This window comes from Staurois parvus, unplaced genomic scaffold (genome assembly GCF_062004578.1).
Source record: "Staurois parvus isolate SC_StPar_1 unplaced genomic scaffold, SC_StPar_1.0 ptg000570l, whole genome shotgun sequence".
NCBI classification, from domain to species: domain Eukaryota; kingdom Metazoa; phylum Chordata; class Amphibia; order Anura; family Ranidae; genus Staurois; species Staurois parvus.
Window position 1 is genome coordinate 1,319,578 of NW_028318366.1, and position 236,682 is coordinate 1,556,259.

At 48.0% G+C, this 236,682-nt stretch overlaps 5 protein-coding genes, 1 long non-coding RNA gene and 1 pseudogene across 7 annotated transcripts; 3 read left to right on the forward strand and 4 right to left on the reverse strand.

The window, feature by feature from the left end:
• Window positions 1-16,822: 16,822 nt before the first annotated feature.
• On the reverse strand, window positions 16,823-136,210 carry LOC149450595 (uncharacterized). The gene is made up of 3 exons (XM_089691737.1): window positions 134,317-136,210; window positions 80,553-81,731; window positions 16,823-18,257 (listed from the first exon to the last, which is right to left on the reverse strand). Exons 1-3 carry the CDS (start codon window positions 135,528-135,530, stop codon window positions 17,819-17,821), a joined length of 2,832 nt encoding a protein of 943 aa, XP_089547863.1. The 5' UTR covers window positions 135,531-136,210; the 3' UTR covers window positions 16,823-17,818.
• LOC149450596 (uncharacterized) lies at window positions 20,211-21,863 on the reverse strand. Its single transcript, XR_016315236.1, has 3 exons — window positions 21,771-21,863; window positions 20,409-20,545; window positions 20,211-20,322 (listed from the first exon to the last, which is right to left on the reverse strand). It is a non-coding gene; the product is annotated as an uncharacterized LOC149450596 (long non-coding RNA).
• Window positions 55,354-57,024, forward strand: LOC149450597 (uncharacterized). The gene has a single exon (XM_089691697.1). The coding sequence runs from the start codon at window positions 55,354-55,356 to the stop codon at window positions 55,996-55,998; it is 645 nt and encodes a 214-aa protein (XP_089547823.1). The 3' UTR covers window positions 55,999-57,024.
• LOC149450598 (uncharacterized) lies at window positions 100,761-116,796 on the reverse strand. 2 transcript variants are annotated; one of them, XM_089691726.1, is made up of 8 exons: window positions 116,712-116,796; window positions 106,047-106,099; window positions 105,161-105,958; window positions 104,991-105,077; window positions 104,836-104,901; window positions 102,107-102,171; window positions 101,943-102,008; window positions 100,761-101,566 (listed from the first exon to the last, which is right to left on the reverse strand). In XM_089691726.1, exons 3-8 carry the CDS (start codon window positions 105,861-105,863, stop codon window positions 101,279-101,281), a joined length of 1,275 nt encoding a protein of 424 aa, XP_089547852.1. In that variant the 5' UTR covers window positions 105,864-105,958; window positions 106,047-106,099; window positions 116,712-116,796; the 3' UTR covers window positions 100,761-101,278. The 2 variants fall into 2 exon arrangements, with proteins under 2 accessions (XP_089547852.1, XP_089547853.1); XM_089691727.1 differs by lacking the exon at window positions 101,943-102,008.
• LOC149450599 (uncharacterized) lies at window positions 123,331-124,746 on the forward strand. Its single transcript, XM_089691734.1, has one exon. It carries the CDS (start codon window positions 123,463-123,465, stop codon window positions 124,315-124,317), a length of 855 nt encoding a protein of 284 aa, XP_089547860.1. The 5' UTR covers window positions 123,331-123,462; the 3' UTR covers window positions 124,318-124,746.
• Window positions 136,211-203,347: 67,137 nt separating the features above from the next.
• On the forward strand, window positions 203,348-208,774 carry LOC149450600 (uncharacterized). The gene has a single exon (XM_089691728.1). It carries the CDS (start codon window positions 203,677-203,679, stop codon window positions 204,910-204,912), a length of 1,236 nt encoding a protein of 411 aa, XP_089547854.1. The 5' UTR covers window positions 203,348-203,676; the 3' UTR covers window positions 204,913-208,774.
• A 5,621-nt stretch (window positions 208,775-214,395) lies between these two features.
• LOC149450601 (uncharacterized) lies at window positions 214,396-216,108 on the reverse strand (annotated as a pseudogene).
• Between the last annotated feature and the right edge of the window lie 20,574 nt (window positions 216,109-236,682).

Consider the following 236,682-nt stretch of genomic DNA (forward strand, 5'->3'; position numbering starts at 1 on the left):
AACTTTGATATCTACAAATGGAGTATATCTGCAATATTCTCACAAATAAATCCCTCTTCACAATATCATCGTCTTGTATTTATCTTCACATAGATATACATTTCTGTATCACTACAGTGTGAACTAAGCTTTGTAGATGAGGATCTCTCATGTCACCTCCAGGTCCAGCCATGGCCCCAGGCAGACAATAATGTCAATAGTTTGTTATACTGTGTGAGAAAGATGGAAGCCTCGGGACATTGCTGCTGAGTAATGGAGGATTTTATATGCTGATTGCCATCATATGGATTAGATTGGATAACCCAGGTCTGTAACTTCCCCACAAAGGATATATAAAGGGCAAATATGACAAGAGAACAGTCAGAATGCTGACCAAGGCCGGGGTCACACTACCAGACGATTCTCAGGGCTGCAGTTCCTCTGAGTTCCACAAGGTGGGGATCTCACTTCTACCAAGACAGGAAGTATCTATGGAAGACAGACAGGAAGTGATGTCAGGTACAGACAGGAAGTAGAGAGGAGATGTTGGTGGAAGTGGCAGCAGAGGAGGTAATAAGATTTTATTTCCTATTTACACCCAGTAACCCCCGTCATGCCTGTCCTCTTCCTCCATAGTCATGTCCGTCCTCTTCCTCCATAATCATGTCCATCCTCTTCCTCCATAGTCACCGTGACGTCTTTTATCTGCAGCAGATGATGATACACACATATAGTGTGGGAACCCAGATTAACCCCTTCAGGGGCAGAACATTCCCCCACTTCCGGGAGCCGGAACATTTTTTTTACTATGGGGGGGACTCCTCCGCTCTCAGAATACACAGATCAGCACTGAAGCTATTGGCTGCAGCCGCTGGGGGAGTGGCTTTTATCCGGCAGTGGCCACACATGGATGGAAATGTGAGCGATCCCTGCTGAACCAGCTGAATTTCCATGGATCTATGGTCACCTTCAGTGACTTCCTCCCCTCCCCCTCATCTCCTTCATGATGGAAGTCATGCTGAGATCATCTCCCATTGGCTGAGCAATATTCTCATTTGTCTCTCAGCTCCTTCTTGCTATTCCTCGTCCTGCCTGTTGTTTCCTTGGATTGATTTTCTGTGTAGTGACCCCGGCTTGGTCTCTTGGATGCGCTCGTCTGTTGCTTGCCCTGACCTTTCTCCTGATTCCTGGATCTCCTCCTCATCTCTCCTCCATATCCTCTTACACAGCTTTTCTCCACACCTGCAGTGACCCTGGGGGGAGGAAACTTGGCACCAGCACGCCGCCAAATCCATCCCCACCATTAGGGGCTCTGGAGACAATTGTCTGCTATTTACACTCCGTTCCTCCGCACGTCACCTGATCACATGACAGCTTATTTCCACAGATTCCGGACAGATTTCTGGATGGTAAAGGTCAAAGGTCACTCTTCAGTTTAGGAGAGGTAGGACGCACCCAGGAACTAGGATTTGGTTTGTATGGAAGCCGCATATAGAGGACCCCTCAAATCTCCCCATCCAAATGTCCCTCCATCCAGAGTCTATATGTCCTATGACATCACACTGACCTCACAGCTCCTCCCCCCAATGTTCCTCCATCCAGAGTCAGAGAATCCTATGACATCACACTGACCTCACAGCTCCTCCTCCCAATGTCCCTCCATCCAGAGTCTATATGTCCTATGACATCACACTGACCTCACAGCTCCTCCTCCCAATGTCCCTCCAACCGGAGTCAGAGAATCCTATGACATCACACTGACCTCACAGCTCCTCCTCCCAATGTCCCTCCATCTTTTTCCCTGATGCTCTTAGGATGTGGGGTCCCTTGGTATCCTCACATGTAAAGTGGGACTGTTGGTCCTGCGTTGTATGTAATGACATCAGAATGCTGCAACAAGCCTATACCCTGCGTAGTGTGGGGGTCCTGTGGGGGGGAATTATACCTCAGCCTGAAGTGGGGCTTTAATAAAATGGAGACCTGAATGGAGAGGTGAGGAGGATTCTGGGAATATCATTTGATGTGACTATTTGTGTTCAGATGTAGAGTTTTCCTCCTGTGAAGTCTGGAGATCATATGACATCACATTGCCTCCACCTCCCTCCCTGATAGAAGAGAGAAAGAAGAAGAAGATTCTAGAAGTCACCAGAGAGATCACTGAGCTGCTGACAGGAGAGGTGAGCGGTGCCGGGAATTCTGGGACATTCTCCAGTAACAGACAAGGGATGTGTCTGGATGGTGACTGTATCATTGTGTGTGTCAGGTTCCTATAAGGTGTCAGGGTGTCACTGTCTATTTCTCCATGGAGGAGTGGGAGTATTTAGAAGGACACAAGGATCTCTACAAGGACGTCATGATGGACAATCAGCCGCCCCTCACATCACCGGGTAAGAGGAGACTTTATTGTAAAGGAGAGAGCAGTACGGAGGATCCACCTAGATCCCCCATCATCTGATAAACACATAGAAACAATGGATTCAGTCAGTGTGTGTGTTTCCTACAGATGGATCCAGTCATGGGAACCCACCAGAGAGATGTCCCCGTCCTCTGTATTCCCGGGATTCCACACAGGAAGGTCACACCATCCCTCACCATCATCAGGTAGATGATTGACAATTATTGGTAGTTGTGATTTATACACAGCATGTTTGTTACAATGAATGTTTTATTATATCTTTCAGAGTGGAATCCTCGGGGATGATAATATTGATGTTAAAGAAGAGTATAAAGAGGAGGATGAGGAGTATGGAGTGATGGAGGAGTTTTCAGAAGGACACAAGGATATGATGGAGCCACCTAATACCAGGAACCCCCCAGAGAGATGTCCCCGTCCTCTGTATTCCCGGGATTCCACACAGGAAGGTCACACCATCCCTCACCATTGCAAGGTTGGTGGGATGGAGCATCTAGAACATGGACTTGTAGAGACAATGTGTGGATTGTTCTATGTGAGCTTTTTTTTACAGATGATATTTTCTGTCATTTCCTTGATTTAGAGTGGAGATCCAATCGATATAGAATTTGAGGTGAAAGCAGAAGAAGAAGAGGCGTATGTGAGGGATGATCAGCAGTCTATGGAGGAGGATGGAATAACGGGGACATTTATAGAGGAGGACACTCCTACAGAGATCAGCACAGGTGGGTCATGAACACTAAATCCATTCCTCCACCCATACTGCTCACTGATTGGTCCAGAGTAGGGCGGGGACTGGGTGATATCAGCCTGTAATCCCCTGGTCACTTTCCTGAGCTGTGTTCCCCGTCCTGTATTCCTGGATTTCTCTCGGATAATCTTCCTTCTCTGTGCTGCAGACACAATTTATGTATCTAGACTGGATTTATGGAGGTTCTGGGGTTCAGCTGGCAGAAAAATGTTCATTTTCACCATAGACGTTACTAGACCTAGGCACCTGGGGTGTGTGCTTTTGATCTTCTTCCCCATACCCGGGTCTAGTAAGATCTCTGACAGAACAATTCTCCCAGGGTTCCTTGCTCTGTGGTCTGCTGGCTGTGCCGGGTGGAGGGATATGTCTGTAGTGTCTCAGACCCAAGTCACTGAGTGCAGTCTCAGGAGATGGGAGGCAGCGGTGTGCGATCTCTGCAACTTGTCTACAGTAAATGTTTAAACTTCCACTGATTACTGAATACCAATATTATGAGCCCTGACCCTTACACTGTATAATTTATATTGTACATTACATACTCCTGGCCCCTGCACTATATACTCTATGTTGTACATTACATACTCCTGACCTCTGCACTATATACTCTATGTTGTACATTACATACTGCTGACTTCTGCTATCTTCTTCCAACTACTATATATAAACATAGGAAAACATTGGGAAAATAGTGATGAGTGATAGAGGGGGTGGGGACCCTCGTCCTATAATCCCCTCATCACTGTCCCTCCTATAAAAGACAGTTCTGGTTGTTTCCTCACTCTCTGACTAAGGTCCATGAATAAAGAAATGACCTGGTAGGAGATCAGAGGAGCCATTTCCTAGTTCCCTTGAGGGTGGAATTGTAAGCTCCTCAGAGACCAAGCTGCCTGATGTGGGCGGAGTCCTGGTTTGGGGGAACCAATCCGCTCCTGTCTAGTAATCCTCTTTGTCTTTGCATTTTAGTCCATGGCCGGGAGATGAGGAAAACCTCCGAGGATTGTCTCACTTTGTCTCCAGACTGGAAAGTAGAAGATGAGGACATCACACAGTATAGTCCAGGAGAAAACCCGGCTCCCTCCAATGTCCATCCGGCACCACCCAGTGTAGATGGACCATCGGATTCCTCGTATCCTGAGGAACCTCAGACTGTGCGGGACCGGGCCGGCCTTCCAACAGGGAAGAGCTTCTCCTGTACTGAGTGCGGGAAGAGTTTCTGTTTTAAATTCAAACTTACTTTGCATAAAAGATCTCACACGGGGGAGAAGCCGTATTCCTGTCCTGAGTGCGGGAAATGTTTTGTAGAAATGTCTGATCTTGTCATACATCAGAGATCTCACACGGGGGAGAAGCCATATTCCTGTCCTGAGTGTTGGAAATCTTTTTCAGTGAAGTCTAATCTTTATAAACATCAGAGATTGCACACGGGGGAGAAGCCGTTTTCCTGTCCTGAGTGTGGGAAATGTTTTTCACAGAAGTCCTATCTTTACACACATCAGAGATCTCACACGGGGGAGAAGCCATATTCCTGTCCTGAGTGCAGGAAATGTTTTTCAGACAATTCCCATCTTTACAGACATCAGAGGCTGCACACGGGGGAGAAGCCGCATTTCTGTCCTGAGTGTGGGAAATCTTTTTCAGTGAAGTCACATCTTTATACACATCAAATTTCTCACACGGGGGAGAAGGCATATTCTTGTCCTGAGTGCGGGAAATGTTTTTCAGGGAAGTCCCATCTTGACACACATCAGAGACTGCACACGGGGGAGAAGCCTTATTCCTGTTCTGAATGCGGGAAATGTTTTTCTGATAAGTCCAATCTTTACAAACATCAGAGATTGCACATGGGGGAGAAGCCGTATATCTGCCCTGAGTGCTGGAAATGTTTTTCAGTGAAGTCCAATCTTAAGAGACATCAGAGATCTCATGCAAGGGAGAAGCCACTTTCCTTTCCTGAGTGAGGGAAATGTTCCTCACTGAAGTCCTGTCTTCCTGTACATCAGGGGTCCCACACAACCCTGGAGGTGTATTAGTACCTTGAGTGCGGGAAATGTCTTCTAGATAAATGTTGCTGGACATCCCAGCTCTCATGTGGGGAAGAAGCACACCCTGATATACACCTCAGATATACTCCATGGCTGATCTTCATCATGGAAGAAACAGTTCATAAGGAGATCAGAGGTCCCCAAAGACATGGATGAAGTGTGGGACCGGGTTGGCCATTGATGGCAGGAGAAGAATAAAAATGGAGTCCTGACCTGTGATTGGCTGAGTACATTTTGTGGTGGGAGATTTCACAAACAATTAAAGGTCTATTTTTAAACAAATTATTGGACAAATATGAGTAGCATGTGTCCAGCTGTGACGAATATCGGTTGTATTGTATTCATCCAGTGATGACATTACGTATCATAGGAATTCGCTCATCTAGAAACTGAAAGCAGTTATTTTTTTTAAATCATTATAAACAATTTGACCAACTCAGTAAACAGTCTAATAGCATTTGTGATTTACCCCCATTCCCAGAGATGGAAGATACACGGCCATCACCGGGGGAATTGCTGGGAAAATCTGTTATGAAGAGACCCCTAAATGTCAGGAGACTTTGATTTAAGGAGTGGAAGTACACTATATTGCCCCAAGTATTGGACCCGCCCTCCCAATCATGTGATTCAGGTGTTCCAATCCCCTCCATGGACACAGGTGTATACAATCAAGCCCCTAGGCATCCAGACTGCTTCTACAAACATTGGTGAAAGAATGGGTCGCTCTCAGGAGCTCAGTGACTCCAAGCGTGGTCCCGTGATAGGTGGTCACCTGTGCAATAAGTCCATCCGTGACATTTCCTGGCTACTAAATATTCCACGCTCAACTGTTAGTGGGATTATAACAAAGTGGAAGCCACTGGGAACAACAGCCACTCAGCCGCCAAGTGGTAGGCCACGTCACATGACAGGGCGGGGTCAGCGCATGCTGAAGCGCACAGTGCGCAGAAGTCGCCAACTGTCTGCAGAGTCAATAGCTAAAGACCTCCAAACTTGGTGTGTCCTTCAGATGAGCACAACAACAGTTGGGTTACCATGGCTGAGCAGCTGCATCCAAGCCTTCCATCACCAAGTGCAATGCAAAGCATCAGATGCTGAACTCTAGAGCAGAGGAGACGTGTTCTCTGGAGTGACCAATCACGCTTCTCTGTCTGGCAATCCGATGGACATGTCTGAGTTTGGCGGTTGCCAGGAGAACGGTACTTTCCTGACTGCATTGTGCCAAGTGTAAAGTTTGGTGGAGGGGGGATTATGGTGTAGGGTTGTTTTTCAGGGGTTGGCTTGGCCCCCTAGTTCCAGTGAAGGGAACTCTTAAGGCGTCAGCATACCAAGACATTTTGGATAATTTTATGCTCCCAACTTTGTGGGAAGAGTTTGGGAATGGCCCCTTCCTGTTCCAACATGACTGCGCACCAGTGCACAAAGCAAGGTCCATAAAGACATGGAGGAGCAAGTTTGGGGTGGAGGAACTTGACTGGCCTGCACAGAGTCCTGACCTCAACCCCATAGAACACCTTTGGGATGAATTAGAGCGGAGACTGCGAGCCAGGCCTCCTCCCCCGACATCAGTGCCTGACCTGACAAATATGCTTCTGGAAGAATGGTCCAACCTTCCCATAGACACCCTCCTAAACCTTGTGGACGGCCTTCCCAGAAGAGTTGAAGCTGTTATAGCTGCAAAGGGCGGGGCCAACTCAATATTGAACCCTACGGACTAAGACTGGGAGGCCATTAAAGTTCATGTGTGTGGAAAGGGCGGGGCCAACTCAATATTGAACCCTACAGACTAAGACTGGGGGGCCATTAAAGGTCATGTGTGTGGAAAGGGTGGGGCCAACTCAATATTGAACCCTACGGAATAAGACTGGGAGGCCATTAAAGTTCATGTGTGTGGAAAGGGTGGGGCCAACTCAATATTGAACCCTACGGACTAAGACTGGGAGGCCATTAAAGTTCATGTGTGTGGAAAGGGTGGGGCCAACTCAATATTGAACCCTACGGACTAAGACTGGGAGGCCATTAAAGTTCATGTGTGTGGAAAGGCTGGCAGACCAATACTTTTGGCAATATAGTGTATGTAGCAGCTGAATGATTAGACCTCCTAGCAATGTCATTCCTAGGCTGCAGCTAGGGGGAGCTCTCCTGTTTAGAGCACGGTTGGGTCATTCATTCTCTCAAGAGGCCACAAGAGAATCTGGGACGGTTGTGGAGGACAAACTGAATTCTGCTGAATAGTCATTTTGGACCCGGGAAGGACTGCAAGTATGTAAACATATATAAAACAAACACCTGGCACTGGGAATAATAGGCACCATTGCTCATGAGATTGGTCTCATTCAGTTGGGCTTTTTTGGGGGTGGTAAAAATGGGCAGCTGAGCCAGTTTTTCTGCCCTCGAACAGTAAAATAACAGCCGGATGAAGCTATTAACAGGCTGTGGCTGTAGCATTATTAACTTGGGGTGCAGAGTCTGACAAGCAGCACCACTTGTCAAGCTCCACTGAGCCACCACTACGTACAATACACATAATTACAATGTGGTAGTGTGTCGTAGGGTGAAATCAGGTGGTGGGGGGCAGTATAACACGTCCTCATTCCCTGTCAGATGTCCTCTGAAAAGCCCTGTGATAGGAAGGAGAGAGCCTGAGATACAGGGGGGACTTCTTGGGATCCTGGCCTGGAGTGAAGGACAGGTGAACATCTCCCGGGGTTTGAAGAGTGGAGGCGCTAACACAAGAAGGACTTGGCTGGGTAGTGGTGGGAGAGCGTTGGGATGTCTCCTAGGCAATGTTCTCCCACCAGAACTGAGCCTCTCCTCTGTAACCATCAGCTCCTCCGGCTCTCTCCTTCCAGTTCTTGCAGCTCTCCATACGGACATGTAGATATGAAGTCACAAATCCTAAAGTGCGAGTGTGCAACTCCATGTCCAATATTGACCTCTCCATCTTCTCCAAAGCATGTGCTGAAAGTCCCCGGGTGTAAAGAAAACACGGCACTCCGGCCCCAGCTGTGTGAAAACTCCACCTTTTATGTCCTCACCAGACAGCCAAGATACAAAACCATCTAGAATCACTGATGCCGCGTCTCTGTTTAAACTCCTCAGTGTTCCTCAATATTCCAGCCCCAGGACGCAATGGTCTCCTAAACATCTAGAATCGCTGATGCCGCGTCTCCGTTTACACTCCTCAATGTTCCTCAATATTCCAGCCCCAGGACACAATGGTCTCCCAAACATCTAGAATCGCTGATGCTGCATCTCCGTTTACACTCCTCTGTGTTCCTCAATATCACAGCCCCAGGACATAATGGTCTCCTAAACATCTAGAATGGCTGATGCTGCATCTCCATTTACACTCCTCAGTGTTCCTCAATATTCCAGCCCCAGTACGCAATGGTCTCCTAAACATCTAGAATGGATGATGCGTCTACGTTTACACTCCTCAGTGTTCCTCGATATTCCAGCCCCAGGACGCGATGGTCTCCTAAACATCTAGAATGGCTGATGCCGCGTCTCCGTTTACACTCCTCAGTGTTCCTCAATATTCCAGCCCCAGGACACAATGGTCTCCTAAACAACAAACCAACAAAACAGCTCAGAGATGATATATATTGTGCAGTATGTTATTAATAAAACCTCCAATATACAATATAGCCACATGGTAAAACAAACAGTCTGGACTTACTAAGATGGCCACAGATCTGAGTCCTGGAAATGGTGGTGTGTCTTTACCACATAAGGCCATACCAATGCATTTCATGTGCACACGTCTTCAGGGGATACATCAATGGCCGATGTCAATAATAGAGAGAAAACATCAGCGCCATTTAGTGGAAGGTCAAATAGCTGACTAAATAAATACCTATGGATGCCATTTTACTTTGGATAGCCAACATAAAGGCAAACCAGCCTTTATGTTGTGAAACAGGTGCCGAACAATTGGGCCTTGGGTATTGGTGGTGCCCTAAATCAAAAGAAATTGTTGGAAGCTAGCAAAATCAGGATTCAGAAATTGGATAGGCAGCGTAGGCAGTCTTCAAGGGATCCCAGATCCCTAACAAATGTAATCAATTACATCAGCATCAGAGGCAAGATAGATTCATGTTGATAAATGTCAGCTGGTCAATGGAGTCTGTGGACAGACGCACTCTTTTATCCCTCACAACCTCCATCAGCACTGAATGTCCATTCGGAAAGCACGCTGGATGCAGGACAGGCCAGTAGCTTGATGGCATATTGAGAAAGTTCTGGCCAATGATCCATCAAGACCCAGTAACCCAGTGAATGCTCAGTTGGAAAGGTCTCCAAGTCTGTTCTTGCCCCTAGATAATCCTGCACCATATGATGCAGACGCTGGCAGTGTGCTGCGGCTGGGGGAACAGGACTGACCATTTCTTTTCCCTCACTGGCACCCCCTCTCTCTAGGCTCACGTCACTCCTTTCCTCATCCTGGGAACCAACATCACAGCATTCAGATTGCTGCACAGCCTCCAGCAGCATGGGACTGACACTATGATCAAGTCATTCTGGTGACTCCTCCATGCATGATGGTGGGGCTACGGAAGGAGCAGCTGTGGTGGACAAGGAGCCGGAGGAATAGGCTGCTCTGGCTGCTGCAAGGAAGGAAAAATAGTATGAGTATGGGTGATAGAAGATGAGGAGGATGAGGATGGCTGAGTTATCCCCTCTACCACCTCTTCTGCATGTTGTGGCTCAATAACACGGCCAGCACCAGAAAAAAGGACAAGTGTGGCCTGCCTGCACCATGTCCACCACCACCACTTTTCACTGTGGCTGCTTACCCTCTTAGCTGTCTGTGAGCATCTGCCTCACCTTTTGTCTCATGATGGGGATTTTTATCACTCTATTATTATTATTATTAATTTATTTTATTTTTTTATAGAAAATAGGGGCAACATTGTTTTGGCCATAGCAGTAAAAAAAGTAAATAAAAAAGTGAACCACTGCTGATGCAGAAGGAGAAACATCTGTGATGTAGAAGGGGAGAACAGCAATTCTGCCCTAAATGGTTTTAGTGCCAAAAAAAATTTAATAAAAAAAAAACATTAAAAAAAAATGGAAACTACTGTTGACACAGAAAGAGGAACACCTGCAACACAAAAGGGAACAGGGATACAGCAACAGAACCTGATGCTGACAAAAAAAAATACACATAGAATAAAAAAATATGGGAACAGCATTAATGCAGAAATGTAAAAACACCACAAACTGCTCACCTACCTAACTCCACCAACACACTACACAAGACTTCTGTGTAAGCGGCCTTATATAGTGAGGGGTGTGGACTTAGCCCCTGAGTCACCAAGACTTTGGCCAATCATGGATCTTCCTGTGAACTCAGCTGTGATCGACCAAAGCATTGCACCGGACCTGTGGTCCGGTGCACTGCTTTTGCCAATCACAAAGCACTAATTGCATTGTGGGGTGCGTGGGTGAACTTCCCGCTGAACACCCTTACCGTTCTAGTGTTCAGCGAACGCTCGGACAGCCAATGTTCAAGTCAAACTTACGTTCAACTTGAACACGTAGTCCATCCCTACTCTCTCCTGCTAGAGCGGGACTCCAGAGGAGGCCACTGACCACACTGGACTCCAGAGGAGGCCACTGACCGCACTGATGGAACTCCTATGGCCTATCAACACAGCAGCAGTAGATAAGGTGGTACAAGCTGGCATAGAGCAACTTAGGAAGGAGATGGGAGAACAGGCAAACCGGATCTCAGAAACAGAGACCCGCATAGAGACGCTGGAGGAGGATCTCCAGCATGTCACAGCAGCTGATCAGATGTCCCAGGTGGAGGACCTAGAAAACCGGTCCCAGAGGAACAATTTACAGATCATTGGCCTCCCAGAATATAAAAGCAAGCTCACTATTGGACCTCTGTGCTGTCCGCACACCCGAGGCTTTAGGCTTACGTAACAATTGTGTGGTGGAATGAGCTCATAGACCGGGCTCTTCATCTGAATCCCGCAAAATTCCTCGTCACATCAAATACCTGAATTATGTGGACAAATCACTCATCCAGCATTTCAGGAAACAACTAAACTGTGGGGACTTGTGAGCTACTATGGAAACAAAAATAAAATGGTGTTGCGCTAATATCAATAGTGCTAAGGACACAATAACTGGAAGAGTGGGGAGACAGAAAAAAATAACCCCAAAACAAAGGTGAGAAGTATAAAGGCCTGAATCCAGACCAAATTAGGTGCAATATGAACTGTGACAAAGACAACATGAGGAATAATCAGCAAGTGAACATAAATAATACATACAAATGTAAAGGCCTGAACCCGGACCAAACTAAGTGCACTATAGATTGTGATGAAATACAACATGAACAATAGTCACCAAGTGAACATAAATAATGTATTAAGCATAATAGGACTAACACGTCCTAAATAAATGCACAAAAACCACTCCGTTCATCCATCCCAGGGAAAGAGGGATTGTCCCATCCATTTACCACTTAGCCCCAATAAATGGACACAAGTCTTTTATGACCTCATTTAATGGTTTGGTCATACACACCAGGTGAGAGCACAACCGGTCAAGGTGTACAAACATTTTTATATGATTGGTGAACTACACAGCTAATAATTTTGTATCTTAGCTCTGGAAGAAGTGTCAAAGTCAAGGATTTAATAAGGACATGTTTGTAGCAATAATATAATTGCAGAGATATTGTTATGCACATTTGTGAAGCTGGACTGCTATTTATATAGTTATACTTTTTACAATTGGTAGTGGAGCGCAAAACTATTTCTGATTTCATTTCAGGAAACAACGCTCCGTACAACTCAATGGTTACGAGCTCCTCATTTTAGCGGACTATTCCATGGAAGTTTCCAGTAAATGTTGCGAGTTTCAGAACGTATGCTTCACTCTAATCCAAAAGGGGATAAGATTCACCCTGGCTTCCTCAGCGTCTGCAGACCCCTGACAGTGACCAACCAGTCTTTAAAACACCAATGAAAGTAGAAGATTTTCTTCAGTTATTGCCTAAATCCTAAATCCATGTGAGGAGTCTCAACCACGTTCTCTGGTCTCCATCTCCTAGGTCCAGGGAGCAGAGCAGCAAAGACCCTCCTAAGAGGCCCCGTTGTTCTAACAACTTTGCTCCATCAAGAGCTCACTGATTTGATTCATGGGTCTCCCCAAAGGATCATCATCTCCATTTGTGGATAAGTATTTGGACTTTACTTACCACGCCACTTCTTTTGACTCCTTCACTCTTTTCTGGTTTGCCTGGTGCAATATGGGGTGACAAGTACCCATAAGATCTCAATGGGGAAAACTCTCCTGCTGGATCTCTATACTGATATGGACGGTGTAACGTGTTAGGAATGTAAGGATGTCCCATCATTTGATGGAAATGAAAATGATCAACCTACAGAGGACTGAATTCAAAGACACCCCAAAAATCAAAGTGAAAAAATGATGCAGCAGGCTACACCTTTTTACTGAAATGTCATTGCAGCAACTCAAAATGGTCATCAGTAGTTTGTATGGTCCCCACATGCTTGTATACATGCCTGACAATGTTGGGGCAAGCTCTTAATGAGACTATAGATGGTGTCCTGGGGGATTTCCTTCCAGATCTGGAGGCATCACTGAGCTCCTGGACAGTCTGAGGTGCAACCTGGCGGCATCAGATGGACCAAAACATTATGTCCCAGAGGGGTTCTATTGGATTTAGGTCAAGCTATCACGGGGGCCATTCAATGGTATCAATTCCTTCATCCTCCAGGAACTGCCTGCATACTCTCCCCACATGAGGCTGGGATTGTTGTACACCAGAAGGAATCCAGGACCCACTGCACCAGTGTAGGGTTTGACAATGGGTCCAAGGATTTCATCCCGATGTCTAATAGCAGTCAGGGTGCCATTGTCTAACCTATAGAGGTCTGTACATCTCTCCATGGATATGCCTCCCCAGACCATCACTGACCCACCACCAAAACGGTCATGCTGAACGATGTTACAGGCAGCATAACATTCTCCATGGCTTCTCCAGACCCTTTCATGTCTGTCATGTGTGCTCATGGTGAGCCTGCTCACCATTAGAATTCATCTCTGAGTGTAACGATGATATGGGACGTATGGCTACCGTGGTCTTGCAGATCTCGAATAAGGATCTCCAACTCACCAATGTCTATGCCCCCAACTCCCCTGGCAGACCCTTCTGTAATGCTGCAGCTTATTGGATATTGCATAATCCCAGTATACATCAGATAGATGGAGGAGACTAACACAGTAGTAAATGATAGAGAGGACAGGTCAACACAAGGCCCACACATTGCAAAGGTGTCTACTGACTCTTCTCATTAGCACAGGTGATTTCTGCCATGGGATTATTAGACCCCTGGTGATTGGCGCACCCCACAGACAGGGAGTTTACTTTCTATTCATATTCTCACAATACATTTGCCAGGCTAGACTATCTTGAAGCGCTTCCCTTTTCCCTCATGTCCATCATATGGCCATACACGACTTGATTATATCAGACCATAGCCCCACCTCTATTTCTTTGGCAGACCCTCGAACCACAGGCCCCTCCAAATATCTGGAGATTTCCTTCCTATCTGACATGTAAGGTGGACTTCATACACGCTGGTAGCGATGCTTGGCTAGAGTACACCACCACTAATGAATCCCATCAATGTGACCCACACTGGTTCTGGGAAGCTGCCAAGCCTTTTATTAGGGGAAGGATGTTTCCTCATATAAAACATTGACAAAGCAGAATACCTCTGAGCACAGAAAGCATTGGCATGAAGCCAAACACCTCTTTGATCTTTGGGTAGAGAATTACAAACATATAAATTGTTCCTCTGCTGATTCACAATTGTGTAAATATGGTGATAAGGTGGGTAAGCAAAGGGTCTTTCCAACCAACTCCTGTATCCTCCCTAAAGGATACTTCTGCTACCCTTGTCTCCTCCTCAGAAGAAACCAATAAAATACTGGAAGATATTTGTGCCGCTCTATATCTAGATCCAAGACCTTGAGGTGACCACAAAATTCCTAGACTCACTTCATTTACTCACTATTGGCCCCTCCCACCTGCAATCTGTAAATGTCCCTATTGATTAAAGGAAGAGTCTGAGGTGATTAAAGGCTTACCTAGTGGGAAATCACCTGGTCCTGATGGCTACACACCAGCATTTTATATGATGGACTCTCTTCATCCCTCAGCTACTGACAGTATATAACGAGGTTTGGGAGGGGGGCCCACACATTCTTATGGGTCACCAAGACTATGAAATTGATTTACAATAAGGGCAAGTACCCAACTGAATCGGGGTCGTACCGAACTATATCCCTCCTAAATGTGGACACTAAAATACTCTCTGAAATAGTCACATCCCTCTTGGCTGCAATATTACCCTCCCTTATCCATACTGCCCAGGTTGGCTTTATTAACCCCTTCACGCTGGCGCCTCCTGGCCCTTTAGGAGTTTCAGAAGCCGGGAGACAGGGCGGGGTTTAGGGGTTATGTGACCACCATGATGATCGCGCCATGGCGGTCACATGATCGGGAAAGGTCCCGATTGAAAGAGGAGACTGGGACCTTTCCGTGAGTACCGGACATGTGTGCTGGGACTGGGCAAAGCGTGCGCTCTCGGCACATATGTCCTTTTTTAATAGAATGCAAATGTACAGCCGCTCAGCATTTAGGCCCAGATGCCGGAAGGCCACACATTTGCGTTTGGACGGCGTGAAGAGGTTAATGGTAGATCAGTGGCTTCCAACATTCAGAAAGTTATTGCAGTGCTGGAACAAGGCAAGGTACACCCGTCTGAGGATCGAGCTATTATTACATTGGATGCTGGAAAAGTCTTGGATAATGTCAGCTATCATTGGCTTGCTCTGGTTCTTCTGATGGCTTTTCAGCAGTATGGATTCTGCACCTTCACCCAGGGTGGTAGCTGCAGGTCTCATATCAGGTGAAATATTGCTGCACGAAGGGTAATCACCAGGATTTCCCCATTTCACCTCTTCTTTTCAACCTTGCCCTGGAACCTTTCTCCCGTTACCTTTCCTCCAGAGCCCCAATACATGGGATTCAGACAGGTCAAGAAGAACTCTGTGTAGTCCTATTTGCTGATGATATTCTTATTTTTTATGGCGGATCCTGTGGCAGATATTCACATTCTCCATCAGGTCTTCACAAGCTGCCTACAGTGCTCTGGCCTTCCAATCAATTCTGCTAAGAGTGGAATACTTTCCTTATCTCAAACCAACACCCTTCCCTGGGCCCAGCAGTCTCTCTTCCAGGTAGCAAATGTTCAGATCACATTTTTAGGCATTACGATAGGGAAGGAGCCATCCTCGGTCTATCATTACTACCCTCCACTGATATCTAAAATAGGAAATGAGATGGAAACATGGATGTACCTTCTCCTATCGCTTTTTGGGGGATGCCACCTGTTCAAAACAATTCTGTTACTGCTTAAACAGGGGGAGCAAAAAAAAAAAAAAAAAGGATGGAGCAAACTTTCCCAATATTCGATTGTATCACCTTGCCTGTTTATTGTGTATAGGGACAGATTGGATACTTCAGGCTTCCTCATACACCAATTATGATTTGGAGTTGGCAGTGGTGCAACCATATGACTTAGCTGCTCTCCTGCATTGCAAAATACAATTGTTCCCCACAAGTATTCAACACAACCTTCTGATACGGGATCTGATTCTTACATGGAGGGACATACAGAGCAAACTGGGCCTGTCACCCCATGTCTCCCAATATTTGCCCATAAGAGGCAATAAAAAGTTTTCGGAAGCTGTTCAATATGAGGCTTTCAACATTTGGAGTTCTAAGGGGCTCTCCTGCATTGCCTCCATGTATGACGCATATTTGAACCATCAAGAACTTTGAAATCTTTCCCAACCCTTGCATCAACTTATGCCCTGCCAAGCCATCCCTCTCTCTACTACCTACACCTCTCAGGTTGTATAAACTGGTGCTGCCCAGCCAAGCAACAATGTTTTCAAACTTCCATATTGGATCGCTTCTACAGGAATGGAAATACTCCATATCTGACATCTATCGACCTTTACACTCTCTCTTTACTAAACTGCTACATCCCACATCTGTGAAATCTTGGAGGAAGGTCATACCGGGGGAGAACCTGGTGGGCAACATACTGGAAGGATAGAACAAAGTGCAAAGGCTTGTGGTGAATGAATCCTGGAGAGTCTCAATGTAAGCTCTTCCTTAGGGCCTTCTTCCTATTTCTATCCACCAAGAACTCTCCACAAATTCACTATATAGTGAGCACCCGCCCTCTCTCTTCCACCGATTTCAGGAATGGCCCCGCATCTCAACCTTTTGGGAACAAGTGTTAGCCTACATCTCAGGAGTTTGTGGCTGCTCACTCCCCATGGACCCAGTTCTTCTACAACTCTCCATTCAGCTGAGAAAACCCACATCCACAAATCCTGCAGGAGCTTGCAGTGGATATTATTATGTTTCCTGGTGGCCCACAGGGCTATTCCTAAGAAATGGACTATCGCCTTGTCCCCCACCATCACAGACACTAAAAAAGATCTACGTCTTCTGATTTACAGAGAGAAGGTAGACATGGAGCTCAACAACCAAGCCTCAGTCAAACATTTCCATAATAGATGGGACACTTTTATTGCAGCAACACTTACATCCTTGGAGCAATCCTCTATGTTGTCTTCTTTTACTTCTATGGATGGGTTTGTCAAGGTGGTTACATTGTAGAGATCAGACAGCCGTGTATGGAACACGCATTGAGGACACGCATACATAACAGGTGTTACTTGCTCCCCATCTGGCCGTGTATATCTTGGTTTTCTGGTTCATGACGTTGTCATTCTTTTGCTCTCCTGATGTGTCTGTGCGCACTCATGGCCGAACCTTACTTCCTTGGCTTTATCATGACATCTAGGAACATTATGACATTCTGCTCCTCTCACTTATTGGAGTTGGGAACAAAGTCTCAGGAGAGAGTCCATCCATGTTTTCTGATCAGGTATCACACCCGGTCACACCCCCAGGTCAGTTCCTGCCAGAAGATTCCTTCCTCTTTCTTTATTGGAGAGATTATAATTATTTCATTGGTTACTGTGATTTATCTTTTATTCTGAAGTCATGGCAAGAAGTATGAGCTACTCGTCTCCTCTTTCACCCCAGACATATTGCTTCTTTGTATATCTCTTTAGAAAACTCAATATAGAATGTTTGAAAAAAAATGTACTCAGCCAATGAAAGGTCAGGACTCCATTTTTATTCTTCTCCTATCAACCCAATCCCACACTTCATCCATGTCTTTGGGGACCTCTCATCTCCTTATCAACTGTTTCTTCCATGATGAAGATCAGCCATGGAGTATATCTGAGGTGTATATCAGGGTGTGCTTCTTCCCCACATGAGAGCTGGGATGTCCAGCAACATTCATCTAGAAGACATTTCCCGCACTCAAGGCACTAATACACCTCCAGGGTTGTGTAGGACCCCTGATGTACAGGAAGACAGGACTTCAGTGAGGAACATTTCCCTCAATCAGGAAAGGAAAGTGACTTCAGCCCTGTTTGACATCTCTGATGTTTATATAGATGGGGCTTCTGTGAAAAACATTACCTTCACTCAGGACAGGAAAGTAGCTTCTCCCCCGTGTGAGTTCTCTGATGTCTGTAAAGATCGGACTTCTGCAAAAAACATTTCCCGCACTCAGAACAAGAATATGGCTTTTCTCCTGTATGAAATCTCTGATGTGTGTTAAGGCCGGATCTCCCTGAAAAACATTTCCCGCACTCAGGACAGGAATACGGCTTCTGTCCAGTGTGCAATCTCTGATGTGTGTAAAGATGGGACATCTGAGAAAAACATTTCCCGCACTCAGAACAGGAATAAGGCTTCTCCCCCGTGTGAGATCTCTGATGTATGTAAAGATGGGGCTTCTGTGAAAAACATTTCCCACACTGAGGGCAGGAATGTGGCTTGTCCCCAGTGTGCAATTTCTTATGTCTGTAAAGATTAGACTTATCTGAAAAACATTTCCCACACTCAGTACAGGAGAAGCTCTTCCCTGTTGGAAGGCCGGCCCGGTCCCGCACAGTCTGAGGTTCCTCAGGATACGAGGAATCCGATGGTCCATCTACACTGGGTGGTGCCGGATGGACATTGGAGGGAGCCGGGTTTTCTCCTGGACTATACTGTGTGATGTCCTCATCTTCTACTTTCCAGTCTGGAGACAAAGTGAGACAATCCTCGGAGGTTTTCCTCATCTCCCGGCCATGGACTAAAATACAAAGATAAAGAGGATTACTAGACAGGAGCTGATTGGTTTCCCCAAACCAGGACTCCGCCCACATCAGGCAGCTTGGTCTCTGAGGAGCTTACAATTCCACCCTCAAGGGAACTAGGAAATGGCTCCTCTGATCTCCTACCAGGTCATTTCTTTATTCATGGACCTTAGTCAGAGAGTGAGGAAACAACCAGAACTGTCTTTTATAGGAGGGACAGTGATGAGGGGATTATAGGACGAGGGTCCCCACCCCCTCTATCACTCATCGCCATCTTCCCAACACAAGAAGTACTGCACTTCCTTATTTAGTCCATGATTTAGTCATGAAGAACAGCGGGGCTGAGCCCCACCAGAGGTCAGAGAGTGAGGATGGGGGGAGAACAACCAAGATGAAGACTGGACTGATTCTGAAGACCACCATCATTGGGGTATTGACTCCTCCCTCATTATCACTTTCTGTTTAAGGGTCCAAAGGGTCCACATGAAGACACGTTTCTCAAACACTAATACACAAATGTAAAGGCTTAATAACACCTAGGTTCAGGGGGGATAGGTAGGAACAGACAGGAGGCAAAACCCGATGCTGGATCAATGTGAAGGAAAGCATGACAAGTATGGGTGGAGGAATGGATTTAGTGTTCATGACCCACCTGTGCTGATCTCTGTAGGAGTGTCCTCCTCTATAAATGTCCCCGTTATTCCATCCTCCTCCATAGACTGCTGATCATCCCTCACATACGCCTCTTCTTCTTCTTTAACCTCAACTTTGATGTCTATCAGATCTTCACTCTGAACCAAGAAAATGAGAGAAAATATCATCTGTAAATATAAGGTCACATAAAAGAACTCCACACATTGTCTCCATGAATCCATGTTCTAGATGCTCCATCCCACCAACCTTGTAATAGTGAGGGATGGTGTGACCTTCCTGTGTGGAATCCCGGGAATACAGAGGACGGGGACATCTCTCTGGTGGGTTCCTGGTATTAGGTGGCTCCATCATATCCTTGTGTCCTTCTGAAAACTCCTCCATCACTCCATACTCCTCATCCTCCTCTTTATACTCTTCTTTAACATCAATATTATCATCCCCGAGGATTCCACTCTGAAAGATATAATAAAACATTCATTGTAACAAACATGCTGTGTATAAATCACAACTACCAATAATTGTCATCATCTACCTGATGATGGTGAGGGATGGTGTGACCTTCCTGTGTGGAATCCCAGGAATACAGAGGACGGGGACATCTCTCTGGTGGGTTCCTGTAGCTGGATGACTCCACCATGGTGTCCTGGTACAGATCTTTGTGTTCCTTTAGAAGCTCTGACTCCTCAATCCCCCCATCCTCATCCTCCTCCTCTTTTATCTCTTCTTTATCCTCAACTTTAGGATCTCTCAGGTTTCCACTCTGAATATATAATAAAAATGACATCAATGGTAACAATGCAGATAATGTACAGATCCTAATGATACTATCAGTGATTGTTCCTCATCTACCTGATGATGGTGAGGGATGGTGTGACCTTCCTGTGTGGAATCCCGGGAATACAGAGGACGGGGACATCTCTCTGGTGGGTTCCCATGACTGGATCCATCTGTAGGAAACACACACACTGACTGAATCCATTGTTTCTATGTGTTTATCAGATGATGGGGGATCTAGGTGGATCCTCCGTACTGCTCTCTCCTTTACAATAAAGTCTCCTCTTACCCGGTGTTGTGAGGGGCGGCTGATTGTCCATCATGACGTCCTTGTAGAGATCCTTGTGTCCTTCTAAATACTCCCACTCCTCCATGGAGAAATAGACAGTGACACCCTGACACCTTATAGGAACCTGACACACACAATGATACAGTCACCATCCAGACACATCCCTTGTCTGTTACTGGAGAATGTCCCAGAATTCCCGGCACCGCTCACCTCTCCTGTCAGCAGCTCAGTGATCTCTCTGGTGACTTCTAGAATCTTCTTCTTCTTTCTCTCTTCTATCAGGGAGGGAGGTGGAGGCAATGTGATGTCATATGATCTCCAGACTTCACAGGAGGAAAACTCTACATCTGAACACAAATAGTCACATCAAATGATATTCCCAGAATCCTCCTCACCTCTCCATTCAGGTCTCCATTTTATTAAAGCCCCACTTCAGGCTGAGGTATAATTCCCCCCCACAGGACCCCCACACTACGCAGGGTATAGGCTTGTTGCAGCATTCTGATGTCATTACATACAACGCAGGACCAACAGTCCCACTTTACATGTGAGGATACCAAGGGACCCCACATCCTAAGAGCATCAGAAAATATCAGATGGAGGAACATTGGGAGGAGGAGCTGTGACGTCAGTGTGATGTCATAGGACATATAGACTCTGGATGGAGGGACATTTGGATGGGGAGATTTGAGGGGTCCTCTATATGAGGCTCTCATGCAAACCAAATCCTTGTTCCTGGGTGCGTCCTACCTCTCCTAAACTGAAGAGTGAACTTTGACCTTTACCATCCAGAACTCTGTCCGGAATCTGTGGAAGTAAGCTGTCATGTGATCAGGTGACGTGCGGAGGAACGGAGTGTAAATAGCAGACAATTGTCTCCAGAGCCCCTAATGGTGGGGATGGATTTGGCGGCGTGCTGGTGCCAAGTTTCCTCCCCCCAGGGTCACTGCAGGTGTGGAGAAAAGCTGTGTAAGAGGATATGGAGGAGAGATGAGGAGGAGATCCAGGAATCAGGAGAAAGGTCAGGGCAAGCAACAGACGAGCGCATCCAAGAGACCAAGCCGGGGTCACTACACAGAAAATCAATCCAAGGAAACAACAGGCAGGACGAGGAATAGCAAGAAGGAGCTGAGAGACAAATGAGAATATTGCTCAGCCAATGGGAGATGATCTCAGCATGACTTCCATCATGAAGGAGATGAGGGGGAGGGGAGGAAGTCACTGAAGGTGACCATAGATCCATGGAAATTCAGCTGGTTCAGCAGGGATCGCTCACATTTCCATCCATGTGTGGCCACTGCCGGATAAAAGCCACTCCCCCAGTGGCTGCAGCCAATAGCTTCAGTGCTGATCTGTGTATTCTGAGAGCGGAGGAGTCCTCCCATTGTCAGAATACAAGAGTGCAGCGGGGAGGATTCCCCCATCCACCTCCAATGTGTGGATGGGGGAATCACTTCAGTTTTTATGGTCATCCCGCTGGCTGAACGATGAAACTGAACCATGTAGGCCAGCTTTGGGGGCAAATATATTATCATCAACTCCTCCCCCTGAAGGGGTTCATCTACGTATTACCTCCTCTGACACCAGATTCAGATTCACCTCTCCGCTTCCTCCCGATTCATCTCTCACCCAGAGCATCCTGTCTGTACCTGACATCACTTCCTGTCTGTCCCTGACATCACTTCCTGTCTGTACCTGACATCACTTCCTGTCTTCCATAGAGACTTCCTGTGTGGGTAGAAGTGAGATCCCCACCTTGTGGAGCTCAGAGGAACTGCAGTCCCAAGAAGCGTCTGGTAGTGTGACCCCGGCCTTGTGCTGGGTGTGTATGGACTGTAGATCCTTATAGAGGGGTCACCTCCACTCCCACCAAGGGGGACAGAAATATATGACTGCTCGGGGGAGGGATTTTGGCCCCTTTGATTTTGCAGTAAATGTGATTGCATTAGTCCCGTTGATTTTCGTATTTCCATGTAATAAAAGGTGTCACATGATGTCGGGTTGCCCTTTCTCTCCTCCCTGAGTGTGTATTTAGAGGTGGAGCTCCTGCTGGAATGGCGGTTGGAGGCGGAGTCTAGGAGGGAGACTGACAGAACCCGCAGCAGACTTGCAGGAGTGAGCGAGGAGGATCCGGTTCCTTTACCATCGGAGATGAGGAGAGTGTGAAGGATGTTTGTGACTCTGGGAGCTGAAAAGCTGGGAGTCCTATTGGTGTGGTGAGGGGGAAGCACTACTAGGGGGCGCCCTCACCATCCCGTGTACAAGAGGTGGAAGAAGGCGGGGCTACACTACAGCTGACACAGTTTGGAGGGCGGAGCACTTTCATACCTTATCAACTTTTCACTGATTGGTGGATTTTTGGAGTAAAATAAGTGGATTGAAGTAGATGCAAAGTGGAAGCGGTGGACTTGCAGAGAACACTATACTGAGCACACAATATTGTCGGTCTCCATGGATTTGCACAGGATTTGAGATGATTTCCTATAGCAGCAAATCTGATGAGATGAATGAATGTAGCGCCCCCTCCTGGTCAGGTCTAGGATGTGTAGTCAGGTAAAGCATAGCTGTGTTTCTCTGCTGACCAGAGAGGCTGTCAGGTAAATTCAGTCGGGTATTCTGATTTACAGAGAGCTGTGATTGATTAGTCAGGTCTGCTCATGCTGCTCTGGTTCTGTTGGAGTTGGTCTGAGTTCTTCCTGCCTTCAGGAAGCTATGAGAGTCTTCCAGAACATGGGAATTGGCTAGACAAATGACCGGCATGAATATGGATACAGTCCTGGCCAATTGCAGGGGAGGGTGGCCCCATTGCATGCTGGGAGTGGTATTTATACTCTGAGATCACATGGGTTCAGTGTCTTTCCTCGGAGAGGATTGCACCAGCCAGGCTGGAGGCAGGCTGCCTCGCCTGGCACTTGCTGTTATGTGGCCCCTTGTGGGTGACCTGAGGGCCTGAAGTTAGAGAGAGTGACCCTGATTCTACAGTAAGCTGACTGAGGGGAGCTGTCTGCCAAAGCTCTGTCTGGTGTCACTGGAGAGAGTGGCTTGGAAGATTGGAAGGAGGCAACCATTCTGTCCTTGGACCTGTGAGTTCAAACTCTGAGAGATCTGGGGGACTCTGTGTGCTTGTTACCCCTCTGGTGCTTGATAATCAGCCTGGGTCTGAGAAAGGGAGCCCTGCCTAGTGTTCTGCAGAGCTTGTCCAAGTATTGCTACTGCTAATGGGACTTGGCTCTCCTACAACTACTTGCTGCTATTTGTTACTGAGAAGTCTGCTATCTCCTGTCAGCCGAGACTTCACAAGTGTTCTACTAAGAGATCAGCTAGATGTCCTCAGTGTGAAGAGTTCTGATTCTGGAGGATCCGACTACATTCCCCATCCCTATCCCCAGTTCTACAATAAACTCCAAACACAAAACATCCCCTAGACTGGTCATTGGAGACAACGAGCAGAAGTGTGTGTGTTTGCCTTGCTGTGGGGCAAAGCAAAGGGAAACAAGGGGCAACATTCAGCTCCTTCTGAGGTAGTGCTACATGAAGTCAGTGTAAAGTGGAAGCAGTAGATCTGCAGGGAGCAGCATCCCGAGCACAAACACTTTGTTGTATATGGATTTGCACATGGTTCAGTATTCTTAATTTACTGTCAAACACCACAAGATCAATGAAGTAGGTGTAAAGTGGAAGCAGTAGATCCACAGAGAATAATATTTTGAGTAGGGATGGGATGACGGTTTGAGTCAAACATAAGACCAACTTGAACATTAGCCGTTTGAGTGTTCACCATTATGCTGGAAGTTTGCCCGCGTGCCCAAACAATGTAAAACATGCTTTGTGATTGGCCAAAGCATTGCACCTGGCCACAGGTCAGGTGCAATGCTTCGGCCAATAACAGCTGAGTTCTCAGGAAGAGCCATGATTGGCCCAAGTGCTGGCCGTATTATTGAACCACTACATGCAGAAAAGGTGGTGGAGTGGATAAGTCAGTCATCCTCATCCTCTGTCACCCAGGCTCATACTATTTTGCCTTCCACCACAGCTGCCAAAGTGTCCTGTTCCTCCGGCTCCTTGTCCACCACAGCTGCTCCTTCCGTAGCCCCACCATCATGCATGGAGGAGTCACCAGAATGATTGGATCATAGTGTCAGTCCCATGCTGCTGGAGGATGTGCAGCAATCTGAATGCTGTGATGTTGGTTCCCAGGATGAGGAAAGGAGTGACGTGAGCCTAGAGAGAGGGGGCGCCAGTGAGGGAAAAGAAATCATCAGTCCTGTTCCCCCAGCCGCAGCACACTGCCAAGTTGGCTCCATTGATGAGGAGGATGGGGATGATGAGGTCACTGACCATACTTGGGTGCCTGAGAGAACAGAGGAGGACAGTGAGGAGGAGGCAGAACTCCAACAAGGCAGGTTGTCCTCCAGGGACAGGCATAAGGGCAGCCAACCAATGGCATCACACGACAGAGCTCCACAGGTGGGGGGCGCTGCTGACTCCATGCAGACTTCCACAAGTTCTCTGGTGGGGGCTTTCTTCAACACATGTGCAGCATTGCTGTTTGCAGTCTTTGACTGAAGCAGACCAAGCGTGGCCAAAACACCAGCCACTTGGGCACCACATGCTTGACAAGACGTATGATGAGCTGCCATGCAGCCCGCTGGTAACAGCACCTGAAAGACCCAGAAAAAGTGCAGACTTCTCCTTGCTCCTCATCTGGGATCTCTACTGTAAAACGTCAGGTCTTCTCAACAGCCTCCACTGAGAGGAGTGATGGTACAGCAGTGGGTGGCCCATCTGACAGCAGGACACCACCTGTTCATTTCAGCAGGAACATTTCACTACGCCATTTGCTGAACCGTGAAAAAAAGACTGTCCCACCCATCCACATTCTATCCTGGCCAAATTGCTGCGTTACAACTGCTGCCTTTCCATCTGGTGGACTCTTCCCCCTTCCGGGAATTTGCAGAATGTTCTGTATCACAGTGACAGGTTCCGAAAAGACAATTTGTTTCATGCAAGGCCATTCCAGCTCTGTACCATCATGTGGAAGGTCATGTTTTGGCCTTGTTGGACAAGGCGGTCAGCAGCAAGGTCCACATTACTGACACGTGGTCCAGCAGGCACAGTCAGGGATGGTACATATCCGTCACGGCACACTGGGTGACTCTGCTAGCAGCTGGGAAGGATGCAGGACAGGGTTCAGTTCTGGAGCTTGTTCCACCACCATGCCTCCAAAAACCTGGTGGTGATTCTGCCACATCTGTCTGCTCCACTCCCTCCCCTTCCTCTTCCTCTATGGCCTCTTCTGCTGAATTGTCATCTGAAGCAGCAGTGCTCCATAAGCGTTCATGGGGCTATGCAAGCAGTCAGGCTAAAAGATGCCACGTGGTGCTTCAGCTGGTCTGTCTAAGGGACAGGAGCCACACTGGGTCAGAGATTCTGTCAGCTCTGCAGGGGCATGCTCAGAGGTGGTTGATGCCACGGCAGCTTGAGCCAGGAATGGTTGTATGTGACAATGGCACCAAACTTCTCTCCGCCTTCTTACAGGGACACTTGGCACATGTTCCATGCTTGGCACACGTCCTGAATTTGGTGGTGCAGCGCTTCTTGAACAGGTACCCAGGCTTTCAAGATCTTCTGAGGCAGGCTGGAAAAGTCTGTGGCCATGTCCAGCAGTCATAAATGGCCTGTTTCCAGCTGGCTGAAATTCAACGGGAATTCAATCTGTCCACCAACCAACTCATTTGTGACATGTCTACTCGGTGGAACTCCACTTTGGTGATGCTGCAGTGGCTGCACACACAGCAGAGGGCCATCAATGAGTACCTGTGTGAGAATGGCACAAGGACAGGCTCAGGGGAACTTGGCTTCTTTCCACCTCACCAGTGGCTGCTGACAATGGATGCATGCGCTGTCCTGTCACCATCTGAGGAGGCCACAAGGATGATGAGCTGTGACACTGCATGCATCAGTGACACTATCCCTGTAGTCGTCCTGCTGGAGCACACGCTGCATGGAATCATGGACAGGGCACTGGAGGCAGAACATCGGGAGGAAGAGGAGGATTTCCTGTCCTCTCAAGGCCCCCTTTATGCAGAAACCATTCCTGTGGGGCTGCAGAACACACAGAAGGAGGAGGAAGTGGAGGAGGAGGAGGAAGTGGAGGAGGAGGAGGATTGCAGCAGCATGGAAGTAGAGGATCACATAGAGCAGTATTCAAGGGACACTTTTCAGTCCCCAGAAACCCATCCAGGAGTAGTACATGGCTAGGAGGAGGTAGTTCCTGACAATGTCATCCTCAGTGACCCAGAATCTCCTGCCTCCTCAAACTTACACTGCATGGGCTCCCTGATTCTGCAAAGTCTGTGTAAGGACCTGAGGATTTGTGTTATCAAGAAGAGGGATCAATACTGGTTGGCAACCCTTCTTGATCCACGTTACAAGGGTAAAGGTGCAGAGCTCATCCAGTCTTCCCAGAGGGAGCAGAGGATGAAACATCCTGAGGATGCCTTGAAATTGTGTAACACCTTTCCAGACACTGGGAGGTCACCATTTCCTGGACAACGTGTTTCTGAGGCTTCATTCTGTCAAAGGAAGAGCGGTGGAGAAGGCGGCCAGCTGACCGATTAAACAGTTCTTTAGTCCTCAGCGCCCGGGGCTGTTAGGTTTAAGCAGTCTACACTGTGGAGTCTACACTGCAGTCTGCATTGTCAGCCGAGCAGCTGAAGGAGTCCAACATCTAACCGTCTACTAATCAGGCGTACTCTTGGAGCACCACCTACACAAGACTCACCTCCTCCATCTAGACTGCTCACTAGAGCTTCTTCTACAGCCTCTGACCCATCACTTCCCTCCTCTGCTGGAGGCACTTTATTAGGATCTATAGAGGGACAACTCCGGCCTCGTATTGTCCATCAGAATCAAGGAAACAGCAGAGATCCGGCCACAGGGGAGGTAGGAAACATCAACGCTGCAACAAGGGATCTCCCACTCATCCAACCATCCCAACAGAAGCCAGCTGATATGGGGGATGGGTGGTCATTATGGACACAGCCTGTGATGACAATGAGACACTGGAGAGTGCAAAGTCTGATGCAGCTCTGCATAGGAACCAATCAGCTTCCAGGTTTTTTGGCAAAGCTTAATTGAACAAGCTGAAGTCAGAACCTGATTGGCTCCCATGCACAGCTGCCCCAGATTTTGCACACTCTAGTTTTAGTAAATCATCCCCATTGTGTCCATCTGAGATGGTTTGTGCCAGATGCTGAGACATAGAGAGGGAAATGGGCACTAATAGGCTGCAGGAGATCTGAGACATAGAGAGGGAAATGGGAGCTAATAGGCTGCAGGAGATCTGAGACATAGAGAGGGAAATGGGCGCTAATAGGCTGCAGGAGATCCGCTGAGACATAGAGAGGGAAATGGGCGCTAATAGGCTACAGGAGATCCGCTGAGACATGGAGAGGGAATGGGTGCTAATAGGCTGCAGGAGATCCGCTGAGACATAGAGAGGGAAATGCGTGCTAATAGGCTGCGGGAGATCTGCTGAGACATAGAGAGGAAATGGGCGCTAATAGGCTGCGGGAGATCTGCTGAGACATAGAGAGGGAAATGGGAGCTAATAGGCTGCAGGAGATCTGCTGAGACATAGAGAGGGAAATGGGCGCTAATAGGCTGCAGGAGATCCGCTGAGACATAGAGAGGGAAATAGGAGCTAATAGGCTGCAGGAGATCTGAGACATAGAGAGGGAAATGGGCGCTAATAGGCTGCAGGAGATCCGCTGAGACAGAGAGGGAAATGGGCGTTAATAGGCTGCGGGAGATCCGCTGAGACAGAGAGGGAAATGGGCGTTAATAGGCTGCGGGAGATCCGCTGAGACATAGAAAGGGAAATAGGAGCTGCGGGAGATCCGCTGAGACATAGAGAGGGAAATGGGTGCTAATAGGCTGCGGGAGATCCGCTGAGACATAGAGAGGGAAATGGGTGCTAATAGGATGCAGGAGATCCGCTGAGACATAGAGAGGGAAATGGGCGCTAATAGGCTGCGGGAGATCCGCTGAGACATAGAGAGGGAAATGGGCGCTAATAGGCTGCAGGAGATCCGCTGAGACATAGAGAGGGAAATGGGCGCTAATAGGCTACAGGAGATCCGCTGAGACATGGAAAGGGAAATGGGCGCTAATAGGCTGCGGGAGATCCGCTGAGACATAGAGAGGGAAATGGGCGCTAATAGGCTGCGGGAGATCCGCTGAGACATAGAGAGGGAAATGGGCGCTAATAGGCTGCAGGAGATCCGCTGAGACATAGAGAGGGAAATGGGCGCTAATAGGCTGCGGGAAATCCGCTGAGACATAGAGAGGGAAATGGGTGCTAATAGGCTGCAGGAGATCCGCTGAGACATAGAGAGGGAAATGGGCGCTAATAGGCTGCAGGAGATCCGCTGAGACATAGAGAGGGAAATGGGTGCTAATAGGCTGCGGGAGATCCGCTGAGACATAGAGAGGGAAATGGGCGCTAATAGGCTGCAGGAGATCCGCTGAGACATAGAGAGGGAAATGGGCGCTAATAGGCTACAGGAGATCCGCTGAGACATGGAAAGGGAAATGGGCGCTAATAGGCTGCGGGAGATCCGCTGAGACATAGAGAGGGAAATGGGCGCTAATAGGCTGCGGGAAATCCGCTGAGACATAGAGAGGGAAATGGGCGCTAATAGGCTGCGGGAGATCCGCTGAGACATAGAGAGGGAAATGGGCGCTAATAGGCTGCGGGAGATCCGCTGAGACATAGAGAGGGAAATGGGCGCTAATAGGCTGCAGGAGATCCGCTGAGACATAGAGAGGGAAATGGGCGCTAATAGGCTGCGGGAAATCCGCTGAGACATAGAGAGGGAAATGGGTGCTAATAGGCTGCAGGAGATCCGCTGAGACATAGAGAGGGAAATGGGCGCTAATAGGCTGCAGGAGATCCGCTGAGACATAGAGAGGGAAATGGGTGCTAATAGGCTGCGGGAGATCCGCTGAGACATAGAGAGGGAAATGGGCGCTAATAGGCTGCGGGAGATCCGCTGAGACATAGAGAGGGAAATGGGCGCTAATAGGCTACAGGAGATCCGCTGAGACATGGAAAGGGAAATGGGCGCTAATAGGCTGCAGGAGATCCGCTGAGACATAGTGTTAGAAATCAAAATTATGATTTGGCACTTATACTGATGGCAAGCTTGCAAAATATTTGTTTTTTATGATTAATCATAATTAATATTAATATGTGTGAATTGTCGCCTTAAACCGATGATATTTAATTCTTCAGTAAAATAGCTGAGACCAAAAGATATAGAAGTTAAGCCGAGACAGTAAATAGGAATGAGTTGGATGAGACAGTAAACAAGAATGAGTTGGCTGAGACAGTGAATAGGAATGAGTTGGCTGAGACAGTGAATAGGAATGAGTTGGCTGAGACAGTGAATAGGAATGAGTTGGATGAGACAGTGAATAGGAATGAGTTGGCTGAGACAGTAAACAAGAATGAGTTGGCCGAGACAGTAAATAGGAATGAGTTGGATGAGACAGTAAACAAGAATGAGTTGGCTGAGACAGTGAATAGGAATGAGTTGGCTGAGACAGTGAATAGGAATGAGTTGGCCGAGACAGTGAATAGGAATGAGTTGGCTGAGACAGTGAATAGGAATGAGTTGGCTGAGACAGTGAATAGGAATGAGTTGGCTGAGACAGTGAATAGGAATGAGTTGGATGAGACAGTAAACAAGAATGAGTTGGCTGAGACAGTGAATAGGAATGAGTTGGCTGAGACAATGAATAGGAATGAGTTGGCTGAGACAGTGAATAGGAATGAGTTGGCTGAGACAGTAAACAAGAATGAGTTGGCCGAGACAGTAAATAGGAATGAGTTGGCCGAGACAGTGAATAGGAATGAGTTGGCTGAGACAGTGAATAGGAATGAGTTGGCTGAGACAGTGAATAGGAATGAGTTGGCTGAGACAGTAAACAAGAATGAGTTGGCCGAGACAGTAAATAGGAATGAGTTGGCCGAGACAGTGAATAGGAATGAGTTGGCCGAGACAGTGAATAGGAATGAGTTCGCCGAGACAGTAAATAGGAATGAGTTGGCCGAGACAGTGAATAGGAATGAGTTGGCCGAGACAGTAAACAGGAATGAGTTGGCCGAGACAGTGAATAGGAATGAGTTGGCTGAGACAGTGAATAGGAATGAGTCGGCTGAGACAGTGAATAGGAATGAGTCGGCGGAGACAGTGAATAGGAATGAGTCGGCGGAGACAGTGAATAGGAATGAGTCGGCGGAGACAGTGAATAGGAATGAGTCGGCTGAGACAGTGAATAGGAATGAGTTGGCTGAGACAGTGAATAGGAATGAGTTGGCTGAGACAGTGAATAGGAATGAGTTGGCCGAGACAGTGAATAGGAATGAGTTGGCCGAGACAGTGAATAGGAATGAGTTCGCCGAGACAGTAAATAGGAATGAGTTGGCCGAGACAGTGAATAGGAATGAGTTGGCCGAGACAGTAAACAGGAATGAGTCGGCTGAGACAGTGAATAGGAATGAGTCGGCTGAGACAGTGAATAGGAATGAGTCGGCTGAGACAGTGAATAGGAATGAGTCGGCTGAGACAGTGAATAGGAATGAGTCGGCTGAGACAGTGAATAGGAATGAGTCGGCTGAGACAGTGAATAGGAATGAGTCGGCTGAGACAGTGAATAGGAATGAGTCGGCTGAGACAGTGAATAGGAATGAGTCGGCTGAGACAGTAAATAGGAATGAGTCGGCTGAGACAGTAAACAGGAATGAGTTGGCCGAGACAGTGAATAGGAATGAGTCGGCTGAGACAGTGAATAGGAATGAGTCGGCTGAGACAGTGAATAGGAATGAGTCGGCTGAGACAGTAAATAGGAATGAGTTGGCCGAGACAGTAAACAGGAATGAGTTGGCCGAGACAGTGAATAGGAATGAGTTGGCTGAGACAGTAAACAGGAATGAGTTGGCCGAGACAGTGAATAGGAATGAGTTGGCTGAGACAGTAAATATTAATGAGTTGGCTGAGACAGTGAATAGGAATGAGTTGGCTGAGACAGTAAATATTAATGAGTTGGCCGAGACAGTGAATAGGAATGAGTTGGCTGAGACAGTAAATATTAATGAGTTGGCCGAGACAGTAAATAGGAATGAGTCGGCCGAGACAGTGAATAGGAATGAGTCGGCTGAGACAGTAAATATTAATGAGTTGGCTGAGACAGTGAATAGGAATGAGTCGGCCGAGACAGTAATTAGGAATGAGTCGGCCGAGACAGTGAATAGGAATGAGTCGGCTGAGACAGTGAATAGGAATGAGTTGGCTGAGACAGTAAATAGGAATGAGTTGGCTGAGACAGTAAATAGGAATGAGTTGGCTGAGACAGTAAATAGGAATGAGTTGGCTGAGACAGTAAATAGGAATGAGTTGGCTGAGACAGTGAATAGGAATGAGTTGGCTGAGACAGTGAATAGGAATGAGTTGGCTGAGACAGTAAATAGGAATGAGTTGGCTGAGACAGTGAATAGGAATGAGTTGGCTGAGACAGTGAATAGGAATGAGTTGGCTGAGACAGTGAATAGGAATGAGTTGGCTGAGACAGTGAATAGGAATGAGTTGGCTGAGACAGTAAATAGGAATGAGTTGGCTGAGACAGTAAATATGAATGAGTTGGCTGAGACAGTGAATAGGAATGAGTTGGCTGAGACAGTGAATAGGAATGAGTTGGCTGAGACAGTGAATAGGAATGAGTTGGCTGAGACAGTAAACAGGAATGAGTTGGCCGAGACAGTAAATATGAATGAGTTGGCTGAGACAGTGAATATGAATGAGTTGGCTGAGACCACCTAGACCAGCTGAAGACCATATTTAGACATCGCTGGTTAGACGTCTCTGGTAGTAACATGTGAAAGGTATTAGGAGGACTCATTATAGACTTACTATTACATTATGTATCTGTATAATATCTGTGTATTTAGTTACGTTTCTAATATTGATACATATATAGATTAGTGATTATACATTGAAGTTATATTATCATTTATATATAACAAGCTGAGGTTACATCATCAGGTTACAGTATTATGTACATCAGCATACATATGTTCCTGTCCATCAAAGACATCATGTGAGTGCCCCCCCCCCTTCTATGCCATACAAGGTATGAAGAATCTCTCGTTATGACACTCATGCTGCATAAAGGGGTCTGGAGGGACAGAGGTGGTACTCTCACACGCTACACGACACTCTGACACACATACATGTCTAGGACATTCTGAGAAGCTGCAACAGGTGCGTGCTGCAAGATCATCACTTCCGTCTATTTCTGGCTTCTTCACGAAGTCTCGAGAAGGACAAGGAGAGCATGAGAAGGACAGATGTCCATGAAGGACAGGACAGCACACGGCCGGACATCTATAACAAAAATGGTGACTTATCTTTACACTTCTGCTTGATATTTCTACAGTAGTTGTATCTCCATGGAACTGTTCATGATACGCTTTACATTGTTATTTCTACAGTAGTTGTATCTCCATGGAACTGTTCATGATACGCTTTACATTGTTATTTCTACAGTAGTTTTATCTCCATGGAACTGTTCATGATACGCTTTACATTGTTATTTCTACAGTAGTTGTATCTCCATGGAACTGTTCATGATACGCTTTACATTGTTATTTCTACAGTAGTTGTATCTACATGGAACTGTTCATGATACGCTTTACATTGTTATTTCTACAGTAGTTGTATCTCCATGGAACTGTTCATGATACACTTACATTGTTATCTCTACAGTAGTTGTATCTCCATGGAACTGTTCATGATACGCTTTACATTGTTATCTCTACAGTAGTTGTATCTCCATGGAACTGTTCATGATACGCTTTACATTGTTATCTCTACAGTAGTTGTATCTCCATGGAACTGTTCATGATACGCTTTACATTGTTATCTCTACAGTAGTTGTATCTCCATGGAACTGTTCATGATACGCTTTACATTGTTATCTCTACAGTAGTTGTATCTCCATGGAACTGTTCATGATACGCTTTACATTGTTATTTCTACAGTAGTTGTATCTCCATGGAACTGTTCATGATACGCTTTACATTGTTATCTCTACAGTAGTTGTATCTCCATGGAACTGTTCATGATACGCTTTACATTGTTATCTCTACAGTAGTTGTATCTCCATAGAACTGTTCATGATACGCTTTACATTGTTATCTCTACAGTAGTTGTATCTCCATGGAACTGTTCATGATACACTTTACATTGTTATCTCTACAGTAGTTGTATCTCCATGGAACTGTTCATGATACACTTACATTGTTATCTCTACAGTAGTTGTATCTCCATGGAACTGTTCATGATACGCTTTACATTGTTATTTCTACAGTAGTTGTATCTCCATGGAACTGTTCATGATACGCTTTACATTGTTATCTCTACAGTAGTTGTATCTCCATGGAACTGTTCATGATACGCTTTACATTGTTATCTCTACAGTAGTTGTATCTCCATGGAACTGTTCATGATACACTTTACATTGTTATCTCTACAGTAGTTGTATCTCCATGGAACTGTTCATGATACGCTTTACATTGTTATTTCTACAGTAGTTGTATCTCCATGGAACTGTTCATGATACGCTTTACATTGTTATCTCTACAGTAGTTGTATCTCCATGGATCTGTTCATGATACACTTTACATTGTTATCTCTACAGTAGTTGTATCTCCATGGAACTGTTCATGATACGCTTTACATTGTTATCTCTACAGTAGTTGTATCTCCATGGAACTGTTCATGATACGCTTTACATTGTTATTTCTACAGTAGTTGTATCTCCATGGAACTGTTCATGATACGCTTTACATTGTTATCTCTACAGTAGTTGTATCTCCATGGAACTGTTCATGATACGCTTTACATTGTTATTTCTACAGTAGTTGTATCTACATGGATCTGTTCATGATACACTTTACATTGTTATCTCTACAGTAGTTGTATCTCCATGGAACTGTTCATGATACGCTTTACATTGTTATTTCTACAGTAGTTGTATCTCCATGGAACTGTTCATGATACGCTTTACATTGTTATCTCTACAGTAGTTGTATCTCCATGGAACTGTTCATGATACGCTTTACATTGTTATTTCTACAGTAGTTGTATCTCCATGGAACTGTTCATGATACGCTTTACATTGTTATTTCTACAGTAGTTGTATCTCCATGGAACTGTTCATGATACACTTACATTGTTATTTCTACAGTAGTTGTATCTACATGGAACTGTTCATGATACGCTTTACATTGTTATCTCTACAGTAGTTGTATCTCCATGGAACTGTTCATGATACGCTTTACATTGTTATCTCTACAGTAGTTGTATCTCCATGGAACTGTTCATGATACGCTTTACATTGTTATTTCTACAGTAGTTGTATCTCCATGGAACTGTTCATGATACGCTTACATTGTTATCTCTACAGTAGTTGTATCTCCATGGAACTGTTCATGATACGCTTTACATTGTTATTTCTACAGTAGTTGTATCTCCATGGAACTGTTCATGATACGCTTACATTGATATTTCTACAGTAGTTGTATCTCCATGGAACTGTTCATGATACACTTACATTGTTATTTCTACAGTAGTTGTATCTCCATGGAACTGTTCATGATACGCTTTACATTGTTATCTCTACAGTAGTTGTATCTACATGGAACTGTTCATGATACGCTTTACATTGTTATTTCTACAGTAGTTGTATCTCCATGGAACTGTTCATGATACGCTTTACATTGTTATCTCTACAGTAGTTGTATCTCCATGGAACTGTTCATGATACGCTTTACATTGTTATCTCTACAGTAGTTGTATCTCCATAGAACTGTTCATGATACGCTTTACATTGTTATCTCTACAGTAGTTGTATCTCCATGGAACTGTTCATGATACACTTTACATTGTTATCTCTACAGTAGTTGTATCTCCATGGAACTGTTCATGATACACTTACATTGTTATCTCTACAGTAGTTGTATCTCCATGGAACTGTTCATGATACGCTTTACATTGTTATTTCTACAGTAGTTGTATCTCCATGGAACTGTTCATGATACGCTTTACATTGTTATCTCTACAGTAGTTGTATCTCCATGGAACTGTTCATGATACGCTTTACATTGTTATCTCTACAGTAGTTGTATCTCCATGGAACTGTTCATGATACACTTTACATTGTTATCTCTACAGTAGTTGTATCTCCATGGAACTGTTCATGATACGCTTTACATTGTTATTTCTACAGTAGTTGTATCTCCATGGAACTGTTCATGATACGCTTTACATTGTTATCTCTACAGTAGTTGTATCTCCATGGATCTGTTCATGATACACTTTACATTGTTATCTCTACAGTAGTTGTATCTCCATGGAACTGTTCATGATACGCTTTACATTGTTATTTCTACAGTAGTTGTATCTCCATGGAACTGTTCATGATACGCTTTACATTGTTATTTCTACAGTAGTTGTATCTCCATGGAACTGTTCATGATACGCTTTACATTGTTATCTCTACAGTAGTTGTATCTCCATGGAACTGTTCATGATACGCTTTACATTGTTATTTCTACAGTAGTTGTATCTACATGGATCTGTTCATGATACACTTTACATTGTTATCTCTACAGTAGTTGTATCTCCATGGAACTGTTCATGATACGCTTTACATTGTTATTTCTACAGTAGTTGTATCTCCATGGAACTGTTCATGATACGCTTTACATTGTTATCTCTACAGTAGTTGTATCTCCATGGAACTGTTCATGATACGCTTTACATTGTTATTTCTACAGTAGTTGTATCTCCATGGAACTGTTCATGATACGCTTTACATTGTTATTTCTACAGTAGTTGTATCTCCATGGAACTGTTCATGATACACTTACATTGTTATTTCTACAGTAGTTGTATCTACATGGAACTGTTCATGATACGCTTTACATTGTTATCTCTACAGTAGTTGTATCTCCATGGAACTGTTCATGATACGCTTTACATTGTTATCTCTACAGTAGTTGTATCTCCATGGAACTGTTCATGATACGCTTTACATTGTTATTTCTACAGTAGTTGTATCTCCATGGAACTGTTCATGATACGCTTTACATTGTTATTTCTACAGTAGTTGTATCTCCATGGAACTGTTCATGATACGCTTTACATTGTTATCTCTACAGTAGTTGTATCTCCATGGAACTGTTCATGATACGCTTTACATTGTTATCTCTACAGTAGTTGTATCTCCATGGAACTGTTCATGATACGCTTTACATTGTTATCTCTACAGTAGTTGTATCTCCATGGATCTGTTCATGATACACTTTACATTGTTATCTCTACAGTAGTTGTATCTCCATGGAACTGTTCATGATACGCTTTACATTGTTATTTCTACAGTAGTTGTATCTCCATGGAACTGTTCATGATACGCTTTACATTGTTATTTCTACAGTAGTTGTATCTCCATGGAACTGTTCATGATACGCTTTACATTGTTATCTCTACAGTAGTTGTATCTCCATGGAACTGTTCATGATACGCTTTACATTGTTATTTCTACAGTAGTTGTATCTACATGGATCTGTTCATGATACACTTTACATTGTTATCTCTACAGTAGTTGTATCTCCATGGAACTGTTCATGATACGCTTTACATTGTTATTTCTACAGTAGTTGTATCTCCATGGAACTGTTCATGATACGCTTTACATTGTTATCTCTACAGTAGTTGTATCTCCATGGAACTGTTCATGATACGCTTTACATTGTTATTTCTACAGTAGTTGTATCTCCATGGAACTGTTCATGATACGCTTTACATTGTTATTTCTACAGTAGTTGTATCTCCATGGAACTGTTCATGATACACTTACATTGTTATTTCTACAGTAGTTGTATCTCCATGGAACTGTTCATGATACGCTTTACATTGTTATCTCTACAGTAGTTGTATCTCCATGGAACTGTTCATGATACGCTTTACATTGTTATCTCTACAGTAGTTGTATCTCCATGGAACTGTTCATGATACGCTTTACATTGTTATTTCTACAGTAGTTGTATCTCCATGGAACTGTTCATGATACACTTACATTGTTATTTCTACAGTAGTTGTATCTACATGGAACTGTTCATGATACGCTTTACATTGTTATCTCTACAGTAGTTGTATCTCCATGGAACTGTTCATGATACGCTTTACATTGTTATCTCTACAGTAGTTGTATCTCCATGGAACTGTTCATGATACGCTTTACATTGTTATTTCTACAGTAGTTGTATCTCCATGGAACTGTTCATGATACGCTTACATTGATATTTCTACAGTAGTTGTATCTCCATGGAACTGTTCATGATACACTTACATTGTTATTTCTACAGTAGTTGTATCTCCATGGAACTGTTCATGATACACTTACATTGTTATTTCTACAGTAGTTGTATCTCCATGGAACTGTTCATGATACGCTTTACATTGTTATCTCTACAGTAGTTGTATCTACATGGAACTGTTCATGATACGCTTTACATTGTTATTTCTACAGTAGTTGTATCTCCATGGAACTGTTCATGATACGCTTTACATTGTTATCTTACACCATTGTGTGATAGAATAAAATCACACTTCATTTTTTATTTCAACAGCTCTTCATTCATAATCGTCTCAAGACACTAAAGAAGTATTGTATGTGTCTAAAATCCAACACATAGAAAGGGAAATGGGTGCTAATAGGCTGCAGGAGATCTGCCGAGACATAGAAAGGGAAATGGGAGCTAATAGGCTGCAGGAGATCTGCTGAGACATAGAGAGGGAAATGGGCGCTAATAGGCTGCAGGAGATCTGCTTAGACATAGAGAGGGAAATGGGTGCTAATAGGCTGCATGAGATCCGCTAAGACATAGAAAGGGAAATGGGTGCTAATAGGCTGCAGGAGATCCGCTGAGACATAGAGAGGAAAATGGGAGCTAATAGGCTGCAGGAGACCCGCTGAGACACAGAGAGGGAAATGGGAGCTAATAGGCTGCAGGAGATCTGCTGAGACATAGAGAGGGAAATGGGTGCTAATAGGCTGCAGGAGATCTGCTGAGACAATGAAATGTGTATGAAATGGATGGATGTGCAGACACTCCCAGAAGATGATGTCATTATGATTGGATTGATATATATTTTTGCATTGTCCCCCCCAGAAGGATCAGGTTTGGCGGGATCGCTCTCATTAGCTATACATTTGTATTTTGTGTTCTGTGTTTGTAAGACTTTTCTATATGTAATAAGAGATGTTTGTTGAACAGTTGGTTACATAAGAGTTACATTTATTTCTTCTTCCTTTATTCAGTAATGTTTCATCTCCCGTAGTATCCCTGTAAGGTACATATTATACAGGAAGGGGGATTATGGGATGGATCTCGGGGCTGCAGTTCCTCTGATCTCCACAAGGTGGGTATCTCACCTATACTCACACAGGAAGTCTATATGGAAGACAGACAGGAAGTGATGTCAGGGACAGACAGGAAGTGATGTCAGGCACAGACAGGAAGTGATGTCAGACACAGACAGTAAGTGATGTCAGACACAGACAGTAAGTGATGTCAGGCACAGACAGGAAGTGATGTCAGGCACAGACAGGAGGTGATGTCAGGCACAGACAGGAAGTGATGTCAGGCACAGACAGGAAGTGATGTCAGGCACAGACAGGAAGTGATGTCAGGGACGGAGGGGAATCATATCAGAGACGTTGCTGGACGTGACAGCAGAGGAGGTAATAAGATGTTTTTTCCTATTTAACCCCCGTCATGTCGGTCCTCTTCCTCCACAGTCACGTCCGTCCTCTCCCTCTACAGTCATGTCGGTCCTCTTCCTCCACAGTCACATCTGTCCTCTTCCTCCACAGTCATGTCCGTCCTCTTCCTCCATAGTCATGTCCGTCCTCTTCCATCTCCAGCAGATGATGATACACACATATATAGTGTGGGAACCCAGATGAACCCCTTCAGGGGCAGAACATTCCCCCACTTCCGGGGCCGGAACATTCTCCTCATTGTGGAGATAAATTCTAGTAATATGGTCCTCTAAACAAACAGCACTGACAATAAATAGACAAGACAAGGACCATCCTGACCATACATGGCCTACAAAGGGCAATGATGACACTACACAGGCAGCCAATGGGCAATCATTACACTATGCAGCCAACACAATGATGGAGTGCCGGGGTCAGGAGTATGGAGCATAGAGCCCCTTACATTGCTGCTCAGGAGGAAGGAAACATTCCTTTGTAACAGAAAATGTATATAAATCTGAGGCTCTTCTAGGAATGTCCGGGGGGGTTAAAGAATGAAAGGGGCTTTGGTGTCTCCAGACCAATCAGGTTTTATCCCGGACAGATTTATCAGTGACAACATTCTCCTTACATTACACATTAGTCAGGATGCCAATTTGCACTCCAGAGAAGTTTTGTTACTGAGTTTGGACACTAATGAGGCCTTCGATGGTGTCCTTTGGCCTTGTTTTCCTGGGTGCAGAGAATGGGTGTCAGTGATGAGTGTTTATCTGGTATACTCGCCCTCTATGACTCTCCCATAACAAGGATCAGACTTCCCGGCTGTAACTCTGACTTTGTTACATTGGGTAGAGGTACCCGTCATGGTTGTCCTCTGTCATCCCTATTGTTTGCACTGGTGTTGGGACCTTTGGTGATTGCAATCAGATCACATTCAGACATCTCTGGTTACCCTTTATTGGTTTCACCTTTCAGAATCTGTATGTATGCTGATGATGTAATGCTTTTCCTCACCATCCCGTTAGTATCATTGCCTAATCTATGGGCGGTATTGAACGACTTTGCTCTAGTGTCAGGTCTGTTCATGTCACTAAATCAGTGGTTATGTCATCAATGTTCCTGATTCCCTGAGTGCCTCTCTCTGTAGCTCTTTTCCATTTCGTTGGGCCACGGATCGGATTTTCTATTTAGGTATCAACCTCACTCCCAGATACTCAGATATGTTTGCTGCTAATTACCCCCCATGTGTGTCGCCCCTCTACTCTACTGAAGATTTGCCGTGGGTACCCCATCTCCTTCCTGGGTAGAGTCACGGCAGTCACAATGAATATTCTGCCTAAACTACCGTATTTTTCGCCATATAAGACGCTCTGGCATATAAGACGCACCCAATTTTAAAGGAGGAAAATCTAGAAAAAAAAGATTCTGAACCCAATACTGTAGTAAAATATTTTATATCAACTGTGTAAAGTTAACAGCAGTTTATGAACAATTTTATGCCAACCATGTAACAAATCCAGAAATGAAAGAACTCACGGTTCGGATCGTTCCACGGATCAGGAGTCACGGATCGGATCTTTTTCGGATCAGTAAAAAAAAAACAACAAGACAAACATACCGGTACGTTTTGTCTTTTTGTTTAATACATCATCCACCACTGAAACATATATTCATTGACTTAAACCCAAAAACCCACAATTATAGTGAAAAAATCAAGACCCAAAGAGATTACCCAAAAATAAAAAATAATCTGGGTAATCTCTTTGGGTCTTGATTTTTTCAATATAATTGTGGGTTTTTGGGTTTAAGTCAATGAATATATGTTTTATTAGTACTTCAGGGGAAGGATATTGATATGACTTTAAGGGATTTCTGAGGATTTTATATATATATGTGTGCTGATTTATACTTATTCTTATCATCCACCATTGCCCCCACTCATCACGTAATGTCCACCATTGCCCCCACTCATCACGTAATGTCCACCATTGCCCCCACTCATCACTGTAAAGTCCACCATTGCCCCCCACTCGTCATCACCATCACTGTTCCAGTGCAACATTGCCCCCACATTAGTAATAATAGCCAGTAACATTGCCCCCACATTAGTAATAATAGCCAGTAACATTGCCCCCACATTAGTAATAATAGCCAGTAACATTGCCCCCACATTAGTAATAATAGCCAGTAACATTGCCCCCAACATAGTAATAATAGCCAGTAACATTGCCCCCACATTAGTAATAATAGCCAGTAACATTGCCCCCACATTAGTAATAATAGCCAGTAACATTGCCCCCACATTAGTAATAATAGCCAGTAACATTGCCCCCAACATAGTAATAATAGCCAGTAACATTGCCCCCAACATAGTAATAATAGCCAGTAACATTGCCCCCACATTAGTAATAATAGCCAGTAACATTGCCCCCACATTAGTAATAATAGCCAGTAACATTGCCCCCACATTAGTAATAATAGCCAGTAACATTGCCCCCACATTAGTAATAATAGCCAGTAACATTGCCCCCACATTAGTAATAATAGCCAGTAACATTGCCCCCACATTAGTAATAATAGCCAGTAACATTGCCCCCAACATAGTAATAATAGCCAGTAACATTGCCCCCACATTAGTAATAATAGCCAGTAACATTGCCCCCACATTAGTAATAATAGCCAGTAACATTGCCCCCACATTAGTAATAATAGCCAGTAACATTGCCCCCACATTAGTAATAATAGCCAGTAACATTGCCCCCAACATAGTAATAATAGCCAGTAACATTGCCCCCACATTAGTAATAATAGCCAGTAACATTGCCCCCACATTAGTAATAATAGCCAGTAACATTGCCCCCACATTAGTAATAATAGCCAGTAACATTGCATTGCCCCGCTCCTCACCTGTTGTTGTAGATCCGCGCTATGGTAGGATCCACGAGCAGAGGGGGTGATGACGTCAGCGCGCACCGCTGGGTGTACTAAGATGGCTGACCGCTCCAGAGATAGGCCAAAGCCACGGCCTTTCCTACAGCCGTGGCCGCGCCTCACGGATTCTCTCTCTATTCGTCGTATAAGACGCACCAACTTTTCCCCCCCAGTTTTGGGGAAGAAAAAGTGCGTCTTATACGGCGAAAAATACGGTACTTTATCTATTTACATCACTTCCAGTCTCGGTCTCCAAAATGTTTCTGGATCGCTTTCAGCGGCTGATTAACAATTTATTTGGTGTAATAAACGTCCACGTTTTACCTCATCGGTTTTGTACTGGTCACAACGGACGGGGGGCCTCGGTCTTCCCAATTTTTGGCTCTATTACCTTTCAGCGTGTTTTGCACAATTATCACAATGGCCGACTGTTAACTCCCAGATCCCGGGGGTTAGATTTGAATCTCAATCTATACGCCCATTTTATTTACCGGGTATTTTATGGTCCAAAATCCTCCCTCGATCGTTAACTTTTTCTGACTCTGTTGTGACCATTCATTGACACTTTGGTCTCGATGGAAACTTCAATGAAATCTGGTCTCTTCTGTTTCCCCGGGTGTATCGTTTTTTGGTGACTCTAACTTTAGTACAGCATTTTCTTCTCCTCGGGCGTTTCATTGGTGGTACAATAGATCCTTTATTAGGTTGTCTGACTGTCAAAGTGGAGGATCTTATATTCCCTTTGATATGATGTGCGGACTTTGTGATGTTCCGCTTCGTGAATATCATCGTTATCGGCAGATTAGACATTTTTTAACTCGCATTTTGGCCTTACACCTTCATCTCCGATTTCTGAACGTATGAGCCGTGACTATCCCAGGGGCAAAGGTCTTATCTCTGATCTGTATCACCAATTCCTGGTCAGTCTCTCTCCCTCACCTCCTTTATAGAGACAAAAATGGGAGGAGGATAGTGGTATCACCTTTTCGGATGAGGATTGGGATTCCATGGTGGATAACATATGTAAGAGCTCTCCATCTCTTCCTGTCCGTGAGACGGCCCTCAAGGTATTAACCAGATGGTATTATACCCCGTCAAGGCTACACGTTTTGTACCCACAAACGTCCCCGTTACGTTTCCGGGGCTGCGGCCTCACCGGTACTTTGGGACATACGTTGTGGGCTTGCCCAACTTTATCCTTGGTGTGGGGCAGGATATCTGAGTTGGTGACTTCACTGGTGGGTGTTCCGGTACGTCTGACTATACAGTCTTCCTATTGGGAGCTCGTATCCCGGGGGTTCCTGATAATGTAATGACATTGATACATACTATTTGTATTTCTACTTTGTGGGCTATCGCCCTACATTGGGAATCTATCACGGTACCATTGGCCTCTGTATTACATAGAGTAGATGCTGTGATGCTCATGGAGAGAATTCATTATAACTCACTGGACAAGATGCACTTGTCTGATAGAAAATGGGAATCATGGAAGGTTCAGAGACATTTACTACATGAATAGTGGCATTCCATGTGAAGGTTGATTGACGTGTCCTCTTCACACATATATCATTCAGTCTACTTTTCCTTTATATTTCTCATGTACTTAGGATCTATTCTCCTTTCCTTTCTCTTCTTTTTTACCCTTTCTATATGATGGTGCCTTTCTGAATTGTACGATTCAAGTGTGCCTTGTTAATACTGTACACATTGTTTTTCTGAAAGTAGAGACTTTAGAGAAAATAGTGGCAGGTCTAATTTTTTATGTCACAAAATATCACAAAGTCTAGGAAATGCCAAAGGGATCAAAAAAGCAATAAATGACCTATTTATTTGCAAAAATATAAAAGCCGAGGTTGCAGCGAGTAAATAGATATCCAACATGTCAGACCTTAAGTTGTGTGTGCTGAAATGGTGACAACCTTTAGTCCCCGGTATTATCTATAGGTGACACATTTATAGCCCCTTCTAGGTCATCAGTATAGAGTACGGAGGAGGTCTGCTCCTAGAATTATCCTCTCATTCTGGTGTGACCGGCGATATGTAACGTGTATCACAATCAATGTTATCACGTGTAGGCCCTCCAGCGTGTGCTCTTACGTTTGGGTGCGCATATATGTGGGGGTGGGGAGCCTCAACATTTTTTAAGGGGAGGAGTTATATACTTGGGTGTAACTTTAATTGTTTACAATTAAAAAAACATTTTTACTTGAGGGGACAAAGTCCTCTATGAGATGACTTTTGATGACAGGTTCTCTTTATTGACACATCCAGGGTCTAAAAGACCCCCAATGTCTCCTCTGTACTCCATTGGATGTAATGTAGAGCACATCGCACCGCATTACATTCTTTGCCGGCCTCGATGGTTGGGAAATCTGTCATAACATCACTTCTGGGTCAGGACAAGAAGGGAGTGAACGTGTCCGCTCTCCTCTGCCCCTCTACCCTCCGACACCCGCTGACCCGGGCCCACAGATGGGCAAGCAGAGCCGGGGAAGCATAGTAGGTACAGGAGAGGTTCACACACACGGGGTGGCAGAGGCTGGCACCTGAAAGGAGAGCCCTGTGGCTTGCCCTCAGCAGGGATAAAGATTAAAAACAATACTTGCCCGGCCCCCAGAACTACATGTCCCGGGCGTCAGGCAATGTAAAGTGACCATCCCTGCATGATGAGCCGACATTGACCTCACAGCACTGCCTCAGAGCAAACTAGTCATAGGAAGGATCAGATTTATCATTCTGGGTAATGTCTCCTACCTCCACTCCTAACTCAAAATCACATTCACTCCTGTTATATTCAGAACAAATGGTGTATTTATATTTGTGTATGTTGACCAGTCCTCACCTCCAGTTGCACCCAGTATATGACTGTAGCCTGGTTCCTAAGAAACATCCCCCACTATTCATGTGATCCTTATCAGCTTCTAATTGGGGTGGAGTTGAATGCTCATTTGAGCATCTCCCTATAAATTTAGATCAGCTCATGGGGGGAGATCTCTGATGGGGGGCACAGTCTCTGATGGGGGTGCTGCTTCAGATTGAGTGCGGCTTCGAAAGAGTGCGAAGCAGTTAAACACAGCAGTTGAACTAAAGCAGGAGAACTTAAGCAGCAGGAAGACACAACAACAGCAAGAAACTCTACTGCACGCTGGACAGACTGCAAGCAAACACCCCGAGAAACCTCTCTTACATACCTGAGTCCCACTCGGTTTACGTGTACCTTTATATAATACACCCTTCTTCTCCTCTTCATATTACTATCCTCTGTTCCCAAATCTCATTTCTTTACCCCTCTGCTCCACCCCAAAACTTGTACATCTCCCCCCTTATTGCTATCATCTCCCTACTACTGCTCTCATCACCCCCCCAAAATGCCTCTTCCACTCCTCTTTCTCATTTTCCTCTCCTCCATTCCCAAAATCCATTCACTATATCCCTCTGCTCCTCCTAAACATTTGTATATTGTGTCCTCACTGCTTCCTTCGCCCCTCTTTGGCACCCACCACCTCCTCCTATTACTCCGCTCTCCCACTGACCCGAACACCTCCACTAGGAGTTTCTCACGCTCCTGCACATCCCACTCCCATGCCACCTTTCTCACCCTTCTCCTCCTCCTAGCCGCGGGGGACATCTCCCCAAATCCTGGCCCTCCACCACCTCCCTCACCCACACAACACCCTCCCGCCTCCACGTCCTACCGCAACCCCCGCAACCTAGTATCTGTCCCCCTGCTCCCTAAAATCTCCCCCCCATTTTCATGCGCACTCCTGAACGCCCGATCGGTGTGCAACAAGCTTACCGCCATCCACGACCTCTTTGTTTCCCGCTCCCTCAACCTCCCAGCGATCACGGAAACCTGGATCCAGTCCACTGACTCTACCTCCCCTGCTGCACTCTCCTATGGAGGTCTCACCTGGACCCACTCACCCAGGCCCAACGGTCGTAAAGGTGGTGGGGTTGGTCTGCTCCTGTCACCGCAGAGCACCTTCTGAGTCCTCCCAAACCCCCCCTCCCTATCCTTCTCCTCCTTCAAGGCCCACTGCGTCCGACTATTCTCCCCAACCCCCCTGAAGATTGCTGTGATATACCGGCCTCCTGGATCCATACCCCGCTTCCTGGATGACTTTTCCTCCTGGCTACCCTTCTTCCTCTCCTCTGAGCTACCCACCATCATTCTTGGGGATTTCAACATCCCTGTCAACCTTGACAACCCGGACACAGCCCGTCTCCTCCACTTAACCTCCTCCTTTGCACTTGCACAGTGCATACAATCCACCACCCACTCCGACGGAAATATCCTGGACCTTGTCTTCTCCAACCGCTGCGCTCCCCACAACCTCACTAACACCCCCTTCCCTCTCTCTGACCACAACCTGATTACCTTCTCTGTCTCCTCGTCCTCCAACACCTACCCCTCCAAATGTCACACTACTACCAGCCGTAACCTCCGCAACCTTAACCCTGCCCCCCTCCACTCCGCAGCTGATCAACTCCATGACAGCATCCTCCCCCTGTCCTGCCCCGACTTGGCTATGACCGCCTATAACAACGCGCTCTCAACAGCCCTTGACTCACTAGCGCCTTTAACCACACGCAACATCAGACCCCGACCGCTCCAGCCCTGGCAGACTGATCACACCAAAACCCTCAAACGACACAGTCGTGCCCTGGAGCGACTATGGCGCAAAACAAAATCCCAACAAGCCTTTACCCGCTACAAATCTGCCTTCCACACCTACACCTCCTCCCTCCATGCTGCCAAACAAGCCTACTTCCTGACCCTCATCAAGGCCCTCTCCTCCAATCCTCGCCGACTCTTCTCCACCTTCAACTCTCTACTCTCTCCACCCCCACCTCCACCCAGCACCTCACTCACCACCCTTGAGATTGCCAATCACTTCAAAAACAAGATTGACACAATTCGCAAGGACATCGCCGCAACTCACACGCCCTCTCAACCCGTCCCCTCTCACACAGCTACCCCCTCATCCCCCCTCCCCCTCGACATTACCCGCAGGGACTTCGTCACTCCTCAAACTCCCTCTAACCCCGTTCCCCCTCACTCAGCTACCCCCTCATCACCCCTCTCCCACAGCCCCACCACTGCTCTGACCTCCACTTCCACCCCACCCTACATTCCTCATACTGAAGCCCCCCAACACTCCACACCTTTGACCTTACTACCATCGAGGAAGTCTCCAAGATCCTCTCTGATGCCCGCCTCACCACCTGCCCCCTCGACCCTATCCCCTCACAATTCCTACGACCTCCCTCCTCCTCCATCCTACTCTCCCTCACCCACATCTTTAATCTCTCCCTCTCCTCCGGCACTTTCCTCTCCCCACTGAAGCATGCACACATCACCCCTATACTTAAAAAGCCCTCCCTGGACCCCAATGACCCGAACAACCTCAGACCCATCTCCCTGCTCCCATTTACATCTAAACTCCTCGAGCGCCTCGTCTACACCCGCCTATGCTCTCACCTCAACGACAACAACCTCCTCGATCCCCTACAGTCCGGCTTCCATCCCCTACACTCCACCGAAACCGCCTTACTCACACTCTCCAACGACCTGCTAACCACCAAAGCTAATGGCCACTATTCAGTGCTCCTACTCCTTGACCTCTCTGCGGCCTTCGACACAGTTGACCACCCCCTCCTCCTCAAAATACTACACTCCCTCGGCCTCAGAGATTCTGCTCTCTCCTGGCTCTCATCCTACCTGTCACAACGCTCTTTCAGCGTTACCTATAATGCTACCACCTCCCCCTCACTCCCCCTCTCTGTTGGGGTCCCTCAAGGCTCTGTCCTTGGGCCCCTTCTCTTCTCCATCTACACCTCCTCCCTTGGCCAACTCATACACTCTCACGGCTTCAACTACCACCTCTATGCCGACGACACACAAATCTATCTCTCAACCCCCCACCTCACCCCCTTGGTCTCAGCCCGAATCACACACCTACTGAGCGACATATCAGACTGGATGTCGCTCCACTTCCTTAAACTGAATCTCTCCAAAACCGAGCTTCTGGTCTTCCCCCCAGCCCGAACCCCACCCCCCATTGACTTCTCCATCACATCCAACAACGCCAATATCAAACCCGCCACGTAGGCCAGAGTACTTGGTGTCATTCTGGACTCCAACCTATCCTTCCAGCCCCAAGTCCAATCTTTAACAAACTCGTGCAGACTCCACCTCCGCAACATCGCCAAAATCTGCACGTTCCTAACCCCAGAAACCACTAAACAGTTCATCCACTCCCTCATCATATCACGACTCGACTACTGCAACTCCCTCCTCACTGGCCTGCCTCACCACAGGCTATCCCCGCTTCAGTCCATCCTGAATACGGCTGCCAGACTCATTTACCTTTCCAACTGCTCCGTTTCCGCCACCCCCCTCTGCCAATCCCTCCACTGGCCTCCATTCAGTGTCCTCCACCCCCCTCTGCCAATCCCTCCACTGGCTTCCGATTGCGCAATGGATCAAATTCAAAATCCTAACACTGACGTACAAAGCTGTCCACCATACTGCCCCGAACTACATCACTGACCTAATATCCAAGTACTGCCCAACACGCACACTCCGCTCCTCACAAGACCTCCTTCTCTCTAGTTCCCTGGTCTCCTCCTCCCATGCCCGCCTCCAGGACTTTTCCAGGGTGTCACCCATCCTCTGGAACTCCCTTCCCCAACCCATCAGATTATCACCTACTCTCCTCTCCTTTAGGCGCACCCTGAAAACACATCTCTTCAGGGAAGCCTTCCCCACCCCCTCCTAACCTGCTGACCTCCTCCACTCTTCCTACCACTCCATCCCCCACAGCTATCTCCTCCTGTGCCACCATCCCCTCCCTCCTAGATTGTAAGCTCGAAAGAGCAGGGCCCTCAATCCCCTCATGTTTTGCATTGTATTGGTATTGTTCTGTCACATGTTCTGTCCCCCTCTGTAATGTACAGTGCTGAGCGAACCATTGGCGCTTTATAAATACTGTATAATAATAATAATAATCATTCCTTGTCTGCAGATCTAAAACTCATCAAAACCAGTTCAGGGACCAAACAAACCCAACAGAGTAAAGGGGACCCCGGACCTCAAAATTGTAGTAAACACTAAACAGTCCAAACAAAATGTCTTCCCATGGGGAGAGTAGTTCTTCAATGTCCAGCAACCCTCCTATTCCCCCCTCACATCCACATCCTATTATTGTGTGACCAATACCATCCAAATCATTCTTACTTTCATTTCCCAAAGTTATCCGTCTACAAGGAGACCTGTATAGATCACATGATGGCACCAATGAGGATGGAGGAGGACCGGAGTCACATGACTGAGAAGATACTAAACCTCACCCTGGAGATCATCTACCTGCTGACCGGAGAGGTGAGGAGGATTCTGGGAGGTCACATGACATCGCTCTTATCTCTATTAATAAAACAGACCTGACTGGAGAGGTGAGGAGGATTCTGGGAGGTCACATGACATCACTCTTATCTCTATTAATAATACACAGACCTGACCGGAGAGGTGAGGAGGATTCTGGGAGGTCACATGACATCACTCATCTCTATTAATAAAACACAGACCTGACCGGAGAGGTGAGGAGGATTCTGGGAGGTCACATGACATCACTCTCATCTCTATTAATAAAACAGACCTGACTGGAGAGGTGAGGAGGATTCTGGGAGGTCACATGACATCACTCTCATCTCTATTAATAAAACGCAGACCTGACCGGAGAGGTGAGGAGGATTCTGGGAGGTCACATGACATCGCTCTTATCTCTATTAATAAAACAGACCTGACTGGAGAGGTGAGGAGGATTCTGGGAGGTCACATGACATCACTCTCATCTCTATTAATAAAACACAGACCTGACCGGAGAGGTGAGGAGGATTCTGGGAGGTCACATGACATCACTCTTATCTCTATTAATAAAACACAGACCTGACCGGAGAGGTGAGGAGGATTCTGGGATTCCAACATGATATTCCTATTGGTTCCTCAATACAGAGATTTCCTCTTCTGAAGTCAGGTGATCATATGACCATCACAGTGCCTCCATGTGACTCCCTAAACCCTGAGAGACACAACATGGAGATGATTCTAGAAGTCACCAAGAAGATGATGGAGCTGCTGACAGGAGAGGTGAGCGGTGCCGGGAATTCTGGGACATTCTCCAGTAACAGACAAGGGATGTGTCTGGATGGTGACTGTATCATTGTGTGTGTCAGGTTCCTATAAGGTGTCAGGGTGTCACTGTCTATTTCTCCATGGAGGAGTGGGAGTATTTAGAAGGACACAAGGATCTCTACAAGGACGTCATGATGGACAATCAGCCGCCCCTCACATCACCGGGTAAGAGGAGACTTTATTGTAAAGGAGAGAGCAGTACGGAGGATCCACCTAGATCCCCCATCATCTGATAAACACATAGAAACAATGGATTCAGTCAGTGTGTGTGTTTCCTACAGATGGATCCAGTCATGGGAACCCACCAGAGAGATGTCCCCGTCCTCTGTATTCCCGGGATTCCACACAGGAAGGTCACACCATCCCTCACCATCATCAGGTAGATGATGACAATTATTGGTAGTTGTGATTTATACACAGCATGTTTGTTACAATGAATGTTTTATTATATCTTTCAGAGTGGAATCCTCGGGGATGATAATATTGATGTTAAAGAAGAGTATAAAGAGGAGGATGAGGAGTATGGAGTGATGGAGGAGTTTTCAGAAGGACACAAGGATATGATGGAGCCACCTAATACCAGGAACCCACCAGAGATGTCCCCGTCCTCTGTATTCCTGGGATTCCACACAGGAAGGTCACACCATCCCTCACTATTACAAGGTCGGTGGGAGGGAGAATCTAGAACATGGACATGTGATGATGATGTGTGGATTTTTTATGTGGCCTTACATTTTACAGATGATATTCTCTCTCATTTCCTTGATTTAGAGTGGAGATCCAATCGATATAGAATTTGAGGTGAAAGCAGAAGAAGAAGAGGCGTATGTGAGGGATGATCAGCAGTCTATGGAGGAGGATGGAATAACGGGGACATTTATAGAGGAGGACACTCCTACAGAGATCAGCACAGGTGGGTCATGAACACTAAATCCATTCCTCCACCCATACTGCTCACTGATTGGTCCAGAGTAGGGCGGGGACTGGGTGATATCAGCCTGTAATCCCCTGGTCACTTTCCTGAGCTGTGTTCCCCGTCCTGTATTCCTGGATTTCTCTCGGATAATCTTCCTTCTCTGTGCTGCAGACACAATTTATGTCTCTAGACTGGATTTATGGAGGTTCTGGGGTTCAGCTGGCAGCAAAATGTTCATTTTCACTAGAGATGAGCGAAGTATTCAAAAATTTGATTCGGCTGATTCGGCGAATTTCAGGAAGAAATTTGATTTGATGCGAATTTATTCGCTACGAAGATAACTTATAAAAAGGGTTTCTAGGCTTCAGAGAGCCTTTAAATTAGTGCAGAACACTGTACCTTTAATTTAAATGCCCTTGGAGATGAGGAAGGAGAAGGAGAAGGATGAGAAGATGGAGAAGGAGAAGGATGAGAAGAAGGAGAAGGATGAGAAGAAGGAGAAGGATGAGAAGATGGAGAAGGAGAAGGATGAGAAGAAGGAGAAGGATGAGAAGAAGGAGAAGGATGAGAAGAAGGAGAAGGATGAGAAGAAGGAGAAGGATGAGAAGAAGGAGAAGGATGAGAAGAAGGAGAAGGAGAAGGATGAGAAGAAGGAGAAGGATGAGAAGAAGGAGAAGGATGAGAAGAAGGAGAAGGATGAGAAGAAGGAGAAGGATGAGAAGAAGGATGAGAAGAAGGATGAGAAGAAGGAGAAGGATGAGAAGAAGGAGAAGGATGAGAAGAAGGAGAAGGATGAGAAGAAGGAGAAGGATGAGAAGAAGGAGAAGGATGAGAAGAAGGAGAAGGATGAGAAGAAGGAGAAGGAGAAGCAGAAGAAGGATGAGAAGAAGGAGAAGGATGAGAAGATGGAGAAGGAGAAGGATGAGAAGGAGAAGGATGAGAAGAGGAGAAGGATGAGGAGAAGGAGAAGGATGAGAAGAAGGATGAGAAGAAGGATGAGAAGAAGGAGAAGGATGAGAAGAAGGAGAAGGATGAGAAGAAGGATGAGAAGAAGGAGAAGGATGAGAAGAAGGACAGTTCTGTGACAGTTTCTGTCTATTTCTGACAGTTCTGTGACATTCACTCCATACAGCTGTTGAAACATTGTATCTATTTGTTTCCATAAATGACATTCTGCAGATACACTTAGAGGAGCTCTGCAGATACACTTTTTGCCGGCTTGGAATTATTTTTATTTTCATCCTACTTCTTCTTCTTCTTCTTCTGAGGATGAGGATGAGGAGGATGAGGATGAAGAGGAAGAAGAAGAAGTAGGATGAAAATAAGATTAATTCCAAGTCGGCAAAAAGTGTATCTGCAGCGCTCCTCTATTCTGCAGATACACTTTTTGCCGGCTTGGAATTATTCTTATTTTCATCCTACTTCTTCTTCTTCTCTTCTTCATCCTCATCCTCTTCTTCTTCTTCTGAGGATGAGGATGAAGAAGAAGAAGAAGTAGGATGAAAATAAGAATTCCAAACCGGCAAAAAGTGTATGTGCAGAGTTCCTCTATTTCTAACAGTTCTCTGACAGCTCCTTCACATGTACAGCGGTTGAAACATCTGTATCCTAAATGGAAACTAATAGATACAATGTTTCAACCGCTGTACATGTGAAGGAACTGTCAGAGAAATGTCAGAAATAGCGGAGCTCTCTGCAGGGACACTTTTGCCGGCTGATCGGGAAAAATTCGATTCGCGAATTTTTCCTGAAATTCGTATCGAATTCCGGTTCGCCTGGTTCGATTCGCTCATCACCATAAGTGTTACTAGACCTAGACACCTAGGGTGTGTGCTTTGAGTCTCCTTCCCCATGCCCGGGTCTAGTAAGATCTCTGACAGAATATTTCTCCCAGGGTTCCTTGCTCTGTGGTCTGCTGGCTGTGCCGGGTGGAGGGATATGTCTGTAGTGTCTCAGACCCAAGTCACTGAGTGCAGTCTCAGGAGATGGGAGGCAGCGGTGTGGGATCTCTGCAACTTGTCTACAGTAAACATTTAATGTTCTACTGATTACTGAATACCAATATTATGAGTCCTGACTCTTACACTGTATAATTTATATTGTACATTACATACTCCTGACCCCTGCACTATATACTCCATGTTGTACATTACATACTCCTGACCCCTGCACTATATACTGTATGTTGTACATTACATACTCCTGACCCCTGCACTATATACTCTATGTTGTACATTACATACTCCTGACCCCTGCACTATATACTCTATGTTGTACATTACATCCTCCTGACTCCTGCACTATATACTCTGTGTTGTACATTACATACTCCTGACCCCTGCACTATATACTCTGTGTTGTACATTACATACTCCTGACCCCTGCACTATATACTCTGTTGTACATTACATACTCCTGACCCCTGCACTATATACTCTGTTGTACATTACATACTCCTGACCCCTGCACTATACACTCTATGTTGTACATTACATACTCCTGGCCCCTGCACTATATACTCTGTGTTGTACATTACATCCTCCTGACCCCTGCACTATATACTCTGTGTTGTACATTACATCCTCCTGACCCCTGCACTATATACTCTGTGTTGTACATTACATACTCCTGACCCCTGCACTATATACTCTGTTGTACATTACATACTCCTGACCCCTGCACTATATACTCTGTTGTACATTACATACTCCTGACCCCTGCACTATACACTCTATGTTGTACATTACATACTCCTGGCCCCTGCACTATATACTCTATGTTGTACATTACATACTCCTGACCCCTGCACTATATACTCTGTGTTGTACATTACATACTCCTGACCCCTGCACTATATACTCTATGTTGTACATTACATACTCCTGACCCCTGCACTATATACTCTATGTTGTATATTACATCCTCCTGACCCCTGCACTATATACTCTATGTTGTACATTACATCCTCCTGACCCCTGCACTATATACTCTGTGTTGTACATTACATACTCCTGACCCCTGCACTATATACTCTGTGTTGTACATTACATACTCCTGACCCCTGCACTATATACTCTGTGTTGTACATTACATACTCCTGACCCCTGCACTATATACTCTATTGTACATTACATACTCCTGACCCCTGCACTATATACTCTTGTACATTACATACTCCTGACCCCTGCACTATACACTCTATGTTGTACGTTACATACTCCTGGCCCCTGCACTATATACTCTATGTTGTACATTACATACTCCTGGCCCCTGCACTATATACTCTGTGTTGTACATTACATACTCCTGACCCCTGCACTATATACTCTGTGTTGTACATTACATACTCCTGACCCCTGCACTATATACTCTATGTTGTATATTACATCCTCCTGACCCCTGCACTATATACTCCATGTTGTACATTACATACTCCTGACCCCTGCACTATATACTCCATGTTGTACATTACATCCTCCTGACCCCTGCACTATATACTCTATGTTGTACATTACATACTCCTGACCCCTGCACTATATACTCTATGTTGTACATTACATAGTCCTGACTTCTGCTCTCCCCCTCCCCCCACTGCTATATATACACATAATATGGATTCTCTTTTGTTCCCCCCATTTCCTCCCAGCTGGACATTTTATATCGGATGATGTGATTGGAGCACAGACTTTTACATGGTGATAATAATGTGATAACATCCTCCAACTTTGGACCCTTAAACAGAAAGTGATAATGAGGGAGGAGTCAATACCCCAATGATGGTGGTCTTCAGGATCAGTCCAGTCTTCATCTTGGTTGTTCTCCCCCCATCCTCACTCTCTGACCTCTGGTGGGGCTCAGCCCCGCTGTTCTTCATGACTAAATCATGGACTAAATAAGGAAGTGCAGTACTTCTTGTGTTGGGAAGATGGCGATGAGTGATAGAGGGGGTGGGGACCCTCGTCCTATAATCCCCTCATCACTGTCCCTCCTATAAAAGACAGTTCTGGTTGTTTCCTCACTCTCTGACTAAGGTCCATGAATAAAGAAATGACCTGGTAGGAGATCAGAGGAGCCATTTCCTAGTTCCCTTGAGGGTGGAATTGTAAGCTCCTCAGAGACCAAGCTGCCTGATGTGGGCGGAGTCCTGGTTTGGGGGAACCAATCAGCTCCTGTCTAGTAATCCTCTTTGTCTTTGTATTTTAGTCCATGGCCGGGAGATGAGGAAAACCTCCGAGGATTGTCTCACTTTGTCTCCAGACTGGAAAGTAGAAGATGAGGACATCACACAGTATAGTCCAGGAGAAAACCCGGCTCCCTCCAATGTCCATCCGGCACCACCCAGTGTAGATGGACCATCAGATTCCTCGTATCCTGAGGAACCTCAGACTGTGCGGGACCGGGCCGGCCTTCCAACAGGGAAGAGATTCTCCTGTACTGAGTGCGGGAAGGGTTTCCATTCTACATACCAACTTAATGTTCATAAAAGATCTCACACGGGGGAGAAGCCATATTCCTGTCCTGAGTGCGGGAAATGTTTTGGTTCTAAATCCTATTTTAATGTGCATAAAAGATCTCACATGGAGGAGAAGCCGTATTCCTGTCCTGAGTGCGGGAAATGTTTTTCAGAGAAGTCCAATCTTTACACACATCAGAGATCTCACACGGGGGAGAAGCCATATTCCTGTCCTGAGTGCGGGAAATGTTTCAGTTCTAAATCCCATTTTAATGTGCATAAAAGATCTCACATGGAGGAGAAGCCGTATTCCTGTCCTGAGTGTGGGAAATGTTTTACAAGGAAGTTTAATCTTCACAAACATCAGAGATCTCACACGGGGCAGAAGTCACTTTCCTGTCCTGAGTGAGGGAATTGTTCCTCTCTGAAGTCCTGTCTTCCTGTACATCAGGGGTCCCACACAACCCTGGAGGTGTATTAGTGCCTTGAGTGCGGGAAATGTCTTCTAGATGAATGTTGCTGGACATCCCAGATCTCATGTGGGGAAGAAGCACACCCTGATATACACCTCAGATATACTCCATGGCTGATCTTCATCATGGCAGAAACAATTGATAAGGAGATGAGAGGCCCCCAAAGACATGGATGAAGTGCAGTAAATGTCGGGGTGCAGAGTGGTCAGTAGATCCTGGAAATGAAGGACACAACTTCAGCCCTTCTTGGGTGTCGGAGTTGCGTTTCCTGATAATGATATAGCGGGTTACAGAGCTAGAAGCCGGGAGAGCCCAGATCTCGTTATCGGGGAACTTTACACAGACAACAAGAACTTCTGAAGTTGATGTCCTTCATTTCAAGGCTCTACAGAACAGTGGTGACCCCGAAGCGTCTCTCTGTCTTCAGTCCATCCTTCTCCCATCCCCCAACAGGAGGGAAGGAGAACTCCGCCCCAAACTAGGCGGGAACTTTCCTCTCATTATTTCCCTTGGCTTCTGTGTGGGTTTGGGTGGTTGGAGGAGTGCGGCACGAGAGGGAACACAGCTTGTTGTTCTATGTCTACATATGGGGTCTGGGTAGAGGGGATCCACCGGAAAATATTTCTACTCTTTGATTTTGTGCAAATCGTTTCTGTTTTCACTTTGAAGGGCGATATTATGTGTGGTTTGTAAAAGGGATTGGCCCAATAGATACCGCCCCACTTAGAGAATAGATGAACTAATATGACCAGCATTCATTCAGCCATGTCACATGTTGGGATCTTTTCTACAATACTTTGTTATAATAATGGAACACGTTGTGTATTGTATTGTACACTAATAATAATGACTCCGCCCCCACATTCCAGACAAGGGATCTTCCTGACCAATCAGATTCCTTCCTTTGTTATTTCCTGATTCTATGATTACTATCTTGTTAGAAGTAAAACTATAATAAAGAATTGATTGAGTGAAAAGAATTGTGTGTGTCGGGGCCATGATGGGGATCTTTGGGGCCCAAACATTTCTCACAGGAGACACTTTACAAGCCTTTACAGGTCATCCAGTTTCTGGTTCACCATGAATAATGGCCCAGAGTGCAGGGGTCAGGAGACTACTTCATACAGCCCTGCAAACAACGTGCAGTGGTCAGGAGTATGTGATTTACCTCCCAGAGTACAGAGTGCAGTGGTCAGGAGTATGTGATTTCCATCCCAGAGTACAGAGTGCAGTGGTCAGGAGTATGTGATTTACCTCCCATAGTACAGAGTGTAGTGGTCAGGAGTATGTGATTTACATCCCAGAGTACAGAGTGTAGTGGTCAGGAGTATGTGATTACCATCCCAGAGTACAGAGTGTAGTGGTCAGGAGTATGTGATTCCCATCCCAGAGTACAGAGTGTAGTGGTCAGGAGTATGTGATTTCCATCCCAGAGTACAGAGTGTAGTGGTCAGGAGTATGTGATTTCCATCCCAGAGTACAGAATGTAGTGGTCAGGAGTATGTCATATACAGCCCTGTGTATAGAGTGCAGTGGTCAGGAGTATGTCATATACAGCCCTGTGTATAGAGTGCAGTGGTCAGGAGTATGTCATATACAGCCCTGTGTATAGAGTGCAGTGGTCAGGAGTATGTCATATACAGCCCTGTGTACAGAGTGCAGTGGTCAGGAGTATATCATATACAGCCCTGTGTATAGAGTGCAGTGGTCAGGAGTATGTCATATACAGCCCTGTGTATAGAGTGTAGTGGTCAGGAGTATGTCATATACAGCCCTGTGTATAGAGTGCAGTGGTCAGGAACATGTCATATACAGCCCTGTGTATAGAGAGGTACTGCAGGCTGTGAATACTATATCACAGCAGGGTTATCCTACCAAAATCAAGTTCTGCCTTCATTTCCTACTACACCAAACAAGGTCCGTGCCTGGGGTAGCTAGGCTTGTGTCCTTGACACCTGGTGGTAGCCATGGGCTATTAGAGTGTGCATGCTATTGTACTGCTGTTACCTGTGTTTTGACCGGGGAACATGGGGGGGTTCTAGCAACAATCTACTGATTGCCAAGGACACATAATGGAGGACAACACCTTGGGTGTCAGCTGGCCTCCCTCTTACCCAAATCTTTGGCACCCCCATTCATGACACACTCATAATAAGGATTCTTCCATTTCTCTTGGATAATCTCACCAAATCTCAGGGAACTATACCAGGTCACAAAGGGAAGCCCTACATTCCTTCTAACACTCTGTCCTTTATTTCTGATTTGTGTCTGTAGCCCTGTTTTGGGGGGGTTATGCGAAATGGCCCACACCAAACAAGCTATGGCGCTAACCTGTATATGAGTAGGCAATCCTGAGCCTTCGCTATATGGAAGAGGGGGTTGTGATAATACAAATGGCAGTGCCTCCACCTAGAATAGGGATCCTGCAATTGAGGAGACTCACCCCTTTCTAGGAATGTAACAGGTAGACAACTTACAGTAACTATACATAGCAGTATTAATGCACCCAGCTTATATTTCTAACATGAAAACATGTCACCACACCTGTATGAGATTAATGCAAAGTTTATATAAAGCAGCCACATAAAACAGGATGCATAAGAATAACATTCAGGAATTACAATTTACCATAAATTGGGAGGTTGCAATTATACCCGGGTATATGTGCATGTAGTATACAGAATACCTCCAACCATGGGTTATAGGCAGTCCGGTTGCAGGGGCCCCTGGAGAGGTGAGAGTCAATAAGATGCACGCTTCCACTTCAGATGCTGTGATGGCGTCCAAGTAACATGCGGATGATTGCACTGCTTGTCTGAAGATCAGCGATGCATCACCTAAAAGGATAAAATGCCCTATCTATCCTTACTCTTAGTCCCTATCCCTAAACTGGGCTGTCACTGCAACCGGGCCTCTATCTGTCTAAGTGGCCGTCGGATGCCTAACCTACCTCTAGCCTAATCTATCCAACGCTCCCTATGCTAATCCTAGCTAAAGGGAGATCCAGACCAATAAGGGTGCTATGGCTTTAAGCAAAGAGGCTGCAAAGATACACTGCAATTAACAGAAAGTTCACCTGACAGTCTTATGCAGGTGACAACACGGATCTATATATATATATAGACAACTATAAGGATTCTGCAGTGTAAATAGAATAATGATAATGAGCCACAACTCTCTCTCTTACAGAGATATTAGGGTTCCTATACAGAAGTTGAAATATAACAGAGGCAGACCTAATCTGCTTCAGTAACAACTACATAGATAGCAGCCTTGTTAATCTGGATCAGTACTCACAGAATCCCCATACAGTTCTCCCCAGATACATAGCACATGGCAGGCTGGAACCCTCTGCCTGATACTTCCTGGAAAAACAAACTATATAACATCCCGGGGTTTCTTGACCTCCTTGTAGGGGCAGGAAGCACACCCAGGGACTTGTCTGTAATGGGACCTCTATGGTAGTGGCTGTATATGAATGTAAACAAACCACAACTAGTGTATAAAATAACAGTTCCCTACACTCTCCCCCTGGTGAAACCTTTACGTCCCGTCAAAGGAAGCTCAAATTATATACAATAATGAAATTCAATTTCAAATACACAACGTTGTCCTCTCTCCATTACAATGGTTTGCTAAAGAAAACAACAGATTAGTATAAATACATGCCAGGTGATGCAAATACAGGTAGCATATTGACCAGATTAGATACTGCCCCTACCCAGGCATGGTATAGATGGGGCTGAGGAATGATGCTGGGATCTCCCAAAGTATCATAAGTCAAAACAGGTGGTGGATGTCTAACCCTTCCTCCTCTACGCACTTCCCTATGAGGTAATCCCTGATTTTCAGGTACTGAATGAGGACTTTGTGTCATGGGAAGAGATGGCACCGATTGTGGAGTAGAACTAGATCCTTGGTTAGGCGTACTCACTGACTCAGGCACAAACTCTGGAGATCTAGGGTTCAGTGACTCTCTTGGAAGAGGAGAAGCTGTTGGGCTCTGAATCTCAGGAACTACAGTCCAGTCACTCATTAGAGTCAGGAGGGTCAGTTGTAATGTTAGCCTGAGGTTGTGGGGAGTCCCTTCCCACAGTATCTTCTGAGTCATCATCATCAGTGACTTGAGGAATAGGGAGCACATGGTTTCGATGCCAAGCTTTTACTCTACCTTCTGGTCCCTTTATTTTGTACACAGGAATTCCAGGTAATTTGCTCACCACTGTAAAAATCTCATTCCTCCATCGGTCAGCTAATTTATGCTTCCCAGAAGGGCCCAAGTTACTAAGCAATACCTGGTCACCAGGTTTCAATTCTCTGTATCTCACACGACGATCAAACCTCCTTTTGTTCCCTTCATTTATCTTGGCAGCATTTTCTTCAGCCAAACGATAAGCTGACTTAAGGGTATCTTTCAGACGAGCTACATACTGATAGTGACTTTGATGATCGACACCATCAGTGGAGACCCCTAGCAAGAGGTCTATTGGCAGTCTAGGCTCCCTTCCAAACATTAAGAAATAAGGGGAGAATCCCGTAGTCTCATGTCTTGTGCTATTGTAAGAATGAACCATGGCTTCAACTTTACGACTCCAAGTACGTTTATCATCAACCTGTAGAGTACCTAACATATCAAGCAAAGTTCTGTTAAATCTCTCAGGGAGAGCATCACCTTCAGGGTGATAAGGGGTAGTCCGGCTTTTATGGATGTTGAGCAGTTGAAGTAATTCCTTAACTAGTCTGCTCTCAAAGTCTCTTCCCTGATCCGAATGCAATCTGTGGGGTAAGCCATAGTGGATGAAATACTTCTCCCAAAGCACTCTGGCGACTGTCACTGCCTTTTGATCCTTGGTAGGAAAAGCTTGTGCATACCGGGTGTAGTGATCAGTCACTACCAACACGTTCCCAATTCCTCTTGAATCATTGTCAATGCATAGAAAATCGATACAAACCAAATCCATGGGTCCTGAACTCTGTAAATGTCCCATTGGGGCAGCTCGAACTGGGAGGGTTTTTCGTCTCAGACAACGGAGGCACCTTCTACAAAGGCTAGTCACAGTTTCTCTCATTCTGAGCCAATAAAAGCGGTCCTGAATCAAGCCATAGGTCTTCTCAGGCCCCAAATGACCATGAAGATCATGTAGACTTCTGAAAACCATCTTTCGAAAACAATAAGGGAGAACCAGTTGACGTCTCCCTGGGTGGTCATGATACAGAGTCACACAATAGAGTAGGCCCTTTTCAATCCTGAATTTATCCCAGTCTCTCAGAAATGAGCTACATTCAGCAGGCAAGGTTTTCTTCAATATCTCTGGATCATTAACACTAACTGCTCTATATAAAGGTCCAATCAAAGGGTCAGCCTTTTGACTCTTAATCATCCGCTGAGGAGATATAGAACAGTTCTCAAATGAGCCAAGGGCTGCTGGGTAAGCAAACATGTCTGGTACAGCATCAGGTCCACTTCCTATGGAGTCTATGAGCCGCATCTCTGAGAAAGCCATGTTATCGTCCACTACTGCAGCCATAGAACATAGTGCTCCAACACCGGGACCAGGGACTTCCTCCCATTCATTGTCTTCAGAGACAGGCGTTAACCCAGGGCGTCTGGATAACGCATCTGCACCAATGTTTTTTGGACCAGGTTTGTATTTCAAGGTGAATTGATAATTTGATAGAGCAGCCAACCAGCGATGTCCAGTGGCATCTAGTTTTGCTGTGGTTAAGACATATGTCAAAGGATTGTTATCCGTTCTTACTTCGAAAGCTGCTCCATAAAGATAATCATGTAACTTATCGACAATAGCCCATTTGAGAGCTAAGAATTCCAACTTGTGAACTGGGTAATTGCGCTCGCTAACTGTGAGGCTTCGGCTGATGAAGGCGACGGGTCGCAACCCAGCTGGATACTCCTGGTGTAGCACTCCACCCAGTCCTTCAAAGCTAGCATCTACATGGAGAACATACGGCTTTCGAGCATTAGCATAGGCCAGAACGGGTGCCTCTGTTAACTTCTTCTTTAACTGAATGAAGGCATCCTCACAGGCTGAAGTCCACTTATCGCCAAAAGGATTTTTGGTGGATTTCTTCTGTTTTTCTTGACCGCTCGAATCAGTCTTCAACAAGTCATGTAGGGACTTGGCCACTTTGGAATATCCTTCTACAAATCTGCGGTAATAACCACAGAATCCAAGGAATGAACGTAACTCTGTGATATTCTGAGGTCGTGGCCAATTCACAACTGCTTCAACTTTGGCAGGATCTGTGGCCACTCCTTCAGCAGAAACAATGTGGCCTACATAGGTAACAGATGAACGGCAGAACTTACACTTGTCTGAAGACAACTTCAGCCCTTCCTCCTTTAGACGATGCAACACTCGCATGAGACGTTCTTCATGTTCCTCCAATGAAGCTCCAAATACAATAATGTCATCGAGGTACACAAGACACTCTCGTGGCACTAAATCACCCAAAACGCGTTCCATTAATCTTTGAAATGTTGCTGGTGCACCCCTTATGCCTTATGGCATGCGGGTAAACTGATAGAAGCCCAAAGGACATATGAAGGCTGTTTTCTCTTGGTCTTCAGGAGCCATTGGAACCTGATAGTACCCTGACCGCAAATCAAGAACTGTGAACCACTGATTTCCATTCAGAGCTTCCAAAGCCTCTTCTATCCTGGGTAGTGTATACTGATCAGGTATTGTCCTTCGATTCAGGGTTCGATAGTCCACACATAGGCGAATAGATCCACACTTCTTTCTTACCACAACAATAGGTGAAGCATAGGGACTTTTACTATCCGCAATGATCCCCTGATCTTTCATCTGACGTAAGGTCTGTCTGAGCTCATCAACATCCTTTGGAGCTATCCTTCTGGGCCTTTCCCGGAAGGGAGTGGCATCTGTTAGCCTGAAAGTGTGTTGAGCACTTTTGGCACAGCCTACATCCATTTCATCCATAGAAAATACTTCTGGTAATTCTGATAACTGCTGTGTCAATCTGTGAACCCAAAGCTCTGATAAGTTTGGATCAGTCAGATCAAATTCAACAGTAGGAGCGGTACCTTCAACTTGCACTTTGCACACTTCAGCATAGGGGTTAACACCAAACACAGGATAGCAATGGGCTACCTTTTGGTAAGGATCAATTACAATGGGGTAAGGTGAACAGTTTCTCACAGTCACAACTGTAGATAGGTCCACTCTGGCTCTCCAGTCTTTCCTTTCAGGAATCACCTTCCACCCCTCTTTGTTGATCATCTCTTCAGGTGTTTCCATAAGGACGTAACTGCCATCTCCAAGTAGCTCAGGAGCAATGCTGGAAGCAACCCTTAGTATTCTCTCTCCCCCTGGAGGAATTTCCACTGCATGCCTACCGATGTGATACACCACTCCGTGTTGATAGCCAACAGAGAGGACATTACAAAGCTCTTTAAGATCAGAAGACAGTTCAATTTGATCAAAAGAAGCAGTTCGACCTCCTTCAAGAAACGTCTGAAAAGCACAGTGTACTGCTTTACAATTAGTACCTAATATCACAGGAGCGGCATTGGAGTCCCCAGTGTCGGGACACACAAGTGCAGTGATCTCCATGGGAGGAACACCTTTGTCCTCTAAACCAGGTACAGTAACAATTATGCGCAGGCTTCCATCAACAGGGTATGACTTAGAGTTCAACCCCCACAACTTCATCTGTCCAGTAGATTGAAGTGGTGTGTTGCTCAAATGCTTCTGATAGAAGGAACGATAGATAAGGGTAACTTGAGACCCAGTGTCAAACAAAGCTGAAGTTTTAAGTCCGTTGACAGTAACATTAACAATGGACTTGGAGCCTATGATAGGCTGTTTTGATCCTGACTTTGAATATTTCAGTCGTCCTTTGTGCTTTTGTACAGGGAATGACACACTTTGCACCATTCCCTCATAATCGTCATGACATTGTCTAGCTGAATGGCCCGTCTGACCACACCTGAAGCACTTTCTAGAGTCTCTCCCTCTGTGTAATGCAACGGGCTTGTTAATGGAAGACTTGGACCGAGTGAATTCAGGTTGATCATTTTGAACAGGACGAGAAGGGAGGTCCTCTTTAAATGTTTCACTTTCTTAGGGGTGCTAAACTGAATGTCAGCTTCCAATTTCTTCACTAACTTCATTAGTCCATGAAGAGGAAGATCATCATCAGATAACTTCACTTTGAGGAGCTGTGCGAGAGGATGATGAGGTAACAACCCCTGTACTAATTGACTAGTTCTCATTGAATTCACTGCATCAGGATGTATAGCAGTGTGATACACCAGACGTGACAACAGTAACTGCAATCGATTAATAAAAGTGGAAACACTCTCTCCTTCTTTCTGACGGGTCATAGGATAGTCAGCAACCATCTGTTCAAGGTCATAGTATGGTTCAAAATGGTCAGACAGTACTTGTATATAGTCTGTTGCACTTACCCCCTCATGGGTATCTCGATACAAGCGGATTAGTTCTGCCGCTGGAGATTGCAGACTTTCCATAACACGCTGACGCTTGCCTTCCTCTGAGCAGGACCATTCTTTCAAGCATTGAAGGGTGTGCTCTTTCCAAACTTCGAAAGCTTCTTCTCCTTGTGGTACAGGAACATTACCAGAGAACACTTTTAGCTTTCTATAATGTGCCGCCTGTAACCCTTGTGCTAGCATCTCAGTCAGTTGATTTAAAGTGCCAACAGCATTCTCACTAGATTGTGAAATATTGACATCTTCCTGATAAGAATAGTTAACTGGCATTTGTTCTTCTTTTACACTGCCGATTTGTGGGACAGAGGGAAGGTACCTCCTTCTAGGAGTAGGTTGAGGGCGCCACTTTTCTTCGTGTTGCTCCTCCATGACTGACTATTAAACCCACTTCGATCTCAGCAGTGCCTCCAAATGTAGCCCTGTTTTGGGGGGGTTATGTGAAATGGCCCACACCAAACAAGCTATGGCGCTAACCTGTATATGAGTAGGCAATCCTGAGCCTTTGCTATATGGAAGAGGGGGTTGTGATAATACAAATGGCAGTGCCTCCACCTAGAATAGGGATCCTGCAATTGAGGAGACTCACCCCTTTCTAGGAATGTAACAGGTAGACAACTTACAGTAACTATACATAGCAGTATTAATGCACCCAGCTTATATTTCTAACATGAAAACATGTCACCCACCTGTATGAGATTAATGCAAAGTTTATATAAAGCAGCCACATAAAACAGGATGCATAAGAATAACATTCAGGAATTACAATTTACCATAAATTGGGAGGTTGCAATTATACCCGGGTATATGTGCATGTAGTATACAGAATACCTCCAACCATGGGTTATAGCTCAGTCCGGTTGCAGGGGCCCCTGGAGAGGTGAGAGTCAATAAGATGCACGCTTCCACTTTAGATGCTGCGATGGCGTCCAAGTAACACGTTCTATGCGGATGATTGCACTGCTTGTCTGAAGATCAGCGATGCATCACCTAAAAGGATAAAATGTCCTATCTATCCTCACTCTTAGTCCCTATCCCTAAACTGGGCTGTCACTGCAACCGGGCCTCTATCTGTCTAAGTGGCCGTCGGATGCCTAACCTACCTCTAGCCTAATCTATCCAACGCTCCCTATGCTAATCCCAGCTAAAGAGAGATCCAGACCAATAAGGGTGCTATGGCTTTAAGCAAAAGGCTGCAAAGATACACTGCAATTAACAGAAAGTTCCCTTGACAGTCTTATGCAGGTGAAAACACGGATCTATATATATATATACACAACTATAAGGATTCTGCAGTGTAAATAGAATAATGATAATGAACCACAAATCTCTCTCTTACAGAGATATTAGGGTTCCTATACAGAAGTTGAAATATAACAGAGGAAGACCTAATCTGCTTCAGTAACAACTACATAGATAACAGCCTTGTTAATCTGGATCAATACTCACAGAATCCCCATACAATTCCCCCCAGATACACAGCACATGGCAGGCTGGTACCCTCTGCCTGATACTTCCTGGAAAACCAACTATATCACATCCTGGGGTTTCTTGACCTCTTAGCAGGGGCAGGAAGCACACCTAGGGACTTGTCTGTAATGGGACCTCTATGTTAGTGGCTGTATATAGATGTAAACAAACCACAACTAGTGTATAAAATAACAGTTCCCTACACTTACATCAGGAGTCCTCAGAGTTCCCCCTTTACGTCACGGTTCTTTTGAGAGTCCTCCCTTACATCAGGTGTCCTTACCAGTGTGTCCCTTATATAAAATGTCCTCATCAGAGTGCCCCTTTACATCAATTGTCCCCATCAAGTGTCATGGATCAGTTGTATCCTCTCTCAGAGATCTGGGGGTACAAGTAAAATCTGGGGGTACAAAGCCCACCCCAGCACCTCCCTAGATCCGGGCCTGGGCTATGGAAAAATGTACATCAAGTCCTGCGGGTGATAATAACATACTAATCACCCAAATCGGGAGAAATACAATCACTGTAAGACAACCTATTAAAAGGAAGATATTCCAAGAGGTTTATGGATGCAAAAGTATGGACATCTTGATTGTTATCGGTCTGTCTGTCTTCTAGTGGAACTATATCACCTTCTTCTCTCTCTAACGCGTCTGCTTCAGGGTGTTCGACACCTTCTTCACCCTCTTTGTAGTCAACACCTCTGGTGGAGGAGAGTCCAGGACTTTCTTTACCCTTGACACATGGATCCAGGCCTGAGAATCTGCTGTCAGAACTGCTGTACGGGTCACGGCTGTTATCACTGTGGGCTCCCCATAAGGTGGGTCCAGGACCTTGTGCTTATGTAGGGCTTTAACAACCACATGGTCTCCAGGCATGAAAGGATGTGTTGGTTCCTGTGAGGGAAGCGGAAAAGAAAGAGATACATCACCGTAGATGCCATTCAAAAGCCTTATACGATTCATCACATATGTTTCTTGGATCAGCTCTAATTCTCCAGGCATAATCACCAGCAGATTTCAAAAGGTGACAATTTAGTTGTTTTGTTTGGTGTCATCCTGATTTCAGCCAACACTGCGGGCAGATAAGTCTCCCACTTAACAAATGTACCTCCAGTAGCTTTCCTCAACTTCTCCTTAATCATCCTGTTCATCCTCTCTACCATTCCTGAACTCTGTGGGTGATAAGGGATGTAAAATTTCCATTGAATAACCATTCATTTGGCTACCTGTTGAGTCACTTTGGATGTGAATGCTGGGCCCTTGTCTGAATCACCAGAGGGCATCCCCATCTTGAGATAATTTCCTTGCACAACATTTTGGCCACAGTGGAGGCATCCTCTTTGTTAGTGATAAAAACCTCCGGCCATTTTGAAAATGTATCCACTATAACCAGCAGATACTTACCTCTCTGGTTAGGCATGTGTGTAAAATCAATCTGTAATTCCTCAAAAGGACCCTGTGGTGGAGGAAGATGGTCATGTTGGCCATACTGTTGTCCTGTATTATTGTTCCTCAAATAACACACCTTCCTAACTGATCTTGCACCCGTTGTGACAAATTATGTATACAAAATGTTTTTTCATTTCCTGCAAAGTCCTCTGCCATCCTCTGTGCCCTATGCCATGAAACTGCTATAAGCACCGGTGCACTGTGCTGAGGTATCCCTATGATCCCCTCTTTGAACATCAGACCATTCTAGTCCAATGTCAAACCTTTGTCTTTCCAATATTGAATATCCTCTTTAGTGGCTGTGTACTGTAATTCTTTGAGTAACTGTTGTTCCGGGAGCATGGGCGGCTCTAACATAGTCAAAACAAGGCTGGCAGACTCCTGTGAAGACTGCAAAGCAGCTTCCTTGGCCATACAGTCAGCCAATGCATTACCCAGAGCTATGGGGTCATGTGAAGACGTGTGGGCTTTACATGTGATACCAGCAATAGTACGGGGCTTGTGTATGGCTTCCAAAAGATCATTCACTAAAGATGCATGAGATCCCCTGCCAAATCTTGCCAAAATCCTGCACTACATCAAATGTGTACTTGGAATCTGTGTAAATGTTAACATCTTTCCTTCAAATAATTCACAGACACAGGTCAGGGCTATGAGTTCTGCAGTCTGTGCTGAGATAAGGCAGGGCTTTGCTTCCCATACCTTATCTGGGAGTTGAACGACCGCATAACCTGCCAAGTAGACATTGTCATTAGGTCTTGTGCATGAACCATCTACAAAGATATCAACATTCCCTTCTACTGGCTCTTCCAACATGTCGGCTCTGGGAGTAGTGTCTTCATGTATAACTGGAACACAATCATGTTCCTCGGGAGGAATGTCAGATTCTGACTTCAAACCAAGCATGCCATTTAAAACAGCAATTGGCCCTGAACTTGGAGAGGAGTATTTAATAGATACATGAACAGTGGAAGTGAGAATGACCTCATACACACTGGCTCTTTGGGATGTCATGTGTTGTGTGGGAAGATTCTTCAGAATTTGTAATACGTGATGTGTGGTATGTAACACGGTGTTATGTCCCAATGTCATAGCCATAGATGCCTCCACTCCCATTTTCTATGCCTGCATAACTGTCAGGGCTCCCAGGTATGACCAGAGGTGTGTGACTGAAGCAGGGAAACGCAGACCTCAGATATGTTATAAACAATATAATTTATTAACACTAACAGTACAAACATAAACGCAGTGCAATACTAAAACATAATACAGTGCAAACAAACCAAACCAAACCACCCACAGATAACAGTACATACAAGCAAGCGTCGTCAGGCAGGCCGGGTCAATATCAATTGGGCAGGTAGGTACAGGGGGAGCAAGCGGAGAATGGTCGGGGTCACAGGCCAGGTTCAGCAGGTAGCAAGCAGCATAGTACAGAGGGTCAGGCAGAGGGATGGTCCGGGTCACAAGCCAGGGATCAGAACAGGTAGCAAGCAGCGTAGTACAGAGGGTCAGACAGAGGGATGGTCAGGGTCACAAGCCAGGATCAGAGCAGGAGAAGTCAGCAAAGGAACAGAAACAGGATGCAGGACAGATACAGGGCCCAGGACAAACACAACACCAAGGCAGAGTCTGCAAGTCTGGCCATCCCTTAAATACACCAGTATCATCAGTTCCAGGTGTTAGCTGGCTGAAAGGTTGAGTCTCTGATTGCTGGGAGCACCCGCTGGCCAGCCCTGGTACTGCAGATCAAAAGGCAGGTGAGTCCCACCATTGCTGGCCAGTCCATTCCTAACAGTACCCCCCCCTCAAGGAGCGGCCTCAGGACGCTCCAAACAGTCCTAGCTGGGCAAAATGTTCCACCGCCCGGGTCTGGCAACTGGCGGGATATCAAAGACTGGCACACCGGGCAGGACTCCGGGCAGCGGCACACCGGGCTGGACTCCGGGCAGAGGCACATCGAGCAGAGGCACACCGGGCAGAGGCACATCGGGCAGGACTCCGGGCAGAGGCCCATCGGGCAGAGGCACATCGGGCAGGACTCCGGGCAGAGGCACATCGGGCAGGACTCCGGGCAGAGGCACACCGGGCAGAGGCACATCGGGCAGGACTCCGGGCAGAGGCACATCGGGCAGGATTCCGGGCAGAGGCACATCGGGCAGGACTCCGGGCAGAGGCACATCGGATTACCAGGCGAAGCAGCAGGCACCGGGCCCCCGGGCGGAGCGGCAGGCACCGGGCCCCCGGGCGGAGCGGCAGGCACCGGGCCCCCGGGCGGGGCGACAGGCACCGGGCCCCCGGGCGGGGCGACAGGCACCGGGCCCCCGGGCGGAGCAGCAGGCACCGGGCCCCCGGGCGGAGCAGCAGGCACCGGGCCCCCGGGCGGAGCAGCAGGCACCGGGCCCCCGGGCGGGGCGACAGGCACCAGGCCCCCAGGCGGGGCGACAGGCACCGGACAGGCACCGGGCCCCCAGGCGGGGCGACAGGCACCGGGCCCCCAGGCGGGGCGACAGGCACCGGGCCCCCAGGCGGGGCGACAGGCACCGTGCCCCCAGGCGGGGCGACAGGCATCGTGCCCCCAGGCGGAGCGGCGGGCGCCGGACCCCCAGGCGGAGCGACAGGTCTCGGGCCCTCAGGCGGAGCGGCGGGCGCCGGACCTCCAGATGGAGCGACAGGTCTCGGGCCCTCAGGCGGAGCGGCGGGCGCCGGACCCCCAGGTGGAGCGACAGGTCTCGGGCCCTCAGGCGGAGCGGCAGGCGCCGGACCCCCAGGCGGAGCGACAGGTCTCGGGCCCTCAGGCGGAGCGGCGGGCGCCGGACCCCCAGGCGGAGCGACAGGTCTCGGGCCCTCAGGCGGAGCGGCGGGCGCCGGACCCCCAGGAGGAGCGACAGGTCTCGGGCCCTCAGGCGGAGCGGCGGGCGCCGGACCCCCAGGTGGAGCGACAGGTCTCGGGCCCTCAGGCGGAGCGGCGGGCGCCGGATCAGGTACCGGATCATCTGGATCAACAGTGGGCATCGAGTCAACTGGCCTAATAGGATCGTCAGGCTGGATCAGTTCATCATGCTGGGTAGAGGCATTAGGCTGAGTAGAGGCTTCAGGCCGAGTAGAGGCTTTAGGCTGAAGAGAGGCATCAGGCCGAGTACAGGCATCAGGCCGAGTACAGGCATCAGGCCGCGTAGAGGCTTCAGGCCGAGGAGAGGCTTCAGGCCGAGTAGAGGCTTCAGGCCGAGTACAGGCATCAGGCCGAGTACAGGCATCAGGCCGAGTAGAGGCTTCAGGCCGCGTAGAGGCATCAGGCCGAGTAGAGGCTTCAGGCCGAGTAGAGGCTTCAGGCCGAGTACAGGCATCAGGCCGAGTACAGGCATCAGGCCGAGTAGAGGCTTCAGGCCGAGGAGAGGCTTCAGGCCGAGTAGAGGCTTCAGGCCGAGTAGAGGCTTCAGGCCGAGTACGGGCATCAGGCCGCGTAGGGGCATCAGGCCGAGTAGAGGCTTCAGGCCGAGTAGAGGCTTCAGGCCGAGTACAGGCATCAGGCCGAGTAGAGGCTTCAGGCCGAGGAGAGGCTTCAGGCCGAGTAGAGGCATCAGGCCGAGTAGAGGCATCAGGCTGAACCACGGAAGGCAGGCTCACCGGTTTGGATACTGGCAGGATGGTATTGGTTGGAAAGAATTTTCGCTTTTTTCTGGTTTTAACTACTGGAGCACTGCAAGTAAACGCAGGTCTGCAAACGAATGGAGCAGCTGGAGACAGAGAAGAACTGGAGGATGGAACAGGAGAGGGAGCAGTTGCTACAGAGGGCTTTTTTACAGGGTTAAAGGCAGGATAGGTGCAGCGAGTGGGAACAGGGGACTGACATGCGGTAGATAGCCAAGTATACTGGGCTGTAACTGGAGGAGCTGGTGGGAATACAGGAGTAGAGTTAGAAGCAGGACTGGGTCTTTGTAAGCTGACTGAGGCTGGGTGCAACAAGTCTGTCCATGTCTGCAGTATGGGTTGAACAAAGCTGAGCTTACACAAAGTCTGTCTGACCAATGACTGCACTGCGTTTATACAATCTCTTAGTGTCTGTGGTGAACATGTGGAGTAACGCTCCAGAAAGTAACCCACATCATCCTCTAATAACCATACCAGGGACTCTACCTGGTCTGCACTAAATGGTGGCAAAAATTCATCCCTGCATTCGGGGGAACCAGATGAAACCAACTCTGCACAAACCTCAATCAATGGCTGCACCTCAGAGAACACTGTGCCCTGATCTACTAGAACATGAGCGAGCCGTATACATTCTAGCAGTTCATCCCGGGGATACTCCTTCAGAGTTTGATAAGCATACTCCCTGTCATCAAACACTAGCAGATATAAATACACAACCTCATCCAGATCCATCCTTCCCATCAACAAGCCAAGATGGCTTCCCTGTGCAGCCACTTCTGGTCAGGATTCTCCTTGGTGTAATGTCAGGGCTCCCAGGTATGACCAGAGGTGTGTGACTGAAGCAGGGAAACGCAGACCTCAGATATGTTATAAACAATATAATTTATTAACACTAACAGTACAAACATAAACGCAGTGCAATACTAAACATAATACAGTGCAAACAAACCAAACCAAACCACCCACAGATAACAGTACATACAAGCAAGCGTCGTCAGGCAGGCCGGGTCAATATCAATTGGGCAGGTAGGTACAGGGGGAGCAAGCGGAGAATGGTCGGGGTCACAGGCCAGGTTCAGCAGGTAGCAAGCAGCATAGTACAGAGGGTCAGGCAGAGGGATGGTCCAGGTCACAAGCCAGGGATCAGAACAGGTAGCAAGCAGCGTAGTACAGAGGTTCAGACAGAGGGATGGTCAGGGTCACAAGCCAGGATCAGAGCAGGAGAAGTCAGCAAAGGAACAGAAACAGGATGCAGGACAGATACAGGGCCCAGGACAAACACAACACCAAGGCAGAGTCTGCAAGTCTGGCCATCCCTTAAATACACCAGTATCATCAGTTCCAGGTGTTAGCTGGCTGAAAGGTTGAGTCTCTGATTGCTGGGAGCACCCGCTGGCCAGCCCTGGTACTGCAGATCAAAAGGCAGGTGAGTCCCACCATTGCTGGCCAGTCCATTCCTAACAATAACTGCCTGTATATACAGGTGAAACTCGAAAAATTAGAATATGGTGCAAAAGTTCATTTATTTCAGTGCAGCAACTTAAAAGGTGAAACTAATATATGAGTCTCATTACATGCAAAGCAAGATAGTTCAAGCCGTGATTTGTCATCATTGTGATGATTATGGCTTACAGCTCATGAAAACCCCAAATCCACAATCTCAGAAAATGAGAATCTTGTGAAAAGGTGGAATAATCTCGGCTCAAAGTGTCCCACTCTAATCAGCTCATTCAGCCATAACACCTGCAAAGGGTTCCTGAGCCTTTAAATGGTCTCTCAGTCTGGTTCAGTAGGAATCACAATCATGGGAAAGACTGCTGACCTGACACCATCACTGACACCCTCCATAAGGAGGGAAAGCCTCAAAAGGTCATTGCAAAAGAAGTTGGATGTTCCCAAAGTGCTGTATCAAAGCACATTAATAGAAAGTTATGTGGAAGGGAAAAGTGTGGAAGAAAAAGGTGCACAAGCAGCAGGGATGACCGCAGCCTGGAGAGGATTGTCAGGAAAAGGCCATTCAAAAGTGTTGGGGACTTTCACAAGGAGTGGACTGAGGCTGGAGTCAGTGCATCAAGAGCCACCACACACAGACGGATCCTGGACATGGGCTTCAAATGTCGTATTCCTCTTGTCAAGCTGCTCCTGAACAGCAAACAATGTCAGAAGCTTCTTACCTGGGCTAAGGAAAAACAGACTTGGTCTGTTGCTCAGTGGCCCAAAGTCCTATTTTCTGATGAGAGGAACTTTTGCATCTCATTTGGAAACCAAGGACCCCGAGTATGGAGGAAGAATGGAAAGGCACAAGGACCCCAATTGTATGGAGGAAGAATGGAAAGGCACAAGGACCCCGAGTATGGAGGAAGAATGGAGAGGCACAAGGACCCCGAGTATGGAGGAAGAATGGAGAGGCCCAAGGACCCCGAGTATGGAGGAAGAATGGAGAGGCCCAAGGACCCCGAGTATGGAGGAAGAATGGAGAGGCACAAGGACCCCGAGTATGGAGGAAGAATGGAGAGGCCCAAGGACCCCGAGTATGGAGGAAGAATGGAGAGGCACAAGGACCCAGAGTATGGAGGAAGAATGGAGAGGCACAAGGACCCCGAGTATGGAGGAAGAGTGGAGAGGCCCAAGGACCCCGAGTATGGAGGAAGAATGGAGAGGCCCAAGGACCCCAAGTATGGAGGAAGAATGGAGAGGCACAAGGACCCCGAGTATGGAGGAAGAATGGAGAGGCACAAGGACCCAGAGTATGGAGGAAGAATGGAGAGGCACAAGGACCCCGAGTATGGAGGAAGAGTGGAGAGGCCCAAGGACCCCGAGTATGGAGGAAGAATGGAGAGGCCCAAGGACCCCGAGTATGGAGGAAGAATGGAGAGGCACACACTGCAAGATGCTTGAAGTCCAGAGTGAAGTTTCCACAGTCTGTGTTGATTTGGGGAGCCATGTCATCTGCTGGTGTTGGTCCACTGTGCTTCATTAAGTCCAGGGTCAACACAGCCATCTACCAGGAGATTTTGGAGCACTTCATGCTTCCTTCCGCAGACGAGCTTTATGGGGATGCTGACTTCATTTTCCAGCAGGACTTGGCACCGCCCACACTGCCAAAAGCACCAAAACCTGGTTCAATGACCGTGGGATTACTGTGCTTGATTGGCCAGCAAACTCACCTGACCTGAACCCCATAGAGAATCTATGGGGCATTGCCAAGAGAAAGATGAGAGGCATGAGACTGAACAATGCAGAAGAGCTGAAGGCCGCTATTGAAGCATCCTGGTCTTCCATAACACCTCAGCAGTGCCACAGGCTGATAGCTTCCATGCCACGCCGCATTGAGGCAGTAATTGCTGCAAAAGGGGCCCAAACCAAGTACTGAGTACATATGCAGCTTCTACTTTTCAGAGGTCGGATATTGTTCTATGTACAATCCGTGTTTTATTGATTGCATGGAATATTCTCATTTTCTGAGATTGTGGATTTGGGGTTTTCATGAGCTGTAAGCCATAATCATCACAATGATGACAAATCACGGCTTGAACTATCTTGCTTTGCATGTAATGAGTCTCATATATTAGTGTCACCTTTTAAGTTGTATTATTGAAATAAATGAACTTTTGCACAATATTCTAATTTTTCGAGTTTCACCTGTATATATAATTCCTAACTCTGGTGTTGTCAGATTTCATCCTGCCTCTTCTTTTCAGACCTTCTTAAATCTTTTTAGGAACTCCATAATTGATTCCCTACTGCTCTGCTTACAAGCAACTACTGTAGCTAGTGACTGTTAATTTCTGCAATTAACTCCTTCCACATCTGTTTCTGTCCTACGGCAATTCTCCACTCATAGTCCACAGTCAGTCCAAATGGCTCATGAAACATGGTGGTCCAATCCCAACCTGATTCCATATCATATCCCAAAATTCCATCGATGATTATCCTCATGTCCTGTTGTGAACATTGTCGTCCCTGAGTTGCTCTTTTCAAGTAGTTAATGGCAGCAGTGGGGTTTTCCTGTGGATCAGGACAATGCTTTATAATGCCATTAACGTCATTCATTACCATTGGCTTTATCACCACATCATTTCCCACAATGATGGAAGGGTAAGCTTGGGTGGCTCCCTCGTCTTCAGCGTCTTTTCTGGACCTCAAATAATACTTACTGAGTTCTTCTGAATTATCCTGTTCCGGCCAACTCACCTCTCCTGTTGAATCTTCTGACTCCTCACTTGCTGCGTCCCTCTCCTGTACTGTCTGCTCTTTTACCATTGATGTCTGTCCTCCTGATTTCATTGCCTTGCTTACTACCTTGCCTTTTTTATTTTCCTCCTTCTTGGTCCTGGGTGTCAGAGCAGCCAGTTTGCTGCATCTGGTCTAATGTCCTTCCCAATGTAACTTTTGTTTCTTTCCACTCTTTATTCATTTCACGCATTGATACACTTGAACCTGACTCTTCTTCTGAAGAATCTTCCCCATCACCACCGATCACTGCCAAACAGCCTCCTTCATCAGTGGGAGACTCTTGGGGCAGAATGTAATGCATGTCTCCTCCTATTATGTGACAACAAATAATCCTCATCCTTAGGGAGCTGAGGATACAGCTGAGTATAATCAGGAAGCGCAGTGTCAGGCGACAAGTGCCATAAATAGCGTTGGCACTATATAAATCCTGTATAATAATTAGTCTGTTTAGTTACTGGGGCAGAAGGGATTGGTTTCAGGCATTTATATCCCGGGGCATACTTCAACCAATTCAATGCTCCCCCTCACATATATAGGGGAAAGGCAGTTTTGTCCCCTAAATATATCCCCTTTATCATATCCATGTGAAAATCATCATCATTGTCCCCATCTCTGGGAAAAGGACTGGCACTCCCCATGGTTGAACTCCACCCCACCAGGCTGTCCACCCATTGGACAACATTAAAATCCAAAGTGACACTCAGGCAACATACTCTTTACATGTTTCATTAGCTGGTAGTTGGGATTTTTCTAGAGCTGATCCATCTTCCTTAGTAAATTTCTTTAACAGGTTTTCTTCCTCTGAATACTTTACACGGTGGCTCCGGAGGGTCTGGGTACTTCCCCTTACCTTGGGAGTTTCCCATCATCACTGCAAAGCAAAGATGCGATATTACAGTGAAGGAAATAAGTATTTGATCCCCTGCTGATTTTTAATGTTTGCCCGCTCACACAGAAATGATCAGTCTAAAAATCGAATGTTCGGTGTAACACTGAGGGACAGAATTTCAACAACAAATTCAGCAGAAATGCGTCTAACAAATTCTGCACTGATTTGAATGTTCATGAGGGAAATAAGTATTTGATCCCCTTCACAAAATATGACTTAGTACTTGGTGGCAAATCTCTTGTTGGCAATCACAGAGGTCAGACGTTTCCTGTAGTTGGCCACCAGGTTCGCACACATCTCAGGAGGGATTTTGGCCCACTCCTCTTGGCAGATCCTCTCCAAGTCATTAAGGTTTGGTGGCTGACATTTGGCAACTCAAAATTCCAGCTCCCTCCACAGATTTTCAATCGGATGAAAGGTGTGGAGACTGGCTAGGCCACTCCAGGACCTTAATGTGCTTCTTCTTGAGCCGCTCCTTTGTTGCCTTGGCCGTGTGTTTTGGGTCATTGTCATGCTGGAACACCCATCCATGACCCATTTTCAATGCCTTGGCTGAGGGAAGAAGGTTCTCACCCAAGATTTGACGGTACATTGCCCCGTCCATCGTCCCTTTGATGCGCTGCAGTTGTCCTGTCCCCTTAGCAGAAAAACACCCCCAAAGCAGAATGTTTCCGCCACCATGTTTCACAGTTGGGATGGTGTTCTTGGGGTCATAGGCAGCATTCCTTCTCCTCCAAACACGGCGAGTTGAGTTGATGCCAAAGAGCTGGATTTTGGCCTCATCTGACCACAACACTTTCCACCAGTCCTCCTCTGCATCATTCAGATGTTCAGTGGCAGACTTCAGACGGGCTGGACATGGGCTTTCTTCAGCAGAGGGACCTTGCGGGCACTGCAGGATTTCAGTCCTTGTCGGTGTAGTGTGTTACCAATTGTTTTCTTGGTGACTGTGGTCCCAGCTGCCTGGAGATCATTGACAAGATCCTCACGTGTAGTTCTGGGATGATTCCTCACTGTTCTCATGATCATTGACACTCCACGAGGCGAGATCTTGCATGGTGCACCAGACCTAGGGAGACTGACACTTGTTTTGTGTTTCTCCCATTTGTGAATGATTGCACCAACTGTTGTCACCTTCTCACCAAGCTGCTTGGCCATAGTTTGGTAGCCCAGTCCAGCCTTGTGTAGGTCTACAATCTTGTCCCTGACATCCTTGGACAGCTCTTTGGTCTTTGCCATGGTGGAGAGTTTGGAATCTGATGGTTTGATGGCTCCTGTGGACAGGTGTCTTTTATACAGGTAACACACTGAGATTAGCAGCACTCCCTTTAAGAGACTGCTTCTAATCTCAGCTTGTTACCTGTATGAGAGACACCTGGGAGCCAGAAATCCTGCTGAATGATAGGGGATCAAATCCTTCTTTCCCTCATGAACATGCAGATCCGTCATCATTTGTTAGACATGCATTTCTTTTGAATTTTGTGTTGCTATTCTGTCTCTCAGTGTTACAATACACCGAACATTCGATTTTTAGACCGATCATTTCTGTGTGAGGGGTGAACATTCAACATCAGCAGGGGAGCAAATACGCATTTCCTTCACTGTATGTGAGCTGGCCTATGTGTTTCTCTCCCAGTGATGACTCTTTGTGCCGGGTGAAGCTGGACTGAACTCACATACAGCTCCGACAAATTTTTTCTCAACTGCACAAGTGCTTCAAGGCTGAAAATCCCCTGGACAGATACACCCCTATTGTGACTCCTTCAGACTGTCACCATGCTTTCACCTATCCCAGGCCAATGGAGAAATCTCCTCGCTGAGTAGATGGGACGTCTCACAGTCCTACAGAGACTTAGAATACATCTACTGAACAGTTTCTCTAGTTACAAGCGTACATAATCACTGAACACACTACTCTGTATGATTGTATGGAGGACATACACACATTTCTTATACATCAACCTAGGTTCTGTTTAACCCCGCGAGCTCCCAAAGCTCCAGAGAACAATTGCTCGTGCTACCGCAGCACAGAGGCTTGGTGGAGATAGGGGGCGATCAGGGCAAAGGAAGACAAAAAATGCTCACTTACCTCCGATGGCCGATCCTATCCCACTTCTGACACCACTTCTGTCAGGAACATCAATTTATGCCGGCCTCCTCCTCCATACAAACATCCAGTTCAAAGTAAATTTCAAAATAAGTGAGCGCTTAAAAACAGCTAATATAAAATCACAAAGTATAAAAGAAGAGAACAGCAGCTGAACACCAAAGAGGTACCATATGAACCTTCTCAATAGAAATGTATACAAGGGAGAGGTGCAGCGCTATCTATATGAATATACCTATATACTTAAATATAAATATAAGTCAATAAAGGTGCTATTATAGTGCAAATGGTGACTAAATGATAAATTCAGTCCATAACGTGCTCAGAATCCAAAAGAGTCCTTTAAGAGCTCCAGTCCCTGGATTCGTGGATAAGGTGATAAAAGTAAGAATTGCGCACTCACCAAATGTGCAATTCAAATGCGCATTAACAGCTGATATTCCAGGGTATATTTAAGTATATAGGTATATTCATATAGATAGCGCTGCACCTCTCCCTTGTATACATCCAGTTCAAAGTACTTTGGGAATAATGCAAGTCAGACATCTGGATGTGTGATGCAAAATGTGACTTCTTTATTATTCATCAAGCTTTAATAATAAATGATAACGCGGCATATTTCAGGTGGTTTCCATAAAGCACCAATCAGAATACAGAATAGAGATTTCAGTAAACTACTCCATGTTGCGTCATAACAAAAATACAACAGGATAGTGACTTCTGTGATTTCTATAAACAAGAAATGTGTGCATAGATACCAGCATTCACATCCCACGGGAACATCTTGTATGTACAACAAACCAGTTAGTAGGCACAATGCAAAAGTGAGTGAACTATTAACCCTTTCATATAGTAGGTGGAGCGAATTACTATGATACTTAGCGCCACCTAAAGGATGAATACGGATTTTTTTTTGTTTTAAATAAATAGTTGGTTTAGTCCTGAGGTTTTATGTCTTTAATGTCTACTATACTCATAAATGTATGAATGTGATCTCCGATACTTGTATGACACCACCCCTAACATAGTACACTAAAAATATGTTGGGGGAGAGAGACAAGCATGTGTCCAGCCATGACAAATTCTGCTGTATTTTAATAAACACTGATTTCCTATAATCATCAGCTCCCTCTAGTGGCCATAATGAAGTATTATTCAAAAACACATCAATCAGGAAAAACAGTTCAATACATTATGGCCACTAGATTGAGCCAATGATCATAGGAAATCACTGTGTGAAATAAAATTACACCATGTGACATGGCTGAATGAATGCTGGTCATATTAGTTCATCTATTCTCTAAGTGGGGTGGTATCTATTGGGCCAATCCCTTTTACAAACCACACATAATATCGCCCTTCAAAGTGAAAACAGAAACGATTTGCACAAAATCAAAGAGTAGAAATATTTTCCGGTGGATCCCCTCTACCCAGACCCCATATGTAGACATAGAACAACAAGCTGTGTTCCCTCTCGTGCCGCACTCCTCCAACCACCCAAACCCACACAGAAGCAAAGGGAAATAATGAGAGGAAAGTTCCCCCCTAGTTTGGGGCGGAGTTCTCCTTCCCTCCTGTTGGGGGATGGGAGAAGGATGGACTGAAGACAGAGAGACGCTTCGGGGTCACCACTGTTCTGTAGAGCCTTGAAATGAAGGACATCAACTTCAGAAGTTCTTGTTGTCTGTGTAAAGTTCCCCGATAACGAGATCTGGGCTCTCCCGGCTTCTAGCTCTGTAACCCGCTATATCATTATCAGGAAACGCAACTCCGACACCCAAGAAGGGCTGAAGTTGTGTCCTTCATTTCCAGGATCTACTGACCACTCTGCACCCCGACATTTACTGCACTTCATCCATGTCTTTGGGGGCCTCTCATCTCCTTATCAACTGTTTCTTCCATGATGAAGATCAGCCATGGAGTATATCTGAGGTATATATCAGGGTGTGCTTCTTCCCCACATGAGAGCTGGGATGTCCAGCAACATTCATCTAGAAGACATTTCCCACACTCAAGGCACTAATACACCTCCAGGGTTGTGTGGTACCCCTGATGTATAGGAAGACAGGACTTCAGTGAGGAACATTTCCCTCACTCAGGACAGGAATGTGGCTTCTCCCATGTGAGATCTCTGATGTTTGGAAAGACTTGACTTCTCTGAAAAACATTTCCCGCACTCAGGACAGGAATACGGCTTCTCCCCCATGTGGCATCCCTGATGTGCGATAAGATGGGATTTCTGTGAAAAACATTTCCCGCACTCAGGACAGGAATACGACTTCTCCCTCGTGTGAGATCTCTGATGTGTGTAAAGATTGGACTTAGCTGAAAAACATTTCCCACACTCAGGACAAGAATACGGCTTCTCCCCAATGTGAGATCTCTGATGTGTGTAAAGATTGGACTTATCTGAAAAACATTTCCCGCACTCAAAACAGGAATATGGCTTCTCCCCTGTGTGAGATCTCTGATGTGTGTAAAGATGGGACTTATCTGAAAAACATTTCCCGCACTCAAAACAGGAATATGGCTTCTCCCCTGTGTGAGATCTCTGATGTCTGGAAAGATTGGACTTCTGTGAAAAACATTTCCCACACTCAGGACAGAAATATGGCTTCTCTCCTGTGTGAACTCTTTGATGTTTGTAAAGACTGGACTTCACTGAAAAACATTTCCGGCACTCAGGACAGGAATATGCCTTCTCCCCGGTGTGAGATTTCTGATGTATGTAAAGATTGGACTTCTGTGAATAACATTTCCCACACTCAGGACAAGAATACGGCTTCTCCCCTGTGTGAGATCTCTGATGTGTGTAAAGATTGAACTTATCTGAAAAACATTTCCCACACTCAAGACAGGAATACAGCGGCTTCTTCCCCGTGTGAGATCTCTGATGTTTGGAAAGATTGGACTTCACTGAAAAACATTTCCCACACTCAGGACAGGAATATGCCTTCTCCCCAGTGTGAGATCTCTGATGTGTGTAAAGATTGGACTTAGCTGAAAAACATTTCCCGCACTCAGGACAGGAATACGGCTTCTCCCCTGTGTGAGATCTCTGATGTGTGTAAAGACTGGACTTATGTGAAAAACATTTCCCACACTCAGGACAGGAATATGGCTTTTCCCCTGTGTGAGATCTCTGATGTGTGTAAAGACTGAACTTCAATGAAAAACATTTCCCACACTCAGGACAGGCATATGGCTTCTCCCCCGTGTGAGTTCTCTGATGTTTGTAAAGAATCGACTTCTTTGAAAAACATTTTCCACACTCAGGACAGGAATACTGCTTCTTCCCTGCGTGAGATCTTTCATGTGAATTAAGGTTGGATTTATAATGGAAACATTTCCCGCACTCAGTACAGGAAAACCTCTTCCCTGTTGGAAGGCCGGCCCGGTCCCGCACAGTCTGAGGTTCCTCAGGATACGAGGAATCCGATGGTCCATCTACACTGGGTGGTGCCGGATGGACATTGGAGGGAGCCGGGTTTTCTCCTGGACTATACTGTGTGATGTCCTCATCTTCTACTTTCCAGTCTGGAGACAAAGTGAGACAATCCTCGGAGGTTTTCCTCATCTCCCGGCCATGGACTAAAATACAAAGACAAAAAGGATTACTAGACAGGAGCTGATTGGTTCCCCCATACCAGAAAGACAGTGAGAGATCCAATGAGAACTTTATCATCTGGACCAATCAGTGAGCAGTATGGGTGGAGGAATGGATTTAGTGTTCATGACCCACCTGTGCTGATCTCTGTAGGAGTGTCCTCCTCTATAAATGTCCCCGTTATTCCATCCTCCTCCATAGACTGCTGATCATCCCTCACATACGCCTCTTCTTCTTCTGCTTTCACCTCAAATTCTATATCGATTGGATCTCCACTCTAAATCAAGGAAATGAGAGAAAATATCATCTGTAAAATATAAGGTCACATAAAATATCCACAAATTGTCTGTACAAGTCCATGTTCTAGATGCTCCATCCCACCAACCTTGTAATAGTGAGGGATGGTGTGACCTTCCTGTGTGGAATCCCGGGAATACAGAGGACGGGGACATCTCTCTGGTGGGTTCCTGGTATTAGGTGGCTCCATCATATCCTTGTGTCCTTCTGAAAACTCCTCCATCACTCCATACTCCTCATCCTCCTCTTTATACTCTTCTTTACCATCAATATTATCATCCCCGAGGATTCCACTCTGAAAGATATAATAAAACATTCATTGTAACAAACATGCTGTGTATAAATCACAACTACCAATAATTGTCATCATCTACCTGATGATGGTGAGGGATGGTGTGACCTTCCTGTGTGGAATCCCGGGAATACAGAGGACGGGGACATCTCTCTGGTGGGTTCCCATGACTGGATCCATCTGTAGGAAACACACACACTGACTGAATCCATTGTTTCTATGTGTTTATCAGATGATGGGGGATCTAGGTGGATCCTCCGTACTGCTCTCTCCTTTACAATAAAGTCTCCTCTTACCCGGTGATGTGAGGGGCGGCTGATTGTCCATCATGACGTCCTTGTAGAGATCCTTGTGTCCTTCTAAATACTCCCACTCCTCCATGGAGAAATAGACAGTGACACCCTGACACCTTATAGGAACCTGACACACACAATGATACAGTCACCATCCAGACACATCCCTTGTCTGTTACTGGAGAATGTCCCAGAATTCCCGGCACCGCTCACCTCTCCTGTCAGCAGCTCCATCATCTTCTTGGTGACTTCTAGAATCTTCTGCACGTTGTGTCTCTCAGGGTTTAGGGAGTCACATGGAGGCACTGTGATGGTCATATGATCACCTGACTTCAGAAGAGGAAATCTCTGTATTGAGGAACCAATAGGAATATCATGTTAGAATCCCAGAATCCTCTTCACCTCTCCGGTCAGGTATGTTTTATTAATAAATATAAGAGTAATGTCATGTGACCTCCCAGAATCCTCCTCACCTCTCCGGTCAGGTCTGTGTTTTATTAATAGAGATGAGAGTGATGTTATGTGACCTCCCAGAATCCTCCTCACCTCTCCGGTCAGGTCTGTGTTTTATTAATAGAGATGAGAGTGATGTCATGTGACCTCCCAGAATCCTCCTCACCTCTCCGGTCAGGTCTGTGTTTTATTAATAGAGAAAAGAGCGATGTCATGTGACCTCCCAGAATCCTCCTCACCTCTCCGGTCAGCAGGTAGATGATCTCCAGGGTGAGGTTTAGTATCTTCTCAGTCATGTGACTCCGGTCCTCCTCCATCCTCATTGGTGCCATCATGTGATCTATACAGGTCTCCTTGTAGACGGATAACTTTGGGAAATGAAAGTAAGAATGATTTGGATGGTATTGGTCACACAATAATAGGATGTGGATGTGAGGGGGGAATAGGAGGGTTGCTGGACATTGAAGAACTACTCCCCCCATGGGAAGACATTTAATCTGAACTGTTTAGTGTTTGCTACATCTTGGAGGTCCTGGGACAATCTTGACCTGCCAGATCAGAAATCCCCTTTTCTCTGTTGGGTTTGTTTGGTCTCTGAACTGGTTTTGATGAGTATTAGATCTGCAGACAAGGAATGATAAATATGATCCTTCCTATGACCTGTTTGCTCTGAGGCAGTGCTGTGAGGTCAATGTCGGCTCATCATGATGTCCAGGAAGGGGAACTTGCTGACTTTTGGCCGGATTTGCTGACTTTAATAGCCAGAACTCTGACTGCAAGGCTCCAATCTCTAGCAGCCTGCTGACTGACAGGAGTGATGTCACTGTCACTCTCTGCAGTAAGAGAAGGGATTGGATGGGATAGCAGGAGGATCCTACTGGTGTAATAGAGAGCTCTGGGGGAGGAGTCTGTTCTCTTCCCTCCAATGACAGCCCATCGTGGGTAGGAAGAGAACAACATAAGGGAAGGGTTAGTTCATTCATTGCCAAGTATACTGTGATATCCAGGACATTGTACAGAGTGGTGGTGGGTTCCTGGGGCTTTGAATTCCAGCACCGGGCACTGCCAGAGCCTGTGTCATGGGAAGGTATTGAAGTGTCTCCTGAAGATGTTCAGCACTGACCCCTGACTACCTTTTAGTCGATAATACACCAACAGACCTCCTCTAAGAACAAGTGCCCACCAAGGGGGGAAAGACTGCCCTCCTTCATTCCACTTGGTATACTGGAAAACAATGAGATGGTAAGAAGGTGAAGGTTGTCTTCCTTTCCTGATAGGAGTTCTGTAAGGAGGTCTGGAAAGTAAATACAGCAATGTAAGGGGCCCTATGCTCCATACTCCTGACCCCGGCACTCCATCATTGTGTTGGCTGCATAGTGTAATGATTGCCCATTGGCTGCCTGTGTAGTGTCATCATTGCCCTTTGTAGGCCATGTATGGTCAGGATGGTCCTTGTCTTGTCTATTTATTGTCAGTGCTGTTTGTTTAGAGGACCATATTACTAGAATTTATCTCCACAATGAGGAGAATGTTCCGGCCCCGGAAGTGGGGGAATGTTCTGCCCCTGAAGGGGTTCATCTGGGTTCCCACACTATATATGTGTGTATCATCATCTGCTGGAGATGGAAGAGGACGGACATGACTATGGAGGAAGAGGACGGACATGACTGTGGAGGAAGAGGACAGATGTGACTGTGGAGGAAGAGGACCGACATGACTGTAGAGGGAGAGGACGGACGTGACTGTGGAGGAAGAGGACCGACATGACGGGGGTTAAATAGGAAAAAACATCTTATTACCTCCTCTGCTGTCACGTCCAGCAACGTCTCTGATATGATTCCCCTCCGTCCCTGACATCACTTCCTGTCTGTGCCTGACATCACTTCCTGTCTGTGCCTGACATCACTTCCTGTCTGTGCCTGACATCACCTCCTGTCTGTGCCTGACATCACTTCCTGTCTGTGCCTGACATCACTTACTGTCTGTGTCTGACATCACTTACTGTCTGTGTCTGACATCACTTCCTGTCTGTGCCTGACATCACTTCCTGTCTGTCCCTGACATCACTTCCTGTCTGTCTTCCATATAGACTTCCTGTGTGAGTATAGGTGAGATACCCACCTTGTGGAGATCAGAGGAACTGCAGCCCCGAGATCCATCCCATAATCCCCCTTCCTGTATAATATGTACCTTACAGGGATACTACGGGAGATGAAACATTACTGAATAAAGGAAGAAGAAATAAATGTAACTCTTATGTAACCAACTGTTCAACAAACATCTCTTATTACATATAGAAAAGTCTTACAAACACAGAACACAAAATACAAATGTATAGCTAATGAGAGCGATCCCGCCAAACCTGATCCTTCTGGGGGGGACAATGCAAAAATATATATCAATCCAATCATAATGACATCATCTTCTGGGAGTGTCTGCACATCCATCCATTTCATACACATTTCATTGTCTCAGCAGATCTCCTGCAGCCTATTAGCACCCATTTCCCTCTCTATGTCTCAGCAGATCTCCTGCAGCCTATTAGCTCCCATTTCCCTCTCTGTGTCTCAGCGGGTCTCCTGCAGCCTATTAGCTCCCATTTTCCTCTCTATGTCTCAGCGGATCTCCTGCAGCCTATTAGCACCCATTTCCCTTTCTATGTCTTAGCGGATCTCATGCAGCCTATTAGCACCCATTTCCCTCTCTATGTCTAAGCAGATCTCCTGCAGCCTATTAGCGCCCATTTCCCTCTCTATGTCTCAGCAGATCTCCTGCAGCCTATTAGCTCCCATTTCCCTTTCTATGTCTCGGCAGATCTCCTGCAGCCTATTAGCACCCATTTCCCTTTCTATGTGTTGGATTTTAGACACATACAATACTTCTTTAGTGTCTTGAGACGATTATGAATGAAGAGCTGTTGAAATAAAAAATGAAGTGTGATTTTATTCTATCACACAATGGTGTAAGATAACAATGTAAAGCGTATCATGAACAGTTCCATGGAGATACAACTACTGTAGAAATAACAATGTAAAGCGTATCATGAACAGTTCCATGTAGATACAACTACTGTAGAGATAACAATGTAAAGCGTATCATGAACAGTTCCATGGAGATACAACTACTGTAGAAATAACAATGTAAGTGTATCATGAACAGTTCCATGGAGATACAACTACTGTAGAAATAACAATGTAAAGCGTATCATGAACAGTTCCATGGAGATACAACTACTGTAGAGATAACAATGTAAGCGTATCATGAACAGTTCCATGGAGATACAACTACTGTAGAAATAACAATGTAAAGCGTATCATGAACAGTTCCATGGAGATACAACTACTGTAGAGATAACAATGTAAAGCGTATCATGAACAGTTCTGTAGCTGCCGCCTGGCCACAGTACATTGCGGGTGGGAAGCGGGTAATCTAGGACTAAGGATTCCAAGCTCACTCCTTGGGCCATGATATCATCCAGGCAAGAAATGTAAGTTCTGTGTTCCAATTATGAGGTGACAACAGCATAGAGTGCTTTCAGGATAATGGACAAAGGTAGACAAGCATTGCATGCTGTTGTTGTGTGAAGCAAGTCTGTCTCCTTTTTTATTACAGATAATACATTTTGTTTGGCTTTTTCTACATTGTTCCCCAATCCTGACATTCGTGGCCTCCTGGGCTGGATGTGCCGCTGGATCCAGGCCCTGGAGCAAGCCCTGGAGGTGGAACCAGACGAGGACCAGCCCAGCCTTGGAGACTATTTCAGGCAGCAATTTTAGTTTAGTTACAATTTTTTATGATGTTTTATAGTTTTCTATTGATTGTTGGTAATAAATGTTCTATTTCTCTTGGACAGTGCCCTGTGTTGTGGCCTCTTCAGCCTTTGCAGGTCGGCAATCTTCTTCATTGCAGTTGGAGCTGATCTGCATGTCCCTAAAGCATTGCAGGACTCTGCTAGCTCCAGCTGCACTGGACAATCTTGCTTACCTGGAATGTCTGGTAATGTCCAAACGAAGTGTTTTCTGGCAAGTCCAGCTTTAGGACTGTAGCAGATAGGATTGCATGTTTCCGAGAGGTAAACCAGCTCCTTCCATCCTAAGCTGGGATACATAAAGATTGAAGTTGTCTGCTTGCTGTCTGCAGCTACTCCCAATCTTGGTTTGCTTTCTTTTGTGAAATGCTGCAACAGTTTACACAGAACACTCCATTCACGTTACATTGTTCACGTTTGGAGTAGCTCTTCATTCCATCCAGGGACTTCTACATAGTTTGGTGGAGTGTAGTTGTGCAGACTGCCAAAAGGGGGGTGCAACCAAGTAGACAATGTGTGGGGGGATCCTGTGGCCCAACTCTGTCAAGATGTTTCCCATCACATCATCTCTAGTTGGGATTGGCATTACACAGAAGTCACATGACTTGAAAGCTGCTCTTGGAAGGACTATCAGTTATGGATGAGACCAGTTACATGCAATGTCCCCCAGAAAAGAAGGGGCCCTAATGGGCAAATTGTCTATCTGCTCCACACATACCACTTGGATCCAACTTGTTGCTCATTCACATGTTAGTGTTTTGACAACAAGAGGTGAGGAGGGAATGAAGTGAGGAACAAGTGTCCACTGGGCACATAAATTCCATAGGCACACACGTCTAGAATCAGGCAGCTAAAGATCCTATTGTTATGATCCGCCAGGTGGTGCCTCAGGCTGCCCACTTGACAGACCTACCCAGAGCGTGGAGTCTAAGCCCCGGTCTGTGCTTTCACCAGGGCCCCTGATGGTGGGGATGGACTTGTAACAGACCAGGGCCAGGTCACGACCTCCGAGCAGGCCCACCAGTGGCAGAGGGAGCCTCCGGGGATGTATGCAAGTACCGGGAGAGCCAGATGTGAGAAGGACGGCGGACCTAGCAGGATGGTCACGAGCCGTGGTTCCGTGGGGTAGCGAGGTATCGAATCGGCAGGTGAAGAGTAGTCAGGTCACACGCAGGGTCAGCAGGATAAGTCAGTCCACAGAATGGTCAAACAAGCCGGGGGTCAGGAAAGGAGAAGGCAGAGTAGTCAGGGCAATCCGGGTCAAATCACAGGAGAAGGCAGCGTAGTCAGGGCAATCCGGGTCAAATCACAGGAGAAGGCAGCGTAGTCAGGGCAATCAGGGTCACTATACAGGTGCAGAAACTTCAGGATCACAGATAGACCTTGCGGCAATTTAGGACAGTGCAGGGCATCTTTAAATAGTGCGCCCTGCACTGTCATTGGCCGCCCGAGGCACGCCCGCGGCTCCTACTGTGCATGCGCGGCGTCCTGTCAGCCGCGGCCCGCCGAGACCTAGTGCCTGTGTCCCGGCGTGAGCTGTTGCAAGTGCACGTGCGCCGGGAGAGGTGCCGCGATTCCTGACATTGCCCCCCCCCCTATGGGCACCCTCCGGGAGCCCCACTGATCTCTCCACCGCGGGTGGCAACGAAAGAATTCCCAGATGAGCCTGGGTGCGTGAATATTCTGGGTGGGTTCCCACGAGTTCTCCTCAGGGCCATAACCCTTCCATTTTATCAGAAACTGCGTCTGGCAGATAAAACCCCCCTCTTTCGGCAACTGAGGATAGTTTCTACTTTATATTCTTCCTGTTCACCTATGGTGACCGCCTCGGGAGGTCTGGATTCACGGTCCGGGAAGGGATCCGGTCTGGATGGTTTCAGGAGAGACACATGGAACACCGGGTGTATTTTGAAGGTTCGTGGAAGCTCGAGTTCGTAGGCCACCTCGTTGATTACCCGTTTAACGGGCCAATGTACTTTGGTCCTAGCTTCCTTGAAGGACACAGCATCTTCAAGTTGGTCGTAGCCAGCCAAACCTGATCACCTGGTTGGAGCAGTAACTCTCCTCTTCTTTTCCTGTCAAACGCCTTTTTACTGTCTTCTTGGGCTTTTGCGATGGCCCCCTGAATTGTTTTGTTATTGACAGAGAAGAAATTCAAGACATCCTGAGACGCAGGTACCGGATTTTCGGGCAGCAGATCAGGGAGGAATGTGGGGTGATATCCGTAATTGGTGAAGAACGGGGATTGTCCTGTGGCTGAGTGATTCGAGTTGTTGTAGGCAAATTCTGCGGAAGGCAACAGCATCAGCCAGTCATCCTGAAGGTAGGATGTGTAGCATCTTAGGTACTGTTCTAGCGTCTGGTTGGTCCTTTCCGTTTGCCCGTTGGTCTGAGGATGGTAAGCGGATGAAAGTGACAGCTTGATTCCCAGCGCTTTACATAAGGCGTTCCAGAACCTTGATGTGAACTGGACTCCCCGATCCGACACTATATCTTCGGGAACCCCATGAAGCCTCACTACTTCTTTAATGAAGATCCGTGCTGTCTCCGGCGCCGATGGTGTCTTTTCCAGAGGCATGAAATGAGCCATCTTCGAGAAGCGATCGACGATCACCATTATTGCAGTGTAGCCTTGAGATGGTGGGAGTTCGACCACAAAATCCATGGCTATCATTTGCCAGGCTCGTTTGGGTATTGGCAATGGACGCAACAATCCCCATGCCCTGCTCCTGGAGGGCTTGTTCCTTTGGCAGGTGGGGCAGGTTTGGACGTAGCGTTCGCAGTCCTTAATCATGTTTGGCCACCAGAACGAGCGCTGCAGTAGTTCCTGAGTTTTCGTAACCCTGAAGTGACCCGCCATTGGATGGTCGTGGCAGTGCCCCAGGACCAAGGTTCAAACTCCTTCTGGGACCACGATCCAATCTTCCTTCCAAAACAGACCCTCGCGGTTCTGGAGAGGCGACCCAGACGGGACTGGCAGTCCTACGGAAGCATCGATAAGTCTGGAGCGAAGTTCCATTTGCAGAGCGAGGAAGCTTCCGGAAGGTAAGATTGTGTCAGGTAACACTGCATCATCGGGGTCCTCAAACATGCAGGACAGAGCGTCTGGTTTAGTATTCTTAGAACAGGGTCGGTACGTGATATGAAATACAAACCGAGAAAAGAAAAGAGCCCATCTCGCCTGGCGAGGTCTCAGTCATTTTGCCGTTCTTAAATACTCGAGGTTCTTATGATCCGTGAATATAAGGATTGGGTGTGTGGCTCCTTCCAGTAAATACCTCCATTCTTCTAGAGCGGATTTAATAGCCAGGAGCTCCCTCCGAGGAGTCCTTGGAATCCTCGGGGGGGGGGGCGGAGCCTGACTATGGCGGCTGAGGAGAGCTCGAGGTAGGAACTCTCGGATTAGCTCCGCTGTCCGATCCCCCTCAGGCCCCCATGGAAATGTAAAAACCAGCAGGGTGAGACCTACCTATGCTTAGTGGGTACCCTGGGAAGAGTGGTGGACCGTGAGAGAGGAGACCTTGGAGCCGGAGATTAGCTGGTGTGCAGCCCTGCAGTGACGGCGTGTCTGGTGCCGGGAGGTGAGGGGGCGCGGCTCGAGTGCATGGCCGGCCGCTATGCATCTCTGGGAGTCGAGGAAGCCGGCCGGCATCTGACAGGAGGAGGGAGAGACGCTGAACTCTGTGTCGGCCAGCTGCCCCAGAGCCCTGAAGTGCGGTGGTGAGGTGAGAGACAGTGTGGCTGACAGAGAGAGCAGAGGAAATAACAGCCCTCTGCTCTACAAATCCCTCCACCACAATTCCCAGAGTCCAGCGTTCCACAACGTTCCACAGCCCCCTCCACCATAACTCCCAGTGGGTTCACAGCCCCCTGCTCTACAACTCCTGGCGTTTTATAGCCCTCTACACCACAACTCTCAGCGTACATAGCCCCCTGCATCACAACTCCTAGCGTGCCACAGCCCCCTACATCACAACTCCCAGCGCTCAACAGCACCCTTGTACTACAGCTCCCAGAGCTATACAGCCTCCTCCATTATTTCAACCCCCAGAGCGTTACTCAGAAGAGCATGGAGAAAAGTCCTGGAGGGTCCCCCTAAGAGGAAGAGAGCGGACCTGCTGAAGGAATTGGAGGAAGGAGCCTGGAGCCGTCTCACGAGAAGCGTTGGTGGGGTGAGTGAGTCTGGCGGTGGCCCTAAACACAAAAACTGTATAGAGTTGGAGGAAAGCCGGGAGAGAAAGAAAAGAAAAGGGGGGGACCCCCAGAGAATGAGAATAAGAATAAAAAAACAAGGAGATAAACGCAAGGCGCAGGCAAAGGCATACAGAAGGGCGGGAAGATAAAGCTGGGAATTCTATCTCTACACCTCATTAATTTTTTCGTTTTGCAAAGTATAAGTCTATAAGAGAAATAAAGGTTACACAAGAAATGAAAAATAAAAGTGCAAAGGGAACTGGGCCTAAAGGGACACAAACGGGGACAATTAAAAAGTACACATCCCAGGGAAATGTGACCCCAGAAAGGCCCCAGAGCAGAGAAGACAAAGGAGAGTCTGATTTAAGTATGCAAAATAGTCCTAAACAGTCAATGGGACTGGATATCAGTAATCAACAAATATCAGAGACAGAAACAGAATTACAAATCCCAAATAAAAGAGAGATGACAGAAATGTTCAAAGATCTGGAGAGAACAATAAAGCAAGAAATGGTAAAAATTCGGAATGATCTGGGGCAGTTGTTGTTAAGAGTGGAAGAAACGGAGCAGAAAGTTAAAAACCAGACCCAGATTATTTCCGAATTAGAGAAGAAGATAATTAATATGGAAAAAACTCAGGAAAAATTGCAGTATAAGGCGGAAATTCAAGAAAATAGAGAAAGAAGGAGAAATATAAGGATAAGAGGGGTATCGGAAAGTTTAAAAGGGGAAATACTAGAAGAGATGGTCTGTAAAATACTGAACTTTATAATGGGAAATTCTGAAATCGAAAGGACTAATATAGAAGGAATCTCTAGAAACGGGAAACTCCAGGGGAATCATGAGAAAGACAGGCCGAGAGACATACTTGTAAAATTTTATGAATTATAACAAAGGGAAAAAATCTGGAGGAACACTAAGGGAAAACCAGTAATAAAGAATGGAGAAATGGATATTCAAATATATGCGGACTTGTCATCAGAGACTCTCCGGAGGAGGAGAGTTCTGAGGCCTTTGCTGGAGCAGTTGAAAAAACAGAAGGTGCAATACAGATGGGGAGTTCCGGAGTGTTTAATAGGATGGAAAAATGGAATAACAGCCCATTTGAGGTTCCCAGAGGACTTGAGAAACTTTTGCAATAGACTTGAAATGCAGAAAATTGAAATAAGGGGTTGGGAAGAAGAATTTGGGGAAGAAAGAGTAGAGGGAGGGGAGGGAGGGTGGAGACGGATGGGGGAGAGGGGGAGGGGCGGGGAGGGAGAGTGAAGGGGAGAGGTTTTTTTTTTTTGTTTTTTTTTTTTTGTTTCTCTCTTTCTTCTTGCTCCCTTTTCGTCGCCTCTCTTTATTTATTTTTTTTTTCTCTTCCCCTTATCCCTCCATCTTGACTCCTTTTTCCTTCTATAGAGAGATGAGTAGAGAGGGGGTCAAGGGGGGGACCTGGATGGAGGGGAGCCTGTCCATGGGAAGAGTAAAGCCCTAAGGTTTAAGTCAAAGGTGGATGCTACTTCCACAAATGACGGTTAGGCAAAGTAAAGGCCTAAAAAGAGGGGGGAGGGAGGCGGGGAGAGGTGGTGTGGGAGGGGGAGGGTGGGGAGGGAGAGGAAAGGGAATGGGGGGAGTATTGGGAGAAGGGGGGAGGGAGAGGGATAGAGAAAAGGGTAGAGGGATAAAAACGCTCTATAGGAATAAGAAAGAGGAAGGGAAGGAGGAAGAGGGAGACGGAAGGAAAAGAGTAAGATGGAAGAAATCCAATATATAACCTATAATGTAAAAGGGTTAAGCTGCCCAGGAAAGAGATTCAGGTTATTTAAAGAACTTCAACATAGAAAATCCTCAGTGGTATTCTTGCAGCAAACACATCTAGAGATAGAGTCGAAGGTTAGACTGAAGACTAGACATTTTCCAACATGGTTCTATGCGGATTCACCAACTAAAAGAGCAAAAGGAGTTGCTATAGGCTTCGCAAAGAATATGAGGTTCGAGGTGGAGGAGAGATTAACGGATCCGGAGGGAAGGTTTTTATTTTTGAGAGGAAAACGTCAGGGAATTGAGTGTACAATAGCAAATATATATAGCCCAAATAAGAGACCAGAGAGGTTTATGAGAGAAGTACTGAAGAGATTGATGGATTTTAAAAGTGGGTGCATGATATTAGCGGGAGATTTTAACATCTGCATGGACCCACGGATAGATACCACTTCCTCTGTGAGGAGGGAAGAAAGCAAATCTTTGAGAATGTTAAAGAAACTGATGCATGAGTGTCAGTTGGTGGACATCTGGAGAATTAGGAATATGAAGGAGAGAGACTATACTTTCTTTTCGCACGTACACGAGACTTATTCTAGATTAGATTACATATTAGTAGAACACCGAGTGATAGAGTCGGTGGTAGAAGTAAAAATTGAAGGAAGCACCCTGTCGGATCATGCCCCAGTTGCTATGAAGTTAAGTTGGGGTAGAGAAGGGAGAGAAGGCTATGTATGGCGGTTGAATGAGGCACTTATCATGGAGGAAGAGATTGGTCAAAGAATTGAGAGAGAAATTGAATGGTTTTTCGAGGAGAATGAAACAGAGGATGTGTCGGTTGCAACGGTGTGGGAAGCACATAAAGCTTACATCAGAGGCCTACTTATTGCAATGGGGGCAAAAAAGAAAAAAGAAAGGAGAGAAAAGATAAATAGATTATTAAATGAAATATATGATCTTGAACAGGTGCATAAAAGGGAAAGAACTAAGGAGATAATGCAGAGGTTAATAAAGAAGAAAGAAGAATTAGAGAATGTAATGGAGGAGGAAAAAAGAAGAGTCTTTAATAAAATAACAAGTGAAAGGTACAGATGGGGAGATAGGCCGGGAAAGTATTTAATGAGAACTTTAAGACAAAAGAAAAATAGAAATTATATTGAGAAAATAAGAAACCCTAAGGGGGAATTTGTACACTCAACCAAGGATATTGCTAGAATATTTAAAGAGTACTATAATGAGTTGTATAATATCATACCTCAGGATACGTTCAGGAAAACGGAAACAGTAAATAGAGAGAAAAGAAAGATATACTTAGAGGAGGCAGGCCTACCGAAATTAAGAGAAACACAACTGAACTCTCTAGAGGCAGAAATAACCACAGAGGAAATAAAATTAGCATTAGAAAGCATGGCGGGAGGGAAAAGCCCAGGCCCGGATGGATATACGGCCAAATACTATAAAAAATATAAAGAGCTTTTAATTCCCAAAATGAAGACTTATATGAACGCCTTGGGGAACGGGATGAAGATAAGGGGAGAGTCTTTACAGGCGAATATAGTATTGATACAGAAGGAAGATAAAGATCCCTCACAATGTGCGAGTTATCGTCCCATAGCGCTGCTGAATGTAGACACGAAAATATATGCAAAGGTTCTGGCAAATAGACTGAAAGAACTGATGCCGGAGTGGGTACATGGAGACCAGGTGGGGTTTGTCTCGGGAAGAGAGGGTAGAGATAATGCTCTGAGATCACTGTTGCTTATACAGGAGGGCAAAAAAGGGAAAACCCCAATGATACTGATGTCGATAGATGCTGAGAAGGCATTCGACAGAGTGAGTTGGGGTTTTATGATGGACACTCTGGAAGCGTTGGGAGTGGGAGATAGAATGAGAGGGTGGATTGGAGAGTTGTTTAGAGGGCCTACCGCTACCATAATGGTAAATGGAGGAAGATCAGAGTACTTTAAGATGTCAAATGGTACAAGACAGGGATGCCCATTGTCCCCACTGCTATACGTATTGTCACTGGAGCCCTTATTGTCCATGATTAGGAAGAACATAGACATAAAAGGAATAAAGATAGGTGATAGAGAACACAAGGTAGTGGCCTATGCGGACGACCTGATGTTTTGTGTTGGAAACCCTAGAACATCACTTCCAAATTTAATGAAAGCATTGAGGGAGTATGGAGACCTGTCGAACCTGAAAATTAATCCGACAAAGACCGAAATCTTAAACATAAATCTCAAAAACAGTGAAAAAGAAAGACTACAAGAGGAATTCCCTTTCCTTTGGAGAGACAAAGAATTAAAATATCTAGGAATAAAATTATCAACCTCAAATAAAAACCTTTATAAAGCCAATTATATAATATTATTAAATGAAATTAAGGAGGAGCTGAGGAGGGTGGGAAATGGAAATCCATCGTGGATAGGCCGTATAAATTTGATAAAGATGGTAATTGTCCCCAAAGTATTATATAAATTTCAAATGATCCCAATCAAACTCCCAGAGGCATATTTTAAAGAACTGAAGAAAATGATAATAAAATGTATATGGAGGAATAAAAAGCCTAGAATAGGGTATGAAACGTTGACTAGAAGTAAAGAAAGAGGAGGACTGGGGGTACCAGATTTTAGGAGATATTACAAAGCGGGGATTATTGCAAGAATCTTCGATTGGATTCATAATCCGGAGAAAAGTTGGGTCAAAATTGAGAAAACACTGAGTGGAATAAGTTTGAGTAATAGTATCTGGGTGCCTACACAATACAGAGAATTAGAGGAGAGCACAAGCACGTACACTCTTATTGTTTTAAAAGAATGGGATTTATTACACAGACAAAAGGGGTGGGTTTTTAATTCACAACTAATACCACTTAGGAACACAAAATATTTCATCCCGGGTAAAGATAGTATAGCAGGGAAATGGATTATAAAACAGGAGGCGCAATTGAGAGATATAATGGTAGGAGAGGAAATTGGGTCATATGAGGATATGGAGGAAAGAAAGGGTGAAGTCTTTAATAAGATGGATAGATTAAGATATTACCAACTGAAGAACTTTTTTGAAAGCCTTCCAAAACCTATAAGAACTAGAAAAGACTGGAATCCATTTGAGAGAATTTTTGAGTCACGGGGAAATGGTAGACACGGAACGGCAAAAATACATAAGATATTAATGGAACTTGACACAGACACAAAATTAATGTACATAGAGAAATGGGAAAGAGATATGGGAAGAATAATAGAGGAGGAGGAGAAGAAGAAGATGTTCACATTAATTCACGAAAATATTAGCATGAGAAAAGTGGAAATAAATTATAAATGTTTGAATAGATGGCACATTACCCCTTACCTGGAGCACAAGATGAATACGGAAATTTCACAGATGTGTTGGAGAGATTGTGGAGAGGTGGGCACGTGGTATCATATGTGGTGGGAGTGTCCAGAAATACAGGTGTTCTGGCGAAGGATAGTTTACTTGATAAGTAAGATTACTAAAATTAACATAGGATTAGACCCAGAATTATGCCTCCTCCATATCTCAGAACTCCCAGTCAAAGTATATAAGAGGTCAGGGATATGGTACTACTTAACCGCAGCAAAGAGTTTGATACCCAGGTACTGGAAGAAAAGAGAGGTGCCAACTGAAGAAGACTGGATGGGTAGAGTAAACCAGATTTCTGGGACAGAAAGATTGTATTATACGCACGAGGATAAGTTGGAGAGGTACAATAAAAAATGGAAAGGATGGGGAGAATATAAAGAAATGGCGAAAAAGGTGAAGAGATAAGGTCCTGGGTAGTCGGTTTAGAATTGGATTTAGGAATAACAGAATCATATGGAGTAAATGAGAGAAGAGAGAATATGGAGCGTGGGAAGGTGAGGGAGGGAAGGGAGGGGACGGGGAGAAGGAGGGGCGGGTATACGGGAGGGGGGGATGGTATGAAAAGAAAGTTATATATAGGAATAAATTTTATAAGGAGAAAATATGTTTCTGATAAATATTTTAATAGATATATTGAAATGACTTGTATATGATTTAAAAATTAATAAATATTTATAAAAAAAAAAAAAAAAATAGCCAGGAGCTCCCGATCTCCAATATCGTAATTTCTTTCCGCCAGCGTCAACTTCCTGGAGAAGAACGCCACAGGATGCAGTAGCTCCTTGGTACCATTCCTTTGGAACAGAACCGCTCCTACCGCGTTTTCGGAGGCGTCCACTTCCAAAACATATGGGAGCAAAGAATCCGGATGGCAGAGAATGGGAGCAGAGGTAAACAATTTCTTGAGCGTTTCTAACGCCGTCTGAGCTTCGGGAGTCCACTTAAAGCGGATCCCTTGTTTAGTCAGTTGCGCGATTGGGGAGACCAGACCGGAGAAGTTCCTAACAAACTTTCTATAAAAGTTTGAAAACCCAATGAACCGCTGTACCCCCTTCTTATCGGCGGGTATTGGCCAATCTAGGATAGCCGTGACTTTCTGGGGATCCATCGTGACCCCTGCGGGAGAGAAGACCAGTCCCAAGAAAGTAATTTTGCGCTGTTCGAAACAGCATTTTTCTGCCTTGGCGTATAGTACGTGTTGACGTAACCGTTCCAACACCCGTAACACGTGACTTCGATGAACCTCCAGTGAGGGAGAGAAAATTAGGATGTCATCCAAATAGACAACCACGAAAACATCGAGGAAGTCCCGAAAAACGTTGTTGATAAAATGTTGGAAGGTTGTCGGGGCGTTACAGAGCCCGAACAGCATCACCAAATACTCAAAGTGACCGTATCTCGTACGAAAAGCCGTCTTCCACTCATCCCCCTCCTTGATACATACAAGGTTATATGCCCCCCGCAGATCTAATTTAGTAAAAATCATTGCTGACCTCAATCTCTGGAGGAGCTCGGGGACTAGGGGTAATGGATAGCGATTTTTTACCGTGATCTTATTCAGATCACGGTAGTCTATGCAGGGCCGCAATGATTTGTCCTTTTTTTCTACAAAGAACAACCCGGCCCCGGCTGGGGATGTGGACGGGCGAATAAATCCTTTCTGAAGGTTTTCATCAATATACTCCCTCAGTACTCCCGACTCCAATTCCGATAGAGGAAAGATACGGCCAAACGAGATTTCAGATCTGGGTAGGAGGTCTATGGGGCAATCGTATGAACGGTGCGGGGGAAGAATGTCTGCTCCTCGCTTACTGAATACGTCTAAGAAGTCATGGTAGGCCGGTGGAATAACCTGAGACAGATCGGTATCACCATCCAAGCACAGAAGAAACCGGGGAGCCACGGACCCTGTGACGTGGCAGTGACTCAGACAGTATGGTGACCGAAATTGAACTGTTCACTTCTCCCAATCAATCTGGGGGTTATGGGCCCGCAGCCAAGGGAACCCCAGAATGATTGGAAAAAGGGGGGATGCAATGGCATCCAGACGGAGGAACTCTTGGTGATGGTCTGCCATCATGGTAAAAATAGGAGGTGTCTCCTGGTCCACCACCCCTGATTTTATGCTAGACCCATCTGCCAAGAAGATGTTAAACCCCCTTTCTTTGGTCTGGAGAGGGATCTTTTGCCGGTGAGCAAAAGTAAGATCGATGAAACAACTACATGCTCCCGAGTCAACGATTGCGGTCACCGACAAGGTTCCTCCAGGGAGCTGTAAAGACACAGGTATCGCCAGGTAACTAGACAGATCACCCTCTTCTGCAGGTAAGGGAAAAGAAAAGGAAGCGGACTTACTCATTTTTGCAGGACAGGAGCGCACCTGGTGACCAGCTTCCCCGCAGTACAGACATAGGTTCTGCGATCGTCTCCTCTGACGTTCCTCGACTGATAAAGTGGAACGGGCCAGTCCCAGTTGCATGGGTTCCAAAGTGTCCCCTGGTTCCGTGCTTCGGGTATGGTTCCCTGGGGCTGGAGCTGTTTCCCTCAGTGGAATCCATGCCACCCTTTGACCCTGGCTGCTCCTTTCCAGCCGATGTTCCCTCAGTCTGCGGTCAATTTGAATGGCCAACTCTATCAGTTTCTCAAGGGAGTCAGGTAGGCCTACTCATGCCAACTCATCTTTGAGGGACTCAGACAGCCCGATGCGGAACTGGTGACATGGTGCCGCATCGTTCCATCTGGTATCTCCCATCCAACGCCTAAAATCGGACGCGTATTCTTCGGCTGCCCGGCGGCCTTGCCGTAGGGAGTATAGGGTAGCCTCTGCAGAAGCAGCCCGCTGAGAGTCATCGTATAATACGGCCATGGCCTGAAAAAACTCAGTCACGGAATCAAGATGGGGGTCGTGCTTCTCCATCAGACGGTGAGCCCAATCCTGGGGCTCATCCTGAAGGAGAGAGACTATAAACCCCACCTTGACGGTCTCGGTGGTGAACGTGCGGGGCTGCAAGTCAAAAAACAGGGTGCAGGCGTTCCGGAAGGCTCGGAAGCGGCTTCGGTCTCCACAGAATCGTTCTGGCAGGGGAACGCGGGGTTCAGGAGCTAGGGACGCAGCAGCTGCTCCGGATGCCGGGGTAATGGGTGATTCCGCAGTTGGGGGACTCTGAGCAGGGAGAGTCAGGGTGGCTAAAGACTCCATGCGGTCCTCCAGTCGGGTGCAGCGGCTGTGGAAATTCTGGACAGCCTGGGTCAGAGTTGCCAGGTGCTGACATATATCCTCTAGGGACACCGGTCCTCTTCCTGGCTCTGTCATGGCCGCAAGGTACTGTTATGATCCGCCAGGTGGTGCCTCAGGCTGCCCACTTGACAGACCTACCCAGAGCGTGGAGTCTAAGCCCCGGTCTGTGCTTTCACCAGGGCCCCTGATGGTGGGGATGGACTTGTAACAGACCAGGGCCAGGTCATGACCTCCGAGCAGGCGCACCAGTGGCAGAGGGAGCCTCCGGGGATGTATGCAAGTACCGGGAGAGCCAGATGTGAGAAGGACGGCGGACCTAGCAGAAACTTCAGGATCACAGATAGACCTTGCGGCAATTTAGGACAGTGCAGGGCATCTTTAAATAGTGCGCCCTGCACGGTCATTGGCCGGCCAGGATGCGCCCCGGGGCTGTCATTGGCCGCCCGAGGCACGCCCGCGGCTCCTACTGTGCATGCGCGGCGTCCTGTCAGCTGCGGACCTAGTGCCTGTGTCCCGGCGTGAGCTGTTGCAAGTGCGCGTGCGCCGGGAGATGCGCCGCAATTCCTGACACCTATGCTCCCCAACCAATCTCAGGACAAGATGTTACATGGGGTGTAAAGCAAACTTAGTCTGGGTCCAGTTAGTGAAGCATAATGATAGTCCAAACAACAGAAGGCCTTCTTCTTATTCTCCCAACTTTTCTGTGTCTCTAGCATTCCTTGGCAGGCTTACTGTGTGTAAGTTGTGTCCTGGTGTCACGCCTGGTGTCCTGGATATTTACACACTTCTTGTATAGTGTGTGTCAATGAAGTAGCACAGGGAACATATTTGTGGAACAGCTAAAACTATTTGCAGGACAGACCACCAGGTGAAAACAGCAGAAAGACCAAAGAGTCTCACCACCAATGCCTCTGGAAGGGTCACCTTTTAGTTTTCTTTCTGAAGTGCTGCTTTTTTAGTGTTCGCTATTTGGAATTATTGGTAGCCATACTCAGAAAAGCCCCTGTGTTGGATTCCCAACATGACCAAGCCACCATTATTACCCCAAACACCTTGTTGACAATTTGAAAGACACGTTCTGCTACTTTCCAAATAATGTTTATTACAAAAAAACATACAAAATTAATGGGGAGGAGAAGGCAGCTGCTGCAGAGGGGGTGGGTGTGAGGGTTGGGTAGGTACAGTGTGTGGAGGGGCTGGGAAAGAGTGGTGGGGAGGGAGTGCAGGGGGAGAGGTTGAATGGGGGGAATTGAAGACAGGGAGAATTTGGGGCGGGGCATTTGAGGGCTGAGGAGAGTGGGCAGGACGTGGAAGGTAAGGGTGGAAACGGGATTGAGAGGAGGGGCGTGTAGAAACAAGGGGAGTGGGTGTGAAAGTGGGGGTGTGGTCAAGGGGAGTGTGAGGAAGGTGCAGAAGAGGGATCCATGGGGAAGGAGGCATACTGGTCTTCCGGTGGGGTTTCTTGAGGGGGCTGCTCCAGAGTGGGTAGTTCCAGAATTGGCACCTCCAAAGCTTGTTCCCCTGCTGCTTCCCGGGAACTTTCTACAGGGCAACTCTGTGGCAACCTTGGCATTGGCCCCAAACTACTACTGCACAGGGGTTAGAAGCCTCTGGCCGAAGGTGCATTTTGGTCAGCCCCTGCTTGACATAAGGCCCGGATATCATGACTAAGGTCCTGCAACACTGTAGTCTGATCCCTGACCGCAGTGACAAGTCCAAGCAGGGTTTCATGTTGGAGCACCAGTAACCTTTCTATATTACTGGATGCATTAGAAAGCCTCCTTTGCTCCCATAATCTCTCCATGTTGAACACCAGCCTTTCCCCAAGTTTGAGAAGGGGGCTGGGTCCAGGTGGACGGGGTGCCGATCCAGCCGCATCCAATGTTGGCTGCAAGGAGAAAAACAAAAAAATGAAAGAGTGTTTAACACACAGCACAAGTGTACAGTAGGACAGGGGGCTCGTCTGACACCAAACACTAGCTCATGTTCTTGTCCCACCCCTAGGACCAGGTATTGGTGAATGCCTTTCCCTGACACATTACACTGGATGAACATTTGACTGAAATGAATGGTTTGGCATCTTTACCCAGACTGATACCTTCCTGCTGATTTGTCACATGCACATCACTCCCTCCAGCTCCTGACTAAGCAAGGATCCGAAAAAAGTAAGTTACACATCACGTTGCCAAATCCTGCCCAGCCAGGAACGGAGTTATCCTCTAAATGGGTGACTCATTAGGGAGAACATCTTTAGCATCTCTTACTGGATGTTCAGGCAACTCAGGTGGAGGTGACGGCATTTCATGCAAGTTTGGAGTGCCTGAACTTCCCTGCACCACAAAACAAAAAAAACAATGCATGACATTTCCCAAATACACATGCAACATGCATTTGTACATCCCCCACCCCATTACAGCAGTTCCCGTACCCCAACATCAGATGCAGATTCTTCTCCCACTCCAACAGCTGGGGCCTCCAGGGGCAAAAGATGATCTGCAAATAGAGTTCAAGATGCTGATTAGTAACAGATACTAGTTAGGCTGTATGTATGATGTGACATTTGTGACCAAGGTTTGAGGGATTGCTCATTGGTATGTTCTTCACCCAAGTTTATCCAGACAAATAGGACACTGGCAGCCACAGCCCAGGAGACTGGTAGGGAGTAGAAAGAGGCATGGTAAGGCTCAGGAGCAGGGGCCACAAGAATGAGGGGCCACCTTTCCTGCCAAACAAGGAGGCAGATGTGTTAGGATGGCTCCATTATGCCCATAAGCTACTGCAGCCATTTTGACCATGGACTTCAAACATTAAAGCAAAAGATATAACATTTGTCATTAAGGCAACATTTCGAAAAGGATTCAATAGGTTATAGAAGGGTCACCCAGGGAAAAAAAGGGGTCGGATCAAATCTAAATGTTCCCCAAAATATTTCCAAAACCAAATGCATGTAAATGCACCCAAAGGAATTGTTGATAGAACTGTTGATCTGAGGAGACCAAGAGCAATGCATCCAAAACTCCTTTAATCACTTTTAAACCGCAGACCTCCTGCAAACTCAATGTGAAAAAGAAAATAATGAACTCATGTGGCAGTCTCAGAGTATCCAAAAACATTAAACAGCCTTTCCAGATGATTGGAAGCTGAGCTACAAAGGGGGGGGCCAACTCAATATTGAACCCTACGGACTAGGACTGGGATGCCATTCAAGTTCATGTGTGCGGAAAGGAAGTCATCCCAGCAGAGTTGGCAATATAGTGTATTTGTCAATGAACAATAGATTAGTCTTTATGATGCCTTTTGGGCTTTAGATGACTTAAATTCCAAGATTCTCGGTGGATAAGTATTTGATTTGGCCTCTACATTTTGAGCAAAGGCAAAATGGTCGCTGTCACTTGGAACTTCACGATTGGGTGAGTAGCTACATTTCTTGATGTTGACCTCAAGTTTTCCTATGCTGAAGTCCCAGATCACATGATGAAACAAGTCAGGAGAGGGGCCCACTAGACATCACTGCCAGCACGGCTTTTATAACCACTTGCCTACCGGGCACTTAGACCCCCTTCCTGCCCCGGACAATTTTCACCTTTCAGCGCTGTCACACTTTGAATGACAATTGTGGTCATGCAACACTGTACCCATATGACATTTTTATCATTTTCTTCACACAAATAGTGGTTGCATCTGGTGGTATTTAATCTCTGATGGTGGTTTGTTTTTTGTGCTAGAAACAAAAAAAAGAGCTAAAAATTTTAAATCAAAAAATTTTTGTCTTTGTTTCTCTTTTTCAAACAGGTAATTTTTCTCCTTCACTGATGTGTGTCGATGAGGCTGCACTGATAGACAGCACTGATGAGGTGGCAGAGATAGGCAGCACTGATGAGGTGGCAGAGATAGGCAGCACTGATGGGCACTGATGAGGTGGCAGAGACAGGCAGCACTGATGGACACTGATGAGGTGGCACTGATAGGCAGCACTGACTGGCAGCACTGCTGGGCTCTGATCATCAGGTCAATGATCATCAGTGAGCTGGTGATCGGTGCCGATCCACCCTCTGCCAATTGTCGGTTATCTGCAGTACTTTCCTCACACTGTGACAGCATGAGGAAAGTGCAGCCGATAACCGGCAACTGCATTTACTGGTGATCTGCCGTGATCACGTGGTAAAAGGCCGCTGTGATTGGCCTTTTACCACATCACGTGATCAGCTGTGTCCATAGAACACAGCGACCCCTGAGATGGCTGGGTGTGTGCCCCCAGGGACATGTGGGAGGACGTGTTCTGGGAGGACGTCATAGGATGCCCTCCCTGGACTGTAGCCAAATGACAGCTACAGTGCGGGTGACAAGTGGTTAAACACTTCTCTGGAAATCTGCATCCTTAAGGGGCAAATAAACTCATTGAATGGAAATGTAAACAATCATGAGCTCTTTTGGGCTTTACTTTTAACAAGGATTTTGCTGGAGACCTGCGGGCTGTAAAATGAGACTTACTGATTCCAAGTGAAGTGGAGGAATGTTGCCAGTTCTGCCACCCATAGTGGTGACCAAAGTGTGTTTGACCTTCCCTTTGTGTGGCTCAAACCTGAAGGTGAGCGGCACGATTGGGAGGTGATGGGTCCCTGTAGTGGATCATTTCCTGTATATTGAGCAGGCATGATATATGATGTCACTAAACACCAAACACATTGGATATTCTGGGACTGTCAGAGTTGAGCATGTTGACGTCGGTCAGATTACATGTATGTGTTTACATGCGTGGAATGTTTTTGTGTCTGGGAGAAGTTGTGAAGACGAGTCTGATTTGGAACGCTCAGGAGATGTCAGCTAGTTAGTGATGTTTGGAACTTTATTGCTCTCATCAGTTAGTTCCCCCATTTGGTTTGGTGGGGTTACCTGCTTTTCATGGTTCAGGGAAACTGGTCCCAGGACATTTGGCAGGGATTAGACACATTTCTGTGTGGTAACAGTTTTCACACTGATTTCTCTAGGGGTTTGAGCGCAATACAGTGAGGAACCCCAAAGAAATCCAGCGTGTTGTGGAGATATATTTGTGTTCACACAGAGTTTAGCAATGGTTTGTTCTGCATTTCTAAGAGGATGCTCATTGGCTGATCCTGAGTGATTATGATTGTTGTAGACAAGCACATTAATACATACCCAGATCTTCCTCCATTCCTGGCTGCAGTGGGGGGAGCCGCTCCTCCTCCTCCTGCTGATGTTGTGCTGTGAATAGGACATTGACATGTGAGATGATGTTTGATGTTCTAGCAGTCTGTTCAACATTACGGGGTGCATTCCCAATGAGTGCTTACCAGGAGGGAACACCTCTGGATCAGCGTATGCGTGATCTGGCTTGTCCTCTGATGGGCTGGCTGGGGCTGCCCCTGCCTCGGGACTCGCTACAACACAACACAAAATGAACAAATGTTAAATAGATAACACAACTTTGAAGACACAATATGGACATGTGTGGTGTACTTACCACTGTGGCAATCATCATTATCTCCATGAGCCTTCACCCCAACAATCGTGTTGAGGCTAATGATTGGCAGAAGTGCCCGTTCTGTCTGAGACAGTTCCTGCAGATGGTCAGGGTCCACCCCATGCCTTGTAACATGTCCCTGCCCAGCCCACAGAGTCAGCTTCTCCTTTAATCTCCGCCTCAGATCACGCATACGCTTCTTCACGTTCTTGAGGTTCCGGCGTAACATCCTGCCCACTGCATTTACGGCCACCATGATTTCTTTCCACAGACGGTCCTTTGCTGCCTGACCACTGCGGGACGGCCTGTGCCCCGAGATGCGTTCAGCCCGTTCTACATAAGCAACCACCAGGGCCCAGGTCTCATCACGGGAGAAGGGTGGAAACTTGGGCTTGGACCGGGACCTTCTGCCTGCCCTTGATGTCCCTTCTCCTGGGCTCAAAGGGGAGGCATCAGACCCAGGAGAGGTACTCAGCTCAGCTTCCGCCTCTTCTCTGAAGGAAGCCTGGCCCCTTCTGCCACTAGCTTGTGACCTTCTCATATCATAGCCAGACCTCTGGCCCTCCATGCCCCCCCTGGCCCTAGTGGACCCCTGGGCCCTAGTAGCCCCCCTGGCATCATGGCCAGTGGGGGGCCTAGTATCCCCCCTGGCACCATGACCCCCCCTGGAACCCTGGACTCTTTGCCTCCTTGGGGGTGCCATGGGAGGACAAGTGGGCAGTGAGTCTGACTAGGTGCTGTTTGCAGCAGAAGCAGCAGGTCCTAAGTGGCAGGATGTCCGTGTGTTAGGGTGAAAATCTGCAACAGAAAAAAGGGACATAAGGGCAAGGGTCAATTGTCTGGGTTCCAAAGACAGCACATGCCCTGGAGGAAGGGCCACACTTACCAAAAGAAACAACTGGCCCTCTTGGCCCAAGGGGGGGCAGATACGTCAAAATTCTGCAATGAGAAAAAAGACAGAAGGGCAATAGGTGTCTGGCTCCAACTACAGCACATGCCCTGGCGGGGGCCACACTTACCGAGACAACCAAATGGCTCTCTTGGCCTGGGATGGAGGGGGGGGGGCAAAGTATTACAAAATCTGCAATGGGGAAAAGGACATAAGACCAAAGGTCAGGTCTATGGCCTCCAGAGAATGCCCAGGGCCTGCTTGAGGGGGGACCCCAAAGCCAAGTAAAAAATGCCAACACAACCAACGTGGGAGGTGATACATTAACAGGTCTAGAGGAAGAAATACTAGGTTTGGCCAGACAAACGCCACATTAAGATAATTAGAATATGGACAGAGCCACAAAAAAATCAATCAACCAATCAATGTGCAAATTAATATGCAAATGTGAAAAGCAGCTCACCTAACCCTTAACCAGGTGTGCATATAAATAAAAAAAAAGGCAGCGCTCCTTCTTACTAGATGACCACAGTGTTTAACCAATCATATGTTAAAATCAATAAGAATAAAATAATCAAAAAATATTCAAAAAATAAATATTCCCCAACAAAAAGTGTCCTTATATGACTTTTTTAATAAACTCAGAGTTGTGAAAAAATTTTTTTTATAAAATGTCGGCCAGTGGCGTACCTTTCCAAACTGGACACTAGCTCAAGGTTGGCCACCTTGGCTGTGGGCTATCTCAGCAACAGCCCTCTTGGTGGCCGAAGCTGACAAGTTGTCACTGGGTCAAGAGATCTATGTCAGGAGTTCCACACCACATTCAGGCATTGATGGATTATAAGGGAAATCACTGGTTTACTAACAGCTGGATGGTCAAATACCAGGCCATGCTGTGTGACAATCCTCAAATCCATTTAGAGACTAACACTCTGAACCCCGCCACCCTGCTCCCCACCTCAAAAGAACCCCTAATACACGACTGCCTCCAGGTAATGGATGAAGTCTATGCTAGACTTGAGACAGTCCCTTGGGAAAGCCAGATGTTGAATATTACATTGATAGCAGCAGTTTCGTAAAGGATGGAATCCACTATGCCGGTTATTCAGTGGTCACACAGGAAACGGTGATTGAGGCAACAGCCCTACCACAGGGGACCTCTGCACAAAAAGTGGAATTAATTGCCCTGACCTGAGTGTTACAACTAGCTGCAGGCCTAAGACTGAATGATTATGTGGGCTCTAAGTATGTCTTCCTGACTCTTCATGCTCATGGAGCCCTGTACAAGGAAAGAGGACTCATCACATCCAGGGAAAAGAGCATCAAGTATGGGACAGAAATACTAGAACCTTTGGAAGCAGTATGGGCCCCCTCGGAAGTTGCAGTAATACACTGTAGGGGTCATCAAAAAGGAGACTCCCAGGTGGCCAAAGGCAACAGAAAAGCAGATCAAGCAGCCAAAGAGGCAGCACTTCAGCGGTCCCCACAACAGATTATGGCCCCTCTGTTCTCAGTACCACTCTCTGAATGGGACCCAATCTATACAAAGGCAGAACAAGAATGGATAGAGACTGAACCTGGAAAGTACAGGAAGACTGGTGGTATCAACTGCAGGATGGAAGAATTGTCATTCCAGCTACTGTAGCAACTGAATTAGTGACAGAATTCTACAAGGGAACACACACAGGCAAAACAGCCATTGAAAAGGCCCTAGAGAGATATTTTTACATTCCCTGTCTATACACGCAATCACAAGCAGCAGCCAGTAGATGTGTGGAATGAACCAGAAACAATCCAAGACAAGGGCCTGTACCAACTCCCAGAGTACAAGCAGTAGGACCTCACCAATGGAAGAATTAATGGTCAACTTCACTGTTATGCCCCCTTCAGGAGGATATAAATATCTGCTGGTGGCCGTCTGCACCTATTCAGGCTGGGTGGAAGCCTGGCCTATACGAACTGAAACTACCAGAGAAGTGGTCAAATGCCTAATACAGGAAATTATCCCTAGATATGAAGATCCCTCCTCCATAGGCTCAGACAATGGTTCTGACTTTGTTCACAAGTGCCTTCAGATATTTGCAGCCATACTCAAGACCACTTGGAGACTACACACCGTATACAGGCCTCAAAGATCTGGAAAAGTGGAAAGAATGAACCGCACCCTAAAGTTACAACTGGCAAAACTCTGTCAGGAAACCCAAATGAAGTGGACCTTGATGCTGCCCATTGCCTTGTTGAGAATCTGGAGTACTACAACAAGAGGACAAATTTGTCCCCTTTTGAAGTACTATATGGTAGGCCCCCACCCATCATTGGAGGTATCAAGGGAGACTTACACCAGATAGGAAGGTTGGTGAACCATGAACTGTTACAGAAGTTGGGGGAGAACATGCAGGATATAGAGAAGTGGGTTCAAGAGAAACTCCCCATACGCCTGTCCAACCCCGTCCATCCCTTTGCACCAGGAGATGCAGTGTGGGTAAAGGAGTGGAGCGTAATCCCTTTAGGGCCCAGATGGAGGTCCTTACACTGTTCTGCTATCCACTCCCACAGCCATCAAGGTGGCCAAGGTGACCCCCTGGATACATCACTCCAGAGCAAAGCGAGCTGCTCAGCCAGGAATCTGTGGGATCACTACAGATTCCTGGCTGAGTAAAGCAGACCCTCAAGACCCCTTAAAGCTGAAGCTGACCAAAGAGATCAGAAGGAAGGACTCCAGCCCTGCTCTCAGCACATACCTGGAAGCTGTTGAGTCTACGCATGGTGGAAGAAAAGGTTACATCTGACCAGAAGGAAGAATTCCAGCTCTGCTCCAGTCACACCTGGAAGCTGACTGGCCAATGCACAGCACAAGATGGGAATATACACCGATAGGATGCCTGATAAAAATGTTTTAATAAAATGCTGGTAGCCATAGTAATAACCCTGACTAGAACGAGAGGGGGGAGGGCAGATCATGTGACCCATGTATCGAGACTACAAGAGTAGGATCAGTAACCACTAGAATGTTACTATGGCATTCTCATTATCAAGGTGAGGGAACAATGACTGACACTTGTGTACATAATGAAACAACGTATTCAATGTGCACTGTAGGGAACCAGGTAACCTGTTATGACCCCACCTATAGACCCACTAAAACCTGGGTGACCATATGGAGCTACAGCTCCACAGGCAAGCTGATAAACCGTACCCTGATAACCAATCCCAATGCTGCAGCGAGCCGGATCTTTGATGTATGCTCTGCTATTAACCTAAACTATTCCCACAATAGCATCAAAGAGGGGAATGTGGTAGCACCCAGATATGGCAGAGTTCCCCTTTAAACTGTAACATTTCTAACAGTATCTGCTTGCAAGTCAGAAGTGGTGTCGCGCTTCACTACCAATTGCAAAAATGTGAATATTAAATAAATATTACATAAATAACAGTCCAGCTTTCAAAGTGTGTATAATATGCACTCTTTTGAAGCTGGACTATTATTTATTTACATTTTTGCAATTGGTAGTGGAGCGCGACACCACTTCTGACTTTATTTTCTATGACACAATGGTATGAGGATGTGTATAGTGTAAGCGAACCACTCATTTTCACATATTTCTTTACACAATTTTTATGATAATCTCATTATTGTATCGATTTTACCACACAGTATTGGTAATATTTCAATATTTTAGCATACACCATAGTAGCTCACAAGACCCCACACTTCAGTATCTGCTTGCAAGGTTTTTGGCTCATAGTCCCTCCTCACTTATTTCCTGTGAATACTGTGTACCGGCTCGTAGCTGGTATTCTTATCTGCAGCTGCTGTCCAAGGTTATTCTGCAGAGTTTAGGAACCCTGTTGAAAATATAGGAAGTGAAAGAGGAATGTACCGTAGTTTTCGCACCATAAGACGCACTTTTTTCCCCCCCAAAAAGGGGGGAAAATGTCAGTGCGTCTTATGGAGCGAATATAAAGCGGCCGGTCCGGTATTTTTGCGGCCACCATGTCAGAATACCGGGCCGGCCGCTCAGCTGTTGTCTCCTGCAGGGCCTTACCTGTTCCTCGCTCCAGCGCTGCACAGTCTTCCCGCGCTGGCTTCTGTGACAGCCGGGTGCCCACTGCGCATGTGCTGGGCTTTGTGAATGATCGGGTGTCTTCTGGGACACATCAAAGGTCCCAGAAGGCTCCGGGCCATTCACAAAGCGAAGCGCTTCTCGCACCTGCGCAGTGGGCACCCGGCTGTCACAGAAGCCGGCCCGGGAAGAAGAGGGAAGGCAGCTCCACGGAAGTGGGAGCGGGTACCTGTCAAATTCAGGTACCCGCTCCCCCTCCCTCCCCAAAGGTCAGCAGTCTCTGGTCATCCCCTTCACTGTCTGCAGTCTCTGGTCATTCCCTGCACTGTCCACAGTCTCTGGTCATTCCCTGTACTGTGTCCGCAGTCTCTGGTCATCTCCTGTACTGTGTCCGCAGTCTCTGGTCATCCCCTGTACTGTCCGCAGTCTCTGGTCATCCCCTGCACTGTCCGCAGTCTCTGGTCATCCCCTGCACTGTCCGCAGTCTCTGGTCATCCCCTGCACTGTCCGCAGTCTCTGGTCATCCCCTGCACTGTCCGCAGTCTCTGGTCATCCCCTGCACTGTCCGCAGTCTCTGGTCATCCCCTGTACTGTCCGCAGTCTCTGGTCATCCCCTGCACTGTGTCCGCAGTCTCTGGTCATCTCCTGCACTGTGTCCGCAGTCTCTGGTCATCTCCTGTACTGTGTCCGCAGTCTCTGGTCATCTCCTGTACTGTTCGCAGTCTCTGGTCATCTCCTGCACTGTGTCCGCAGTCTCTGGTCATCTCCTGCACTATGTCCGCAGTCTCCGGTCATCCCCTGTACTTTGTCTGCAGTCTCTGGTCATCTCCTGTACTATGTCCGCAGTCTCTGGTCATCTCCTGTACTATGTCCGCAGTCTCTGGTCATCTCCTGTACTATGTCCGCAGTCTCTGGTCATCTCCTGTACTATGTCCGCAGTCTCTGGTCATCTCCTGCACTGTGTCCGCAGTCTCTGGTCATCCCCTGTACTGTGTCTGCAGTCCATTGGTTCAGAATATTTTTTTTTCTTGTTTTTCACCTCTAAAACCTAGGTGCGTCTTATGGTCAGGTGCGTCTTATGGAGCGAAAAATACGGTATGTATTGTGACGTAATCGTTGGTATATACGCTTGTAAGAAGTTTTCTATAACTCACTCAGCTTTGCAGGCTTGTGCCCGGCTGGGTCAAAACAGCGCTGTTTTTAATAAATCATTTGTATTCCTCAAGTCCATGTCCGGAGTTTTCTGGTTTGCCATAATTGCTACTACAATGCTTTGTCCATTAGTTTCAAAACACAAGAGTCGTGATATAAGTTTTTATCTAGGTGGTACAGGACACCTTCTCGGCTAGCTAAGATTTTCCCTGGGTCTGATAATAGATGATGGCAGGGGTGTCCTCAGGAAGGCACCTTTTTACATCTTTGGTGGCATTGCCCCAAGATTCAAAAGTTTTTGAGGGATATTTCCCCCTGCATCCAGAAAACGACCCTTCAACCTATTGATTTCACCCCTCTACACTATCTGTTTCATGGCACCCCTTCCTCAATCAAAACGTATAAACATAGTGTTACTCTGCATCTTTTGAATGCTGCTAATGCCTATGGAAGCAGAGTAGATGCCCTACAGTAGCAGAGTGGAAGCAAGAGGTTGAAAGGGTCTATCAGGCCGAACGCTGGAACCATACTGTCAAAAACAACCTTGAGAAATTTCATGGCATTTGGGATGGGTGGTTGTACTACTCTATGGAATTAGAGGACCCAGTTGACTCTCCTCCAGATACGGGCTCTCTACAATTCTCAATCCTTTCCTTGGGTCCCCCATCTGGGCTTCCAGACCCCCCCTCCCCCAGCTGGTGTCCCTCTGCATGCCTAGACCCAGAAACTCTATGGCCAGCTTGCCATGTGGTGGGTCTCTCCAAGGTTCTGCTCCCTGAATTGTCCCCCTCCTGTTTTAGCATGAGCATCGTGCCCTCAATCCTGTGTTACTATTCCTATTCTACTGGCCCTATACGGCCTCTAGTACTCTTTCTTTTGTTCCCCTCTTTTATTTTTCTTTTCTCTGGATTATTTTTATATGCTCCACCTTCTCACACGAGTGCTGAGTTTCTGCAAATGCCCTTTGTGCTATATAATGGTATTTTTACTGTCTAAGTTTGAAGCTTGAAGTATACGGGGGGGGGGGCATGTTTGATCCTTCGCCCTGAGATTGGCTGGCCTCGAGCAGAGACGTAGCTCCTGCGTGGCGGTCAGATCTATGGGTGATAAGTTTTGTGCAGCTTCTCGCTGCCATGACAGCGGGTGGGGGGTATGTGGCATGTCATCTGTACTGTACCATGTGCTGGACCTATACTTGTATTACATCATTGTACGCTGGGTCTGCTATTGGAACCTTTTCTAATATTGATATCTGCCCTATATGTTTCTGTGTGTCTTTATCCTGTTTCTTTACCTTCTATTTTTAAAATCTTTAATAAAAACAGATTATACAAAAAAAAGAAAAGAAAAACATAATAGTGGATGCGTATCATAGGTAAATATTCAAATCAATCAGGGCAGAGTTTCAACATCATAAAGAGATATTGGACCATTTTGTGTGAGGACAAATATCAATCACAGATCCTATCTACAGACCCCAAGATAACCTACAGGCGGGGGAGGAATTTGAGAGACATGTTAGTACATAGTCATCTAGAAAAAACCTCTAAATCATCAATGAAACACACTTGGCTGCCTGAGAAACCAAAAGGTAGTTTCAGGTGTGGTCACTGTAAGGCACGGACTTTCTTCAGCAATACCAAGGAGTTTGTTACACCTAAAAATGGGGAGATTATTAAAATAAGAGATTGCTATAATTGCAGCGCAGAGGGGGGGATTTATGCTTTAAAATGCCCATGCCCCCTAATATATGTAGGAAAAGCAATTTGCCCCTTTAGGAGGAGAGTTCTTGAACATGTGAGTGATATTGCTCCAAACAAGGGTAGACCAGTAGCAAGACATATGATACAAAAACATGATGGATAGCCTGATCTCTTAGACTTTTGGATTATTGACAAATATAATCTGGGTCCTAGAAAAGGGGGCCGAGATAAATGTCTTTTGCAGAATGGATCTTCCGTTTAGGATCAAGGGCACCTCATGGTGTAAATGAAGGATTTACCTTCCTTCCTTTTGTGTGTGATGGGGGGGCATTTTGATGATCATCTCTATATATAGAGGTGAAACAAATGATAGGTGCCATTGTGCCACCGTGTGCAGCTGAGCACAACTTCCACCCACTATGTGACCTACTTTGGTTCTTTGTATCCCTGACAAAGCTCTGTTTTCTGGAGTGAAACGTAGAGATTCTTTTTTCTTTGGGAGCACTTTTTCAATGCACATGATATTCACTCCGCTCCCTTTTTTTTGAGAGGTTTGTACTGCATTTTACAAAGCATCATTTGCATTCCTCAAGACAGTGAGGTATTTTGTCTGGATATGGTGATGTATGGGGCTTATCTACGAGAGGATGACATTCAGGCCTGTGGATGAGTGTACCCATATTACATATATGTAACAAGATAGATTATACAATCCAATTAGTTTTGTCCAGGGGGGGGAACTCCATTTCCTTAACAGAGATTATAGAGTCAAGCTGATAGGCTTCTGATCAAACTACAGGACCTCCTTGTATGCCGTCACTTCATCTAAAATGGGATTATATAAAGCCATCAATTACAGCTGAGCATACGTTGTTTATATGTTTGAGTAAAGGTAATATATTTTAGATTCATCAATTGGCCAGATGGTGCGAAGGGGAACATACCTTCATCCAGTATAGATTATTTAAACTCTAGATCTGAACACAAATAGTAAAATCAAATGATATTCCCAGAATCCTCCTCACCTTACCTTTCAAGTCCCCATTTTATTAAAGCCCCACTTCAGTCTGAGGTATAATTTCCCCCCACAGGACCCCCACATTCCATAGGTTAAAAATTTGTCAATTATGGCATCATTACATACAACACATGACAAGCAGTTCAACTTTGCTACTGAGGATGCCAAGGGCCCCCCACATCCTAAGAGCTATGAGGTCAGTGTGATGTCATTGGATTCTCTGGCTCTGAATGGAGGGACATTGGGAGGAGGAGCTGTAAGGTCAGTGTGATGTCATAGGATTCTCTGACTCTGGATGGAGGGACATTGGGAGGAGGAGCAGTAAGGTCAGTGTGATGTCATAGGATTCTCTGACTCTGGGTGGAGGGACATTGGGAGGAGGAGCAGTAAGGTCAGTGTGATGTCATAGGATTCTCTGACTCTGGGTGGAGGGACATTGGGAGGAGGAACTGTGAGGTCAGTGTGATGTCAAAGGACATATAGACTCTGGATAGAGGGACATTGGGAGGAGGAGCTGTGAGGTCAGTGTGATGTCATAGGATTCTCTGACTCTGGATAGAGGGACATTGGGGGGAGGGGCGGTGAGGTCAGTGTGATGTCATAGAACATATAGATTCTGGATGGAGGGACATTTGGATGGGGGGATTTGAGGGGTCCTCTATATGAGGCTCCCATGCAAACCAAATCATTGTTCTTGGGTGCGTCCTACCTCTCCTAAACTGAAGAGTGACCTTTGACCTTTACCATCCAGAAATCTGTCCGGAATCTGTGGAAGTAAGCTGTCATGTGATCAGGTGACGTGCGGAGGAACGGAGTGTAAATAGCAGACAATTGTCTCCAGAGCCCCTAATGGTGGGGATGGATTTGGCGGCGTGCTGGTGCCAAGTTTCCTCCCCCCAGGGTCACTGCAGGTGTGGAGAAAAGCTGTGTAAGAGGATATGGAGGAGAGATGAGGAGGAGATCCAGGAATCAGGAGAAAGGTCAGGGCAAGCAACAGACGAGCGCATCCAAGAGACCAAGCCGGGGTCACTACACAGAGAATCAATCCAAGGAAACAACAGGCAGGACGAGGAATAGCAAGAAGGAGCTGAGAGACAAATGAGAATATTGCTCAGCCAATGGGAGATGATCTCAGCATGACTTCCATCATGAAGGAGATGAGGGGGAGGGGAGGAAGTCACTGAAGGTGACCATAGATCCATGGAAATTCAGCTGGTTCAGCAGGGATCGCTCACATTTCCATCCATGTGTGGCCCCTGCCGGATAAAAGCCACTCCCCCAGCGGCTGCAGCCAATAGCTTCAGTGCTGATCTGTGTATTCTGAGAGCGGAGGAGTCCCCCCATTGTCAGAATACAAGAGTGCAGCGGGGAGGATTCCCCCATCCACCTCCAATGTGTGGATGGGGGAATCGCTTCAGTTTTTATGGTCATCCCGCTGGCTGAACGATAAAACTGAACCATGTAGGCCAGCTTTGGGGGCAAATATATTATCATCAACTCCTCCCCCTGAAGGGGTTAATCTGGGTTCCCACACTATATATGTGTGTATCATCATCTGCTGGAGATAAAAGACGTCACAGTGACTATGGAGGAAGAGGACGGACATGACTATGGAGGAAGAGAACGGACATGACTATGGAGGAAGAGGACGGACGTGACTATGGAGGAAGAGGACGGACGTGACTATGGAGGAAGAGGACGGACGTGACTATGGAGGAAGAGAACGGACGTGACTATGGAGGAAGAGAACGGCATGACTATGGAGGAAGAGAACGGACGTGACTATGGAGGAAGAGAACGGACGTGACTATGGAGGAAGAGAACGGACGTGACTATGGAGGAAGAGGACGGACGTGACTATGGAGGAAGAGAACGGACGTGACTATGGAGGAAGAGAACGGACGTGACTATGGAGGAAGAGAACGGACGTGACTATGGAGGAAGAGAACGGACGTGACTATGGAGGAAGAGGACGGACGTGACTATGGAGGAAGAGGACGGACGTGACTATGGAGGAAGAGGACGGACGTGACTATGGAGGAAGAGGACAGACGTGACTATGGAGGAAGAGGACAGACGTGACTATGGAGGAAGAGAAGGGACGTGACTATGGAGGAAGAGAAGGGACGTGACTATGGAGGAAGAGAACGGACGTGACTATGGAGGAAGAGGACGGACGTGACTATGGAGGAAGAGGACGCACGTGACTATGGAGGAAGAGGACGCACGTGACTATAGAAGAAGAGGACGGACGTGACTATGGAGGGAGAGGACGGACGTGACTATGGAGGGAGAGGACGGACGTGACTATGGAGGGAGAGGACGGACGTGACTACGGAGGGAGAGGACGGACGTGACTACGGAGGGAGAGGACGGACGTGACTACGGAGGGAGAGGACGGACGTGACTATGGAGGAAGAGAACGGACGTGACTATGGAGGGAGAGGACGGACGTGACTATGGAGGGAGAGGACGGACGTGACTATGGAGGAAGAGAACGGACGTGACTATGGAGGAAGAGAACGGACGTGACTATGGAGGAAGAGAACGGACGTGACTATGGAGGAAGAGAACGGACGTGACTATGGAGGAAGAGAACGGACGTGACTATGGAGGAAGAGGACGGACGTGACTATGGAAGAAGAGGACGGACGTGACTATGGAAGAAGAGGACGGACATGACGGGGGGGTTACTGGGTGTAAATAGAACATAACATCTTATTACCTCCTCTGCTGCCACTTCCAGGAACGTCTCCTCTCTGCTTCGCTTCCACACTGAAAGTCTTGTGTGTACCTGACATCACTTCCTGTCTGTACCTGACATCACTTCCTGTCTGTACCTGACATCACTTCCTGTCTTCCATAGAGACTTCCTGTCTGGGTAGAAGTGAGATCCCCACCTTGTGGAGCTCAGAGGAACTGCAGCCCCGAGAAGCGTCTGGTAGTGTGACCCCGGCCTTGTGCTGGGTGTGTATGGACTGTAGATCCTTATAGAGGGGTCACCTCCACTCCCACCAAGGGGGACAGAAATATATGACTGCTCGGGGGAGGGGTTTTGGCCCCTTTGATTTTGCAGTAACATTGATTGCAGATTTAGTCCTGTAGAACATCTGGTATATGGATACAAAGCCCCCCAGCCCAGAGTAAAGGGTGGAAATGGCTCATGACCCCCAGATTTGGGCAATGATGTCATCACTATCCCCTCCCCTTCCTGTATATTGCAGATGATAGGTCAGGGATCTGTCATTCAGCGAGTTGGGTTTTCACATTTGGTCATCAGATTTTTTTTTTCGGTGGTTGTTGGACGTCATGATAGACATTGATCTACATCATGGGACTTTTTTTTAAACTGTTTTCTTTTTTACAATCTATATTTTTGTGATTAAGTAGGATTACCAAGAGGCACTTGTCCTTGTCAGCATGGGAACAAGGTGTTTCCTAGGGTGCCCCCCCTGGCAAGTCCCCCCCATGTTGAGGACATGGTGTAAGATGTGGAATCTGCACGCTCCCCTCTCCTGTTTCCTGGCCGGCATGCTCAGATAGGGGTCTGGTATGGAATGTTGGCAGAACCTTCTGGAACATATCTCAGATAGTCTCTGTAAGGTGACCATAGACATGGAGGACACCAGCAATGGTTGGGATGTAACATCCCCTGTAAAGGTGGCATGATATGACAGATATTCCTGGAATTCAATGTTCAGTATTACAGATACAGTGTTCTCTTCATTTAGTGGTCAGTAGAAGACAAATGGTCACAATTTATAAATCTGAATAGTCAGCTCTGGGGTGTGAAGATTGGAGGAATGAACACCTAGATGGCAATAATGATCTGACATCCCTGTAGACATAGATATGGATGAATGATCTGTCACCTCGCTGAGCCTCACAGATAACATGTTGATGTGCTGACTACGACCCCAGTATTCCCACACTGCTTACACCTGTTATCACATTGTGGGTTGGGGGCTCTGTAGGGAGTTTACTTTTATTATATATAGAAGAAGAATCATAAATGAAGTTGGTGGTTGTCAGATCTGATGTCTACCAGTGTATATGGCTTTATGTCATTAGAATGATGTTCTAGTAAGTGGCTCTGTAGGGAGATGATATTTAGTATCACAAATGAAGGAGGTGGATTGGAGTTACAGCTGTTTATAGCACAATGTTACACAATTATAATGACGCACTAGTAAGGGGGAGGAGTCTTTGTGATTGAGCGCAGCGCAGCACCATTAATTATTAATTACCATTTGCTGGATGTGGGAACACATTCGGGTGGTTGCAGCAGCTCGGGGGTTCTGAATGTTATTAGATATTACATTGTATATCTTATCCTGAGTTTGGTGAATAGATTAGTGGCAGCACCGGAGTTTGGGGGTTAATCATGCTGTCGTACATCGTGAGTCTGGTGTGTGTGGGTATGCATGGGCAGTAGGAAAAGTGATAACAAGGATTCTAGCTTGGGAGGTAGTCTGAGGAATATCAGAAGTCTGTGGTGATTGCTAGACTTCCCCCAACCCATCGAATACACCAGATTGTATGTGAGATTTGTATCCGTCTGTGTATGGCCAGCCAGATAGATCTGGGTGACATCTCCCTATAGTGGTGGCCAGAGGTACTGCAGGCTGTGAATACTATATCACAGCAGGGTTGTCCTACCGAAATCAAGTTCTGCCTTCATTTCCTACTACACCAAACAAGGTCCGTGCCTGGGGTAGCTAGGCTTGTGTCCTTGACACCTGGTGGTAGCCATGGGCTATTAGAGTGTGCATGCTATTGTACTGCTGTTACCTGTGTTCTGACCGGGGAACATGGGGGGGGTTCTAGCAACAATCTACTGATTGCCAAGGACACATAATGGAGGACAACACCTTGGGTAGCTGGGCTTGTGTCCTTGACACCTGGTGGTAGCCATGGGATATTAGAGTGTGAATGCTGTTGTACTGCTGTTACCTGTGTTCTGACCGGGGAACATGGGGGGGTTCTAGCAACAATCTACTGATTGCCAAGGAAACATAATGGAGGACAACACCTTGGGTGTCAGCTGGCCTCCCTCTTACCCGAATCTTTGGCACCCCCATTCATGACACTCTCATAATAAGGATTCTTCCATTTCTCTTGGATAATCTCATCAAATCTCAGGGAACTATACCAGGTCACAAAGGGAACCCCTACATTCCTTCTAACACTCTGTCCTTTATTCCTGATTTGTGTCTATAGTTTGCGGAGTGAGGTTCAATCATTCTGATGGAAATCCTCTCCATTGGAAGGTGTTCTTCATCACATCCAATCTCTCCTGTTTTCTCCTGAGATCTGTGACCAGACCATCTACAAGAAGATGAAGAGTCCCACACCGGAATCAGCCCATTCTTCATATTTGATTCTGCATTTCACCCCATTAGGATTGCTCACAAGGATAGAGTAGCCCAAACACAACTCAATGTGCTATACAGACGAGGAAAACGAGGGCGACCAGCCTAGTACAATACCAAAAATCACAGCTTTATTGTATCCAAGGAAATATATACTCACAGACCACTGCCATAGCCGGATCATCTCCACATCACCAGAGGACCCTCAAATGGCTGACCTGTTTGGAGGAGCGGTCTCCTCTTCCTCAGACTACTCTATGTGTAGAAGCCCATTATGGTGGAACGTGTTCAGGGAGTGAGGTTCGGGAGGAGACTATATGTATGCAGTTACTTCATCATCAACAATAAAATATGAAGAATGAGCTGATTGCAGAGTGTGAGAGGAGAGGAGATGGGCTACAGGTGCTGTCATCTGATTGGTCCGTGGTCACTAGGAGGTGCAGGTTGGAGCAGTGCCATGGATTTGGGTTCTTACTATACAGTCTACACTCTTCATCTGTGATCTAGGAATCCCTCATACAATGTCTTCAGATGGAAACTTTGATATCTACAAATGGAGTATATCTGCAATATTCTCACAACTAAATCCCTCTTCACGATATCATCGTCTTGTATTTATCTTCACATAGATATATATTTCTGTATCACTACAGTGTGAACTAAGCTTTGTAGATGAGGATCTGTCATGTCACCTCCAGCTCCAGCCATGGCCCCAGGCAGACAATAATGTCAATAGTTTGTTATACTGTGTGAGATGGAAGCCTCGGGACATTGCTGCTGAGTAATGGAGGATTTTATAGGCTGATTGCCATCATGTGGATTAGATTGGATAACCCAGGTCTGTAACTTCCCTACAAAGGATATATAAAGGGCAAATATGACAAGAGAACAGTCAGAATGCTGAACACATAGACCAAGGCCGGGGTCACACTACCAGACGATTCTCGGGGCTGCAGTTCCTCTGAGCTCCACAAGGTGGGGATATCACTTCTACCCAGACAGGAAGTCTCTATGGAAGACAGGAAGTGATGTCAGGTACAGACAGGAAGTGATGTCAGGTACAGACAGGAAATAGAGCGGAGACATTGGTGGAAGTGGCAGCAGAGGAGGTAATAAGATTTTATTTCCTATTTACACCCAGTAACCCCCCATCATGTCCGTCCTCTTCCTCCATAGTCACTGTGACGCTAGCAGATGATGATACACACATATATAGTGTGGGAACCCAGATTAACCCCTTTAGGGGCAGAACATTTTTTTGACTATGGGGGGGGACTCCTCCGCTCTCAGAATACACAGATCAGCACTGAAGCTATTGGCTGCAGCCGCTGGGGGAGTGGCTTTTATCCGGCAGTGGCCACACATGGATGGAAATGTGAGCGATCCCTGCTGAACCAGCTGAATTTCCATGGATCTATGGTCACCTTCAGTGACTTCCTCCCCTCCCCCTCATCTCCTTCATGATGGAAGTCATGCTGAGATCATCTCCCATTGGCTGAGCAATATTCTCATTTGTCTCTCAGCTCCTTCTTGCTATTCCTCGTCCTGCCTGTTGTTTCCTTGGATTGATTTTCTGTGTAGTGACCCCGGCTTGGTCTCTTGGATGCGCTCGTCTGTTGCTTGCCCTGACCTTTCTCCTGATTCCTGGATCTCCTCCTCATCTCTCCTCCATATCCTCTTACACAGCTTTTCTCCACACCTGCAGTGACCCTGGGGGGAGGAAACTTGGCACCAGAACGTCTGGAGAAGTCTGGAGATCATATGACATCACATTGCCTCCACCTCCCTCCCTGATAGAAGAGAGAAAGAAGAAGAAGATTCTAGAAGTCACCAGAGAGATCACTGAGCTGCTGACAGGAGAGGTGAGCGGTGCCGGGAATTCTGGGACATTCTCCAGTAACAGACAAGGGATGTGTCTGGATGGTGACTGTATCATTGTGTGTGTCAGGTTCCTATAAGGTGTCAGGGTGTCACTGTCTATTTCTCCATGGAGGAGTGGGAGTATTTAGAAGGACACAAGGATCTCTACAAGGACGTCATGATGGACAATCAGCCGCCCCTCACATCACCGGGTAAGAGGAGACTTTATTGTAAAGGAGAGAGCAGTACGGAGGATCCACCTAGATCCCCCATCATCTGATAAACACATAGAAACAATGGATTCAGTCAGTGTGTGTGTTTCCTACAGATGGATCCAGTCATGGGAACCCACCAGAGAGATGTCCCCGTCCTCTGTATTCCCGGGATTCCACACAGGAAGGTCACACCATCCCTCACCATCATCAGGTAGATGAGGAACAATCACTGATAGTATCATTAGGATCTGTACATTATCTGCATTGTTACCATTGATGGCATTTTTATTATATATTCAGAGTGGAAACCTGAGAGATTCTGCAGTTGAGGTTAAAGAAGAGATAAAAGAGGAGGAGGATGAGGATGGGGGGGTGGAGGAGTCAGAGCTTCTAAAGGAACACAAAGATCTGTACCAGGACACCATGGTGGAGTCATCCAGCTACAGGAACCCACCAGAGAGATGTCCCCGTCCTCTGTATTCCCGGGATTCCACACAGGAAGGTCACACCATCCCTCACCATCATCAGGTAGATGATGACAATTATTGGTAGTTGTGATTTATACACAGCATGTTTGTTACAATGAATGTTTTATTATATCTTTCAGAGTGGAATCCTCGGGGATGATAATATTGATGTTAAAGAAGAGTATAAAGAGGAGGATGAGGAGTATGGAGTGATGGAGGAGTTTTCAGAAGGACACAAGGATATGATGGAGCCATCTAATACCAGGAACCCACCAGAGAGATGTCCCCATCCTCTGTATTCCCGGGATTCCACACAGGAAGGTCACACCATCCCTCACCATTACAAGGTTGGTGGGGCGGGGAGCATGGACGTGGGGCAATATATGGATTTTTTATGTGACCTTATATTTTACAGATGACCTCTTCTATCATTTTCTTGGTTTAGGGTGAAGATCTGATAGACATCAAAGTTGAGGTGAAATCAGAAGAAGAAGAGGCGTATATGAGGGATGATCAGCAGTCTATGGAGGAGGATGGAATAACGGGGACATTTATAGAGGAGGACACTCCTACAGAGATCAGCACAGGTGGGTCATGAACACTAAATCCATTCCTCCACCCATACTTGTCATGCTTCCCTTCACATTGATCCAGCACCGGGTTTTGCCTCCTGTCCGTGTTGCTCGGGTTCCTGCCTATCCCCCCTGAACCTAGGTATTATCAAGTCTTTGTACCTGTGTGTTAGTGTTCCAGCAACGTGTCTTCATGTGGAAGCCGGACCCCTCTGGTTCCTGTGGTGTTCACTGCCGCTTGAGTATTCCCATATTCTGTGTGCTGTTTGATCCTGTCTTTGTTCTCAGTGTTTTCCCTCTGGCTGTGCAGTTATATTCCCTTTGGTTTCTGTCCGTGGATCCCCTCATTTCCTGTTGCTGTGTGTGTCCTTCTCAGCATTGTTTCCTGTTGTTTGCCTGCAGCCCTTTCCATCTTGTTGAGTCTCTCTGTCTGCACCATTGCTCAGTATCCCTCCCTCTCCTGCACTTTACACGTGTTCCCTGCATCCTCTCCCCCGGAGCCCCTTCCTAGGTTGCTGCAGTAGGTGACCTTGGTTCCTAGTATCCTGTGTGTACCGCGTGTCCTTCCAGCATGCTATTCGGTTGCACTGTGCCTGCACGGGTGTGTTAGAGAGCCGCAACCTGGGGACTGCCATGCAGCACAACATCCACCCCTCCAGTGGCTCTGGTGAAGACCGGATGGCCCCTTAGATCCTGCGACTCTTGTGTGCGGTCACACTGCTCCTGTATCTGCAAGGGTGGAATTGTAAGCTCTTCAGAGACCAAGCTGCCTGATGTGGGCGGAGCCCTGGTTTGGGGGAACCAATCAGCTCCTGTCTAGTAATCCTCTTTGTGTTTGTATTTTAGTCCATGGCCGGGAGATGAGGAAAACCTCCGAGGATTGTCTCACTTTGTCTCCAGACTGGAAAGTAGAAGATGAGGACATCACACAGTATAGTCCAGGAGAAAACCCGGCTCCCTCCAATGTCCATCCGGCACCACCCAGTGTAGATGGACCATCAGATTCCTCGTATCCTGAGGTTCTCCTGTCCTGAGTGCGGGAAATGTTTTTCAGATAAGTCTAATCTTTACAGACATAAGAAATTACACACGGGGGACAAGCCACATTCCTGTTCTGAGTGCGGGAAATGTTTTTCACAGAAGTTCCATCTTTACAGACATCAGAGATCTCACACAGGAGAAAAACCATATTCCTGTCCTGAGTGTGGGAAATGTTTTTCAGTGAAATCCAGTCTTTCCAAACATCAGAGATCTCACATGGTGGAGAAACCATATACCTGCCCTGAGTGTGGAAAATGTTTTATAAAGAACTCCCATCTTTCCAAACATCAGAGGTCTCACATGGGCAAGAATTCCTGTCCTGAGTGTGGGAAATGTTTTGTACAAAAATCAGAACTTGTCACACATCAGAAGTTTCACATGGAAGAGAAGCCGTATTCCTGTTCTGAGTGCGGGAAGTGTTTCAGGGTTCATTCCAAACTTAAGGTGCATAAAAGATCTCACACAGGTGAGAAGCCGTATTCTTGTCCTGAGTGTGGGAAATGTTTTTCACAGAAATCTAGTCTTAAAATACATCAGAGATCCCACACAGGGGAGAAGCCATTTTCTTGTTCTGAGTGTGGGAAATGTTTTTCAGATAAATCCAGTCTTAAAAATCATCAGAGATTGCACACAGGTGAAATGCTGTACTCTTGTCCTAGGTGTGGAAAAGGTTTTGTACGAAAATCAGAACTTGTCACACATCAGATGTATCACACGGGGCAAAAGCCATACTCCTGTTCCAAGTGCGGGAAATGTTTTGTACGAAAAACAGTACTCGTCAAACATCAAAGGTCTCACATGTAAAAACTGTATTCCTGTTCTGAGTGTGAGAAATGTGTCTTAGAAAAATCCGAACTTGAAACACATCAGAGATCTTACACGGGGGAGAAGTCATATTCCTGTCCTAAGTGCGCGAAATGTTCCTCAATGAAGTCCTGTCTTCCTGTACATCAGGGATCCCACACAACCCTGGAGGTGTATTTGTGCCTTGAGTGCGGGAAATGTCTTCTAGATGAATGTTGCTGGACATCCCAGCTCTCATGTGGGGAAGAAGCACACCCTGATATACACCTCAGATATACTCCATGGCTGATCTTCATCATGGAAGAAACAGTTCATAAGGAGATCAGAGGTCCCCAAAGACATGGATGAAGTGTGGGACCGGGTTGGCCATTGATGGCAGGAGAAGAATAAAAATGGAGTGCTGCCCTGTGATTGGCTGAGTACATTTTGTGGTGGGAGATTTCACATACATTTGGAGGTCTGTATAAAAACAAATAGTTCTACCTCCTGTATACCGGACACTTCCACCCCCTTCCTGCCCAGGCTGACTGGTAACTATCAGCACTCTCACACTTTGAATGACAATTACACAGTCATGCTACATTGTACCCAAATTATATTTTTGTCATTGTTTTCACACAAATAGATATTTATTTTGGTGGTATTAAACACCACTTTTTACCATTTTACTTGTTTCTTGTTTTTACAAATAAATCGTCTTTCCTTATGTAGCAGGCTCCTTGTACAAGAGGATTCAGAAGGAATCACATGTTCAGCAGTCAGTCCTTCCTCTCTCTCCCCTATTTGTAAAACCTGGGCATTCTGCCAAGTTGATGACTCATCCATTACACAGCAAAAAACGCTGGGAGGGGGAGGAAGAAGGAAGTGAAGGGAAGAGGGGAGAGACACAAGGCTGGAGAAAAGACAGGGACACGTGGAGCCCGTCCAAGCAGAGGAGGAGGCACTACAGCACCCAGCGCGGATAGAGGGACCCTGCTGTGTGTTCAGAGTCTGGTGAGCTGTCCCCTGGAGAGAGTAAGACACACCATTTACACTTTGCATATAGACTGGGACATCCGCACCCCACTGCTGGGATCTCACCCATCCGGGGCCCTGTGCAAGCCACAGATCCCCCTGCCTGCTTTGCCCCTCACCACCAGTGTAATTGAGACTGTCTGCCCCCGGGGACTGACACATACTGGGAGATTGCATCCTGCGCCTGCCCCTGGTCTTGGGGTGCTTTGTGTTGCATTTAGACACTGAGGTTGGACCCTCTCAGCCCAGAAACCTAGTAAAATTGGATGTAACCCACACCAGCTGAAACTCCAAAGAAGCCTTCAGCTGCTATTTACTTCATTGTAAGGACTAAACGTGCACCAACTAGAGCTCCACCGTTACAAGGACTGAAGTGGGGGAATCTGGCTTAGTAGCCTTATTAGAGGTACCTCTTTATTGCATTCTGTTCTGACTCTGAGGTGATTTTTGGCTAACGCCCCTCAGAAGCAGAATCATACACCGGTGTGGGTAATACATTTCATTGATAGAGTATAAGTAAGTTTATTTGTTTGATATCAGTTGTATTCGGCTTAAAGTGCGGCTCTGCCATCCGGAGACTCTTGGCTGTGAAGCCCTCTAGTGGCAGACCAAATTTACTGCATTGCATAAAAGAAGAAAAGTAAGTTTGGAAGTTGAAAGGGGAACCCCACCCCTCTACACTGCATTTCATTCTCCATAAAATTGTTCTTGTTTCATTTAACCCTGTGTCAGCAAATTTCTTGGCGGGGTATTTGCTATTCATTACCAGTTGTGCCAGAGGGATTGGGTTTGCTTAGGGTTGGATCTATTGAGCGCAGGACCCATAATATATTCCAGCTTGTCCCAAGGGGCAGTGCTACACTTATAAATGTAGACAAAGGTGTATTCTGCGCCATTTCTTGGGTACAATAACCCCAATCAGTGTCTATGATTCAGTGTGTAGGAGAGTTATAGAGTCTACAAACTATGGGATAGATGTCTGAAAATCCATCATGTCTGATGACGGCAGATCTCATTTCTGAGGATCAAAAACACCAGAACGGTACAAATTGTCAGAACTTTATCTGTGAGGAAATAATCCGTATACAATTCATGGAAACAGGCGGGATCTGGAATGAAGGAGATTCCCTACTAATTCTCACAAAGTAACCGACATCCCAGTTCTGTATTTGTGATAATTGGAAGATGAAATAAAACGCAATAATGTGCAAAAATATATATTTATTAATAATATAAATCAGTACAAAATGGGGATGAAATCTAATAGGTGATGATAAATAATAAACAATACAAGATAACAGTACAATGATCTAATCCACAATAATGGGGAGAAATACAAGCCAGCAATTACTGCCAAATATTAACCTCTTGCCGACCGCGCATAGCCGAATGACGGCTTCACCGCGGCCGGCTAGTTCTGAGTGGACGTCATATGACGTCCTCCCAGAACGCGCTCTCCTGCGCGCCCCAGGGGGCGCGCACCCGGCGATCTCCGTGATCGCTGTGTCCTACGGACACAGCTGATCACGAGATGTGGTGAAAGGCCGATCCCACCGGCCTTTTACCACGTGATCAGCGGTGTCCAATGACACGCTGATCACAGGGAAATGCAAGTGCCGGTTCTCGGCTGCACTTTCCTCACGCTGTCAGATCGTGAGGAAAGTACTGCCGAGAACCGGCAGTTGTCAGAGCGGGGATCGGCACCGATCATCAGGGCACTGATGATCAGTGCCCTGATGATCGGTGCCCAGCAGTGACACCCGCAAGTTCCGCCCAGCAGTGCGCCCACTAGCCCCGCCCACCCATGCCCAGCAGTGCCCCCACCTGTGCCCAGCAGTGCCCCCACCTGTGCCCAGCAGTGCCCCCACCTGTGCCACTCTGCAGTGCCACCTACCTGTGCCCAGAAGTGCCACCTACATGTGCCAGCGGTGCCACCCACCTGTGCCCGCCCACCAGTGCCACCCACCTGTGCCCACCCACCAGTGCTGCCCACCAGTGCCGCCCACCAGTGCAGCCCAGCAGTGCTGCCAGTCAGTGCCACCAGTCAGTGCCCAGGGGTTGTGCCAGTCAGTGCCGCCAGTCAGTGCCCAGAAGTGATGCCAGTCAGTGCCGTCTATCAGTACCCATAATCAGTGTCACCTATCAGTGCCGCCTATCAGTGCTGCATATCCGTGCCGCCTATCCGTGACCCCTAATTAGTGCTGTCTATCAGTGCCGCCTATCCGTGCCACCTCATTAGTACTGCCTATCAGTGCCCTTTAGTGCTGCCTATCAGTGCCCATCAGTGCCGCCTATCAGTGCCCATCAGTGCTGCCTCATCAACGCAAATCAGTGAAGAAGAAAAAATACCTGTTTGAAAAATTTTATAAAAGAAACAAACTTTTTTTTTTTTCAAATTTTTTGCACTTTTTTTAATTTATAGCGCAAAAAGTAAAGCGCCCAGTGGCGATTAAATACCACCAAAAGAAAGCTCTATTTGTGAGAAAAAAATGATCAAAATTTCATATGGGTACAATGTTGCATGACCGCGCAATTGTCAATCAAAGTGCGGCAGCGCTGAAAGCTGAAAATTGGCCTGGTAAGGAAGGGGGTATAAGTGCCTGGTAGGCAAGTGGTTAATGAATTACATCCAACTGTCTGGAAATGTCGTGTAAGAAATCAGTAACTCAGCAACATGTGACAACAGATATACAAATCCCCCCCGTGATCTCTCTACAACCAGATATTCAACGCTCAACGTGTACCTTGCCATGACTTGATCTGGAATCCCATACACAGGCCAATCCAATCCGCTTACAATCTGAGATGAAGATGTAATGTTACATGAAGTAGTCTACCTTGTCATATATATACTGTATACATCCGGATAAACCATTGACTAGAAGCCAGAATCAGCTTCAGGGATATGTAAAATCAATCTTCCCCAGAGGAGGGAAATGATAATAATTTATACTGCAGGTAAAATGACGTCACATCCCCTCCTGTGCTCACCAGAACCGTTATCGGACTAAACAATGTATCTGGAGATATAAGGGGAGTACAAGTTATCTGAGGAAAATGAAAGTTCTAGTTCCCAATATGGACTGTATGGTGTCAGTGATGTCAGCTTTCAGTGCGCTCACTTCAGGGGGTGTCTGTGTCCGTCTGTTGTCCCTTGTCTCCTGTCTTGTGAGGTCTTATTTTGTGATGTGTGTCCTCTTCTCTGTCCGTCTCTTACTTTTATCCCTCCAAATAAAACCTAGGCGGGCAAAGCTTATCTTTACCTAAAAGTGACCTCAGACTAGGTGTCATTTCTCTATATAAAGATTTCAATGACCTGAAGGGGGCAGTATAGGATTGGGAAGGATTTGGGTCTTCTGGAACATGACAAGGGTTGACCTTTAACCTTGGCTAGTAAGGACATGACTACATTACCAGATAACGGCTTTTCTGATGGTTTGGTTTCAGACAAACTTGTACCAAAGTCACTGCAAATAATGTATTAAGTGATTCTGGAGAAGAAACATCTACCTATACATCCTACAAAAAGATGAGGTCATTATACTGAGACTTCTTATCTCACGTCTTCTGTAACATAACAACGTTGTCATACAATGAACTCAATATAATACTTTATAATGTTAAAATAAAACAGTATATTATTAATATTATTATACAGGATTTATATAGAGCCAACAGTTTGCTCAGCACTTTACAATATAACAGGAGACAATACAGCAACAATACAGTTCAATACAAGAGGGATAGGAGGGCCCTGATCCTGGGAGCTTACAATCTAGGAGGGAGGGGCTAGTGGTACAAAAGGTAATAACTGTGGGGGATGGACTGGTAGGAGGAGTAGAAGATTCCAGTGTTAGCTGAGGGCAGGAGAGGCTTCCCTGAAGAGAGAGGTTTTCAGAGATTGCCTAAAAGTGAGCAGAGTAGGCGATAGTCTGATAAATTGGGGTAGAGAGTTCCAGAGGATGGTGGAAGCTCTGGAGAAGTCCTGGGGATGAGCATGGGAGGAGACAAAGGAGCTAGAGAGCAGGAGGTCATTCGAGGAGTGGAGAGGACGGTTTGGGTGATATTTGGAGACAAGATCGGTGATGTAATTTAGGGCAGAGTTATAAATGGCTTTACATGTTATTGTTAATGTTTTTAATTTTATCCATTGGGCAATGGGAAGCCAGTGGAGGGATTGGCAGAGAGGGGTGGAGGACACTGAGTGGAGGCCAGTGGAGGGATTGGCAGAGAGGGGTGGAGGACGCTGAGTGAGGGCCAGTGGAGGGATTGGCAGAGAGGGGTGGAGGACACTTAGTGGGGGCCACTGGAGGGATTGGCAGAGAGGGGTGGAGGACACTTAGTGGGGGCCACTGGAGGGATTGGCAGAGAGGGGTGGAGGACACTGAATGGAGGCCAGTGGAGGGATTGGCAGAGAGGGGTGGAGGACACTGAATGGAGCCCAGTGGAGGGATTGGCAGAGAGGGGTGGCAGACTCTAAACAGTTGGTAAGGTGGATGAGCCTGGCAGCAGCATTCATGATGGACTGGAGGGGCGATAGCCTATGTAAAGGTAAGCCAATGAGGAGGGAGTTGCAGTAATCGAGTCGAGAGATTACCAGGGAGTGAATAAGGAGCTTTGTGGTATCAATGGTTAAGAAAGGGCATATTCTGGAGATGTGGCGGAGGTTGAGGCGGCATGATTTGGATAGGGATTAGATGTGGGCCTGAAAGGATAGTTCAAAATCCAGGGTTACCCCTAGCACCTTGGCATGCAAGGATGGGTTGATAGTGGTGCTATTGATCCTGACTGAGAAATCAGGGAAGAGGCACATGGGGGAGGAAATATTATGAGCTCAGTTTTGGATAGATTGAGTTTTAGGAAGTGGAGTGACATCCGGTCTGATATGTCTGTTAGTAAATTGATGATACGTGTGGAAACTGATGGGGTGAGCTGAGGAGTAGAGAGATAGATTTGTGTGTCATCAGCATAGAAATGGTATTGGAAACCATCAGAAGCTATCAGCTGACCCAAGGAAGAAGTGTAGATTGAGAGTAGAAGAGGTCTAAGGACAGAACCTTGGGGGACCCCGACAGTAAGAGGAGTAGGAGAGGAGGAAGTAGAGTTGTGACACCGCAAGTGCTGTGAGATAGGTAAGATTCAAACCAATGGAGAGTATAGTCACAGAGACCAAGTAAATAGAGTTTTTTGAGGAAGAGGGGGTGGTCAACTGTGTTAAAGGCAGCAGAGAGGTCCAAGAGTATGAGTACGGAATAGTGACCACTGGTTTTAGTGGTTAGTAAGTCGTTTGTAAGTTTTAGGAGAGCAGTTTCTGTGGAGTGTTGTGGGTAAAATCCAGACTGAAGGGGATCCAGAAGGTTATTTTCAATAAGGTGGCAGCTCAGCCGGTTGTAGACTAGACGTTCAAGGAGTTTGGAGGCAAAAGGGAGTAAGGAGATGGGTCTTAGGTTGCCAAGATTGGTGGGGTTCAGTGAGGCTTTTTTAAGTGTAAGGGTGACTAGCGCATGTTTTAGAGAGTTGAGGAAGATGCCAGTAGAAAGGGAGATATTGAAGATATGAGTTAAAGAATGAAGGATAGAGCCAGAGGGTGACCGTAGTATTCACGAGGGAACAGGGTCCAGGGGGCAGGTGGTTAGGTGGGCTTTAGAAAACAGTTTACCAGCCTTCTCTATAGTAGCTGGGTTAAACAAGGGAAGTATAGATTGTGCAGGTGGACAAGGAGTGTAGGGTGAGGGAGATGTCTGGTGGACCAGGAGTGTAGGGTGAGATATCTGCACAGTGGAGATCTCGTCGTGAATTGTATCAATCTTATTTTTGAAGTGATTAGCGATCTCCTGGGCAGTGAGTGAGTTAGTGGGTGGAGGTAGAGAAGGATGAAGTAGAGAGTTAAAGGTAGAAAAGAGTTGATGGGATTGTGTGAGAGGGTGTTAATGAGAGTGATAAACTAGGTCTGTTTGGTAGAGTAGAGACAAGAATTGTATTTTTGAAGGGCAGATTTATATTGGTCGAAGTCTTGCTGGGTCCTAGTCTTACGCCATAAAAGCTCAGGAGCACGGCCATGTTTTTTGAGGCATCTGGTATTGTTTGTTTGCCAGGGCTGTAGCAGTCGGGGCCTAATTCTGTGTGTAGTGAGGGGGGCCAATGTGTTCACGGTGGATGACAGTGAACTGTTGTAAACAGAAGTGGCCAGGTTGGGGAAGGACATGACTGAGATTTTGTCATAGAGACAATCTGTTGCCAAAAAAAGAAGTGAAGGGTTAAGATAACGAAGGTTTCTACGGGTAACTGGTAGTTAGAAGACAAGCAGGAGGAAGCCAAGGAGAGAGTGAAGCTAATAAGGGATCAGAGAGAGGAAGAGGAAAGTTGGTGAGGTTGCAAGGAGTGCATAGCTAGGAGAATACAAGGTGGAGGCAGTCACCATTGGAGTGAGTAGAAGCATGCGTCCATTGTTTTAGGTCAAAAGAAGTGGTTGGGCTCAGAAGTTTAGAGGTAGCAGGAGTGTTACGATTAACAGGGACGTTGATGTCACCAAGAATGATTGTGGGAAATTCAGAAGAGAGAAAGTAAGGCAGCCTGGCAGGGAAGTCATCAAGGAAGCTGGATATCGGTCCAGGAGGACGATAAATCACAGAAATTCTTAAAGAAACCTGAGAGAACAGACAAATACAGTGAACTTGAAATGAGGAGAGGGACAGAGAGGGAGGTGAATGGAGGACCTGAAAAGTGCTTTGAGGGGATAGAAGGATTCCAACTCCACCTCCTTTCTGTCCACTTGACCTGGGAGAGCCCAGAGGAGACCACCATGGGAGGGGGCAGCAGGAGAGGGAGAGTCAGATTCATGAAGTCATGTTTCTGTAACTGCAAGCAAGTTAAAGGAGTTTGTGATAAAAAGGTCATGGACAGAGCTGAGTTTGTTACAGATAGAGCGGGCATTCCAGAGGACACAGGAAATTATCATCATCAGTTCACCTGATCTCCCTTGGAATGACTGGTGACTGCATTGGTTTGTGGTGTGGATGGATCTGAACCTCCTTTTGTCACCTCTTCCTTTATATCTTGGTTGAATATACAGATGTTGTTACATTCAGCACTTTGTTGGCTGTCTTGGTTGTACATTACTATAATATGTCTGCTGTCCAAGTAAGATGAGTGCACATTGCAGGCCGGAGTCTTCTCTTCATCACCCTGCTGGTTGTGCTGTTCCCCTCATATTTGTTATTTAACTGTGCAGTGTATCACCAATTCTTATTTCACCATGTTTATTTCTATGTCTTGATCTGTTGCTGCCATCTGCTGGCCAGAATTTGCATGCTGCATGCCTTTGTTATAGCTAGTAAGTGTTTTCTCTGCTGGGTGTGGTTTTAGGCAAGCCTTGGTTCTGGTCACTTCCTGCAGCCATTTTATCTGCTATATAGCTGTGTGACAGGACATTCAATACCCTGGGCTTGTGAAGGCATCAGTTTTTGACCAGCAGTTAGCCTCAGGAAAGATATCACAGGACAGCATCAATACCTCTACTGCCTTACAGTATTGTATCACTGTTTGTCGCTGTATTTTGGACCAAATAAACCCACGCTGATTTCATTCCCGTGTATACGTTTGGATCCATCTAACCTGAACATCTGCCGGTCCGGTCTGCTCCACTGCTTGGATACGAAGGTAGGAAGTTACACAGCCATTATCAGATATACCTTCATTCGCCTTCATGTGGGGACAGAACACTGGTCATTGATCATCAACACAATGGAGGAGTTTATTTTTTTAATTACTTTTATTTTTCCTTCATGGTCTTTTTTTTAAGTTTGATGAACAATAACATTTTGTAAAATGCAATAAAAAAAATAAAAAGAATCTCCTTACATTTAGGGGTCCATTCATAAAAGATGTCATAACAATTTATCCAGCAAGAGTGCGTGTCCATTCCTTCTGTGTGACTGGGGGAATGATGGCTGTTATTAGGATATTTGCTGGTCGAATGATTTCCATTGATTTAAAATGGAAAATACCACATGTGCCACTAGATAGAGAGTATTGCTAAAAAACGTAGCGCCATCTAAAGGCCAAATGTGGTATTTTCCATATTAAATCAATGACTGGTTGAATATTGTTGGTTTATTGGACTTTTGTCCTTCTATGTCTGATGTACTCATACCTGCAGGAGTATGATCTCAGGGATTAGTATGACACCGTGCCTGAAGAAAGAATCTAACTACCTAAAGAAAATGTGTTGGACAAACGTGATGATCATTCATCCGCCATGACAAATTCTGGCCGTACTTTAACACAGTGATTTCTTATGATCATCAGCTCCATCTAGTGACCAAAATGGGGGATTTTTCCTGAAATTAACTCAGAGTAAAAATAAAATACTACATTCTGGCCACTAGATGGAATAAATCAGAGTATGAAATTATTATTATTATACAGGATTTATGGCGCCAACAGTCTGCTTAGCGTGGTACAATATAACAGGAGACAATACAACAACAATACAGATCAATACAAGAGGGATAGGAGGGCCCTGATCCTCAGAGCTTACAATCAAAAAGATAAAATACATCCAATATTCATCACAGCTGGGTGAATGCCGGTCACATCTGTACAATTAAATATTTTTTAAAAATAGAATGCAAAATCTCCCACCACAAAATATACTCAGCCAATGACAGGGCAGGACTCCATTTTTATTCTTCTCCTGCTATCAATGGCCAACCCGGTCCCACACTTCATCCATGTCTTTGGGGACCTCTGATCTCCTTATGAACTGTTTCTTCCATGATGAAGATCAGCCATGGAGTATATCTGAGGTGTATATCAGGGTGTGCTTCTTCCCCACATGAGAGCTGGGATGTCCAGCAACATTCATCTAGAAGACATTTCCCGCACTCAAGGCACTAATACACCTCCAGGGTTGTGTGGGACCCCTGATGTACAGGAAGACAGGACTTCAGTGAGGAACATTTCCCTCACTCATGTCCGGAACGCGGCTTCTTCCCCGTGTGAGATCTCTGATGTCCAGAAAGATAGGACTTCTGTGAAAAACATTTCCCGCACTCAGGACAGGAATACGGTTTCTCCCCTGTGTGCAATTTCCGATGTTTGTAAAGATCAGACTTCTGTAAAAAACTTTTCCCGCACTCAGGACAGGAATATGGCTTTTCCCCTGTGTGAGACCTCTGATGTCTGTAAAGATTGGACTTGTCTGAAAAACATTTCCCACACTCAGGACAGGAATACGGCTTCTCTCCCGAGTGAGATCTCTGATGTGTGTCAAGATGGGACTTAAATGAAAAACATTTCCCACACTCAGAACAGGAAAGTGGCTTCTCCCCTTTGTGAGATCGCTGATGTGTGTAAAAATCTGAAGTGTCTAAAAAACATTTCTTGCACTTAGGACAGGAATACGGCTTCTCAACCGTGTGATATCTCTGATGTCTGTTCAGACTGGACTTCCATGAAAAACATTTCCCGCACTCAGGACAGGAATATGGCTTTTCTCCTGTGTGAGATCTCTGATGTTTGTGATAAAAGGACTTGTCTGAAAAACATTTCCCGCACTCGGGACAGGAGTATGGTTTTTCCCCCTTGTGAATCCTTTCATGTGTGACAAGATCTGATTTTACTACAAAACATTTCCCGCACACAGAACAGGAATACGGCTTCTCCCCCTTGTGAAACCTCTGATGTCTGTAAAGTTGGAACTTCCTTAAAAAACATTTCCCACAGTCAGGACAGGAGTGCGGTTTTTCCCCCGTGTGACGCCTTTGATGGGTGACAACATCTGATTTTAGTACAAAACATTTCCCACACTCAGAACAGGAATATGGCTTCTCACCTGTGTGAAACCTCTGATGTCTGTAAAGTTGGGACTTCCTTAAAAAACATTTCCCGCACTCAGGACAGGAATACGGCTTCTCCCCTGTGTGAGATCTTATATGGACATTAAGACCATATTTAGAACGGAAACCTTTCCCACACTCAGTACAGGAGAAGCTCTTCCCTGTTGGAAGGCCGGCCCGGTCCCGCATAGTCTGAGGTTCCTCAGGATACGAGGAATCCGATGGTCCATCTACACTGGGTGGGGCCGGATGGACATTGGAGGGAGGCGGGTTTTCTCCTAGAATATACTGTATGATGTCCTCATCTTCTACTTTCCAGTCTGGAGACAAAGTGAGACAATCCTCTGAGGTTTTCCTCATCTCCCGGCCATGGACTAAAATACAAAGACAAAGAGGATTACTAGACAGAAGCTGATTGGTTTCCCCAAACAGGACTCCGCCCACATCAGGCAGCTTGGTCTAGATGGGTGACTTCCATCACGACTTTGTACACAACTTCCCGGAAACATGATGCTACTTCAAAGCAAACATCGAAGGGATTATAAAGTCCCAAGCACATTCCATTCACACCCGAGCATAGCCGAAATGTAAGTTCCCACTGTGACAGACCCAACCGGGACATGGGCTTTTGGAGGGGACTACAGGCTAGCCTCTTGCCTACTGACCATGGCCCTGGTGTCTGAGGGGGCTTTATTCTTTGGTGTGTGCCTGGGGGGACCTTTGGAGTAGCTTACTTGGGACTCAAGTCCATATCTCCCCAAAACACACAGACTCTGAGAACTGGAGGACCAAGATACAGATTTGGGGTCCCTGTCCCCAAACTAGAATTGATTGTTTTCAATCCCCCTCCTTCCTAGACTCAGAGACTCTAAGAAGATGTTGATATAATCAGTAAAACAACCTGATGCTGAGGACTCTTGCTGGAATCTGTTTATTAAGGTGTGATGTGTCTTTCTCCCATTGTGTGCCTCCTAGGTGTGCATTGTTAATGGAGTCACCTATTGTTTCTCTGTTGGGAAGTCCTTCTGGAGGTGCCTACATGAAAGGATTAGACCGATGTCAGCTTCACCTCGTTATCTAACCAGTGTGAGATGTTTATCCTGATGGAGGTCCTTCTGGAGGTGCCTACGTGATAGGATTAGACCGATGTCAGCTTCACCTCGTTATCTAACCAGTGTGGGATGTTTATCCTGATGGAGGTCCTTCTGGAGGTGCCTACATGATAGGATTAGACCGATGTCAGCTTCACCTCGTTATCTAACCAGTGTGGGATGTTTATCCTGATGGAGGTCCTTCTGGAGGTGCCTACGTGATAGGATTAGACCAATGTCAGCTTCACCTCGTTATCTAACCAGTGTGGGATGTTTATCCTGATGGAGGTCCTTCTGGAGGTGCCTACATGATAGGATTAGACCGATGTCAGCTTCACCTGGTTATCTAACCAGTGTGGGATGTTTATCCTGATGGAGGTCCTTCTGGAGGTGCCTACGTGATAGGATTAGACCGATGTCAGCTTCACCTCGTTATCTAACCAGTGTGGGATGTTTATCCTGATGGAGGTCCTTCTGGAGGTGCCTACATGATAGGATTAGACCGATGTCAGCTTCACCTCGTTATCTAACCAGTGTGGGATGTTTATCCTGATGGGTAATATTTGTTGGCACTGCCCCTATTTCTGGAGTGCATAAAAACTGTATTTCTGTTCAGTAAAGTCGTTCTTGTTTGACATCTAAGCTAGTCTCGTCTAGTCTTGGGTGCAATGCCCGGCTACAATACCTTGGGCCTGTGTCCTGGAGGTGAGGAAGCAGTTCTATAATGGAATCACCTATTCGGGGTGATAGGCATTCCGTCACATTTAGTGACAAGCAGTGGGATGTTTCCTGCAGTCTGGGACATCCAAACCACCACTGGGATCTGAGGTCCGGTTAGCAGAAGAGGAGAGGTATGGACACCAGCCGCCATGGAAGAGGAATACGTAAGGAGGGTGCAAGAGATGCGGATGCAGCACAAAGGACCAGTGCCAGTGAAGGTCCTGCAGGGATGGGATGACTCTGTCCACTGGCAGCTGTGGAAGGAAGAGCTAGACTGAGAGCAGCACTGCCAAGGTAAGTCTCCTCTCCATCCAGGACAGGTACTGGTCGCAGTATGAAGTGCGGGTGCTGTTATTGGGTGAACAGCTGCACAAGGAGTGGACAGTTGGGTTAAGAAGGCTGGTCCAAGCAGAAATGCTGCTGAACGAGAGCTTCAGAGCCTTCCGCTGGCATGTAGCCCAGGGGTGCCCTCGGACAGAAGACAACAGCCTGATGGAAGGCTTTGGCTATGATGGCTTGGGGCTGTTGTACTGGAGGCTGTCACAGGATCCTGACTTCAGGAATGATCTGGAATGGCATTTGGAGGAAATCATGGATTGCAGGGACTAGATGCTGAACATCTCAGAAGTGCGCTGGGCACAGGAAGATATGGAGTTTCTAGGCCTTCAGGAATGGGAGCTGGAACAAGAATATAAAAGACTACTCAACAAAGCTCATCAGTATGGCCAGCACCCATGGATGGGATGGATTATGAGTTACCCACCGAAGTGCTGCAAGCCGGTGCCCTGGATTTTCAGCAATCCCAGAGACTGAGGATTTATTAGACTTTTCTGCTAAGGAGGAACAACCCAGATTACACATAAAAAACACACAAAAAAATAAATGGGAATATGTGTTTATGCTACATTCAGGTGAGAATGGGATATACTAGGGAGAAAGTTTTTAGAAAGCAAGGATGACCAGGGAGAAGAGGTCAGGGTTAAAAAAAAAAAAAAACACATCATGCTTCAGAAGTAGCAGAAAATGTGCTGCAATTAAGAAAAACATACAACGTACTGGTGACTTTACATAGAAGTCTATGGGAGTTGTGCTGCATAAGAATCAGGGCAGCACAGTGGCTCAGTGGTTAGCACTTCTGCCTGGCAGTACTAGGGTCGCCGGTTCAAATCCCAACCATGGCACCACCTGCCTGGAGTTTACATGTTCTCCCTGTGCCTGCGTGGGTTTCTTCCGGGTACTCCGGTTTCCTCCCACACTCCAAAGACATGCTGGTAGGTTAATTGGCTCCTGTCTAAATTGTTCCTTAGTATGTGTATGTAAGAATGTAAGTTAGGGACCATAGATTGTACACCCCTTGAGGGTTTTGGACCGATGTGAATGTAAAGCGCTGCGTAAATTGATGGCGCTATATAAAGTACCTGAAATAAATAAAATAATATAAAATTGCAGTGACTCATGGCACAACCAAGAAAACTAGGAAATGGCTCCTCTGACCTCCTACCAGGTCATTTCTTTATTCATGGACCTTAGTCAGAGAGTGAGGAAACAACCAGAACTGTCTTTTATAGGAGGGACAGTGATGAGGGGATTATAGGACGAGGGTCCCCACCCCCTCTATCACTCATCGCCATCTTCCCAACACAAGAAGTACTGCACTTCCTTATTTAGTCCATGATTTAGTCATGATGAACAGCGGGGCTGAGCCCCACCAGAGGTCAGAGAGTGAGGATGAGGGGAGAACAACCAAGATGAAGACTGGACTGATCCTGAAGACCACCATCATTGGGGTATTGACTCCTCCCTCATTATCACTTTCTGTTTAAGGGTCCAAAGTTGGAGGATGTTATCACATTATTATCACCATGTAAAAGTCTGTGCTCCAATCACATCATCCGATATAAAATGTCCGGCTGGGAGGAAATGGGTGTAAAATAATGTATTGTACAGCTTTTTGTATAGGATACAAATATTAGGGTAGTACAGTATATAGTGCAGGGGTCAGGAGTATGTAATGTGCAATATAAATTATACAGTGTAAGGGTCAGACTGCACTCTGGGGTCTTGACTTGGGTCTGAGACTATACAGTCATATCCCTCCACCCAGAACAGCCAGCAGACCACAGAGCAAGGAACCCTGGGACATTGCTCTCTCAGTAAACTTGCTAGACCCACTAATGGGGAAGCAGATACAAGACACACACCCCAGGTGCCTAGGTCTAGTAACATTTATGGTGAAAATCAACATTTTGCTGCCAGCTGAACCCCAGAACCTCCATAAATCCAGTCTAGATACATAAATTGTGTCTGCAGCACAGAGAAGGAAGATTATCCGAGAGAAATCCAGGAATACAGGACGGGGAACACAGCTCAGGAAAGTGACCAGGGGATTACAAGCTGATATCACCCAGTCCCCGCCCTACTCTGGACCAATCAGTGAGCAGTATGGGTGGAGGAATGGATTTAGTGTTCATGACCCACCTGTGCTGATCTCTGTAGGAGTGTCCTCCTCTATAAATGTCCCCGTTATTCCATCCTCCTCCATAGACTGCTGATCATCCCTCACATACGCCTCTTCTTCTGCTTTCACCTCAAATTCTATATTTATCAGATCTTCACTCTAAATCAAGAGAAAGATCAGCAATAACATCTGTAAAATATAAGCTTTAATATTGTAACATCACTTAAAACTTTCATATCATCTATAAAATATAATAATTCACAGAAAATATCAACACATCACCTTTACAAGTCCATGTTCTAGATTCTCCATCCCACCAACCTTGCAATGGGGAGGGATGGTGTGACCTTCCTGTGTGGAATCCCGGGAATACAGAGGACGGGGACATCTCTCTGGGGGGTTCCTGGTATTAGGTGGCTCCATCATATCCTTGTGTCCTTCTGAAAACTCCTCCATCACTCCATACTCCTCATCCTCCTCTTTATACTCTTCTTTAACATCAATATTATCATCCCCGAGGATTCCACTCTGAAAGATATAATAAAACATTCATTGTAACAAACATGCTGTGTATAAATCACAACTACCAATAATTGTCATCATCTACCTGATGATGGTGAGGGATGGTGTGACCTTCCTGTGTGGAATCCCGGGAATACAGAGGACGGGGACATCTCTCTGGTGGGTTCCCATGACTGGATCCATCTGTAGGAAACACACACACTGACTGAATCCATTGTTTCTATGTGTTTATCAGATGATGGGGGATCTAGGTGGATCCTCCGTACTGCTCTCTCCTTTACAATAAAGTCTCCTCTTACCCGGTGATGTGAGGGGCGGCTGATTGTCCATCATGACGTCCTTGTAGAGATCCTTGTGTCCTTCTAAATACTCCCACTCCTCCATGGAGAAATAGACAGTGACACCCTGACACCTTATAGGAACCTGACACACACAATGATACAGTCACCATCCAGACACATCCCTTGTCTGTTACTGGAGAATGTCCCAGAATTCCCGGCACCGCTCACCTCTCCTGTCAGCAGCTCAGTGATCTCTCTGGTGACTTCTAGAATCTTCTTCTTCTTTCTCTCTTCTATCAGGGAGGGAGGTGGAGGCAATGTGATGTCATATGATCTCCAGACTTCACAGGAGGAAAACTCTACATCTGAACACAAATAGTCACATCAAATGATATTCCCAGAATCCTCCTCACCTCTCCATTCAGGTCTCCATTTTATTAAAGCCCCACTTCAGGCTGAGGTATAATTCCCCCCCCCACAGGACCCCCACACTACGCAGGGTATAGGCTTGTTGCAGCATTCTGATGTCATTACATACAACGCAGGACCAACAGTCCCACTTTACATGTGAGGATACCAAGGGGCCCCACATCCTAAGAGCATCAGAAAAAAGCCAGATGGAGGGACATTGGGGGGAGGAGTTGTGAGGTCAGTGTGATGTCATAGGATTCTCTGACTCTGGATGGAGGGACATTGGGAGGAGGAGCTGTGGGGTCAGTGTGATGTCATAGGATACCCTGACTCTGGATGGGGGGACATTGGGAGGAGGAGCTGTGGGGTCAGTGTGATGTCACAGGATTCTGACTCTGGATGGGGGGACATTGGGAGGAGGAGCTGTGGGGTCAGTGTGATGTCACAGGATTCTCTGACTCTGGATGGAGGGACATTGGGGGGAGGAGCTGTGGGGTCAGTGTGATGTCACAGGATTCTCTGACTCCGGATGGAGGGACATTGGGGGGAGGAGCTGTGAGGTCAGTGTGATGTCACAGGATTCCCTGACTCCGGATGGAGGGACATTGGGAGGAGGAGCTGTGAGGTCAGTGTGATGTCACAGGATTCCCTGACTCCGGATGGAGGGACATTGGGAGGAGGAGCTGTGAGGTCAGTGTGATGTCATAGGATTCTCTGACTCCAGATGGAGGGACATTGGGAGGAGCTGTGAGGTCAGTGTGATGTCATAGGGTTTTCCATCCCCCACCATTAATAAAAGTGGTATAATCCTTTGATATAGACTGATGAGGTAAGAAAGTGATTGGTGGGAAAGGTGACACAGCTCCACAATGATGAGAATGTTCCGGCCCCGGAAGTGGGGGAATGTTCTGCCCCTGAAGGGGTTAATCTGGGTTCCCACACTATATATGTGTGTATCATCATCTGCTGGAGATAAAAGACGTCACAGTGACTATGGAGGAAGAGGACAGACGTGACTATGGAGGAAGAGGATGGACATGACTATGGAGGAAGAGGACGGACGTGACTATGGAGGAAGAGGACGGACGTGACTATGGAGGAAGAGGATGGACATGACGGGGGGGTTACTGGGTGTAAATACAACATAACATCTAGATTGTAAGCTCCAAGGAGCAGGGCCCTCAATCCCCTCATGTTTTGCATTGTATTGTTGTTGTTCTGTCACATGTTCTTTCCCCCTTTGTAATGTACAGCGCTGAGCGAACTACTGGCGCTTTATAAATACTGTATAATAATAATAATAATTACCTCCTCTGCTGCCACTTCCAGTCACGTCTCCTCTCTACTTCCTGTCTGTACCTGACATTACTTCCTGTCTATGTCTGACATCACTTCCTGTCTGGGTAGAAGTGAGATCCCCACCTTGTGGCGCTCAGAGGAACTGAACCATCTGGTAGTGTGGCCCCGGCCTTGTGCTGGGTGTGTATGGACTGTAGATCCTTGTGTAGGGGAGGAAATGACTCCTATCTGTGACTGCTGTAACCTGCTGACTGGCATCTCCTTTGAATTCTGACACTTGCACTGGATACACACAAGGCAGTCAGGGATTTCAGCCCCTCCCTTCTCCTCTCAGACTGTAATACAGAGAGAGCCAATCAGAAGAGGTATTAAAGGAGCCAATGACAGGGACTTTCTCAAGCAGGAGGTGCAGCTGCAAAGCATTGTGGAATATGCAGTCCTGAACAGAAATGGCCTGATAGGCTGATATGAGGGATGGAACTACAGAGACCAGCATGCTTAGTGAGAGCAGAGTGAAGGACTCCATCTTGTTTTTCCTGAGGGGAGGCAGTCTGCATGTGGCAGGAGACAGTCTGGACCTGGCAGAGAAGTGCTCAGGGTCAGTTCACTCCATGTTTAGGTATCTGCATCAGTCAGGGAACATCCAACCTGAGAGATGTGGCCTACAGTACAGTGCCTACACCGACAGTGTGAAGGGCTCATCGTGAGGTGACCACAGGAGCCGGTCATTTCCAGGACCATGGTTTGGGCCTTAGTCCCAGGATCTGGTGAGAGGGATTTTGCCCCCTGGCAGATGACAGGAACACGGCACACAGAGACATGACACTTCTCCCATACTCACCAGGCACTGGGTTGTGTAGATGGTCCTGCTATACAGACACAGTGTTTGCTTTGCTATACAAATCCTGCCACGGGATTACAATGATACTTTACCATAGGAGTGTACGTGCACCAATGAAAGTGTCTCGCTGAAGACCCCAACATTCATCCTGTTACCAAGAGACTGAAGTTACTGGTGCCATACGGGCACGCGCATGCGTATTCAGGCCTCTATATTGCATGGTGTGGGAGGGAATAGCTCTACCCTGGAAAGTAGCTATGAAGCATCAGTTGGGCGCAGTGTTTGCCTATTGGGCTTGTGGTGTCGGGGGTTAGAAGGGAGAAGTCTGACACCACAGAGTCATCCTTCTGCTCTCCTCCTGCTTGGACATCATAGAGCTGAGTTTATGTAAAGGGGTTTAGACCCACATTGAGGGCGCCATGTAAGTGTTTCCTCTGCTCTTGGGGTTATTCACGGTTGGAATCCCCTGAAAGCAGCCTGAGTGTAAAAGTGAGTTATATTGCTTCCGGTCTCAGGATTTGCTGTTCTCTGGATTCACCGAACGTATACCTGTTGTTCATGTTTATTACTTCCCATAGAGGTCTTACAGTAAAGCTGATCTCTGTGTTTATTATACCGTGTGTGCTTTTCATTGGTCCTTGTACTTCACTATTGTCAGGGGTGTCAGTTGGGGCTGAGACAGTTCTTGGGGTTGGGAGGCAGAGTGGTGGAGTGAACAAACTTACCCCCTTTGGGGGATCGGTACACTGATAGAGGGGTCACCTCCACTCCCACCAAGGGGGACAGAAATATATGACTGCCTAGTCCAGCCTTCCTCAGCCAGGGGTCCTCCAAAGTTTTCTCGGGGTTCCTTCAGCAATGAACAATTCCTGTGTGAATTTGTCAGATTACAAGTCCCCATTATCTGGGTAAGGGGGTGTCAATCATCGCACGTCGCTGACATTTACAGATCTAGAGAAGAGTTTTAAATTGCCAACAAATTACGTTTCCCTCCCAGATTCCTTTTTACACTCAGCCGATGCGGGGCCGCTGCATTTTTCAAAGTCCTACTTGTCACATTTTTAGTGCAGGTTTGGTGTGGTAAAAAAAAGCCACACAAAAAACGCACCTCCCCATTGAAATCAATGGAAAACATGGCAAACCACATCAAAAATGCACCTGCCTTGTGTTTTTGGTGCAGTTTGTGAGTCACATGCATTGCCTGTACTTGTTGAGGGGTCAAAGAACAGCCTCATTCACTTCAATGGGTCACATTCAGCAGGAGATACACCCATCAAAAGTGACATCTTGGGGATAATTCCTGCTGTGACTGCGAAGACAACCATCACTACTGGGATATGTGTAGATGCTGCCCACTGCCTCTGCAGATATAGGGGGCAGTAAAAGTTCAGCTCAACTGTGAGGTCTAACAATATAAAGGAAAACTCTGCTTCAAAACTAAATAGGTGTGGGGTTCCCCTTTAATATCCATACCAGACCCTCATCCAGCATTAGGAGAAGTATGAAGATGAAGGGGAACTCCACTTAAAAATGAACTAATGATAACACGGTGTTATCTTATTGACAAATGGTGGGTCCCCCATATACCCCAGTAATGGTTGGCTCCCCCGAACTCCATTGTAATGGTGTTTTCCCCCACACACCCCAGCAATGGTGCCCCCCCCGCGCACACACCCTGGTAATGGTGAGCCCTCCCGCACACACCCAGGTTATGGTGGATTCCTCCATACACATAAGTAATGGTAGGTCCCCCTGCATATCCCAGCAATGGGGGTTTTCCCCACAAACCCTGGTAAAGGTAGGTCCCCCCACACACCTATGCCATGGGCCCATTAGCACACCTAGGATTGACACGGGGTGATGCCAGTTAGAGGGGTGGGAGATTAGTGAACATTCTGTCCTGGATCCCCCCTTCCTTTCATTGAACATTTACTCCTGGATTTCCACTTCCCATGGTGAACATTCACTCCTGGATTTCTCCCTCCTGGAGTGAGCATTCGTTCATGGATATCACCTTCCTTCAGTGAATGTTCACTCCTGGATCCCCCTTCCTTCAGTTAACATTGACTGGTGGATATCAGAGGATGGGGAGATGTCAGAGGTCCATCAGCTTCATCAGATGACAGGGGAGTCATCAGAGGTCCATCAGATTCATCAGATGACAGGAGAGACATCAGAAGTCCATCAGCTTCATCTGAGAATGGGGAGACATCAAAATGTCCATCAGCTTCATTGTAGAACAAGGGAGACATCAGAGGTCCATCAGCTTCATCAGATGACAGGAGAGACATTATAGGTCAATCAGCTTCATCTGAGAACAGGGGAGATATCAAAATGTCCATCAGCTTCATTGTAGAACAAGGGAGACATCAGAGGTCCATCAGCTTTATCAGAGGACAGGGGAGTCATCAGAGGTCCATCAGCTTTATCAGAGGACAGGGGAGTCATCAGAGGTCTATCAGCTTCATCAGAGGACAGGGGAGTCATCAGAGGTCCATCAGCTTTATCAGAGGACAGGGGAGTCATCAGAGGTCCATCAGCTTTATCAGAGGACAGGGGAGTCATCAGAGGTCCATCAGCTTCATCAGAGGACAGGGGAGACATCAGAGGTCCATCAGCTTTATCAGAGGACAGGGGAGTCATCAGAGGTCCATCAGCTTCATCAGAGGACAGGGGAGTCATCAGAGGTCCATCAGCTTTATCAGAGGACAGGGGAGACATCAGAGGTCCATCAGCTTTATCAGAGGACAGGGGAGTCATCAGAGGTCCATCAGCTTCATCAGAGGATAGACACACATCAGAGGTCCATCAGCCTCATTGGAGATGGGAGACATCAGAGGTCCATTAGCTTCATCAGAGGACAGAGGAGAAATCAAAGGTCTATCAGCTTCATCAGAGGACAGGGGAGACATCAGAGGTCCATCAGCCTCATTGGAGACAGGGGAGACATCAGAGGTCCATTAGCTTTATCAGAGGACAGAGGAGAAATCAGAGGTCTATCAGCTTCATCAGAGGACAGGGGAGACATCAGAGGTCCATCAGCTTCATCATAGGACAAGGGAGACATCAGAGTTCCATCAGCTTTATTGGAGGACAGGGGAGACATCAGAGTTACATCAGCTTTATTGGAGGACAGGGGAGTCATCAGAGGTCCATCAGCTTCATCAGAGGATAGGCACACATCAGAGGTCCATCAGCCTCATTGGAGATGGGAGACATCAGAGGTCCATTAGCTTCATCAGAGGACAGAGGAGAAATCAAAGGTCTATCAGCTTCATCAGAGGACAGGGGAGACATCAGAGGTCCATCAGCCTCATTGGAGACAGGGGAGACATCGGAGGTCCATTAGCTTTATCAGAGGACAGAGGAGAAATCAGAGGTCTATCAGCTTCATCAGAGGACAGGGGAGACATCAGAGGTCCATCAGCTTCATCGTAGGACAAGGGAGACATCAGAGTTCCATCAGCTTTATTGGAGGACAGGGGAGTCATCAGAGGTCCATCAACTTCATCAGAGGACTGGGGAGACATCAGAGGTCCATCAGCTTCATCGTAGGACAAGGAAGACATCTGAGGTCCATCAGCTTTATTGGATGACAGAGGAGTCATCAGAGGCTGTCACAGATCCCACCCACATGCACTCGGCCACAGTGACTAGCTAACAGAGGCGTGCACATCTGGCCGTGACTTGGTGTAAAGAGGGAATGAGGGGGACTTATTTTGTCACAGCCCGCACTACCTCTCCTCTCATATTAGGACCCATGCAGTTTATGTTGTCTGTATGGAGGAGGTGTAGGGTTAGATTCATCCTAGGCTCTAAGTGTTCCCCCTTGACCAACATCATTTTTAATCCAAGTCTCCCAGATGGTCTGGCCATTGGTCGAGTCCCTCCTTGGGCTAAGGTTAATCTATTCCAATTGCAACATTTGGTCAATCCTGTGGCAAACTTGCTCATCAGAATTGGAGCGGAGTTCCCCCTCAACCCTCGTTTTCGTGTTCTATCTGTTTATCTGAGGCATTTCTCAAATCACTCCTCACATCCCCCCTGCATTCCTGTGAGTCAAAGGTTATCTCCTGGCAGATGGTGTGGGGGACAACCAGGAAGACATGAGAAGTGGAGCCATCCAGTCTGAATGAGGTGTCATTTTTATCACCCAAAACTATGTAAGCCCACTCATTATCAAACCAACCAGAATAAGTGCACAGTCCTCAGGTCAACTGTATGGTTCATATCACGGGATATGAGCTAGTAATTTAGTGTAGAGTTCCCCAATGACCACTCCCAAAATGGGTAGTCAGAGCCCCCCTTCCCCTGAGAGGGACCCTTGAAGACTTTTAAGTGAGTTAGAAAAACTCTGACACTCACACACAGGGATCTCCCAGCAACATCGTAACAAGGGGAGATCAAAGAAGCTTTCTGCTCACAACTTGAATTTGCTAAAACCAGGCAAGGCAAGTAACTTATCCTGTATTTTCCCGCTATTCTATGTTTGCTGTGTCTTTGTATACATATATATATTTTTGTGATATCTCTTTGTACATATTTATTTTGCATCCAACGCTTTTAGTAATAAATCTTTCTTTCTGAAAGTGTTAAACTGTTTCTAAGCGCTTACTTGCAATTCACGAATCCCTGCCTTTGAAGAGACGCTACTGTTTGTATATCTCTGTATAGCAGGTCCGCGGGCCGTGCTATATAGACCAATATTTCAATCATTATAGTGTATATTTGATAACGGGAGTTTCCCAGTCTCCGACAAAAGTGGTGGTGGCAGTAGAGGGTTAGTTGCGTAACTAACCTGACCCAGTAACAAGCGCATTCAGGCTGCAGGCACCGATTGTAGTCCATTAGCTGGGCAATCGCTGTGTAGGGTGCAGCTGGGTGTGGCCTTGTTACGCGCGTCACACCGCGGTTTTGGATCGGCCGGCCCTTTGGTCACGAGTTTGGTGAGAAGGTCTGGGGTCTGACGCCGTGGGCGTGACGTATTACTGTTAGTCGCGGCTGTGCGATTGTCGCCTGTTGGTGGCGGCGACCGCGGGTCGTGACAAATCCCGTAATTCACAACCTTAAATCCTTCCCTGACATTCAAAAAGCTGCTCGCATTCCACCCCATCAGTATTTTGTTTATCTACAGATACAACACATTTTTGCCTCCAAAGCCTCTTCTCTGACTCTTGAACAACCTACCCCTTTAGATCATATCTGCATCCAAGGCCCACACCACCGGGACATCATTTCCGCTACGTATACATTGCTTGTAGATGTCGCCCTTTTTCTATTGGTTCTCCCCTTTATATGTGTAAATGGTCCCGTTTCCTTCAATGTGATATTGGGTTGGATCAATGGAGTAGGATTTGGGAGGCCTCTTCTAAATCTTCTGTGTGTGTAATGTATACAGAAAATCCTTCTAAGACCCCCATGTTTTGGTATCGGACCCCTGAGGTTCTCCATGATCATAACCTGAATGTTTCTTCTGTTTGCTGGTGTTGTGGGACGGAAACTGACACTCTTTTCTACATTTTTTGGGATTGCCGGTCCATTGCACCCTTTTGGAGGAGGTCCTTACCCCATTGTGGTTACTTTTCCTGGCTCCTGTCCCTTTTGAGCCCATTTACTTTCTGTTGGGTCTACCTTTTCGGGTCTCTCTAAATGTGCGAGGAAACTTTCCACCTACATGAGGGCAGCCAGGAGAACCATTCCCATGCATTGGCTGTCTTCTATGTCCCCCATGTTACCGGCACTGATGAAGGTCAGAGCAGAAATGAGAAAGTTGGAGTACCTACCTGCTTTACACCCTGCTACTGTCCCTGCGCTGGAGGCAGTTCAGGACCCACGGGACACCTATGACACCGATCTGTCTGCTCCGATCGTTTGTGATTGATGGCCATGTCACTGTTTTGTATTGACATTGTATGTTCTTATGTACCTCTCATCGATGAGCTGCTTTATCAGCCTTCTCTCCCTCTCTGCTTTTATTTTACATTTACCTTTGTGACTGCTTGTTGTAATGTGTCACATAGAGATGGGTGCTAATAGGCTGCAGGAGATCCGCTGAGACATAGAGAGGGAAATGGGAGCTAATAGGCTGCAGGAGATCCGCTGAGACATAGAAAGGGAAATGGGTGCTAATAGGCTGCAGGAGATCTGCTGAGATATAGAGAGGGAAATGGGTGCTAATAGGCTGCAAGAGATCTGCTGAGATATAGAGAGGGAAATGGGTGCTAATAGGCTGCAGGAGATCCGCTGAGACATAGAGAGGGAAATGGGAGCTAATAGGCTGCAGGAGATCCGCTGAGACATAGAGAGGGAAATGGGTGCTAATAGGCTGCAGGAGATCCGCTGAGACATAGAAAGGGAAATGGGTGATAATAGGCTGCAGGAGATCTGCTGAGACATAGACAGGAAATGGGAGCTAATAGGCTGCAGGAGATCTGCTGAGACATAGAAAGGGAAATGGGTGCTAATAGGCTGCAGGAGATCTGCTGAGACATAGAGAGGTAAATGGGTGCTAATAGGCTGCAGGAGATCTGCCGAGACATAGAAAGGGAAATGGGCGCTAATAGGCTGCAGGAGATCTGCTGAGACAATGAAATGTGTATGAAATGGATGGCTGTGCAGACACTCCCAGAAGATGATGTCATTATGAGTGGATTGATATATATTTTTGCATTGTCCCCCCCAGAAGGATCAGGTTTGGCGGGATCGCTCTCATTAGCTATACATTTGTATTTTGTGTTCTGTGTTTGTAAGACTTTTCTATATGTAATAAGAGATGTTTGTTGAACAGTTGGTTACATAAGAGTTACATTTATTTCTTCTTCCTTTATTCAGTAATGTTTCATCTCCCGTAGTATCCCTGTAAGGTACATATTATACAGGAAGGGGGATTATGGGATGGATCTCGGGGCTGCAGTTCCTCTGAACTCCACAAGGTGCTGATCTCACCTATACTCACACAGGAAGTCTCTATGGAATGCAGACAGGAAGTGATGTCAGGGAAAGACAGGAAGTGATGTCAGGTACAGACAGGAAGTTCCAGAAGAGAGGTGAGGCGGGAAGAAGTAAAGAGGAGACGGTGGTGGAAGTGGCAGCAGAGGAGGTAATAAGATGTTATTTCCTATTTACAACAAATGTATATAAATCTGAGGCTCTTTTAGGAATGTTGGGGGTTTAAGCAATGAAAGGGGCTTTATAGCAACTTAAATGTGTAATATGTGTAACATTGCACTGTTTATCTCCTCCTCCCCTCCCCCGCCTGTCTCCAGCACCGCACCTGGGGACTAGCAGGGAGGGGAGAGACCTTGCAGTGTAATGAGAACCGATTGGCTGCTCCTCAGGAAAGGGGAGTGTCCGGCTTATCCTTTCTCCCTTTCACTCCCAGAGCCATTTTGGCATTTTTGCACATTTAAAAAATCACTTTATCCTGAAGATGACACAAAACCCCCAAAATATCGATTTTCTGAAAGTAGAGACTTTAGAGAATAAAATAGTGTCAGTTCTAATTTTTATGTCACAAAATATTATTACAAAGTCTAGGAAATGCCAAATTTCAGTAATAAATTATTATTATTATTATTATATGGAGTTTATATAGCGCCAAAGGGTTTGCTCAGCGCTGTACAATAGAGGGGGGGACAATACATGAAACATTACAGCAACTACAAACAGCACACGAGGGGTAAGAGGGCCCTACTCTTAGGAGCTTACAATCTAGGAGGGAGGGGGTAGAGGTACAGGAGGAAGTGGCTGTGGGGGATGGAGTGGTAGGAGGAATGAAGAACGGCTGTTAGGTGAGGGTGGGGTAGGCTTCCCTGAAGAGGTGGGTTTTCAGAGAGCGCCTGAAGGTGAAGAGGGAAGGTGACAGTCTGATGGATTGGGGTAGTGAGTTCCAGAGGATGGGGGAGGACCTGGAGAAGTCTTGCAGACGTGTGTGGGAGGAATTCTGAAGGACCCTCTGCACACTGGTATATATTTCAGAATTTCTAGAGTTAATGTGGTTACACCCCTTTAGCACCTGATGGATAAATGCATGCACTAGCTGTATGGATTTGAGCACAGGGATCTCTTGTTTGGTGTGTGGGAGGAGGAGACCAGGGGGCAAGACAGAAGGAGGTCCTGTGAAGAGCGAAGGGTACGGGTAGGGTGGTACCTGGGAATCAGGTTGGTTAGGTAGTTAGGGGCAGTGTTGTGAATGGCTTTGTAGGTCAGAGTGAGTAGTTTGAATTTGATGCGTTGGGCAACTGGTAGCCAGTGGAGGGAGAGGCAGAGGTGGAGCGGGTGGTGAGGTGAGGGAACACGGCGAGAGGAACGCGCGGAGCAAAGGTAAGTGAATTGACACAGGGGGGACTTGGCTTACTACTTGGGGGGGAATAGTACTATGGGGGATGAAATACTATATGAGGGATGAATTAATATGGGGGATAAAATAATATGGGGAATGAATTACTATATGGAGGATGAATTACTATATGGGGGATGAATTTCTATATGGGGGATGAATTTCTATATGGGGGATGAATTACTATATGGGGGATGAATTACTATATGGGGGATGAATTACTATATGGGTGATGAATTACTATAGGGGGGATGAATTACTATAGGGGGGATGAATTACTATAGGGGGGATGAAATAATATGGGGAATGAATTACTATAGGGGGGATGAATTACTATATGGGGGATGAAGTACTATGGAGGGTGAATTACTCTGGGGGATGAATTACTATAGGGGGGATGAATTACTATATGGGGGATGAATTACTATGGGGGATGAATTACTATGCTTACTATGGGGGAATATTACTATACTTACTATGGATGACACATACACATCATTCATCTACTCTTGGTCCGTCCCCCGGGTCCAATATATGAACCCATTGCGGCCTTCAAGTCAAAAAGTTTGCCCACCCCTGGTCTAGCCGCTGAGTTCAGGATGGTCTGAAGCGGGGAGAGCCTGCACTGGGGTAGGCCGGTGAGGAGGGAGTTGCAGTAGTCCAGGCGTGAGATGATGAGGGAGTGTACGAGTAGTTTGGTGGTGTCTGGGGTAAGAAAGGAGCGTATTTTGGCGATGTTGCGGCGGTGGAGCCTGCATGTGTTTGTAAGTGATTTGACATGAGGTTGGAAGGAAAGGTTTGAGTCCAGAATGACGCCAAGGACTTTGGCTTGCGGGGTGGGATTGATGGTGGTGTTGTTGGTGATGATGGATAGGATGGGGGGGGGTGAGGGCAAGGGGGAAGACGAGAAGCTCGGTTCTGGAGAGGTTAATCTTGAGGAAATGGAGCGACATCCAGTCTGAGATGTCATTTAGGAGGTGATTGATGCGGGCAGAGAATGTGGGGGTGAGGTGGGGGGGTTGAGAGGTAAATTTGAGTGTCATCAGCGTGGAGGTGGTAGTTTAAGCCGTGTGAGTGTATGAGTTTGCCAAGGGAGGAGGTGTAGATGGAGAATAGAAGGGGTCCAAGGACAGAGTCTTGGGGGACCCCAACAGAGAGGGGGAGGGAGGGGGAGGTGGCACTGTTGTAGGAAACGCTGAAGGAGCGTCGGGATAGGTAAGAGGAGAACCAGGAGAGAGCGGTGTCTCTGATGCCAAGGGAGAGTAGTTTATTAAGGAGGAGGGGGTGGTCAACTGTGTCGAAGGCCGCGGAGAGGTCCAGGAGGAGGAGGACAGAGTAGTCGCCTTTGGCTTTGGCGGTTAGTAGGTCGTTAGTGATTTTGAGGAGGGCGGTTTCGGTGGAGTGTAGGGGACGGAAGCCAGACTGTAATGGATCAAGGAGGTTGTTGTGAGTTAGGTGGGCGCTTAGGTGATCGTAGATTAGGCGCTCAAGGAGCTTGGAAGTGAGTGGCAACAGGGAGATGGGTCTGAGGTTGTTTGGGTCAGTGGGGTCCAGGGAGGGCTTTTTGAGTATGGGGGTGATGTGCGCATGCTTTAGGGGGGAGGGTAATGTGCCAGTAGTGAGGGAGAGATTGAAGATATGGGTGAGGGAGCGGATGAGGGAAGAGGGGGGTGACCGGAGGAGTTGAGAGGGGATAGGATCCAGGGGGCAGGTAGTGAGGAGGGCTTCTGAGAAGACCCTGGTGACTTCCTCAGTGGTAGCAGGGCTGAAGGAGTACAGTGCTGGGGGGGTTACGGTAAGCGGGGCCTTGGGTGTGGTGGGGGGCAGTGTGGTTGCGAGGTCAGGGGAGGGGAGAGAAGAGGGGGTGATAGGGGGGAGGCTAGGTGGGGAGGTAGATTGCGAGTTGACAATGTCCTTACGGATTGAGTCAATCTTGTTGTGGAAATGGGTGGCAATCTCGTGGGCGGTGAGTGAGGTACTGAGTGGAGGGGGGGGGGAGAGCAGGGAGTTGAAGGTGGAGAAGAGTCGGCGAGGGCAGGAGGAGAGGGTGTTGATCAGGTTTACAAAGTAGGCCTGCTTGGCGGCGTGGAGGGAGGAGGTGTAAGTGAGGAAGGCAGATTTGTAGAGGGAGAATGCATGAGGGGACCTGGTTTTGCGCCATAGTCTCTCCAGCGCGTGACGGCGATGTTTGAGGCATTTAGTGTGGTCGTTCTGCCATGGTTGAAGCGGTCTAGGTTTGATGTTGCGTGTGGTAAGGGGTGCCAGAGAGTCTAGGGCAGCTGACAGAGAGTCTTTGTACGTGGTGGTGGCTAGGTCAGGACATGACAGTGGAAGGATGCTGTCGTGTAGGTGGTCGGCAGCCAAGTGGAGGGGGGCCGGGTTCAGGTTGCGGCTGGTGATGGTTTGGCGCTTTTGGGGGGGAGTTGGGGGAAGGGGAGACGGAGAACGTGAGGAGGTGGTGGTCGGAGAGAGGGAAGGGGGTGTTAGTGAACTGGTTGAGGGTACAGAGGTGGGAGAAGAAGAGGACCAGGGTGTTCCCATCGATGTGGGTGGAGGATTGAGTGTATTGTGTGAGTGCGAAGGAGGATACACTTAAGTTAATTTCAGGGCACAAAAAAGCAATAAATAACCCATTTATTTGTAAAAATATAAAAGACGAGGTTGCAGCGAGTAAATAGATATCCAACATGTCAGACCTTAAGTTGACATGTTGGATACCTTTTGCCATGCATATATGTGGGGGTGCCTTAAAATTTTTCAAGGGGAGGAGTTATGTACTTAGGTGTAACGTTAATTCTTTACAATTAAAGAAAAACATTTTACTTAAGGGGACAAAGTCCTCTATGTGATGACTTTTGATGAGAGGTTCTCTTTATTGAGACATCCAGGGTCTAAAAGACCCCCAATGTCTCCCCTGTACTCCATTGGATGTAATGTAGAGCACATCGCACCGCATTATATTCTTTGCCATCCTCGATGGTCGGGAAATCTGTCATAAAGTCACTTCTGGGTCAGGACAAGAAGGGAGTGAACATCTCCTCCATCCCCTCTACCCTCCGGGACCCACTGAACCGGGTCCACAGATGGGCAAGCAGAGCCGGGGAAGCATAGTAGGTACAGGAGAGGATCACACACACGGGGTGGCAGAGGCTGGCACCTGAAAGGAGAGCCCTGCGGCTTGCCCTCAGCAGGGATAAAGATTAAAAACAATACTTGCCAGGTGGGGCTACAATACCTCTGGTGGGGCTCAGCCCCACTGTTCTTCATGACTAAATCATGGAGTAAATAAGGAAGTGCAGTACTTCTTGTGTTGGGAAGATGGTGATGAGTGATAGAGGGGATGGGGACCCTCGTCCTATAATCCCCTTATCACTGTCCCTCCTATAAAAGACAGTTCTGGTTGTTTCTTCACTCTCTGACCTCTGGTGGGGCTCAGCTCCACTGTTCTTTATGATTAAATCATGGAGTAAATAAGGAAGTGCAGTACTTCTTGTGTTGGGCAGATGGCGATGAGTGATAGAGGGGGTGGCAGCTCCCTCAGGCCTCTGCAAAGCCTTCTCATGCTGACGATATCCTGCCAAACACTTCCTTGGGACATGGAACACTACTCCTGAGGAATCACACTCCTAGTCTTCATAACCTCCTTCATAACTATGAGTAATCAAAAGGATATTGTCCTTTCTTGGAATGTCTGTGGCCTGCATGACCAAAGAAGAGAACGGCTGTCTCAATATTCCTCAGCCATCAAGACCCTTCCATTGTATGCCTTCAGGAGACTCACATGACTTTGGATACTCTTCATCTTTTGAAACGCTCTAAGTTTCCCCTTCAGTTCCATGCTGCACACTCTCAGTACTCTAGGGGCATGAGTATCATGGTAATGTCAGGGCTCCGGGAATGACCAGAGGTATGTGAACTGACGCAGGGAAACGCAGGCTTCAGATATAGTATAAACAATAAGACAATTTATTAACCACTTCCCGTCCGGCCGCTGTTTATAAACGGCAGGACGGGACACCTACAGGAGCGGGTTGCCGTCTCTAAACGGCACCTTGTATCTGAGGCTCGTGCGCGGCTCCTAGAGCGCGCACCCGCGAGCCCGATGATCGCCGAGTCCGACGGACACGGTGGATTACGTGACATGATATGGGACCAATGAAATCGGTCCCATACCATGTGATCAGCTGTGTCCAATAAGGACACAGCTTAAGTGTAAACAAAAGCCGCATGGTGCTGCTTCCGCCTCCTTCTCCTCTCACGGAGTTGTCTGTGAGAGGAGAAACAGCGAAGAAGAGGGTTGTAGCTAACTGCCCTCCACCTCAGTGACACCTGATCGCCCCTAAAGTGTCCCTGATCGCCCCTAAAGTGTCCCTGATCGCCCCTAAAGTGTCCCTGATCGCCCCACAAGTGTCCCTGATCGCCCCCACAAGTGTCCCTGATCGCCCCCACAAGTGTCCCTGATCGCCCCCACAAGTGTCCCTGATCGCCCCCACAAGTGTCCCTGATCGCCCCCACAAGTGGCCCTGATTGCCCCCACAAGTGGCCCTGATTGCCCAACAAGTGGCCCAGCAGTGTCCCTGATTGTCAGTGTCCCTGATCACCACATAGTGGCCCAGCAGTGTTCCTGATCGCCACAGTGTCCCTGATCGTCACAGTATCCCTGATCGCCGCAGTGGCCAAGCAGTGTCCCTGATCGTCACACAAGTGGCCCAGCAGTATCGCCGCAGTGGCCAAGCAGTGTCCCTGATCGCCACACAAGTGGCCAAGCAGTGTCCCTGATCGCCACACAAGTGGCCAAGCAGTGTCCCTGATCGCCACACAAGTGGCCAAGCAGTGTCCCTGATCGCCACACAAGTGGCCAAGCAGTGTCCCTGATCGCCACACAAGTGGCCAAGCAGTGTCCCTGATCGCCACACAAGTGGCCAAGCAGTGTCCCTGATCGCCACACAAGTGGCCAAGCAGTGTCCCTGATTGCCACACAAGTGGCCCAGAAGTGTCCCTGATTGCCGCAGTGGCCCAGCAGTGTCCCTGATCACCGCAGTGTCCCTGATTGCCGCACAAGTGGTCCAGCAGTGTCCCTGATCGCCGCAGTGGCCCAGCAGTGTCCCTGATCACCGCAGTGTCCCTGATTGCCGCACAAGTGGTCCAGCAGTGTCCCTGATTGCCGCAGTGTCCCTGATTGCCGCACAAGTGGTCCAGCAGTGTCCCTGATTGCCGCAGTGTCCCTGATTGCCGCAGTGGCCCAGCAGTGTCCCTGATCGCCACACAAGTGGCCCAGCAGTGTCCCTGATCGCCGCACAAGTAACCCAGCATTGTCCCCGATTGCCGCACAAGTGGTCCAGCAGTGTCCCTGATCACCACAGTGGCCCAGCAGTGTCCCTGATCACCGCAGTGTCCCTGATTGCCGCACAAGTGGTCCAGCAGTGTCCCTGATCGCCGCAGTGGCCCTGATTGCCGCAGTGGCCCAGCAGTGTCCCTGACCACCACACAAGTGGCCCAGCAGTGTCCCTGATCACCGCATTGGCCCAGCAGTGTTCCTGATCACCACACAAGTGGCCCAGCAGTGTCCCTGATCACCGCATTGGCCCAGCAATGTTCCTGATCACCACACAATTGGCCCAGCAGTGTCCCTGATCCCCACATTGGCCCAGCAGTGTTCCTGATCACCACACAAGTGGCCCAGCAGTGTCCCTGATCGCCGGATAAGTGGTCCAGCAGTGCCCCTGATCACCGAAGTGTCCCTGATCACCACAGTAGTCCAGCAGTGTTTCTGATTGCCACACAAGTGGCCCAGCAGTGTCCTGATCATCGCAGTGGCCCAGCAGTGTCCCTGATCGCCGCAGAAGTGGTCCAGCAGTGTCCCTGATCACCGCAGTGTCCCCGATTGCTGCACAAGTGGTCCAGCAGTGTCCCTGATCACCGCAGTGTCCCTGATTGCCGCAGTGGCCCAGATCACCACACAAGTGGCCAGCAGTGTCCCTGATCGCCGGACAAGTGGTCCAGCAGTGCCCCTGATCACCGCAGTGTCCCTGATCACCGCAGTTGCCCAGCAGTGTTTCTGATCGCCACACAAGTGGCCCAGCAGTGTCCCTGATCGCCACAGTGTCCCTGATCGCCACAGTGTCCCTGATCGCCACACAAGTGGCCCAGCAGTGTCCCTGATCACCGCAGTGGCCCAGCAGTGGCCCTGATCACCATACAGTGGCCCAATCAGTGTCCCTGATCACCTTACAGTGTCCCTGTTCATAAAGTGTCCCTGATCTCTGCCACACCAGTGGATCCTGTTCACTGCCATCGTCTGTGAGGAGAGAGATCCAGTACAGCTAACTGTGAGTAATTTTCAGCCTTTGCACAGAGTTTACACACACTCACAAAACATTGCCTGCCACCTCACTGTATCTCTGATTTTTGCCCAACAGTGACTAGTGTGAACCAACTGCAGCCAGATATCTGTCCCTCACTGCAACAACATCCTGATCACTGCCATACCAGTGGGTCCTGATCAGTGTCAAAAATATGGCCAAAAGATCATATACAAGCGAGGAGGCATTTCAAATTCTGAGTATGACAGATGAGAGTGACGGAGAACTTAAAACATACCTTGGGGTGTTTGCTTTCCAAAATGGGGTCTTTTTGTGAATAATTCCATTGCCCTGATGCTCCAGGACCTCCAAAACAGCAATAGGTAGTTAAGAAATTAGATGTGCGATCTTTGCCCTTAGAACGCTAACAGGTGCTTATTGGATGTGGAACCCCTCTATGTGGCCAGACTGTGAAAAAGTCTCACACATTTGGTATCACCATATTCAGGAAGAGTTAGAGAATGTGTTTTGGGGTGTAATTTTAAGTATGCCTATGCAGTGTATTAGAAATATCTCATAGATTGACAACTTTGTGTAGAAAAAAATACATTTTCATTTTCTTTTCGCATTTTCCAAAAACCTGTGGCAAAAAATGAAGTCTTCAGAAGACTCTGCATGCCTCTTAAAACATACCTTGGGGTGTTTGCTTTCCAAAATGGGGTCATTTTGTGGATAATTCCAGTGCCCTGATGCCCCAGGACCTCCAAAACTGTGATAGACAGTCAAGAAATTAGATGTGTAATTTTTGCCCCTAGAACGCCTAAGGGTGCTTATTGGATGTGGGGCCCTTCTATGTGGTTAGGCTGTGAAAAAGTTTTACACATGTGGTATCGCCATACTCAGGATGAGTAGCAGAATGTGTTTTGGGGTGTAATTGCAAGTATGCCTATGCCGTGTGAGAGAAAGAACTTGTTAAATGACAACTTTGTGGGAAAAAAAAAAGAATTTTTTTTACTTTCATCGTTTCCTTAAAAAATTGGCAAAAAATGACAACTTCAAAAAACTCCCCATGCCTCTCATTAAATACCTCAGACTGTCTACTTTCCAAAAAGGGGTTGTTTGGGGGGGTATTTGTACTGTCCTGGCATTTTAGGGCCCCAAGAAATTATATAGGTAGTCCGTGCATCAGGATTGATACATTTTCAAATATATCAAATATATATACCGTGGTCTGTGGACTCTATAACTTTCACAAAGACTAAATAATACACACTGATTTGGGTTATGTCTACCAACAAAATGTAGCACAATGGATTTTGGCCTAAATTTATGAAGAAAGTATATTTATTTGCAAAATTTAGTATCAAATACTAAGAAAAACATGTTTTTTTTCAAAATTTTCAGTCTTTTTTCATTTTTCTAGCAAAAAATAAAAACCCCAGTGATGATTAAATACCACCAAATTAAAGCTTTATTTGTTTGAAAAAAATGATAATAATTTCATTTAGATACAGTGTTGTATGCCTGAGTAATTGTCATTCACAATGTGAGAGCGCCGAAAGCTGAAAATTGGCCTGGACAGGAAGGGGGTAAAAGTGTCCGGACAGGAAGTGGTTAAAGACTAACAATACAAACATAAATGCAGTGCACCAAACCCCAAGCTAACACAAATACATACAACAAGATGAATCAAACCCAAACCTAAAAACTGATACAGATACACAGGTACATACACATATAGAGCACAACGTAGTCAGGCAGGACGGGTCGATAACTATCGGGCAGGTAGGTACAGGAGGAGCAGGCGGAGAGAATGGTCAGGGTCACAAGCCAGGGATCAAAACAGGAGAAGTCAGCAGAGGTCAGGATCAGACCGGGTCAGCAACAAGTCAGGCAGAGGCAGGACCAGGAACGCAGGTTACAAGATACAGGGGCCCATGGAAAAACACACACCAAGGCACAGACTGCAGGTCTGGCCATCCCTTAAATACACCTGTAATGAGCTTCAGGTGTTTGGCTGACTGCAGGGTTGAGTCTCTGATTGCTGAGAGCACCCGCTGGCCAGCCCTGGTACTGCAGCCCACAAGGCAGGTGAGTCCCACCGTTACTGGCAAGTCCATTCCTGGCAGTACCCCCCCCCTCAAGGAGCGGCCTCAGGATGCTCCAAACAGTCCTAGCTGGGCAAAATGTTCCACCACCCGGGTCTGGTAACTGGCGGGATATCAAAGACTGGCACATCGGGCTGGACTCCGGGCAGCGGCACATCGGGCTGGACTCCGGGCAGCGGCACATCGGGCTGGACTCCGGGCAGCGGCACATCGGGCTGGACTCCGGGCAGCGGCACATCGGGCTGGACTCCGGGCAGCGGCTCATCGGGCTGGACTCCGGGCAGCGGCACATCGGGCAGGACTCCGGGCAGAGGCACATGGGGCTGGACTCCGGGCAGAGGCACATGGGGCTGGACTCCGGGCAGAGGCACATGGGGCTGGACTCCGGGCAGAGGCACATGGGGCTGGACTCCGGGCAGAGGCACATGGGGCTGGACTCCGGGCAGAGGCACATGGGGCTGGACTCCGGGCAGAGGCACATGGGGCTGGACTCCGGGCAGAGGCACATGGGGCTGGACTCCGGGCAGAGGCACATGGGGCTGGACTCCGGGCAGAGGCACATGGGGCTGGACTCCGGGCAGAGGCACATGGGGCTGGACTCCGGGCAGAGGCACATGGGGCTGGACTCCGGGCAGAGGCACATGGGGCTGGACTCCGGGCAGAGGCACATGGGGCTGGACTCCGGGCAGAGGCACATGGGGCTGGACTCCGGGCAGAGGCACATTGGGTTGGACACCGGATCACCAGGCGGAGCAGCAGGCACCGGGCCACCAGGCGGAGCAGCAGGCATTGGGCCCCCAGGCGGGGCGCCGGGCCCCCAGGCGGAGCGGCGGACGCCAGGTCCCGAGGCGGGGCGCCGGGCCCTCGAGCAGAGCGACGAGCGCCGGGCCCTCAGGCGGAGCGACGAGCGCCGGGCCCTCAGGCGGAGCGGCGGGCGCCGGGCCTTCAGGCGGAGCGGCGGGCGCCGGGCCCTCTGGCGGAGCGGCGGGCACCGGGCCCCCGGGAGGGGCGGCAGGCACCAGGCCCCCGGGCAGAACGACGGGCATTGGGCCCCCAGGCGGAGCGGCGGGGGCCAGGCCCCCAGGCAGAGCAGCGGGCGCTGGGCCCTCAGGCAGAGCGGCAGGCACCGGGCCCCCAGGAGGAGCGGCAGGGCCCCCAGGCGGAGCAACGGGCGCCGGGCCCCCAGGTGGAGTGTTGGGCCCCCAGGTGGAGCGACGGGCGCCGGGCCCCAAGGCGGAGCGGCGGGCGCCGGGCCCCCAGGAGGGGCGGCAGGCATCGGGTCATCAGGCATGAAAACGGGCATCGGGTCACCAGGCATCAGGTCATTTGGCTCGCCAGCGGGCACCGCGTCATCTGGCAAGGCAGTGGGTTCCGAGTCAACTGGCATGACCGCGGGCACTGGGTCAGACATTGGATCGTCTGGCTTGACAGCGGGCATCAGGTCACCAGGCATCAGGTCATTTGGCTCGACAGCGGGCACCGCGTCATCTGTCAAGGCAGTGGGCACCGAGTCACCAGGCACGACAGCGGGCACCGGGTCATCAGGTACCGGATCGTCTGGCTCGACAGCAGGCACCGGGTCATCTGGCGCTGGATCGTCTGGCTCGACAGCGGGCATCGGGTCACCTGGCATGACAGCGGGCACTGGGTCATCAGGCATTGGATCGTCTGGCTCGACAGCGGGCATCGGGTCACCAGGCATGACAGCGGGCACTGGGTCATCAGGCATTGGATTGTCTGGCTTGACAGCGGGCATCGGGTCACCAGGCATGACAGCGGGCACTGGGTCATCAGGCATTGGATCGTCTGGCTCGACAGCGGGCATCGGGTCACTAAGGATGACAGCGTGCACCGGGTCATCAGGTACCGGATCGTCTGGATCGACAGCGGGCACCGGGTCATCTGGCGTTGGATCGTCTGGCTCGACAGCGGGCATCGAGTCACCAGGCATGACAGCGGGCACTGGGTCATCAGGTACTGGATCGACAGCCCGCACCGGGTCATCAGGCATTGGATCGTCTGGCTCGACAGTGGGCACCGCGTCACCAGGCATGACAGCGGGCACTGGGTCATCAGGCATTGGATCGTCTGGCTCGACAGCGGGCATCGGGTCACTAAGGATGACAGCGGGCACCGGGTCATCAGGTACCGGATCATCTGGATCGACAGCGGGCACTGGGTCATCAGGCATTGGATCGTCTGGCTCGACAGCGGGCATCGGGTCACCAGGCATGACAGCGGGCACTGGGTCATCAGGCGTGATAGGATCATCAGGCTGGATCAGTTCATCAGGCTGGATCAGTTCATCAGGCTGGATCAGTTCATCAGGCTGGATCAGTTCATCAGGCTGGGTACAGACATCAGGCTGGGTACAGACATCAGGCTGAAGTGCGGGTGCTGAGGCACCAGGCTGAACCACGGAAGGCAGGTTCTCAGACGGCAGGCTCACCGGTTTGGATACTGGCAGGATGGTATTGGTTGGGAAGAATTTTCGCTTTTTTCTGGTTTTAGTTACCGGAGCACTATAAGCGCAGGTTTGTAAACGGATGGAGCAGCTGAAGACAGAGAAGAGCTGGAGGATGGAACAGAGGAGGGAGCAGTTGCTACAGAGGACTTCTTTACAGGGTTAAAGGCAGGATAGGTGCAGCGAGTGGGAGCAGAGGACTGATATGTGGTAGTTAGCAGAGTATACTGGGCCGTCACTGGGGGTGCTGTCGGGGATGCAGGAAGAGTGCCTTGAGCAGAGGAATGATGTTGCAAGCTGACTGAGGCTGGGTGCAACAAGTCTGACCATGTCTGCAGTATGGGTTGAACAAAGCTCAGTTTACACAAAGCCTGTCTGGTCAAAGACTGCACTGCGTTTATACAATCCCTTAATACCTGTGGTGAACATGCAGAATAACGCTCCAGAAAGTAATCCACATCATCCTCTAATAACCATACCAGGGACTCTACCTGGTCGGCACTAAATGGCGGCAAAAAGTCATTCCTGCTTTCAGGGGCACCAGATGAAGCCAACTCAGCACAAACCTGAATCAATGGCTGCACCTCAGAGAATTCTGTGCCCTGATCTACTAGAACATGAGCGATCCGTATACATTCTAGCAGTTGATCCCGGGGATACTCCTTCAGAGTCTGATAAGCATACTCTCTGTCATCAAACACTAGCAGAGATAAATACACAACCTCATCAAGATCCATCCTTCCCAGCAACAAGCCAAGATGGCTTCCCTGTGCAGCCACTTCTGGTCAGGATTGGCCTTGGTGTAATGTCAGGGCTCCAGGGTGTGACCAGAGGTATGTGAACTGACGCAGGGAAACGCAGGCTTCAGATAAGTTATAAACAATATAATTTATTAAAGACTAACAATACAAACATAAACGCAGTGCACCAAACCCCAAGCTAACACAAATACATACAACAAGGTGAAACAAACCCAAACCTAAACTGATACAGATACACAGGTACATACACATATAGAGCACAACGTAATCAGGCAGGCCGGGTCGATAACTATCGGGCAGGTAGGTACAGGAGGAGCAGGCGGAGAGAATGGTCAGGGTCACAAGCCAGGGATCAAAACAGGAGAAGTCAGCAGAGGTCAGGATCAGACCGGGTCGGCAACAAGTCAGGCAGAGGCAGGAACAGGAACACAGGATACAGGGGGCCATGGAAAAACACACCAAGGCCCAAACTGCAGGTCTGGCCATCCCTTAAATACACCTGCATAATCAGCTTCAGGTGTTTGGCTGGCTGCAGGGTTGAGTCTCTGATTGCTGAGAGCACCCGCTGGCCAGCCCTGGTACTGCAGCCCACAAGGCAGGTGAGTCCCACCGTTACTGGCAAGTCCATTCCTGACAGGTTGTCAGAGGAGTACCTTTCATGGTTATCTCATCCAAAATAGATCCGTTGGGTCGTTATATATTTCTGTTATACAATTGGGACTCTCATTTATGTGTTCTTGCAAATATGTATGTACCTCCACCATTTCATATGGAGACGGTGAGATGTCTGTTTCAATTTATAGCCACCCATCCACAAACACCATTATTGGTAATGGGGGACATTAACACAGTTTTGGATACTTCCTTAGATCTCTTAAAAAATTATCCCCACTTGGCCCTAGACAAATCACTCCTTTTGAACGCCATATGAAGGAAATTGGACTCCGGGACTTATGGCAATCCCTCCACCCACTAGATGCTCAAATTTAATGTCACTCCTCGCTATCCCATATAGATTTGGCATTGGGTTCCGATCTGATTCTACCATATACACCTCAGGTGACCTCTTTAGCCAGGAGCCTATCTGATCATTCCCCAATGCATGTATCCTTGTCCCTGAAAAGGTCCTCTACATTTACATTGGGGAAGCTCAATCCATTCTGGATAACTCTCTTCACTGACTTAAAACATAAACAATTACAGGGCTTTCTACTTGGATACAGACATTCAACATCTCCTATGATTGTTTGGGATGCTTTGAAAGCATATATTAGAGGCATGTGTATCAAAGACATTTCCAGAATGAAGACTAACTTCAGACAGTGGGAGGTTGAGGCCGGCCAATCTGTAACTAAGGCAGAACAAGCCTATCTTAGCAATACCAACCCTGATACAGAGAGGGGGTGCTTGCAGCACAACAGTTTCTGCGCACTGTCCAACTTCAGCATGCTGAAAATAAACATTTTTTTCTTCTCAAACCTTGAGGAGGGGGAAAAGACGGGTCATATTCTCGCAATCATTGCAAAACTCAGTGACCATCTTGTCATATCTCTTCTTCAAAACTGTGTTCGACTCAATTGGTCACAGATACCCCCTCCATCTTACAAGGCTTTAGATCTTTTCATGAAACGCTCTACTCTCCCAAAGTGTCTTCTGACGACTCTAGTATGTGGGAGTTTTTAACACTTCCTCAACTTACTATTCAACAAAGGCAAAAGCTTAATGCACCACTCACTCCTGAAGACTTGCAGATGGCTGGAGCTTCATACCCCAATTCCAAGGCTCCCGGTGTAGATGGGCTGCTGATGGAAATTTACAAATAATTGGGGGAATACTTCTGCCTGAACTACTTAAAATACTCCAGGTGGCATTGGAACAGAACTCCCTCCCCATGTATGAGGCAATAATAGTCGTACTTGAAGGCGGGGAGGGACCCAACCTTAGCAGAATCCTACCGGCCCATATCGCTATTGAGCTCAGACCTCATAATTATTACTGAAGTACTGGTGACCAGACTGACTAGGGTTATCTCTACGCTTATTCACCCGGATCAGTCGGGTTTCATTCAGATCTACAGCAATCAATAGTCATAGGCTTTATCTTAACCTTCAAATCCCTTCTGATAATATGGGTGATGGCGATTTTGTCTCCCGACGCTCCTAAGGTGTTTGGCTGTGTAGAATGGAGATACCTTTGGCAAGTCCTTGTGAAATGTAACCCTGGGGGACACTTTCATTTCGTGGATTCAATGATTCTATCGTGCCCCGTCGGCCCGCATTCGGGTTAACAATGCCCTGTCCATCTCATTCACACTAGGCAGAGGGACACGGCAGGGCTGTCCTCTCTCCCCGCTGTTATTCGCTATAGTGATAGAACCTCTGGTGGCTGCCATTGGAGAGGGTCCGGGTTTATGGTTTTTGTAGAGGAGAGCAGATGGAGAAAGTAGCATTCTATGACGATGACACCCTTCTGTTTTTGGGTGATACATTTGCCTCATTGACACACCTAATGACATTTGGCTCCTTCTCCGGCTTCTCAATAAATTGGGATAAGTCCACCCTTCTCCCACTGGACACCCTTACACATCCCATACCACCTGAAGCTGCGCAGATTGAAATAGTGGCCTCCTTTATATATCTGGGTATTATCATTCACCCCACTCTATCGAAATATACAGATCTAAACTGACATCCATTCATTAAAACATTTCAACAGAAAACAACTAGCTGGACTAAACTCCCTCGATCCGTGGTAGGGAGGTGTAACTTAATCAGAATGATCTGGGCCCCTCAATGACTTTATATTCTGCACAACGTCCCTGTTTGGATTCCTATACGGATCTTTAGAAGATTTGATATGGTGTTTGGCTCCTTAATCTGGTGGATGCCACGCCTCGGATTGAACTAGAAACTCTACAGGAGGCTACAGATATGGGAGGCCCCGAGGTTCCCAATCCTTCTCTTTATTATATTGTGGCCCAGTTACAACACTTTCCAGCCTGGCAGGACAATCCACACCCAGACCCGGTCAGTTCACTTCTTCTAGGGATTGTGTCCACAGATCATTTAGTGGAATGCCTGGAAGCAGGTGAGTTCAAAGCCCTAGCACAGTTCCCCACTCTAGCACTGATTGACAGAATGTGGAGCAAGGCCAAATATTATTTCCAATCTCAAAGTTTTACCACATTCACACGTATCCTTAATAACCAGAACTACCCGGAGCTTCTTAACCCCTTCCATACCAGGCACATTACCCCCTTCCTGACCAGGCCAGTTTTCAGGTTTCAGCGCTCTCACACTTTGAATGACAATTGCGCGGTCATACAACATTGTACCCAAACTAAAATTTTATAATTTTCTTCACACAACTAGAAATTTCTTTTGGTGCTATTTAATCACCCCTGGGGTTTTTATTTTTTGCTAAATTAACAAAAAAAGACTGAAAATTAAAAAAAAAAAATGTTTCTTTGTTTCTGTTATAAAAGTTTGCAAATAAATAATTGTTCTTTATACATTTAGGCCGAGGTGTATTCTGCTACATGTCTTTGGTGAAAATAACCCAAATTATTATTTATGATTTAGTCTGTAGGGAAGTTATAGAGTTCACAAACTATGGGAGATATCTGAAAATTGATCAATCCTGAAATACTGACAGCCAATCTATTTTCTTGAGGTCCAAGAATGTCAGAACAGTACAGATATCCCCCAAATATCAGAACAGTACAGATATCCCCCAAATGTCAGGAAAGTACAGATATCCCCCAAATGTCAGAACAGTACAGATATCCCCCAAATGTCAGGATGGTACAGATATCCCCCAAATGTCAGGACGGTACAGATATCCCCCAAATGTCGGGACGGTACAGATATCCCCCAAATGTCGGGACGGTACAGATATCCCCCAAATGTCGGGACGGTACAGATATCCCCCAAATGTCGGGACGGTACAGATATCCCCCAAATGTCGGGACGGTACAGATATCCCCCAAATGTCGGGACGGTACAGATATCCCCCAAATGTCGGGACGGTACAGATATCCCCCAAATGTCGGGACGGTACAGATATCCCCCAAATGTCGGGACGGTACAGATATCCCCCAAATGTCGGGACGGTACAGATATCCCCCAATGTCGGGACGGTACAGATATCCCCCTAAAATGTCAGGACAGTACAGATATCCCCCAAATGTCAGGACAGTACATATATACCACAAATGACAGGACAGTACAGATATCCCCCAAATGTCAGGACGGTACAGATATCCCCCAAATGTCAGGACGGTACAGGTATCCCCCAAATGTCAGGACGGTACAGGTATCCCCCAAATGTCAGGACGGTACAGGTATCCCCCAAATGTCAGGACGGTACAGGTATCCCCCAAATGTCAGGACGGTACAGGTATCCCCCAAATGTCAGGACGGTACAGATATCCCCCAAATGTCAGGACAGTACAGATATCCCCCAAATGTCAGGACAGTACATATATACCACAAATGACAGGACAGTACAGATATCCCCCAAATGTCAGGACAGTACATATATACCACAAATGACAGGACAGTACAGATATCCCCCAAATGTCAGGACAGTACAGATATCCCCCAAATGTCAGGACAGTACAGATATCCCCCAAATGTCAGGACAGTACATATATACCACAAATGACAGGACAGTACAGATATCCCCCTAATGTTAGGACAGTACATATATACCACAAATGACAGGACAGTACAGATATCCCCCAAATGTCAGGACGGTACAGATATCCGCCAAATGTCAGGACAGTACAGATATCCCCCCAAAATGTCAGGACGGTACAGATATCTCCAAATGTCAGGACGGTACAGATATCCCCCCAAAATGTCAGGACGGTACAGATATCCCCCCAAAATGTCAGGACAGTACAGATATCCCCAAATGTCAGGACGGTACAGATATCCCCCAAATGTCAGGACGGTACAGATATCCCCCCAAAATGTCAGAACGGTACAGATATCCCCCCAAAATGTCAGAACGGTACAGATATCCCCCCAAAATGTCAGAACAGTACAGATATCCCCCAAATGTCAGAACAGTACAGATATCCCCCAAATGTCAGGACAGTACAGATATCCCCCAAATGTCAGGACGGTACAGATATCCCCCCAAAATGTCAGAACAGTACAGATATCCCCCAAATGTCAGGACGGTACAGATATCCCCCAAATGTCAGGACGGTACAGATATCCCCCAAATGTCAGGACGGTACAGATATCCCCCAAATGTCAGGACGGTACAGATATCCCCCAAATGTTAGAACGGTACAGATATCCCCCAAATATCAGGACGGTACATATATACCACAAATGTCAGGACGGTACAGATATCCCCCAAATGTCAGGACGGTACAGATATCCCCCAATGTCAGGACGGTACAGATATCCCTCAAATGTCAGGACGGTACAAATATCCCCCAAATGTCAGGACGGTACAGATATCCCCCAAATGTCAGGACGGTACAGATATCCCCCAAATGTCAGGACGGTACAAATATCCCCCAAATGTCAGAACGGTACAAATATCCCCCAAATGTCAGAACGGTACAGATATCCCCCAAATGTCAGGACGGTACAGATATCCCCCAAATGTCAGGAGAGTACAAATATCCCCCAAATTACCTCTTTTTGCAAAGTAGACAGTGTGACATATTTCATAAGAGGCATGCCAAGTTTTTTGAAGTTGTAACTTTTTTGTCATAATTTTTTGGAAAATGAAGAAATTAAAAAAAAATATTTTCACTATTTTTTTACATACTGTCACCAGTGCAGTACAGAATTATCATATAACTGGCATGGCGGTGATCAGGGACACTGACTGGTGACAGCACAAAAAAAAAATTGATAATTTTATTTTATTTTTGCCATATGGCGTAAACCCGGAGGGACGAGCTTTTCGCCCGGCTGCCATCTGGCTATAGGCTGGGTGGCAACATGTTAAACTGGAGGGGATGATCTCAGTGGAAAGAGTGTCTTGAGTGGGGAAGGGGTGACAACACTAGGGGAGAGAGTGTCCTCAGAAGGGGAGGGGGAAGGGTGTCCCTAGTGCAGGAAAGGAGGGGGAAGGGTGTCCCTAGTGCAGGAAAGGAGAGGGAGGGGTGTCTTCAGAGGAGGAAAAGAGGGGAATGGAGTATCCTCAGTGGAGAGGGTGTCTTTAGTGGGGGAGGGGTGTCCTCTGTGGGGGGGAGAAGGGGGTGTTCTTAGTGGAGGAGGGGAAGGGTTTTTTTTGGGTAAATGACACCAGATCAAAGTCCTCCTGAGAAGTTCCTAAAAAGACAACTGTCTTGTCTATGTAAAAAGATAACTTTAGCTGAACATTAGAAAGCACGGCGTATTCCAAGGGGTCTATGGGATAAACTGACCCCGGCTTTGTTTGTGGACAGGGAGGAGTTCAATGGTCTGTTTGTGGACAGGGAGGAGTTCAATGGTCTGTTTGTGGACAGGGAGGAGTCCAGTGGTCTGGTTACACAAGTCCTAAACAAGAGCTCCATTGTTCTCCAAGTCTCATTTCTCCAGAAGGAAGAAGCTGCTCTGGCTGTACAGATCACACAGGTGGAGTCTACACTGCAGTCTGCATTGTCAGCCGAGCAGCTGAAGGAGTCCAACATCTAACCATCTACTAATCAGGCGTACTCTTGGAGCACCACCTACACAAGACTCACCTTGTCCATCTAGACTGCTCACTAGAGCTTCTTCTACAGCCTCTGACCCATCACTTCCCTCCTCTGCTGGAGGCACTTTATTAGGATCTATAGAGGGACAACACCGACCTCGTATTGTACATCAGAATCAAGGAAACAGCAGAGATCCGGCCACAGGGGAGGTAGGAAACATCAACGCTGCAACAAGGGATCTCCCACTCATCCAACCATCCCAACAGATGATTCATCATCAACAGAAATAGACGGAATTCTCACCTTCTCCTCAGCTGGACTGACATCGGGTAAGATGGACCTTCTGGGGAAAGGTTTGGGCTTTAGCCCTAAAGGTATCATGAAGAAGTTTTTGTTGGCTCAGGACTTGTATAGATGTTTTAGGAATATTAGATTGAAGGGACATTATTCTTGGAGAGGCGATATTGAGGGATCATCTGTAGTCACACCACTGAGTAGGTCTGTCTGAGGTTTACAGACAAAATATACAAGTTTCCACCACCCACTACATATGCAGCAGCAGAAATGTTCCTTCATTTGGATGATAAAGATGGTGAAGTATGACAGTTAGAGATGAGCGAAGTATTCAAAAATTCGATTCGACTGATTCGGCGAATTCGTGGACAATATTCGATTCGAGTCGAATATATTCGCTGTGAATTTAACTTAAAAAAGGGTGTTTCTAGGCTTCAGAGAGACTTAATATTAGTGCAGAACACTGTACCTTTAATTTAAATGCCCTTGGAGTCTGCTGGGGATGAGAAATAATACTGTCAGTCAGTATGACATGCAGATGAGTGCCGTTGATCTTAGAATCACCGCACATTTCACTCATTTAGCCAGTCACGGGGCCAAAACCAGTGTTTGGAGCCACAGTGTGGCGGTGGAGGCAGCAGCAATGGGAGGCCATACAGCAACCTATGACAAAATGGAAACCAGCAGGAGTGTGAGGAGACCTGAAAGTGGCACATGGCAGAGTGGGAGCAATGGGAGGCGGTAAAGGGACCCAGGTCACACTGTGGGCCCAGCAGCAGCGTGACCAGGCGGTACGGGGGCCCATGGCAGATTTGGGGCCTGGCAGCACCTATGGGAGGCCTGTAATCTGCCAGAAACTTATGACAAAATGGAAAACCGCAGGAGTGTGAGGAGACCTCAAAGTGGCACATGGCAGAGTGGGAGCAATGGGAGGCGGTACAGGGACCCAGATCACACTGTGGGACCAGCATCAGCGTGACCAGGCGGTACGGGGGCCCATGGCCGATTTGACCTCGTTCATCCCATAGTCCTGCCGACTCACGAATAGCGTGGCCTCCTCAAAGGGCCTGAGCAAGCGCAGGTGTCACGCATGAGCTGCCAATGGCTGATATCTAAGTTACACAGGGAGTACCTTTATCCGCTTTTAACATCAGGAAATCTGTGATGGCCTTTCGCTGTTCGTAAAGGCGGTCTAACATATGTAGTGTTGAATTCCACCTTGTTGCAACGTCACAGCATGAGGAGTCGGTATGGGGGCCCATGGCAGATTACGTGCCTGGCAGCAGCAATGGGAGGCCCATAATCTGCCAGCACCCTATGTCAAAAAATTGAACACACCAGCAGTGTGAGGAGACCTGAAAGTGGCACATGGCAGAGTGGGAGCAATGGGAGGCGGTACAGGGACCCAGGTCACACTGTGGGCTCAGCAGCAGCGTGACCAGGCGGTACGGGGGCCCATGGCCGATTTGGGGCCTGGCGGCACCTATGGGAGGCCTTTAATCTGCCAGCAACCTATGACAAAATGGAAAACCGCAGGAGTGTGAGGAGACCTCAAAGTGGCACATGGTAGAGTGGGAGCAATGGGAGGCCGTACAGGGACCCAGGTCACACTGTGGGCCCAGCAGCAGCGTGACCAGGCGGTACGGGGGCCCATGGCCGATTTGGGGCCTGGCGGCACCTATGGAAGGCCTGTAATCTGCCAGCAACCTATGACAAAATGGAAAACCGCAGGAGTGTGAGGAGACCTCAAAGTGGCACATGGCAGAGTGGAAGCAATGGGAGGCCGTACAGGGACCCAGGTCACACTGTGGGCTCAGCAGCAGCGTGACCAGGCGGTATGGGGGCCCATGGCCGATTTGGGGCCTGGCGGCACCTATGGAAGGCCTGTAATCTGCCAGCAACCTATGACAAAATGGAAAACCGCAGGAGTGTGAGGAGACCTCAAAGTGGCACATGGCAGAGTGGAAGCAATGGGAGGCCGTACAGGGACCCAGGTCACACTGTGGGACCAGCAGCAGCGTGACCAGGCGGTACGGGAGCACATGGCCGATTTGGGCCCTGGCGGCACCTATGGAAGGCCTGTAATCTGCCAGCAACCTATGACAAAATGGAAAACCGCAGGAGTGTGAGGAGACCTCAAAGTGGCACATGGCAGAGTGGAAGCAATGGGAGGCCGTACAGGGACCCAGGTCACACTGTGGGACCAGCAGCAGCGTGACCAGGCGGTACGGGGGCCCATGGCCGATTTGGGGCCTGGCGGCACCTATGGGAGGCCTTTAATCTGCCAGCAACCTATGACAAAATGGAAAACCGCAGGAGTGTGAGGAGACCTCAAAGTGGCACATGGCAGAGTGGAAGCAATGGGAGGCCGTACAGGGACCCAGGTCACACTGTGGGACCAGCAGCAGCGTGACCAGGCGGTACGGGGGCCCATGGCCGATTTGGGGCCTGGCGGCACCTATGGAAGGCCTGTAATCTGCCAGCAACCTATGACAAAATGGAAAACCGCAGGAGTGTGAGGAGACCTCAAAGTGGCACATGGTAGAGTGGGAGCAATAGGAGGCCGTACAGGGACCCAGGTCACACTGTGGGCCCAGCAGCAGCGTGACCAGGCGGTAGGGGGGCCCATGGCCGATTTGGGGCCTGGCGGCACCTATGGAAGGCCTGTAATCTGCCAGCAACCTATGACAAAATGGAAAACCGCAGGAGTGTGAGGAGACCTCGAAGTGGCACATGGCAGAGTGGAAGCAATGGGAGGCCGTACAGGGACCCAGGTCACACTGTGGGACCAGCAGCAGCGTGACCAGGCGGTACGGGGGCCCATGGCCGATTTGGGGCCTGGCGGCACCTATGGAAGGCCTGTAATCTGCCAGCAACCTATGACAAAATGGAAAACCGCAGGAGTGTGAGGAGACCTCAAAGTGGCACATGGCAGAGTGGAAGCAATGGGAGGCCGTACAGGGACCCAGGTCACACTGTGGGACCAGCAGCAGCGTGACCAGGCGGTACGGGGGCCCATGGCCGATTTGGGGCCTGGCGGCACCTATGGGAGCCCTTTAATCTGCCAGCAACCTATGACAAAATGGAAAACCGCAGGAGTGTGAGGAGATCTCAAAGTGGCACATGGTAGAGTGGGAGCAATGGGAGGCCGTACAGGGACCCAGGTCACACTGTGGGACCAGCAGCAGCGTGACCAGGCGGTACGGGGGCCCATGGCCGATTTTGGGCCTGGCGGCACCTATGGGAGGCCTGTAATCTGCCAGCAACCTATGACAAAATGGAAAACCGCAGGAGTGTGAGAAGACCTCAAAGTGGCACATGGCAGAGTGGAAGCAATGGGAGGCCGTACAGGGACCCAGGTCACACTGTGGGACCAGCAGCAGCGTGGCCAGGCGGTACGGGGGCCCATGGCCGATTTGGGGCCTGGCGGAACCTATGGAAGGCCTGTAATCTGCCAGCAACCTATGACAAAATGGAAAACCGCAGGAGTGTGAGGAGACCTCAAAGTGGCACATGGCAGAGTGGAAGCAATGGGAGGCCGTACAGGGACCCAGGTCACATTGTGGGACCAGCAGCAGCGTGACCAGGCGGTACGGGGGCCCATGGCCGATTTGGGGCCTGGCGGCACCTATGGGAGGCCTGTAATCTGCCAGCAACCTATGACAAAATGGAAAACCGCAGGAGTGTGAGGAGACCTCAAAGTGGCACATGGCAGAGTGGAAGCAATGGGAGGCCGTACAGGGACCCAGGTCACATTGTGGGACCAGCAGCAGCGTGACCAGGCGGTACGGGGGCCCATGGCCGATTTGGGGCCTGGCGGCACCTATGGGAGGCCTGTAATCTGCCAGCAACCTATGACAAAATGGAAAACCGCAGGAGTGTGAGGAGACCTCAAAGTGGCACATGGCAGAGTGGAAGCAATGGGAGGCCGTACAGGGACCCAGGTCACATTGTGGGACCAGCAGCAGCGTGACCAGGCGGTACGGGGGCCCATGGCCGATTTGGGGCCTGGCGGCACCTATGGGAGGCCTGTAATCTGCCAGCAACCTATGACAAAATGGAAAACCGCAGGAGTGTGAGGAGACCTCAAAGTGGCACATGGCAGAGTGGAAGCAATGGGAGGCCGTACAGGGACCCAGGTCACACTGTGGGACCAGCAGCAGCGTGACCAGGCTGTACGGGGGCCCATGGCCGATTTGGGGCCTGGCGGCACCTATGGAAGGCCTGTAATCTGCCAGCAACCTATGACAAAATGGAAAACCGCAGGAGTGTGAGGAGACCTCAAAGTGGAACATGGCAGAGTGGAAGCAATGGGAGGCCGTACAGGGACCCAGGTCACACTGTGGGACCAGCAGCAGCGTGACCAGGCGGTACGGGGGCCCATGGCCGATTTGGGGCCTGGCGGCACCTATGGGAGGCCTTTAATCTGCCAGCAACCTATGACAAAATGGAAAACCGCAGGAGTGTGAGGAGATCTCAAAGTGGCACATGGTAGAGTGGGAGCAATGGGAGGCCGTACAGGGACCCAGGTCACACTGTGGGACCAGCAGCAGCGTGACCAGGCGGTACAGGGGCCCATGGCCGATTTGGGGCCTGGCGGCACCTATGGAAGGCCTGTAATCTGCCAGTAACCTATGACAAAATGGAAAACCGCAGGAGTGTGAGGAGACCTCAAAGTGGCACATGGCAGAGTGGAAGCAATGGGAGGCCGTACAGGGACCCAGGTCACACTGTGGGACCAGCAGCAGCGTGGCCAGGCGGTACGGGGGCCCATGGCCGATTTGGGGCCTGGCGGAACCTATGGAAGGCCTGTAATCTGCCAGCAACCTATGACAAAATGGAAAACCGCAGGAGTGTGAGGAGATCTCAAAGTGGCACATGGTAGAGTGGGAGCAATGGGAGGCCGTACAGGGACCCAGGTCACACTGTGGGACCAGCAGCAGCGTGACCAGGCGGTACGGGGGCCCATGGCCGATTTGGGGCCTGGCGGCACCTATGGGAGGCCTTTAATCTGCCAGCAACCTATGACAAAATGGAAAACCGCAGGAGTGTGAGGAGACCTCAAAGTGGCACATGGTAGAGTGGGAGCAATGGGAGGCCGTACAGGGACCCAGGTCACACTGTGGGACCAGCAGCAGCGTGACCAGGCGGTACGGGGGCCCATGGCCGATTTGGGGCCTGGCGGCACCTATGGGAGGCCTTTAATCTGCCAGCAACCTATGACAAAATGGAAAACCGCAGGAGTGTGAGGAGACCTCAAAGTGGCACATGGCAGAGTGGAAGCAATGGGAGGCCGTACAGGGACCCAGGTCACATTGTGGGACCAGCAGCAGCGTGACCAGGCGGTACGGGGGCCCATGGCCGATTTGGGGCCTGGCGGCACCTATGGAAGGCCTGTAATCTGCCAGCAACCTATGACAAAATCGAAAACCGCAGGAGTGTGAGGAGACCTCAAAGTGGAACATGGCAGAGTGGAAGCAATGGGAGGCCGTACAGGGACCCAGGTCACACTGTGGGACCAGCAGCAGCGTGACCAGGCGGTACGGGGGCCCATGGCCGATTTGGGGCCTGGCGGCACCTATGGGAGGCCTTTAATCTGCCAGCAACCTATGACAAAATGGAAAACCGCAGGAGTGTGAGGAGATCTCAAAGTGGCACATGGTAGAGTGGGAGCAATGGGAGGCCGTACAGGGACCCAGGTCACACTGTGGGACCAGCAGCAGCGTGACCAGGCGGTACAGGGGCCCATGGCCGATTTGGGGCCTGGCGGCACCTATGGAAGGCCTGTAATCTGCCAGCAACCTATGACAAAATGGAAAACCGCAGGAGTGTGAGGAGACCTCAAAGTGGCACATGGCAGAGTGGAAGCAATGGGAGGCCGTACAGGGACCCAGGTCACACTGTGGGACCAGCAGCAGCGTGGCCAGGCGGTACGGGGGCCCATGGCCGATTTGGGGCCTGGCGGAACCTATGGAAGGCCTGTAATCTGCCAGCAACCTATGACAAAATGGAAAACCGCAGGAGTGTGAGGAGACCTCAAAGTGGCACATGGCAGAGTGGAAGCAATGGGAGGCCGTACAGGGACCCAGGTCACATTGTGGGACCAGCAGCAGCGTGACCAGGCGGTACGGGGGCCCATGGCCGATTTGGGGCCTGGCGGCACCTATGGGAGGCCTGTAATCTGCCAGCAACCTATGACAAAATGGAAAACCGCAGGAGTGTGAGGAGACCTCAAAGTGGCACATGGCAGAGTGGAAGCAATGGGAGGCCGTACAGGGACCCAGGTCACATTGTGGGACCAGCAGCAGCGTGACCAGGCGGTACGGGGGCCCATGGCCGATTTGGGGCCTGGCGGCACCTATGGGAGGCCTGTAATCTGCCAGCAACCTATGACAAAATGGAAAACCGCAGGAGTGTGAGGAGACCTCAAAGTGGCACATGGCAGAGTGGAAGCAATGGGAGGCCGTACAGGGACCCAGGTCACATTGTGGGACCAGCAGCAGCGTGACCAGGCGGTACGGGGGCCCATGGCCGATTTGGGGCCTGGCGGCACCTATGGGAGGCCTGTAATCTGCCAGCAACCTATGACAAAATGGAAAACCGCAGGAGTGTGAGGAGACCTCAAAGTGGCACATGGCAGAGTGGAAGCAATGGGAGGCCGTACAGGGACCCAGGTCACACTGTGGGACCAGCAGCAGCGTGACCAGGCTGTACGGGGGCCCATGGCCGATTTGGGGCCTGGCGGCACCTATGGAAGGCCTGTAATCTGCCAGCAACCTATGACAAAATGGAAAACCGCAGGAGTGTGAGGAGACCTCAAAGTGGAACATGGCAGAGTGGAAGCAATGGGAGGCCGTACAGGGACCCAGGTCACACTGTGGGACCAGCAGCAGCGTGACCAGGCGGTACGGGGGCCCATGGCCGATTTGGGGCCTGGCGGCACCTATGGGAGGCCTTTAATCTGCCAGCAACCTATGACAAAATGGAAAACCGCAGGAGTGTGAGGAGATCTCAAAGTGGCACATGGTAGAGTGGGAGCAATGGGAGGCCGTACAGGGACCCAGGTCACACTGTGGGACCAGCAGCAGCGTGACCAGGCGGTACAGGGGCCCATGGCCGATTTGGGGCCTGGCGGCACCTATGGAAGGCCTGTAATCTGCCAGCAACCTATGACAAAATGGAAAACCGCAGGAGTGTGAGGAGACCTCAAAGTGGCACATGGCAGAGTGGAAGCAATGGGAGGCCGTACAGGGACCCAGGTCACACTGTGGGACCAACAGCAGCGTGGCCAGGCGGTACGGGGGCCCATGGCCGATTTGGGGCCTGGCGGAACCTATGGAAGGCCTGTAATCTGCCAGCAACCTATGACAAAATGGAAAACCGCAGGAGTGTGAGGAGACCTCAAAGTGGCACATGGCAGAGTGGAAGCAATGGGAGGCCGTACAGGGACCCAGGTCACATTGTGGGACCAGCAGCAGCGTGACCAGGCGGTACGGGGGCCCATGGCCGATTTGGGGCCTGGCGGCACCTATGGGAGGCCTGTAATCTGCCAGCAACCTATGACAAAATGGAAAACCGCAGGAGTGTGAGGAGACCTCAAAGTGGCACATGGCAGAGTGGAAGCAATGGGAGGCCGTACAGGGACCCAGGTCACACTGTGGGACCAGCAGCAGCGTGACCAGGCGGTACGGAGGCCCATGGCCGATTTGGGGCCTGGCGGCACCTATGGAAGGCCTGTAATCTGCCAGCAACCTATGACAAAATGGAAAACCGCAGGAGTGTGAGGAGACCTCAAAGTGGAACATGGCAGAGTGGAAGCAATGGGAGGCCGTACAGGGACCCAGGTCACACTGTGGGACCAGCAGCAGCGTGACCAGGCAATACGGGGGCCCATGGCTGATTTGGGGCCTGGCGGCACCTATGGAAGGCCTGTAATCTGCCAGCAACCTATGACAAAATGGAAAACCGCAGGAGTGTGAGGAGACCTCAAAGTGGAACATGGCAGAGTGGAAGCAATGGGAGGCCGTACAGGGACCCAGGTCACACTGTGGGACCAGCAGCAGCGTGACCAGGCAATACGGGGGCCCATGGCTGATTTGGGGCCTGGCGGCACCTATGGGAGGCCTTTAATCTGCCAGCAACCTATGACAAAATGGAAAACCGCAGGAGTGTGAGGAGATCTCAAAGTGGCACATGGTAGAGTGGGAGCAATGGGAGGCCGTACAGGGACCCAGGTCACACTGTGGGACCAGCAGCAGCGTGACCAGGCGGTACAGGGGCCCATGGCCGATTTGGGGCCTGGCGGCACCTATGGAAGGCCTGTAATCTGCCAGCAACCTATGACAAAATGGAAAACCGCAGGAGTGTGAGGAGATCTCAAAGTGGCACATGGTAGAGTGGGAGCAATGGGAGGCCGTACAGGGACCCAGGTCACACTGTGGGACCAGCAGCAGCGTGACCAGGCGGTACGGGGGCCCATGGCCGATTTGGGGCCTGGCGGCACCTATGGGAGGCCTTTAATCTGCCAGCAACCTATGACAAAATGGAAAACCGCAGGAGTGTGAGGAGACCTCAAAGTGGCACATGGTAGAGTGGGAGCAATGGGAGGCCGTACAGGGACCCAGGTCACACTGTGGGACCAGCAGCAGCGTGACCAGGCGGTACGGGGGCCCATGGCCGATTTGGGGCCTGGCGGCACCTATGGGAGGCCTTTAATCTGCCAGCAACCTATGACAAAATGGAAAACCGCAGGAGTGTGAGGAGACCTCAAAGTGGCACATGGCAGAGTGGAAGCAATGGGAGGCCGTACAGGGACCCAGGTCACATTGTGGGACCAGCAGCAGCGTGACCAGGCGGTACGGGGGCCCATGGCCGATTTGGGGCCTGGCGGCACCTATGGAAGGCCTGTAATCTGCCAGCAACCTATGACAAAATGGAAAACCGCAGGAGTGTGAGGAGACCTCAAAGTGGAACATGGCAGAGTGGAAGCAATGGGAGGCCGTACAGGGACCCAGGTCACACTGTGGGACCAGCAGCAGCGTGACCAGGCGGTACGGGGGCCCATGGCCGATTTGGGGCCTGGCGGCACCTATGGGAGGCCTTTAATCTGCCAGCAACCTATGACAAAATGGAAAACCGCAGGAGTGTGAGGAGATCTCAAAGTGGCACATGGTAGAGTGGGAGCAATGGGAGGCCGTACAGGGACCCAGGTCACACTGTGGGACCAGCAGCAGCGTGACCAGGCGGTACAGGGGCCCATGGCCGATTTGGGGCCTGGCGGCACCTATGGAAGGCCTGTAATCTGCCAGCAACCTATGACAAAATGGAAAACCGCAGGAGTGTGAGGAGACCTCAAAGTGGCACATGGCAGAGTGGAAGCAATGGGAGGCCGTACAGGGACCCAGGTCACACTGTGGGACCAGCAGCAGCGTGGCCAGGCGGTACGGGGGCCCATGGCCGATTTGGGGCCTGGCGGAACCTATGGAAGGCCTGTAATCTGCCAGCAACCTATGACAAAATGGAAAACCGCAGGAGTGTGAGGAGATCTCAAAGTGGCACATGGTAGAGTGGGAGCAATGGGAGGCCGTACAGGGACCCAGGTCACACTGTGGGACCAGCAGCAGCGTGACCAGGCGGTACGGGGGCCCATGGCCGATTTGGGGCCTGGCGGCACCTATGGGAGGCCTTTAATCTGCCAGCAACCTATGACAAAATGGAAAACCGCAGGAGTGTGAGGAGACCTCAAAGTGGCACATGGTAGAGTGGGAGCAATGGGAGGCCGTACAGGGACCCAGGTCACACTGTGGGACCAGCAGCAGCGTGACCAGGCGGTACGGGGGCCCATGGCCGATTTGGGGCCTGGCGGCACCTATGGGAGGCCTTTAATCTGCCAGCAACCTATGACAAAATGGAAAACCGCAGGAGTGTGAGGAGACCTCAAAGTGGCACATGGCAGAGTGGAAGCAATGGGAGGCCGTACAGGGACCCAGGTCACATTGTGGGACCAGCAGCAGCGTGACCAGGCGGTACGGGGGCCCATGGCCGATTTGGGGCCTGGCGGCACCTATGGAAGGCCTGTAATCTGCCAGCAACCTATGACAAAATGGAAAACCGCAGGAGTGTGAGGAGACCTCAAAGTGGAACATGGCAGAGTGGAAGCAATGGGAGGCCGTACAGGGACCCAGGTCACACTGTGGGACCAGCAGCAGCGTGACCAGGCGGTACGGGGGCCCATGGCCGATTTGGGGCCTGGCGGCACCTATGGGAGGCCTTTAATCTGCCAGCAACCTATGACAAAATGGAAAACCGCAGGAGTGTGAGGAGATCTCAAAGTGGCACATGGTAGAGTGGGAGCAATGGGAGGCCGTACAGGGACCCAGGTCACACTGTGGGACCAGCAGCAGCGTGACCAGGCGGTACAGGGGCCCATGGCCGATTTGGGGCCTGGCGGCACCTATGGAAGGCCTGTAATCTGCCAGCAACCTATGACAAAATGGAAAACCGCAGGAGTGTGAGGAGACCTCAAAGTGGCACATGGCAGAGTGGAAGCAATGGGAGGCCGTACAGGGACCCAGGTCACACTGTGGGACCAGCAGCAGCGTGGCCAGGCGGTACGGGGGCCCATGGCCGATTTGGGGCCTGGCGGAACCTATGGAAGGCCTGTAATCTGCCAGCAACCTATGACAAAATGGAAAACCGCAGGAGTGTGAGGAGACCTCAAAGTGGCACATGGCAGAGTGGAAGCAATGGGAGGCCGTACAGGGACCCAGGTCACATTGTGGGACCAGCAGCAGCGTGACCAGGCGGTACGGGGGCCCATGGCCGATTTGGGGCCTGGCGGCACCTATGGGAGGCCTGTAATCTGCCAGCAACCTATGACAAAATGGAAAACCGCAGGAGTGTGAGGAGACCTCAAAGTGGCACATGGCAGAGTGGAAGCAATGGGAGGCCGTACAGGGACCCAGGTCACATTGTGGGACCAGCAGCAGCGTGACCAGGCGGTACGGGGGCCCATGGCCGATTTGGGGCCTGGCGGCACCTATGGGAGGCCTGTAATCTGCCAGCAACCTATGACAAAATGGAAAACCGCAGGAGTGTGAGGAGACCTCAAAGTGGCACATGGCAGAGTGGAAGCAATGGGAGGCCGTACAGGGACCCAGGTAACATTGTGGGACCAGCAGCAGCGTGACCAGGCGGTACGGGGGCCCATGGCCGATTTGGGGCCTGGCGGCACCTATGGGAGGCCTGTAATCTGCCAGCAACCTATGACAAAATGGAAAACCGCAGGAGTGTGAGGAGACCTCAAAGTGGCACATGGCAGAGTGGAAGCAATGGGAGGCCGTACAGGGACCCAGGTCACACTGTGGGACCAGCAGCAGCGTGACCAGGCTGTACGGGGGCCCATGGCCGATTTGGGGCCTGGCGGCACCTATGGAAGGCCTGTAATCTGCCAGCAACCTATGACAAAATGGAAAACCGCAGGAGTGTGAGGAGACCTCAAAGTGGAACATGGCAGAGTGGAAGCAATGGGAGGCCGTACAGGGACCCAGGTCACACTGTGGGACCAGCAGCAGCGTGACCAGGCGGTACGGGGGCCCATGGCCGATTTGGGGCCTGGCGGCACCTATGGGAGGCCTTTAATCTGCCAGCAACCTATGACAAAATGGAAAACCGCAGGAGTGTGAGGAGATCTCAAAGTGGCACATGGTAGAGTGGGAGCAATGGGAGGCCGTACAGGGACCCAGGTCACACTGTGGGACCAGCAGCAGCGTGACCAGGCGGTACAGGGGCCCATGGCCGATTTGGGGCCTGGCGGCACCTATGGAAGGCCTGTAATCTGCCAGCAACCTATGACAAAATGGAAAACCGCAGGAGTGTGAGGAGACCTCAAAGTGGCACATGGCAGAGTGGAAGCAATGGGAGGCCGTACAGGGACCCAGGTCACACTGTGGGACCAACAGCAGCGTGGCCAGGCGGTACGGGGGCCCATGGCCGATTTGGGGCCTGGCGGAACCTATGGAAGGCCTGTAATCTGCCAGCAACCTATGACAAAATGGAAAACCGCAGGAGTGTGAGGAGACCTCAAAGTGGCACATGGCAGAGTGGAAGCAATGGGAGGCCGTACAGGGACCCAGGTCACATTGTGGGACCAGCAGCAGCGTGACCAGGCGGTACGGGGGCCCATGGCCGATTTGGGGCCTGGCGGCACCTATGGGAGGCCTGTAATCTGCCAGCAACCTATGACAAAATGGAAAACCGCAGGAGTGTGAGGAGACCTCAAAGTGGCACATGGCAGAGTGGAAGCAATGGGAGGCCGTACAGGGACCCAGGTCACACTGTGGGACCAGCAGCAGCGTGACCAGGCGGTACGGAGGCCCATGGCCGATTTGGGGCCTGGCGGCACCTATGGAAGGCCTGTAATCTGCCAGCAACCTATGACAAAATGGAAAACCGCAGGAGTGTGAGGAGACCTCAAAGTGGAACATGGCAGAGTGGAAGCAATGGGAGGCCGTACAGGGACCCAGGTCACACTGTGGGACCAGCAGCAGCGTGACCAGGCAATACGGGGGCCCATGGCTGATTTGGGGCCTGGCGGCACCTATGGAAGGCCTGTAATCTGCCAGCAACCTATGACAAAATGGAAAACCGCAGGAGTGTGAGGAGACCTCAAAGTGGAACATGGCAGAGTGGAAGCAATGGGAGGCCGTACAGGGACCCAGGTCACACTGTGGGACCAGCAGCAGCGTGACCAGGCAATACGGGGGCCCATGGCTGATTTGGGGCCTGGCGGCACCTATGGAAGGCCTGTAATCTGCCAGCAACCTATGACAAAATGGAAAACCGCAGGAGTGTGAGGAGACCTCAAAGTGGAACATGGCAGAGTGGAAGCAATGGGAGGCCGTACAGGGACCCAGGTCACACTGTGGGACCAGCAGCAGCGTGACCAGGCAATACGGGGGCCCATGGCTGATTTGGGGCCTGGCGGCACCTATGGGAGGCCTTTAATCTGCCAGCAACCTATGACAAAATGGAAAACCGCAGGAGTGTGAGGAGATCTCAAAGTGGCACATGGTAGAGTGGGAGCAATGGGAGGCCGTACAGGGACCCAGGTCACACTGTGGGACCAGCAGCAGCGTGACCAGGCGGTACAGGGGCCCATGGCCGATTTGGGGCCTGGCGGCACCTATGGAAGGCCTGTAATCTGCCAGCAACCTATGACAAAATGGAAAACCGCAGGAGTGTGAGGAGACCTCAAAGTGGCACATGGCAGAGTGGAAGCAATGGGAGGCCGTACAGGGACCCAGGTCACATTGTGGGACCAGCAGCAGCGTGACCAGGCGGTACGGGGGCCCATGGCCGATTTGGGGCCTGGCGGCACCTATGGGAGGCCTGTAATCTGCCAGCAACCTATGACAAAATGGAAAACCGCAGGAGTGTGAGGAGACCTCAAAGTGGCACATGGCAGAGTGGAAGCAATGGGAGGCCGTACAGGGACCCAGGTCACATTGTGGGACCAGCAGCAGCGTGACCAGGCGGTACGGGGGCCCATGGCCGATTTGGGGCCTGGCGGCACCTATGGGAGGCCTGTAATCTGCCAGCAACCTATGACAAAATGGAAAACCGCAGGAGTGTGAGGAGACCTCAAAGTGGCACATGGCAGAGTGGAAGCAATGGGAGGCCGTACAGGGACCCAGGTCACACTGTGGGACCAGCAGCAGCGTGACCAGGCTGTACGGGGGCCCATGGCCGATTTGGGGCCTGGCGGCACCTATGGAAGGCCTGTAATCTGCCAGCAACCTATGACAAAATGGAAAACCGCAGGAGTGTGAGGAGACCTCAAAGTGGAACATGGCAGAGTGGAAGCAATGGGAGGCCGTACAGGGACCCAGGTCACACTGTGGGACCAGCAGCAGCGTGACCAGGCGGTACGGGGGCCCATGGCCGATTTGGGGCCTGGCGGCACCTATGGGAGGCCTGTAATCTGCCAGCAACCTATGACAAAATGGAAAACCGCAGGAGTGTGAGGAGATCTCAAAGTGGCACATGGTAGAGTGGGAGCAATGGGAGGCCGTACAGGGACCCAGGTCACACTGTGGGACCAGCAGCAGCGTGACCAGGCGGTACAGGGGCCCATGGCCGATTTGGGGCCTGGCGGCACCTATGGAAGGCCTGTAATCTGCCAGCAACCTATGACAAAATGGAAAACCGCAGGAGTGTGAGGAGACCTCAAAGTGGCACATGGCAGAGTGGAAGCAATTGGAGGTCGTACAGGGACCCAGGTCACACTGTGGGACCAACAGCAGCGTGGCCAGGCGGTACGGGGGCCCATGGCCGATTTGGGGCCTGGCGGAACCTATGGAAGGCCTGTAATCTGCCAGCAACCTATGACAAAATGGAAAACCGCAGGAGTGTGAGGAGACCTCAAAGTGGCACATGGCAGAGTGGAAGCAATGGGAGGCCGTACAGGGACCCAGGTCACATTGTGGGACCAGCAGCAGCGTGACCAGGCGGTACGGGGGCCCATGGCCGATTTGGGGCCTGGCGGCACCTATGGGAGGCCTGTAATCTGCCAGCAACCTATGACAAAATGGAAAACCGCAGGAGTGTGAGGAGACCTCAAAGTGGCACATGGCAGAGTGGAAGCAATGGGAGGCCGTACAGGGACCCAGGTCACACTGTGGGACCAGCAGCAGCGTGACCAGGCGGTACGGAGGCCCATGGCCGATTTGGGGCCTGGCGGCACCTATGGAAGGCCTGTAATCTGCCAGCAACCTATGACAAAATGGAAAACCGCAGGAGTGTGAGGAGACCTCAAAGTGGAACATGGCAGAGTGGAAGCAATGGGAGGCCGTACAGGGACCCAGGTCACACTGTGGGACCAGCAGCAGCGTGACCAGGCAATACGGGGGCCCATGGCTGATTTGGGGCCTGGCGGCACCTATGGAAGGCCTGTAATCTGCCAGCAACCTATGACAAAATGGAAAACCGCAGGAGTGTGAGGAGACCTCAAAGTGGAACATGGCAGAGTGGAAGCAATGGGAGGCCGTACAGGGACCCAGGTCACACTGTGGGACCAGCAGCAGCGTGACCAGGCAATACGGGGGCCCATGGCTGATTTGGGGCCTGGCGGCACCTATGGGAGGCCTTTAATCTGCCAGCAACCTATGACAAAATGGAAAACCGCAGGAGTGTGAGGAGATCTCAAAGTGGCACATGGTAGAGTGGGAGCAATGGGAGGCCGTACAGGGACCCAGGTCACACTGTGGGACCAGCAGCAGCGTGACCAGGCGGTACAGGGGCCCATGGCCGATTTGGGGCCTGGCGGCACCTATGGAAGGCCTGTAATCTGCCAGCAACCTATGACAAAATGGAAAACCGCAGGAGTGTGAGGAGACCTCAAAGTGGAACATGGCAGAGTGGAAGCAATGGGAGGCCGTACAGGGACCCAGGTCACACTGTGGGACCAGCAGCAGCGTGACCAGGCGGTACGGGGGCCCATGGCCGATTTGGGGCCTGGCGGCACCTATGGGAGGCCTTTAATCTGCCAGCAACCTATGACAAAATGGAAAACCGCAGGAGTGTGAGGAGATCTCAAAGTGGCACATGGTAGAGTGGGAGCAATGGGAGGCCGTACAGGGACCCAGGTCACACTGTGGGACCAGCAGCAGCGTGACCAGGCGGTACAGGGGCCCATGGCCGATTTGGGGCCTGGCGGCACCTATGGAAGGCCTGTAATCTGCCAGCAACCTATGACAAAATGGAAAACCGCAGGAGTGTGAGGAGACCTCAAAGTGGCACATGGCAGAGTGGAAGCAATGGGAGGCCGTACAGGGACCCAGGTCACACTGTGGGACCAACAGCAGCGTGGCCAGGCGGTACGGGGGCCCATGGCCGATTTGGGGCCTGGCGGAACCTATGGAAGGCCTGTAATCTGCCAGCAACCTATGACAAAATGGAAAACCGCAGGAGTGTGAGGAGACCTCAAAGTGGCACATGGCAGAGTGGAAGCAATGGGAGGCCGTACAGGGACCCAGGTCACATTGTGGGACCAGCAGCAGCGTGACCAGGCGGTACGGGGGCCCATGGCCGATTTGGGGCCTGGCGGCACCTATGGGAGGCCTGTAATCTGCCAGCAACCTATGACAAAATGGAAAACCGCAGGAGTGTGAGGAGACCTCAAAGTGGCACATGGCAGAGTGGAAGCAATGGGAGGCCGTACAGGGACCCAGGTCACACTGTGGGACCAGCAGCAGCGTGACCAGGCGGTACGGAGGCCCATGGCCGATTTGGGGCCTGGCGGCACCTATGGAAGGCCTGTAATCTGCCAGCAACCTATGACAAAATGGAAAACCGCAGGAGTGTGAGGAGACCTCAAAGTGGAACATGGCAGAGTGGAAGCAATGGGAGGCCGTACAGGGACCCAGGTCACACTGTGGGACCAGCAGCAGCGTGACCAGGCAATACGGGGGCCCATGGCTGATTTGGGGCCTGGCGGCACCTATGGAAGGCCTGTAATCTGCCAGCAACCTATGACAAAATGGAAAACCGCAGGAGTGTGAGGAGACCTCAAAGTGGAACATGGCAGAGTGGAAGCAATGGGAGGCCGTACAGGGACCCAGGTCACACTGTGGGACCAGCAGCAGCGTGACCAGGCAATACGGGGGCCCATGGCTGATTTGGGGCCTGGCGGCACCTATGGAAGGCCTGTAATCTGCCAGCAACCTATGACAAAATGGAAAACCGCAGGAGTGTGAGGAGACCTCAAAGTGGAACATGGCAGAGTGGAAGCAATGGGAGGCCGTACAGGGACCCAGGTCACACTGTGGGACCAGCAGCAGCGTGACCAGGCAATACGGGGGCCCATGGCTGATTTGGGGCCTGGCGGCACCTATGGGAGGCCTTTAATCTGCCAGCAACCTATGACAAAATGGAAAACCGCAGGAGTGTGAGGAGATCTCAAAGTGGCACATGGTAGAGTGGGAGCAATGGGAGGCCGTACAGGGACCCAGGTCACACTGTGGGACCAGCAGCAGCGTGACCAGGCGGTACAGGGGCCCATGGCCGATTTGGGGCCTGGCGGCACCTATGGAAGGCCTGTAATCTGCCAGCAACCTATGACAAAATGGAAAACCGCAGGAGTGTGAGGAGACCTCAAAGTGGCACATGGCAGAGTGGAAGCAATGGGAGGCCGTACAGGGACCCAGGTCACATTGTGGGACCAGCAGCAGCGTGACCAGGCGGTACGGGGGCCCATGGCCGATTTGGGGCCTGGCGGCACCTATGGGAGGCCTGTAATCTGCCAGCAACCTATGACAAAATGGAAAACCGCAGGAGTGTGAGGAGACCTCAAAGTGGCACATGGCAGAGTGGAAGCAATGGGAGGCCGTACAGGGACCCAGGTCACATTGTGGGACCAGCAGCAGCGTGACCAGGCGGTACGGGGGCCCATGGCCGATTTGGGGCCTGGCGGCACCTATGGGAGGCCTGTAATCTGCCAGCAACCTATGACAAAATGGAAAACCGCAGGAGTGTGAGGAGACCTCAAAGTGGCACATGGCAGAGTGGAAGCAATGGGAGGCCGTACAGGGACCCAGGTCACACTGTGGGACCAGCAGCAGCGTGACCAGGCTGTACGGGGGCCCATGGCCGATTTGGGGCCTGGCGGCACCTATGGAAGGCCTGTAATCTGCCAGCAACCTATGACAAAATGGAAAACCGCAGGAGTGTGAGGAGACCTCAAAGTGGAACATGGCAGAGTGGAAGCAATGGGAGGCCGTACAGGGACCCAGGTCACACTGTGGGACCAGCAGCAGCGTGACCAGGCGGTACGGGGGCCCATGGCCGATTTGGGGCCTGGCGGCACCTATGGGAGGCCTGTAATCTGCCAGCAACCTATGACAAAATGGAAAACCGCAGGAGTGTGAGGAGATCTCAAAGTGGCACATGGTAGAGTGGGAGCAATGGGAGGCCGTACAGGGACCCAGGTCACACTGTGGGACCAGCAGCAGCGTGACCAGGCGGTACAGGGGCCCATGGCCGATTTGGGGCCTGGCGGCACCTATGGAAGGCCTGTAATCTGCCAGCAACCTATGACAAAATGGAAAACCGCAGGAGTGTGAGGAGACCTCAAAGTGGCACATGGCAGAGTGGAAGCAATTGGAGGTCGTACAGGGACCCAGGTCACACTGTGGGACCAACAGCAGCGTGGCCAGGCGGTACGGGGGCCCATGGCCGATTTGGGGCCTGGCGGAACCTATGGAAGGCCTGTAATCTGCCAGCAACCTATGACAAAATGGAAAACCGCAGGAGTGTGAGGAGACCTCAAAGTGGCACATGGCAGAGTGGAAGCAATGGGAGGCCGTACAGGGACCCAGGTCACATTGTGGGACCAGCAGCAGCGTGACCAGGCGGTACGGGGGCCCATGGCCGATTTGGGGCCTGGCGGCACCTATGGGAGGCCTGTAATCTGCCAGCAACCTATGACAAAATGGAAAACCGCAGGAGTGTGAGGAGACCTCAAAGTGGCACATGGCAGAGTGGAAGCAATGGGAGGCCGTACAGGGACCCAGGTCACACTGTGGGACCAGCAGCAGCGTGACCAGGCGGTACGGAGGCCCATGGCCGATTTGGGGCCTGGCGGCACCTATGGAAGGCCTGTAATCTGCCAGCAACCTATGACAAAATGGAAAACCGCAGGAGTGTGAGGAGACCTCAAAGTGGAACATGGCAGAGTGGAAGCAATGGGAGGCCGTACAGGGACCCAGGTCACACTGTGGGACCAGCAGCAGCGTGACCAGGCAATACGGGGGCCCATGGCTGATTTGGGGCCTGGCGGCACCTATGGAAGGCCTGTAATCTGCCAGCAACCTATGACAAAATGGAAAACCGCAGGAGTGTGAGGAGACCTCAAAGTGGAACATGGCAGAGTGGAAGCAATGGGAGGCCGTACAGGGACCCAGGTCACACTGTGGGACCAGCAGCAGCGTGACCAGGCAATACGGGGGCCCATGGCTGATTTGGGGCCTGGCGGCACCTATGGGAGGCCTTTAATCTGCCAGCAACCTATGACAAAATGGAAAACCGCAGGAGTGTGAGGAGATCTCAAAGTGGCACATGGTAGAGTGGGAGCAATGGGAGGCCGTACAGGGACCCAGGTCACACTGTGGGACCAGCAGCAGCGTGACCAGGCGGTACAGGGGCCCATGGCCGATTTGGGGCCTGGCGGCACCTATGGAAGGCCTGTAATCTGCCAGCAACCTATGACAAAATGGAAAACCGCAGGAGTGTGAGGAGATCTCAAAGTGGCACATGGTAGAGTGGGAGCAATGGGAGGCCGTACAGGGACCCAGGTCACACTGTGGGACCAGCAGCAGCGTGACCAGGCGGTACAGGGGCCCATGGCCGATTTGGGGCCTGGCGGCACCTATGGAAGGCCTGTAATCTGCCAGCAACCTATGACAAAATGGAAAACCGCAGGAGTGTGAGGAGACCTCAAAGTGGCACATGGCAGAGTGGAAGCAATGGGAGGCCGTACAGGGACCCAGGTCACACTGTGGGACCAGCAGCAGCGTGGCCAGGCGGTACGGGGGCCCATGGCCGATTTGGGGCCTGGCGGAACCTATGGAAGGCCTGTAATCTGCCAGCAACCTATGACAAAATGGAAAACCGCAGGAGTGTGAGGAGACCTCAAAGTGGCACATGGCAGAGTGGAAGCAATGGGAGGCCGTACAGGGACCCAGGTCACACTGTGGGACCAGCAGCAGCGTGACCAGGCGGTACGGGGGCCCATGGCCGATTTGGGGCCTGGCGGCACCTATGGGAGGCCTTTAATCTGCCAGCAACCTATGACAAAATGGAAAACCGCAGGAGTGTGAGGAGATCTCAAAGTGGCACATGGTAGAGTGGGAGCAATGGGAGGCCGTACAGGGACCCATGACACACTCTGGACCTGGCAGCAGCATGAAGAGGTGGTACAGGGGCCCATGGCAGATTACGGGCCTGGCAGCAGCAATGGGAGGCCCGTAATCTGCCAGCACCCTATGTCAAAAAATTCAACACACCAGCAGTGTGAAGAGACCTGAATGTGGCACATGGCAGAGTGTGGCGATGGAGAGAGCAGCAATGGGAGGCCGTACAGGGACCCATGACAGACTCTGGACTCGGCAGCAGCATGAGGAGGCGGTATAGGGGCCCATGGCAGATTAGGGGCCTGGCAGCAGCTATGGGAGGCCCGTAATCTGCCAGCACCCTATGTCAAAAAATTCAACACACCAGCAGTGTGAAGAGACCTGAATGTGGCACATGGCAGAGTGTGGCGATGGAGACAGCAGCAATGGGAGGCCGTACAGGGACCCATGAGAGACTCTGGACTTGGCAGCAGCATGAGGAGGCGGTATAGGGGCCCATGGCACATTAGGGGCCTGGCAGCAGCTATGGGAGGCCCGTAATCTGCCAGCACCCTATGTCAAAAAATTCAACACAACAGCAGTGTGTGAGGAGACCTGAAAGTGGCACATGGCAGAGTGTGGCGATGGAGACAGCAGCAATGGGAGGCCGTACAGGGACCCATGAGAGACTCTGGACTTGGCAGCAGCATGAGGAGGCGGTATATAGGGGCCCATGGCAGATTAGGGGCCTGGCAGCAGCTATGGGAGGCCCGTAATCTGCCAGCACCCTATGTCAAAAAATTCAACACAACAGCAGTGTGTGAGGAGACCTGAAAGTGGCACATGGCAGAGTGTGGCGATGGAGACAGCAGCAATGGGAGGCCGTACAGGGACCCATGAGAGACTCTGGACGTGGCAGCAGCATGAGGAGGCGGTATAGGGGCCCATGGCAGATTAGGGGCCTGGCAGCAGCTATGGGAGGCCCGTAATCTGCCAGCACCCTATGTCAAAAAATTGAACACACCAGCAGTGTGAAGAGACCTGAATGTGGCACATGGCAGAGTGTGGCGATGGAGACAGCAGCAATGGGAGGCCCGTAATCTGCCAGCACCCTATGACAAAAAATGGAACACACCAGCAGTGTGTGAGGAGACCTGAAAGTGGCACATGTTTGTGGCATGATTCATGGCGGATTTAGTCAGTTGTGTCAGGAACTGGTGGTTTGAAATCCAGACTAATCCACGCCTGATTCATTTTCACAAACGTGAGTCTCTCCACACTTTGGGTGGACAGTCGTGTCCTCCGCGGAGTTACAATACCTCCTGCCGCACTAAACACGCGCTCCGATGCCACGCTACTGGCCGGGCATGACAGCCTTTCAAGGGCAAATTCAGCTAGTTGGGGCCAAAGGTCAAGTTTCGTTGCCCAGTAATCAAGGGGATTGTCTACCTTGGTTGGCAGGGTGCTGTCCAAGTAGGCCCAAGCCTGTTGTTTGAGGTCCTGCTCCAGGTCCACCTGATGCTGCTGCTGCTGCTGCGGCTGGTTAGTAGTTTCCTCACTGCGCTGGTGAAGAAAGCTACTCATCATCGACTGCAGACTGAGGCAGCCGCTGCTGGTGGAGCTGCCACTGCTCCTACCACCCCACCCCTCCCCTGCTGCCATGGCAGTGGAACGCGAGCGCACAGGGCCCACAGTGTCTGAGGATGGACGTTGGCGCACAAAGGCAGAGACCAACTGACTACATAGGTGGTTTTTATAGTACGTAATTTTGGCCTCCCTCTCAGCAGGTGTGAAAAAGGCCACCATTTTGGAACGATAGCGAGGGTCCAACAAGGTGGACAGCCAAAAGTCATCCCTCTGTCTGATGGTTATTATTCGGCTGTCGCTACGCAAGCAACCGAGCATGCTATGGGCCATTTGCGCCAAGGAATGCGAGGGACTCCCTGCCTCCATCTCCACAGCATACTGCCACGGTGCGTCTGGGTCCTCTGTCTCCTCCTCCTCCTCTACCAGATGCTCCTGCTCCTCCACTCCTGTCCGCTGAGTGGAAAAACCACCCATTTCACTCAATAATTCCTGAGCACAAATGTCCTCCTCTACCTCCTCCTCTTCTTCCTGTCCTGGCCCCACAGGGGTCATGTGGCGTTGAGATCTGTGCGCCACGTCTACCGCACCCTGACCAGCCATTGTTAACAGCATTTGTTCAAGGACGTGCAACAGAGGAATGACGTCGTTCATCCCATAGTCCTGCCGACTCACGAATAGCGTGGCCTCCTCAAAGGGCCTGAGCAAGCGGCAGGTGTCACGCATGAGCTGCCAATGGCTGACATCGAAGTTACACAGGGGAGTACCTTTATCCGCTTGTAACATCAGGAAATCGGTGATGGCCTTTCGCTGCTCGTAAAGGCGGTCTAACATGTGTAGGGTTGAATTCCACCTTGTTGCAACGTCGCAGATCAGGCGATGATGTGGAATTCCGTTCTGCCGCTGCAGCTCAATGAGGGTGTGCTTTGCGGTGTAGGAATGGCTGAAATGCATGCAAAGTTTACGTGACATTTTAAGGATGTCTTGCAGTGGGATGGTGGATTTTAGGAACCGCTTGACAACCAGATTGAACACGTGAGCCATGCATGGCGCATGGCACAACCTTCCTTGACGCAGAGCAGACACCATGTTCTTTCCGTTGTCGGTCAACATGGTTCCGATTTTCAGTTTGCGCGGAGACAGCCATCTGTCGATTTCTCTGTTCATTACACTCAGAAGTTCCTCCCCTGTGTGACTACGTTCGCCAAGGCATACCAGGTGCAGCACAGCGTGACACCGTTGTGCCCTGCACATGTGATATGCCGGTCGGGTAATGGGACTTGGCACGGGGGTGGCGGCTGAGGACACGGCGGAAGAAGAGGTGGTAGATGCGGACATGTTTGCTGGACCAAGGACGTGCAAACGTGGAGGCAAAAGCGTCGTGACCTGTCCAAGTTGCTGGTGCGGCTGTGCCGGCACCACGTTCACCCAGTGGGCCGTAAATGACATGTACTGTCCCTGACCGTAGTTACAGCTCCACACGTCGGCGCTGCCGTGCACTTTGGCAGAGACCGACATGCTCAAAGACTGGCCCACCATCTCTTCTACATGTGAATGCAGGGCTGGCACTGCCTTTTTGGCGAAGAAATGACGACTTGGCACTCTCCACCGCGGCGCGGCACAAGCCATCATTTCTCGGAAAGGTGCTGAGTCCACCAGTTGGAAAGGGAGGGACTGCAGCACCAGCAACTTGGACAGGAGGACGTTCAGCTTTTGCACCGTCGGGTGCGTGCTCGCAAACTGTTGTCTCTTGGAAACGGATTCCAAGAAAGACTGCTGACGGAATCCGAGAAGAGGAGTAGCAGGAGAAGGAGCATCTGAACGAGCGGAAGATGCCAACGAGCGACAACTCCCCTCAGCAGAGGTGTTGGAGCCTTGACTGGCTGATAGAGGGCGATTGACGACGTCGGGTGACGGAGCAAGTAACGGAGCGGGTGATGGAGCTGGGGCAGGCAGAACCGCCGTATCTTTATCACGGTTTTCCCAGGCCACCGAATGGTGACGCTGCATATGCTGACGCAACGCTGTAGTCCCAACATGGGCCCCCTGGCCACGCTTGCATTTCTGGCCACATAGTCGACATACGGCTACGTTTACTTCCTCGGGCGGCTTGACGAAAAATTGCCACACCGCCGAGTAGGAAACTTTGCCCCCGCTACTCCTCACTGGCTGACTGCTACTTCCTCCGTGCGCACCGGCACCACTACTGGCCGTGGTGGTAGGCTGCAGTGGAGCTGGTGCTCTACTCCGTGGCCGTTTGGCTCCACTGACACTGATGCGACCCTGCTGCCTCCTGGGCAACCCACCGACTGTTTCGCTCGCTGCCAAGCTGGCACCCTCTTTTCCTGATGATGCGGAAGAAATTGCCTGATGACGACGAGGCAGCCAAGTGCGATCAACCTCCTCATCATCAAGTAGGGTCTCCGCCTCACTACTAGCCCCCTCGGCTGCGTCTGGGTCAGGAGACAGACCTGTCTCTAGACCGGCTACCGAGCCACTCTCCTCGCCAGTACTTGTTCGCCTGGCTGCTGAAAAGGCCGATGTCTCCCCCCGTTCCTGACCGCCCTCTGTTAGCTCTTCCTCACTGTACAGTGGGGCTGAGCCCACAGCATGCGATACTTCGCTTGGTGAGGGAACAGCAAAGGACAGGGGCAGGTAGAGGACACGTGATTTCAGTGGGCTTGCTCCCGGGCCATGCCAACTAACGGTTGTGTCTGACGTACCCACCGACCGTTGGCTGTAGGTGTCAAAGGTGACCTGGGAAGAGGAAGACGACCGAGCCAACCAATCGATGACGGCAGGGTTGTCGGTGGAGACACGACCGCTGGATGACACCGGGAGCACTGGCCTCTGGCTGCGAACAGTGCTGCCTCGACCCCTTCCTCTGCTGCCACGTCTGCTTGCTCCTAAAACATTGCCGCCTCTGCCACTCCTCTGCGTGTTGTCTGACATACTCTTTAATTCAACGATTCTGTGTCCCTGAGTAACAATTCTGTGTCTGTCCCTGAGTAACAATTCTGTGGCCCTAAGTAACGGTTCTGTGGCCCTCAGTAACAATTCTGTGTCCCTGAGTAACAATTCTGTGGCCCTAAGTAACGGTTCTGTGGCCCTCAGTAACAATTCTGTGTCCCTGATTAACGTTTCTGTGGCCCTAAGTAACGGTTCTGTGGCCCTCAGTAACAATTCTGTGTCCCTGATTAACGTTTCTGTGGCCCTAAGTAACGGTTCTGTGGCCCTCAGTAACAATTCTGTGTCCCTCAGTAACAATTCTGTGTCTGTCCCTGAGTAACAATTCTGTGGCCCTAAGTAACGGTTCTGTGGCCCTCAGTAACAATTCTGTGTCCCTGAGTAACAATTCTGTGTCTGTCCGAGTAACAATTCTGTGGGCCTAAGTAACAGTTCTGTGGCCCTCAGTAACAATTCTGTGTCTGTCCCTGAGTAACAATTCTGTGGCCCTGATTAACGTTTCTGTGGCCCTCAGTAACAATTCTGTGTCCCTGAGTAACGTTTCTGTGGCCCTAAGTAACGGTTCTTTGGCCCTCAGTAACAATTCTGTGTCCCTGAGTAACAATTCTGTGTCTGTCCGAGTAACAATTCTGTGGCCCTAAGTAACAGTTCTGTGGCCCTCAGTAACAATTCTGTGTCCCTGAGTAACAATTCTGTGGCCCTAAGTAACGGTTCTGTGGCCCTCAGTAACAATTCTGTGTCCCTGATTAACGTTTATGTGGCCCTAAGTAACGGTTCTGTGGCCCTCAGTAACAATTCTGTGTCCCTGATTAACGTTTATGTGGCCCTAAGTAACGGTTCTGTGTCCCTCAGTAACAATTCTGTGTCTGTCCCTGAGTAACAATTCTGTGTCCCTGAGTAACAATTCTGTGGCCCTAAGTAACGGTTGTGGCCCTCAGTAACAATTCTGTGTCCCTCAGCAACAATTCTGTGTCTGTCCCTGAGTAACAATTCTGTTGCCCTAAGTAACGGTTCTGTGGCCCTCAGTAACAATTCTGTGTCCCTGAGTAACGTTTCTGTGGCCCTAAGTAACGGTTCTGTGGCCCTCAGTAACAATTCTGTGTCCCTGAGTAACAATTCTGTGTCTGTCCGAGTAACAATTCTGTGGCCTTAAGTAACAGTTCTGTGGCCCTCAGTAACAATTCTGTGTCCCTGAGTAACAATTCTGTGGCCCTAAGTAACGGTTCTGTGGCCCTCAGTAACAATTCTGTGTCCCTGAGTAACAATTCTGTGTCTGTCCCTGAGTAACAATTCTGTGGCCCTAAGTAACAGTTCTGTGGCCCTCAGTAACAATTCTGTGTCCCTGAGTAACAATTCTGTGGCCCTAAGTAACGGTTCTGTGGCCCTCAGTAACAATTCTGTGTCCCTGATTAACGTTTATGTGGCCCTAAGTAACGGTTCTGTGGCCCTCAGTAACAATTCTGTGTCCCTGATTAACGTTTATGTGGCCCTAAGTAACGGTTCTGTGGCCCTCAGTAACAATTCTGTGTCCCTCAGTAACAATTCTGTGTCTGTCCCTGAGTAACAATTCTGTGTCCCTGAGTAACAATTCTGTGGCCCTAAGTAACGGTTGTGGCCCTCAGTAACAATTCTGTGTCCCTCAGCAACAATTCTGTGTCTGTCCCTGAGTAACAATTCTGTTGCCCTAAGTAACGGTTCTGTGGCCCTCAGTAACAATTCTGTGTCCCTGAGTAACAATTCTGTGTCTGTCCGAGTAACAATTCTGTGGCCTTAAGTAACAGTTCTGTGGCCCTCAGTAACAATTCTGTGTCCCTGAGTAACAATTCTGTGGCCCTAAGTAACGGTTCTGTGGCCCTCAGTAACAATTCTGTGTCCCTGAGTAACAATTCTGTGTCTGTCCGAGTAACAATTCTGTGGCCCTAAGTAACAGTTCTGTGTCCCTGAGTAACAATTCTGTGTCCCTGAGTAACAATTTTGTGTCCCTAAGTAACGGTTCTGTGGCCCTCAGTAACAATTCTGTGTCCCTCAAGAAACAATTCTGTGTCTGTCCCTGAGTAACAATTCTGTGGCCCTAAGTAACGGTTCTGTGGCCCTCAGTAACAATTCTGTGTCCCTGATTAACGTTTCTGTGGCCCTAAGTAACGGTTCTGTGTCCCTCAGTAACAATTCTGTGTCCCTGATTAATGTTTATGTGGCCCTAAGTAACGGTTCTGTGGCCCTCAGTAACAATTCTGTGTCCCTGATTAACGTTTATGTGGCCCTAAGTAACGGTTTTGTGGCCCTCAGTAACAATTCTGTGTCCCTCAGTAACAATTCTGTGTCTGTCCCTGAGTAACAATTCTGTGTCTGTCCGAGTAACAATTCTGTGGCCCTAAGTAACTAACAGTTCTGTGGCCCTCAGTAACAATTCTGTGTCTGTCCCTGAGTAACAATTCTGTGTCTGTCCGAGTAACAATTCTGTGGCCCTAAGTAACTAACAGTTCTGTGGCCCTCAGTAACAATTCTGTGTCTGTCCCTGAGTAACAATTCTGTGGCCCTAAGTAACGGTTCTGTGGCCCTCAGTAACAATTCTGTGTCCCTGAGTAACGTTTCTGTGGCCCTAAGTAACGGTTCTTTGGCCCTCAGTAACAATTCTGTGTCCATGAGTAACAATTCTGTGTCTGTCCCTGAGTAACAATTCTGTGGCCCTAACATTTCTGTGGCCCTAAGTAACAATTCTCTGGCACTCAGTAACAATTCTGTCTGTCCCTGAGTAACAATTCTGTGGCCCTAATAACGTTTCTGTGGCCCTAAGTAACAGTTCTGTGGCCCTCAGTAACAATTCTGTGTCTGTCCCTGAGTAACAATTCTGTGGCCCTAACTAACGTTTCTGTGGCCCTAAGTAACAATTCTCTGGCACTCAGTAACAATTCTGTCTGTCCCTGAGTAACGTTTCTGTGGCCCTAAGTAACAGTTCTGTGGCCCTCAGTAACAATTCTGTGTCTGTCCCTGAGTAACAATTCTCTGGCCCTAAGTAACAATTCTCTGGCACTCAGTAACAATTCTGTCTGTCCCTGAGTAACAATTCTGTGGCCCTAATAACGTTTCTGTGGCCCTAAGTAACAGTTCTGTGGCCCTCAGTAACAATTCTGTGTCTGTCCCTGAGTAACAATTCTGTGGCCCTAACTAACGTTTCTGTGGCCCTAAGTAACAATTCTGTGGCCCTCAGTAACAATTCTGTCTGTCCCTGAGTAACAATTCTGTGGCCCTAACTAGCGTTTCTTTGTCCCTAAGTAACGATTCTGTTTCCCTCATTTACAATTCTGTGTCCCTGAGTAATGCTTCTCTGTCCCTAAGTAACGTTTCTCTGTCCCCAAGTAACGTTTCTGTGGCCCTAACTCTGTCCCTAATACAGAGCGGTCTGCCTCTCTTGAATGACTGGAGGCAAATGAAGAATTCCAAAATGGCCGCTATTTATAGCTCGACCATTACACAGTGCTGGCTGGCTGGCTGCTGATTGGCTGATGCGATCACATGTCATTAAGGAATGCATTATGGGTCAGCGCGCCTTGTCTGCGCGCCTTCCCAGACATCCCCGCTCCGTCGCCGCACATGTCCGCCGCCATTTTAGGAAAAATTTCGATTCGCACGTCCGAAGTAGGCTATTTTTCGGATTCGGCGCGAATCGAAAATTTTCCGATATTCGACTCGAATTCCACTTCGCCTACTTCGATTCGCTCATCTCTAATGACAGTCTATAATCAGGAACTCTGGGGTCATATCCTAATAATGGGACCATTGAGGAGAAAGGTGCATTGCCATCATTAGCAGCAAGGGGAGATATAACATTGAAGCCAGCTGATAAGGGGGGATGGGTGGTCATTATGGACACAGCCTATGATGACAATAAGATACTGGAGAGTGCAAAGTCTGGTGCAGCTCTGCATAGGAACCAATCAGCTTCCAGGTTTATGGTCAAAGCTTAATTGAACAAGCTGAAGTCAGAACCTGATTGGCCCCCATGCACAGCTGCCCCAGATTTTGCACACTCCAGTTTTAGTAAATCAGCCCCATTGTGTCCATCTGAGATGGTTTGTGCCAGATCCCGGGTTGTGAGTTCCATTCAGTACAATGTCTTTGGGTTCTCTTGCTAGTTGACTGCCCCCTTGTTAGTTGAGGTGTTTGTAGTCATAGAGGTGTTGGGTCATGATGGAATGATGTTGTGTCAGGTGAATGGTAGGCTCTGACCTGGTTTTATCTGCCAGCTCTATGTTGATTCGCTGAGTTTTCTATTGTTTGTTATGTCCATCCTTGGAATTAGGGAGGACAGTATGATGTTGGAGTGAGGACATTTTTGTTGTGCGGTCTCTGTTAGTTGTAATAGTTTATTCTCAGAGGCTTCCTTTTGTCCCTGGAGGATGTTTGGGTCGGTGTGTATGATGATACGTTTGGGTCGGTGTGTATGATGATATGTTTGGGTCGGTGTGTATGATGATATGTTTGGGTCGGTGTGTATGATATATGTTTGGGTCGGTGTGTATGATGATATGTTTGGGTCGGTGTGTATGATATATGTTGGGGTCGGTGTGTATGATGATACGTTTGGGTCGGTGTGTATGATGATATGTTTGGGTCGGTGTGTATGATGATACGTTTGGGTCGGTGTGTATGATGATATGTTTGGGTCGGTGTGTATGATGATATGTTTGGGTCGGTGTGTATGATGATATGTTTGGGTCGGTGTGTATGATGATATGTTTGGGTCGGTGTGTATGATGATATGTTTGGGTCGGTGTGTATGATGATACGTTTGGGTCGGTGTGTATGATGATATGTTTGGGTCGGTGTGTATGATGATACGTTTGGGTCGGTGTGTATGATGATATGTTTGGGTCGGTGTGTATGATGATATGTTTGGGGTTGGTGAAATACGGATCATTGATGACTCCTGTCGCTTGTTCAGTTGTTGGACTTGAATTTTGTTGTCTCTTGTTCCTGGGAAGAGCCGTTTGGTGTTTAGATATTTCCCATTGGAGTCTATTAATAACAATAAGAATCCGGAGTTTGTTGGCTGTTCTTGTGGTTTGATGATTGTTTGTTTGTAGGGATGGGCTTCATGTTCCAGTTGAACCTAAGTTTGATTTGAACATGGGCCGTTCGTGTGTTCAGCAAACACAAACAGTATGGGCATTCAGTGGGCTGTTTGCCCACCATGCCCCACAATGCACTGCGCCCTGATAGTGCATTGTGATAGGACAAAGCAATGCACCTAACCACAAGTCAGGTGTAATACTTTGACCAATCACAGTGCGTGGTGATGTCACAAGGGGGCGGGGTATATAAAAACTGTTGTCACGGCCCCAGCTGTCAGACAGCCAGGAGCCAGCATAGCAAGCAGAGCTTTTTTCCCCTTTTTTGGGTAGCGATGGTGGCAGGATCGTGATTGACGTTGAATCTACTTTGGGGGACATTTTTTAAAATGTTTATTTTCAATAAAGGACTTGTTAAAGACTGTCTCCTGTCATTTTCTACACTTTTTTTGTGAATGGGTAGCAGTACCATATACCGCCTACTCATTTACATAGGCGGGGGGGCCAGGATCTTTGGGCCCCCTTGTTAAAGGGGGCTTCCAGATTCCAATAAGCCCCCCAGGCTACAGACCCCTGCAACCACAGGCTACAGTTGTGGGAAAGAGGCCCTTGTCCCCATCAATATGTGGACAAGGTGCTTTGGGGGGCTCCCGACCCAAGGCACCCCACCATGTTGCGGGCATGTGGCCTGGTATGGTTCAGGAGAGGGGGTGCTCACCTCCTGATATGGATTTTTGGGGGACCCCCATGCCATTTATAAAAAAATAATTGGCATAGAGGGTTCTTCTCAAAATCCATACCAGTCTCGAAGTGCTTGGTATGGATGAGAGGGGGACAACAAGCTGGGTTTTTTTTAATTGCTGGGCAGTGCTGACAATTCTTTTGACATTCAGCTGTCGGCAGGAAACCCCACTGACACCAGGAACATGAATGAATGTCTCACTACTAAAATACCGCGTGACTTCATCATAGAACTCATGCCGGATATTAGTAACTGAGCGGGATCTTCATACTCAGATGCGGTAAGACACCTCTCAGTTCCTCCTCTTCGACGTTCATTGTAGAACATTCTGTAGGTTCGGATGTTTGACCGCGACCTGAACAGGGGGGTGTTCGGCCATCACTATTTGTGGTCTCAGGATTAGTAGAGTTGTCTTGGCTATTGCTGGTCTTTGTCTCGTTACATTTCGGAAGCTGATTGGTCTCACCGGTCTGTTGTTCCTTGATGGGTACTTTGTATAAATCATCCTCTTTGATTCTCTTTCCTGATTGTTGAGCTCCATTTGTATCTTTGGTGTCATTATCTCTTCCCTCAGTTGAGGGTTTTCTTGGTGTAATTGTTACATTTTAGATTGAATTTTTAGGATAGATCTCTGGGGGGGGGGTTTGTGTTTTTAGCTCTTCTCTCAGCTTCTCATTTACATTTTCTCACTTGTCTTTGACATTTTTCTTTTAATTGAACAAAGTCTCTCCCTAATAAATCCTTTTGTGGTACACATAAATCCCCAAAGTTATATTTACATAAATCCACACTCAATTCTATCTAAAAAATAAAATAAACCCAAAAAAATCAAAATTATATATATATAAAAATTATATATAAAAAAAATTATATATGAAAATTGTGTTCAATAAACCCAAAGTGTCCAAGTTCCAAAAAAAATGTTTTTCTTTCAATCCAATAAAGCAGAAATTGGTTCTAAGACTCCATGATCACCTCAAAGAAAAATAGAAAAAAAGAAAATTCATAGTGTATTACCCTTTCACAAAATGTATATATATACTTCACTCTGTGCTCAACACAAAAACACACTCAAAATCATTTTGTGCAAAATAAATCCAATATATATCACAATCCAAATAGGTGAATAAAATTAAATAAATAAATAAAGTAAGTAAAACCCAAAACGTGAAAAAAACGTGATCACTCCAATCACAAGTGAATAGTGATACTAGGTACTAGTACCCTCTAAACTCCAGCCAAAAATCGATGCTAGGTACTTTTACCCTCTTGCAGTATTTTAAAGCATGAACTGACATAGGAGATCCGTATTTCTCAATCCTTCATTTTCTTAGGTTTTCCTCCCAACTCCTCATAAAAGCATAAAAAGGCTCTTTAGGCAGAATCCATAAAAATGGACAAATTTTAATAGCAACTCACATATAAAACAGGGATATCCAGCTTCCTATATTCCTCTTTCAAGTTTCAGGTTGAAAACCACATGTTTCCAACCAACAAAATGGCCACGGCGACACTTCCGGTTAGCGTGCGTGCGTGATGACGTCACTCCTCTAACGCGTTTCGTCACTTCCGGACTTCATCAGATGAAAAGAGCCTTTTTATGCTTTTATGAGGAGTTGGGAGGAAAACCTAAGAAAATGAAGGATTGAGAAATCGAGTATCACTATTCACTTGTGATTGGAGTGATCACGTTTTTTTCACGTTTTGGGTTTTACTTACTTTATTTATTTAATTTTATTCACCTATTTGGATTGTGATATATATTGGATTTATTTTGCACAAAATGATTTTGAGTGTGTTTTTGTGTTGTGCACAGAGTGAAGTATATATATACATTTTGTGAAAGGGTAATACACTATGAATTTTCTTTTTTTCTATTTTTCTTTGAGGTGATCATGGAGTCTTAGAACCAATTTCTGCTTTATTGGATTGAAAGAAAAACATTTTTTTGGAACTTGGACACTTTGGGTTTATTGAACACAATTTTCATATATAATTTTTTTTATATATAATTTTTATATATATATAATTTTGATTTTTTTGGGTTTATTTTATTTTTTAGATAGAATTGAGTGTGGATTTATGTAAATATAACTTTGGGGATTTATGTGTACCACAAAAGGATTTATTAGATTGTATACTTTCTAGGGAGAAAGTTGTGATTTTGTGTGAAGGGTTATAATATAGGAGCTTATTGATTGATGAAAGTCTCTCCCTAGCTGAGATTAAGCTTGCAATTTTTGGATCCTTAGATGTACTTTCTGAACGTACCTGCAAATCGAATCCAAGCATTCTGGTTATCAACTCATACTCCCACCAGGCATGGATTGAGCAGGTGAACCCCATAATAATACATGAAAACCTAACTTCTCCTAGGAGACTTATGGCTCTCTGGCAGAACTGGCTGGATACTCCGGTACTCACTCCCCATACTTCATTTGTCATAGGTTTTTATAGGTTTAACTTTTTTAGGCCCCTAAAAATGGACCAGCCAATTGTACCCTACTAAATGGTGACTACATTGGAGGCCGATACTTGGTGTATGATCCTGTAGACACAGGCCTACTTGAACGGTGTCAGCTATCTATGTATGTACTGGAGAGAGTTACTTGCCATGTACAGGTGAATTGTTCTACGTTGCTTCTTTTTTCTCTTTTCATTTGTTTATAGAAGGTAACAGTGACACCAGAGACAAAGCAAGTTATTGTTCTGTATGATCTGTAACATTGCCACAACTGCTTATACATTAGAATGTATGACTCCATTGTCTGGGCTGAATGTTGGATATACTGTGTGCACTTAAAAACTTAATACAATTTAGTTTAATTAAATTTTTATATATATATATATATATATATAACACAGGTGTCAAACACCTGTATCCAGAGCCTGCCCTCTAAGTTATTTCATGTGGCCCTTGCACCTCTCCTTCAGTTACCCCCTTGTCTCCTCCCCCACCTTTTCTCAGCAGTCGGCAGCAGAGAGCAGAATAGGACTCCTCTGCCAAATCCTGCACCTCTCAGTGCAGCTGCAGTATCCCCTCCCTTGGTCTCAGAATTTCAGAATTCAGTAGACTCTGGTAATTGACTCCACTCCTCCTCTGGTCCTCCTCCAGACCCTGCGCTTTCTGCTTTCCAGCTCTGCCCCCAAAGGAGGTGCACGGTGATGTTAAAGAGGGTGTGGGGTTCTTGGCATCTGATTTAATGGGGGGGTGAGGTGCTCTGGACATCTAGTCTTGCAGTTACAACTGGCCCTTTGAGGACAACCATAATGCTGACACAGCCTGCGATGATATATAAGATATATTTAATAATGATCATTAAAAATAAAAACCAACTTTAGCCCTTTTATATAGAATTCTGATTTTTATTTTTTTTCCTGTACAGGTGGATTGATGAACCACGTTTTTGGTCATGCTGGTCTTCGTGAATACAACTCAGTCACATGGGAAACCAAACATCTGGGTGTTGTAATTGACTGAAAGTTTTTATTGCAGTTCACTGGAGGAGTCACACAGGACACAAGTCATATCCATGTTCTAAATGTCATAAGTGCTTTGGGTCCTCTTCAACACTGATCCAACCTCAGAGGACAACATGAGAAAAGTCATTTCAGTGTTCTGGAAGTGACAATTGCTTTACAGTAAAGTCCAACCCATGTATACATAAGAGGAGTCATTTCAAGCGATTTCTTGTTTGGAACGTGACAAAGATTTTACAATGGAGGCAAAACATATCACACACCAGAAGGTCCACACTGAAGAGAAGCCATATCAGTGTTCAGAATGTGATAAAACTTTTAAACGGAGGGATCACCTTGTCATACATGAGAGGGTCCACACTGGAGAGAAGCCATATCAATGTTCAGAATGTGACAAAGCTTTTAGACATAAGTCATATCTTATCACACACCAAAGGATCCACACCGGAGAGAAGCCATATCAGTGTTCTGAATGTGACAAAGCTTTTACACAGAAGTCAAATCTTATCATACACCAGAGGAATCACACTGGAGAGAAGCCATATCAATGTTCTGAATGTGATAAAACTTTTAAATGGAGGGGACACCTTGTCATACATGAGATGATTCATACTGGAGAGAAGCCATATCAGTGTTCAGAATGTGACAAAGCTTTTACACAGAAGTCAGATCTTATTGCACACCATGGGGTTCACACTGGAGAGAAGCCATATCAGTGTTCTGAATGTGATAAAACTTTTAAACGGAGGAGACACCTTGTCATACATGAGAGGGTTCATACTGGAGAGAAGCCATATCAGTGTTCTGAATGTGATAAAACTTTTAAATGGAGGGGACACCTTGTCATACATGAGAGGATTCATACTGGAGAGAAGCCATATCAGTGTTCAGAATGTGACAAAGCTTTTACACGGAAGTCAGAGCTTATAGCACACCAGAGGGTCCACACTGGGGAGAAGCCATATCAATGTTTGAAATGTGATAAAACTTTTAAACGGAGGAGACACCTTGTCATACATGAGAGGGTTCATACTGGAGAGAAGCCATATCAATGTTCTGAATGTGATAAAACTTTTAAACGGAGGGAACACCTTGTCATACATGAGAGGGTTCATACTGGAGAGAAGCCATATCAGTGTTCAGAATGTGATAAAACTTTTAAACGGAGGGATCACCTTGTCATACATGAGAGGGTCCACACTGGAGAGAAGCCATATCAATGTTCAGAATGTGATAAAGCTTTTACACATAAGTCATATCTTATCACACACCAAAGGATCCACACCGGAGAGAAGCCATATCAGTGTTCTGAATGTGACAAAGCTTTTACACGGATGGCACATCTTATCACACACCAGAGGATCCTCCACACTCGAGAGAAGCCATATCAATGTTCAGAATGTGACAAAGCTTTTACAGGTAATGCCGGGCTAATCTGTCACCAGAGGATTCACAAGCTTGAGCTGCATAAATGAAAATCCAGAAGATTGGACAATATTAAAGAAGTTAAAGCTGTCTCATTAGGTTCACAGCCCCAATGTCTTCCCACAAACGACGGAAGACATAAAAAGACAAAATGCTGCTTAGAAAAAAAATCTGTGAACAATCAGGAATTTAATGTTCGGATGCATTGGGTTTAGTGCTTATGTCCATCAGGAACACACCTAGAAGGCCTGTGAATATTTTACCTATGGACATTTTTTTCAGATAAGCAGCAATGACTGAACTGTTTTCCTCATCTTTATCCTTTTTTATGGAGCATTGACTGAACATGTAATTCATTTTCATCATTCACTAACTGAGCTATGTTCCCATGCATTTTCTTCATTGACAGAATCTGACCAACCAATACATGACCAACAATGCCTCAGTACCAGAGTCTAGGATGGGGTCCAATGGCTTCTTGCCAAGCCTCTGAAACCTCATTAGGAGAGTCCATTCCATGTTCTTTTGAGAATTAATACATCATAAGCAAGGCTTGAGGGTTCCAGCTAAGCCCACCGTGTCCACACTTCCTATTACATGTTCCACCTCCTCTCCCATGATCAATGCCTCCTTTCCATGTTCTATATCCTCTCATGGATGACATCTTTCCAGGCAGGTCTGTAGCTGAGATACCAGCCAGATAGAGGTCTCTGGTTAGAGAGTAACTTCTTAAGCTGCTGTAGGCCATCCAACACGGAGTTAATGCTGTTTTAGGGGACATATTCAACAGTACCACCTAATCCCAGCTGGCCACTTGTGTTTCATCTGGTTTTCTCAAAAGGGATTCTATCAGGTGATGATTGGATGTCTTTGTTATCTTTTTTTTTTCTGTCCAGCTATTGCTCATCTCCATAAACTATTCACACGGTACAACTGCAAGAGATCTGAACTTACAAAGTGCTAAGTGTGCGGTCATATTCCTACCACTTCTTCTGGGAGACTGAAATTCCTCTTATTGGGGTTCACCTTAATGACTCTGAATGGACGAGTTAAGACATCGGCGCCACAGTGTAACAATGGGCAAAATCAATAATTACATAAATGGTGCAATCTGTCATTAGCATAAACGTTTTTGTTTTTCCGAATCTCCCCTTGTAACTTTTTTATTACCTGTTGACCCTCCCAGTTTTTTTCTGCTTCCTGTAGAAGGCCAAGCTATTTGGCAAAAATGAAAGTTGGATGGTTGGGAAACACCATATAAGACTGCTGGGGGTGCTTACAACTGTCATCTTCCATTCATATGGGGGGTCAGCATTAGCTGAAGTTGGACTTTACTTGTTGTGTGTCTTACTTATAATCTATCTAAGACTTCCCTGTACAGGGTGACAACGCTGCTGTGTAATGTTCCTACAGAATGATCAGGGTTGTCACCCTGTTACAGAAGGTGGGGAAATAACAGATCTACAGACAGGACCAACAGCTGATACAACTATGTTGCTGAGGGAACTCTGGGAATGCTAATGACAGATTGCATTACACATTCAGTTAGCAGACTTCCTGCTGTTGGTCTTCTGTTTGAATTGTGTTCTGATATTTACTGTCCTGCTGTAAAAGGTGTAAATGATTGTCCATGTTTTCTGTAGTGGTAGGGACTACAAACTCATATCAGGAATATTAGGATGGGTACTTACCCAAGGGGATCACCTTTTTGGATTTGGAAGAAACATTTCACATAGTTTCTTTCCATTAATGGCACCGACAAAGGGAGTCTCACTTACTTTACTAACAATAGGAGAGCCAATCACAGGACAGTAACATTTCATGGTTTCTCACTGTAATTGCAGAATGTTTAATCCCCATTGGTCCAATGGATTCCTAGTCCTTCCAGATAACATTTGCTTCTTGTGTGGAAGGAGCACCCTAAAGTGGCTTCCCTTCAATTCCACCCATAGCTGTACTTTAGGTTATGTTGCCCCTCCCCCCATATCTGTAAAGGAAAGCCTCAATTTCTCCTAATACTCCCCTGGCCTTCCAGTGAGAAGAAACATTTTCTCTGGATTGGAGCTGCTTTATGCAGTGAGCCCTTCATAGACGGGGTGGGGAATCTAAGATAAGTAAGATGAACCGGTGTACTGGAGTCATGGATCAGGTAACCAATGACACCACTGATGTTATAGCAGAGCTGACAGCAGAAGTGGCTCCACCATCTAAGGTGGTGTCACAGAACTGCTTGGCAGCTGACTATCTCTTGGCAGACCAAGGTGGAGTCTACAAATGGTGTCAGATGGAGAGTGTTGTACGTTTATATTAGATAATGAGGATCTCAGAAGGGGATATCTACACAAGGTAAAGGAGTTCCAACAGGAACCTGGGTGGGGGGAGGTGGGATCCAATGTTTTGGGTGGGTTTAGTTGGAATCTGGTTGAGTAATATGGTGGGTTTGCTTCTTAAGCCATTAGTTGCTACCATAGTTTTGATTTTGAAATATACATTTCTGTCTTTTCTTTTACTGCCAGAGATTATTTTGCTTTTTTAAGTTATATTCACATTTTAGGCCATATGATTAGTTAAAACCCCAAACATTTCTTTTATTTTCTGAAATCAGAGACTCTGGAGAATATAATGGTGGTAGTTGCCATTTTTCATGTCACAGAATATTAGCACAGCTGTTTATCAAATACATATTTTCTGTAAAATAGATAATGTTAGTGCACAAAGAACACAATATATGACCCAATTTGGTGAAATTATAAAATATGGGGTTAGCATCAAGTATATAGATACCAAACATGTCAAACTTTATAAACTGTTCGTACTTGTGAAATGGTGACAAACTTCAGTTTGACGCTTTAAGAGCCTTTATAGGTTATCAGTTCAGATAGTTATCCGTGAACGATGGCCTCAGAATGATTGTTCTCACTCTCGCTTGTGCAATGATATGTAAAATGTGTCGTGTGATTTGTTTTGTGGGTTTTTATTTTTATAATGTTACTTAAATTTTTTTCATCTCTTTTTACACTTAACATGGCTTCTATCAGATAGGGGGTTGATAGCCCCCCTGTGGTACATATTTCTGGTCACAGGTCCTCTTTAAAGAGACATCAGAACATTATTAGACCCCCAATGTCACCTCTGTACCCCAAGAAAGATGGTCAAGCACAGATCATGCCTAATCAGCTCCTTCCCAAACCATAATGACTGAAGAATGACAGCGCTGAACCCAGAAATGACATAATCTCCCACCTCCCACATTCATTCACTGAAGGGGAGATCAGAGATCAGATGTTTGCTGATTTCCTTCTGCCCTCACCACTGACACCCACCATGCCTGTCTTGGGCTTGCAGGAAGGACAGCTGAGCCCGGTGTATATGGCGGGGGGAGGACCTTCAGTGCGGCTGAATCACTTCCACCAGAAAGCTGACAGATGGCCTAACAAATGTAGACAACCCCCGGGTGCTATAGCTATAAGGCCGTGCTGCTGCTGATGGAAACCTTACGTTGGCCGGAGTGAAAGGGTTCCACTAATGTACATCTGCCAAATCCGTATCTGAGTAGACCATAGAAGCAGCATTAGAAAGAAATGTGAGCATGGCTTCAGTCAGGCGATGGTCCTGGTGGTCATGGTCTTGTTCTCCATCAGGTCCTCTCACCTTGTAGATGGTGACATGGACTTGTGTGGGAATGAGTAGGAGGGGCTCGGGGTTCTCTTGTACTCAATCAGCTTGTTATGGATAAAACATGAAAGTGTTTTCTGGGAATTTACAGGGATTTGGATGTTCAGAGGGTCACATAAGTGGGCTGGTATTAATGAGGGGAGTGTCATATGTTAATGAGTTTCTTAGCATAGATGATATAAATGGTATAAATAGATCCTTGAAATGTAAACAATCTATCTCTTTTCTTCTGTTAAAGTGTCACATATATATAATTAATAAAGTTGAATTATAATTTCATCACACAATACTGTGGTCTGGGTTCTTCTACAACACATCCCCCCAAATATGTCCTCTTCCAGTTATAGGGGTCTGATGGAATGGGACACCAGCTGATGGTATCTCTTAGGCCCCTTGTACATGGGGGGGTCCAGCCCCTGTGGGTGCAATGCTGGCATTATAATACACCTGGTAGGCACAGGTACAGCGTCCAGCCCCGCTGCCTGCAGCCTGTCAAAGTCTACACTACAGCTGGACGGGGCTCAATGCTGCACCACGTTTACCTCGTGTTTAGGGAGCTCCGTGTTCAGGGAGAAATGACCGCCATCCTGATCAGACAAAGCATAAAGAAGATGTAGGCAGGTGCAGTCTGCTTCTTCTACTGTAGGGGGCACCCAACCAGGGGGACATCCCAGCCTGGAGAGGAAGTCGGGGGACACTTGGTTTCTCTGTGGTTTCCCGGTTCCTGGAGACTGTGTGGAATGAAGGGGTCCATGGAGTCCTGGAGACATTTTACATTTTTTTTGTTTACATGTTTTAAAGACCATTTATACCTTAAAATTACTTAAAACCCCCAAATATTATATATATTTCTTCACAACAGCAGACACACTAGAGGATAAATTGTTATTAGTTCTGATGTTTTATGATTTTTATTATTTTACACAATATTAGTGCAATGATTTATGAAAGGCAAAATTTCAGTTAAAAATACAGCAGATGAGAATTCAGAGAAAGCTCCACCCTCATTCATTCTCCACCAATCAAGGATCTCACTCCAGTTACCCAGTCACCGTGGGCATGATTTCCTTGACATCCATCATTGGTGTCAGTGAGATAAAATAAGCCCCATTGTTGGTGTCAGTGAGATAAATAAGCCCCATTGGTGTCAGTGAGATAAAATAAGTTCCATTGTTGGTGTCAGTGAGATAAAATAAGTTCCATTGTTGGTGTCAGTTAGATAAAACAAATGCCATTGTTGGTGTCAGTGAGAATAAAGTGTACCCCCAGCCCAGCATTGGTGGTCAGTGGTGGTACTTACCTGATCCCAGCCTCCGGCTGCCTCTCTGCTGATGTCACAATTATACTTTCACTGTAGGAAAGGAGTTGCCGGCTCCCAGCAGTCAGGTATAATTGCAGTCCCTGGTGATGGAACCCAGAGAGTGTTCCGGAGTCGTCACCTCACTGCCACTTTGAAGTGTCCTGGAATCTGCCAGACATGGACATGATCATTGGAGAATGCTTTGAAACAACAACAAGGTTCAAACTATGAGACATTTCTTAGAGCTGCAGTTCCTCTGAGCTCCACCAGGTGGTGAGCGCCCTTCTACCCAGACAGGAAGTGATGTCAGGTACAGACAGGAAGTGATGTCAGGTACAGACAGAAAGTAATGACAGGTACAGATGGGAAGTGATGACAGGTACAGATGGGAAGTGATGTCAGGTATAGACGGGAAGTGATATCAGGTATAGATGGTAAGTGATGTCAGGTACACATGAGAAGTGATGTCAGGTACATACAGGAAGTGATGTCAGGTACAGATGGAAAGTGATGTCGGGTACAGATGGGAAGTGATGTCGAGTACAGACGGGAAATGATGTCAGGTACAGATGGGAAGTGATGTCAGGTACAGATGGTAAGTGATGTCAGGTACACAGAGAAAGTGATGTCAGGTACATACGGGAAGTGATGTCAGGTATAGATGGTAAGTGATGTCAGGTACAGACGGGAAGTGATGTCAGGTACAGACGGGAAGTGATGTCAGGTACAGACGGGAACTGATATCAGGTACAGACGGGAAATTATGTCAGGTACAGATGGGAAGTGGTGTCAGGTACAGATGAAAAGTGATGTCGGGTACAGACGAGAAATAATGTCGGGTACAGATGGGAAATGATGTCAGGTACATACAGGAAGTGGTGTCAGGTACAGATGGGAAGTGGTGTCAGGTACAGATGAAAAGTGATGTCAGGTACAGATGGGAAGTGGTGTCAGGTACAGATGAAAAGTGATGTTGGGTACAGACGAGAAATAATGTCGGGTACAGATGGGAAATGATGTCAGGTACATACAGGAAGTGGTGTCAGGTACAGATGGGAAGTGATGTCAGGTACAGACAGGAAGTGATGTCAGGTACAGATGGGAAGTGATATAGGTATAAACAGATAGTGATGTCAGGTACAGACAGGAAGTGATGTCAGGTAGACAGGAAGTGATGTCAGGTACAGACAGGAAGCTCTGGGTGAGAGGTGAGTCAGGAGGAAGTAGAGAGGAGACATTGCTTTGTCTCCCAGCAGACAGAGGGTGTCAGTAATGAGGCTCCACCTGATGCTGACTGCTGGGAAGGTATATAATCCCCCCGTAGTTTTCATCAGTTCCTCAGTGTTCTGCCTATGAGCCGCTTCCCTGCTGGATCCTGCATCCTGTATCTTATATACTTTCCCCTGATTCTGGTTTCCTGCATCCTGTTCCCCCATCTCTGCTCCCCTGATTACTAGTCCTGGGTCTGCCCGGTGTATGTCAGCTTCCCTCCATTTGTACACAGTGTATTATAGTCAGGTTGTTGGGTTGGTTATTTGCTGTCACATTTATGTGTCACTTTTGCTTTGTTTATGATCTGTGGGTGTCGTGTCCATTAGTAAACGAGACTTAAAGTGATTGTAAAGGCAACATTTTTTTTCATTTAAAACAAACATGTCATACTTACTGCTGTGTGTGATGGGTTTGCACAGAGCAGCCTGGATCCTCCTCTTCTCGGGTCCCCCACAGGGGCTCCCAGCCCCTCCCTCCTGTTGAGTGCCCCCACAGCAAGCAGCTTGTTATGGGAGTGATTTAGCCGGACTAAGTGTCCGATGATTATCTGTTCCTGTCCTAATTAATCATGCTAGCTCTTTAGTGCGCACACATGAAGAAAGCCACACTGACACACGTTTAATTCTGTGAAAACTTCTAGTTTATTGGAATGAAAAAGTGAGTTTATATATACAAGATAATGCAAGGGTGGTGAGCAGTGTTACTGGGCTACGTATACGCTTCTAATTGGTCATGTCCATACAAGGCAAACTTCCTTCAGGGCTCGTGGTGATCTCCTCTTAGGTGTTATCTTGGAAAGAAAATATTTTTGTTCTTCCACAAAATCCTGACCATTGTACTATGCATGCTGGGCAGTATATGACATACTCCTGACCACTGCACAATATATACAGGGCAGTATATGACATGTTCCTGACCACTGCGCTCTGTACACAGGGCAGTATATGACATGTTCCTGACCACTGCGCTCTGTACACAGGGCTGTATATGATATACTCCTGACCACTGCACTCTATACACAGGGCAGTTTATGACATTTTCCTGACCACTGCACTCTACACACAGGGCTGTATATGATATACTCCTGACCACTGCACTCTACACACAGGGCTGTATATGACATACTCCTGACCACTGCGCTCTGTACACAGGCCTAAGATATAATCCTGACCACTGCACACTGTACACAAGGCTGTATATGATATATTCATGGCCACTGTGCTCTGTACACAGGGCTGTATATGATATACTCCTGACCACTGCACTCTGTACACAGGCCTAAGATATAACACTGACCACTGCACTCTGTACACAGGGCTGTATATGATATACTCCTGAACATTGCACTCTGTACACAGACCTAAGATATAAACCTGACCATTGCACTCTGTACAAAGGGCTGTACATGACATGTTCCTAACCACTGCACTTTTTTTTCTGAGCCATGTATGACATGCTCCTGACCGATGACCACTTCTAAATGCTGGGCTGTATAAGACATGATCTTACCCACTGTGACATACATGACATACTACTTCTGACTACTTCACTCTGTATAGGGACTGTATATCATATACTCCTGACCACTACACTCCTCGATGTAAATCACATACTCCTGACCACTACACTCTGTACTCTGGGATGTAAATCACATACTCCTGACCACTACACTCTGCACTCTGGGATGTAAATCACATACTCCTGACCACTACACTCTGTACTCTGGGATGGAAATCACATACTCCTGACCACTGCACTCTGTGATGGAAATCACATACTCCTGACCACTACACTCTGTACTCTGGGATGTAAATCACATACTCCTGACCACTACACTCTGTACTCTGGGATGGAAATCACATACTCCTGACCACTGCACTCTGTACTCTGAGATGTAAATCACATACTCCTGACCACTGCACTCTGTACTCTGGGATGTAAATCACATACTCCTGACCACTACACTCTGTACTCTGGGATGTAAATCACATACTCCTGACCACTACACTCTGTACTCTGGGATGTAAATCACATACTCCTGACCACTACACTCTGTACTCTGGGATGTAAATCACATACTCCTGACCACTGCACTCTGTACTCTGGGATGTAAATCACATACTCCTGACCACTACACTCTGTGATGTAAATCACATACTCCTGACCACTACACTCTGTACTCTGGGATGTAAATCACATACTCCTGACCACTACATTCTGTACTCTGGGATGTAAATCACATACTCCTGGCCACTACACTCTGTACTCTGGGATGTAAATCACATACTCCTGACCACTACATTCTGTACTCTGGGATGTAAATCACATACTCTTGACCACTACACTCTGTACTCTGGGATGTACATCACATACTCTTGACCACTACACTCTGTACTCTGGGATGTAAATCACATACTCCTGACCACTGCACTCTGTACTCTGGGATGTAAATCACATACTCCTGACCACTGCACTCTGTACTCTGGGATGGAAATCACATACTCCTGACCACTGCACTCTGTACTCTGGGATGGAAATCACATACTCCTGACCACTGCACTCTGGGATGTAAATCACATACTCCTGACCACTGCACTCTGTACTCTGGGATGTAACTCCTGACCACTGCACTCTGTACTCTGGGATGTAACTCCTGACCACTACACTCTGTACTCTGGGATGTAACTCCTGACCACTACACTCTGTACTCTGGGATGTAAATCACATACTCCTGACCACTGCACGTTGTTTGCAGGGCTGTATGAAGTAGTCTCCTGACCCCTGCACTCTGGGCCATTATTCATGGTGAACCAGAAACTGGATGACCTGTAAAGGCTTGTGAAGTGTCTCCTGTGAGAAATGTTTGGGCCCCAAAGATCCCCATCATGGCCCCGACACACACAATTCTTTTCACTCAATAAATTCTTTATTATAGTTTTACTTCTAACAAGATTGTAATCATAGAATCAGGAAATAGTAAAGGAAGGAATCTGATTGGTCAGGAAGATCCCTTGTCTGGAATGTGGGGGCGGAGTCATTATTATTGGTGTACAATACAATACACAACGTGTTCCATTATTATAACAAAGTATTGTAGAAAAGATCCCAACATGTGACATGGCTGAATGAATGCTGGTCATATTAGTTCATCTATTCTCTAAGTGGGGTGGTATCTATTGGGCCAATCTCTTTTACAAACCACACATATTATCGCCCTTCAAAGTGAAAACAGAAATGATTTGCACAAAATCAAAGAGTAGAAATATTTTCCGGTGGATCCCCTCTACCCAGACCCCATATGTAGACATAGAACAACAAGCTGTGTTCCCTCTCGTGCCGCACTCCTCCAACCACCCAAACCCACACAGAAGCCAAGGGAAATAATGAGAGGAAAGTTCCCCCCTAGTTTGGGGCGGAGTTCTCCTTCCCTCCTGTTGGGGGATGGGAGAAGGATGGACTGAAGACAGAGAGACGCTTCGGGGTCACCACTGTTCTGTAGAGCCTTGAAATGAAGGACATCAACTTCAGAAGTTCTTGTTGTCTGTTCCCCGATAACGAGATCTGGGCTCTCCCGGCTTCTAGCTCTGTAACCCGCTATATCATTATCAGGAAACGCAACTCCGACACCCAAGAAGGGCTGAAGTTGTGTCCTTCATTTCCAGGATCTACTGACCACTCTGCACCCCGACATTTACTGCACTTCATCCATGTCTTTGGGGGCCTCTGATCTCCTTATCAACTGTTTCTTCCATGATGAAGATCATCCATGGAGTATATCTGAGGTGTATATCAGGGTGTGCTTCTTCCGCACATGAGAGCTGGGATGTCCAGCAACATTCATCTAGAAGACATTTCCCGCACTCATGGCACTAATACACCTCCAGGGTTGTGTGGGACCCCTGATGTAAAGGGAGACAGGACTTCAGTTTCCCTCACTTAGGACAGAAAGTGGCTTCTTCCTGTGTGAGATCTCTGATGTTTGTAAAGATTAGACTTCCTTGTAAAACATTTCCCACACTCAGGACAGGAATATGCCTTCTCCCCTGTATGAGATCTCTGATGTGTGTATAAATGGGACTTGTCTGAAAAACATTTCCCACATTCTGGACAGGAATATGCCTTCTCCCCTGTATGAGATCTCTGATGTGTGTATAAATGGGACTTGTCTGAAAAACATTTCCCACATTCTGGACAGGAATATGGCTTCTCCCCTGTGTGAGATCTCTGATGTTTGTATAGATGGGACTTGTCTGAAAAACATTTCCCACACTCAGGACAGGAATATGGCTTCTCCCCCGTGTGAGATCTCTGATGTCTGTGAAGACTGGACTTCAGTAAAAAACATTTCCCGCACTCAGAACAGGAATACGGCTTCTTCCCCGTGTGAGATCTCTGATGTGTGCACAGATAGGTCATCTTTGAAAAACATTTCCCGCACTCGGGACAGGAATACGGCTTTTCCCCTGTGTGAGATCTCTGATGTGAGTAAAGATTGGACTTCTCTGAAAAACATTTCCCGCACTCTGGACAGGAATACGGCTTCTCCCCCGTGTGAGATCTCTGATGTCTGTAAAGATTGGACTTGAGTGAAAAACATTTCCCGCACTCAGAACAGGAATACGGCTTCTCCCCCCGTGTGAGATCTCTGATGTCTGTAAAGACTGGACTTCAGTGAAAAACATTTCCCGCACTCAGGACAGGAATACGGCTTCTCCCCCGTGTGAGATCTCTGATGCGTGTATAGATGGGACTTCACTGAAAAACATTTCCCACACTCAGGACAGGAATACGGCTTCTCACCTGTGTGAGATCTCTGATGTGTGTAAATACTGGACTTCTCTGAAAAACATTTCCCACACTCAGGACAGGAATACGGCTTCTCCCCTGTGTGAGATCTCTGATGTCTGTGAAGACTGGACTTCAGTAAAAAAACATTTCCCGCACTCAGAACAGGAATACGGCTTCTTCCCCGTGTGAGATCTCTGATGCGTGCACAGATAGGTCATCTTTGAAAAACATTTCCCGCACTCGGGACAGGAATACGGCTTTTCCCCTGTATGAGATCTCTGATGTGTGTATAAATGGGACTTGTCTGTAAAACATTTCCCGCACTCAGGACAGGAATGTGGCTTCTCCTCCATGTGAAATCTTTTATGCACATTAAGATGGGATTTAGAACTGAAACATTTCCCGCACTCAGTACAGGAGAACCTCTTCCCTGTTGGAAGGCCGGCCCGGTCCCGCACAGTCTGAGGTCCCTCAGGATACGAGGAATCCGATGGTCCATCTACACTGGGTGGTGCCGGATGGACATTGGAGGGAGTCGGGTTTTCTCCTGGACTATACTGTGTGATGTCCTCATCTTCTACTTTCCAGTCTGGAGACAAAGTGAGACAATCCTCTGAGGTTTTCCTCATCTCCCGGCCATGGACTAAAATACAAAGACAAAGAGGATTACTAGACAGGAGCTGATTGGTTCAAATCCCCCCAAATGTCAGGACGGGACAGATCCCTCCAAATGTCAGGACGGGACAAATCCCCCCCAAATGTCAGGACGGTACAAATACCCCCAAATGTCAGGACGGTACAAATACCCCCAAATGTCAGGACGGGACAAATCCCCGTTCCCCCAACCAGGACTCCGCCCACATGAGGCAGCTTGGTCTCTGAGGAGCTTACAATTCCACCCTCAAGGGAACTAGGAAATGGCTCCTCTGATCTCCTACCAGGTCATTTCTTTATTCATGGACCTTAGTCAGAGAGTGAGGAAACAACCAGAACTGTCTTTTATAGGAGGGACAGTGATGAGGGGATTATAGGACGAGGGTCCCCACCCCCTCTATCACTCATCGCCATCTTCCCAACACAAGAAGTACTGCACTTCCTTATTTAGTCCATGATTTAGTCATGAAGAACAGCGGGGCTGAGCCCCACCAGAGGTCAGAGAGTGAGGATGGGGGGAGAACAACCAAGATGAAGACTGGACTGATCCTGAAGACCACCATCATTGGGGTATTGACTCCTCCCTCATTATCACTTTCTGTTTAAGGGTCCAAAGTTGGAGGATGTTATCACATTATTATCACCATGTAAAAGTCTGTGCTCCAATCACATCATCCGATATAAAATGTCCAGCTGGGAGGAAATGGGGGGAACAAAAGAGACTCCATATTATGTGTATATATATAGCAGTGGGGGGAGGGGGAGAGCAGAAGTCAGGACTATGGAATGTACAACATAGAGTATATAGTGCAGGGGTCAGGAGTATGTAATGTACAACATAGCGTATATAGTGCAGGGGTCAGGAGTATGTAATGTATAATATAAATTATACAGTGTAAGGGTCAGGACTCATAATATTGTTATTCAGCAATCAGTGGTGGCCTAGATGTCCACATGAGACAAGCTGCAGAGGTCCCACACCGCTGCCTCCCATCTCCTGAGTCTGCACTCAGTGACTTGGGGCTGAGACACTACAGACATATCCCTCCACCTGGCACAGCCAGCAGACAACAAAGTAACCCTGGCAGAAATGATTGGTCACAGATTTTACTAGACCTGACATGTGGCAAAAGACCCAATACACATGTCCCAGGTCAACCAACACCTATGTGGAACATCAACATTTTGCTGCCAGCTGATCCCCAGAACCTCCATAAATCCAGTCTAGATACATAAATTGTGTCTGCAGCACAGAGAAGGAAGATTATCCGAGAGAAATCCAGGAATACAGGACGGGGAACACAGCTCAGGAAAGTGACCAGGGGATTACAGGCTGATATCACCCAGTCCCCGCCCTACTCTGGACCAATCAGTGAGCAGTATGGGTGGAGGAATGGATTTAGTGTTCATGACCCACCTGTGCTGATCTCTGTAGGAGTGTCCTCCTCTATAAATGTCCCCGTTATTCCATCCTCCTCCATAGACTGCTGATCATCCCTCACATACGCCTCTTCTTCTTCTGCTTTCACCTCAAATTCTATATCAATTGGATCTCCACTCTAAATCAAGGAAATGAGAGAAAATATCATCTGTAAAATGTAAGATTTATGATTGTGACATCACACACAAAATCCACACATTATCTCCCTTCACAGAAGCAGATCACATGTGATATGTGGGTACATTTCCCCTAAATACCGCATGCCATCCTGAAACTGTCCATTTCCTATCCCGTGTTGCGGTATTGACCACAAACACTGAACACGCTCAGTAAATACCGCATGAACAGGCGTTACATTCACAGAAGGAAATAAAGAATGAAATGCATGCGGTCATTAATTAGTGGTGGAGACATGCGGCATTCAGGAAATGTGTACTGCTTGGGAAAGAGTGGGCGGCCGCTGGCATCCTTAACAACCAGTAAACAACATGGTTGTTAGGGAGCAAACGGCCGCTGTGTCTTAACCAACCGATAAATTAAAAAAAAAAAAAGATTTACCGGCAACAAAATATTAAGAAAATGGCGTGGGGTCCCCCTCCCGGGTCTGGTATGGATTTTGAGGGGGACCCCTTGTCAAAATGAAAGAAATACATACCAGACCCCTATCTGAGCATGCAGCCCAGAAGGTCAGGAAAGGGGGGGGATGAGCAAGCGACCCCCCCTCCTGAAACATACCAGGCCACGTGCCCTTAACATGGAGTGGATGTTCTGTTGCAGGGGGGGGTTTGCTCCCCCAAAGCACCTTGTCCATGTTGATGAGGACAAGGGAATCTTCCCCACAACCCAGGCTAGTGGCTGTGGGGGTTTGCAGGCAGGAGACTTATACAATTTAACAAGGGGGCCCTCAGATCCCTCACCCCATGTGAATGAGTATGGGGTACATGGTACCCCTAGTTATTAACCCCAAAATATATGACAGTTTTTGACAAGTCCTTTATTAAAAAAACAAAAATAAAGCAAAATGCCCCCCCGGTGTAGATCCATCATCAATCACGATGCTCGCTGTCACCGCTGACTCGGAAAGAAAAGCTCCGCTCCCAATGAAGACTCCCCTCTGTCTGACAGCTCTGCTGCCTCCTGCCACTAAATATACTAAGGGACGGTGCCACTCGGTGATGTCACTGACTGGGGCATGTTGTATTGGTGACATCACTGATCGGGGCATGTTGTATTGGTGATGTCACTGACTGGGGCATGTTGTATTGGTGATGTCACTGATCGGGGCATGTTGTATTGGTGATGTCACTGACCGGGGCATGTTGTATTGGTGACATCACTGATCGGGGCATGTTGTATTGGTGATGTCACTGACTGGGGCATGTTGTATTGGTGATGTCACTGACCAGGGCATGTTGTATTGGTGACATCACAAGAGGGCCACCCAGTGATGTCACAGGGTATTAGCGCTCCTTAGTTTATTTAGAAGTGGGAGGCGGCGAAGCTGTGAGATGGCAGGAGGGGAGCTTTGTTTTTTCGTCGAGTCAGCCAATGACAGCGAGTATCGTGATTGGATCATCGATGGATCTACATCAGGGGGATATTTTTCTTTATTTTTGTTTTGTCAAAAATTTCTTCCAGTGTTCTATTACACTTTTTTTGGTGAATGAATAGGGGTACTATGTACTCTATACTCATTCACATTGTGGGGGGCCGCCTTGTTAAAGGTGGCTTCTAGATTCCAATAAGCCCCCCACCCACACCCACAACTACTGCCCAGGGTTGCAGGGAAGGGACCCTTGTCCCCATCGACATGGGGATAAGGTAATTTTGTGGGGGCAGAGCGCCCCTATCCCCAAGCATGCACCCCATGTTTAGAGTATGTGGCCTGGTATGGTTCAGGAGGAAGGTGGGCACTCACTAACCATCTGGTATTGATTTTGGAGGGGAGCCGACACCTTTATTTTTATTATTTTGGCATTGGGGTTCCCATCAACATCCATACCAGACCTGTCACAGCTGTCAGCGGGGAACTTGGCAGCCGTCTGCTCCTTGTTTACTGGTTGTCGAGGACACTGGCGGCTGCCCTCTCCTTAACAACAAGCTATTTACAAGTGTTGCTATGGACACCAGTGGTAAATTACCCGCAGGCTTCACTACTAAAAAACAGCATGCAGCATCTTACTACATACTGGGATACGGGAAGATACCGCTTTGTGATTGGAGCCCATAGTCTCTACAAGTCCATGTTCTAGATTCTCCATCCCACCAACCTTGTAATAGTGAGGGATGGTGTGACCTTCCTGTGTGGAATCCCGGGAATACAGAGGATGGGGACATCTCTCTGGTGGGTTCCTGGTATTAGGTGGCTCCATCATATCCTTGTATCCTTCTGAAAACTCCTCCATCACTCCATACTCCTCATCCTCCTCTTTATACTCTTCTTTAACATCAATATTATCATCCCCGAGGATTCCACTCTGAAAGATATAATAAAACATTCATTGTAACAAACATGCTGTGTATAAATCACAGCTACCAATAATTGTCATCATCTACCTGATGATGGTGAGGGATGGTGTGACCTTCCTGTGTGGAATCCCGGGAATACAGAGGACGGGGACATCTCTCTGGTGGGTTCCTGGTATTAGGTGGCTCCATCATATCCTTGTGTCCTTCTGAAAACTCCTCCATCACTCCATACTCCTCATCCTCCTCTTTATACTCTTCTTTAACATCAATATTATCATCCCCGAGGATTCCACTCTGAATATATAATAAAAATGACATCAATGGTAACAGTGTGTCAAGGTCCTACCTTTTCCCTGAGGTTATGTTACTCCATGTGCTGGCGTCCATCTTGGATTTCTGCTGAGCATGGTGGGAATCCTTTATGCCTTCAGGTCTCTGAGGTCCATCCCCCAGAGGGGTGTGGCTGATGACATATAAGCCTGTGGTCCGCACATGCTCTTTGCACTTGTGTCGCTATTACTCTGTTCTGACTCTTGTGACTCTCCTGGTATTCTGATTCGGCTTGTGACTTGACTATTCTTTGTATTCTCCTTTGATCTGACCCTCTGTTACTGAACCCGGCTCGTGACCTGTGATTCTCGTCTGCTGTCCTGTACCGTTTTGTCCCGTTGTTGTTGACCCGGCCTGCCTGACTACTCTTTTGTCTTTTCCACCAGCTACACGCCAGTGGCGGCGGCCATTACCGCAACTGAGGTGTCTCAGGGGCCGCAACCTGGTTCCTGGCTGCGTCAAGTCCATCCCCACCATCAGGGGCCCTGGTGAAGGGCAGCCTGGGACTTAGATTCCGCGCCCTGAGGGACTTCGGTCTTTGGGTGGTGGTTGTCGTCAGCCAGTGCGTTACTTTGTTAGGCCTGCCTGTCCGTTCCTCACCTCCTGCCCTGACATTACACAAGTGCCATGAATCCTGACGGTGCAGGCACGCCTTCGCTCCCAACGCTAGTCGCCAGACTCAATCAACAGGATCACCTGTTGGATCAGTTCGCTCAGGCGTTGCAAACTCTGCTTGCACGCACTGCACACCTTGCTCCTGGTGCTATTAGGTCGGTAGTCGCTCCGGTGGTCTCTCCCGCTGATTCTCCGCTTATTGCGTCCACCACCTCGACGGCTGCATCAGCGGTGCCCAGAGGTATGACTGGTTCTGCCCCTCTTTCACAGCGCTTTGGGGGTGAGCCGAGTCAGTGTCGTGGGTTCCTCAACCAGGTACAGTTGTGACCAAAATTATTCAACCCCCACTGAAATTGAGTGTTTTGGCCAGTTTGACATTGCTTTTGATCATTCAGTCATCTTGCTTACATTTACATTAAAGAGGCACTTGTAGGTCAGACAAATATAACATAACAGTTATAATGAAATAACCACAAATGTCTTTTCTGTGCTCACAGCATTATCAGTTTTATTCAACCCCCAAGTGACATTCAATCTTAGTACTTAGTACAGCATCCTTTTACAGTTATAACAGCTTTTAAACGTGAAGCATAGCTTGACACAAGTGTCTTGCAGCGATCTACGGGTATCTTCGCCCATTCTTCATGGGCAAAGGCCTCCAGTTCAGTCACATTCTTAGGCTTGCGCACTGCAACTGCTTTCTTTAAGTCCCACCAGAGGTTCTCAATCGGATTTAAGTCTGGTGACTGCGATGGCCACTCCAAAATGTTCCAGCCTTTCCTCTGCAACCATGCTCTAGTGGACTTGGAGGTATGCTTGGGATCATTGTCCTGTTGAAAGGTCCAACGTCTCCCAAGCCTCAGGTGTGTGACGGACTGCATCACGTTTCCATCCAATATCTCCTGGTACTGAAGAGAATTCATGGTACCTTGCACACGCTGAAGCTTCCCTGTACCTGCAGAAGCAAAACAGCCCCAAAGCATGATTGACCCTCCACCATGCTTCACAGTAGGCAAGGTGTTCTTTTCATCATAGGCCTTGTTCTTCCTCCTCCAAACATAGCGTTGATCCATGGGCCCAAACAGTTCTAATTTTGTTTCATCAGTCCACAGAACACTATCCCACAACTTTTGTGGTTTGTCCACATGGCTTTTGGCATACTGCAGTCGACTCTTCTTATTCTTTGGAGACAGCAAGGGGGTACGCCTGGGAGTTCTGGCACGGAGGCCTTCATTACGCAGTGTGCGTCTTATTGTCTGGGCTGAAACTTCTGTACCCACATCTGACAAATCTTTTCTCAGTTCCTCAGCAGTCACACGGGGACTTCTCTCCACTCTACGCTTCAGGTAGCGCACAGCAGTCGAAGTCAGCATCTTCTTTCTGCCACGACCAGGTAGCGTTTCAACAGTGCCCTTTGCCTTGAATTTGCGAATGATGCTTCCTAAGGTGTCTCTTGGTATGTTTAACATCTTTGCAATCTTCTTATAGCCATTGCCCTTCCTGTGAAGAGAAATCACCTCTTCTCTTGTCTTCCTGGACCATTCTCTTGCCTTCACCATGTTTGTAACCACACCAGTAAATGTCTAGAAGGAGCTGAGTATCACAGTCATTTTAAAGCTGCCTAATTGGTGCTTATTATGCTTGATTGCTGCTCGGTGACATCCACAGGTGTTTTCAATACCTGATGGAAAGCACCTGTATGAACCTCTGTTCTTCAGAGTGGTAGTCTTTAAGGGGTTGAATAATTGTGGCAATGAAGAAACCACATAAGAACCATTTACTACTGTATTACATAAACAATTGATGTCATTTTAGTTGCATTTGGGTAGTTACAACGTCCTTGTAGGATTTGATTCTGAATACAATTCCAAATGTACACTATAGTCCCTAAACCCCTTTACAGCATTGGGGGTTGAATAATTTTGGTCACAACTGTAGGTATTTATTTTGAACTAATACCCCACGCCTTTCCGTCTGAGAGGTCAAAGGTGGGGTTCCTAATTTCACTACTCTCAGACAAGGCCTTGGCCTGGGCAAATCCCTTATGGGAGAGGAACGACCCGGTGATTCAAGATTTTTCCGGTTTTGTTGATGCCTTCCGTAGAGTATTCGACGTACAGTCTCGTTCCGCCTCGGCTGCCAAGCTGCTCATGACCATGCATCAGGGTTCACGGACCGTGGCCGAGTACGCCATAGAGTTTCGTACCCTGGCGGCAGAGGTGGGTTGGAACAATGAGGCTCTGGTGGCTGCGTTTTCCCATGGTCTTTCTGACACACTGAAGGACGAGATTGCAGCTAAGGAACTGCCTGTGGAGTTGTTGGAGCTCATCTCTTTCCTGATCCTGATTGACACCAGGCTCAGGGAGAGGCCTTCACTCAAGGAACGCCTGCGGAGGCCTTCCAATCGACTGGCACCTGCGTTTTCTGTCCCACCCGTTCCTCCCTCTCCTCCCACACCTCCTGGGGATAGCTTGTCTGGTGGGGAGCCCATGCAGCTGGGGTTTGCTCGCCTTTCCGAGGGAGATCGGGCCGCTCGGCGTCGGGAGGGTCGCTGCCTGTACTGTGGCCTCAGTGGGCACTTTCAGCAGTCTTGTCCGGTCTGTCCGGGAAACACTCGCACCTGAGATCATGTCCGGGACAGATCTTGGGTGGAGTTTCCTCGTCCCTGGCGTTCCGCAAGGATAAGCCACTGATCACCGTGGTCCTTTCTTGGACGGAGGGCTCAGTGACGGCCCAGGCGTTGGTAGATTCTGGGGCCGGAGGGTTGTTCTTGGACAGCTCGTTTGCTGCACAGCACTCCATTCCCCTGCAGGCTCGTGCTACCCCATTGGTTCTCGAAGCAATAGATGGCAGGCCCCTGCAACCGCCGCAGGTTACCCACGAGACTCTGCCGATAGATTTAGCCATTGGGGCTGTTCATAGGGAGTTGGCCTGTTTTCAGGTGATTTCTTCTCCGCACTATTCGGTGGTTTTGGGGTATCCCTGGCTCCAGAAGCACAATCCAACCTTCAATTGGCAAACAACCGAGATTCTCTCATGGTCTCCAGTGTGGGGCCGGGTGCATCCGTGGGCCGGTTAAGGTGTTGTGTGCCTCCTCGGACTCTGCATTGCCCACCGACTATGGGGAGTACCGGGACGTGTTTGATAAGGTACGCACTGGTGCCTTACCGCCGCATCGTCCTTACGACTGCGCCATGTCCTTGCAACCCGGTGCCACTCCTCCGCGTGGCAGGGTGTACCCTCTCTCGGTTGCGGAGAATAAGGCCATGGAGGAGTACGTTGTGGATGCGCTTTCCCGGGGGCACATTCGTAAGTCTACTTCTCCAGCAGGAGCAGGTTTTTTTTTCGTAGAGAAGAAAGGTGGGGAATTGAGGCCTTGCATCGATTATAGGGGTCTCAATCGGATTACCATTAAAAATGCATACCCAATTCCCTTGATTACTGAGTTGTTCGACCGCCTAAAGGGAGCAACAGTCTTTACCTAACTCGACCTTAGGGCGGCGTACAACCTCGTACGGATCAGACAGGGGGATGAGTGGAAGACCGCGTTTAACACCAGAACCGGGCACTATGAATACCTGGTGATGCCCTTCGGGTTGTGTAACGCGCCCGCGGTTTTTCATGAATTCATAAACAATGTCCTTTGTGATTTGTTGCAGCAGTACGTAGTGGTTTACCTGGATGACATCTTGGTTTACTCTACCTCCATGGAGTCCCATGTCCAGGATGTCAAGCGGGTGCTGGAACGATTACGTGAGAACAAACTCTCTTGTAAACTCGAGAAGTGCGAGTTCCATCGATCCCAAGTTGCCTTTTTGGGCTACATAATTTCCGCGGAGGGATTCTCCATGGACCCTCAGAAGGTTGCGGTGGTTCTGCAGTGGCCTCGTCCCAATGGTCTTCGGCCCATTCAGCGCTTTCTGGGTTTTGCCAACTACTATCGGAAGTTCATCAGGAACTTCTCCACATTGGCAAAGCCTCTCTCTGACCTAAAAAAGAAGGGGAGTAACTCTCACGAGTGGCCATCCGAGGCCATCGTAGCTTTCGAGGCTCTGAAAGCCGCCTTTGCTTCGGGCCGATTCTTTCGCATCAGAATCCTGGGTTGCCCTTCGTCCTCGAGGTTGATGCTTCCGAGACGGGAGTAGGGGCTCTCCTGTCTCAGCGTCGGTCGCACGATGGACCCCTACTTCCCTGCGGGTTCTACTCTAGGAAGCTTTCCTCTGCAGAGTGCAACTACCAGATTGGAGATAGGGAGTTGTTGGTCATCATTCTGGCTCTCAAGGAATGGAGGCACCTGCTCGAGGGCTCCGCGGTTCCGGTCCTCATTCTTACCGATCACAAGAACCTGACTTATCTTTCGGAGGCCAAGAGATTGACACCCCGCCAGGCCAGATTGGCTCTGTTCTTGTCACACTTCAACTATGTGGTCTCCTATTTGCCTGGTTCCAAGAATGTCAGGGCTGATGCGATATCACGGCAATACTCTGAGTTGTCAAGGGAAGACTCTGAGCCAATCTCAGTTATACCTCCAGATCAGATCCTGGCTGCCATTCACACCAGTCTGACCTCTCCTCTTGGGGATCAGATTTTGGCGGCTCAAACTGATGCTCCTCCTGGGAGGCCGGAGGGTAGATGTTTCGTACCCGAGGGATTGCGCATCCGCCTGCTGCGTACCTACCATAACGCCAAAACTGCCGGGCATCAGGTTAAGAACCAGCTGTGCTGGGTCGTCTCTCGCTTATTCTAGTGGCCAACCCTCCGTGCCGACATTGCCTCTTATGTAGCGGCATGTTCGATCTGTGCCCAGAATAAGTCTCCACGGCATCTCCCTTTGGGTCTTCTGCAACCCTTTCCCAATGGGGAGCGTCCTTGGTCACACCTAGGTATGGACTTTATTGTAGACCTCCCGGTGTCTCGGGGTCATACAGTCATCCTCATAATCGTCGATCGGTTTTCCAAGATGTGCCATTGCATTCCACTCAGGAAATTACCAACAGCGCAAGAACTGGCCACGGTCTTTTCCAGGGAGATTTTTCGTCTGCATGGGTTGCCTAAGGTGATTGTCTCGGACCGCGGGAGTCAGTTTGTGTCCAGATTCTGGCACGCCTTCTGCTCCCAATTGGGTATTAGTCTCTCTTTTTCATCAGCCTACCACCCGCAGTCCAATGGGGCTGCGGAGCGTTCCAGTCAGGCCTTAGAACAATTCCTTCGGTGTTATATCTCGGACCATCAGGACGATTGGGCCGATCTCCTGCCTTGGGCAGAGTTTGCCAGGAACTCGGCGGTCAACTCCTCCTCCGGGATGTCTCCCTTCATGGCCAACTATGGGTTCCAATCCGCAGTATTACCTGAGAGGTTCTCACCACAGGACATTCCGGCTGTGGAGAACCATCTTGCTGCCCTGCGTTCTTCATGGGGGCAGATCCAGAGGGCCTTGAGGGACTCGGCTCAGTGTCAGAAGTTCCAGGCTGATCGCAGACGGTTGCCCGCTCCTTCATACCAGGTCGGCAATCGGGTGTGGTTGTCTACTCGCAACCTCAATCTTTGGGTGCCCACACCCAAACGAGCTCCCCGTTTTGTTGGTCCTTTCCGCATTCTCCGCAAAGTGAATCCGGTGGCCTATGCCCTTGCCCTTCTGCCTGGGATGCGGATCTCCAATATCTTTCATGTATCCCTGTTGAAACCTCTGATCTGCAATTGCTTCACTACCTCTCTGCCTCGGCCCCGTCCCATCTAGGTTGATGGTCATGAGGAGTATGAGGTGAGCCGGATCCTGGACTCTCGATTGGTGCGCGGTCGATTACAGTTCCTGGTTCATTGGCGCGGTTATGGTCCCGAGGAGCGTTCCTGGGTTCCTTCCGCGGATATCCATGCTCCTGCTCTCCTCCGCGCTTTTCATACCCGCTTTCCTCAGAAACCTTTTGTTGAGCCGCGGAGGGGGAGGGGCCCTTGAGGAGGAGGTACTGTCAAGGTCCTACCTTTTCCCTGAGGTTATATTACTCCATGTGCTGGCGTCCATCTTGGATTTCTGCTGAGCATGGTGGGAATCCTTTATGCCTTCAGGTCTCTGAGGTCCATCCCCCAGAGGGGTGTGGCTAATGACATATAAGCCTGTGGTCCGCATATGCTCTTTGCACTTGTGTCTTGTGTCGCTATTACTCGGTTCTGACTCTCGTGACTGTCCTGGAATCTGACTCGGCTTGTGACTCGACTATTCTTTGCGTTCTCCTTTGATCTGACCCTCTGTTGCTGAACCCGGCTTGTGACCTGTGATTCTCGTCTGCTGTCCTGTACCGTTTTGTCCCGTTGTTGTTGACCCGGCCTGCCTGACTACTCTTTTGTCTTTTCCACCAGCTACACGCCATTGGCGGTGGCCATTACCGCAACTGAGGTGTCTCGGGGGCCGCGACCTGGTTCCTGGCTGCGTCAAGTCCATCCCCACCATCAGGGGCCCTGGTGAAGGGCAGCCTGGGACTTAGACTCCGCGCCCTGAGGGACTTTGGTCTGTGGGTGGTGGTTGTCGCCAGTCAGTGCATTACTTTGTTAGGCCTGCCTGTCCGTTCCTCAGATCCTGCCCTGACACAGTGCAGATAATGTACATAAACCATTCATTGTAACAAACATGCTGTTTATAAATCACAACTACCAATAATTGTCATCATCTACCTGATGATGGTGAGGGATGGTGTGACCTTCCTGTGTGGAATCCCGGGAATACAGAGGACGGGGACATCTCTCTGGTGGGTTCCCATGACTGGATCCATCTGTAGGAAACACACACACTGACTGAATCCATTGTTTCTATGTGTTTATCAGATGATGGGGGATCTAGGTGGATCCTCCGTACTGCTCTCTCCTTTACAATAAAGTCTCCTCTTACCCGGTGATGTGAGGGGCGGCTGATTGTCCATCATGACGTCCTTGTAGAGATCCTTGTGTCCTTCTAAATACTCCCACTCCTCCATGGAGAAATAGACAGTGACACCCTGACACCTTATAGGAACCTGACACACACAATGATACAGTCACCATCCAGACACATCCCTTGTCTGTTACTGGAGAATGTCCCAGAATTCCCGGCACCGCTCACCTCTCCTGTCAGCAGCTCCATCATCTTCTTGGTGACTTCTAGAATCTTCTGCATGTTGTGTCTCTCAGGGTTTAGGGAGTCACATGGAGGCACTGTGATGGTCATATGATCACCTGACTTCAGAAGAGGAAATCTCTGTATTGAGGAACCAATAGGAATATCATGTTAGACTCCCAGAATCCTCCTCACCTCTCCGGTCAGGTCTGTGTGATGTCATGTGACCTCCCAGAATCCTCACCTCTCCGGTCAGGTCTGTGTTTTATTAATAGAGATGGGTGATGTCATGTGACCTCCCAGAATCCTCCTCACCTCTTCGGTCAGGTCTGTGTTATTAATAGAAATAAGAGTGATGTCATGTGACCTCCAGAATCCTCCTCACCTCTCCGGTCAGGTCTGTGTTTTATTAATAGAGATAGGATTGGTGTCATGTGACCTCCCAGAATCCTCACCTCTCCGGTCAGGTCTGTGTTTTATTAATAGAGATGGGTGATGTCATGTGACCTCCCAGAATCCTCCTCACCTCTTCGGTCAGGTCTGTGTTATTAATAGAAATAAGAGTGATGTCATGTGACCTCCAGAATCCTCCTCACCTCTCCGGTCAGGTCTGTGTTTTATTAATAGAGATAGGATTGGTGTCATGTGACCTCCCAGAATCCTCCTCACCTCTCCGGTCAGGTCTGTGTTATTAATAGAGATAGGAGTGGTGTCATGTGACCTCCCAGAATCCTCCTCACCTCTCCGGTCAGGTCTGTGTTATTAATAGAGATAGGAGTGGTGTCATGTGACCTCCCAGAATCCTCCTCACCTCTCCGGTCAGGTCTGTGTTTTATTAATAGAGATAAGAGTGATGTCATGTGACCTCCCAGAATCCTCCTCACCTCTCCGGTCAGCAGGTAGATGATCTCCAGGGTGAGGTTTAGTATCTTCTCAGTCATGTGACTCCGGTCCTCCTCCATCCTCATTGGTGCCATCATGTGATCTATACAGGTCTCTTTGTAGACGGATAACTTTGGGAAATGAAAGTAAGAATTACACTCACCGGCCACTTTATTAGGTCCACCTTACTAGGGCCAAGAAAATCTCCCCCCCACCATGACACCACCAGCCTGAACCATGAATACAAGGCAGGATGGATCCATGCTTTCATGTTGTCTATGCCAAATTCTGACACTACCATCTGAATGTCACAGCAACCAATCTGCCCATTCTCCTCTGACATAGACAAAACATTTTCCTCCATGCAACTGCCGCTTGATGGATATTTTCCCTTTTTTGGACCATTCACTGGAAACCCTAGAGATGGTTGTGGGTGAAAATCCCAGGAGATCAGCAGTTTTTGAAATACCCAGACCAGCCTGCCTGGCACCAACAACCACACCACATTCAAAGTCACTTAAATCCCCTTTCTTCCCCATTCTGATACTCAGTTTGAACTTCAGCAAGTCATCTTCACCACGTCTAGATGCCCAAATGCATTGAGTTGCTGTCATGTGATTGGCTGATTAGAAGTTTGTGTTACCCAGCAATTGAATAGGTGGACCTGATAGGGTGGCCAGTGAGTGTATTTGGATGGTATTGGTCACACAATAATAGGATGTGGATGTGAGGGGGGAATAGGAGGGTTGCTGGACATCTAATCACCTCAATACCGGACACTTCCACCCCCTTCCTGACCAGAACACTTTTCAGATGTCAGTGCTGTCGCAGTTTGGATGACAATTGTGCGGTCATATACAGTACTATTCTAGGCTCTGCCCATTCCCAACGTGTCCAACTGCATGAAAATCCATCCAAATTCAATATAAATCCCTCATAAATACTGAATAGAAAAATAAAATCATCAATATTAATAGTTCTTTTATATCAGTTGATGTGCTTGTGCCTCTCCAATCACACTGCGCCAACCAACCGTGCGGAATAATGTGCCTTGTGCCCCTCCAATCACACTGCGCCAACCGACCGTGCGGAATAAAGTGCCTTGTGCTCCTCCAATCACACTGCGCCAACCAACCGTGCGGAATAATGTGCCTTGTGCTCCTCCAATCACACTGCGCCAACCAACCGTGCGGAATAAAGTGCCTTGTGCTCCTCCAATCACACTGCGCCAACCAACCGTGCGGAATAATGTGCCTTGTGCTTCTCCTTTCATCAAAGTGCAGATCTCGTGCTCCCCTCCAGTGCCCCCCCTCCAGTGCTCCCCTCCAGTGCCCCCCCTCCAGTGCTCCCCCTCCTGTGCTCCCCCTCCAGTGCTCTCCTCCCCCACCACAGGATGTGGACTCTTACACTGGAATAGGAGTCGTATGTGCTGTGTCATGGTCCTGGTTAGTCTGGAGCTTGTAGTCCTCCTGGATGATTGTGTACAATTACCCCCCCCAATATATCATACAAGTGATGGTTCATCTCATGATGTATGCAGGGAGGAGATAACAACAATCACCCACATGGTGTCATTCCATTTATTACAAACTTCCTTTACAGAAAACCATATACACTCACATTTGTATATAATATACAAGCAAAATGTCCGACCGAAAGTGTCCCATCCACATGAGTCCCACCATTCGGGAATTACATCACCGCAGCTGTCACTGACGCATTTCCCCTCCTCTAGGGGGCTGTAAGAGGATTGGCTGCTGGTGGTAGATGGTCTTATTTATACTGTGTGTCTCCATATCTCCGAGCCCACTTCCCCTTCCTGTCCTAACCCGGTGTCACCTCCGTTTCCTCCCGCGGCCTTGCGTGGTCATGCAACACTGAACCCAAATGACATTTGTATCATTTTTTAGACAGATAGAGCTTTCTTTGGGTGGTGCAGTATTTATTCACCACTGGGGGGGTCATTTATTGCTAAACAAACAAAAAAAGACCAACAATTTTGAAGAAAAAAAAGCTTTTTTCTTTGTTTGTAAAAAAATCAGTTTTTCTCCTTCACTGAACGGCACTGAAAAAGCTGCATTGATGAAGAGGCACTGATATGCTGCACTGATAGGTGGCACTGATTGGGCTGCACTAATAATCACAGTAAATGTCCCCTGTCACAGGAAAGCCAGTTATCAGTTTTCCTTTCCTTTCCTCAGACAGTGACAGCGCTGAGGACAGGAAATCCCAATAACCGGCTTTTGTTAACATGTGATCAGCTGTGATTGGATACAGCTGATCACATGGTAAAGAGACAACATCATTGGATCTTTTCCCTGATCAGCGATGCGTTGAGCTCCCCACCAATCACCATGCTGCGTCCCCCTCCACCTGCACAGCAAGAGTGGGAGGACATCATACAACGTCCTTCCAGAAGGAGAGAGGTCCTGTCCGCCGTCATTGTACAATAGGCCGGGTGGGAACCAGTTCAGGACTTCTGTCCTCCTGGAAACACATTTACTTTGGAGTGTTTAGTGTTTGATGCATATTTGAGGTCCCGGGACCCTCTTGTCCTTCCAGATCAGAAATCCCCTTTTCTCTGTTGGGTTTGTTTGGTCTCTGAACTGGTTTTGATGAGTTTTAGATCTGCAGACAAGGAATGATAAATATGATCCTTCCTATGACTTGTTTGCTCTGAGGCAGTGCTGTGAGGTCAATGTTGGGTCATCATGAGGTCCAGGAAGGGGAACTTGTCGACATTTAATTGGAGTTGCTGGATAATTGCCCGATATCCGGCTGCAAGGCTCCAATCTTCGGCAGCCTGCTGACTGACAGGAGTGATGTCACTGTCACTCTCTGCAGTAAGAGAAGGGATTGGATTGCATAGCAGGAGGATGGTGCTGGTGTCATAGAGAGCTGTGGGGGAGGAGTCTGTTCTCTTCCCTCCAATGACAGCCCAGTGTGAGTAGGAGGACAATAGGGGGTTCTCTTGGTTGCCAAGTATTGTCTGGAATCCAGGACATTGTACAGAGTGGTGGTGGGTTCCTGGGGCTCTGAATTCCAGCACCGGGCACTGCCAGAGCCTGTGTCATGGGAGGTATTGGAGTGTCTCCTGAAGATGTTCAGCACTGATCCCTGACTACCTTTTAGGCAATGCTGCAAAAACAGACATCCTCTAAGAACAGTGCCCACCAAGGGCCCAGAGTCTTTCAACTACTCTACCTCCTTAACCCTTTGAGGACCGTAAGATTTTGGAACGCCAAAAGAATCAATTTTTTTGTTTTTAAAGTTCGTACACTTCAATTGCTGTAACTAAGCCATTTCATGAAATAATTGGCAAAAAGTTTCATCCATTTGTTGTTTGTTGATAAGAACTAATATTTTGACTCAAACCAAAAAAAAAAAAGTTTTAAGTTCTTAATCAGATCCTACACGCAATTAAAAACATGGGACAAATACGTCCCTTGGTCTTGAAAGGGTTGGCCCTGAGCTCCACTACCCTTCAGGGGCCCCAAAGTTCCTTATCTGTAGTACCCCCTGAGAGACCCCTCAGCTCCTCTACTTCCCTCAGACCCCTCAGTATTTCCCTCCCTCTGACACCAATGATGGAACATATTCTTCATGGCCGGCTGGGGAATGTTTCCTTCCTCCTGAGCAGCAATGTAAGGGGAAGAGGACGGACGTGACTATAGAGGAAGAGGACGGACGTGACTATGGAGGAAGAGGACGGACGTGACTATGGAGGAAGAGGACGGACGTGACTATGGAGGAAGAGGACGGACGTGACTATAGAGGAAGAGGACGGACGTGACTATGGAGAAAGAGGACGGACGTGACTATGGAGGAAGAGGACGGACGTGACTATGGAGGAAGAGGACGGACGTGACTATGGAGGAAGAGGACAGATGTGACTATGGAAGAAGAGGACGGACTTGATGGGGGTTACTGGGTGTAAATAGACAATAACATCTTATTACCTCCTCTGCTGCCACTTCCACCAAGTTCTCCTCACTACTTCCAGTCTGTACCTGACATCACTTCCTGCCTGTACCTGACATCACTTCCTGTCTGTACCTGACATCACTTCCTGTCTTCCATAGAGACTTCCTGTGTGGGTAGAAGTGAGATCCCCACCTTGTGGAGCTAAGAGGAACTGCAGCCCCGAGAAGCGTCTGGTAGTGTGACCCCGGCCTTGTGCTGGGTGTGTATGGACTGTAGATCCTTATAGAGGGGTCACCTCCACTCCCACCAAGGGGGACAGAAATATATGACTCCTCGGGGGAGGGGTTTTGGCTCCTTTGATTTTGCAGTAACATTGATTGCAGATTTAGTCCTGTAGAACATCTGGTATATGGATACAAAGCCCCCCAGCTGGGAGTAAAGGGTGGAAATGGCTGGTGACCCCCAGATTTGGGCAATGATGTCATCACTATAAATGGATAAAACCCGCGCTATGTGTAACAACTCCAAACCTACAAAAACCTTCTAGCGGACTGCTGCTGTAAAAAAGGGAAGGATTCCCTGTCATCTAGAAGAGCATTATGTGTCACAGCGCTGTCCTATTGTGTGTGCACAGAAATCATCACAAATACACTACAAATATGTGGAGACATTCAGAGATAAAGAGCTCGGGGCTCCAAATCCTATTCTCTGCACATCCACTGCTTCCACTTTACACCCACTTCATTGGTCTTATGGGGTTTATCAATAAATGAAGGAAACTGAACCGTGTGCAAATCCATCCACAACATAAAGTGCTTTGTGCTCAAGATGCTGCTCCCTGCACATCCACTGCTTCCACTTTACACCCACTTCATTCATCTCATCAGATTTGCTGCTATAGGAAATCATCTCAAATCTTGTGCAAATCCATGGAGACAGACAATATTGTGTGCTCAGTATAGTGTTCTTTGCAAGTCCACCGCTTCCACTTTGCATCTACTTCAATCACTCTCCACCCTTTACTCTGGGCTGGGGGGCTTTGTATCCATATACCAGATGTTCTACAGGACTAAATCTGCATTCAATGTTACTGCAAAATCAAAGGGGCCAAAACCCCTCCCCCGAGCAGTCATATATTTCTGTCCCCCTTGGTGGGAGTGGAGGTGACCCCTCTATAAGGATCTACAGTCCATACACACCCAGCACAAGGTCGGGGTCACACTACCAGACGCTTCTCAGGGCTGCAGTTCCTCTGAGCTCCACAAGGTGGGGATCTCACTTCTACCCAGACAGGAAGTCTCTATGGAAGACAGGAAGTGATGTCAGGTACAGACAGGAAGTGATGTCAGATACAGACAGGACATTTTAGAGGAGAGGTAAATCAGGAGGAAGCGGAGAGTTGACATTCCTGGATCTGGCAGCAGAGGAGGTAATACGTAGATGAACCCCTTCAGGGGGAGGAGTTGATGATAATATATTTGCTCCCAAAGCTGGCCTACATGGTTCAGTTTTATCGTTCAGCCAGCGGGATGACCAGAAAAACTGAAGGGATTCCCCCATCCACACATTGGAGGTGGATGGGGGAATCCTCCCCGCTGCACTCTTGTATTCTGACAATGGGGGGAATCCTCCGCTCTCAGAATACACGGATCAGCACTGAAGCTATTGGCTGCAGCTGCTGGGGGAGTGGCTTTTATCCGGCAGTGGCCACACATGGATGGAAATGTGAGCGATCCCTGCTGAACCAGCTGAATTTCCATGGATCTATGGTCACCTTCAGTGACTTCCTCCCCTCCCCCTCATCTCCTTCATGATGGAAGTCATGCTGAGATCATCTCCCATTGGCTGAGCAATATTCTCATTTGTCTCTCAGCTCCTTCTTGCTATTCCTCGTCCTGCCTGTTGTTTCCTTGGATTGATTTTCTGTGTAGTGACCCCGGCTTGGTCTCTTGGATGCGCTCGTCTGTTGCTTGCCCTGACCTTTCTCCTGATTCCTGGATCTCCTCCTCATCTCTCCTCCATATCCTCTTACACAGCTTTTCTCCACACCTGCAGTGACCCTGGGGGGAGGAAACTTGGCACCAGCACGCCGCCAAATCCATCCCCACCATTAGGGGCTCTGGAGACAATTGTCTGCTATTTACACTCCGTTACTCCGCACGTCACCTGATCACATGACAGCTTACTTCCACAGATTCCGGACAGATTTCTGGATGGTAAAGGTCAAAGGTCACTCTTCAGTTTAGGAGAGGTAGGACGCACCCAGGAACAAGGATTTGGTTTATAGGGGAGCCTCATATAGAGGACCCCTCAAATCTCCCCATCCAAATGTCCCTCCATCCAGAGTCTATATATCCTATGACATCACACTGACCTCACAGCTCCTCCCCCCAATGTCCCTTCATCCAGAGTCAGAGAATCCTATGACATCACACCGACCTCACAGCTCCTCCTCCCAATGTCCCTCCATCCAGAGTCAGAGAATCCTATGACATCACAATGACCTCACAGCCCCTCCTCCCAATGTCCCCCCGTCCAGAGTCAGAGAACCCTATGACATCAGACTGACCTCACAGCTCCTCCTCCCAATGTCCCTCCATCCAGAGTCAGAGAATCCTATGACATCACACTGACCTCACAGCCCCTCCTCCCAATGTCCTTCCATCCAGAGTCAGAGAATCCTATGACATCACACTGACCTCACAGCTCCTCCTCCCAATGTCCCTCCATCTTGCTTTTTCCCTGATGCTCTTAGGATGTGGGGGTCCCTTGGTATCCTCACATGTAAAGTGGGACTGTTGGTCCTGCGTTGTATGTAATGACATCAGAATGCTGCAACAAGCCTATACCCTGCGTAGTGTGGGGGTCCTGTGGGGGGGAATTATACCTCAGCCTGAAGTGGGGCTTTAATAAAATGGAGACCTGAATGGAGAGGTGAGGAGGATTCTGGGAATATCATTTGATGTGACTATTTGTGTTCAGATGTAGAGTTTTCCTCCTGTGAAGTCTGGAGATCATATGACATCACATTGCCTCCACCTCCCTCCCTGATAGAAGAGAGAAAGAAGAAGAAGATTCTAGAAGTCACCAGAGAGATCACTGAGCTGCTGACAGGAGAGGTGAGCAGTGCCGGGAATTCTGGGACATTCTCCAGTAACAGACAAGGGATGTGTCTGGATGGTGACTGTATCATTGTGTGTGTCAGGTTCCTATAAGGTGTCAGGGTGTCACTGTCTATTTCTCCATGGAGGAGTGGGAGTATTTAGAAGGACACAAGGATCTCTACAAGGACGTCATGATGGACAATCAGCCGCCCCTCACATCACCGGGTAAGAGGAGACTTTATTGTAAAGGAGAGAGCAGTACGGAGGATCCACCTAGATCCC

Bases quoted from the DNA above. Each gene is read 5' to 3' on its own strand.
- LOC149450597 (XM_089691697.1), top strand. From the start codon at position 55,354: ATGAGGAAAACCTCCGAGGATTGTCTCACTTTGTCTCCAGACTGGAAA.
- LOC149450598 (XM_089691726.1), bottom strand. From the start codon at position 105,863: ATGGCACCCCCAAGGAGGCAAAGAGTCCAGGGTTCCAGGGGGGGTCAT. The intron at 104,902-104,990 runs GTAAGCACTCAT...TCCTATTCACAG, and splicing joins TCCAGAGGTGTTCCCTCCTG to CACAACATCAGCAGGAGGAG. The intron at 101,567-101,942 runs GTAAGAGATGCT...TTCTCCTTGCAG, and splicing joins CTGAGTTGCCTGAACATCCA to CCAACATTGGATGCGGCTGG.
- LOC149450599 (XM_089691734.1), top strand. From the start codon at position 123,463: ATGGACCATCAGATTCCTCGTATCCTGAGGTTCTCCTGTCCTGAGTGC.
- LOC149450595 (XM_089691737.1), bottom strand. From the start codon at position 135,530: ATGAGGAAAACCTCAGAGGATTGTCTCACTTTGTCTCCAGACTGGAAA. The intron at 81,732-134,316 runs GCGTTCCGGACA...AACAGGGAAGAG, and splicing joins TCTCACACGGGGAAGAAGCC to GTTTTCCTGTACTGAGTGCG. The intron at 18,258-80,552 runs GTATTCCTGTCC...AACAGGGAAGAG, and splicing joins TGCCACATGGGGGAGAAGCC to CTTCTCCTGTACTGAGTGTG.
- LOC149450600 (XM_089691728.1), top strand. From the start codon at position 203,677: ATGGAGGCAAAACATATCACACACCAGAAGGTCCACACTGAAGAGAAG.